Source organism: Natrix helvetica (genome assembly GCF_964273705.1).
Source record: "Natrix helvetica genome assembly, chromosome: 5".
NCBI lineage: Eukaryota > Metazoa > Chordata > Lepidosauria > Squamata > Natricidae > Natrix > Natrix helvetica.
The window spans coordinates 75777180-75997324 of NC_138551.1; the positions used below are offsets into that span (position 1 = coordinate 75777180).

The window sequence follows — 220145 nt, forward strand, 5'->3', positions numbered from 1 at the left end:
ATATGTTATTCTATATATAACGCGCCACCCTTCTTCGTTCGAAAACAAGATACGTCAATTTCTTGAGAAGTTGGCCTCAAAAGACTCGAATTGTCGCAAGAGCAGCGTACAGCTTCCTCCGCTTCTCTTTATGGATGAGCAGAAGAAAAATCAAGTACACTAAGTGCCGATACTGCAATGGACGCTGGGAGATGTAGTTCTCCAACTCCCCATCCAGGCAAATGTATTTGATCATCCCAACCCACGAAAAAGGGTTTTTCCTATTACACAGGCTCGTAGGGGGGGTTAAGATATTATTTTCCTCTTGGTTTAATGCGTTTATCACTTCACTGTACAAATTAAGCGCAGTGCGCGGCCGGAAAATGATTCCTTTTCTCCTTTTCTGAGGCTGAAAAATCCGCAAACCCGCGTGACTTCATCTTTCCATTCAACCGTGCACTTGGTACGGCCTTCTCCCGTAATGGCGGCAAAGCGCCTCCTCCTCCTCCTCTTCTTCCAACTCCTCAACGGACTTTTGTGAACTCTAATGGTAGATTCCTATTTAGCCCCTCTGTGTGCCCGCCCCCGCTCTTTCCTTCAAACGACGCCTCCTATTGGTTGCGGTCTGGCGTCCATGCCAATCAGGAAGCGGCTTCCATGGAGGAAGGGAATAAATACAAGATGGCTGCTCATATAAAACCAGGCGTCGGGCTTCTCCCTGGTGATGGAGGAATAGAGGCTTTAATCCGCGCGGCCCGTATTGTAGGTCGCTGCTGCTCGGAAGGGCGGCCGAAGAGGGGAGGGGGCCTCAGGCCACCGCTGGGTACAGCCGCCTCTGGTCGCCCCTTCGCTTGCGGGGCCGCGGCGTGCTTTCCTAAGGCCAGGCCGGGATCCTGCCACCACCTTCCTCCCCGAGCCACGGCGGATTCTCTTCCTGCTGGGCCGGGCTGTAGCTCCATCTCCTCCCGGCTATGGCGGTGTCCAGGTTGGTGTCAGGTAGTGGATTTAGGGGAGTGGGGAGTCGCCTAGGTGGCCTTGTGAGTCGGGACCCTCGGCGCCTGGTTTTCTTTCTTACGAGTTGGGCAGGCCTCATGGAGGTGGAGGCTCCTCATGTGGGTAGCCCGGCTTTCCTCACGCCTTGGAAAGCCGGGGGAAATGGATTTTTTTTTTAAAACGGGCTTTGGGTCCCTCCGCTTTTATTTCAACCCCGGAGGATCATCCCCGCGTGGCATCATCCCTTGAAGACCTCCTAACTTTGGAAAAGTGTCTTCTAGGGAAAAAGGACAGCGGACTGAAATGGGATGATCGAGCCCCTGGGGGAATTCATTGTATTTAAAAGCTGCTGGTGGTGTGTGTCACATCCTGGTTTGGTGAAAGTCGGTGGGAAACGACGGTGGTCCGGATTTTGGGGATGACAATCTATTTTCCCCCTCAAATATAGTCGAGGAGGGTAGTGTGAGAATGATCTTCTTCGGTGTCTCGCCCTGCCCGTGCTCATCGAGTTGTGTTGAACTGGATTCACTTGAGATCCGTCCTGCTGCAGAACGTGGTGGTTCATCTCTCTCTCTCAGCTGCTGAAGTTTCAGTTTCATTCGGTTTGCTTATGCCTCTTTTTGAGATTTCCAAGCCAACAGTGTTTTTACAAATGAAAATTATTATTATTTTGCTACTTGTGTTACTCCTGCTGCTCTTCCTATATTTTTACATAATACCATTTTGTTTGCTGGTTGTGACTGTCCATACCTAAGTTCAGAGGGAATCTGAACTGCTTTCTGCTTTGACACATCCCTTAATGTGAGTTGAGTTAGCTGGCAAATAAGGATACAGTGAAGGTGATCATGGAGGGAGGATAACTGTGTTCATTTATGAAAGACAAAAATTGGGAGTCTTCTAGCACGTACATCAGTTAAGCCACTCCTTGCATCTGATTAAAAGAGAGCTGTAGCTCAGACACGCTTGTGCCTTCTAATGAAGCATGTTAGTTGGAAAATAGCCTACCAGACTCCTTTTGATATAAAGCTAGTAAATATGCCTGGCTCCAAGCATCAGGTAACAATGTCAGCTATAGGGCAGCTTCAGTGTTGCAATTTAGGTTCTAATATAAAACCAATATTTTGTTCTGTCACATTTAAAGTGGTTGAGCATCATATCTCATGTAGAATCTTTGACCTTGGTCCTCATTTACTTACAGTCTGCTGTGAACATTGGTGTGCTCCTGCTTGATTACATATGTTTTAAAAAATATGCTCTAGTAAACCCCCTGTTTGAAAATTGGATCTTTTTTTTCTGATTAGTTATGTTGAACCATAAGGCTGTTTCATAGCTTTCCTTCATAGAGTTAATTAATGAAGTTTGTTTCTGGCCATTTAAATTCTTCTTATGCTATATTTTTGTATGATCATTAGCTGCCAGTTATGAGTTCCTGTTTTTACATTCATTATTATACGGTTATTGTAGCTTACCTAAGAGACATAACTTCAGGAAATTCATAGCTGAGTGGCATTAAAAGTTGTTAAATTCAATCTTCTAGTTTTTTCACTTATTCATAAAAACAGGGAAGATCATTTTGAAGCCTGTAGTGTCCTTAATTGCTAATATAGACAGGAAAATGGGCTGCAGTGTGTGGTTGCACTATCAATTGCCCTTGTCTGTTTCAATAACCAAAAGTGAAAATAGTGATGACTTGAGATAGGCTAAGGGGATAGCATGCAGGTTTGAGTTAACTAAAAAAACATTCTTAGCATTTTAATATGGATACAGAGACTATATTTCATTAAAAGTTTGTGTTGATTAAACCAGAGCAGGTTCTGTTGAGCATAATTTTCAAGATAGAATGACTGCAATTACACATTTTCGTCTTAAGCCTTTTCACTTATTTCATAATGAATAATAGGTTGGCTGAAGTTCTGTAATGTTCCAATCTTTTACTTGCTTACAAAGTAACAACTTGTGTTGAATACTTGTGTGTGATGTAATAAAACAGAATATTTCATTATAAATTTTAATGCGAGAATCCGTAGTGCAAAATTCTGAACACCTTTACAAACATTTCATGTGTTATTGTATTCACACTTATAAAAAGCAAGATTTAAAACTAATACAAACGAATGTAACAAAAACAAATTAAAGAGCTAAAATATAAGAAAAGCAGAGACATAGAAAAGAAAAAGTGACATTTGATTTTTCACAGTATTACGATTGTATTTCAAATTCTCTCAAGTCATATCATGATTCTCTTCTTCCTGTAAAACCATTAATCACCAATTCATTGTTTTTTGTTTTTATGCAAAAAGTTTGTAACAGGTTTCCAGTCACCAATAAGTGTTGACATTGCTTTTTCTCTAAACAAGTCAGTTTATTTCAACAAGGTTTGCCAATTTTATCAAGTATTTTTTCATAGTAGGTAGTGTTGAATCTTTCCGTTTTTGTGTATATGATAATCTTGTCAATGTAATGCTGAAATAATCTTCCATGATTTCTAACTATCAATCCTAAAAGGAAAAAATCTAGCAGCAACTGAAGATTAATCTTTAAAATCCTCTGTATTAGTATATGTATTTGAATTTTAGTTCAAATTAGTTGAATTTTTAAATTTAAGATCTTTATTGATTTTTTTTATTTTTTGACTATTTTTTTTTAAACTTTACTGATACAGACCTCATGTCTGTAAGCCACCTAATGACGAGATGGGTGGCATACAAGTCTCATAAATTCAAAAAAAAAATTAGCTTCTTTTTATATATCCATCAAGCATGATAAGAGTGCCTTTATTTTTCATATTTCCAATATTAATTTGAACTGCCTTTATAGAGAGCCAGCTTTGTACAGTGTATAGCACAAGCTAGAAACCAGGAGACTGTGAGTTCTAGTCCTGCCTTTAGGAATGAAAGCCAGCTTGGTGACTTCAGTCCAGTCACTCTCAGCCCATGACTTTAACCTTAACAAAAAGCCATTGGTCAATTCCTGTCACAACCAAATGACCAACGTTCATTTGATCCAAAAAAGCAAACACTGCAGTTGCAGGAAAAATGCGGGCGGGAGGGGGGAAAGCATTTATATATTCTATATGTTCTCTCTGAAATATACCTCATTTTATTAAAAAAATCTCTTTAAGATCATGATGATGATGTTATCCATTCAGTCATGCCCGACTCTTGGCAATTCTGTGGGCTAGATCTCTCCATGCCTTTAATTCTTTAAAATTTAAAATTTAAATTCTTCAAGATCATAATATAATGTAAAATTTATGCTGTAAACCCTATATTGATGCATCCGTATGTTATAGCCAAAATGCTTAGTCCATTTTGTCATACATTTTTTAAACTTTTCTTCCTCTGTTTTACATTTCAGCAAAAGTTTTGTAATTTTAGTAATTGCACATTCATCATCAGCACACCAATTGTACTTTGAATTCTGTCTTACTTCGTTGCCTACCAGAAGTCTTGTTACCCATTTTAAATCTTTCTGATGAGAAAACCATTGACAACTAATATCCTTCTGCTCTTAGTTCTTTTTTTGATTTAATTTTAAATTCCCCTTGATGTTTTTTCTATCATTTACAGTACATGAACCATCTTTGCCTGCTGTTCTCTCTTTTATGATATGCTTATAAATAAATAAATAAATATTTATTTCTTAGCCGCACCCTCTCCCGAAGGACTCGGGGCGGCGTACAATGAAACATATGAAATAAATATGTGGACAAAACAAACATATAACAGAGACATATACCGAGACATACACAAGGAGGAGGTCGGCTGATGAATAAAAAACAATTAGAATACAGTGATTAAAAAACCCCTAAATAATTAAATATAATTAAAGTACCCAATTAAAAACCCGTCAGGAGCGATATGGTTAGATCAAAGTTGAGCCAGGCCAGCTACTTGGAATAGGTGGGTCTTAAGCTTAATACGAAAGGAGCAGAGGTCAGAGGTATTCCTAATATCCGGAGGGAGGTCATTCCACAGGGCTGGGCCCGCCACAGAGAAGGTTCTACTCCTAGGCGCCGCCCCCCGACACTGTCTAGTGGACGGCACCTGGAGGAGGCCCTCTCTGTGCGAGCGGATTGGTCGCAGGGATGTATGTTACATCCCTGTAATGTATGCTTCTTGAGATGTATGCTTCTTGAGTTGAGATCCACAAAGATGTTTTGGGGCACTATCTGGGTTAAAATATTACATATTTTCATTATGGAATATCTAATAAAATGATTTTAAAGTCCCCTTTTATTTTAATTTAGTGTGCCGTAAATAACCATGTCATACAAACCTCAGGTCATAATGTTCTAACTCAGTGTTTCTCAAACTTGGCGACTTTAAGTCCTGTGGACTTCAACTCCCAGAATCCCCCAGCCAGCATAGCTGGCTGGGGGATTCTGGGAGTTGAAGTCCACAGGACTTAAAGTCGCCAAGTTTGAGAAACACTGTTCTAACTCAAAGTCTCTTGTTTCTCAGCAACATCAATTCTTTCATCCAGCTGCAAAATGCAGTTTCAAATCCGGTAAACCCAGTCTTCCTCTTTCCTTTGTATTTTGTAATATAATTAACTCTTGGGTTTTTTTCCCCTTGCTATATAAATTTAGATATATCTTTTTGAATGTTGTGTCAGTTGTCAAAACAGATATTGTCTGAAACAAAAACGTTGTTGGCAAAACATTCATTTTTATCAGAGATTCTCTAGAACAGTTTTAATTTCTCCCATCTTAAAATCTCCTTAATTTCATTGTATATTACAAGTCTGTTCATTCTATAATTATTTAATTATTTATCATAGTTACATTCAAATATTTTACTTTTTTCACTCTTAAAACCAATTTCTCCATCAGTTCTATTCAATCTTCTAATTTTATATTGCCTGTTAATATTTCATCTGATTATTATTCTTAAAAGCTGCTAAGTCCTTTAATTTTCCCATTAATGTTTCTATTTTCTCTATTGGATCATCCAAAACTAATATCAGGACATCTGCAAATGCCCTTAACATGCAAGTTTCTTTTTAAATCTTAACTCTCTTGATGCTTTCTTTAAAATTTAGATTCTCTTGATATGTCTCTATTGTATACATCAAGAACTAAAATAAACAAGAATGGAGACAGCTGGCATCCTTCCTTGACTCTTTTTAAATCTCCTTATAAGATTTTTAAAAATTTTTTAATTACATTTGTATAGCCATCCATGTCACCAGAAAATGACTGGGACGGTTTAACAATGAAATAAAACAATAATATAAAAATAGTCATTACAAAAATAATCATAAAATATGAACAATCATTAGTTACAATATTAAAATATACAGTATCACAAACATATATGATGGTAAGTATGCACATCAGCCACAGTGTGGGTGTCAGCTTAAAAAGTTGCTGGTTTTTTGGAACCCCTACGCTTCATCATGTAACCAAGTCTTGAGGGACTTTCTAAATATCAACAGGGATGGAGTTAAATCTAGTTTAGGTGAGTTAGAGATTGCCCATAAGGCAGGTGCCACAGCAGAGAAGATCCACCACCTAGTACCCATCAAACATAGTCCCTTGTGATGCTACCCGCAGCTTGCTTTTCTTGTCTGATTTAATGGGATGGGCAGATGTAATCAGGGAGAGGCAGTCCAGTGCCATGGAGGGCTTTAAAAGTCAAAACTGGCACCTTAAATTACACTTAGAAACAAACTGGCAGCCAGTGGAACAGGTGGAACATGTGCCATTCTAGAGGGACACTGCCTGTGCTGCTGTTGAAGTTTGAAGTTTCCGAATATTCTTCAATCCCATTAGTAATTCAATCGACCTGAGTAGGGCGACTGTGAGTAGAGCCCCTGATCTAGAAAAGTTGCATCTGGCACACAACACGAAACTCTGAAAGGCCCTCTAGTCATGAATGTCACTTGACTTGTGGTGTAGTGCCCCTGTATGCCATAAGAATTTACAGAGGACAAAATCTCTCTCTCCCCCTCCCTCTCTCCTCCCCCCCCCTCTCTCTCTCACACACACACCCCTGTAGAGTTTCAGCTGATGCCATACCCAAACCCTAGCTGGGCATATCTCCAAAAGGATCAACTTCCTCCTTTCTGATCCAACCAGGTCTGGTGATGCATGCCAAATTGGCCTTCTCAACAGTGATTACATTACTAATGAGGAAGGCCTTATTACAGATCATCCTGACATTTAGAAGCAATAGCCAGAACTTCTGACGGTCTGCTGTCTGGGCCCTAAGGCTGAAACCAAGAAGCTAGAAAGTGAAACAGTCATAAGACAATGGTCTCGTATTTCCCAGGAATGGTCCATTCCTTGTCTCCCTCTATATATCCCCTTGCCCATCACAACCATAACCTCCACATACACCCCATGGCAACCCTATTCTGAAGTCCTACCCTCTTCATTTATCTCTGGCAGGGGAATCTGGACATCCTTAGTTTCAATAGCTCCCAGTGCCATCAGGTTACCCAGCTATTGCTCACCCGACTTACCAAAGTTGATGCACACTAATACTTGTTCCTCATGTTTTTGTGACCCCCAACCATAAAATTATTTTATGTTTTCTGTATTTTTTCAAAAATATGTGTTTTCCAATGGTCTTAGGCGACCCCTGTGAAAGGGTCGTTCGACCCCCAAAGGGGTCCCGACCCACAGGTTGAGAACCACTGTGGTAGAGGATTCCTTTCTATTCACCAATTACCAGTCCCACTCTCTGGCTCTCACCCAAGAGGAGGAGTCAATTTTTTCTTAGTTCTCCATTAACAATTATTTGTACTTTTTGTGAAGTATAAATCCATCTTACCATTTAATAAAATTATCTCCAAGGTTCCTGTGCTCCAGAGCTCAAAACAAAAAATCCAATTCAAATTGACAGAGACCTTCTCTGCACCTAAGTACGTATATCACTGCAGCTTTATTTTTCATTATGTAGCTTTGAGTACTACAAAATATTCCAATTTTTTCTAATAACTCATAATTGTCTTGTCAAAACTGATACTGGTCTTTAAGAGTAAAGTTCTATAAAATTCAACCTTTCTGGCAAAATAACTTATAGCCTTTGTTGAATAAGGATATTGGTCAGTAATTTATTATTAAAGTCAAATCTTATTTCTCTTAAGTATTAATGCTATGCTAGCTTCTTCCCAAATATCAAGAATCTGTTGAATAATATTCATCATTTGTTCTAAAGTTTGGAAAACCTATCCTCAAAACATTTATAGTAAGAAGCTAGCAGCCATCTGGACCAGGTGCCTTTCCTGTTTCACACTAAATAGTTTCACACAGATCCCTTATTATAGGTCCATTCAAAATTTGATTCTCTATAATCATAATTTTTGTTTACGCAAGTATTCATCCTATTTTTCCAAGAATATTTCTTGACCTTTGTATGTAGTATAATACTGATGAAACACATTTTGTATATTTGCATTAAGTGTTATTACAGGCTTTCCTTGTTGTAACTTTCATGTCGCCTTCTTTTTTCAACATCTATACCACCCATTTCCCTATTTGCAAATTCAACCTTTCTTTGTTTTGCATAGTTCATCTTTATTTCCATCTTTCTCACTATTAACAAGCTATAGATAATTGCCTCTTTAAAAGCTTGTTTTGATGAGTAATAGTTGTTATCCTTGGGGATTATTAAATTATTCTTTTTGAATTTCACACAAAATCATTTGTATTTTATCTTGCCTTTCTTTTTTGAATTTACTGTTACATTGTATAAAATATCTTCTTGCAAAATCTTTACTGCATCCCAAGCCATTCTTTCTTCTGTACCTTTATTGAGATTGTTATCAAGAAAATCCTTTTCATTTCTTTTTACAATCCTCCACTACCGTGTCTTTTGGTAATAACATCTCATTTAGTCTCCACCTAAAAGATCCATTCTTCTTTTTAAAAGTTGAAGTCACTGGATTGTGATCTGAAAAAGTCTTTGGTAGCTTCTCCAGTTTTTAAACATTAATAGCCAAAATCTTAAAAATCCAAACCATATCCGTTCTTGAAAAAGATCTTTGTCTTTCAAAAAAACAAGTGCATTATTTTGAGCCACAATTTTTACATCTCTACTTATCAAAAAGCTCTAATTTATCCATTAAATAATAAACAAATCTTTGGTAGTTTATCCTGTGCTTTGATAATTTCCCAGAAGTTCTTTTTTTTTTTCGTAGAGAAACCATTCCACTCTTCCAGAAGGCAACCGTTTTCATATGAAAAATCCAATCATTTGTCCATAAATCCTTTATAAAATTCTGTTTTATTTTCATTTGGTGTATAAATTCCTAGTATCAAAGTCTTGGCACCCTGAGATTAATTTGTGCCCTCTCATATCAGCCATGATCATCAATTGTTGTTTTGAATTGATTTTATTTCATTCCTGCTGAAATAAATTCTTCACTCAGATTTTTGCAACTCGTGTTTTGTATCTTTTCCCCCCAATACATGTGTCTTGTAAGCAATCACATCCTGTTTCGTCTTTTTAAAATGTTTTTTTTCTTTTTTCAGAAGCAATTGTTCCATTTATATTGCACGATAAGCATTTATAATCCAAAGTTAGGCTAAGGCTTTAGAAAAATCAATACCTTTAGAATCCAAAATGGACTCCTTTTCTGTGGCTTTCCCAAAGGTGGTTTTTTCAGAAGGCAACTGGACTTTCTTGTTTTTTCTTTGACGATGTTTCGCTTCTCATCCAAGAAGCTTCTTCAGGTCTGTCAGGATAGTGGGGAATGTAAGGATTTATATTCCTTGCAGACAGCTGGTCATTTGCATCCTTTTAGGGGGTCATTGAAGCACCTGAGGTTTACTTGTGTCCTATGGGTCACCTGAGTAGTGCTCCTGGTTCCTGTAGTCTGCAATTTTTTCTCTGGAAATCCATTCCTACTCCCACACCATTCAAAGAGTGTTCATCCTAAATTGTATAGCTAAAGGTCTGTAGCGATTCTCAGTCTTCCAGGTCACGGTTGTCCCAAAGGTGCTTTTTCAGGAGGCAACTGGACTTACTTGTTTTTCTTTGAAAACGTTTCGCTTCTCATCCAAGATAGCCACTGTTCTGTCAGAGCTGAAGAAGCTTCTTTGTACAAAATGCCTTTGTAAATAGCAAAGTACAATAATTAGATTAACCTTCCCATAAAGGTCTAATGATTATAATTTGTGAGAATGCTGATTGTTTATTATTAAGGACAGTAGATAATTGATGGATTTTTAACAAAATAATGTAAGGATAAAATAAGCTAAAGTATGGGACTGTAACTAGAGAGAGCTAATTGGGACCTAAAGTGTTTCAGGTAGACAAAAGCAAAACAAAAAAATAGGAATCCATTTACTTTCACTGTTGTAATTGACATACTTTCACTTTCTTATAATGGCAACCACAAGAAAAACTGCCAAATTAGGAGAAAGACAGAAAGGTTCACTAGAACAACTAGTCCAACTAGAGCATTTCACCAGATTTGTTGCAGAAAATGTTTGAGGAATTTGGCAACCCTTGCTTACAGTTCGAATGTTTTTCTAAAAAGGACATGGATTTGCAGGAATAAACAAGATACGAAAGAAGTAGTTTAAAAAATTGAAGAATGTTGGAGAATTGGCTGGAGAATAAAACAAATACTGACAAAGTAATAGTTTTGAAAAGTAAGCCAGAGTTATAAATAGAGAGAAAGATTTGGACAACTTGGCATTACTGGAAATGAGAAAAAAGGAATTTTGTTTAAGACTACAGAAGAACAAGGAATGTATATTATACAAAGGTTTGTTAACTCTTAATTTTATACATTGGCATTGAGATGGAAATTGATAAGTTTAAGGATTAATGCATTTACTTAAGGAAATTCCAATCTCTCCATGTACTGGGTAGCTTCAAATAATAGGAAATAGGAAAATAAAAGGAATGTAAACAGGAGAGGTAAAATAATAAAACAGTAAAACGATGACAAAGGAACACAAGGAGAATAATACATCAATATGATAACCAGAAAAATGGATGGGTGGAGAGCAAAGAGCAAGGGGGAGGGAGGAGGAGTCAGACATTAATCCAGCAGTCACCTCCGGGGTATAATTCCCCTATTTCAGTGATGGCGAACCTTTTTTGGCTCGCGTGCCACAAGTGGGGGGAGCGCAGGGGGGTCGAGTGCGGGCGTGCCGTACCCATAATGCAACGTGCGACACCCCCCCCAGTCCGCATGCGCGCAAAACGCGCAACCCCCCCCATTTTTACATGTTTTTTTCCCCTCCCCATGCTCCAGGGGCTTTATAGGAGCCTGGGGAGGGCGAAAAGAGCCTCCCCGACCCCCCGGAGGCCCTCCAGAGGCTTCAGGGACTGCCCAGAGGCTTCCCTGAAGCCTTCGGAGTGCTTAAAACCACCCTCCGAGCAAACCGGAAGTGACTTCCGGGTTGCTCGGAGGGTCGTTTTAAGCGCTCCGAAGGCATCAGGGAAGCCTCGGACGGTCCCTGAAGCCTTCGGAACGCTTAAAACCACCCTCCGAGCAACCCAGAAGTCACTTCTGGAGGGTGGTTTTAAGTGTTCCGAAGGCTTCAGGGAGGGTCCCTGAAGCCTCCGGGGGGGGGGGGCTCTTTTCGCCCTCCCCAGGCTCCTATAAAGCCTCTGGAGCCTGGGGAAGGCGAAAAATAGCTTTTAAAAAGGTAAACTCAGCGCCTCGCGTGCCCTGACAAATGGCTCCGCACAGCACATGCACGGGCGAACACACATGCAGGGAGGGTCATGCGTGCATGCACAGGGTACAGGGGGAGCATGGGGAGTCGCACATGCATGCGCAGAGTACAGGGGGAACATGGGAGGGTCTTGGACGCATGTGCAGGAGGCAGGAACCCAGTGGATGTCATGTGCATACGCTTTCAGCATGCAATGACAAAAAGGTTAACCATCACTGTTATAGCAGGACAAGTGGCTTCATCAGGTAGCCTGGACCAATGCCATTCTTTAAAGGTAATAACCAACACCTTGAACTGCACTCGGAAGCACACTGATAGCCAATTAAGCAGAGGAGCAGAGGTGTAATGTGGGCCATTCTAAGAGCCCCAAAGACTGCTTTCAATTCAGCCTATAGCACAGGTGGCAACCTTGTGACATCACGCAACGTATCACAGTGTTTTTTCATGGAGCTGGAGTGGGCATGGCCTCCGCATGGCTGCCAGTTTGACACCCCTGGCCTGTAGGCATTGCAAGAGGGCAGAGACAGCATCACTTGGGTCACCAAATATAGAGATGCAGAGCTATATCATCAGCATATTGATGATACCTCAACCCATGGTGATGGACAATTAGAATACTCCGTTAGAGAAAGGGTTTTTTGGCTGATAATCTTAAACCCTTATAAACATTTCTCATCAAAATAAAGTTATACAATTCTCATAGGTAGTGATAGGTACACGTAATTGTTAATCTATGTATGTTATAAAATAGTTGCAATTACGGTCCATTTGAATAAAAATGAGTTTTATGGGACTTTTGGGTTGGATAACATATTAATCCTATGATCGGGTAGTATATGAAAGAGGAACTATAATAAGGAAAGGTTTAAAGAAGAAATAGTTGAGATAAGAAAATATAATGCTACAATTATAAAAAATATAATGCTACAAACAAAAATTTAAATTTATAAATAAGAATAGAATGGTTGTAAACTTATAGTTAAAGAGTGGAATAAGATAGGATCTTAAATTTTGTCTGATAGAATAGTTTTGTGTGAGAAAAATAAATGCAGTTTGGTGTCTATGTTTTGTACTGTTAAGAAAAGAAACCTGATTTCTATGGAATTAATCAGAAATAAATTGCTTCTTTTTTAGGTTCTACTTCCTATGCAAACTGCCTAAGTTATTAAAATAGCATCATAATTGTTCAGAACTTGAATAAAAAAGTTTAAAATGGGGTTGATTTTGCAATTTGAACAACATAACTCCTGAAGTAAGTTCAAATTCTAGAGATTTTAATGCTTTTCAAAGCTATTTTATTAATGCTATTGTTTTATTAAGTGGTTCACAAGCCTTTATAAAATCTTAACGTGTTTGTGATTGCCAGGATCAAAAATCTTTCAAAGGTTATTATAATCAGACACATCACACTTAACTATTTTACTTGTTCTGCCGTGTAGTCAAGTAACATACTTTCTATATACTGTTAGATTTTTAAATTTTAGCTTGATAGCATAATAAGTTTGGGCAACATAGTAGGTAGCTAATTGTTCATATATACATAATAATAGGGAAATTAGTTTTCATTTGGTTGCATTGGTAAATTTCTCTAACAAATGCTATTTTAATAAGGTTTTTTTGTTGCATAGTACTAATCTCTTTTGTAGCACAGCTTGTCTTCACTGATATTTAAGCGTGATCCCGGAAATTGTTTTAGCTCCCCTACAAAATTCTGGTGCCTGCCCACCCACACTTAGCACCACAGGAATACTTCAACTTCCTCCACCCCTAATCTTCCCCCATCTCTTCCCTTTTGACCACCCTGCACAGGAGCACATAATTCCTTGGAGGTAGCATTGGGATCGAAATAGAGGCCTGGGAGCCTCTGCAGTCTCAGCTGGCTACCCTTGGGGCCCAGAATGGGACAACTCACCACAGCCAACTCGCCATGGGACAGCTTGTTGCGGGACAATTCAACAATTCAATTTAATTATTCAAAATATTTTTAAAAAATTTCTTTGTCATTTTATTTGTCCCTCCTTTGGCATCCTTTCTTTAATGTTTCTATTCTGCTATTTCTTGAAATATTAGTGTAACTCTTGTCCTGCAGTGAGTTATTCCATGGCAATGGCAGATTGTCCCACAGTGAGTTGGCTGCAGCGAGTTGTCAGAGACCCAAACCAGCCTCTGTCTCAACCCCAGCACTGCTGCTAAGGAGTGCCATCTCAAGCTCAGCGCTGCAGCCAACTACACCAGCAATGACACTGCAAAGACATAATGCTTTGCTCGTTCAGTCAGCCTTTTTCGCCCTGCTCTCTGATGGCCTTGCTATCCTGTTCTAACTGATTCTCCTACTCGACTTTCACCAACTTCCTCCTGCTGCTGACGATAGGTGCCTGGCCTGGCCCTGTGTGAAGCAGCTGCTGACCATGCCAGGCCTTCTTCCCAAGACTTCTTGCCCAGTTCCCCAATAATCATATGCCATTCTCGGGCTGCAGAGGGCTTGTCACTCCTTGTTAGCAGTGGGAGGTAGATGCCAAAGGCCAGCTAGAAGTGGCAGAGTCGGTAAGTGTTGGATGAGCAGAATACATGACCGCAAATCCAACAAAGGTGGCAGACTTATAAGATGCCCAAAAGAGTAGAAATGGGGGAGGAATAGGTGAGTAGGTGGGGATTAAAGAGGAAGCCACCATTTACCTTTCCCTTTTACTCCCAGTTCAGGGCGGGAAGGGACCAAGTCAATGGTAGTCTAATGGCTGGTGGGATTCAGTTAATGACAGCAACTAGGAGTTTTGGGGTTGCTATCGCTAAGCAATTTTTTGTAACATCATACTTTATAACCACATCAATTAACGGTGGAAATTCTGGTTCTAATTACTGTTGTAATTCAATAATTACTTTTATGGAGCTTAAAATAACATTAAACATTTAAATGTTTGTTTCTGTAAGTCCAACCAAAAGCCTTCTGGCTAAAAATCTATATGGTGTTCCTCCGTGATGCTTTCTTTTCTTTTTTTTAAAGAATTGGGATTAGAGCATCCAAGCAGTGGACTATTTAGTTTTGTCTCCTGTTGCATTCCTTCATTTCTTTCAGGGAAGCAAAAATCCTTGGTAAAATTGCAAGTCATGCTAGTATTGAATGTATATAATTCTTCAAAATATTACTTTATAAATATTTTCATCTGCTCCTTTAAGCCTTTTCTGCTCTTGTAAATTTAGACCTTTTATTGTACAATGAAATTCAAATTATAATAATACTTAAATAGAAACATTTTTATAATATAAGCAAATAAGGATCACTACTAGGAAAATAAGCACCATTTGATAAATGTAACCAAAAAGCAAGTCTTTATTCCAATAATACACAGGCACAAACTGTTCCCCATAATAAGCAGTTGGCAGGTGATACGATAGATAGAGACTAGAGCTGTCCAAATCTTCCAAAACACTTGCTTCAGAATGTACAATTGTACATATGAAGAATTTCTGTTTAAACTGTTAAAGTAGCCACGTATTTTTTCTGGGCTAATAGTTTATGCATGCATTTTTAATACATTTAATTTTTAAAAACATTTGTTTATTAATTGTTTGTCTTTCATTGAGCAGTTCAAGGCAGCACACACAGTTTTCCCTCCTATATGACTGTGTCTTTATTACTTCTCTAAAATAAAAGTGATTGTGTGGTCTATTGTTTAATACAGCGTTTCATTGTTCATTGAGATTGTGGCTTGGATTGACATAATAGGCCTATTGTAAACATTTGAATAATGCATATTTCAGCATCTTATCTTTTAAAACCACGTGATTCTAAATTGTACATGCTTCTGTTTCTTCTGTAATAAATATTTAATTTTATTTGTACTCACTCTATAAGGTGATAATCCTCTTAAGCAGTATGTAGAATCTAGTTTCTGGGTTTAATTTTTCCTCTACATTTTTTCTTGTTTGACCACAATAAATTTTTTTATAAAGAACTCAGTATCTAATTTGCCTACTTTTCCATTAAAAAAGCTATTATGACATGATTTAAAGATAGTATGTCTGAAATTTGTCCTTAAGTATATATTTTCAATTTCTATTGGGATTATTATAAGTATACTACAATGGATGTATGAATATGAGATATAATATTGATGCAATGAAATTTCAAGTTACATGAATGTTGAGTTTCTTATAAAAATGCAATAACACTGAAGTAATAACTATATTAACCTTAGTATACAAAACCAAGGAGCAATATATTTTAATAATATGAATAGCAAAAGGCTCTCAAATGTCTGTTTAAAAAGAATATATATTGTCAACCCCTGTTTCAGTATATAATTGTGTTATGGTATGTTTTTTTTTCCTGTTTGGAACAAGCAAACTGTAATCTTACCTCACTTCTTATTTCCGTTCATGACTTGTTAATGTATGGGATGTATGTAAGATTCTTTTTAACTTCCTTGGTAGCAAAGAGGAACTGAGCATCTCCTACCAAAACCCATCCCAATCTTAAAATATGTCAGCCAAAAAAGGGAAATATTTACAGCTATTTAAAAGTAAATAGATTCCACAGGAAGGATTTAAAGAATTAGGAGGAGGAACAGTAATTACAGTAATTGCATTTCTTTTTGTAAGAAATGCAAAAGAATATTGAATGCAAAACTAAAATAAGCTTTTAGTCTGCAGAAATTACATTGCATAGGTAATTTATTCTTGACATTTGAAACTGACAAACAACATTAGTAGCCATTTAATTTTTAATTCTTATGGAATTTTTGTTCTATGTAAGCTTTTATTATAAACTAGAAAAAAATGAAGAAAGAGAAACAGTATTCAAGTTTTTTAACTTCTAAAGCTTAGAAAACTGGAAAGATTCAATTTATTGCACACTACTCTGCATCTATGCATTTAACTTTTATTTGAAAAGGTCAGGCCAAATTTGTCTTGAAAACTTTAGAAAGGAAATATGTGAAATAATAAAATATATCCCACAGACCTTCAGCATGTAATAGCATCTGACTAAACATGTCTGAGTTCAGAAGCTAAACAGGCTTGGGTTTGGTTAGTATTGTGTTGGGCAGAACTTGGAGAATTCCATGCCTGTAACTGACTGGAAAGTGATAGATAGATAGATGATGATAGATAGATTGATAGATAGATTGATTGATAGATAGATAGATGATAGATAGATAGATAGATAGATAGATAGATAGATAGATAGATAGATAGATAGATAGATGATAGATAGATAGATAGATAGATAGATAGATAGATGATAGATAGATAGATGATAGATAGATGATAGATAGATAGATAGATAGATAGATAGATGATAGATAGATGATAGATAGATAGATAGATAGATAGATAGATGATAGATAGATGATAGATAGATGATAGATAGATAGATGATAGATAGATAGATAGATGATAGATAGATAGATAGATGATAGATAGATAGATGATAGATAAACAAACCCGCCTCAAAGTAACAACAGGAAACTATAGGTAGTCCTTGAACAATGAGGGCAATTGGGATGAATTTCCATTGTTAAATGGCACACTGTAATATTGCCACCTTTAAGTGTGACATCATGTAATTCCCATTTGTGACCTCCTGTCAGCTTCTCCATGGACTTTGCTTGTTGGAAGCTGGTAGTGAATGACCACAAATGACTACAGGATGCTGCAATATTGGGATTGTAAGCCAGTGGCCGAGTGCCTGGGATCATAGTCACTTGACCAAGGAAGTGCTGCAATAGCCACAAGTTTTTACAACTTTTCTCGCCACCTTTGTTAAGTGAATCACTGCAGTGGTTAAAATAGTAACACAGTTGTTAAGTGAATCTGGTTCCCCATTGACTTTGCTAGTCAGAAAGTCACAAAAGAGACTCACATAACCCCGGGACACAGCAACCGTCATAAATGTGAGTCAGTTGCTAAGTGTAATGTAAATCACGTGACCATGGGGATGCTGCAATGGTCACAAGTGTAAAATGGTCATAAGTCACATTTTTCAGTGGTATTGTAACTTCAAGTGGTCAGTAAACGAACTATCCGTAGCAGCAAGTAGGAATGGAAGGATTAGCTAACCTCAAGTACTGTTACCCACTGGGAATTGCACTTGTCAATTGCATATGTTCCAATATCAACTTTAGATATTAGATCTCGTTATTGCAAATAAAACATTTTCTCTAAAGCTATTTCTGTGTAATAAGTTGGAAAGAGAGATGAAATAATAGAAAATGTGCTCTATTGTATACTGCCACTTGATGATTAAACATGGAACAAAAAAAATGCCCTTTGACTTGAAATAGCGTGAGTCTTTTCTCACAACCTTTCAAAACGACACTTTTATGAAACATAAGAAAAACAACAACTGGAGTTCTTTCAAACTCTGGTTGGCAATTGTAGTAGATTAATTAAACATAATTGTATTTTGTTTTAAGATCGATGAGACAGAATATATATTTTATAGAGTTTATCTTGCCCCCTCTGTCAGGCTTGATCGCCTCTTTATCTTATTGGACACTGGCACAACACCGGTAACAAGGAAAGCAGCTGCCCAGCAACTTGGGGAGGTCGTCAAACTTCATCCACATGAATTGAATAATCTCTTGGCTAAGGTAAATGCTTTGGATGTTATTATAAGCAATATAATGTTGATGCTAACAGAGCTGGTTTGATGTGATGGTCAGGTCATCAGGCTAGAAGCCATTAGCTCTAGTCCCATTTTAGACATAAGTCAGTTGGATGACCTTGGACCAGTCACTTTCTCTAAGCTCTTGGAAGGAGGCAATGGCAAACCACTTTTAAAAAGCCTTGCTGAGAAAACTACAGGGGTTGTCCTGGAAGCATTGAGAATTGGACATGATTGAACAGAGGAAAAACAGTGTTGGATTTATTCCTCCCTCTCAAAGGCCAAATTGTATATTAGCCATATTATAATTGATGATAATCATGAAATGTTTAGGTTTCTGTAGAGACTTTTGTACAAATAATTAGAAAATTAAATTTAGTAATCACTATTGACACTTTCAATCTAGCATTTTATATCACATTTCCCGGGGGGGGGGAGTACTCCAAAAATAAGCCCTAGCATGTTTTACCTGTGTTCCTAATTATGAGCCCTATCCCCAAAATAAGCCCTACTTAAGAGCTTGCACAGCTGGCCATCTGCCCATTCCATCTGGTTGCTTGCAATGTCGCAGCCATGAGGCAAGGCAGAGGGGTGGTGGAGCTGCCCCACGCACCTCGCACCTCCTTACCTCAGGGCCCCTGTAGCCAGTCCATCCATGCCCCGATACCTGCCTTGTGGCAGCACTGGCAGCCATGTGCAGCAGGAGCTCATGTGGCTATTGGCCCACTTCTTCTGCTTGCTCACAGCCACAATGGAGCAAGAGGCCAAGCAGTGTGTTGGTGCCGTGGCCATGGGGTGGGACGTGGGTGGACTGGCTGCGTGGGGTGCGAGGGGCAGTTCTACCCACCCTGCCTCATGGCAGCAGCCACACAGTTTGTTCAGCCCTTCCACGAACAAGCCGAAGAAATGAGCCTCCCGTACATTGGGGTGGGTTGGGGGGATAACACCCCCTAAAAATAAGACCTAGTGCTTATTTTGGGGCCCAAATATGGATAATGCCAACTTATGGGAGATATTTAAAAGTGGTTTGCTGTATATTTATTGACCCTTTTAAAACTGTTAGCTTTTTATTCTTCAGAAATTCCACAAATATTAGTCAGGAATTAAATGAAGTGCATTTAAGATAAGAAATATGACTAACACTTTCTAAAAAAATTTCTTAAAGGTTTTGGTACACTTAAGGAGTACAAACTGGGATTCCCGCATTGCAGCTGGACAAGCTGTGGAAGCCATAGTAAAAAATATACCGGAATGGAATCCAACTCCACAACCAAAGCAAGGTGCTTTAAAGAGAGCTATACAAAATTCTGCTTATATATGTATACAGTGTGCATATGGATTTCAACTTCAAGAATTTTCCTAGACCTTGCCTGTAACATTTTTTTAGCTATATAACATGCTTGCAAGTTAATGAAGAACACAATACAAGGGACCTCTTCTCTTCTATATAATAAGGGATCTACAGCTTTTTTGACTCTGGGGCAAATTGGGAATATGGAGAAAATACTATAGATGCTTTCTCACAGAATGACTGACATAATGCAGGTGGCTAATTTCAGCCTTCATTTATCAGAAAACAAATCACTAAGGTTGTTCCCTCAAGCCTCCTCTAAGCTCTCCTGATGCTCTGCACCATCTTGATATGCCTTTCTATTTTTTTCTGAGCAAGTGGGCATGCTTCCCCCCCCAAAAAAAAAGCATTATGATGCAACCTGACACTTTCATTTTCTAAGAACACCTTGGGTGCTTATATGAGTCCCTAAAGCTTTATTGGGAGCACAAGTGTAGTGCTTTGCTTTGCTGTCTTTCTATTTACTTTTAAAAATTTAATCAATGAAATCAATTGGGCAGGAAGTGTAGCAAGTACCAAAAATGTTCTTTCGGCATAACATATTGGGAAACTAGGAATTATATGATAGGAGCATTATCTCTTTCTTTGCCGTGCTTGCATATTTAGTTCTTTACAATGTTGGTAAAATAGAAAATGCCTGAATTATGTTTGGTCCATGTCCTTTACTCTGATCCCATTCTACGTTGTGTTAACTTTTATCTAGAACGTGGCTGTGAAAATCAAGTGGAAGACACCTCTACTTCTGATCGGTTGCGTTTTGACAAATTTGATATTTGTCGACTTTTAAAGCATGGCGCTTCTCTTCTTGGATCTGCTGGTGCTGAATTTGAAGTTCAGGATGATACATCTGGTATTTGTTTTCTTAATACTACAAGTTGTCCTGTATACTTAGCAATTAAATATATTTATTTATGTCCTTCTCCAGCTAACTGAGTCATCTCATCTTTAATAACTCAGATATCACATCTGCCAGAATCTTACTACCTTTATCAGCTAAGCAAGTTAAACTAATTCTCACCCTGCTCTCATAGAAAATAAATAATCCTTTTCTGCTCCTGATTTTGGTGACAGAATTACTCTTCACAGGATTTAGAGTCCATGGAATAGTCCTTTTTAAAGCTCAGTAATTCTTCATTGCTTCATAGGAAATTATTTCATTTGAAATATGTTCATGTCAGAAGTGGGTTGCTCCCGGTTTGGCCCGGATTGGGCGAACCAGTAGTAATGGCGGCGGGAAGCTCCGCCCACCCACCCGGATGCTTCTGCGCATGCACAGAAGCATCACACAGGAGCAACCCCCCCCCCCCCCGAACTGGTAGTAAAAAAAATAGCAACTCACCACTGGTTCATGTCCTTGAAATAATGTTGATTCTTCTATTTTGGTTGCATGATTTGATTTTATATATTATGGTAGGAGCAGAGTAGATTGAGAATTTCTCCTTTTAGCAGAATGAATTTTTTAATTGCACTTGAGATGGCTTGGCTGGTGAAGAGGGAAATAAGGCCTTGTTTTCCAATCCTTTGTTCTCTCTTCATCCCTAGTGGGTTCTAGAAAATTCCAGAACTCTCTTGAGTGGAGAAGGGCAGCACAGAAGGCAGCTGAGGGAGGGGAATTAATGAATTTTTCATTGGAGGTGTTCTTTTATTTATATTTTGAATGAATGAATATTCTTGTTATGATTATTGCCCAGAATATTTTTTTTTTATATTATTCATTTTATAAGGCCATACAACTCTGGGTATCAGACAATAAAAGAGTAAAATACAATAAAAAACATACGGAAGAAAAATCATTCAAAAACAATAAAATAACAGGACCAAGCTCAAGGTCTGGGGGAAGAACCAGGCTTTCAAGGCTCTTTCAAAGAGAGGAGGAGAATAGATATAGCCAAGAATGACAACAGAGAAGGAATGCTGCATGTTCTGTATAAAAACTTTTCTGTCATTGGAAGGAGACTTTCATTTCATAGAAGATAGACTCTAAACATAATCTTCTGCCTATATCTTTGAATTAATTAGTTGGGTATATTTTGCAAGTTAGGTGCACTAAGTGCACATGAATTGGCGAAGAAGCTTTTTCAGAACTTTCTGTTTTTCTGTAGTAGGTAAGCTATCAAAAGTTAATAATGGAATAAGACCTTGAAAATGTTGCCTGAAAAATATAACATAGCAGCAAAGTAAATTATTGTGCAGATGTTACATAATAGCACTTTTAAAGAGATAGAGTCTTTCTTTTCAAACAGTGTTCTAACAATAAAAGCTGAATATAGTTTGTTAAACCAAACATAACAATAATCAGGAACTCTTTGGTGGTACTTTGCACAACATTCCTTTGTTGTAAAGATCACTGGAGGAAGCTAAGCTATTAAGGGTTATTTGGGGCTTTTAGATTTAAGATGTGTTCAGTACTTTATTTTAGAAAAATATAGATTTGCTTTGTAAGAACATAGGCTGTTATCCTTTTTAAGGTGAAGTGGATCCTAAAGAAAGAATAGCCCGACAAAGGAAATTGCTTCAAAAGAAACTTGGCCTCGATATGGGAGCTGCGATTGGAATGAATACAGAAGATTTGTTCAATGATGAGGATTTGGACTACACACCGGCTTCATCGATTCTGGTACACAAACAACCTGTAGGTAAAACTTCAGGCTATTTGACTTCATGGACGTACACAGTGGATTTTTTGTTTTGTTTGTTTGCAAGATGCCAATAAATGCTGTTTTAGAAAGGCCAATCAAGATTATCATTAGAAATGATTTTGCAGATTGAGGGACATCTGTTCTCCTTTTGAAGAACAGGTTGGTGGGATCAAAGTACTGTTGTAAGCTTTAGTCCAAGGGTAATTTTGCATCTCAAGCCCCTATTCTTCTAAAAAGCCATACAACTTCTTTGGTGGCACAGCAAGTTTGGGAGAAATATAAGTAACTGGCAAATGGTGGAGTGGAGGGAAAGTTATTTTCATGAACAGAATGAAATTCTGCTGTTCTCAGATTTATCTAACTTTATGAACTTTTTCAGACTCTCCAAGCTGCGGAATTGATTGATTCGGAATTTCGAGCTGGAATGAGTAGCAGACAAAAAAATAAGGCTAAAAGAATGGCCAAGTTGTTTGCAAAACAAAGATCGAAAGACGCGGTAGAGACCAATGAAAAAAGGTACTGTAAATAGAATTTTAAAAATTCAAGAGTTGGACAAGTTCTTAGAAGCTGCCTAGTTGAACCTCCTTAAATCAAAAGGCACCAGGGGAAACATAGTTGAATCTTTTCCTGACAAATACAACCAGAGACGTATGATTCTGTGCCCAGAGTTACAACTGTTGCAGCAGTGCTAGACTCACATTATTGTGATCTGGTCACCTGACAACCCATTTGCACATATGACAGCTTGCTAAGCGCCCCGTGGTCATGTGACTTGCATTTGCAATCTTCCCTGCCATCTTTCCCAAAATTGGGAAAGCAGAAGTGAAGTTCACAAGCCACTGCTGCCTGCTAAGAGAATCTATTTGTCTTTTCAAAACAAATACTATGTCTTATTTTTGAATGTTTTTTAAAAATCACAAATAATTTTATTTGTATTTATAAAATAAATATATAAAAATAAAATGTAAATCTTGTTATTTTAAAAGATAGCTTCCTCTGGTCTTCTGAGGGATGGCTGAAAAAGGTTCATCCCGAAACCCAGCAGGATTTTTAATGTGGGGCATTTGCAGCCAACTGCCAGAGACGAGAACTCCCTCTCGTTTCTGGGGACTGGCTATAAAAGCCGCATGCTACTGGAAATGCTCTCTGTCAAAATCCTGCTTGGATCTTTTTCAGCCAGCTTTTCTTTTTCTTCTTCTTTTTTACTTCGTTCAGTCTAAATGACCCAGGAGATCATTTTAACAACCACAACTGGGAGTGCTGGGATTGCGATTGTTGAGTGAATCAGTCACATGACATCTTACTTAACAACCAGTTCACTCACCAACTGAAGATTCCAACCTCAGTTGTGATGATAAGTCAAGGACTATCTGTACTTCATTTTGTGTCTTTAAAAATATATATATTATGGAAAGCTGTCTTGTCCATTTACTTTCATTGTTCTCAATTCCACACGTTGCCCTGCATCTTATTGTTCTGTTTTAGTCAACATGGTAAAATTCTTGATCTGTTCACAATTGGCCTTTTTTCCCTGACACTGGACAGCCACTTGTTTGTAGTTCTATATTCTTTTTTGTTTCAAAGTTTTATTTTTTCTTACAAATTTTGACATATTTTATAAACAAAGTGTTGTCTGGGTCTTTTTTTTTTTTACAGCCTCTCATATACATAATCCATTTTACATCAGAGTTCTGTTTCCAATTTCAGCCATATTATTCTCTTTCCATATTTTTCATCTTATATTTTCCTCTTAATACATAAACAATATCACTAATTGCCCCTTCAAAGTTAAACCAAATTATCATTTCATATTTCATCTGTTCATCTATTTTACTATAAGCAACATATATCCTCTCATTCAATTTTAACATAAAGAGCACTTATTTTAATTAATTATCCACAATTAACAATGTTACTATAATTTCCTTATATCTTAATTAACGACATAACATTAACAATGTTACTATTCTCTTTAATCTACTAATATATCTCTTCTTTCTCTTCTTCCTCCTGTAACCATTTTCTCTTGGGCTCTCAAAGATTCCACTTCTTCTTAGTTTTCTTCTGTAGTGCTATATTCTAAGGGTCTCCTGCTTGAGCGGAGGGCTGGACTAGAAGACCTCCAAGGTCCCTTCAAACTCTTGTTATTCTGTAAATAGTATATACATCTAGTCACTGCATTTCAATAGTCATTCCAATAACGAGGCAACCTCCTATTCTGTGTATGTTTTTAGCATAATGAATCATCCATCAGAACCTGAATCATTATTACTATAGTTTCCAATAGTGTTGATTAATTTTCTGCAGTAAAAATATTAAGAGTTTAATGATAAATCATAAATTTAGTAAAGCAGCACGTAAGAATTATTAGTCTTGTTGCTACTCTTATTGCAATAGTTCTCCTTTTTCAGTTTTTAGAAATTTCTGATGTTGGAATATTCTCAGTAATTATATCCATATTCTGGCATTTGCTAATGATAATTTGATGTTTTTATAAAAGATATCTTCCCTAATATGAACCATTTTAATAGCATCATAGCAAATTTGTTATAAATACAGACAGTGTAATACAGGGTTGTTCAACCTTGGCAACTTTTAAGATTTCTGGGGTTTAATTCCCAGATTTCCCTAGCCAGGAGAATTCTGGGAGTTGAAGTTCACAAGTCTTAGAGTTGCCAAGATTGGACCCCCTGGTGTAATGTGACCATCATTATGGAAGTATTTGACAAATATTTCAATATCTTTTCTAGCAATGACAGCACTGATGGTGAACCAGAAGAAAAAAGAAGAAAAATTGGAAATGTTATCATCAGCCAACCTGCAACGGAATCCAAACTTTTAGTTGATAATGTTCCAGAAGAGGTACAGGAAGTCTTCATAATAGATTTAATTGACAGAAAATCCATCCTCATTACTTGAAATGAAATATTTTCTTTTTAAAACATATAACATTCTCCATTAAATCCCGCTCATTGTAGACATTACATTTCTCTCGCTTAAAAGCAATAGTAATCAAAGCAAAATAGAGAAATTTAAGATGCTGAAGTGTGGAATGCAAGCTTTCTCAGTTTGAATAGCTCATCTTAATACCATGCCAGTTCAGATGCTTTAAAGCTTGCCTAACAACTGGTTGCTTAGCAACCATTTGAAGTTATGCTGGATCCCCAAAAAGATACTTACAACTCAGTTCTGGAGTTCTGCTGGATGAACACACACACATACACACACGCACGCACACGGTTGCGTGATCACATTTTGGGTGCTTGACAACCACTTCACATTTATGACCATTTTCAGAATCCCGCAAACATATAAGTAAGATTTTCAGCTTTATTTCCCCCAGTCACAGGTATTAACTTCTGTGTGAAACAGTTGTAAAATCAGTCACATGGTGACCTGTTTAATGACTGCTGTGACTTAACCACCCTAATTTCAGGCTCAATTAGAACGTAAGTGAAGGGCTACCTTATTGGGCACAGGATGGAGAGAGGGGAGCAGACAGATCTTGCTTCAATTTTCCACTTGAGGTAGGAAGAGGTTGGGACTAGAGAATTACATTAATTACTTCCATTATTGAATAGAATTGCTTTTTTCCAAATTATGCTCAGAAGATTATACCAAATGTAAATGATAATACATCACTCTACCACCTCAATTTTTAAAGCATAGCTTCAATTACAATCATAAGTCATATTTTTTTTCCTTTAGAGCAATGAATGGCCTTTGGAAAGTTTTTGTGAAGAAGTGTGTAATGATCTCTTTGATCCATCCTGGGAGGTAAGTGTTTCTTTGTATCCTTGATAATAACTGGATTGTAAGGAAGAGAGGATTTTACAGTATGAGTGCATTCAGGCTACTAGACGAAGCCCATAAAAAGTTTTAAACTTCCTCCCAGAGGAAGACTTTCCTAAGAACAGGCACATGTATTCCTTCTTTTAGCACCACAGCTGGGAAACAACAGCCTATAACAGTGATGGCGAACCTTTTCAGCACTGAGTACCGAAAACGGAGCGCACTGAAAACGGAGCGCACATGTACACGTGTACACCAAGTGCCAAAAAGGGAGCACTTTGCATGCTCTCATTTGAAAAAGGAGCTGCCTGGGGGCATATGGTTCGCCTGGTGCGCCAATTGCGCCCCCTTCTGGACCGTGATGCCCTACGCACAGTCACTCATGCACTGGTGACGTCTCGCCTGGACTACTGTAACGCTCTCTACATGGGGCTTCCCTTGGGACGCGCCCGAAGACTGCAGCTAGTCCAGAACGCAGCCGCGCGGGTAGTCATGGGGAGTACTAGGTACTCCCACGTAACACCTCTCCTGCGCGAGCTGCACTGGCTACCTGTGGTCTTTCGGGTGCGTTTCAAGGTTCTGATCACCATCTTTAAAGCGCTCCATGGCATAGGGCCTAGTTACCTGCGGGATCGCATCCTCCCACATACTTCCCTGCGGCCAATCCGCTCTCACAGGGAGGGCCTTCTCCTGGTGCCGTCCACGAGGCAATGCCAACGGGCGACACCAAGGAGTAGGGCCTTCTCTGTGATGGGCCCAACCCTCTGGAATGACCTCCCCCCCGATATTAGAACCACTACTGACCTCCGCTCCTTCCGACAGAAACTGAAGACACACCTGTTCCGACTGGCTGGTTTGGCATAATTTTAACGTCTACCTCCTGGCATACACATTCTTACTGGTTTTTAGAGGGATGTTGTTTTAAATTTAACTTGATATTTTAAACTTTTGTATTGATTTATTTATTAGCTGTACAATTTGGCATATTTTACCCTCCTCTTATACATGTATTTATATAGTTATTTCTACGTTTTAATCTGTTGTATTTTAATATGGACTGTACACCGCCCCGAGTCCCTTTCGGGAGAGGGGGCGGTATATAAACGCTAATAATAAATAAATAAATAAAATAAATATGCGCGCCATAAAATTAACTTCTAGTTTCCAGCGTGCACATACATGCTGGACAGTAAGTCTTACGGTTACTGACATGCATGCACACATGATGATCAGCTGGCCGGCGTGCATGCTTACGCTGGAAAACAGAAGGCCAGCTCTTCCAGTTTCTGACACTGCTGCGTGCACAAAGGCCAGCTGACCATCATGTGCACCAGAACCCCAGAAGAGGAACGGGGACTGACGCACATGCCAGGCAACATGGCTTTGCGTGCCACAGGTTTGCACTCACAGCTATAACTTGTTTATGCTTATTACCTCATCAATCAATAATATAGAAATACTTGATCAAATCTAATTTAAAGTAGGTGGTGAAATAATTGGAGCAGTTGCTCACATACATATCCTAACAACATTGTTAACAAGTTATAGCAAGTGTTTCTACTAATGGAAGCACACCACCAGTTTATAAATGAGTGTTTCCTTCATAAACTGCCTTCCAGGCATAACATCAGTCCATAAATTGTGGTTATGTTATTACTTTGGGAGTATATGCATATTTTTCTTACATAAGTCATTGTTAGTTTGCTTAACAAGGTTGTTTATTGGTCAATGCAGTTCAGTGGTTCAGCTGTATTCATATTGTGGAAAGTTGAATAATTCATGGTTCCGTGGTTTCTAATTTGATGGCCTTAACCCAGTGGGTCTCAACCTTCCTAATGCCGCGACCCTTTAATACAGTTCCTCATATTGTGGTGACCCCCAACCATAAAATTATTTTATGTTTTCCATATTTTTTCAAAAATATGTGTTTTCCAATGGTCTTAGGTGACCCCAGGGAAAGGGTTCTTCAACCCCCAAAGGGGTCTTGCCCACAGGTTGAGAACTGCTGCCTTAACCACTACTTCAAACTACTTTCATGCAAATTGCAGAGATTTGAATATTAAGGCTTAAGAAAGATGTCTAAATCAAAAGATGGATTGGGTATTGGAAAAACAGTGCGGTCTTGGACCTGCCAAATAGTCTTTTTACATGCTGATTTCATTTAAGTTCCAGATTTGTTTTGAGAGTTCTAAAGTAGTATTTGTTTTGTTATGCCTTCATTTGATTTTAACTTTTGATAAATTCTCAGTTTTATCTCATCTGATCTTCTGTTGTTGTTTTGCTCCTTTGCATATTTGTTATAGGATGAATTATCCCTTAATAAACTTAGGCATATGTTTATAAACATAGGTATCCCTTCCTAATTACGATCACCTTAGAATGCCAAATGTGCATAATTATGTTAAACGTATTTTCCCTTTAGTATCTGCATTGCGTTGTTTAATGTGAGTACTTAAGGGGAGGACATTAAAAATTACTGCAAATCAAGTCACATGGAAGGTAAGATTTTGGGTAGGGATAATCAGTGTTCTCTCGATATCATAGCAAACTCTGGTTAGATGCTCCAAGAGCAGAAAGAAAGAGATAGGGTTGTATATATGTATATTTATATATGTTTGTATAAACATTGTGTGATAAAAAATTCTGTTCTTATAATATATTTGGGGGGGGGGTCGGTGTTTTTTAGATCCGTCATGGTGCAGGTGTTGGGCTGAGAGAGGTACTCAAAGCTCATGGGAAAAGTGGCGGTAAAATGGGAGACAGCACTGTAGAAGAGGTAAGCTCAAAACAGAATGTGTACACTCATAGTGCGAGGTCTTCAACTTTCCAAAAAAGTAAATAGGATATCATTGTTGCATGCTTAAGCTCTGTGCATCAAACCCAACATTCCATTGTGGTTGTTAAGATCTCTATTGTTAGTGGAAAACAATATATAAGTTTGTTCTGATCTTCAGAATGTTTCTGTATTAATGGAGTTTTTCATAAGATGATTGAACTTGATACAGATTCTGTATCTATTACTTGGTTTTATACATAAAGTACAATGTGTTGGAGAATCGATGCTATCACTGTATGTATTGGGAGGTGAGCAGATGGTAAAGTTTTATGCTTTCCTTTCACGTATTTTAGTAAATAGGTTTTAGGAAACAAGTTCAGATAAATGCTAGCATGGCAATGGGACAGCTGTACACAGAAGACCTTTTCCTCTTTGTTCTTTTTCTTTTAATTTGGGAAACATAATTCTTTAACTAGTATACTATCTCGTCTTCACCAGAGTTGCGCTAATTCTCTAGCACTGTTCATCGATGGAGTTTGGTTAGTATTTTTTCTGATATAGTATAAATGCCTTATCTTTTTAAATAAATAAAATTTCTCAGGAACAGAGTAATCTTTCATGGTGCATCTTATAATAAAGCAGCCTAATAGAAAACAACAGAATTATATTTTCCCTGTTTCATTATTGGTTACCTCTAACAATGCCTTTATGAGCCTTCATACCGAGGGGAAATATTTTAATTTCTCATCAATTTAAAATCTCTTTGATAAACAGATGATTCAACAACACCAAGATTGGCTGGAAGATCTGGCTATCAGACTTCTTTGTGTATTTGCTTTAGACAGATTTGGTGATTTTATTTCAGATGAAGTAAGTATGTACCTTCAACGCTTCTATGCATATCCTTTTTTTTTTTTTAAATTCCACCTATAAGAGTGTTGTTTTCCTCTAACCTCAGGTAGTGGCACCTGTGCGAGAAACTTGTGCTCAAACTTTGGGAGTAGTGCTGAAACACATGAATGAGAGTGGAGTTCATAAAACTGTTGCTATCCTGCTAAAATTACTTACACAGGAGCAGTGGGAAGTAAGGCATGGAGGCCTTCTAGGGATAAAGTATGCTTTAGCAGTTCGTCAGGTAACTATTAAAGTTTCTTCAACCTTTTGTTGTTTTGCTTGACTTTTGCAGTTATGTGAAAGGAACCCATTTTTTTAAAGATACATGTGAATTTCTTGACAGCAGATAAATGCTAATGCAAAACATTGGACATGGAAGCTTTAAACTCGCACCATCAAAACTGAAGTAACAAAACTTAAATTGTAGGTAGTCTTTGGTTTATAATTGGTTGCTTATGACCAAAGTTATAACCTACATGAAAAAGGGGGACTTGTAGCCCAGATCTGAAGTTCTGGTGATTTGAGAGGCGTTTGTGGTCATGTGACCACACTTCAGGTTCTCAGTAACAGGTGGCATTTATTTGCAATAGCCCATGGTCACATGACCTCATTTTACACCAGTTCTGCCAAAAAGCAGCATGAACTTTGGTTTTCAGCAAAATCCCACCATAGCAAACAGTGGATTCACTTAATAACTACCACAAAAGTCGTAAAATGTGACCATTACAATTTACAATCATAACTCAAGGACTACCTATAATGGTTCTGAGTAATAGTAAATATTTAAAGATGGGGGAAAAAGAAAGCGGGAAATTAAAGAGTGAAATCCTAGGAGGAATATATCAAAATAGGGTGAGGAGGTACTGAAAAACATCATTATTCTGTATGTAATAATTATTTTAGCGTGTGGATGTTGCCCATGGAAGGACATGTTCCATTGACTATTGAGATCAGAAACCATGCAAAGCTTTAACCATGCACAGCGTTAGGTGTGAGAATTAGAACAATTTACTTTCCATGTACATTTTCACTCTTAAAATCCTTTTCAAAATTCCTTCTTAAATTGTGAAAAAGATTATAATTGGCTTAAAATGTTCGTTTGGGATGTTTAAGAGGAAGAAAAAAGAAAATGTGGAGCTTCTACTGTGATCCTTTCACTTAGTTTTGAAAGCAAAACTTTTTGCTGTTAAATTTTAAAGATACAATGTGAGGAGCTTGGGGTCATATGTGGAGTATCCAAACGTTTCTTTATTTCACAGAGGGGAATAATTAATGGTGAAATTTATTTTACTTGAGAGCTTCAGTTTGTTTTAAAATTCTCTCTAATATTCCAGATGATCCCATAAATCATTTCTAATCATAAATTAATGGTTGCTTCATTAATAATAAATAAACAGGTCCAACTGCACAATTTGTCATGTATCTCTAGAGCAAGTGTTCTTGTTAAGAGCTCAAGCAACTATGGAACAGCAGGAAATGTACATTGGCTAATCAGACAGCTTTAGACAAGAAGAGGATTTATAATTTGAGAAGAAATACAAAATAATCTTCTAATTCTATCCCATAAAGTCCCAAACTGGTTTCATATTTGAGGAATAGTTTACACAAAAACAGAAAAAGTTCCCTATTTGTTTTCTTATTGCAATTTTCATCTCCCTCCCATTCTTCACTTCTGGGATATTTGCTTTAAATTCTTAGGCTGATGCAACAACTGGTTTGCTTTCTTCTTCTTTTTTTCAGCTGATGCTCTACTATTTTGCCTTGCTATCAGGCACAGAGCAAGTTTTCTTTTCTTCAAGTCTTCATTTTTCAATTTCCACTTTACTGCCACAACTGATCTACTGTAAACCTAGTTGACATGCATTTGCCAAGGAGTGGAAAGGAAGGAGGGTATTTTTTTAATGAATAAGCTACTGCCTATATATAGAGATCTTTCAAACTTTATTTTGAGGTGGTTCCAGTTTATTTTTAATGATTGGCCTATCAGTTTTAAGATGTTGGTTTCATTCTTGAATAGAAAGATATGAGCATGGAAGAGGATATGATTGGAAAATAATTCTCCCCACAGGCTCAAAATCTCTTTTACCCTTGGATTCTAAGTTTAACAGATCTTACTTTTATAGGATCTAATTGAAACATTACTACCTAAAGTCTTGCCTGCAATCACTGAAGGACTACAAGATTTGGATGATGATGTTAGAGCCGTTGCCGCAGCATCTCTGGTGCCAGTTGTAGAGAGTCTTGTCCATCTCCAGCCAGAGAAAGTAAGTAGAAATGCTAATATTTCTGTACTTATTGGCTTGGCTCTGGAGAAAGTCCCAGGTGTGCCATATTTGACCTCATGCATTTTTCATTGCTCTGCTCATATTTTAGGTACCTTTTATTCTTAATATACTGTGGGATGCCCTTCTAGATTTAGATGACCTGACAGCTTCCACAAACAGCATCATGACCCTTCTTTCATCCCTTTTAACTTACTCTCAGGTCCAAAGATGCAGGTAATCTGTGTAATTTTTCTAGTTGAATAGCCTTGTTTTATCTTGATCACAAATGTTATTTATTGTTCAGCTGTCAAAATGGATCTTGGTATATTTTTAATACATTTGCACAGATCTATATTGCCTTAGCTGTTTTGAATTGTGTGATAGAAACAATAGGATAATATATCACTATACATGATGTGTGTAATACATGATGTCATGCGTTCAGTCTCCTCTCCACTTCATCTTCCTATACGCGGCATAACCCATGGATCATCCAAAAGTATTTAAAATGTAATGTTTTTCTTTTAAATTACATGGATTCTTCGGGAATGTTTTGGGCATTGCTGACATCCCAGAAACCCTTAAAAACCTGGCTGTGATCCTGAGGGGGAAATCAGGAGGTTAAGGAGTCACATCACAGAAATGTTATCGTGTTGCCCTCAGCTGCGATTCAGCATATATCTTATTGTTTGAGGAGGATTGCACTGCCAATGGTTTATTTTTTTCAGTCACCTTTTTTATTTTGTCAGTTGCTCAGAGTCACTGTAAATTGATTCAGTAAAAAGATAATAAATAATAATAGACATGTATTGCACCATGATATAAACTTTTGAGTACTGAGGGCTTGTTCAACAGAATGATTCAAGACGGTAACCCTGCTGCTAGCTCTAAGATCAAGATAATTTCTGGAGGACTTTTTGTGGTGGAGAGATAGAATCCTTTCTTCCACTACAGGGAGAAAGCGGCACATGTATATAAAAAAGTGAAACTCCATAAAATGCTAGGAAGTATAGAATTTTTCCTCACAATCATTTCACACACACCCCCCACCATGAGATAAGTCACCTCCATTTTTCATTTCCTCCCTAAAAGTCATCTACTTTTGTGACTACTTAATACATGCCATTTTATCTGGGTTATTGTGGGGGAGTGGGGATTCACCCTTAAATGCGTCTCCCAACTTTTTCTATCTGAGTTAAACACAAGCTCTCTGCTTAGTAATTTCATTCTTCATAAACATTGGGCAACTTGAACACTTCTTTCTGCCCTATCAAGTTTTGTTCAATTAAATGTGCAATCCAATTATTTTTACATTTTTCTGAATGTTTTTCTTTAGAAACTTACCTTACCTTACCGTGGCTAAATGGAATGGGTGGAAAATTTATTCGTACTGTTTTGAACACAGTTCCTGTGATCTACAGTTGCTCTATTCTCTATATTTTTGAACAATATAATAAGTACTCCCGTTTTGGTTTTACATAAAAATGCATTCATTGTTAATTAGATATCCTGCCTTTCCTCCAGACATTCAAGGTAAAACAGCACTCTAGTCCAGTTTTCCCCCCAGAACAACCAACGTGTAGGATGAGAGCGACCCCAAATCAAAAAAAGCTTTCATGACTGAAGGTGAATTAGGACCTAGTTCTCCTGTGCGCTGCTTGGAGAATCTAAGCATGGGTTCAACTTCAGTTTGTCTTCCCGGTGACTGAGTTAATTTTAGAGTCCTTTTAGCCACGCCTCCTCTCTTGACCTTCAGTTTATCAACTCAGTCAAGCCCATCAGCGTGACTTTTGACTCTCTCCTTTCCTTTACATTTCTATACATTTTTAAAGTAGTTTTTTTTGGGGGGGGGAACCTTCTCAAAGCATAAAATAAGCTTTTAAAAATAATAAGGTAAATGTTTGAACTGCTTATTGCCAGTTGGGTAGATATTAGTAGGCTACATAAGCTGACTTGTATTACCATAATGATAATGTTTTCAACCTGAAAATATGAATATGCATTGCAAAATGTATTGACTAATTTATGGAGTCACATTTTTTTATCTTTATTGCTCCTCCACCATGTTTTAGTATTCAGCAGTCACTCACAGTTCTGGTACCACGTGTGTGGCCATTTCTTCATCACACAATATCTTCTGTCCGAAAAGCTGCATTAGAAACTCTGTTTACACTGTTGTCTACACAAGATCAGGTGAGTAATTGCTATCATTAGAGCATTGGCTCTCAACTTTTTGGGCACCAGGGACCGGTTGCATGGAAAAAGGTTTTTCCGCGGACTGGAGGTAGCGTGTTTTTGCATGCTGCCTGCATGTCACGGATGGGGCTTCGCTTGTTTGCACTGGCCGGTCGTTGGCATGCAACGGATCAGTGCTGGATCCAGGATTGGGACCCTTGCATTACAGTACAAGGGCAAAGAAAGTTTGTTTGCACTTGATTCATGATTATGTAGAAATCCTATTTTTCACTTTTGTTTTCTCTATAGCACATTCAAAGCATTTTTCATTATTACAACAATCCAGTATTTAAAAATACAACTAATATAGTGGAGATGAGTAATTTAAACTTGCAGTATTGAAGTATGGTAATTCTGACCTGTTTTGTTAAAGCAATTTGCTGATAATTAAAATAATTTTTATGTATTCCTTTTTGCTGTTAGACTTCTGCAAGCTGGCTAACTCCCATTTTGCAAGACATGCTAAGACACATCTTTCAGTTCTGTATTTTGGAAAGTAACCAAGAAATTTTAGAATTAATGCATAAGGTATGTGTCCCATTAGGCCTTACATTTGCCTTACCTTATTAATAAATCTGTGTATCTTTTCTGATTGTTGAGTTTTAGCCTTAATTGTTTGATTTTATGAGCACCATGCATGAAATGCAATTCTGTAGAACTGCAATGGAAGGGTCTGTATATAGTTTGTTCACTGAAGAACAAATAATATTCTACAATAATTTTACAACATGCATTGAATAACAAGTATGTTTTTCCCTCTTTATTATAAATCTTAGTACATTTTCCTATTTCCACATTGAGGCTTCTATTATTTGTTTTAAAATTATTAACATTTAAATGGCTTAGAATATTGAGAACAAAAAAGTGAAAGAAAAAATATCCCATTAATGCTAATTATAATTTAGGATGATGGTATTACAGATATGACTCTTAGCTTTTCTATCCAGAGTTGACTATTACATTGAAAAAGAACTGCTACAACTCACACCAAAATAATTGTTATATGCTAGAGCAGGGGTGTGAAACTCGATTTCACTGAGGGCTGCATCAGGGTTGTGTTTGATCTAGGGGGCCGGTGGGGCATGGCCATGTTGGGTGTGGTCAGCTCAATGTCACTCATCGAGGCTCTATTTTGAGCCATGACAGCCTCTTGCAGCCTTCTACCAACGAAAACAGAACTCGGGGAGGCCACGCGTGACCCTCCCAGGTTCTGTTTTAGTCCACGACAGCCTCCTGCAACCCCCTGCCAGCAAAAACAGAGCTCAGAGAGGACTTGTGTGGCCCTCCCAAGCTCCATTTTCACTGGCGGAGGCACCACAGGCCGGTCCTTCGCTGTTTTCACAGTGGGCCCATGGGCCAGATCTAAGCACCTCACAGGCCAGATCTCACCCGCAGGCCTTGAGTTTGACACCCCTCTGCTAGAGGTTCTGTTCATAAGCTGCTGACCTATTAAGAATAATAAGTATCTTTAAATTGATTATGTATGTTTTCTTTCTTTCTCTTTAATAGGTGTGGCTTGAATTGTTGAGCAAAGCTTCTTTACAGTACGTGGTAGCTGCTGCATGTCCATGGATGGGAGCTTGGCTCTGCCTGATGATGCAGCCTTCTCATTTGCCTATTGATTTAAATATGTTGCTGGAGGTGAAAGCCAAACTGAAGGTCAGACTTGAGGAAACAAAGTATTGCTTTAACTAGTATATGCCTGTTTTAATGGGATATTTGCAATGCTGGATAGGCTTTGTCTTTGTTGTAGAGATCCTCAATTTTGCACCAAAGAGTCCTGTATTTCACTAATAGAAAAAAAATTAACATTTTCCTTTCCAAGGCCTAAGGAAGTGTTTTTCAAACTTGGCAACTTTCAGACTTGTGGACAATTCTGGGAGCTGAAGTCCACATGTCTTTAAAGTTGCCAAGTTGAAAAAACACGGATCTGATGCTTGGACATGTAATACTAGTCCCTTAAAAATGGCTTGTATATATATTTTATAGGAACGTGCTTAATATATAAATATAGTGTTATTTTTATTTATTTCTAAATAAATCAAGTAGCTAACTTGTATCTTATTTGGGAGGGAGCAGTAGCATATTACTCACATGTGCTGTTTTGTTTGAGGTACTACCATACGGTAGCTATTGACTCCCAGACTAACTTTGCAGTGTCTGAAGAAGCATCTAGGACAGGGATGTCAAACCCGCAGCCCGCGGGCCAAATGCATCACGCACTGCCCATGCCCACTCCCGTTTTAGTGAAGGGGAAATTGCGATACATCACGTGATGACAATGTGTTGTCGTGAGTTTGACACCCCTGTTCCGGGAGCTACACTACCTGATTTTGTTTCCTCTACATTTCTTTAAATTGTACTGTTTGACATAATATTGAATGATTTATTTTTTATTTATTTGCTGCTGTTATTTGTATTCGTTGCAAGCACATATCTTTTTAAAATACTAAGGTTTTCAAATTGTGCTGGACAACTTTCAAATATTTTTATCTACTAAAAGAAAATACAGTGTCTTTCATTGTGTCCCAAGTGTTTTTTTTTCTTTAGGTCTAACAATGTGCAACCTGTTTTTCACATAGAATAAGACTAAGTCTCTTGTACTTTTGAAAATCGAACATTATTTTCGCTTCACAGCATAGCAGAGCGTAAAGAAACAAGCATCTTGTCCATAGATAATACATCTTATGAAAAGCTTCTTTTCAAAGGCCCTCCATGTTTTTTTTCCCCCTTCATCTTTTGGGCTACTATGTTCTGTCTGAGAGTCAGTCACATTCTAGAAAACCAAAAATGTTTTGTTCTTCCTTTGTGACATAGACAAGTTAATGTCTGAAGGCTGCCTGTTGCAAGTGACTTAAGAGTTTGGAGAAAGATGGAGGACAAACAACAAACCGAATTGTCTTTTGTTTATTTTACATCTAGCTTGTTAGACTGTAGCTAGTCTCCTCCTTTTTCAAAAAATAAATGGCTTGAGATGAGAAGTTTAGGAATTTATTTACTAGGAAGTATTGGAAGTGAGGAGAAAGAATGAGAAAAAACAAGAATTAATATTTGAAAAGAAATAATCCCTAAGTTTTGGGTATTTTGCCCATTCAGGTTTTTTTTAGAAAACCTTCCTATTTTCCATGTTGTATTTAATCCATGTTGAACCACATTTTCAGTTAAAAGTAAACATACATGTGTGCATATGTATATAATATACACAAAATTTACAATAAGCACAAACAAAAAATTAATGAAATAATTGAAATAAAAAGTTAAATCCTATGAGACTGCACACCGCCTGACTTCCCTGTGGAGACTCGCAACCACTTGTTTCTCTCCTTCCTTCCCATCAGCCTGCCCAGTTCCATCATGGCTGCCAATCTTGATAGTCCTTCCTCTCCCACCAGTCTTCACTGTCTTAGGTACTTCCTCTCAGAAATACAGATGTTTTTCCCCTAAACATTTCATATCCCCTGTTGCCCACCTTGGAGTTTTTTCATGCAAGTCCAATGAATTTTGAGTAACTGTGCTTCATTTATATGATTGGATTCAGCAAGATCCTTGATGAACACATTGATCTAATAGGAGAGAAGTAATATACTTTATTATATATATATCCTGCCTTTTATTTAGGATCTCAAGAAAGTATACATGGTGTTTCACCCTATTTTTTTTCACGATAGTCCTATGAAATAGGCTCAGCTAAGAGAAAATGACTGGTCCAAAGTCAGCCAGTGAGCTCATGTTGCTGACAGTAGATTGGAATCAGAATGTCCTGCTTCTAATCCAACAGATGAATCACAACACTCCATTGGTTCTTAGTAATATATTCTTCCTCCTGCGTTCTTGCCACAGTTATATAAATTGATCACAATACCCTGTAGGACGTGGGAATAAAATTTGACCCACTGTTTCTATTTTTTAATGCACACAATGGGAAGCATTTTGATCACTAGAACACTACTGACCTTCCCCTCCAGTAGAATCCAAGATCAAAGGAATGAACAACAATAATAAATAAATGTATGTTTGATTTACACCTGTAAGAATAAATGGCTGACCATTTGGAAGCCTCTTCTATCTAAACTCTTATCAGGAGAAAAGGCACATTCTGATCAGTCATATATCTGATCTCTGTCCTCTGATGATTATCCCAGAAAATGGCAGTTGTATATTTCTCCTTCCATCTGTGGCAGCTTTAACTTGCATTTCACATTTTTGGAATATACATTTCTTTGGTCTGCCAGGTTTATCAGTGGAATTGCATCAGCTGGATACAGGAGTGTGCCTAGCTCATTTAAACAGGTGGCATTCTTTTTTTTTTGTCAGAGAGCGCCATTTGTATAAAAAGTTAAACAGAAGGGAAGTTAATGCATAGCCTTGCTAAACCTTTTGGAATTGAGATCTGATTAGATAATTTACATAATATCTAAAGTGCCTTGGGATATTTTTGTACAACATCTTAATCCATAGCAACTGTCACGCTGCACCAAGACTGTTATCTGAACTGGAAGGCTAGTAGACAAGAGAATCAAGGATGCAGCTCTTTAATAAGCCAGTTTATTATTACAGATAACAAAGAAGCCCCAATAAAGCAGAAAAGCAGCAACTATAAGCTTTGTCAGTCTTAAAATTCAAATATTCTCTCCTGTGTATTCTAAGAGACTGAGAGAAGGTCACTTGCTAGTGGGAGGGGCAGATGACATTGGTTAATGGCTTGACCTTATCTGGTACTCCCACTAACCGAAGCCCATCAAAAATGTCCATTTTCTTTTGCAATCCAAATCTATGTGCAGAGCCCCTTGTGTGGTATTTGACTATTTTATAAGATACTTGCCATATGCCAAATAAATAATACATAAAACCGTTAACCTCCTGCCCTAAAACTGGCTTATTTCTCTGTCATAATGCACCATTTTTCCATTATCCCAGCCTATTCAGTAGATTCTTAGATTTATGTTTTGCATCTAGCTGACTTGTAGTAAGTAGCAAGCAGATGGGCTAATAATTAGCAGGTTCCATTTCTTTTCATTCCATTACTTCCGATTGGGTCTGTGGTAACATAGCCCTAACTTCATAGAGTTTGCACTATCTGATCTATGTGAGTAGACTCTGCTTGTAGAAGACTACTAGGCTGCATGTATTTTAAATAGTAGGGAAATCAAATAATCATTTGGCTTCCCGTTTTGCAGCTACCCAGTTAAGGGGCCAGTCTGATGGGTCATCTCTGTTGACCTCAAGAGCTAACTGCTACAATGACCTGCTTTGAGTCACTGCCTAAAAGTATTCTGGGAAATCTATGGGAGGAATAGGTCTTCATGTGTCTTCAGGGCAGAAAAGGAAAGGGAGGAGAAAGAGGATGGGAAACTTTACCCACACTGTTTACATTGGAACGCGGACTATCGGTCAAAAAAATCTATTTCTGTATATCTTTAGAAAGCATATGCCATTAATTACCGTGTAATTTCCCTCCTGATGGTTCTTGTTTATCCAATCAAAAGCTTTCTCTGCTTGCCCCTTGACTGAGTTGACTGAGGAATGTTTGCATTTATTTGCTATCCTGTGATACCATTGGGTGCATCCACCACTCTGAGATGGTGCTACCAAAAATTCAGGGTGACGACACAATTTGGTCCATTTTTTGGTTAGTTACAAAGTTGAGACTAGGAATGGTTTGAATTGAGATACCTCCTGGCCCCCTTATCACTTTCCTCTGAAATTAACTGCAATTATACTATATTTTCTATATTATATAATATATAGTTTTTTTCATTAGTATATTTCAATACTATATTTTCATTAGGTTACATAGATTTTACTCAAATGCATATCCAAGTTAAAAATCTTAGCATTTGTTAAATTTTAAGCTTCAAACAGGAAGGAAAATAGGTTCTTTCTTTAGGCATGGGATGAAACAGTTAAAAAAAAATCAAGTATCACAGCTTTTAATTTTTCTGAAAAGAGAGGAGTCTGAAGCATTTGCGATTATTAAGAAGGAAGTAATAAATGTCTCAAATGGGCAAATGAAGCTTTACCTCTCTTTATACTGTGGAAATGGAAAGAAAATCCATATTTGTCTTTTGTCTGATAATGTTCTTGTGCCTGCATTTCTTTCTCTGTTGTGCACATCAGGACAGCATATAAGTGCCTTTTATCCGGCAATTGCAGTTGAATAACAAGTGCTGTTTTATAATTTCAGAGCATTAGAACAGAGGTGGGAATTGGAGACAGCTAATGTTACAAGCCTATTGCTCTTATAGATCTGTATGCATACGCTTGGGTTTGAAATTATCCTCTCCAAAATTGGAGACAACAAAAATCTTTATATTATATTTAATTTAGGATCCTAATATATTCCTGCATAATTTCATCCGTGATTAAAATGCGCATTTCAAATATTACAGTTCCAAATATAAAAAGAGAAGCTGTGCATAAATATATAAAAATGTAGATCCTATCTTAATAGCAGATGTGTTGATTTCACAGGAAAAGTCAGGTGGGAAGCTGCGTCCAAGTCAACCCCAGACCAAAGAAGTGGTCCAAGAATATATAGCTGGTGCCGAAAGCGTCACTGAAGATCCTGCAACTAGAGATTTTGTTGTTATGAGAGCTCGGATGATGGCCGCAAAGTCAGTTTATTCTTGAAAACCTTTATGTTAAACAAGACAGAACTTCTAGTAAAGATACATGATTCGAATTAGATTGCCTTAAACACTGTAACCCAACTAACAGAAATATATCATTCCAGATTGCTTGGAGCCCTCTGCTGCTGCATTTGTGATCCCAGCGTGAATGCTGCTTCCCAAGAAATCAAGCCAGCAGAGTCACTTGCCCAACTCTTGCTTTTCCACCTGAATTCCAAGTCAGCTTTGCAGAGGTTTAGTGTTGCGTTAGTAATCTGTGAGTGGGCTGCCTTGCAGAAGGTAGGAGAACAGTACAACTGTTAAAACATATACCGTATTTTTCGGACTATAAAACGCACTGGAGTATAAGACGCAGTATGATTTTGAAGAGGTACATTTTTTAAAAAAAGTTTTTGCGCTCTGCAGGCCTCCCAAACCCTCTGCACGCCTCGTTTTTTGCAAAAGAAAAAAAGGGGGGGAGGGGGAAGCAGAGTTTTGGGAGGCTGGTAGAGTGCTCCTGTGGGATTGGGGGGGCAAAAACGAGCAAAAAAATGGCCCTTTTTTTGCAAAAAAAGGGCATGCAGAGCTTTGGGAGACTGGTAGAGTGCTGGGGGGGGGGGCGGTCCATTTTTTGCTCGTTTTTACCCTCCCCCCCAGGAGCACTTTGCAAGACTCTCAAAGCCTCTGTGCGCCCATTTTTGCAAAGGGGGCGGGGTTTCAATAGGCCAGAAATGCTGTATTCAGTGTACAAGATGCACCCAGTTTTTAACCCTTTTTTTTGAGGGGAAAAAGGTTTGTCTTATACTCCGAAAAATACGGTATTCTCCAACTTAAACCATTTCTGTCTCTGTTTAATAAAGCTTATGAAATTCAGATATAACACCTTTTCCTGTCAGCAGATAACAGTCCATATGCAAGATAATTTTAAGATTGACTGTAATTGACAGAACTCTAATTCCTGCTGTTTATGGAGATTCTCAGTCATCCTGGTCATGGTTGTCCCAAAGGTGTTTTTTCAAGAGGCAACTGGATTTTCTGGATTTTTCTTTTGAAGACGTTTCGCCTCTCATCCTAGAAGCTTCTTCAGCTCTGTAATTCATGATCTTAGTTTTAGAGGCTGAAACTACCCAAACAGTCTTCTAAGAATACGCATAGCAGCATTTAAATTTTTGTGTGTGAATAGACTTTTCTGCCATGCTACCATGTGCTTTCAAAACTTGCTTGAGATTTGAAAGCCAGCAGGTGGCTATTTGAAACATTGCTGCTTTTGGGGGTACATAACTGGTTGTCCATTTTTTGTAGATTGTAGATGTAGATTAATATTAAGTATTCAGTTCCATAAGATTTATCGCATTGCACTTTTATTTTAAATCGTGAAACCAAATAAACACCAGTTCAATCATTTAGAGATTTTTCAGTACTTGTAATGTTAATCCCCTGTTCACCTTTAAGATCGTTTTCATTGAAAATGTGAAATTTTGTTTTTTTGCAGGAAAATAAGATAGTGGCTGATGCTGTCCTGTCACGCTTACTTGGAGTTCTTTCTGAGCATCTTTATTATGATGAAATTGCGATTCCCTTCACCCGGATGCAGAATGAATGTAAACAACTTATCTCTTCATTCAACGATGCAAACATTGATATTTCCAGCAAAGTAAACTGCAGCGTATTTACAATAGATCAAGCTAATGAATTGGTGAGTAGATTAAAAAAAAAAAGATTTGCATTCACACTTGCATTGAAACCACCGTGGTGGCAAAGTGTTCCCCAGTCTCTGCAAGTCTATCAATCCTCCAAAATAGGTAGGATCTTTTTGCATACAGGTAGACCTCACCTGACAGCCACAGTGCAGGCCGCAATTTGGGTCACTAAGTGTTGCAGTTGTAAAGCAACATGTTGTGTGACCACATTATTTTGCAATCCTGACAATTAGCTGTCATTAAGTAAATTTTATTGGTCATTACTTAAGGGCTCACCCCAGTCCAAGTCATTCCAATCTTGGTCCCTCACAGACCTGAGTCCCAGTAAGGTAAGGGATTAACTCCAACTCCCCCACCTACCTGCCTGTCTCCCCCACCCCCATCTCTACCCTTTTGCCCCCCCCCCCCCCCTTTACCCTATCTTGCGGTGCAGCAAGCAGCTCCAGAACTGTATGGCTTCTTCTCCTTTTTAACCTGTGATGAAAAACATCTGTTTCTACCTTGGAAATGAGAAGGAAACGTTGAGATATAAAGTGATCTCCTACAGAGGATGTGATTATTAGCCATAATGAAAGTCCTGATTTTGATAGCAATGATACAGATGAGCAAAATAAGATGCGGTCTATTTTTACCACAGATGATCCAGTTGATAGTTACAGCCTCTCTTAAGAGTGAAAAGAGGACAGGCAAGCGAGCAGTTATTTTTTAAAAATAAACTACTGCAGCTATTGATGCTTCTGTTATAAAATCATTTTTCATGTGGAAATGTAAGAGTGTACCTAAGAAGTTCAGATTGTGACTATTCTGCTTTAAAATATGGTTATGGAGCATGCATTCCATTCCTGAGTGAGGAATAAAGGGGGAATGTTCTCAATTACAAATAGTGTAGGACACTAACATTCTGCTGTGTAAATTTTCCATTCATATTTTATGTTTATGTCTAATAGTGTAAGGAATGCCCAAAGTGTGGTTTCCATTCTGTTGGTGGATTGCAGAAATAATCTAGGTGGCACTCAGAAGTGTGTGTTCTTAGATCTTACTCTAAATATTAAATATAATACTAGCATACAATAAATAATATTCTCTGAATCCAAAGGTTTTTTTTCTTTTAGAGTTTCTTTGATATAAAATTTTATAGGATATAGAACAAAAACAACCCCTGTGAAACAATCCTACTTTAAAGAGTTGCAGTTAAGAGCTACGTTCATACATCACCAGTTCCAAAGCTCCTTTCTAAAGCACTGTGCAGCCCAGGGAAAAATCTTGACCAGTGTATTGAGCAGTTTATCCCCACTGAAATTGTCAAATCACATGGGTGTGTAGAGGATTCATTTGGTTCCCAGAAGGCTTTTTGGAAGTTTCATGAGTTTCTGGTCAGCAGCACAGTCAAGGTCTTAGTCAACACTCAGAATGAGGGGAAGATTGGATTGCCTTCTCCCAGTATGCCAATTCTCAAGCTGGTTTGCAAGAAGTTCCAGGAGATGAGGTGACATAAGAGGTTTCTGGAGGGGCATTGAAAAAAAGAAGAGTAAATCTCTCTGGAGACATGTAAAAGCCCATTATACATTGTGATGATAAGTGGCATTATCATTATCACTACTCTTCACAAGAGCCACATTTAAGTATTTGGTTAGCTCATTAGAGTCAGAATAACCATCTGAAGCTTGATGTCACTCACATGCGGTATAGTGTTGCATTTCAAAGAAGGTTACTCTAGTATCCTTATACTTACAAAAATGCACCTGTTTCCTCAAGTTGATTGTCTTTCTTATCAATTGTGAAGCAATTTTGTCTTCACACCTGAGATCCATATGATTTCTCTGCATGCTCAAATTATCTTTGGACAATATGCTCCATTTAACTATAAATGTGTAGCTTTCCTCTCCGCTCTTCTAGATGCATGAGATTGTAATCTATTAGTTTTAAGCATTCCGAAGGCTTCAGGGACCGTCCGGAGGCTTCCCTGACGCTTTCGGAGCGCTTAAAACCACCCTCCAAGCAAACCGGAAGTCACAAGTGGGGGGAGCGCAGGGGGGTCGTGCCACAAGTGGGGGGAGCGCAGGGGGGTCGTGTGCGGGCATGCCGCACCCGTAATGCAACGCACGACCCCCCTGCGCTCCCCCCACTTGTGGCACGCGAGCCAAAAAAAGGTTCGCCATCGCTGCACTAGGGAGTTTTTTAATTATCTTTATTACATCCATAAGAAAGAAATTATCACAACTACCGATGGATGCAACTCAATATCTTCTCATAAGGATTACAATAATAAAACATTATATGCAAGTCTTGGTGGAAAGAACAAACTTTATGATGATAAATGCGACAGGGAGTCTGGACATACTTAGCTGTAGGACATACCTTCAAACAGTAATAGCAACAGCTAGGAGTTTCATTGTCTTCCTAGATATGTCAGTCAACTAATCCTAAAATAGCTGTTTTATAATTCCTGGTTGGGAAGGGTCTGAAGATCTGCAGACAAGCAGCACAGTAAAATGTCAAATGTAAGATAAAGAATATTTTTATAGCATGAATCACAGATTCATCTTCAGTATTTGAGCAAATGCAAAGATTATCCTAGTAAGGAATATTATTCTAGTTTTCCATTATCATTATAAAGGGCTGAATTCTTGCTCATGAAAATGCCCTTCTGCGTGCAGTATGAAGGGCGTTATAAGAATATCCAGTTATTTACCATAGCTGACAAATATGGTTCAGTTTATAAGATACTCATCATACCTTTCCCAGCATGTGAACTGTTGAGGTTTCAAAAGCTTCGGGTTAGGTAAGATGTTACAGAAGGCTGTACAATGAACTGAGAAAAACATTTGTTGTTGTTAATGTAATAAAATTCTTTTAAATTCCAAAATGGGATGTGAGGGCTGAGATGAGAAACACCAAGGCTGAGCTAAACCTGTATTGATTTGCAGTTTTTCACTTTGTTGGGGGCCCCCTGTTTCACAGCTTCTCCTTTCTCCATGCCTGGTTTTAGTCTGCCCTGATGTGGATTAGAGAAAAACTCAAAGTCTCGTTTGGCTTCCAGTGATTTAAAAGCCTTCGATGTCACAAAATAGTAATGATTTTTTTTTACTTTTTTAAATTAAGGTTACTACTGTTTTTAATGAAGCTACATCATCTCCAAACCTAAACCCCACAGTTTTACAGCAATTAGAAAGCAAGCGGCAGCAAGTTCAAATGACAGTCACAGAAACAAACCTGGAATGGCAAACACTGCAGCTGAGAGTGCATACATTTACTGCTTGTGCTGTTGTCAATTTGGAGCAGCTTCCAGAAAAAATAAATCCGGTTATAAAGCCTTTGATGGAGGCGGTGAAGAAAGAAGAAAACACGCTAGTGCAAAATTATTCAGCTTTATGCATAGCAAAACTGCTTCAGCAATGTATTGCAAGATCTCCCTGCCCCAATTCGAAAATCATTAAAAATCTTTGCACCTCGCTGTGCGTGGATCCACACCTTACTCCTTTAGCATCATGTCCAGCACAGCCACAGAGCAGCCATGAAAACTCCAAAGGTATGTTGACCAACTGCTAACCTTCAGTTTGCTGCATAGAAACATCTTCACGGGATCTGCATACTTATAAAGAAGTATTCCAAGGAGTTGGTTATGGCCTTTAAAGCTCTCCATGGCAGGGGTCCAGGTTACTTGATAAAGCATCTAATCCCTCAAGGAAAGCCCGTCCTATTCGTGCTGGCAGAGGAGGCCTACTGCCAATCCCATCGGTAAAGGAATTCAGTCTGGTGGGATCCAGGAGAAGAGCTCTCCTCTGCCATAGCACTGGTCTCTGGAACATCCTGCCTCCTAGGGTGAGATCTGTCCCCACTCTCCTGAAGGCCTGCTCTGCCAGTTGGCCCTGGGACCCCATGGGGGAGTTATTGGACTAAGAACTGACCCCAACTACCCCCTGCATATCCTGCCCACTACCTGCCCGTCTTGCATTTTCATTATTTTTATTGCTTCAGTGATTTAGTATTGTTATATTTACATTTTTTATAATGTTGTAAACCTCCCAGAGTAGCCTCATGGAGGGGTGGGTGGCAAAAAAAATTAAAAACATACTTACTTACTTACTTACTTACTTACTTACTTACTTACTTACTTACTTATTTCCTTCCTTCCTTCCTTCCTTCCTTCCTTCCTTCCTTCCTTCCTTCCTTCCTTCCTTCCTTCCTTTCTTTTTTCCCTCCCAACTTCAGCTATTTGAAGATGTGTTGATTTCAACTCCAAAAATTGCCGGCTGGGGGAACTCTGGGAATTGAAGTCCACACATTTTCAAGTCGCCAAAGTTGGGAAACATTGCTATAGAAATTGAAACATCTTCAGATGATGTCATCTTACCGTAAATACACTATAGCATTTTATGCTTTCTAAAGCATTTTTAGTAATGTATGGTTTTAAAAAATCTCTGATGAATTCTCACCATTTTATTCCAGCTGCTATGGAGAAGAACCTCACTTTAAAATTGCTTATGGAGATTTTTCTGTATGGTTAGGCTCCATTCACCAATATAACACAATAGCAGAGCTGGAAGGGGCCTTGGAGGTCTTCTAGTCCAACCCCCTGCCTAGGCAGGAAACTCTATACGGTTTCAGACAAATGGCTATCCAGCATCTTCTTAAAGACTTCCAGTGTTGGGGCATTCACAACTTCTGGAGGCAAGCTGTTCCACGGATTAATTGTTATAACTGTCAGGAAATTTCTCCTCAGTTCTAAGTTGCTTCTCTCCTCCTCCTCCATCTTGCTAAGATGGGGTTTGTGACATAAATTGAGATTAGTTTGCTATCTGAGCCAAAACCTGAAAAATCACATTGTTACTTAGCACAGTCTGTGAATCTAGGATAAGATTAGAATATCACAGAGGTTCGGCAAGTTTGGTTAAGTAATTTGTCCTTTCAACATATTGGTACATCATTATTATACTATTTCATATAATGTATGTATTCAGCATTTAGAAGTGTTACTTTAAAATATGCTTCATGTTTCTCAAACATTCACTGAGTTCTTTTGGAATATTGTTGGCTTTGGTTTTGTGAACCACCATTCACTATAGGATTTGAATTTGAAACCGCTTACTTTTACTCATACTCCCAGAAAAATAACCATTATTTTCCAGATCCATCATCCTGTGAAATGAAAGCCTTTACATGTTGAGGCCTTTTCTAATCACTATGACTTCATTATTAACTCCTCTCTGATAGAAGCAGCAGAGATGGTGACAAAAACAGTGGGAGAAGTAAACAAGCCAAGGAAAGAAAAAAAAATACATCACTGTACTTATTTATACCTCCCACATTTTACCCAGAAATACGCCTTAGTTTATTTAATCTCCACCACATCCCATCGTAAAAGATTAGATTGAGCTATAATAATTCATTCAGTGACTTTAACAAGCAGAAATTTGTATTTGTGTCTCTCTACTTTTGTTGCAGCATTCTTAATTATTGTTCCATACTAATTTGCTAAGTTTCATAAGTGTTTCCTAATTCTATGTCTGTCTCAGAATAATTCAGATCTATCTTTCTCTTTCTCCCTCTCTCTCTTCATTCATTCATTCATTCATCTGTCCATTTCACAAAACAAGTGACTCTGTGCCACGTACATTTTCCTTGTTATCCTGCCAGTGTGTTGCTCTGAATTTCAAACCAAATATTCTAGTGATCATAATCCCTTAGAATTTCAAGTTTAGTTTTTTAAAAGAATTAATATTAGAGATTGATTTTTCTCTCTAATTTCCTTTTCCATAACAATTTGTGAGAAGAGAGCATGTTTGTGACCATCCCTGCCGCTTCTATCAGAGTGTTTTTAATTGCCACCTTTTTTATAGGATCTAATTCTGAAAGAGATGGGATGCATCATACAGTCACCAAGCACAGAGGTATAATCACACTATATAGGCACCAAAAAGCTGCATTTGCCATCACAAGCCGACGGGGTCCAACACCAAAGGCCACCAAAGCCCAAATTGGAGATTTGCCTGCAAGCACTAGTGGAAATGTAACAACAGAGCTTGATGAAGTGGGTACAAAGTTTAATTTTCAGTTTTGCAAACATTACACAGTGCTCCAATATTAATAGATAGGTAACTTGAATTGTCTTAGAAAAATGCACCAAGCTACTTGGGGCCGGAGGGTGGTGGTGGTATACCTCGAGGATCAGAGCAACAGTTGAATACAAGGGATGTCATTATATGCTGAATATATATTAGGGAGGCTGGTTTCAAAGATGATCAATGTTGATTTACAATTAGAGAATGCCAATAATTTTCATTGATTTTCACTACCTAGTAATGAAAGTGAAGGAAAAATGGATACCTTAAATACCCAAAACATCAAACTAAAGACAACAAATACAGCAATCAGCTTTAGAACTTACAATGAAGATACTCAAGTAGCCGATAGCTTTTTCATTTAGGATCAACTATTTTAAGAGTAAAGGAAGTAGTAGTCAAGAAATACGCCATAGACTAGACTTGTATAGAGATACGATTAGTTTTAGCAATGAAAGCCTTAGAAAAGATTTTCAGATGCTATGACGTATCCATATCTGCACAGATCAGAATTGTGGAGGCAGTGGCTTTATCTCTGTGACTTTCTATGAAGGTAAAAAACTGAACAGGCAAAATAAGAAAAGAGTATTAATGCTTTTGAACTTGAGTGTCAAAGGAGTCTGATGAAAATACTGAGGATAGCCAAGAAAAAAAAATAATCAAAACAAATCAACCCAGATTTCTCACAATGCACAAATGACGAGGCTCAAATTAGCAGATAATGTATCTTAGATACATTATGTAAAGACTTAGCACCCTTGAGATGTCATAGTTCTGGGAAAGATGGAAAGAAAGAGAAGAGGATAACAATCAGCAGGGACTTGATTAGAGCATTGATAGGTGCAGAGTTGAAAGACCAGATGGATCAGACGGGGGAGGTGGGGTGGGGCAGGTATCCTGGAGGAAGCCTATGCAGTTGCTAAAAGTCAACATCAGCTAAACTGCACCTAATCAAAATGGGGTTTATGTAGAAAAAAGAAACCTTAATGTTGCAGTCTTTTAAAAATAGATTGTCCTATTTTCTTTCCTTGGTCATAACATTCTTCCCTCCCACTCCCTCTTTTCTTTTTTCTTTTAATGGAAATGAGGGAAGCTTTTGTGCATGCTTAGACTGACCTCCTTCTGGCAGTCCTTTCACACTTTCATTGCTTCTGAGAAAATGAGACACGTTTATTTCTTAGACTTGTAGGATCAATTTTACAAGAGATCAAGAAAGGCAAGAATGGAAAGAAAGAACAAGGTTGCTAGCCAATATTGTTGTGTTTCTTTTTTAATCCTGCTAGCCCGTTCACAAAGAATCATCTGTATGTGTTATTCCCAGCTTGAGGACTTGAAATCTTGGAAATTAAATGTACCTTTAAAAAAAAAAAAGCATTGTGATTTGAAGCAATTATAGGGTTAGTTATTTTACTGATCCCTTTTCTCATCGTTGAGTTTTCATTATAAAAACATCCCTACATTTTGCTGAATTTTACATTGAGTTTGAAACATTTCAATTAATTTTATATTATTCATATGTGTGAATTAAAAACAAAATTTTAGCCGTCATCCTGATATTGATTATACCATATTAATCTACTAAGATACGTTGTGCATTAGAGGTCAGTTTTAAAGTTGAGAATTGATCACTGACTGTTATGCTCCCCCATGTTGGTTCTTTTTCTGGATCAATATTTGATATATTGTAATATACTTCCCACTTCCATTTCTCTTTATCTGTTTGATAGATGGAAACTCTGAGAAAGCACCCTATTTTTTTCCTGGAGTAGCTGCATTAGATACCAACATGCTATATTTTATTTGCCTTTATTTGCTTTTAAATTATCTTATTAAATTCTAGGCTCAGAAGCCCTACATTGTACAGCGGAGAGGAGCAGAATTTGCTTTATCCACTATAGCAAAGCATTTTGGAGATGAAATGGCAGTAGGCTTGCCACATCTTTGGGATACTATGGTCGGGTCCTTAAAGAACAGTATCGATATAAATAACTTTGGTAGGTATATTTCTTAAGGCTTGGCTAATTTAAAATTTCAATTAAGAATATATATCTAATACTGGTTTCTGTAATAGATCGAAAGTTACTCTTGGAAAAAGGAGATGGACCAGCTCAGGAATTGGTGAATTCTCTACAGGTTTTTGAAATAACTGCAGCTTCTATGGATATTCGGCTTCGCACTCTGGTACGAAACTTTGTTTAGAAATAGTTAGCATTTTCACTGAGGTTCAATAATATATGTTTTTGCTTTTTCTTAAATTTGGAATAATGGATAGAACTGCCAACCGCAATTAAAATGTTATGATTTTTATGTAAACTCACAGGATTCTTTTTTTTTCGCCATGTACATGTGTACATTCGAACTAAACTGTGATGTTTCTCTCTCATATATATGTGTGTTTGTGTGGATATATGCATATTGCATAATGATTATCTTTTGAGAGCTGAATGCAACAAAATTTCTTTTTAATGTATGTTGATTAGTATGTTTAAAGTGACAATAGCATTTTTATTCTATTTTTACATTTAAATTGACCCTCTTTTCTTTTTTGAAAGAGAATTCTAAGAGTTGTTCTAATACTTGTTCTAATACTTGTTCTAAGAGCTTAAAAGGCAACCATTCTTGAAGCTATTTTAAAAGCCGTTCTTCCTGGCATAATAATGTTTGGATCACATCTTTAAAAATAAGGCTCTAGATAACTGTGTTGTGCACTGATAACTGATTGTATTTGAACAATCAGAAACTGACACAGGCATATGATGGGTTGTGCACCATCATATGCCTGTGTCTGTTTCTGATTGTTCAAACACACCTTGACATTTCCCTGTCCTTGTTCCATTGCAGGTAGATAAATCATGTATTCAGCATCGTGAATATCTCACACTAACAATGAACTAAAATAGCTGTCTTTTGATAGATTATCTTCAGTAACCTTTGCTGTACCTGTGACTGATCCATGGTTTCTTTTTTCAGTTAATACAGCACTTGCCTTATCTTTGTATGTGCCTTCAACACCCCAGCACTGCAGTGAGGCACATGGCTGCCCGTTGTGTGGGTGTAATGAGCAAAATAGCTACCGTGGAAACCATTCATATTTTTCTAGAAAAGGTTCTTCCTTGGCTGGGAGCGATAGATGATAGTACCAAGCAAGAAGGTGCAATTGAAGCTCTTGGCTGTATCCTTGCTAAATTCTTTTGTCGTCTGTCTGTGTGGGGAATGTCCACTGAAGGCTAGCTTTGTCTAAATAAAACTTAATTCTGAAATTGGCTGCTTGAAAGCAATAACTTCCAAGGTAAATAAAAGAAAGGAATGTTCTCCTTTTATCTTGATTAAGTAGATAAACTGCAGAGCTCACCAGGGAGGTACCTCTCCTTGGTCAACTGGAACCAGAGGGGCAAAAGTTTGGGGGTGGGGAGAGAAATGATAGAATCGTTTCTGATGTAAAAGAGTCTCTTGCTAATAAGAAAGAAATCCTTAACAATGAATCTACAGCTATAATGGAGCAATTAGATGTTGGAATTATTCCCTATATAGTTCTGCTTGTGGTTCCTGTGCTGGGCAGAATGAGTGATCAGACAGACAGTGTCCGTTTCATGGCTACCCAATGCTTTGCAACTCTGATTAGATTAATGCCACTTGAGGTAAGTCAGACCCCTTTCCTCTCGTGTCTCAAAACGTGTCACCTTTGCTTGCTTGTTTGTCCCCTGAATCGGTGCTTGAGCTACAGGCAGTCCTTGACTTGCAGCCACTGCTGGAACCAGAATTTCCACTGCTAAGCAAGGCATCAAGTGAGTTGCACCCCAAGTTTACAACCTTACAGCCACGGTTAAGCAAATTGCTGCAGTTGTTAAGTGACTCACATGATTGTTAAGCGAGTCTGGCTTTTCCCGTTGACTTTGCTTGTCGAAAGCCAACCGAGAGGGTTGCAAAATGGTGATCACATGATTATAGGAATGCTACAGTTCTGCATTGTTTAAAGAATATGTTTTCTATATAAAGCTTTATTTCATTTAGAGTTATCATTTTGTCAGTTCTCCGTCATTGCTTGGCCTTTCAGAACACCCCTTTTTTCATTCTAAATTACAAGCTAGTCTGATAGTAAATTACTATGCTTAAATATTTGACTAATGTAAACTTGAGGACTACGTGCATTTTACAAACTCTGAAAACAGTGTGACTTTAATTTGCCTTTTTAGCAGAAAGCAGATCCTAATAAGATACACTAACTTGGCCAAACAAAGTATTCAATTTGGAACTTGTACTTCTATCTTTTCTTTCAGGCTGGTATTCCAGATCCCCCAAATATGTCTGAAGATTTAATTAAAATAAAAGCCAAAGAGCGCCATTTCTTGGAACAATTATTGGATGGGAAAAAACTAGAAAATTATAAAATTCCAGTACCAATTAAAGCAGAACTCAGAAAATATCAGCAAGTAAGTTTTGATTTGTTAAATAGTTTGAGGCCTTGGCTTCTTATCTGGGTTTTTAAAAATGTATCCTCTATTGTAAAACTTCTTCAGATACGTAAGATGAAGTGATCCATTTGAAGAAGGATGCTCTACATTGGCAAATAAGCTGTTCACATTTCATTGGTGTTTTTGAAATTTTTTACTACTCAATTCATTTTCCAGTTACCACATTTTAAATTGTCAAAATTATATAACTTGGAAATCGCTTCAGAGGTCTTTATTAAGAGTGAAAGGCATATGTAAATATAACAGTAAATAAAAGAAGTCCAGCTCTTTCAGCTCTCTCATTATTAGGAACTTTGTCATATCTTACAGGAAGGTGTGAACTGGTTGGCTTTTCTCAACAAATACAAACTTCACGGTATCCTGTGTGATGATATGGGCTTAGGAAAAACCCTGCAATCCATCTGCATTCTTGCAGGAGATCACTATCTCAGGTAGACAACATAATTACTGCTGCTCAGTATTTCTCCAAATGTTTTTTTCCCAGTAGAATAAATGAATGAATGAATATTCTTCTGTTGTTCTCCAAAGGGCCCAAGAATATGCAAGAACTAAGATGGCTGATAGCATTCCACTCCCATCCTTGGTTGTGTGCCCACCCACCCTGACAGGTCATTGGGTGGATGAAGTGGGCAAATTTTGTTCCAAGGAGTTTTTGAATCCTTTGCACTATACTGGTCCTCCAACTGAAAGGGCAAGGTAAGTGATGAATTTAAAAATGTTACTCTTGGGGGTTTGAACCGTCTCCTTTTTCTTGGAATTATTTGATATTTTTTTTTAACAAAAATTGTAGCTTGTAGGGTCGACGGGATGAGGTGGCTCAGTGGCTAAGACACTGAGCTTGTCAATCAGAAAGGTTGGCAGTTCAGCGGTTCGAATCCCTAGTGCTGCATAATGGAGTGAACACCCGTTACTTGTCCCAGATTCTGCCAAACTAGCAGTTATTTTTTGTAGCTTGTAGGGTTGCTAGGACGCGGTGGCTCAGTAGCTAAGACGCTGAGCTTGTTGATCAGAAAGTTTGGCGGTTCAGATCCCTAGTGCTGCATAACGGAGTGAACACCCGTTACATGTCCTAGTTTCTGCCAACCTAGCAGTTCGAAAGCATGTAAAAATGCAAGTAGAAAAAATAGGAACCACTTTGGTGGGAAGGTAACAGCATGCCGTGCACCTTCAGTGTTTAGTCATGCCAGACATGACCATGGAGACGTCTTCGGACAGCGCTGGCTCTTCAGCTTTGAAACGGAGATGAGCACCGCCCCCTAGAGTTGGGAACTGCTAGCATATGTGCGAAGGGAATCTTTACCTTTAGGGTTTTATGCTGTATATAAAAGCCTAATTCATTTATGTTTTGTCTCTTTCAGATTACAACACCATGTAAAAAGACACAACCTAATTGTAGCTTCTTATGATGTTGTGAGAAATGACATTGATTTTTTCAGGTGAGAGCTATTTTTAAAACATTTTAGGTGTTTCATATGCTTTAAAATAAGCCTGTCAAACAAACGGGCCAGGTACGGCCTGCACAGGCCACATCCATCCCAGCTCCGTGAAGGCAAAAAACATTGTGACACATTACAATATGGCCCGTGATGCAAGCGGGTTTGACACCCCTGCTTTAAAACAACTAAAACCAATTAACGGCATCTTCTTTCCTAGAAATATTAAATTCAATTACTGTATTCTTGATGAAGGACATGTCATCAAAAATGGGAAAACGAAGCTATCAAAAGCTATAAAGCAGTTGGCTGCCAACTACCGAATAATCCTTTCTGGGACACCAATCCAGGTAATCCATGTCTAAAGGGGCTCATGGTACTGGAGAAATAGATTTTTCAGTTTCTAAAAACCACTTGTTTAGTTCAGCCGAGAGTATGTATTGAGGGGCGAGATTACCTTAAAGACCTTGGAATCACATAGTGTACGCCAGGGGTGTCCAACCTTGACAACTTTTAAGACTTGTGGACTTCAACTCCCAGAACTCTGGGTGTTGAAGTCCACAAGTCTTAAAGTTGCCCAGGTTGGAGACCCCTGGTGTAAGCATCCCTCATGAGAGGATGCTGGATATCCACATGTTTGATTGCCAAATTTTAGGCATAGTGTTGATTACGAAGTATTGCTGTGCAAAACATGTCAGCATGAACGAGACACCCTTCCTCAAGAGCTGGTAGAGCTGTTTGGGATGCAGGGATGTTTGCGCTAAGAGTCATGGGCCACCTCAGTGGAACAACTGTCACTTATCCATGCAGGCAGCAAGGGAAATCTTTGAAATAGTTGTACCAATTTTTCCCCAGCGATTGTGGTGGCCTTTAAATTGTTGTGGAGGGATGCCTTACTTCTCTTCATTGCTATTCATGCAGAGCGCCCTTTTCGGATGCTTTGATTTTACAGTTTGAATTTATGTGGACTAGTTTTTTCACGCATGTCTCATGCCAGAACAAAGAATATTTGTGGAATCAGATGGGCAGTCATGATAAATTTCTCTATTTTGCTATAAATTCACTATAATTTCTACTGCAAATGGCCAACTTGCTATTGTTTACATTTTTTCCCTTATCGTTTTCTTTCAGAACAATGTCTTAGAATTGTGGTCACTATTTGATTTTCTTATGCCGGGATTTTTGGGTACTGAGCGTCAGTTTGCAGCTCGTTATGGCAAACCCATATTAGCAAGTAGAGATGCTCGGAGCTCTAGTCGAGAACAGGAGGCAGGTAAGAAACACCGCTTAGTAAAATCCCTTTCCTTTCGGAGGAACTCATGAGTCCTACTCTGGATTTAGTGGAAGAATGTTAAATGTTTCGCTAACATTTTCTTATGGGCCTTTGTAGGTGTCCTTGCAATGGAGGCATTACACAGGCAAGTCCTGCCCTTTTTATTACGAAGGATGAAAGAAGACGTATTGCAAGATCTTCCACCCAAAATCATTCAAGACTATTACTGTATTCTCAGCCCCCTCCAGGCAAGTTACTTAATTTGAATCACATTGACATTTAGAACAGAAGAGAAGAATCATTTGTGGGTTTTCTCAAATCCTTTGCTTGCTCTAAATGGATCTTTCACCACACTGTTGAAAGTGTGCTGGGAAACCATTTGCCCCTGAAGTAAAAATCTACTATATTTATTGATTTAAAAGGTAAAAAGTTTGCCCTGACCAGTTGTCTCCGGCTTTAGGGGGTTGGTGCTCATCTCCGTTTCCTTGCCGAGGAGCCACTGTTATCTGAAGACGCTTTCGTGGTCATGTGTCTGTCATGACTATATGCCAAGGCACACGGAATACAAACCCAGCGTCTTAACTGCTAGGCTACTGCGCCCCTGTTTATTGAAGCAGTTGCCTCCAAAGATAGATTGAATCCAGTGTATTTTTCTGACAAATGGAGGAGGCTGTGATTTTTGCCCCTTCTTTTTGCAGCCCCATATCTCATTTAAGAGTTTAATTGGGAGAATGGAGAAATGTATGAAATACAGATGGGTACCAGCAGCAAAAGTGATGCCTTTTGTAAATGCAGCTTCTCTGCTGTTGGAAAATTGAAATGGTGACTCCCTGCATTGGCTTTTTCCTTGGAAATACAGTAGTGTTTTGATTGAAACTTGATTTCACTCAATCCTACATGTAAGTAACCTGTAGGATACAATAGAATCATTTGCAGTTTTTAATTTAGCTTATTAGAGTCACTATACATGTTGATGTAGCATTTGGTTGCAAAACTAGGATTTGACATTTTCCTAGTGGGAGGATACAGCCAGTTTAGCTTTTTAAAAGACTCATCCGGTGACCGTTCATCTTTTTTTATGCAAACCAAAAATCCTTCTTGTAAAAAAAAAATGGTCTGATAGAGCAGGTCTCTTCAAAGTGGTATTTGTAGGGTAGTAATAATAATTTTACATTCGCTGCAAATAAATTAAAACAAAAGCAAAATGTAAAGAGATTACTAACCTATAGTATGCAAGTATTTCAAAGAGCAGAGATTGCTGCAAGTGTTAAAATATCAATTTGACCTTCCCTTTGTACAGCTTTAGGGGATGCACATAAGGCTGTTATCCCTTCCTTTCCCTCAAGAAACCCTCTGTGAAATGGGGGCTGGGCCGAGAGAGAGTGACTGGCGCAAAGGCCCAAGCACCCTTTTGGTAGCACTCCCTCTGCCTGAGGGAGAAGGAGGACTCGTGATCTCCTGCTTTTTAGTCCAACCGTCCTTTAATCACTGCACCAACCAGGCTCCCAATGACTGTAACTGTAAATAATGCATACATTTGTTTCTTTTGATAGGTTCAACTTTATGAAGATTTTGCAAAGTCTCGTGCCAAATGTGATGTCGATGAAACAGTTTCATCAGCTTCACTCACTGAAGAGACTGAAAAACCAAAGCTTAAAGCTACAGGACACGTATTTCAGGTTGGAAATGCATCTGCTTATTTTGCTACCTCATGAGATGCCAAACCCTGAACTTCAGCCTGAGTGAAATTTCAACCTCTCAGCACAAGACACATTTTCCCTACTTAGCGCCCCTTTGCAGAGAAACATAGCTGATCTAAATTGCATCCTGGCCCTAATAATGCAGATGGAGAGGCTTTGTAAGCTAGAAATTCCTCAAGTTGGATCATTAAACCCTGTAAATTAAATATAACCCTATTTTACCTTGCTAGCTAAACCAGGTGAGGTTAGCTGATGGGTCTTAAACGTTCAGTGAGACTAGGAGCTGCTTATCCAGGCCTGTGACAAGAGACTCCGGTAGATTGACCATGTTGGACCATTGAAAGGTCAAATGGTTATGAAGCATCATAGAATGTGAAGAGCAGGACAAGGCACAGAAGGCATCCTGGTGTCTACTGTGCCTTGTCCTATCTCCAGTTGTCTTGACTCTGCCTTGTTACTGGACTCAGGTGGGAATTGAGAAGAGAGAATGAGGCTGACTCTGCACAACTCCCTCTCACTTAAATCCAAATGACACGTTAGTCTCAGCACCATTATAAATTGTATTTATGCAGTGATCATGTGAAGTGTTCCCTTTGGGACCTCCTTGAGCCACCAATGCCATTAAGGGGGACTAACATTTAGATCAGAAACTGCAAGATATTACATCCTTTGGCTGGAGATGAGGTCTCCCCTTGAATGGCAATGAGTCTTCTAGGCTCTTGGGGATAGTCTGGTTCCATAAGAGAAGGAAGTAAAAGAGGAAGCTGAGTGTCCACCTTCTAAAATTCAGAAAAGGCAGTAACAGGTTTGAACTAAAGCTTGAAGTTTGATCATAAATTATTTAACGTCTCCGTTTCACTACCAATACCAATGGGTACTGATTTTGCTATTATTTCCACAGCGTGGGATTTTGGAGACATGCGGCTCTTGATTTCAAAAGATGATTATCAAGATAAAGAGAGCTATTTTCATGAGATTTTTTCCCCACTCTGAATGGCAAACTGAACCGACCTCATGAAAATAGCTTGAAACCCTCCGCATTGAATGAAAAAGGCTTGACAAACATATTAAAAGGAATGTAAAATTGAAGATTTAAAGATAAAATATATTTATAAATATGAGCTTTCATAGCACTGCAGAACCAAGCAAACAGGAATAAACCTGTTTGAAAAGAGCTTTTAGGAAAGATTTCCTACAAAATTGGTCAGCAACAAAATATCCAAAAATATTTTTGTTATCTATGAAAGCCATAAACACATCTGCATATAGTAGTTTGTATCCTTAGAAAAAGAATCATATGGGATTAAGAAGCATTTTTGATAAAGGAATAAAACAGCTCACTGGAATTTCAAAGATTCTGGGCCAGTTAAGAACAAGCTCAAATACAGGATGGAAAATAATGCCAGGAGCAATAATTTATTACCTCTGCTAAAACACCCCTTTCACTTAAAACTTCAACAGCCTTTTTCTTTCTCAGTGTGAACACTAGTAAATGATTAAAATCAATTGTGGCTGGCAATTGACAAACCAGCCATCTCCTCTCATTTTTTTGCAGAGGGTTTCACATTTAACAGCCGCCTACTGTGTTCTGCCATGTAGGAAGTCAATGTATCTTGAAAATCTTATGCTTATTTGATTTCTTGTTTTTGTGCCTTGTTTCTAAAAGGCATTGCAGTATTTAAGGAAATTGTGCAACCACCCAGCACTAGTTTTAACCGCTCATCACCCAGAACATAAAAGGATCACGGAGAAGCTTGCAGCAGAGAATTCTTCTCTTCGTGACATCCAGCATGCGCCTAAACTCTCTGCTTTAAAACAGGTGGACAAATCTTTGATTGTGCATTTGATTTATTAGACAATAACTCTTCCACATAGATTCAAAAAGATACTTCTGCTAGCTTCTAGAACACGGGCATCAAACTCGCGTTGTCACGTGACGTATCATGACCTTCCCCCCCCTTTGCTAAACCGCGCATGGCCAGCGCGTGACACATCCGGCCTGTGGACCAGGAATTTGACAGCCCTGTTCTAGAACCTTCACCTCATACCAATTAATTGATGGTTGAAAAGGAATATCTAAAAATGTTAAGAAGATGAAACCAATGGAGAAGGCAACATGCAGCATATAAAGTACATTTTTGTATGTGTAGCATTATGTGTAACTAACAGAAAACTTAGTTGCCATCTTAAGTTTAAAGGTTCTTTTTTTTAAAATGAGTCAAACTCCTTGGGCTACCAGTGGATTAAGAGTCATTCCAGTTTTGCCATAACTTTGTAGTACATTTTTAGTTATTTAAAAATAGCAGCTAGGTTTCAGTTATTGGTGTTTACCAAATTTGAAGTGGTAATTTATTATTTGGTATAATTCTCAGCTAGTATTTAGTATCAAAAAATGCCAGAATTTGAGCCTGCTATATAAGATTCAATGCAACTCTATTTCACTATTTTGTGTAGTAGAACATAAAGATATCACTTTTTATTTGTTCATTTAGTCCAGTATTATTATTATTGTTTAGTTTTAAGTTTCTTTTTATCCCGCCTTTATTATTTTTATAAATATCCTGAGGCAATGAACATACTTAATACTACTCCTTCCTCTTATTTTTTCCCCTACATCTAACAACTCTGTGAGGAGGGTTGGGCTGAGAGGGACTGACTTGCCCAAGGTCACACAGCTGGTTTTCATTTAAACTATGTCTCTGGAACCTCCGAAGCTGAGCTTTTTTTCAAATCTCCTGGTCCTTAAATAGCAAGAATGTGAAGGGGGGAAAATGCTGTCATTAAGTTACCATTCCACAATCACAATGTAACTGCAAATGCATTGTAATAGTTCAGATCTTGGACTGAGGCCAAGTGCCCAAATGTGTGACTTTGAGTCCGTTTCCCTGTAAGCCAGGGGTGTCAAACTCAAAGCCCTTAGGCCGGATCTCGCCTGCAGGGTGCTTAGATCTGGCCCAAAGGGCCACCCAGGAGGATCGGCCCGCAGTGCCTTTGCCAGCAAAAACAGAGCCCAGGAGGGCCGTGTATGGGCTGCAGAACGTCAAGCTGTCCATGCCCAGCCCAGCCCAGACACAGCCACTCGGCTCCCCAAGGTCAAACTGATGTGGCCCTCAATGAAATTGAGTTTGACACCGTTGCTGTAAGCCAAACCAACCTCAAAATGAGATAGAAATGCAATAATCAGTATGTGAAAGTTTCTTGGATACTCTTGTGGAGAAAGGGCCTCGAGAAGCTGGCTGACTGATGGTTTCTTTTTTGTTGGTTTGTTGTTGTTTTTTGGTCTTTAAGCTGTTACTCGACTGTGGCTTAGGAAATGGTGGCTCTTCAGAAAGCGGCACTGAAACGATAGTTGCCCAACACCGAATTCTCATCTTCTGTCAACTGAAGAGCATGCTGGACATAGTAGAACATGACCTTCTGAAGCCTCACTTGCCCTCTGTTACCTACCTGCGATTAGATGGCAGCATACCAGCTGGTCAGAGACACTCAATCGTCTCACGGTAAAGCCAACATTGTTTGTTTAGATCTATTCAAAGTCATGTTCCCCCAGCTCCCTTTTTGGCTGACATAGACTAGTTTTGCTGTTCACCTTACAGTGTTCACCTTATCTGGCCCCCGTATGTTATTTACCCTTGTCCGTCAGCATATGTTCCATATGCACCCTGGTATCTAATTGGGAAATCTTTCCTCCCCACTATCTAATGTAAAGGTATATATAAATGGGGCCATTCATATGGCATGTGGATAAGACAAGCCTGTACTCTGTACGACACTGAATCTCAGGGACATCCAGATCTGTGGCTTCTTTGACTCCATGTTTGAGGTGTAGAGGTATTTCTTTCCCAAGTGGGGAAAAAAATGCTGATTTAAGAAGAAAGAACAACACATTCTTCGTTAAGGAAAAAAAAACAAATCCCCACCTTGTCAGAAGGAAATCCTGCTGTGATCCTTCCCAGGGTGAGAAAACAGCCAGCAATGCTATCATTGAAGCCTGCTGCTTGGCTCTTTGTAGTAACTCCTCATCACAACCACGACTTTCACAGTGCAATAGCGGTCTCTGAAAAATAAAAGCTCTTCAAATGGAGGTAGACAAGTTAAGGCAGGAAAAAAATGTCATGTCCTCATGTTTTCCTGCTGAGAGAACTCGGCTGAAATTTCATGAAGCTGACATTTAATTAAAAGTGAAAGATTGCCTTTAGCTGCCCGTATGATGGCGGCACAAATCCTTGGATGGCAACTTCCAAACAGCTGAATGTATTTTATATCATTGCTCCTAATCTGCAATGGATTTGAGCGTCACTGGGTGAAATGTCTTTTTGGATAACTTTTCTATATTCTCAATTATCTTGGTTTTGTAAAATCATTTTTTCGGGGGGGAAAGGTAATGTTACTCAGCTTTGGTGGTGGGAGTGTTCTCTCGGTCTTCTAGGGTAAATATAGACAACCCCTGAGCTATTGACTTAATATGGTTCATGTTGGTTCCCCATATAACCCACAAACTTTTAATTCACCTATCATTTGTCAGGGGGAAAAAGTGTTGATCAGCTATCAGTCAGAGAGCAGAACTTGTATATGTTCCTTATTGAAACTTCAAAAATCTTCACTGGTGCCAGTTGATTTCTTTAATTACTACATTTGGGGGCAGGGTTCATTGCTGGGGAGGGAAATGCTAACCTTTCTTCTCACCTGACCAAAATTCTCCTATTCTTAATCTTCTGGATAGTTTTCTGGCTATCTTCCATATATGAAAGTGTCCAATTAATTCTTCACTTATTTCAATAAACCGCTGTTAATCTTTCATTTCACAAGGGGAACTGTTGTTAGAAACGATGCACTACAAAACAACCAAGTGATTCAATTTCACCTTTTGTATTTGTAGGATGGTATAATAACAGCAACCTGATAGAACATCAGTATTTTAGATTAGATTGGCTACAACTTAAGCATTGTAGCCAGCAACAGTAGGATGGAAGTAGAGAAGTGACATCTTCATTCCACCTGCAGTCATTGTTGGGTTTATTTTAATTGACAGGTTTAACAATGACCCATCCATAGATGTGCTGTTGCTTACTACTCATGTTGGTGGACTGGGCCTTAACTTGACTGGAGCTGATACTGTGGTATTTGTTGAACATGATTGGAATCCAATGAAAGACCTCCAGGCAATGGATCGAGCACATCGTATTGGGCAGGTAAAAAAGATTAACCCAGATCACTGAAGATAAGTTGAATTAATCAAAAATCGGCTGACATTTCTGAAACCAATGCCATATACATGGTGAATCATTTAGAACTTAGGGTTTTTTGTTTTTGTTTCTTTTAATTTGTTACTAAAATACTATTTAATTTGATTTATAACATTATAAAATACTATATCAAACCTGAAAGGTTTTAGAGTAAAGATAGGAACTATATTTTACAAATGAAATGATGATTCTGAAAAAAATATTTCATTTAAGCACGGTTTGTGTTCTTACTGCTTTTACACTCAAGGCTTGTACAAATGTCACATGTGCATCATTTATTTAATTGTTCTTTGTTCCTCTAATTGGATGTCTTGTTTTGCTGTGTAATTATTTTTTAAATAGCTGGCATATGTATACATTGCCATTAAATCCCCATAAATATTATCTACGTTGCAGAAACGTGTTGTTAATGTTTATCGCTTGATAACAAGGGGAACCTTGGAGGAAAAAATAATGGGTCTTCAGAAATTCAAAATGAACATTGCAAATACAGTGATCAGTCAAGAGAATGCCAGTCTTCAGAGCATGGGAACAGATCAGCTTCTTGACCTCTTCACTCTGGATAAGGTAAGATATAGATTTACGGGGCGACACGGGGCCCTGTATAACCTGTGCATGAGACTTGGGGAAGATCATCCATCAAGATGGGCTCCCATATCATCCATATGGAAATTCTACCCAGATACACATCTTGGGCCCAGGCCAGCAAAGTGATATGCCAAGATCTAGTCTTAATGTCTGGAGCCTGTGTGGCTCTGGATGGGGAGTCAGACCCAATCCTCAGAGGGGGGAGGGGGAGGAGAGGAGAAAGGATTATATAGATCCGGAGTTATTCCCTTTAGCCTTGGCTGCACTTTCCCATTTGAGATGGCTTTACAATCTGGGAGTTGTCTCTGCACAGCTGCTTGTTACGTGCCATTTGCCTCATCTTTTGTTTGTTTGGCGGCTGACCAAATGGCTGCACATGCTTTAGTGACCTTTGGCTGGACTGTCGCAGTGTACTCTACATAGGTCTACCCTTGGAGACTATTTGGAAGTTGCAGCTGATTCAGAGTGTAGCAACATGGATAGTGATGGGCAGCCTCAGTATGAGACATCTCTGTGTTCGAAACTGTAGGTGCTAGCAATTATCTCCCATGTGCTGGTCATCCTGCCCATCCCAAGATATTGGGTAGAGTTGATACACTTGCAGCCCCACCAATTAAACCATACGTTGGAAAGAAGGAAGTGTTCCTTATCTGTTGTACTGCTTTCCCCCTTGACGATCCCTGGTTCCCATCCTGTTGATGTTCCAAATGTTGTTAAAAACCTGCATGACCAGCGTGTGACACATCCGGCCATGGACCATGTTCTTCTAGGGGTAGAATAGTTAGGCTCGGTTTGTGTTTTTGTAAGATATATAGTGTGCTCTGTCTGGACATACAGTCTCTTCTGTTCTTGATATTTTTACTCTTAAAAAGTATAAGCTGCCCAGAGTCGCCCTGAAGTTAAGCAAATATAAACCTAATGAATCTAATAAAATAACGTTCATAATAGATCTAAAAATGAGCAACAAATAATGAGAGGAATTTTGCTTCTGACCACATTTACTTAATCATTTAAGTCACTCTCCATTGAAGTTTAAATAATTCCATTGAAATGCTCAAATTTTAAGTTATTAATGTGTTGCTTAAGTAACGATTTCCAATATTTTCATGTTATTGCCACACCAAGAACTTGTATTATTATTTCGGGGTATTTTTTAATGACTAATTTTTATTATTATTAATGTAATGTATTTTAATTATTACCTCCTCCATGCATGTATGTATATGTATGTATATGTGTGTATTTTTATGTTTATATGTATGTATGTATATTTTATTGTACGCCGCCCCGAGTCCCTTGCGGAGAGGGAGCGGCTAACAAATTAAATTTCTATTTCTATTTCTATATGCACAGATTTTAACATGTGTTTTTTTTTTCCTCCACGTTGTTTCTCCAAATCTTAAAGGATGGAAAAACTGAAAAATCAGATGGTGCCACTTCTGTTTCTGGGAAAACAACCATAAAGTCAGTCCTTGAAAATCTTGGAGAACTCTGGGATCAAGAACAGTATGATTCAGAATATAGCCTGGAAAAGTTTATGCACTCCCTCAAATAACCATTCTTATGGTTTTTTGTTTTTTTCAGCTGATATTCAGCATATTTCAAAACATTTATAGTGGACTTGCCGCATCACATGAAAAAAAAACAACGAAGACTGATGTTCTGCATAAAGCCAACATATTCTGTTGGGATAGTTAAGTCTTAAATACTTACATCGTTAAAATTCTAAATTGCAATTTAGCTTTGAATTTCCGAAATAATTATAAATTCTTATAGTTTTGCATATGTTGCTAAGTATTACACCTTCATTCAAAATAGGTTTGCCATTTCCCTTTTCCTGGACCTTTCAAAATTTCTGCAGTTTGTTTTGAGTATTTTGTTACTTTAAACGTAGCTTATTTTAATGGTACGCTGTAGGAATGTTCGGTTTAGCTATTCTGAATAATTTGTTCACTTCAGGTTGTACATTGACATAATAACAGCAAAGCATACTGGAAGACCCTGAGGATTTAAATGAGCTTTGCAAAAGCTACAGTTCCCACCTTTATATATTTAAGTATGTGGTGCTCCTCAGTCTTCTGACATTTTTGAGAGCAGTTGACTTTTTAATAAAATTACCGAAAATGGCTAAGAGGCCATTTCTACATCCTGTTTAGAGGGTGCTATTTTTATTAGTGTTTGTGGGTGTATATAATGGCAAGAGCATAGTCAGCTCAGAGATCTAAAATATGCAGTAGGTTTCGATGTTATATTTTTTTGTAAGAGAGCAAATATATAAATAGAGCTTTTCCAGCAATAGTTCTTATAAAATAAAGAATCCATGCTGGAAAAAGAACCCAAATGCACTAGTGCACGATCCTCTTAAATATAAAGGGCAATGTTTTATTTAGGGATATAGCTTAAAAAACACCCCTTAGAAATACCTGCATCCAAGAGAATAAAATGTTGAATGGAAATCATGTAATAAGATTTAAAGAGGCTGTAATAAAGGAGAGTAAAAATAACTGTTGTACATTTTTTTAAAAAAACGTATTCTTAAAGGGAGTCAGTAGTGACATGTCTGTGTATAGATGTCTGTACCAAATAGCATACACCGTTTTCTAAATATTTTAAGACAAACTTACATAAACGCTTTAATAAATAAGTATATGTATAGATGTCATACCTAAGGTTTGAGCATGTGTGCACTTCAGCTTCAGAGCTTGAAGAGCTGTGAGGCCTCTGAAATGTTTTAAGTAATTGTTTTTAAACATTTCAAGAGGAAAAGCATCCTATTGGCTTATGGAGCCATATTGTTTTTCAGCACTCAGATATGAATGACGAACCTGTGTCATATTTCAGCAGATATACAAACTGCCATACTGTAACATTAAACTAGCATTCCTTGGCAAAAAAAAAAGAAAGAAAATAAAAAGCCAAATTGGCATTAATTGATCTTTTATATGTTTTGTGACGTTTTTCTTCCTGCATCCTGGTTTATAAATGTTATAAGTCCATGGAAGGGAAAAACACATTGTCTCTCATTGATAAATAGCTTGTGTATGTTTCCATAGCAGGGAACACTTTTACAGCTTGAGCGATCCAACTTTTCTACTCCATGTTATATGGAACAGTGCAGTAGGATAAAAATGTGTCTAAATTTAGGTGCCAGTAGTAGTGGGTTTTAATGTTGTATTACGCTTTTAATATTTTAATGCTTAGAAAATGTTAAAATATTTAAATTTAGTAGCTGGAGCAGTGGGGTTGTGCAATGAGCAAGAACACACAGTTATAACTGATTGGTTGAAGAGTGCGCTCCTGCGTGAGGCAATCTGTGCTGTGATTGGTTGCTGTGGGTGTGGAGGGGGAGTTTCCCTTTTTCCCGGCTTTTTCTTTTGCGTGCTCTGTGATTTACCTCATGGTGTTCCTGCTGTGTTGATTTACCTGATGATACCCCTGTTTGCTTGACTATTATAATTGTTGTATTATAATACTTTGCTTAAAGAAAAATTATATTACAGGAAACGCAAGATAAGTTTTGCTTGACTTTGTATCCATGGTTCTGTTAGTCATAATTTTACCACTGCTTGTTTTTGGAGGAACTGATCTTTCATGGTGAGCTAGAAAGAGGCCTTCCATTTTGCATTGCCATCATTGGTGAGGGCTGGCAAGTTACAACACAAACCTCCAGCTGACTCTTTCTACACTGCCTACCATTGTTTGAAGTTGGCCACCCTCTGCAATATGTGGATAGTAATTTTCTAGTTCTTAACCAGAGTAGCTGAAAGCTGTAGCCTCTTGTACGTGAATAACCAGTTCTGTTACTTATAATTTGCACATCATTAATATTCAAAATGGAATATCTGTTTCCCTACAAAAAGAGGTATTGTTATGTTGCCTTATTCAATGGACAGAGATGTATAATTCTAAACCATACACAGCTAGCCATTTGCAGCTGTTCCCAATTAATAACTCTTTTTGGTAGCTTTCTCAGTTTTTGTTTTTTCAGTTGTGAAAACTTTTTCTTCCTCTCTGTGTGCCTCTACCTCTATCCCAAATTGTCATCTAAACTCCACCTTCAAGGCAGGAAACGAAGACAAATACAATGAAGCCAGGGCATACTTGAGAAGAGGCATTAAGGCGGCTAAACAGAAATACAAACAGAAGGTAGAGAAGTATCTGGAAGTTAATAACTCAAGACAGGTGTGGCAGGGGCTACAACACCTAACCAACTATAAGGGCAATACGAAAAAAATAGCCAATGCTAATGCCCTGCTAGTAGAGGAGCTAAATAGCTTCTTCGCCCGCTTTGAGGTCAAAAGATCAGTCTCTGTGGCTCAAGCCCAAAGGCCCTCTGACCTCCAGCCACTCACCCTGGATGAACATCATCAAGTGAGAGCTGAGCTGAAGGCTGTAAATCCTAACAAAGCTGCAGGTCCAGACAGGGTGTTGGAGAAAGTGGTAAAAACCTGTGCTGACCAATTAACAGGGGTCCTGTCAAGGATTTTTAACCTCTCCCTGCAACAGGCTAGAGCCCCATCATGCTTGAAAGCAGCCACAATTATCCCAGTTCCAAAGAAAGCATCCATAAATAGCTTGAATGACTATAGACCCATTGCACTGACGTCTATAGTGATGAAGTGCTTTGAGAGACCTCAGGTCCTATCTTGTACCAAATTTTGATCAACACCAGTTTGCTTATAGAAGCAACAGGTCAACAGGGGACACCCTCACCACTGCTCTACATATTGCACTGAACCACCTTGAGAAATCTGGGAATTATGTCAGAATGCTTTTTATAGACTATAGCTCGGCCTTTAACACCATCTTACCAGGAATTCTCATTGAAAAGTTGACTGATCTGAATTTCCCTCCCCTCACTTGTGAATGGATCAAAAACCTCCTGACAGATCGTCCACAAACAGTAAGGGTTGGGTCCTTTACATCTTCCACGCTGAAGCTCAGCACAGGCTCCCTTCAGGGCTGTGTGCTCAGCCCCTACCTGTACTTGCTGTATACATATGACTGTGTATCCTCTGAGCCATCCAACATCATATTAAAGTTTGCTGATGACACAACAGTGCTGGGACTCATAACTGGAGGGGACAAATCAGCATACAGGAAAGAAGTCCAGAAGGTATCTGCATGGTGCTCAAGAAACAACTTGCAACTAAATACTAGTAAGACAAAGGAGATGGTGCTAGATTTTTGGAAGCACAGAGAGGAACCTGCCCCACTGTATATCAAGGGGGATGTGTGGAGAGGGTTTCCTCTTTTAAATTCTTGGGAGTGCTTATTAGTCAAGATCTCATCTGGAAAAACATATCTGGTGATTGGAAAGGCCCAACAGAGACTTCATTTCCTTAGAGTCCTGCAAAAAAATCAGGTGGAACAACAGCTGATGACCTCTTTCTATCGGTCCACCATAGAAAATGTCCTCACATACTACATTACAGTATGGTATGCTAGTTTAACAGCTGTGGATAGGAAGGCACTACAGAGAGTGATCAATTCGGCACAAGAAACCATTGATTGCCCTCTGACACCACTGGATGACATCGCCAGATCTCGCTGCTTTAGCAGAGTAAGGAAGATACTCAGAGATGATTCACACCCTGGTCAGTGTCTCTGCACTTCTACCATCAGGCAGAAGGCATCAAAGTATAGCCAGCCGAACAAACAGGTTTAAAGATAGTTTCTATCCTTGGGCTGTCAGACTTTTAAATACAATCATAATCACTCCATGCACACGCTAGTTTTTTCTTTTTCTTTCTTTTTTCATTTCTGCTATAATTTTGCACCAGTGAGGTTAAAACCAATTTCGTTGTATTTATTTTGTACGGCAATAAAGATTATATTTACTTACTTAATAGATAATACAAATACTGATAATTCCCCTCACAGGACGCGATACTTTAACTTTGAAATGGCATAAGATTTTGAACGTGGTGGGTTTTATCTCCAGTGTCCATGCTGTTGCAGCTTTACATCAGGATAGGAAACCTAATGGTCTCTTGGCCCTTGGAATTACAGTTGAATTCCTTACCATTGGACTTCTGGCTTCCAGCGATAGTGGGAGAAAGTTGCGTGCTATTATTATGTACATCAGTCATTCAGAAAAATGAGGTTTGTTGATTGTTAAAGATGATATCATGAATATTTACTTATTAACTATGTGAAGATTGTGTAGAATCCAGCAATCCAGTCCACTATCACATTATCAGGAAACTGAAGCATTTCTCCTTTATGGGAAGATTGTACTGTTCCGATCCTTTTAGCAAGGTATATAAACTTAAGCATAATTTGGTGGAAATGGAGATTTAATTTCTGCCCTGCTGTAAAATTCAAAGTCATCCAATCAATATTTTCCTAATTTGTTTTATACAATGCTTTCCTGCTCAACGAGTTGTTCAGTGGCTAAAAGTTTTTAAAAACCCATGCAGAAATACACAAAAATTAATATTGGTAATTAAATTTTTGATGAAAGAAGTGTCTTTACAAATGTCAACATGCAGAAAGAATGGGAATACATTCTATAACTTTGGAGCAATATAGAACATGGCTCCCCTCTACATCACAAATAAACAACCTTCTGATGGAGGGGGACATTTTCAGAAGACAAGCATAAATTACTGGAATTTTAAAATGATCAAACAATCAATTATACTCAGAAATATGCAACCAATTTCAATATTTCAGGAGAGGCAAACTGTAATCCCCGGATCTTTAAAAACCTGGTTGCTATGTTTTGCACTGCAGACTGAGCCTAGACTAATCCTCATAATCTAGGCTCAAGGTGTCTATCACTTTGTTCAACTTTGACTAACTGTGGAAGAATTGTACCGTATTTTTCAGAGTATAAGATGCACCAGAGTATAAGACGCATCAAGGGTTTGAAGAGGCAAATTTAAAAAAAAAAAGTTTTGCCACTCTGCAACCCTCTCAAAAATGGCCCCTTATTCGTGAAAACGGGCGTGTTTTTTTTTCTTTTCAAAAAAAGGGCGTGAATAGCCCTTAGGAGGCTCGTAGAGCATTCCTGGGGATGGGGAGAGGGCAAAAACAAACAAAAAATGGCCCATTTTTTGTGAAAATGGGCCAGTTTTTTGTCAAAAAAGGGCATTAGGAAGCTTATAGAGTGCTCTTGCGGGCAGGGGGGGGACAAAATTGAGCAAAAAATGACCTGTTGTTTGCTCATTTCTGCCCTCCCCAGCCCCCAGGATCTCTCTGAAAGCCGCCTACAAGCTCTGCATGGCCATTTTGGTGAAGGGGGTGGGGTTTCAGAAGGCAAAAAATGCTGTATTCAGTGTATAAGACGCATCCAGATTTTCAGCCTCTGTTTTGAGGGGAGAAGGTGTGTCTTATACTCTGAAAAATACGGTAATTGGTACACAAGACAAGTACACATTTTCCTTTTCCATATTCAACTGAAGATCAAGGAGGACCCTTCATATTCTATCTGATTTTCCAGGAAATGTTCATCTCTGTCCAAAACATCCATTCAGTTTTCCATAAAGCATTTCCATTTTGTCTGAATTTAATTTCAACTTGCTCCCCTTGCCAAAGTTAATGTTCAATAGTGCTAGTTACTACATTAAAATTAGATTCTAAAGGGCTCTAGATGTTATCAATATATTGATGAAATTTGGTTCAAAAAATTCAGATCTCCCTCGCAGTTCCAAACAGATAGCATAAGGCAGTGATGGCGAACCTATGGCACGCGTAGCCATTTGTCGGCCTGCGAGGCGCTGCCCTGTCAGCTGGCCAGCACGCATGTGCACACTGGCCAGCTGAGTTCACCCTTTTTTAAAGCCATTTTTCGCCCTCCCCAGGCTCCAGAGCCTTTATAGGAGCCTGGGGAGGGCGAAAAGAGCCTCCCCTGCCCCTCCAGAGGCTTCATGAGCTTCCCTGAAGCCTCCGGAGCGCAAAAAACAGGCCCTACGGGCAAACCGGAAGTTCGGGAGTGGACTTCCGGTTTGCTCGGAGGGTCGTTTTGACTGCTCTGGAGGTTTCAGAGAAGCATCCTGAAGGTCCCTGAAGCCTCCGGAGGGGCGGGGGGGCTGTTTTCGCCCTCCTCAAGCTCCTATAAAGCCTCTGGAGCCTGGGGAGGGTGAAAAATGGCTTTAAAAAAGGGTGAACAGCTGGGCAAAAAAAGCATGCAAAAAATGGGGAGTACCTGTAGTGCGCTCATGCGCACTGGGGGGGGGTCGCACACTACCCCCCTGCACTCCCCCCACTTACAGCACGCGAGCCAGCCAAAAAATGTTCGCCGTCGCTGGCATAAGGTAACAAGAAGGACCATGGTGGAGCAGTATATATAAATTGACACGACATAGAACTGATGTCAATCAAACCTCTGGAGAAGACAACTTCCAAAGCCTAATCCTCATAGTCTAGGCTCCTGTTCGCAGGGAAATTCTGAGAGTTGGTCCACATACAGTATTTTACAGTTGCTAAGATTGAGGAACAATTAGAAAGATATCATGCTTTATAGGTATCCAAACTGCTGAGAGGTCTGGGAAAAATAGCAAAGTCACTTTTTCTTCCTCAAATTTCTTTTTTTTTTTTTTTGAGTTTTTTTTTATTGTACAAATTTTATTGATTTTAAAAGTTTTACAGGGAAAAAGGGGTTGAAAGGTTATAAAACATTTTGACAGCTACATCGTTCCTCAAATTTCTAACAGGAATTATTGATAACTACATTTACTGTGGATAGGTGACAACTGAGAATTAAGTTTATTGTCATTGCACCTCGTACAATGAAATTAAATGCCTTCTTCAGTGTACATCATACATAAGAAAACTATAAAAAAGTAAATAAAAACAGACATCCTTCACATTCTACACAATTGAATTGAAAACAACTGATACTGCATTAATATTGCACTATAAAGTAGAATTCAACGTCGTTACTGCTCTGGGATAGAAGCTGTTTTTCAGCCTATTTGTCCTTGTTTTTATTATCCTGTACCGTCTGCCAGATGGCAATAGTTTTAAAAAAAAGGGGGGGTATCTAGGATGAGATGAATCTTTTAGAATGTTTTGAACGTTCTTAAGGCAGCAGGAACTATAAAGCTCTTCCAAGGAAAGGAGAGCCAGTTTGGTGTAGCGGTTAAGTGCAATAGGCAGGAAACTAGGAGAGAGTAAGTTCTACTTCAGTGTTAGACACCATCCACTTTCTCTCAGCCTTAAGAGATGACAGCAAACTAATTCTAAAAATCCTTGCGAAGAAAACTGCAGTGACTTGTCTTGGCACTCTCCTCAAATTGGTCACAATTGAACAGAAGAAAAGGCAGCAATTAAAGCCTCTGGATTAAACCGATAGCATGAAGATGCATCCAAAGGTGCAAGGCTATTACCACTTTAATCATCTTTCCCAGAAAGTGAATACAGTAGTTGAGATTGGCTTGCAATCAAGAGCATCCAGAAGAATTTGAAATTGTGAAAATGTGGGCTGCAAGCTCTTCCCCTGCCCATATATACAGCTGCTTATAATTAAATGATTCTCTCTGAAGACAATTTCTTCAGTTGAAGTGCCATCATTGCTGCTTTGGGCAGAAGAGAAACATTTCCAATTACACAAGATTAGATCAGACACTGATTGCTTCCTATAATTATAAGACCAGGAGAGGACAGGTTTGTGTAAAAGCTTGATAGCTCTTGGATGCAAAGGTTGCCACCCTATTAATGCTTGGCCACATCCCTGAGATTTATAAGCCAGAAATAATCCAACATAAAAGCGGAATTTGTAATTTTGATGCCTATAACCTACCCTTAACGCCGATACCTAATTTGAGGCAGATCCAATTGACTGCAAGGAAAGAGGCAAAACTGTTTATTAAAACACTGTTCTATCTCTCACCCGCCTATCCATCCAACGTCTCAAGGAAAATGTTTCTCCAAGCAGAAAAATGATGGGGGTTTTTGATCGCTAGGAAAGCAGATACACCCAAAGGGTTTCAAACAGAAGGAAAATGGTGGCAACTTCAGGAAAGGATGACAAAAGTGGTATTGCTCCGTTTTGATGCCAAAGCAGACCTGCACGTTTAACTACGGCTTGGTGGAACCAGTGTGATGCGGAGAAACTCTGATCACAAATGTCAGATGCAGTGTGAATTCTCATCTTGCAAACCAGGTTCACTTAACAACAGTGTTACTAATTTAACAACTGCAGTGATTTACTTAACAAATGTGGCAAGAAAAGTCGTAAAATGGGATAAACTCACTTAACAAATTTCTCACTTAGCAAATTAAATTTTGGGCTCAATTGTGATCATAACTTGAGGACTATCTGTATTACAGATACATATCCCTAAGATGTAGATTGAATCTGCAATATGTGGGCTAGATTTAAACATTTACTCTGAGTACAGGTAATCCTCATCTTGTGATCATAATTGAGTCAGGAATTAAGATTGAAAGTTTTGCCGGTCATTAAGCAGATCACCATGGGACCACAACCAATTTTACAACCATTTTTGCAGCAGTTGTTGCCCTGATTATCAAGCAAATGCCACGGTGGTTAAGCAAACACATTATCCACAATTTATTTTTGCCAGAAATAGGAAGAATAAGCGAATTTCTTGCAAAACAAAAAACCATTTATAAATTGTGATTTTGTGACTTTGGGATGCTGCAAACCACCTTAAATGTGAGTCAGTGATCCAAAGCGATAAAACAGGAATGAAAGAAGAATTGCCAAGCACCCAAGATGCAATCACATGACTGTCGGAGGGATCTCATCTATTGGAACTTTAAATGCAGTTTGTAAGTAGCCCTGGGGAAGTTGGTCATTATTTTGGTCACTAAGCAACTTGCCATGTTGAGGATATAAGTACAATACAATACAATACAATAGTAGAGTTGGAAGGGACCTTGGAGGTCTTCTAGTCCAACCCCCTGCCTAGGCAGGAAACCCTATACCATTTCAGACAAATAGCTATCCAACATCTTCTTAAAGACTTCCAGTGTTGGGGCATTCACAACTTCTGGAGGCAAGCTGTTCCACTGTATACATCAAGGGTGTCAAACTTGATTTCATTGAGGACCACATCAGGGTTGTGGTTAACCTCAGGCGGTAATGGGCGTGGCCAGAGTGGGCATAGCCAGCTCGACATCAATTGGGTCGGGAGCGCCTGTGGTGGCCCAAGCGCTCTGCCAGCAAAAATGGGCTCCCAAGCTCAGTTTCCAGCTGCAACAGCCTCCTGCAACCCTCTGCTAGCGAAAACAGAGCTCAGGAGGGGCACATGCGACCCTCCCGAGCTCTGTTTTCGCTGGCAGAGACACTGGGGTGGTCCTTTGCTGTTTTCAGGGCATCCCACAGGCCAAATCTAAGTACCCCATGGGCTGGATCCGGCCTGCAGACCTTAAGTTTGACACCCCTAGTATAGATGGACAATTAACTGGGGACTTTGTAATGAAGTGGGTTGAAGTTATTTATTACTTCACTTGCTTTATTTTGTACCTGTGGCATTATCCAATACCAGCAATGGGAAATATTTCAAGGACGACGTTTTCAAGAGTGAAGGCCATGTATTCCTGCAAAAGTAACTGAATCCTTATTGGGATTCAATGCCTTGATCGACTTATCCTTTAACAAGAGCAGGTTCATGCCTCTTTTCCTTATCCAGCAAGCTCCTTAATCTGCGCACATGGTTAAATCTATGTTTGTTTATCCATTTATTTATTAAACATCTTTATTTAATTGCCCAGCTCACACAGGGTGACTCCAAGATGGCTTACGACATTAACATTCAACCATTAAAAACCCGTCGGGTTATATTAAACCCATGCAAATTAAGAGCCCCCTCCCGCTTTGTCCCATTGATGTTTTCATTGAATGAAACTGCCTGTTAGACAAGTCTAATATGCAGTTCAGCCAGCAGGAGTTCAGCAGGTTGAGTTTCACAAGCTCTGCAGGGAACCAAAAATAGACGCAGAAAATACCAACGACATCCAAGGGATGGCATTGTTCCTATCAGGTAAGAAAACAGTGTTATAAATGAAGCTTGCTAGATTGGAGCTAAGCAGGTCTGTGTTTCTCTGTAAGTACAACTCGGCTCTGTTTCTAACCTCAAGTAAACATCCATTTTTAGCAGTTGTGGTTATAGACTACAAAAAAGGGAGTCTTGGACCCACGTCGCCCATTCCTTTTGACAAAGGTTCAAGGTTCCTCCTGCCCCATCTACAGTACCAGCAACTGCTCAAGCAGGTTCTCCTTCCCCAAAACTCCCTATTGCTAATTTAAACAATCCTGAAACTAAGAGAAACACCTGAGCTGTCACCCCATCACTCAAAGACCAGTCCTTTAGGAAAGTAAACAGAGCATAAAAAGCGGCATTTTGTTGAAATGAACAAAATCAATCCTATCCAATAATTGAGAGTCTTTTATGTCAGACAGTGGACTGGAAATCGTGTTCCTTCATTTCCTATAAATGGGGCACTTGGAATTTTCATCTTTTTCAGGATGGCTTCCAAAACAGAAGGATTGTAGTTGAGGAATTAAAGCGCATGAATTGGATGCAATTTAAAAAACATATTTTTAGATCTTTGCTTTTTTTTTTCTTTTGCTTGAAAAAAGCTGGTCATATGAAGAAGCCCACTAGTGAGTAAGTTATGCATAAACTTTAAGTCAAAAATCCAGTGGAAGGACACTGAAGGACTGGTGGAAGGATTTGTTCCCCAGCTAGATGGCTCATTTTCTCTGGCGGCTCAGACATTTCAGTCTACATCAGTGGTGGGTTTCCATTTTTTTACTACCGGTTTGCTCGTATGCATGCTTGTGCGCAACATTTCTGTGCATGCGCAGAAGAGTCCAGGTGGGTGAGTGGAGCCTCCAGACGCCACCACCATTTCACCCAATCCGGGCTGAACCCGCGGAAATCCACCTCTGATAGTTGATATTCCTACAGGAAGGACTCACTCTGAAAGATGATTCGGTATTTGAAACGCTGATGGATTAAGGCTTTTCCTTCAAGTCAGCAACGCCAAGTGGAAACATTGCCAAACACCATTATGCTAAATTTGAGGCATGCAATTATATTTATGGAAGGTCACTCATCTATCACTTTTAGTTATTTACATATCAGAATAAACTCAGCACAATGTACAAGGATAAAACCAGAGTTTCAAATTGTATAAGTATAACACAAGGAACAAAATAAGCGCAACGTAGGTTCTATGTATTATGTTATTTGTTATTTTACTTATTTTCAATGATATGAAAAAACATCACCATCCAAATAGGGAATCTATTCGCAAGGGCCTTCTTTATCTCTTTTTCTCTTTTTCAGCACTTTTCTATTATCTATTTACTTTCTTTTTAAATAAGATTTGTATTTGATTCTGTAAAAAAACCAATTTACCTTCTGTAAAAAACTAATTTTTAAAAAATGTGCTATTCATGAAGTTGCATAGTCTTTGAAATCATTAAGTTATCATATTATATTCTTGGATCACTGGATTATAACTAAGGTATGTAGGAAGCACACCACAATAGTAATGGGGGATTTTAACTACCCTGACATCAACTGGGAAACAAACTCTGCACCATGTGGAAGATCCAACAGGTTCCTAAGAAACCTAGCAGACGACTTTGTTTCCCAAAAAGTAGAGAAGGGAACAAAGGGATCAGCCATATTGGACTTAATTCTCACCAACAGAGAGGAAATGATAGAAGGTGTTGAAGCCACAGGAACCCTGGGGGCAAGTGACCATGCAATATTGGAATTCAACATTATGCAAACACAAGCAGTAGAACAAAGTGAAACAAGAGTCTTGGACTTTAAGAGAGCTAATTTAAATAAATTTAGAGAGAGCTTGGGAAAAATTCCATGGATGAGAATCCTCAAGGGGAAAACAACTCAAGAAGCTTGGGAAATTTTGAAAAATGAGATTACAAAAGCCAGTCAAGCACAATACCAATGAAGGAGAAAAATAACAGTTCCCAAAAGAAACCAGTATGGCTGCATAAAAAACTCTCTGACAAATTAAAAAACAAAAAAGTTAAGTACAAAAAGTGGAAAGGGGAGGACATAACTAAGGCAGAATATCAGCAAATAGCCCGAGCATGTGAAGATGAAGTGAAGAAAGCTAAGGCTCACGATGAAGAAAGGCTTGCCACAAAAGTAAAAAATAACCAAAAAAACCTTCTTCCAACATGTTAAAAACAAGAAAAGAGTTAAGGAAACAATTGGTCCATTGCTGGGAGAAAGTGGCAAGAAGGTGACAAGCAACAGGGAGAAAGCAGAACTATTTAACTCATGTTTTGCATCTGTCTTTACACAAAGGGATAAAATAGTCCAACCTATCAAAAACAGCACCACAAAAATCAGATTGGGAACACAAGTTGAAATAGGGAAGAAAATGGTAAATGAGCACCTGTCTACCCTAGACAAGTTCAAATCACCAGACCGGATGGATTACACCCCAGGGTTCTGAAGGAACTGGCAGACGAGATCTCAGAACCACTGAACTATATCTTTCAGAGATCCCGGAACACCGGGGAACTACCAGAGGACTGGAAAAGAGCTGATGTGGTTCCCATCTTCAAAAAAAGGGGAAAAAAACAGATCCAGGAAACTACAGACCTATCAGCCTGACCTCAATACCAGGAAAGATTCTGGAAAAGATAATCAAGCAATGAATTAGCGAACACCTAGAAGCAAACAAAGTAATAGCCAAAAGCCAACATGGGTTTGTCAAAAACAGATCATGCCAGACTAATCATATTGCATTCTTTGACGAAGTCACAAAATTAGTGGACCAGAGGAATGCCGTCGATATAGTTTACTTGGACTTCAGTAAGGCATTTGATAAGGTAGACCATAACCTACTACTAGATAAAGTAGAAGAATGTGGGTTGGACAGCATCACCACCAGATGAATTCGTAACTGGCTGACCAACCACACTCAATGTGTAGTCCTCAATGGAACTGCATCTACAAGGAGGGAGGTATGCAGTGGAGTACCCCAAGACTCTGTTTTGGGCCCAGTACTCTTCAACATCTTCATCAATGATTTGGATGAGGGAATAAATGGGGAACTCATCAAATTTGCAGATGACACCAAGCTGGCAGGAATAGCCAACACTCCAGAAGACAGGCTAAAGATACAGAAGGATCTTGACAAACTTGAACATTGGGCACTATCTAATAAAATGAAATTCAATGGTGAAAAGAGTAAGGTTCTACATTTAGGCAAGAAAAACGGAATGCACAGGTACAGTATAGATGGTACCTTGCTCAACAGTAGCAACTGTGAAAGGGATCTTGGAATCCTAGTGGACAACCATTTAAATATGAGCCAGCAGTGTGCAGCAGCTGCCAAAAAAGCCAACACAGTTCTAGGCTGCATCAACAGAGGGATAGAATCAAGATCACGTGAAGTGTTAATACCACTTTATAATGCCTTGGTAAGGCCACACTTGGAATACTGCTTTCAGTTTTGGTCACCACGATGTAGAAAAGATGTGGAGACTCTAGAAAGAGTGCAGAGAAGAGCAACAAAGATAATTAGGGGACTGGAGACTAAAACATATGAAGAACGGTTGTAGGAACTGGGTATGTCTAGTTTAATAGAAAGAAGGACTAGGGGAGACATGGTCGCGTTGGTCGATGATCTCTGGAGGGCCAGAGATAGGGGTTGTTCCTCTATCCTGGTCCTATTAGATCTCTCGGCGGCTTTTGATACCATCGACCATGGTATCCTATTGCGCCGCCTGGGGGGGATGGGAGTTGGAGGCACCGTTCTGCGGTGGTTCGGCTCCTACCTCTCCGACCGGACGCAATGTGTGTTGGCAGGGGGGCAGAGGTCGACCCTAAGGCCACTCACTTGTGGGGTGACTCAGGGGTCGGTCCTCTCACCCCTTCTGTTCAACGCATATGTGAAGCCGCTGGGGGAGATCATCCGTGGTTTTGGGGTGGAGTATCATCTGTACGCTGATGATACGCAGCTGTACATTTCCACCCCAGACCACCCCAACGAGGCTGTCGAGGTGATGACCCGGTGTTTGGAAGCCGTCGGGGTCTGGATGGGGGACAACAGACTCAAGCTCAACCCCTCCAAAACTGAGTGGCTGTGGCTACCGGCACCCCGGTTCAGTCAGTTGATTCCATCACTGACCATAGGGGGCGAGCAATTGCCCCCTGTGGAACGGGCGCGCAATTTGGGCGTCCTCCTAGATGCCCGGCTGTCAATGGATGACCATGTGGCAGCCGTGGCAAGGGGGGCGTTCCACCAGGTTCGCCTGGTGCGCCAATTGCGCCCCCTACTGGACCGGGATGCCCTACGCACGGTCACTCATGCACTGGTGACGTCTCGGCTGGACTACTGCAATGCCCTCTACATGGGGCTTCCCTTGGGACGCGCTCGAAGACTGCAACTAGTCGAGAACGCAGCCGCGCGGGCTATTATGGGGAGTACCAGGTACTCCCACGTAACACCACTCCTGTGTGAGCTGCACTGGCTGCCTGTGGTCTTTCGGGTGCGTTTCAAGGTGTTAATTACCATCTTTAAAGCGCTCTATGGCTCAGGACCTAGGTACTTGCGGGATCGCATCCTACCACACACTTCCCTGCGACCGATTCGCTCTCACAGGGAAGGACTCCTCCGGGTGCCGTCCACTAAGCAATGCCAACGGGCGGCGCCTAGGAGTAGAGCCTTCTCTGTGATGGGCCCAACCCTCTGGAATGACCTCCCCCCCGATATCAGAACCACCACCGACTTCCGCTCCTTCCGACAAAAACTGAAGACTCACCTGTTCCGTTTAGCCGGCCTGGCCCATTCATAGTCTTATTCTACCTCCTGGCAGATATTTTAATTGGGTATTTTTAGGGTTATTTAAATATTGTTTTTAACTGCTTTGCTTTTTGTACAGTTTCTTATTGCCTCCTCTTTTATGTTTGTATTTTCTATCTTGATGTGTTTTATCTGACTGTACACCGCCCCGAGTCCCTTTGGGGAGAGGGGGCGGTATAAAAGTCTAAATAAAAGTAAAGTAAAGTAAAGATAACAGTCTTCCAATATCTCAGGGGCTGCCCTAAAGAAGAGGGAGTCAAACTATTCTCCAGGGCACCTGAGGGCAGAACAAGAAGCAATGGGTGGAAACTAATCAAGGAGAGAAGCAACTTAGAACTGAGGAGAAACTTCCTGACAGTTAGAACAATTAATCAGTGGAACAGCTTGCCTCCAGAAGTTGTGAATGCCCCAACACTGGAAGTCTTTAAGAAGATGTTGGATAGCCATTTATCTGAAACGGTATAGGGTTTCCTGCCTAGGCAGGGGGTTGGACTAGAAGACCTCCAAGGTCCCTTCCAACTCTGCTATTGTATAAGTCTCCAGGTTTCATTTAGGAATGAAGTGATTTGGTCTAATGAACATGGATCATTCCTTTTGTTAGGTATTCTCTAAAGCTGAGCCTCAGGCTGTTTTGGATCTAAAGTACATTGGCTTAATCAAGGACAGTCATATCTTAATTCCCTTCTGTTTTACTTACTGTTGGCCTCCATCGGATAAAAAATGATCAGATGCTTGGAATAGGTTTTATAACCTACAGAATTTCATATACCCAGTGGGATCTGATGCTTGATGGCTTCATTTCTTGAGGAAAGCCTTCCCATGTGCTTTCCTTTTTTTTCATTTACAGTGTACTCATAGGAAATGAACACACTTGTTTTACCATTAACTATAGAGTGGAACTTCACATGCAAAACCATGATGAAAAGACTTTTAAACTACATTTTCATCTCTCAGTACAAGATAACACTGAAGGGAAAAACACTACTCTTTTTAAACTATAGACTAGGACAGGATTCTACAACCCCCAGGGTGTGGCACACTAATGGGTCTTGAACCTTTCAGAACCGGGCCATGAAAGTGGTGGGCAAATATATGTATGCATCCCCACTCCCATGCGCATCAGACAGGCAATTCTGCGCATATGCACTCCATTTATGCAAGTGTTCTCACCGAGGCTTCCCAAGAGCATGAAGCAAACTCCTTGTCATGACAAAAAACCCTTTTATTAATTTACTGTGAATTTTGCTCATTCACATCCAACAAAGTCTTTCAAGGGAGGATTTACAGTCACAGACCTTATCTGGCTTGGAGAGCTGACAGGCTGATATCTGCAAAACTTGACAAGGAGTTTTGGAGAGTCACAAACCAATTAAGCAAATGAATTGTCTCCTCCCTTTTCTCTCCTCTTTTATTTCCTCTGGGAGGGGCCATTCATCGTCCACCTGTGGCCTTACTTCCAAGTCGACTCCTGTTCTTTAGCCGTTCCCTTCGTCTGGCAATTCTGCACATGTGCACACTGGGAACAGGCTCCAGCTGTTCGTCTGCCTCACTGATGACTGACTCTGAAGGCAGCTGATAACTGGCATACGGCTCTGCACCCCCCTCTGCCTCCGACACAGAGCCCTCACCAGAGCCTTCCCCAGACTCCAGGACTGGCCCATGTTCTTCCCCAACCTCCCCACTGTCCGAATCTGCTGCCAGCTTTGCTGGCCGCTGGTGGGCCACAACACTGAGGGGTTGGCAGATGTGGAACCATTCCTTCTCCCCCCCTCCTCCACCAGTCCACAAAGCTGGAAAGGTTGGGGAATGCTGGACTAGTACATATATATGGAATTCTGTAGTAATTGAGCTCAATAATCTCTATCTTTGAGTACTCCCCTCTATCTCTAGCCTATTCAGCTAGTTATCTCTAAAGCAGTGTTTCGCAAGCTTGGAAGCATGAAGATGCGTGGACTTCAACTCCTAGAATTCTGGCTTGGCAACTGGAGAATTCAGGGAATTGAATTCTTCCACATCTTCATGCTTCCAAGTTTGAGCAATATTGCTTTTCGTAACTGCAGTTCATTCTGTGTAGGTGTGTGTTAGTTGCAGGACATATATACAGCAGTGGTGGGATTCACTTACCTTTGCTACCGGTTTGCAAATGTGAGCACACTCACGCATGCGCAGAAGATTGTGCGTTACATTGGGGCGGGTGGATGGAGCCTCCAGCAGCTGTTACTACTGGTTCACCCGAACCAGTAAGAGCTGGCTGTACACCACCTCTGATATACAGTACATTCTCTTACCTACAACTGATGTTCTGTGTGTGTATATAAATATAAATAAAAATAACTGAATCTTAAATGCAAATTCCATGTTCCCTTTAGTTTGCCTACCAGATTGCTCCCCATTAAAATCAATCTATTTTAAAGCATCTTAGGGGATGGCATCCATTATAATGGAATAGTCTTCTGTATAAATGATTTATTGGTTAAGAATGCTATAGACATTTAAGATCTAATGTACCGTATTTTCCTACCAGTCCATGGAGCTGTAGTCAGCTACTTTAATTGAGTGAATAGCAACTGTGCCTTCTTAAATATATTATGTGAAACAGAACAGGCAGTCCTTATGACCACAATTTCCCTTCCTAAGCAAACTGATTGTTAAGTAAGTCACACATGGTTTTACAACTATGGTTAAGCAAATTACTGCTGTTGTTAAGCAAATCTGGCTTTCAGTGTCATTGTAACTTTGGTCACTATACAAAGAGTTGTAAGTTGAGGACTACCTGTATTTTCATAATAAACAGCTGAATTATTCCCCCCCCCCCCAAACAGTGTGCTGGGCAACAGACAATCTTTTTTCTTCTGCTGCCAAACATCTGATTATGCCACTAAAGATGGTTCTTTGATGGCTTATGCTCCCTGGATTCGAATGGGAGCACTAGGAATGACAATCCTTGGATGATAAGTGTACCTTCAGAGGTGGCACGACTGCCATTCCCCCAAGCCAAGCTTTGCAAAACCGACAGCCTGACATTAGCGGGGAGGGGGGAGGGAAGAGGATTGGAATGAGAGTAGATGGGGAAAAGGGGAAGGGAAACCAAAGCATACCCGCCAAGGAATGAGGAACATCTGCTAACCAAGGACACCCATCCAAGCGCAAAGCAGAAAGCTCGCTACTCAATAATATACCAGCACCTAATTGGTCATTTGTTGATACTATGGGAGATGGCTTTTGCGCGTGAAAATGCCAGAACCAGCTTTGCTATTCTTCTGTAACCATTTAAAGTACTCCAGTAAAGTATACCCTTGGCAAAAGAATGGCCCAAGAGTCTTTCTTCGCTGGATGAATGAATGGGATCTTGATGACCGTAATTGTCAGTAGGAGTGATCGAGTCTCTTATCATCTCTTCCCTTCAACTATTTGTTTTGTCATTTGTTATGCCCTGGTTTTAATTGCACTCTATAAAGCTTTTCTTATTTTTTGATCTACATTTGAACTGACTGGTTGAAGGCTGATCTATTCTATAAATCCCTTGCTGGATTTTTTTTTAGTTTTCCCGCTTTCTTACTGTTTACTTTGGAATTCTAAGCCATTTTCACTCTTTCACAGCAAGGAAGCCAGTGGTGAGAAAACTCACTCTCTGGTAGTGAAAGCTATTCCATTTGATTTACATCTATATTGGATTTTACTATAAGGGCTTTGTTTTTATTAGTTTTTCAAAAGCTGTGGTCTTATTTTTTTTTTAACGTTTGATGGGTTTATTCCTTCCCCCCCCCCCCCCCATCAGTTTATATTCTGTGAAATTTTATATCACGTTTTCTCTGTGGATGTTTTGTTATGTTGTTGTTTGCTATGTCTTTTTTTAAAAAAGACCTGTTTGTCATTACAATGTCTACAAAAAAGAGATAAACCTCTTCGGGAAGCCTTTGAAAAAATGCTGTCTCACCAACTTTATTTGAAAATTTTAATTAAAAATTTGATGGGTCAGCAATGGTTTTGAAGCAAATCCAGGATATTACTCAGGGTGGAGAATAACAGTTGGACCTGATTTGCAGTGTGATGGATTAAAATCTGGGTTGGGACTGCAAAAGCTGAAGGCAAAAATGTTTCATCCGAGAATTGCAGGCTGTGTTGAAAAGGCTGAAAGGGGCACAAGTGCAGGTAATCCTCGATTTACGGCTACAATTAAACCCAACATTTCTGTTGTTGAGTGAGACATTTGTTAACGTTTTGCCCCATTTTATGACCTTTCTTGCCATGGTTGTTAAGCAAATCTGCAGTTGATGAGTTAGTATCCTGGGGGTTAAGTGAATTGGGCTCCCCCATTGACTTTGCTTGTCAGGTGGCGGCAAAAGAGAATGACGTGACTCCAGGACACGGCGAATGTCATAAATATGAGCCAGTTGCCAAGCATCTGAATTTAGATCGCATGATCGTGGGGATGTTACAAAGGTTGCAATTCTGAAAAAATTGTCACAAGTCACATTTTTCAAAGCCGTTGTAACGTTGAACAGTCACTAAATGAACTGTCAGCAAAAGCGGGCTCCCGAGCTCAGTTTCCAGCTGCAACAGCCTCCTGCAACCCTCTGCTAGTGAAAACAGAGCTCAGGAGGGCCACATGCGACCCTCCCGAGCTCTGTTTTCGCTGGCAGAGACACTGGGGTGGTCCTTTGCTGCTTTCAGGGCATCCCACAGGCCAAATCTAAGTACCCCGTGGGCTGGATCCGGCCTGCAGGCCTTAAGTTTGACACCCCTAGTATAGATGGACAATTAACTGGGGACTTTGTAATGAAGTGGGTTGAAGTTATTTATTACTTCACTTGCTTCATTTTGTACCTGTGGCATTATCCAATACCAGCAATGGGAAATATTTCAAGGACGACATTTTCAAGAGTGAAGGCCATGTTTTCCTGCAAAAGTAACTGAATCCTTATTGGGATTCAATGCCTTGATCAACTTATCCTTTAACAAGAGCAGGTTCTTTTCCTTATCCAGCAAACTCCTTAATTGTAAGTCGAGGACTACCTGTACAAGAAATTCAGAATGAATGAAATTGATGACGGATGGACTGGACTTTCTGGGCAAGATGAATTGACTTTGGAGAATGGATTTACTGTACTTAACCAGACAACAATTGAGAAGAAATGATGTGTTTTTGCTTACAGAGGGTCTTGCTGAACAATGGGTGCTACAAAAATATTTACAACAAAGACTACGACTCTGGGAAATGAGCTATTGGGAAAGTTTCCAATTAAAATCTTAAGGAAGAAATTTACTATTAAGAACCAAACAAGGATATTTGATCCTGGAGGGATCGGAAATAATGTTTGTGGTGATTTGTAATAGATAAGAAGCTGTTGGAGATTTTCTATGAGCCAATTACAATAATAAGATTGTCAACAGAGGGCTTTGAAGTTTAACTTGGCTGGTGGTTTACCTGTTAACTATTCTTTTCTTTACATTTATAATAGATGCCTAACAGGTAAAACTGGTTGCAAATAGTTATAATTGTTGTAAACAATATATGGATATGTTTTTTTTTTTGTCTTTTTAATCCACATTTAAAAACTGTTTTTGTCTCGTTGTTGTTGGTTTTTTTTTGTAAAGTTTCTTTTCTTTTTGGGGGGTGGGAGTTTGCATCTTAATGTATTGAATTAAGAAATTACATAATAGTTGAATTTAAAGCCAAATTTTGCTTCCTGAACATCAAAATATATTATATACGTGCACTTTTATTTAATCCTCTCAACATGTAAAAACATCCATCACCATTGCTGCTTGCCTAGGAATCTTTAGTCAGCTTTCCCTATTAAGAGTAATCGTTTTAAGAAAGCCAAGTGGAAAGAGTTAAATGAAAAGTTCATTTTCTATATTGTTTCAGCTCATCTAGGTGCTAGGTAGATTGTTATCAATTAAAACAACTAGAAAAGACCATTTCTCATTTGGTCACTGTCTTCCTTCATTTGTTTCTACATTATTTTAAAATATAATCAATACAATTTGACCTACGCAAGTATCTAAGTTCAGAAGGGTTTAAGAGAGTTTAGATATAGTTTTTCAACTACAGGAATTGGTAGACAAAGATTTACAACCTTTTCTCACTGTTATCACCTCAATGGTTCCATTTATTAATTTTCTTTATAACTCTTGCTTTTAGGCAGAGGGGTGGCAATTTGCTACTGAAGCCCCGTGACTCTCTCAATAGATCTCAGTGATCAAAGTATAACACAAGGACCTAGGAAACAAATTCCGGGGGGGGGGGGAGAGAAATAAAGTAGCGTTATGAAATTTTGCTGAGGAAGAACAGAATGCTGTTTCTCAGCAATTGCAAAACTGCAGCCTGCCATCTTTCTCCTCTTCCAACAAGCGCACTTGGTTTTTGCCTCAATGTACACAATTCATCTGACCCCAGAAATGACAACAAAATGATTGTAATTTTGATAGTGAGAGACAATCTCTTAGGATCCTACTAAAGTAGATACTATGCCTCTTGCACTTGTGCAACTATACTTTGGCGTCAAATGCTCCGGACAAATTCTGGCGATATGTAAAAACGATAATGAAAACACTATTTAAATGTGTGCTCTGTTAAAGTATAACGTGTAGCCGAAGGTGTGTGTTCCTTTCGATTTCCAATTTCTAATTCGATTGTATCTTCCCTGTTGCTTTTGTTTTAATATTCAAAGGATGACAAGTTTCCGTACTTCATACAACTAGATTTAATAAGTTATTACAGAAAAAAAAAATTTAATTCCAAACTACAAAGTTGAAGCAGTTGTAAGCAATAGCAGCGTGGAGCTTCATGTTTAGTCACAGTACTGCAGTTCCATACAAAGCATTAGTCCAAGCCAAAAAAGTAAAAAATAAAAGGTAAAAGCCTTTTAGGGTTACTAGCAAAACCAGTCTAAAGAGAACATGTAATAAAAGATATGGTACACTGAAAATTAGTCAGTTGAAAAAAAAACAAGTACAGAGATCTCAGCTGTGAACACTCATCTCCATTATTTTAGACAGCAAATTACAAATACCTAATACTTTATACCCCAACAGAACAACATCCAGAAATAAACCAGCAAAAAAAAAAAAAGCAGAAATGATTTTCCTGTATTAGCACCCTGGATATCTAGTTGTTGCTAAACAATGTTAAATAAAATTAAAATGTGCAGAATAACATAACAGCTTTTGCTCTTCTCCTATTCAGGAGTAAATCATAGCATGAATATTAGAACAGACTCTATGGTTAAGACAGAAACACTACAACAGTAGAAATTAAGAGAACTTTTTAAGTGGAAAAAAGAAATGCTGACATTATACAAACTGGTGTAAAAAGCAACTACATAAAAGGCAGGTTTAACAAAAATAGTTTTAAAAAACCAATCTGTGACTAATCTTTCACTCATATCTTGCAAGTAGAGATGTCACAATACTGAAATATTAGGAGATTTTCTCCCAGTAAAGCACTGTATTTTTGTACTACTCTAACAAAGATAATGAAATCTGTAATAACTGCATATTTGTAATACGGATTTCTTTTAACCCTGCCTTCCTACAAGGCAAGTGTGTAGGCAGGAGTGTAAGCACACACTCACCTCATCCCATTCTTGCAGGGAAAAAATTCTCCTTCACTTCTACTGTATTATGCTTTTACAATTTGTGTATATTCCAACCATAGAACCTAGAGTCTAAATGTTACTATTTGAAATTGCCTGTACATTACTTACAAAGAACTCACAAAGGCTAACTCCAGATATTTCCATAAGAGATCGTGGGACAGCTTCCCTTCAGCTGAAGTAAAAACAGATAAAATCTGACCACGGATGTATCTGGAGAAGGCCACTGTATTGTCTGTTTATGTAACACTATTGTGAGTTGCAGGATCTAAAGCGACGTTTTTCAAACTTGGCAACTTGAAGATGTGGGGACTTCAACTTCCAGAATTCCCCAGCCGAGCTAGCTGGGGAATTCTGGGAGTTGAAGTCCACATACAGTATTTTCAAGTTGTCAAGTCTGAGAAACATTGATCTAAAGGAAGGGATAACAGTATCCAGCTTCCACACACAGGTTTTGCTAGTATTGCAGTAAATGGTAGGACAGGCAAAAGTGGAGATGAACTTAAAAAAATGATGCAGTGTTATTTTTTATAGCAGCAACAGGTGCTGTTCTTATGCTATAAGAGGCCTAACACAAGAAAGGGAGAAATATACAAGCAGCTTGAAAAAAGTGCTCAGATCAGGTAATAAGGGTTCCTATACATGCATTGGATAGCACTAACTATGAGAAACTTACACTGTATGGTACACTGTAACATTATGGAGATACTATACAATTTCCTCCATTTGTTCTGAATTACCATGTAAAGAGGCGCAGGGAAATGCAGCATGAAGGACAGGTTTAATAAATAAATAAAAGCATGGCAGATCACCAAGAAGCCATTTGGGAGAGATTTAAAAGGGAATAGTTAAAAACAAAAACAAAAAAGAGGATGGATGGTTGGGTACGGAGGAAGTGACTTAGCCAAGCCTTAATGCTGCGTAGTTCCATTTATATTTTTCACCCTTGCACCCATTGTGCAACAGTATTGGATGTGCCCATGGTAATGGTGAGGAAGCAAATTGGTAGGATGCTAAACAGCCAAGATTGTAGACCTGCTATTTCTACAGATTGGAGTGAATTACAACAGCAACAGTGTTTTATTAACATTGGTGTTGTACAAATCTAGACAGCGAACTGGTACTGTGACATCCCTATTGTCTTCCTAAATCATTCTGATAAAGGAAAAAGCTTCTAAAAAATATCACATCATTTTCCTGCTTCATTCTGTAATTTTATTGCCCAATTATTCATTACAGTTTTTCAATCATTTCACATATCCAACCATTTTCACACCATTGTAAACCACATCAGCAAGTTAATACATAAAGCTTTGCATTTCAAAAAACTAGACACTTTAGTAACAATATTACAAAGGTTTTTTAGCTTCAAAAATAACTGAAAATGAAAAAAATAAACTTTTAAAGAATTAGCATCATAAAATTAATTTATTCCAAGAAAAATACAAAATAATATTAATGACATTGACCAGATATGAAAGTCTCTCCCAGAAACAACTATATTAATGGTTGAGAAAGCATTCCTTAAAGAAAATCTGAAATAAAAATGAAAAATATGTCAATGTTTAAATTTCTCTTAGCAAAAAATCTTTCTAAAAATAACAATGAAAATCTGTCTCAGTACAAAGGCTACATTACTATTGAAAAAATACCAGCATGAAGAAAAGGTACATATTTGACAGTAGAAAAATGATCTTAGTGAATCACAATGTCTAAAGTTTGCAATGAAAATAAATTTGCAATAAAGATTTATGCCTTTTTTCTTTTCTTTTTCTTTTTTATACAAACAGTACAAACAGTATTGCACATAACAACAAATAGTCGAGGTTAAGTTGCTTTCAAAAAGAAAATCGACTAGTTCAAGTCTCGCATCGAGGGAAGGCCACGAGTGGGCCTGTTGTACCCAGGGGCTCCTTCATCCAGTTGCAGTTCAGAACACTTTGTTTTAAAAAATAACTTCTTTTCTGGAAGGACCCTCTTAGAATAATGGGGTAAGATATTAACAACCTGGGGTGGGGTGGGGGGCACATTCATTTACAAAACAAAAGGGGACCTTGTTATAATTTAATAAACTAAAAATTATCTTTAAAAAATACAAACAGAAGAACTCTCACAATTCTGGTCAGTCGTGCATAATCGCTTGATTATAAATATACAAATTAAGGGCAAAACAGGTTTTTCACCTTTCATTCACAACTTCCAGCACCAAAGCAGTTTGTTTTTAAATTTCCTCGCTGTATTCATGTTAATCTTTGTTTTACCTAACTTCCAGCATCTCTTTCCCCCCTTTCTCCTTTCTTTCCAGCTATGTTTGTATGTGGAAAAGGGATCTTTCTTCATAAACGTTTAATTGTTTCACATAATTAGGTAGACTTCGGTAGGATAGCTATGATCTTCCATACAGTTATAAAGCTCTAACTTCTTCATTTTCAAAAACGCAAATAAGCATGAAAAAAATAAAGTTACCCATCTGTTAAATCATTTCCTCACAGAATTAAATTAATATATATTTTTTTTCTGAATAAACTTACTTAGAAAATATTTTCTTTCCTATATTTCAAAATTGAGGTATTGCAAAAGATCATGTCAGTCAGAAAGCATGCCTTTTTTTCTTTAAAAAACAATAATCTGCCAACTATTGAAAACTGTCTAGTTACAAAAAGTAGTGCATAACAAATCTTGTATAGATGAAAAAAAAGAAGGGAAAAGAAGAAGAAAACCCCAAAGAAAACAAAATAGATTGCTGGGCTAGATAAAGCAATATCAGAAAAATGCCCAGGAGAAATTGCAAAAGGGATACCAAGAAGAATGAATATTTTTTAAACCAGTAAAAAACTATTTTTTTTTTCAACAGAGAAAGATTTTCTCCCCCTCCCACCCCCAAGCCAATAATTCCAACCGAATACGAAAAGAAAATGTAGAAAGTTACAACGTTAACAAGGCCATCACAACACTCAAAATGGGGACATTTCAACATCTACTATGCGGCACCATATCCAGTCAGACTGTCCCCAGACTTCCAAAACTAGGGATGGGGTAGGGGGAAGAGAACAAACCCACAGAAAACCCAGAAAAATAATGTACACATTCTCACATTTTCATAAATAGCACACTAATATGTGTTTATGTGTTTGCCTTGTAGCCCCATATCATATGCTAAAAAAATGTCCACTGTTCAGATTAGATTTCAAATATATTCAAGCTTCACAGGATACATCCAGGATTTAAGAAATTAAATATCATACCCAAGTTAATTTTTGTATTCAGACATTTCTTTAGCACTGCTATTCCCAATCAAAAATGTGCCCCGTTTTATCAGATGCAATCTAAGCTGGTAGTGTACATATGCTATCGTGAGCTCTTTGGTTTCCTGGACATGGGCTGCAGCTACATAAATAGTGCCAGCGTTTATGAGATAGGAACTAAGAGCTCAACACTTCCTTTTGTGAGTGTGCATATGTATTTGTGTCTATGGTTGAAGTTTCAAGAGAGTGTGAATGGTAGACATAGAGGCTTAAACAGTTAGTTTGATCACAGTACTAGACATAATCACTTTACTATATAAAATAAATTGCACAATATAGAACAGAGCACCGCAAAGTACTTCGTCTATCATTCACAAATCTGTTTAAGGATATTTCTACATCTATTCTTTTTAAAAATATATCTTGTTGTAATATAGGTGATACGGCTATGGGCTGATTTTAATTTCAGAAGCATCTATATAGACTTAGACATGCCTTCCTCCAGTCAGTAACCTGTGCGTATATGTGTGTGTGTGTGTGTGTTTTAAATTATTTTATTGAGTACTTTGTAGCCTACATAGAATCTTAATTGGTGCACTGTGGGCAGATTTTTGTATTAGACATCTATAAAAAAAATTATTGCATGCGTCAACCTGATTAAACATGCAGTCAAAACTATTGACCTTCCTTGGAAGCTTTCTGAATGCTCTACTGATCTTCTTTCAGCAGCTATCACTGTTTTAAATCACATAATTATCTTTTTCAATGATACCCTAGCTTGAATAGAGTAATGTGGTATTAGTAATACCATCTTAATAGCAGCAAAAGCTATTGCAGCATACATTTACATAACACTAAAAGGCCTAAACAAATAGGAAACCCTCAGCAAAACAGAAAAGGGATGGGGAGGTAGGGATGGAGAAAATGTGATCCGGCTTATGAGGTATCATCCTTATCAGTAAAAATCGAGAGCAACTAAATATTGTTTAGGGTTATTCCTACTCTGAATGATTGCTGAATATCCATTGTAAATTTTTGCTACATCTGCCACCTACTTGTGAATGTTACCTTTGGTAAATCATGTGCTAGGGGCAAATCAAAGTTTCTGAAAATAAGTGCATGCTCCAGTTTTAAAATAAAAGTACATAATTTAAAAAAAAATATTAATCACATATACATCAACCTAGTGGAGGCTGATGATCATAGCAGTCTACTTATTGTTAGCCGTGACAAGTCTCAGGTAAGAAATTAAGGTACCAAGCAGATGTTTGTGTGAATCAAAGTGCAAAATCAGTACAGTTACACTCTGCTAGGCTTGTATTATACTGGACATAGCGTTCAGTAATGTGACTGTAAATAATCATAATCATCATCATAATCATCATTATAATCATAACCATCATCATAATAAAAAGACCCATCTCTTCATTAAAGTCAAGGATGAATGCACAGATTTCCAGAACACAAAAGCCCTGAGGCAGCACTCCTTTCCCCTTCAATCCAGTTGGCTCCAGTACTGCTGGCCTTCGGCCCGGGCCTCAGCTCCAACGGAAGGGCACGTGGCGGGGCCGGTCGCCTCCTTCCTTCACGAGCGGCTTGTGGAACTCCCGTCCAGCCCGAGAATGAATGCTCGCCCAACAGTATTCACAGTAATACTGCAAGCAGGTAACATTGGCACAAAAGAACGGGGCAAATTTTCCGCCACAGCGAGTACCCTGGCATTCATCACACATCTGATCATCAAGCACGTATGGCTTTACTTCCACCTGTAAAAAGAGGCAGGTACAGAGTCGGTCGGTAAATAAAGAGCATTTGGGAATGAGCCTGGCACATCAGAGTTGAGCAGAACCCCATACAACTCTCGTGCAACCTCTCACAAAGTAGAGAAGAGCCAGAGCACCCAAGCTTTAACACAATGAGAAAGGGTTTTTCAGCTTTCAGACATCACATATATTGAACCAGAGTGGTGATTTTAATTGGTATATCTTGTCCTATCATGCTGTTGCAAATTTAAAAAGCTGTATCAGAAAAAAATAACTAACTTCACTCTTCTCATAAATTGTAAGCCTGTTACTGCACAGAGCCTGTAGACATAAGCTGGTGGAGATGGCAGTGGTGGGAATACAGTTCTGTCTGCTGATGGCTACACTTGAACACAGCCCATTGAGTGAAAGAGGGAGGCTTTTCATTTAGAAAATATAAAAATAAAACTAACCAATATACGTGGAAAAGAGGAGAGTTATCAGGGTCATATATTATTGCAATTATCTCTTGCAGATCAGGGAACAACAAGAATGAATGGGCAAGAGTTCCTTGTTATCAATCCTGCAGCAAATCTCTTGGTATCAACATTCTAGTTATTGATTCCAGCAATTTGATCACAGCTCAGGATCACAGCTACATTTCTGTATTTCACAGTATTTGTAGGAAAGCTTGGTTTTTGTTACATAAATTACCAAAGAAATTCTGCCTTTAATTTAATCATTGATAAAATATTACTGTCATTTCTTTTCCTATTACAAGGGATGTTTAGCATCTCTTTTTTGTCAAGTTTAACGTCACTAGAGATTTAGAACGGAAAGGCCTATACAGGTATTCCTCACTTACTGACCACAATTGGGATTGGCAACTCTTTTGCTAAGTGGTGCAGCTGTTGTGTGATGGCATGGACTGTGCTGATTTATGACATCAGTTTCAGCTATGGTCTTTAATCGAATCACCCTGGTTCCTTAAGCACAATGTTATGTGACCATAACATGTGACCTTTTCCAGCTTCTCCACTGATTTTGCTTATTGGAAGTTGGTTGTGAGGGACACAACATGACTGTGGGACCTTGTGACCATCATAAATGCAGGGCAGTTGCCAAATGTTGTGATAGCCACTAATCTGAGGATCAATTGTAAGACTAATTTTTACTGCCATCATAAATTCAAAGAGATGCTGAACAAATAATCGGAAAGGGTGAACTATCTGTAAAACTATCAGGCATATATGAGTATGTTCCACATTAAAATATAATTAGCCTTAATGTTCTAGTAGAAGTTCTATCTTTCTCATACTGCTTTATTTTTCTTGTAAACATATTAGACACTATGATCAAAACATGTACTCCTAACCTATTCTAACGCACTTTTGAAAAATGTACTAATTTATATTATAGCAACTGTAAAACAACTTTCAGCGACATAATCCTGGATTATAGATCAATGAATGGTCCAACTTCACCAGGCATCTGTGCAACTTGTCTGCAGAGTTAAGCCAACCAAAGATGCTTCACTTACCCGTTTATCGATGTCATTGTGCTGGAGCTGGACAAAGCGTGCACTAATAGCGGCAATATAGCTCTGCTGATTGGAGAAAGCCACTCTACCAGCACCTTTGGGGTACTTCAACTCTGGGTCTGTATCAATGCCAGCATAGCAGACTCCTCCATACAAACGATCCATAATCATAGCTAGTTCAACTATAAGAGAACATGAATATGGTAAAATGGCCATAAATTTAATCTTCAGAATCTCTGGCACTTCTATACTGTTACTATTTTTACTTATTTCTTAGGACACTAATCCCTCAATTGTCTTCCATTAACTACAAAACATAGAGATGAATGGGGAGGAGCAAAAGGAGTTAGAAAGACCTTCCTCAAACTGAACACGGAGTAAACCCTCAAGAAATCTAATACAGGACACATCTGACCTATCACACAAGAGACAAATTTATACAGAAAAAATTGATTAGCCATAAGAAAAGAATGCCATTATCAGCACACTATTATAACTTCAATAAAACAGTTACACTGCAATTTTAACCATTAGAAGTAATAATAGGTAATATTTCAGAATGTTTTTTTAGAGTGTATGTTTACTTGAGATAATTAATGTAAATATCAAATATACTTTGGATACCAATTATCCAAAGGAAGAGATTATTACCACCACTTCCAAAAACCTCTCCCTAAACTTGAAATTGAAGCCATGAGATACATGCCATATTAATAAAAATAGTATAGATACATCAAAATCAGTATTCCGTATTTTAAAAAATCTTGAGTTGATTTTAAGTAGTCAAATAGAACTAGAGTAAAGCAATCTTGATATCAGCTCTGGTTAAAAAGACCTATTTAAAGTAGAAGAAAGAATTAAAGGTACGTCTGAGAAGCAATATAAAAGGATCTAAACATTATTAAAATTATTTAGGACAAAATGTAAAAGAAACAGATAAAAATAAAGTAGCAAATAAGGCCACTAATTAAACATATTTCAAATATTGAGGCAAAAGCTAAAGTATTAGCCAATGCATAAGAACAGTTTCTCTTTTGGAGCATGTTGTTTTTATTACTGGATTATAGTTTTAAAAAGTCACATTTCAGTGATTCTATCAATAGTTGATAGTAGTAGATGGTTGTATACAGCACATAATCTAAAGAAATAGATATAACTAATTATTTGAAAGAAGTCTCAGTTCAGCCTGTTTTAGAATAACAGTAGAGGTAATTCTCAATTACCGACCACAGTTGTGACTGGCAATTTCATTGCTAAGTGATGTGGTCATAATGTAAAAGTCATGTGACCATGCCAGATTTACAATGTCAATTCATCAGTTCCAGCTGTAGTTATTAAGTGAATAACCACAGGCTGTTAAATACAACATTACTGGACAGTGTATTGACTTCCTTTTAGCTTTCCTAATGAAGGTGACAAATGACCATGGGACAATGGGACACTATGACCATTGAACATGCATGCCAGTTGTCTAGTGCCCAAATTACAATCACATGACCACAGAGAGGTTGCAATGGCTACACATTTGAGAACAGATAGTCTCCTTGTTTAGTGTGCTTGTAAACTTTGAATGGTCACTGAATGAGTGGTGGATAAGGGAGAAATATCTGTAGTCATCCCCAAAGACAGGAGATATCATACAGGCATTTCCTGATATACACCTATCCCATTAATGAACCAATATGATAAAATATGCATGTCAATATTGGTCAATAGATTATGATTGGTTACTATATTAATCTGGATTAAATTGGATTTACCAAGATTAAGTAGATTGGAAATCTAATTCTTAATCCAATATTCAAAATTCTTAATCCAATATTCTTAATATTCTACATGGAATAAAAAAAATGGCCTTTTTATTCTAGATGCTTACGAAGTCTGCAATATGTATAGTAGGTATAGTAATAGTCATGCCTTTTTAAAAAGGTTTTAAAGTGTAAAAATGCCAAATTCCAATGTGATTTTTATTCCCAAGAATGTCTCTGGGCCACCAAATGTCTCTTATAAACTATCTAACAATGCTAAGCAGATACAAGAAAGAGGACCCACATAGGAGAGAATACAAGCTAGTAAGTGAAATATGTACTTTGGAATTTGACCATAGGCATCTGAAAAAGTGAGGACTATTTGTTTCTTATGTCATTATACAAATGACAATTTACATTCTTATACAAGACATCACGGGACAATTGTATACTCTCATCACTTGTACAATGATGTCATAATACATATGTTATTTTGATGTCTTTGGGGCTTATTACAGATGCTGCTGAACCTGTTACATTCCATGGCAGGCATTTTGTAAATGGAAATCCCTTCCCTCAGAAGTCATTTTGTGAATGCATGTCAAAATTCTAAATGAACCCATCAGTACAAAAAATTTGGGGATCTGAGACATATACTAAAGAACTTGCACTTTGTAAATTTGAAGTGAATACTCAAATATGTACCAAGAATTATCGGGATTTTTATTTAAAATAATCTGATATTTTCAGATTATTAAATATTCAATACTTAAATATTAACTATATATTATGAGAATTGTGGTAATTATTTCTCTTTCATTTAAAAAAACCCAAAGGGTTATTTAAATGCTTCTCCATATCATTTTTTAATATTCAAATTTATTGCTTTACCCCAGAGGAAAGTCTTTGAGACTCACACAGTTCTCGCAACTTAACCAGTTTAAGAAAATTACTTTTAAGTTGAAAACTCATCATGACAAACAAAAAGGATTAGTACTTTTCTGGAAATAGCCACTCTTCACTTGACAGTGCTTTCAGGGTGTTTTTTTTTAAATTAAAAATACTCCCTCTTGAATTTAACATAGTTGCCTATTGTAACTAGAAGGACTTCTTTGGTGAAGAAAACCAAATGCCTGTTTATAAGGATAAAGAGGTAGGATTGCAATGTTCACTTATTCTCTCTCCTGAGCTTCAATCCCTGGTAATAGCTATTTGAAAAGATCTTCCAATCATCCTGAGGAAAATTTGAAATATAGGAGAGAGAGAACAGTATCAAGGAAAAATCACTTGTGAAATTACTCAGTTGGCTCCATTCAGTTGCAATTTAGAATAGAAAATATACAAAAAGAAGAGAAGTAGAACTCACTCGTTTGAAATACTCTAAATAAAACTAGGCAGATTATTTTATCAAGCTTCAAGCAGTTTTTCACAGTCAGCTGGCTTTTTATACTTTTACTCACCAGCTCGGAGGGGTCGTGGAACTCCTCCCACAAAAATAGTTTTTCTGGGGTCTAAAGGTTGAGAACCATCCATTACAAAGTCACTGTCGCTTAAATTCCAAGGTCGAATTTGTACCTGAAATATTCCAAAGATCAACTTCCTTTTAATCTGCCTTTTGAAAAGTAATCTAAGACCAACAACTTTTATGCAATGTTTTAACTATCTATACGTTATCAAAATCAACTTATGGGCTGAATGTTTTAGAAGTCCTCTTTACAAAAACATGTCTTCCATGAAAACCTGCAGTAAAACCATTAATAACATCTACACTGTGGCTTGACCTTGCTTCATGACTATATTAACTAAGGAACACCAAATACATATTAGCCTTTGCCAATATAGCAAGATTAGTCTCATACATAGGTTGCCTACCATAGAAAATGATAATTTCTATAGACCATCTTGGAATCTCTTCAATCTTACGTTTACAATAATGTCTGCCAATCATATCAACTTGTTTTGCAAGTAGGAAAAATTAGTCAAAGCTTAGTGTAAGAGACTCATTTTTGAATGGCATACTATTTTATTTATTTATGTACAATTTTGATGAAAAACACAGAACTTCAGATTTAGGTGCAGAACAAAGAATATGATAGTTCATAAACTATTCGACATATATCTTAACAAAATACTCAACAACTTAGTTTCTATAACAGAAAACTTTTTCTATCCTCTCAATCTTAATTCACTCAATTTTTCCTTTTAGATGAGAAAAAGTCCAGGCTATTTTGTATTTTACATAATTGTTCAGTTTCTATAAGAAATAACCTTTTGTTTAAAGTATCTATTTTTGCTATTAAAATCTAGGAACCAATAAAATCTTAAATGCAAAAATATTCACAGAAAATGATTCACATATATTACTGACCGCAATTGGACTGTCAACTCTGACATTAAATGATGTAGTTGTAAAATGAAAAATTACATAACCACGACCATCTTATGATGGTGGTTTGGGAGTTCCCTCTGGAGTCATTAAGAAAATTACCATGGGTCGTTAAATTGGACATCATGTAACCATGGCTTGCAACTTCCTCCTGGCTTCCCCAATGACTCTGCTTGTGAGGAGCTGGTTGTAAAGGTTGCAAATTGTTATCATGGGACTGTGAGATGCTGCAACTATCTAAATGTATACCAGTGCCATCTTAGAGCAGTGGTTCTCAACCTGTGGGTCGGGACCCCTTTGGGGGTCGAACGACCCTTTCACGGGGGTCGCCTAAGACCATTGGAAAACACATATTTTCGATGGTCTTAGGAACCGAGACACCAATTTTATGGTTGGGGGTCACCACAACATGAGGAACTGTATTAAAGGGTCATGGCATTGGAAAGGTTAAGAACCACTGTCTTAGAGGATCAGTTGTAAGTCTCTTTATTCAGTCCTGTTTTAACTTCAAATGGCTGCTGAATGAATGGCTGGTAAGCAAGGAATTCGTGTATATGCATGTAGGATCTTATTCTAGAATAAATGATACTAGACAATCTAACGGCAGGGTTGGTTTATGGAATTGGAGGGCCAGTTGAATCCCGACACAAAGTCCTAAATTGCATGTAGATTCCTGCAAAATGTGATGCTAAATCTATATATTCAAACTGGAATAGACACAGAATCTGAACTAAAAATTAAAAATACCCTGTTTTCCCGAAAATAAGCCCTTCCCAGAGAATAAGCTCAATTGGGCTTTTGAGTGCATGAGCTAAAATAAGCCCTCCCTGAAAATATTGCAACACAGCAGCAGCCATGAGGTGACCATGTTGCCTCCTGCACCTAAAAAATAATAAGACCTCCCCGAAAATAAGGCCAAGCACTTATTTCAGGGGTCAAAGGAAAATAAGACCAAGGCTTCTTTTCGGGGAAACACCGTAGAACATATTGGATTTAAAAAAAAATCAATTTAAAATAAAATCCTGCCTAGGAGAATGTGTTGATCCAATCAACCCATTTTCTAACACTGTACTACACTACAAATAAACTCCATCTGTCTGTTCAAAACCCCCATCAAACTGGATCTACTGTCTGGTTAATAAAGAATTGCCCATCTGAAAACCCTATTGGCCTGTCTCTTTGGGTCAAGATGATGTAGCAAGTAGCTATAGTTTCTGTGTTTTCATATCTTCACTGTGTCATTGTCCACTTGAGCCTGCCTCTCTGCTACACTCCTCCCAGACTCAGGAGCAATGCAGCTTGCTGTGTTCCACCTCCCTTGAACTGATTAGGTAGAAAAGTAAGTGAGGTAAGGTAAGGCAACATAAGGTAAGGTAGATGGAAGGAAGGAAGAGCAGATAAGCTTCTGCTCAGCTGTCGGGAGCGTATAGATTCTGGTTGCTGATGAACTTGTAAACAGGAAAGTGATAAAGCAGTTCTTCTTTTCATGCTTCTCAAATTAAACATGCACAACTCTGAACTAAATAAATGCCTGTTATGATTTCAATAGATAACATATGTCCTTCTATAAGAAGTACTATAAAACAGAAAGACACCGGGATTACAGAAACACATTCCTAATTTCATTTTATACAAAGGGGTAATTTTTTTTTGAACAATTGCCTCTACCCCACCTAATACTACATATTAAATTCCTTTCAATAAGGAGAAGCTTTTTAAAATAATTTTAAAAAGTAATTTATTTACTTTTGAGGGGGGGGGGGGAGAGAAAAAATATATAAAAACTCTTTATGATCCAACCCTTGAAAGACAGAGGATATTCAAACAATATCCTCTGCAATCAAAAATATAGTTTTTGCTACTTAATAACATTTTGAAAGTTAAAGGAAAGTTGGATGAAAAAAGAATGCATTTATTTACTTAGGCTAAGAGATCTGTCTCAATGGAAAGCATTTAGGTTGTTCATTTAAGCGGTTAGCTAGCTGAATGCAGATAAGCTCTTGAATATTTTGTACTGAACATTTTCAAAAGAACAAAAAAAATCTCATAAATCTTATATGTGAAATAAGTAGATATTACATATCTACAGCTAATACCATTTTATTTACTGTTTATTTATATGGAATATTATTATTGTTATTCCTATTACTCAACTGAATGTAATATAATACAGGCAAGAGCATGCTATATGATGCTCCTATGCTAGTTATTATGATTCCATGTCATTGTATATTATGAAATACATTGCTCTCTCTCTGTCATACCAGAGGTGGGTTGCTGAACTGGTAGTGGTGGCGGCAGGAAGCTCTGCCCACCTGGATGCTTTTGTGCAGGCGCAGAAGCGTTGCACGCATGTGCGTGCACAAGCGAACCAGTAGTAAATCGGTTAGCAACTCAACACTGTTTCACACATACATTGTACGTGTGTGTGTGTGTGTGTGTGTGTATGAGAAAGAGAAAGAGAAAGAAAGAGAGAAATTGTCTTAGTTATTTGCTTGTTTGTTATGTATGTATATTTATATTCTTATTTGTTTGCTCAAGAAAAACAATAAAATTTTAGTCATCATTCTATATAACAGATTAAACAATCCAAATGTATGTATCTCCCCAATTCTTTTGTGATGAAAGTAACATAATTTGAAGCTTAAGTCAGCAGAATGTTGCATTGCTTACTGACTCTAGTCATAATGAGTTTAAATAGATATGTTGAATAAGCAAAATCAGCACCGATGTAATTTTTTTTGTCTTCTTGCATTTTAATTACAACTGTTTTGTTGAGATGAAGAATTTTAAAACACAGCCAAAGACCAGGATGGAGTGTTTTAGGATTTCCAGTGTACATAAAATGAACACAATGGACAATATAATGGATGCAATGATTATATTTGAATACATAGAGGACCTTCAACATAACCTTGAAGGTTACCAGTACCAGATTAAGCAAACTCAGGATTATAGTCCTAAAACTGCCCTCAGCAAGCTGAACAGGCAATTCCTTTTCAGAACATTTTGTTTTAATTATTGAAAGAAATGGCTACATTAGAATTTTACTTACTGGTTTGTCCTTAATAGTGGGACTTGATACACATAAATAAAGTTTACCATCTTCTTCTAGACAGGCATCTATCAGAGCTTGAACAGAGCTTTCTTCCTGGAATAGCAGAAAAGCATAACCTAGGAGGAAAAGAATAAAGTTAGTAAATACAAATTATAAAAAACACAGCACAAACTAACCACAGAGGTAACATTAAGGCTGTAAAATACACAGTATTTTTAAAATATCTTCAAAAACACAATATCCCTGGACCCCAAACCATAACATTACAGGTAGTCCTTGTTTAGCAAACACAACTGGGACTGGCAACTTAGTGGTTAAGGAAGCGGTTGCTAAGTGAAAACACAATTGTGTTTAATGATCTTACTTCAGCTTATCGTCACTTTATAGACCTGCAAAGATGGAAAATGCAAGGAATGATCATAATTTTATTTTTTTTATCACCATTGTAACTGTGAACAGTTGCTAAATGAGGCAGTTTAACTCATTGCTAAACAGGGACTACGTGTAGTTATTTTTTCACGTTTTTACAATTCACGTATGACTACCCTGCCAATAAGCAATCATGAGGTATCAAATGTTTAATTGAAATCAACATATAGCATGTCTATAGCATTCCTATAATTAAGAAAAATTGTTCAACCAATAATTAAATAAGGTGAGTCTGGCAGGACATGCTCTTGGCAAATCTATGCTGACTTCATATATTTATTACATTATTTTCAGGTTCTTATACATGAATGTGTTTATTAATTGCCCTAGGATTTTCTAAAGGTATCTATATAAGATTGGATGATCTATAGATTGCTGGATCTTTTTTTCATATTTTCAGACAGGGACAAGATTTGTTCTCCGCTCATTTGCTACTTAATTATTTTTTCATAATTATGCAAGGATCATATATAAAAATTATAGCCAACTCCTTTGGTATTGTAGGATAGTTTTTCTAGCCTAGAGTTTTTAAACTATTCACTTCATAGTAGTAGGCTTTATTTTGGCTTTCACAATTATCTATGTATCAAATATTTTCTTATTAAAGACAACGGAACCAAATTAGGAATTGGATAGTTCTGTGGTTTAGCTTTAGTTTTAAAAAGTCATCTGTGTACAACCAATTATATAATTCATAGCATTCCAATGTTCTATTTATAATTGTAACTCAAAAGCTATGATTATGAGATTGGACATAATTTATTTTCCTTTAAGAATGTATTTATGTATATTTCATTTGTGATGTTTTTAGTAACATAATATTTACATAATAGAAATGATATTCTGTGAACTAAATAATTATTAGAATAATAGAAATTATATATAACATATTTAACAGAGTAAATAGCATAATTAATGCATGTTATAAATTCATAATAATTAACCAGCACTATAATCTGCTGGTTAAATATACAAAAAAGTCATTGTTTCCTTTGTAATCTTATAAGTAGGAAAGCCTGATTTGAGATCATGCACAATAACAATATCCCAAGGGTAATATCAATAAATTTGATGGATTAATAAATAGGAGATTGTTTGGGAACTAAAGGTTAAAATGTGAGCATATGGAGATGTCTGGAAAAATCAAAAGATGTTAATTGTTTCAATAGATTAGGAAAAACATCAGCATTCTTATGGCATCCAGCAACTCAATAGCAGAATAAATAATTCTATTCTAATTATAAACCTCCCATAAGAATGTGAAACATGCAAAGGAAGCAGAGATTTGATTACTACAGTAATGCAGGCAATATTATTATTTGGCAACTACTGTATATATTTCTACGAGGAACTGATGCAATTTAGGTGACGAAGCCAAAGAATAAAGGAAGAAACACCAGAATACACCAGAGCTTTAGTTTTTTCCAGTTACCATCTGGCTTCAAGTTAGTTGAAATTTTCCTCAAATACCACTGCTGGATGCCTTGTTTTAAACAAATGAACTACTTCATTGCACTGAAGGATAGAGACATTTTGTTTTCAAACACAGAATTACCATACCCAACAAAGAAAAAATGATGAATCATATACAGATACGGTAGTCCTCACTTAACAACCGCCCACTTTAATTTGTTATGACAAATCCAAAAAAGTTACTTATGACCCATCCTTGAAGTCAAAACTACTATCATCCCCCACCCCACCATAGTCACATAATATCATTTCAAGAGTTTGGCAACCGGTTTGAATTGATAGTAAATTGCAGCATCCTGCATATCACATGACTTGCCATGAGTTTTGCCAGTTTTCAGCATTTTTAGCAAAAAAAAAAGAGCCCATTTTGAAGAGTGAAATATGCTTAATGACTCCATGGTTCACTTAATGACAACATGATTTGCTTAGCGTCTAGTGACTCATTCTATGGTCATTATAAAAACAGTCATAAAATCAAGTCAGGACACATGGTGATCCACTTAATGACTGTAATGAATTACAATGGAAATTCCAGGCTCAATTGTGGAGACATGTTTCTAGTGTTTATTTTATGAACTTTAAATATGGACACCTAGCACTGAGAATTTTACTGAGGTATTACATAGTGGACTTCTTAGTTGAGCTAATCTCCCATCTAATGATGAGATCTTGCCATTCTGGGAATTCTAACAGAGTTTCTAATCATTATGCTGTAAGGTGTCTGCTAAAATTCTGACAGCTCAGAAGTCAGTTATAAATAATCTGGAACAGTTGTGACAAAGTGTTTATCACTTTCAGGCAGACATTCATGGGCAACTGGCAGGCACTTTGAAAGCTGTTTTTCATATTAGTGCCCTGGCAAAAAATAGAAAAGACTATATCCTTGCCTCCTGCTAAAATATATTTCACTCAAGAATGTTTTTAATAAACACAAGAGAGCACTGATTTAATCTTCCAAAATGCAGGATGCCTTGAGACCTCAGTAATTCTTTATTGGAGTTCTCCATTCCTAAACCGAAGAAGTTAGATTATATTAGATGGTATGAAGAAATTCAGTAATGCTATAACCAGAAAGAAAAATTGCACTAAAACAATTCTTCACCAAAGCACAGAAATTCCACTTCGCATATAGAAGTGAAATGTGATAAAATTTTAATATGTTGGAAAAATTTATGAAATGCTGCTGCTAGGAGTAAAGAATATTCCCTCGTTATTCTTGTATGTTCCTATGCTTCTAAAAGATAAAAATGAGGAACATTTCATAGTGTTTTAGGGAATAGGACCTAGTTACATGCAGGATCGCATCCTGCCCCACACATCCCTACGACCAATTCGCTCACACAGAGAGGGACTTCTCCGGGTGCCGTCCACCAAACAGTGTCGGGGGGCGACACCCAGGAGCAGAGCCTTCTCTGTGATGGGCCCAGCCCTGTGGAATGACCTCCTCCGTGACATCAGGATTATTTCCGATCTCCGCTCCTTCCGTGTACAGTTGAAGACCCACCTCTTTCAATTATCTGGCCTGGCTCAACCGTAATTTTTTCGTATTCCTCCTGACTGTCTTTTTAAATTTTAAATTTTTATTGTATATTGGGTTTTTATTATTGGGGAATGTTAATGGTTTTAATTGTCTAAATGTTGTAATTTATTACCTCCTCCGTGCATGTATGTATGTTTATGTGTTTGTACACACGTGTTATGTTTTATATGTTCTAGTGTACGCCGCCCCGAGTCCTGCCTGGAAAGGGAGCGGCTAATAAATTTATTATTATTATTATTATTATTAATACAGAAACTGCTGGCTTTCTCCTCTTCCTGGTGGGTGTGGCAGTGGAAGGATACTGCAAAAATCTCCATTCCCACCCCACTCTGGGGCCAGCCAGAGATGGTATTTACTGGTTCTCTGAACTACTCAAAATTTCCGCTACTGGTTCTCCAGAACCTGTCAGAACCTGTTGAATTTCACCCGTTTTATACTTATTGAAAGAGATAATTTCATTCTTCATTACAAGTATAAACTAGCATTTGCAAGAAAATTTTAATGTTTAGAAAGAGTGCTCTAAATATTAAAAAGTTACTGGGATAAATGCAATTGTTTTTAATAGTAATTATTATGTACTAGATTTTTGACAATTATTTTGACATTATTCTGATAAGGAACTGTTTGGATATTTTAAAAAAGTACAAAAACATTTCTATCCTTCACTCTGTGCTCTAATCACATTGTTTCTACAATAGGGAAGAACAGTCAGAATTGTACTTACGTGCAATTCTAGGATTGTGGGAAATGGTACAATTATGATTTTAAAAGTAAGGTATTGATTGTCCTATCATGAATGTAATACCAATGGGTTTGTGTGAAATTACCCACCCAGTCTGGATAGTTATTATACAAAAGATTCAAATAACCCCTATGTTGCAGGATATCTAGAAAAATGGTTATGAAACCACAGAAATCACAGTATTATTATGGCCAGAATTTTACTATAGACATGCAATGGCATATGCAACCTTAGAACAGAAATAGTAACAAAAGTTATAGATGACAAGGAAGATGAAGCCAATATTTCAAACATTGAACAATGTAGTTAGAAATGTATTTATACATGGAGAGGAACATTTTCCTGCTTCACGAAACTGAAATAATTACCTTTAGGTGGAAAATATGACTTGCTTTCAGCTTTGTGAGGCCAGTCCACCACAAGAGGTCCAAACCTACGAAAGCTAGCAGTGATTTCATCTACAACCAAAGAATAATTAAGATTCATCAGAAATAAAAATGAATGATAAAACTAAGTAATTTTAAAGAACAGAAAGTCATCCACTTCCAACCATTCATTTATTGACTGTTTGAAGTTACATCAGCATGAAAAAAGTGACTTAAAACGGTTCCTCGCACTTATAACCATCACCGCATCCTCAGGGTCAGTGGTCAAAATTTGGGCACTTGACAACTGGCATGTATTTATGATGGTTGGTAACATCCCAGGTCATGTGATCACCAATTATGACCTTCCCACCCAGCTTCTGACAAGCTAAATCAATGGGGGAGCCCAGATTTGCTTAATGATGTGATTCATTTCAAAACTGAAGTGATTAACTTAACAACTGTGGCAAAAAAGCTTGTAAAATCAGGCATGAATCATTTAACATCTGCCTTGCTTAGCAACATAGTTCTAGTCCCAACTATGTAAGTCAAGGACTATCTGTATCTCATGTGCCTGAAGCTGAAGTTTTGTAGTTTTGGAACCACAAGTGTGAAAAATGTTTCGAGCATGAAATCCCATGCGCAAAACAGGACAGAACAGAATATAATTCTTTATTGGCCAAGTGTGATTGGACAACCATGGAATTTGTCTCCGGTGCATACGTTCTTAGTGTGCAAACATACAACAACAAAGGGATAAGTCATAGATCATAAATCATAAATGAGCTGTTTTGAGCATTTTTGAGGTGTTTTGAACTTGAAAAAAGAGCTATTCCAACCATGAACATATCAAAGGCAAAAGCAGAAGTGCCTGCCAGCTATCCTGAATATCTGTTGGTAACACCTCCAAAATACTGGAAAAAGTCACTGTGTATTTGAAACAGCACTTGTACATCAAAACAAGATGTTTCACTAAATTTTGCACTTTATGTATTTCAAAATATTTCAAAACAAACCCTATTTAGAATCAAATTTCTTAAATTATTATTTTTTAGTCCGTGTTAACTTTTTTGTCTTGTTTTGTATCTGTCTAGTTTTTTTGTCTTTTTTAAAAAAATGCAGCAGAAAAAGAACCTGTCAATGAAGCTGAGGGCTACTGACTAATGCTAGTATACTGCTCATATGCAATGTAGATGTAGCTCTAGCTATGGAAAAATTGAACTGCTATCTAAACTGGTTCAATATGAATAAAAGTAACACCAGAAAAATAAAAAATATATTATACTCCCTGTTCTAAGGAGAAATTAATAATTAGGACTATAAATCAATTAAAACTATTTTGATCCAAATTCTATGTTATTTTTATACAGGTAGTCCTCGACTTGCAACCATTCACTTAGTGACTATTCAAAGTTACAATGGAATTGAAAAAAATGCCTTATCACCATTTCTCGCACTTATGACTGTTGCAGGATCCCAACAGTGATGTGATCAAAATTCGGATGTCTGACAATTGACATATATTTATGAGAGTTGCAGTGTCCTGGGGCCATGTAATCATTTTCTGCAACCTTCTCACAAGCAAAGTAAATGGAGAAGCTAGATTTACTTAACAACGGTGTTATTAATTTAACAACTGCAGTAATTCACTTAACAACTGCAATCATTTTATAACAAAAGTTGTAAAATAGGGCAAAACTCATTTAAGAACTGTCTCACTTAGGAACAGAAATTTTGGAGTCAATTGTGGTTATAAGTTGAGGTCTACCTATACTAGAAGAATTAGAGGTACTGTAGCATCATCACTAAATTATTCTATCAGGCAATGATATTTTTTTCTGCCTAAGGAATTCACTACTGTGTTGGTATAGTTAGAAGTAGTAAGTAATAGGATTTAGGGAATTTACTGGACTACAGTCTAAACTGCCAAAGTTTAATTGTCACTGGGATAGTGTTATCAACATTATCTTGTCTTCTTCTGTCTCCTCTATTTCTCTGTTTGTATAGGCAATAGACAAGGGGAAGAAAGTAGAAGTAGTCAAGATGAATAGATATGTCTTTGTGTGTGTGTACATATATACTGTGTATATGTATATGACTGAATGTATACACATGTACACAGGTTTATTTGTTTTTAAATGGGTTCCAATATTTTTTACACCTTTTTATACTTCCATTCGTTTGCATGTACAAAAGTTCTTCAATTGATAAAATCCATGCTCACAGAATATAAGAGCACACTGTGTTAATCTGGTTTTTAAAGAAATAGCCACTATATTGCTGAGCCTTACCTCTCAGTAATTTTTAAATGGCAAAAAACCCTTATACCCTTCCTCCCACCATTCTGTACCTTCATCAATGTCAGGAGGCAGACCTCCAACAAACACCTTCCTAGAATAGCGTTCGACTCTTTCACCATTCTGACAGCGGGTTGGGGAGTTGAGACCTGATGATAAAGACTGGTCACCATGACTGTCATCCAAAAAGCCATCTTCAAAAGGAAATAGTGAAGATCGACCTGTGAAATATGTTACAGTAGCTTAAAAATCAGACACTTACACATCTGATTCAAAGATGCATAGACACGCTCCATTAATAAATCTACATAGCTGAACATGAAAATCATGTTTTCCTTCAATATTTAAATTTTTTCACATCATATTCTACATACAAATATATTTTGAAGGAAATTAGGACAGTTTGAATTCTGGATCTTTAATCACTCAAACAGAAATTGTCATTAGCTTCTGGGGATAGGCTAGAAGCATACGTTCATAATATTCATGATAACTAATCAAGTAGATTCACATGCTATACCTCCAATCAATTTGTGTTTACTTGTGGTTTGGCATACTCTCCAGTCCTAAATATGAAAACCATAATTCTAATGCAAGCATTGTCTAGAAACTTTTCTAGGAATGGCTGACTTGAACACTTGCCCAGAGGATATTATTAAGAACCTATTCTCTCCTGATCAACATATACTTGCAAACTGCTGAAGTGAATTAAAAAGTTAATTTTAATCACCTTGGAAAGGAAGAGTTATCAGGAACTAGTAACATATTTTGCTTACTGAACCAACATGCCCACAAAATCATCTTATCATTCACAGGTTTCTCCCTCCCAACACGGTCATTTTCATTAGAACATAAGCCTAAAAGTAGATCTGCCACATTTAATGTTCTTTATCTAATACTCAGATTATAAAGATTATAAAAATTGAATATGAAATATTAATATTTTCCATCATTTATAATATCTATGACTCACACAGCATCCATAAATCTTGCTCACTGTTGTACAATATGTTTTAAGTGTAACTAATTTAAGTGAAAACCTGAAAAATTCTGTACATTTCCCTTTTTAATTAAGGTGCTTGTTTCAAAGTAAATTTGACCACATGATAAACTTTCTTTCCTGAAACCAACAGAGTAAAATACAAGCACAAGCAATAATGCCAAGTTCTTCTTCTAATTCGCTTTTTCTCTTTGTGTGTCTATGTATCCATGCATATATTTATGCAAATATTATGGTCTGCAATATATTATAGATGATAGCATCTAGAAATCTTGGCTTATATTGAAAAAGCTAAGCAAGATGACAATATTTGGAAATATTTGGAAACTAGAAACCTCAGGACTTAGACCTGGGGTGTCAAACTCAATTTCATTGAAGTTCGCGTCAGGACTGTAGTTGACCTCAGGGAGGGCAGGCATGGCCAACTGGGTGGGCATGGCCAGCTTGCCGTCACTCACTGGGCATGGTTGACTGGGTGGGTGTGGTCAGCTGGGTGGGCTAGTCAGTTTTGCCACTTCCCAAACTGCTGGCATGTTTCCTCTTCACATTGGGTAGACTGGGCTGAAGCCACACTGGCCCGATGTTTCCTCATCGTATTGGGTGGACTGGGCTGAAGCAATGCGGGTAGACTGGGCTGAAGCAACAGGGCCGGCTCTGTATATTTTCCAGGCCGTCCCCACAGGCTGGATCTGACCACATCGTAGGCTGGATCCAGCCTGTGGGCCTTGAGTTGACACCCCTGGCTTAGACTAAACAGTGAAAGCTACATCAAATCAATTCAACATTATTGTCAAGAAAAGAACCCTAATATCTGTCTATAGCTACTAGCTCAGCTCAAATGAGATTTACATTTTTGGCAAGGGATTTCTTATAAGGAAGTTTTTTTTCTTCCACTATTTGGCCCTGAAATCCATATTTGGCTCTGAAATGTAAAAAGCCTTTTCAAAGGATCCATGTCGCTCCTAAAAAAATGAGATAGGATGCAGAAGGTCACCCAGTTTGGCGAAATTCTCCATTGCATAACCAGCATCCACATTCCATCCCAGGTTCAAGAAAACTCCTGGGGAGGAATGTGGGGGCTAGTTATGCAGTGAAGAATTGCTCAAAACCAGGTGACTTTCTGCATCATCTCATTTGTTTAGGAGAAACACTGATTTTCTTGAAAAAGGTTTTTCAGTTAACTTTTTTGGTGACTGCTGGCTGAATGGGGCAGGAAACTCCTTCAACAAACCTCTTTGTGTTAAATTATATTAGATTCCAAATCTACACCACAGTATTCCAGGCCCTATTCCCATGTCACTTTTGCTTAGAAGAAATTGTCCTAAACACCTAGAAAGTTGTTGGATACAACATTGGTTAATTCAACTTCCACATTCAAGTTCTATGCATATTTGCAAGTCACTTTGCAAGTTCAAGTGTCTTTCAAGATAAAAGTCTTGTTCTGAAAAAGTAGTACTGCATTCTCTTATCATTTCACTAGTTAATAGTGGCTCAAGATACTAATATTTGTTTTTAGTAACTATTATAATATTAATATAAATAATATTATGAACAGAACATTTTATAAATGATAAGAAGAAACATTTCAAAACAAACCAATGTATGTAAGTCTGGGCCAGGTGGCTCTACTGGTTAGGGTGCTGGCCTAGAAACCGGGAGATTGTGATTTCTAGTGTTGCCTTAGTCATGAAAAACTAGCTGGGTCACTTTGGGTCAGTCACTCTCTCTTACCCTCCCCCCTCACTGAATAATCGTTATGGAGAAAATAGGAAGAGGAAAGTGCATTAGGTATGTTTATTGCTTTGAGTTATTTATAAAAAATAAATAAAAGGGTTAAGCATTTTTTTTTAAATAGCTCATATACTAAGTTGTTTATATATACTAACATGTTTACATGACCTAATCGTGGTACTAGGAAAAGGATCTTTCTCCTGATACCCGCTTACAGAAATAAAATTTGCTTCTTCCACAAAAGATCAAAGCTTGTTTTTGTTACCAAAAGGAGTCCAACTGGTAGAGAAGAAAACAAGACTTCTAAAATAGATTATTTAAAGAAAACATTAGGGTGATTATTCATTGTGTTTATGTTATGGGTATATCTGCAAGAACACAAATCTGCAACAAGTATGTTTTTCTGGAATAAGAGCAACCCAATACATTGCCCTAGTTAATCATTTGAGCAATGGCATAATCATTTTCAGCAGAACACAACTATTTCATGAGCCGTTGCTGCAGCCATTCAGCACAATTTTTTCAAAACATTGGACTTGAACTTCCTAACTGAGTTTCTCAATATTTTCAGAATTTAAATTCTGAAAGTTTGCTTAACATTTGTTTTTTAAGACATGCAGTGATATTATTATTCTACAGCTAATGTTCATTAGAATGTGATTGTATGTGTTCATGTCCATGTGTACTCTCTTATGTGTGTGTAGCCAGTTTGATATATAGTGGCTTGGTAGCATAGTGGTTAAAGTGTCACCCTTTGACATAGAAAGCAGAGTTTCAAATTCTGGCTTGTACTTACTATACCAGTAGGGATCTTTGGGCAAAGACCTTCTAACACTTCAATCTGCCTACCTCAGATATGAGAGTGACATGAACTGAAAGAGTCATTACAGCTCAGATGTTGCTCAGAGTAACAAGATTTGTGCCAAATATTGGGGAACGAGGACAATCTGAATATAAAAGGGCTACAAACAATAGAAGCTGAAACTGGTGAATGCTACAACAATATAGTAGGCCTAATGAGAGGGGATATATGAAATATATGAGATGGATGGAAGGCTATATTCAAACTAACTGAAAACAGCTAGTTACCCATCACTTAAACATAGTGAAGAGGAGACAGACCACCCTACTCATTACATCCCAGACTCAACAAGACCCAGAAGAACAATTAGATCGGCAGCCAATGCCTGAAGTGGAATGTCACTGCACCCCCACCCTTGTATGGTAACAAGTAGTCCTCAACTTACAACAGTTCAATTAGTGATTGTTCGACGTTACGGCACTGAAAAAAGTGACTTAAAACCAATTTTCACACTTACAATTGTTGCAGCATCCCCAAGGCCATGTGATCAAAATTCAGAAGCTTGGCAACTGGTTCGCATTTATGACAATTGCAGTGCCCTGTGGTCATGTGATCACCTTTTGCGATCTTCTGACAAACAAAGTCAATTGGGAATCCAGATTCACTTAACAACCTTATTGCTAACTTAATAACTGCAGTGATTCACTTTAGCACTGTGGCCAGAAATATAATAAGATGGGGCAAAACTCACATAACAAATGTCTCACTTAGCAACATCAATGTTGGGGTTAATTGTGGTTGTAAGTCGAGGACTACCTGTACAGAGCACAGTATTTGATATGAGGCATAAAATGATAAACTAACTATTGTCAACCCTTAAGACCAACAGCTCAGTGGAGAAGGGCCATCAAATAGAACTTGGCAATATAGCCTTTACAACAATCCCCACCATCATGTTATTCAAATCAAAGAACTGACATATGCTACAACACCTGTAATCCTGGAGATGCTTGGCTACACAAGCAAGAAAAACCACAGTACATACCCTCCCTGGAAAATGAGGTCGAAGGCTAAGATCAAGGTAACTTAGAGAGAAGTTATGGGTGTGGTGCATGTGGTGTGGTGTGGTGGGTGTGGTGTGGATGATTAAAGAATAAACGATTGTCTACTGAAAAAAATGCAAGGGCATGATTCCATCTACAACCCTAGACTCTAAACAAAGGCCCACAACACTGGCTACCAGGCTAAGGAGACATGCTAGAGAAACAGAGGCCAAGAAGATAAAGGCCCTGTTCTCCAAAGAACCTCCAAGGTGTCCTCCCAACTGCAGTGCAACAACACAGCAACAGCAGTGCTACCAACACAATACTGAATAGTACTGGAAGAATATAGCAGACAAAGAGGAGACACATTAACACACCAGTGAGGTGGCTGCAGGACCTGAGGGTAGACCACAGAAACCCCCCAGAATAGGAACTATCACAGTAGCAGCCTCTAAAAGTGGATCAAGAACATGAAGAGTTGGACAGCACCTGGCCCAAAGCTGATCCACACCTACAGACTAAAGAGACTGACAGCAATGAATGAATACCTAGCAGCACAGTTGAACCAGTTATTAAGAGATGGCTTCCACCCAGACTGGTCAACACAAGGAAGGACAGTATTGATCATGAAGAATCCTCATAAGAGAACAGCACCCTTCCAATGAACAGCTGGTAATATGGTTTCTTACAACATGGGAAGTCCTATCAGGCATCACAGCTGTCAAGCCACAGGACCATATGAGCCACTACTTGAGCACAGCTTAGTAAGGCATACTGAACAATACCTGCGACTCAAAACTCCAATTTCTCATAGACAGAACAGTTACCCAAGGCTCAAGATGGAGCATCAAGAGAAATCCTATCAGTAGTTGGAAAAGGCCGAACTAAAAGACAGCATTGAGGCACTGATCATAGCAGCACAAGACCAGCACTATGCACCAGTTCCATAGAAACAGAGATCTACCATACTAGACAGGACACAAAGTACAGACTGAGATGCTTCAGACACAGTCCAACACAAGGTGTCAGGGTGAAAAGTGCAGGCAGGATATACTGAATGGCACAATCAAGTAGCAAGCACTATAGTATGTACAGGAACCTAGGCACCGTGTGTGGATGAGACCCTCAAATCCAGATTGGACATTTCTTAGACAGTGATGGAGAATAACAGGACTAAGATCCTGTGGGAGTTCCAAATCCAGATGGACAGGAAGGTTCTGACAACCAACCAGGTATTGGAGCAATAGACAAGGACCAGAAGATAGTGATGGTGATAGATGATGGTAGTTATAACAGAGCCGAATGACAGCAACTACAGGAAGAAGTGTGAGAAACTGGAAAAATACCAGAGCCTGAAGGAGGAACTGGAGAAGATGTGGAAAGTAAAGACCAAAGTGGTCCCAGTGGTGGTAGGATCACTTGGGGGTTGCGACTCCTAAACCAGGACAGTAACTCTGAAAGATCCCAGGAATAACATCAGAGATATCTGTCTAGAACAGTGTTTTTCAACCTTTTTTGGGCAAAGGCACACTTGTTTCATGAAAAAAATCACGAGGCACACCACCATTAGAAAATGTTAAAAAAATTAACTCTGTGCCTATATTGACTATATATAAAGTCTATATATACAAAACGGGGGGGGGGGGGGGCGGCCAGGGACAGTTACCTGGGCGCGTGGGGGGGTGCGGTTTGCCTGGCGCTGGGCTCACCTGCTTATCGGCCGCCCAGCTCAGGCGGGGGCTCCGGGCCGCTCGACCACCACTGGCTCCCTCCACCGCCACGGAGCAGCGCCGCCCCCAGCCCCCGCGGGGCGCTCCAGCCCACAGCGAAGGCGTCCTCAGGCGCGGTCGCGGGCCTGCCTCGGCTTACCGGAGCTCCGTCCGCAGCAGCCCCCGCGGTGGTGGCAGCCCAGCCTCCGGATCCCGCCTCCCGTCGTCAGCCCCGCAAGCCTCTTGCCCGGGCGAGAAGGCGGAGGCACTTGGCCGCGGTCCCTCCCTGCCCCTCCCGCCGCCCTGACGCCCCCCTCTCCCCGCTGCTGCTGGATCGCTCTCCTGTGCCAAGACGGCCAGGCAGGCTGGGGGGGGGGAGGCCGTGGATGCTGGGATTCGTAGTTTCCCCGATGGCTTCCCTCTTCCCTCTTCCCTCTTCCCTCTTCCCTCTTCCCTTCAAGATTCAAGCTTTTCCCACGGCACACCAGGCAACATCTCACGGCACACTAGTGTGCCGCGGAACAGTGGTTGAAAAACACTGGTCTAGAAGACTGCAATACTAGGAACAGCTAAGATACTGTACAGAACCCTCAAGCTCCCAGGCCTCTAGTACAGGACCTGAAACTGAGAAAGATAAATAGTGGTTAAGGTATCAAGCTAGAAACTAAAAGACTGTGGTTTTAGTCCAATATTAGGTAGAAACCCGGCTGGATTACTTTGAGCCAGTCACTCTGTCTCAACCCTGGGAAGGAAGCAATTGCAAATCACTTCTGAAAAATCTTGCCAAGAAAATTGCAGGAATTGTCAAAGCAGTCACCAGAAATTAAAAAAACAACAAAACCCTGACTCGAAGTGACCAAACCCAAATTGCCTTCTTTCTTTTAGGATACAAAGCAGTAATTGTAGAAAAACATTCCTAAACAGTCATGGCCTAACTTTCACTTGGTTACAGAACAGACAGGTTCCAGGTATTTTAAATTATATATCTTTTTTTGCTCAGTACAATAAGTTAGAATTATGGTAGTTGCAACCCAATAATCTAGAAGGCTTGAGATCAAGAATCTAGAATGGATAGCCTTAACCATCTTGTAATGAATTTTTTAATGTTAGTATACCTTTAGTAGGCTTGCAATTCATTAGTTCTTTGCATAGAATATTTCTCTGTTTCTTGAATCAACTAATATTTAATTTCTTTTGGCAACATTGTAGACCATGTTTACTTTAACTTCACAATTCTTGTTAAGTCACATTAGCCAAATACTAAAATAATTTTGGTTCATATTTACCAATTAAAATAAAAAAAAATTAGGACAATTGCCCACATATCAATAGGAGAAAAAAAAGATTTAGATCTAAACAACTCTTATCTAAATTCACTTATAAGTGACAATGCATGCCTGGCTTATTTCTGCCCTGAGACTGGCAAAATATAGGCAAAAGAAAACCAGAACTCAGACAATCAGGTAGCCTTATCTGTTCTATAAGAAAAATATCTGTTAACTTTATTAGTAATTTTAATTCATCAAATAAAATGTTTATCTACTTTAGCCGAGGGATCAAACTACAAATATGTTTAGATTCTGCAGCAATCAGCTGCCAGAACAATCAATTCATCAATCTTCCTCTATTAGTAACTATGATTTCTGATTGAGGATATTATAATCGAAATGCAACTGTGCATCAAGAAACAATCTGCAAAGGCATTGATTCTAGACCCTTTTCCTTTTCTTAGTTTTATCGTCAGCAATGAGCAAAAACAAATAGAAGCCCATTCAAGATGGTAAAACAATTGCTCTGAAGAAATTTTCCAAAATCAACATCCTGACAGGGAAAGAGAATTCTTTTCAAGTTGAATGCTGCAACTGATGTTGGCAGCATCTGGAAAAAATGGGTGGAGCCAGTGTAGAAAAATATAATACCGAAAAATAGAATGGATAATAGATACTATTATCATCTTCACAATTATTTTAATCATCTGTATGTATTACACTTATTTCTGCTAGTATCAACATTATGTCAGTACTTCTCATTACCAGCAAGCGATCATCATTATCATCATCAGTATTAATACTCATTTAAAAATCATAGCAGTATAGATTTCTCTGTGCGTAACACTGTCTTATTGAAAGGAAGCACAACTAACTGGTTGCAAATTAGATTATTTGATTTTTGGAGGATACCCTTTAAACATTAAGGGCTTATTTACTGAGATAGATTTTTAAACACATAACTTCAAGCCATTTGAATTCAGCAGCAAATTGCAAATGGATCTTGACAAGTTCCAAGATGTTAATTCTGACTGGTTTATTTGATGAGTCAAATTCAGTTACAGTACTTGCTTAGAATAAAAAATTATCCCAACTAAACTGAACGATACGAAGTGACCCCCATTATGTTCTATTCAGAAAAAATAAGCCCATTGGTGCTGGTGCTCTCCAGATGCTTTGGACACAACTCCTAAAATCCATTATCCTGGCTATCCTGGAAAGTGGTGGTAGGAAATGAAACACAAAATAAGAGTTTTAAGAGTGCCAGCTTGCCTCTCTTTCCTCTATCACTTCGCAACACTGGCAATGTTTACCTTGGCCAGATGAGAATGGCATGGCTTATACTACTGTTCTAGAATCTATAGAAGGAGATTGGTAATAAGAGCAACAGAACGAAGATATGCCAGCCTCACAAAGTCGGGAAAACTTTGGCTTTAGCACCCAGCTCATGAAGATGAGAAAAAGAACAGCTTCAGATCTTGCCCTTGAACTCTGACAAAGGGGGCAGCATGTCATCAAGCAAGGAAAGCAAACAGCATGGCTATCTCATGCTACATTGGAACTAATATAAATAAACATTATACTGACAGATTGCCAACTGATGCAAAGAATTGCTAAGTGGGAGATGGGTGAGGAAAAAATTAAGGGAACACCCCCCCCCCCATTTCCTTTCACCTGATTAAAAAAAAGGTAAACTTTAATGGTGCTGCAGCCTGCAGTCATAAAAAACAATGGAGCAGAAAGGTAAAACTGGTAATAATGTGAGATATGGAATTACGAGTTTGATCAACAGTATTTATTATCCAATTTTAAAATTATAACCTTTGTCCTGTGTAGTTGCAGAATGCATACATTGGGCTGAACAGAACATGAAGAAACTATATTTTAAAGAATAGTTCTGACATTACACTTCTACTAGACATTTTTCCTTTGTAATTTAAAATTTTAATTCAGGTCTGCAAAAAGAAAAAATTAGCTGGATTTAAGTGTCTCAAAATATCTTTAGATCCAAATATTATAAGCCCCTAAAATGTACTAGATCTGAGTTTTAATTTAAAATAAAACAAGTTAAAGATTTTTAAAATATCCCTCATTCACATGTATTTGTGTTCAGATAATATATTTTAATACATTTTAATATACCGTATTTTTCGGAGTATAAGACACACCTTTTTCCCTCAAAAAAGAGGGTGATAATCTGGGTGCGACATACACTAAATACAGAATTTGGGCCTCCCAAAACCCTGCCCCCTTTGCAAAAATGGCTGTGTATAGCCTTTAGGAGGCTTCCAGAGTGCTCCTGGGGGCTGGGGAGGGCAAAAATGAGTGAAAAATGGGCCGTTTTTTGCTCATTTTTTCCCACGCAGCCCCCAGGAACATTCTATAAGCCTCTTAAAGACTATGCATGACCTTTTTTTGACAAAAAAAACGGGCCGTTTTGGGGAGGTCTGCAGAGTGCAAAAACTTTTTTTCCCAATTTGCGTCTTCAAAATCTTGGCGCGTCTTATACTCCAGTGCATCTTATACGCCGAAAAATACAGTACATTGGAATTGTAGTGACGAAAAAGATATTTTCCCCACTCCAGTCATTATAGGGATCAGGAGTTTTGCTAGCGGCATTTGCCTTTTGAGCAAAATCTATGATTTCATATTAATATGGGCTGTATTTTTATCTTCTACATAAAATAGATTTTTTAAAAATTGATAAATGAAAATAGGCAATGCTCCATCCTGTGAAACCACATTGATCTATTTCATATTTCTTAGTGAGGTCGAAGACTGCTAATAAAATAATCTGCTGTTTGACTTTAAGCTTGCCCAAGCATATGTCAGGATATTTCTTGTAAGCATTTATTGCAGATTCCTGGGATAGTCTATTTAAACACATTTTATTTTATTTTATTTTATTTAAACATGGGGAGAATAAAGCTTATCCATATTTTATCAGGTTTTAAAAATAAAGAACAACTGCATGCTTACTACTGGAATATATTAATATTGCATTTTTTTTCTTTAAGCAGATAAAAGCCTTTCTACACCTACCAGTTTTAGCTTTTAATAGCAGTGAAGTTCTCTTTCAATACTCTCATTTCATTATGTTCATGTAATTGCAAAGCTACTGAGCAGGATAAAGACCAGTATCATTGTTATGGGATGAGAAAAGCAATTCTTGTTCTTTGACAAAAATATACAGCTATTTATTCTGTAATTTGTTGTTCTCATGACCATATCTGATGAAGCATTCAAAAGAAAAATTTACCTCGTCTCCGCCCATAGCTCCTGGCTGCATGTAAATAAAAAAAATACAATAGGTATTGGCATAAGAATTATTATATTGATAATTTTCTGCAAATCTAAACTTTGAACAAAATAATTCCTCACCTAGATGAGAGTACTATTTAACAATCTCAAGCAATTATTTAATTGAAATCATTTTAAAAAATCATTTTGTTTAATAAATCAATTTATAAAGCATTCTTTAGATCAAGTCATATTAGTCTAAATATAAAACTGAAAATGCAGTAGTTGAAATATATAGCATTCACTATCAAAACTAATATTCTTACAATCTTGGTTATACCACTTCAGTGTGAAATTCCAATTTTATCAAACACTCAAAGCAATTTTGCGTACTGGCAAATAGAATATTATCTGAGAACATAAAAATTGAACCATTATATTAAAGAAAATACAGGTTACTCAAATATAATTGTAACTATTAAACAGAGGTGGGGTTGCTGCCAATTTGGCCCGGATCAGGTGAACCGACAATAGCAGTGGCGGGAGGCTCTGTCCATGTGCGCGTGGCAGTACACCCAAACTGGTAGTAAAAAAATTAGCAACCCACCTCTGCTATTAAAGCACATCTATACTTCAGTTCTTATCTCACTAAAACAGTAAATGCTAATATTTCCCTTTTCTGAAATGAAGAATTCAATAATTCTTTGCCTTTTTTGTATGTTCTGCTACTTCTTCCATTGAATGAGCTAGTAGAGGCTGGGTAAGAAATATGCATTCAGTTTCTGAATCAAAAAAAGATTTTAGGTACAGGACATTGTGAAATTCAACCAAATAAATCATTCTTTCTAGAAAGCTAACATAGTGGATATTTAAACCTTTTTAGCAATTGGTAATATTTTGATCTTCCTCTATTTGCCAGCAAAATCATTTCAGTTTTTTTCTATAAACTGCTCATTGTGGCATTACTATTTAGAGCTTTCTAATGGTTTCAAACTGCTAATTTCATATAGATTAGTACTGTAAAATGCATTTCAAATTCAAAACACACATATAAATATCACTGAATTCTAGAAACAAGTATATAATGCTAAATGAATCTCTGGTTCCATATATAGTTTATAAAATAAAAAAGAGTGCTAAAGGCTGAAAAATAACATAGGCAGCTTTTAAATTATATTAACTCTTGAGAAGGAAGAGTCATAAAGCAAATCTTCCACTTTCAAAGAAATAGAAAAAAATTTACATATGTATTTCTGTCATGGTTAATTTAAATACTGCAACAAATGGTCATTTTGAAGGAAAAACAGTGCCAGGAAAAATGGAGCCAAATTCACAGAAATTAATGTAGAAGGACTAGATACAAAGACATAAATAACACTTTTAAAAGCTGCTGTAGAACAGGCAACTAAATACCAACACCAAATACTGCAACACAAATAAGGAAAATGCTAATTAAAAACTAACCATTTATTTACCGTATCTCTATACTAGGGAAATACTTCACTCCTTTCCTTCTACTATGTATTAAAATGGGTGAAAATATTTGATATTTAAGTTGCATTATCGCAAAATACATAACTGATTTTAGTCTATACCTAATATAGGTAGTCCTCAACTTAAGACCACAATTGAATCCAAAATTTATTTTACTGAGTGAGAAATTTGTTAAGAGAGTTTTGCCCCGTTTTACAACTTTTCTTGCCATATTTGTTAAGTGAATCACGGCAGTTGTTAAATTACTATCAGGGTTCTTAAGTGAATCTGGTTTCTGCATTGACTTTGCTTGTTAGAAGGTTGCAAAAGGTGATCACATGACCTGGGACACTGCAACAGTCATAAATATGAATCAGTTGTAAGCATTTGAATGTCAATCACGTAACCATGGGATTGCTGCAACATTTATAAGGGTGAGAAATGGTCATAAGTTACTTTTTTCAGTGCTGTTGTAACGTCACTAAGTAAACTGTTGTAACTCGAGAACTATCTGTATTTCAGCTTTATTTAAGTAACGAATCAACCCAGAATTAATAAATGTAATTAGCATACAAAAGGACAAAACCTAATAAAGCAAATTTAATGTAGCATCTGTGAATTCTTTGTGTGGAGATGACATGAAAGACTCTGCATGGATTTTCAAGAACTGCATAAAAGAGATACATGCCCATGTAAAATTCAGCACGTGAGGAAAAATGTTAAACCGTACAAAATGACTTTTCACATGTTGAGGCTCCTCCCCAAGATGGTTGCTGAATGGTAAGATTTTTCTCTCTTGCTGAGGATCTGCCGATTTTGCTGCCTAAGCTGACTCTCTGGCAATGCTGCTCCCTGGATTTGAATGGGAGAAATCAGGAACCTAAGATGACTTTTGGATGGCCATGAACCAATTTGGGAAGGGGAGTCTTGAAGATTCCAGTTCCCTGTGGGAGCGATTGGAAAGTTACGGGCATCCATCTGCCTGTCGCATTTCAGGTTTGTTTACGCAATGGATTTACTTTGCTTTATATGTTTAAAAGTAGACTAGCCAGCTGAACGCTGATTTACTTCAACCCCCTGCTGGACTTTTAACTCTTCTCTTGTTTCTTTTTCCCTTTGATTTATGCTGTTCTAAATAAATTTTGCTTTCTGTATGGAAACATGGTGTACTTATTGGTGGTGAAGTGCTTTCATTTGATTTACATTAATTTTGGACTCTCACCAAAGGGCTTTTATATATTTTTAATTTGCAAAGTACTTGGAATTTATTTCTGTTTAATTTTTCTTTTAATTTTGGATTGAAATATCCAATATTCTGCTTCAGCTTCTTTGTTCTCTGGTTAAGCTTCACAAAGCAATAATGTTTGCAATTACAGACAAACAGTGGCTGAAATCTGAGAAAAGACCTTCTGGCAACATATAATTTTTAGTTGAAAGCTTTTATGACAGCTTTATGAGATGATAATGTTCATGGAAAATATTTGGAGAACTAACTGAGTTGAGTCCAAACATCTCTCTGAACTTCAAGTCTGCATTTGTTTACAAGAGCAGAAGCATGACATGAAGAACTGATAAATTCTTTTTCTAAGAAGGACTGGGAAAGTCTGGGGAATGGATTTATTACTCTTAATTGCAAACCTTTTTTATTTGGACTGTTGGGAAGATAGACTAATTGCGGAGACTGAATATATTATATTTAACTAGACAACAAGTGATAAGAAATGGTATCAAGAAACAAACGTAGATATTTAATCCAGTCTGAATTACTTTTAACTTTTGGAATGATTTTCAATAGATAAGATGCCATGGTAATCAGTCTTGTTTTAATGTCTATACCCATGATGGCAAACCTATGGCACAGGTGCCGGAAGTAGCATGCGAGTCATCGTCCATTGCTCTTCCAGGTTCCAGCACATTGGCCAGCTGGTCTTCACATGTGCAGGAGTGCTGGAAACCAGAAGAGCAGCTGCTCTTCCAGTTTCCGGCACTCCCTCGTGTGTGAAGACCAGCTGGCCGGCATGCTGGAAACATGAAGAGCAATGGACGATGGCTCATGTGCCCAAAGACACAGAGAGGGGAACCCGGCTGTCACTTCCTAGGGGAGCAGAGCTGTTGGACAGGACGGGCGGGCCGGGGCTTCCCTCTCTCCCCCCTCTCCGAGCAGGCTTCTTGCGCAGCCCCAGCCCTCCAGTTTGCAGCACTGATGTGCATCTGTGGTGCAGAGTGGCTGGCCATCTTGGGCGTGCCAGAAGAGCAGTAGCAGCAGCGGCAGCCACAGGGCGAAGGGCAGGAGTGATCAACTGGCCGCCATAGCCTGCCCCCTTCCAATAATGCTGGGCCCTCAGTGAAGTCTCCATGCATGAGGAGCTGCGCTCTCCTCCACCATCCTGGGGCAGCTCACCTCCCCAATGGTGGCTCCTCCTCCTTCTCTAGCATCTCAGCCGGAAGTGGCATCGTGAGAACTGCCTCCGCCCCCTCGGCCAGCTGGTCTTCGCACATGCATGTGTGCCAGAAATGGGAAGACCAGGTGGCCAGCATGCATGCGTGCGCCGGAAAGCAGAAGATCATCTTCCCAGTGTGCGCGTGTGGATGACTGTTCTTCCAGTTTCCGGCATGTAGGCGCATGCGTGTGTGCGCGTTCCCATTTCAGCATTTGGTGCCGAAAAGGTTCGCCAACACTGGCCTATACCTACCTGCTAATATTTAAAGGTGTTATGGCTACATTACAAAACTGCCATAAAATCAAAGGAAAGCTATTTTAAAGGGTTCATGATAAATGCTATACTCATACCCATGTGCTCTGAAGTACTTCGTAGAATTAAATGCAACGTGTTGTACACATAATAATGTTCTTAATAGTGTTTAACTTCTCAAAATATGTTCTCTGTATTTAAACATATATGTTTAATTATCACTGTTTCAAATCAGCTAAGTTGTTTTCTTTTCTGTAAGTAAATAATTTTTCATCCATATCTATTTGTATATCTAAAATACCTATAATTTTTCTTAAGCTATTACCCACATGATAAATGCAAACATTAGTTTGACCCAATGATCTCCTTTTTCTGAATATCAATGTTGTAAATTGACCACTCCTCAAATAAGAAAATTAATAAACCATAGGACAGGTCTTCTCTGTCTATCTAATTCAGAGCAGTAAAGCACTGTCCAATGCTAAAGAGATAGCTGTTAGTTTGTTTGTTTTTAATACTGGGAGAGATGATACCAAGAAATGGTATCTTGCTGGGTCCTAATTATTTCCCAGAGGTTTGGACCACATTATATTTTAAAAGGTTATCAGTTACTGGAGTTAGTTTATAGGAATATAATCTAGAATAAAGTGCAAAAGCAAATAGCATAATTATGAGATATATTATATTGATTGGATATTGCTTCCTAAGTGGCCAGCAGAATCATACAAAGAACACATAAATGCATTTAATGCACCGTCAGAAGAGAAAATATGGTTGCATCTTTCATTAATAATCAAATAAGAGCAACGTATACCCTGCACTAATCCAATTTAATTCAACAGTTGATTATGATCAACATTTCCACTGTTCTAACATGAATACATCCATATTCACTAGCTGTGTATTAATGTCAAGGCGCATAATAATGGGATTTCCAATAATTTATTAAGTTCACATTTGCAATGCAATACAGTTCCTATGCATTATTAATTATAACATGAATGTTTATGGAATAAAAAATAAAACTGCCAACAATCAGAAATTTGAAGAGATTCATAAACTCTCGGAGGCAGATCTGACAGGCAATCGTACCAACAACAACATAATCTATTTAGGTTGTTTGTGCATAACTCCGTCTGACTTTAATCATATTGCCACTCTTCTTCAGAACAAATTAGACTGTTTATGCAAATAGATAAGAAAATCGATGCTGAGTTAAAAAAATAAAATCACATTATCCTTGAATTTTTTAAAAACATATTTAACAAAATAATTGTAATTGCTCCCCACACTTAGTACACAATTTTATTACTAGTAATAAAGTAAGCAGATATTGCCTGCCAAAGAAAGAAAGTCAATCAAACATTCAACTCCGAATGTTTCAGAAAATGTTTAAATGTATGTACTAAAATGTATATATATTGAAAAATTTGCAATTAGCAATAATTGCACCCCAAATAAACCTCATTGGCTATAATACTGCACAAACAGACTGAACATCATCTGGAAAGAGGACAGGCGGGATCTGATGGCTGTCAAAGTTACTGTCCTGTATGAAACCCAGAGCATCTAGGAGAAGGTCAGTAAGATGGCACCCACAAAAGAGCTGCCTGAGAGAATGCCTGGGTAACAGCAGTCATGGGGCTGAAGAACAGTTATAGCCAAGACACTGAATGCAGGGGTGGGTTCCGGCAGGCACTACTGCCAGTTTGCTCATGGGTGCGCTGCACGCACATGCGCAGTACAATAAAAATTGTTCTGCACATGTGCAGAAGAAAAAACCAAGATGGAGATGCTTATGGTACTGTCCAGCAAACTGGTTTGGGGGCATGGCAGGCCTGGGCCGCTGCCGGTTCCAGCAACCCAGGCCGTCAAACCACTACTGGTTCGGCTGAACTGATAGGAACCCACCACTGACTGAATGGGACTTTACCATTGACAGATAGTTCAGGTGGTGCAGTGGGAAATCCTATAAGGGACTGAAGAGGGCTGGATAGCAGCACAAGAATAGGCAGTAAGTACCAGATCCATAGAAGGAGGGGTATATACCTCAATGGACAGGATCCAAGACTATCCAGAGAGACCTCAGGGACAGTCCAACCACCCTATCAATAAGTGGTAGGGTATTTCACTGAATGGCACAACCAGTTGGCATTGTGTACAGGAACATCTGCACTGTGTATGGATTAATTTAGAACAGGGATTCCACAGAAGGTCATGGAGAATAGTAGGGCTAAGATCCTGATTTCTAGATCCCAATTTCCAGATCCAGATGGACAGGGAGGTACTGGCCAATCAACCAGACATCGGAGTAAGAGACAGGAATCAGAAAGTAGCCGTGATGGATGGTGATAGAGGTAATAGTGCCAAGTGACAGCAACATAAGGAATTAGAGAGGATATGGAAAGTAAAAATCAGTAGTCCCAGTAATGGTCGGATCACTTGGGTCTGTAACTCCTAAGAGGCTCCAAAAACCTCAAGATCTTTACCATACATAGTTTAATCCAATATACTGTACAGATTTTTACAATCACAATACAAATACTCCTCGACTTACAACTACAATTGTGCCCAACATTACTGCTGCTAAGTGAAACATTTTTAAAATTAGTTTTGCCTCATTTTATGACCTTTCTTGCTGCAGCTGTTAAGCACTGTAGTTGCTAAATTAGTAACATAGTTGTTAAGTGAATCTGGCTTCCCCATTGACTTTGCTTGTCTGAAGGTCGCAAAAGATGATCACATAACCCCAGAACCCTGCAACAGTCCTAAATATCAGTCATTTGCCAAGTGTTTGAATTTTGATCATGTGATCATGGGGATGTCACAATAATCCTAAATGGTAAAAGCAGTCATAAATCACGTTTTTCAGTGCCATTGTAACTTTGAACAGTCACTAAACAAAGTGTTGTAAGTCAAGAACTACTGTATTTTTCGGAGTATAAGACACACTTTTTTCCTCAAAAAAGAGGCTGAAAATCTGGGTGCGTCTTATACATCGAAAAAAGCATTTTTTGCCTCCCGAAGCCCCGCCCCTTCACCAAAATGGCCGTGCCTAGCCTCAGGGAGGCTTTCAGAGAGCTCCTGGGGGCTGGAGAGGGCAGAAATGAGCAAAAAAAGGGCCGTTTTTTGCCCCCCCCCCAGCCCCCAGCAGCACTCTATAAGCCTCCATAAGGCTATGCATGCAATTTATTTTGACAAAAAACTGGCCCTTTTTCGCAAAAAAGGGCCGTTTTTTGCTCGTTTTTGGCCCTCCCCCCAGGTTCACTCTGCAAGCCCCCCCCAAGCTATTCATGCGTTTTTTAAAAAATGGGCCCGTTTTTGCGAAAAACGGGACGTTTTGGGGAGGTTTGAAAAGTGCAAAACCTTTTTTTTCCTTTTGGAAAGCTCTTTAACTGATTGATGAGAATTACATTGATCAAGTGCTGTGCCAGCAGAAACAAAGTTTTAGGTGCTGCAGGTTGTCAGGATTTCCTTCTCCAGCACATGGATAAATACACCTGGAAACATCTACCTACCTACTCTCTCTCTCTCTCCCTACCTACCTATCTACTGTATTTCTCTCTCTATCTCTTTATATTTCTCTTTTTCTATCCCTCCACCTACCTACCTACAGACACACACTCTCTCTCCCTACCTACCTGCTATATATATATATCCCTCTATCTACCTACCTACCTACTCACTCACTCTCCCTATCTATCTACTGTATTTCTCTCTTTCTCTATCTTTCTATTTTTCTCTCTCTGTCCCTCTCCCTACCTACCTACACACACTCTCTCTCTCCCTTCCTACCTACTGTATTTCTCTATCTCTCTATTTTTCTCTCTCTCTCTATCCCTTTATCTACCTACCTAACTACTCTCTCTCTCCCTCCCTACATACTGTATTTCTCTCTCTCCCCCTTTATCTACCTACCTACTTTTTTAAAAAAATTTGCCTCTTCAAAACTTTCGTCTTATACTCCAGTGCGTCTTATACTCTGAAAAATATGGTACCTGTATTGCAATCAACTTTCTTCAAAGAGGAATCCCTTCAGTTTGGAATAATATGATAGACTTTTGAATGATGTCCAGAGACTTTTATATTATCTATTTCTACTCCTTTTTTTGTAATCAAAATGGACACATAAATGCAAAAGCATATTGAATATACAAGTTGTACAAAATGCAGTAAAGTAAGATATAAACTTACTATTGAGTGTCATAATGTTATCTGTTCCCGGATGATGAAAATTTATGCCCATACGACCTAAAAAAAGTTAAACAAACATTTAATACTAGAGTTTATTTTTTTAAAAAACCTAGAGTTTCTTAATCAAACAGATATGAATAGTGTTAATCATCTCAAAATGTATCCCATCTCTTCTTCAATAAAAGATATATAATAATAACTACAATATGCTATGTTCATTAAAGGTAAAAGAAAACAAATCATCTGACAAAAAAAATGAACCTAAACATGTTAATATCTTTTCATTGGTTTCTTTATAATGGAAACAGTTCTGCTCATTTCTAATTCTTGGAATTTGATTTTTAGATTAACAGAAAATACACTTTTCAATTAATTAACTGTAACGAGAAACAGTACCTAATGTTAAATATTGTACCTTGGAGGAAAAATAAACACGTTATTCCCTCATCTCCATCCCATTGACTCAATAGGGAAATCTGGGAAAGAATGCTAGCAGCTTCTTGTTGTCAAAACAAACTATTAGCTCTTTAGTGTTTCTTTAACTGATTACTGATAGTGTTAGTAGAAATAACTTGCTTATGCTTCTTCAAGAAAAGCGAAAGCTTATTTTATATGTGTACTGTAGTTTGGATTCTCATTAACTCGTGAGTGTATGAAATCTTCTGCTTCTGGAAACTACGACAAGCCTCTTTAATTCATTCAAGACTGTGTTGTGGTAAAGACAACGGGAATATCAAACATCGAGTCTCTGATTTGACATATATCTTGAAAGCACCTTTATTAATTTGAGTCTGAGTCTAATCTCTCTCTATCTACAGTACAAGAATGTGAATAGTCAAGTACCTTGCAGATTGTTATAAGGATATAAACAAGGTAATCTATATGAAGCCCTAGAAATTTCCAAAATCTGTAAGCACCTTCTTTTAAACAAGGGTGGGAAGACTCTAATTCATAATAGGGCTTCAACAAGGTGCGCATACTCAATTCGTGAAGGCTCCTCTTCCCCCAAACCCAAACTCTTCCTCTAAATGTATGAAGTGCTGAAGAAGATTCCTCACTTTTTGCCACATGGCAAAAGGTATGTAAAAAATGAAATGTATGTTGTGAATTATACACACATACAGTACAATGAGAAATAATCAGTTTTTTAAATCAGTGGAACTGGTTTTTAGCATCTTATAATACAAAATATACCATAAATCATAGCCTTTACAATAAGATCTGTAGGTAAAGCTGAGTCAGAAGAATCTTGGTGTTTTAAAAAATAAAAAGGAAGAAAGAAACAATAAAAATCTCCATAAGAGCTGATACTTGTTATATTCTAAGTAGAACAGTTTTAGAACATCCTGCACTTCACAAGAATTAATGGAAGCAGTAATTTATTTCACAGTATTTAAAATTTAATGTTATCCTATTCTTTTCCCCAGAATGATTTAAGCAAAATAATATAAATGTAAGGTCAATAGCAATGGCTAATCTCTTCAGCAGGAATTATTATCCCCTATTGCAAATACCAATGAGAGCCTACAAGTTTACTATTTAGCTTCAATTAAGAGACCCAAAGCAAGAATATTATCTTCTGAACAGGAGGATCTAACTATGTTACAAAAAAATGTACTCAGTTTTGCCCCTGCCAAAAGCAGTTTCCAGGACTTAACCTAGCAGTTTTGGTATTTCTGTAAAAGATAGCAAGACAATCTTCTACTTGGTCAAGGGAGAAGCAGCAAGCAAATCCTTTCTAAACTTCAGATAAGAGTCCAGAAGATCCCATTTGGCACTTAAAATTCTGCCAAAATAACTGCCAAATAACCAAATTGCAGTAAATGGTTTGTATATGAGTTGGTATATAAAAGTGAAGCTTGTAATTATGGCACTAAACACTTTTTAAAATACTTTTTTTCTTGCTTTGCTAAAGTCAGGTACAAAAATAGAACCAAATCTGTGACATCTGAAATGCGTGTGTGCATGTTGTGTTCATTCAGTCACTCTACCAGGGACCGGCTGCCTGACATTTTGTCACCTGCTTTTTGGCTTTCTATTTTTAAGTTACACTTAACAACTATCTTCTCAGAAAATCAAAACTGCCAAGATGTATAATGTATATGTAAGTGTGCGCGTGTGTGTGCATATATGCATGGAACCATACACATATTGTATATGTTATTGCAATGTAAAGAGATTTAACCTAAAAGTGTCATGATTTTAAGCTTTTCACTCAAGTTAAAGCTGAAATACATTACAAAAACAATTTTGTTCAATAGTACTAGTAATGATAGAGAGTTTCAAAAGTATCTCACAGATGCAGAAAACTGAATGCATTCTATTCTATTTTAACTAATGAAGGATCCTTATTCAGTTTTCAGATCAATTGCATAACCTCTATATTCAAATATTTTTGGCTTAGATGTTCTCTATTTTGCTCTCTAATCTAGATAGAGTGAGTATGAGATAAAACACTCCTATAGGGGGCTGCTCTATTTTCCTATTTGTTTAAGTATAGCACACAGACGTTTCTGTACTCTCTTTGCCTCTCTTTGGTAGATGTGCAGGTGGTTCTGGAGGCTATTCTGAATCATCACAGAATGCCAAGCAAATGTTCAATTACAAATATGAAATGTCAATTTTTATGTGTAATATTTTAACATTCTCAGAACTGAAAATTAAGATGGTAAGATATGGCAAAGAAGTAAAGGAAAAAGAAAATGACAGAAATAACTGTATGGGGTAGTCCACTTAACCTAGTCAATGGTGGGAATATATTTCATTTTTGCTCTCAAGCCAAATGTAGTTAGCAGTTAAGTATGGATTTTGTTTTTGTCATCTAGTAAATATACACTCTTACACAGTTCCCACAGTGAGAAAACAAATTACAGCTTCACAGAAGCTTTTAGCAGTTGCAATATTTCATTCAATATTGACTAACAGTATTTTTCAATATTACAGGTAATCCTTGCTTAACAATGACAATGGGTAGTGCTGGGTATTTCCATCACTAAGTAATACAGTTGCAAGTGAGATGTCACATGATCATACTGCTTAGCGATGGAAATTAATTAAGCCAGTCTCCGCTTATCTCACTCTCTCAGCAGAAAAGAGCAGGTTTTGCCAGATCCAAGCCAGCCGGCAATCCGGCGCATCTGTGAGGCGGCTGCAATGCCCGCTGCCTCCTTCGCACGCAGCAGCAATGCAATTTCAAGTTTGAAGGAAATTTTAAATAATGTAGAAAGAAGCCAATTAGCCAAATTATCAAATCTAATATTCTAGGAAAATAGTCTCACACGAGCTAAGAAAAAAGTCAGCCTATTTGGACCATAGACTGAGAGGAACTGGGCAAAAAGAGCAGAGGCATGGCTGCAACAATTTATCTCAGTCTATGGACCAATCAGGATTGACGATAGCCCGATGGTAGCACCTCCCACTCTACATCATTGAGAATCCCAGCATTTCCTATTGCCAGCATTAAGCAAGAATCATTAAGTAAGTCCCCAGCAGGCCAGTAAGTGGCTGTTGCAGGCAGGGGAAATGGTGATCAAATAATGTTATCGTAAGGACAGGCTAGTTGTCAAGGGCCAGACTGCAACCACATGACCACATGGGTGCTGGGACTGTGGGAACTTTGTGGACTGATTACTACTTGTTCAGCACCATCGTAACAGTTGCTGAATGAGAGTGATTATTAAACGGCTACCTTTAGACAATATATTTAATACTGGTTGACAGTTTCAATGCAAGAGAATCAGAGCAAACAATAAATCACTCTTTGCTAAATTTCACAGCCAGCTTTATCTTTTGTAACAACATCCCTCATTGTCCCAAAGGTGCTTTTTCAAGAGGCAACTGGATGACTGAGAATCTCTATAGACAACATCCCTCATTCTATGCCATCAGTTTAAAGACGTATACAGTTATTACAGAGGGCTTTGTCCAGACTTTCACAAAACTGTATGTGAAAATTTTAAATAGGTCTATTAATGATGATTATACAGCTGCTGGGCTAATTCCAAGGTCTCTTTGTTAGCTTATGTTAGGATGATTCAGAATTTAATCCACTATGTATCCAGGCTTGCAAATGTCAGTTGACCTGAAAGTGACCACTTTCTTGTTACCTTGTCTCTGAAAATCTTTTATAGGCTGTTTTTAACTTCTTGCCAGATTGCAACAGTGGCTGATGACCTTTGCCCAATGGACATCACAGCAAGCCAATAATAATTAACTTTATTAGAGGGAAACCAGTCAAGTCGTTTTATTCAGTAATAGTGGATAGTAAGTTTCAAATTTCAGCTTGTATAAAATATAAGTAACAAGATCATTTGGTATGTAATTTAAAAACTATAATACCCCTTGAAACATTGACATTGATTAATAATCTAAAATATTAGAAATATATTTCTGCTCCTAAGAAGGCTAACCTAGCCTCTTTCTGATGTCCTTAATTGAAGATATTATTCTGCCAAGTTTTTAATAATTTCATTCTCCAACTTTATTCTGGTAATACTTTGCTATTCAACTATTTTAGTATACATATTTAAACTTTTTATTGTTCTCATTTCTACAATTCCCCTCTCTTAAACAGATGTTTGAGACAGTAGAAGAATATTCTAAATATATACATGCTTATATTAGAAAGTAGCTGACTAAACAGCTAAGTAATGTTTAATTTTAAGAACCTTTGCACACTGCTCAATTACTTCTCAAATTTTTAAAGACTCTGAAATAATTCCATTTTCCAATAAATGAAAAAGAATAAGTATGAATTTATCAAACATATTTAAAATGAAAAATCTTTCACTGGCTTTCAAACAATCAATTCAAGATGCATAGAATTAAAAAGGGTTAGAAGTGAATTGCATATTTAGATACATGACCTTAGCTGACCTGCAATTGGAATAGATATTTTGGACAGTCTTGCAAACTAAGTGTTTTTCCTTTAACTGTATACCACTAATGCAAGGACTAATAGCATTGTCAATTCTAGAGGAATGAACATTATTTGATTCGTTGTAATTTGTACACCACCCAGAAAGAAGTTACATATGTTAGGTTTTAGTTAGTAAATGTTTCTGGACCATTTATGGTTCTCCTTGGTTGGATTATACTTAAGAAATATACTGAATTAGGAATTGGAGCTAATTATCATTTTTTTCTAATTGTAAGATTGTTCTTATTCATGTGCCAGGTTGCATACTTACTGAGTTCTTAAAAATAAAAAGGAAAGCTGTAGAAAAAGGGCCAGCCCTTTCATGAGAAATTATGCCTTGATTCTGGTAGTTAATTGTAATAGTTGTTTATTTTGGAAGTTATATATGTCAAAAGCCTCTGGCACCCTGCCTATCTAACAAGATTTAAAATGCACATGCCACCAGTTTGTTATACACACTCCTTTCAAAACAAAACAAAACAGGTGCTTTAACTATGTTTATTTCTTTGACTGTAAATTTAAAATAGATCATCCAAGATATTTTTTGGAGAAAAAGGGCCAATCTATAAACTATGATTTGACATCTAACTGCACCATTAATCATACTGTATACTTACTTTTCATCTCAGTTAACTGAGATTCTAAAATCAAGGAGTAGCTTTAAACATTTAGCAATTTATTTAGTAGCAAAAAAAAAAAGCAATAACACATCAAAATGTTATAGCAGAAAAAATGCTGATTTTCTTTTAAGGTAAGTATGAACATATGAATATTCCTAACCTGTAAAATGATTCCTCCACATTATATCAGCGAAACTCATTGGTGGGCCACTGGGAGGGTAGTGTTTACCTTTAAGAGGTTCATGATCAGTCCTTATCATATCCATTAATGAGTTTTCCAAAGAGTGCAAGTTAAAAGTATCATAGGGCCGATTCCGGTCCTAGGAAAAAAACAAAACAAAACAAAACAAAAAAAAAGGACTGTTACAAAATTGTCACTAAACAATGCAGTCATTTAACACTTATTCCATTCATCACAAATTATTGTAAGATTAGCAAAAATATACAAGCTCAAGTTAATAATTCTTTTAACAAATGTTAAGAACAGTAGGACAAGTGAACAGGAGGACCATACTTATCCTTCACCAGAAATGCAATGTTTTCTAACAAATAAATTATTTTAATATATTAGCACAAATGTACTTTTTCACTATCTAACTGCATTCTAAATCAAAGGCATTGATATATCCTATTTTCTCACATACTTAGCATGATCTATTAAAGTGGATAAAAGTTAAACAACTGACATATAAATCATATGATATTGTCAACTGATCTAGAATGGGATGAAGGCGATTACTTCCAATTAAATGAGTTTGTGTCAAGATGCATGTATTTGAATTTCAAGTTTATTGCAACTATATTTCTCCCTCTTCAAAATCATCAAGTGCAATTCTAGAGGTTCCTTCAAGCATAAAAACATTTTAGAGGAAGAGAAACAGAGGGGTGCAAGAGTTAATTTTTGTGAATGGAATATTGCTTGCAATTTTCTGAATCCAAAATCACAGTTTACAGTAAAACCCGTTACTTTAAAAAAATATAATTTAATGCTTCTATGAAGATTATAAGAATAGAATACAGAAAGATACTTTACCAAGATGAATTTTATATTTCAAAGTATGTTCATAAACAGAAATCAAGATACAAAGTAGGCAAGGAAATAAAATAAGCTTAATTTAAAATATAACCTACAAATAACACCATTTGCACCTAAGGAAAGGCTCTGCCCCTTCTCCTTGCAACATAAGGCAATTATTTTAATCATACTGCTATTTCTATGAAGATTACAAGAAGTTTAATACTGTATAGAAAGGGATACTTAACCAAAATTAATTTTACATTTCAAAGTATGTTGCTAAACAGAAGCTAAGATAAAAGGTAATCAAGAGATGAAATCATCTTTAATTTCAAATGTATCCTGAAAATAATACTGTTTGCATCCAAGGAAAGCTCTACACTTTTAGTCTGCAAAATAAAGCAATTATTTTGATACAAAACCCTTGGGTAGAGTAAAATTGTGCAAACAACTTGGGAGCAGATAAATGCACAGAAGCACAACAGAAGAATAAGCAGTATGCAGCAGCTCTTGAAAATCTTTGCCAAAAATGTTTTATTTTTTTAGTGCAAGCACAAAGTGTACACATAATTAACATTCAAGGGACATTTATACTTTTTAAAAAATAAATAAAATAAAAAGTTAATAACTTTTGGACTCCAAATTACTTCCTTTTTGCTAAATTTTCATCTTCCAGAAGAAAAGACAACACTAGGCTCCATTTACCAAGTTCAACTTGAAAAATAAGTATAATTGGAGGAACCATCTGATTTACACAACAACCTACACACATACACATATAATTATCATTTAAGAGGAATTTATTTCCACAAATTATATTCAAACATGTAGCTGATCTGAACTTCTTTACTGTTGGAAAGGAATATACATGGAATTATTCCTTTTATCATATTTCCAATTCTTGTTCTGTATATTTGCCTATTCCCCACAAATCTGAACTGTCTGATCATGGGAATGTCATTTTTCCTGCATTTAAATTCCCAATTAAAGGAGTGCTGGTGCCACAAAACCCAAGTTTAACAACAACATCAAAGTACTTGTAGGCAACTTCTCAGTGCTTGCTACTGATACAAACAGAATAGTTTTTATAGTGATCATTAAAATGCCTAGCAAATGCCTGCGAGGATTAAAATGGGGCTTGTTCATATAAACAAACATTATATACAGCTTATGAAGCTAACTAGCTAACTAACTAGAAATGAAGAATGTACAATGGTTTGGATGTGATCTGAAAGCGGTATCCCTGAGTATAAACAAAACACTTATTTGCAGAATCCAATCTGGGTTGGTCACGAAGACCAGGGGTTTAGACTTCTGAGCTTTTGGCCTTGTGCTGGAGCCCATCCTCAAGGAATGTCTCTCTGGCAGAATGTGTTATAATAAATATGGTTGTTTTAATAAATCACTTATTTTTGAGTCATTAAAATAACCAAATTTATTCTCAGGTTTCCATGCATTTAGAAACATTATTTAGAGTTGGAGCAAAAGCATTGCCCAGCCATGTTAAAAACTGACTAGAAAAATTAAGATTATATTTGCTGATAAAGGTTTAGTTAAGATCTACCATACCAGGACAGCTATGGTTGAGGAACAGTTTTTGTGAATGGGAAGTCTCATGGAGTTCCACTGTTTCATGGCTAAAACCAAACGTTTTTAGTGCCTCAGCTATACCCAAAATAGGTTTACCTAGATCAGTGATGGCGAACCTATGGCACGCGGAGCCATTTGTCAGGGCACGCGAGGCCTGAGATGTGAGTTCACCCTTTTTTAAAGCTATTTTTCACCCTCCCCAGGCTCCAGAGGCTTTATAGGAGCCCGGGGAGGGAAAAACAGCCTCCCCCACCCCCCCCGGAAGCCCCCCAGAGGCGTCAGGGAAGCTTCCGGACAGTCCCCGAAGCCTTTGGAGCGCTCAAAACGATCATCCGAGCAAACCGGTGTGACTTCCGGTTTGCTCGGAGGGTTGTTTTGAGTGCTCCGAAGGCGTCAGGGAAGCCTCCGGACAGTCCCTGAAGCCTTCGGAGGGCTCAAAATGACCCTCCGAGCTCCGGAGGGTGTCCGGGGGGTGGGGGGTGGGGGAGGCTGTTTTCGCCCTCCCCAGGCTCCTATAAAGCCTCTGGAGCCTGGGGAGGGCGAAAAAAGCATGTAAAAATGGGAGGGGGAGGCCTGTAGTGCGTGCATGCGCACTGGGGGTTGCACATTGCATTATGGGTGCGGCACGCCTGCACACGACCCCCCTGCGCTCCCCCCACTTATGGCACGCGAGCCAAAAAAGGTTTGCCATCGCTGACCTAGATGCACAATGCATGTAATGCTAAAATGAAACATTGAAGCTACTTTCAGAGAGGTACAAAATTTTCAATAGAAATGCCCTAAAAGAGAAGTTTACATTGTCTGTTTAGAACTTTAAAAGAACTTTAAAAGTTTAAAACTGTAGCAGAAAAATACTTCCTGTGAGTTTCCCAGTCCAGACATTATATAATATATGGACTATTGCTTGAAATCCAAGCAACACAGTATGTTTTCTCCTGGAAGTGACCAAGTCACCCCTAAAATATTTTGTGATTGTTACAAACAAAATAACAAAGAAAAAAAAGCTAAAACCAATAGTTTCACCATGAAAGAATTTATCCTTTTAGTATATTTACAGAACTACATACATGAATATACAATAGATAAAATATGAATATATTTTAAACATTCTGTTTGGTAGTTTTCTATTCAACATAATGATAACCTCATTCATAAATCAATTTTCTACCAATTAACTTTTTAGTGCCTTCCATTAAAGTACAACAGCCCATAATGAAGTTCATTGTTAAAGAGAAATGAATAAAGTTCTATAGGACAAACATTTAATGTATGAATGGCAAATTCTGCAATCATCACTGCTTAAATTCTACACGTGAATTAATCCATAATATAATCCCCTTTAACCAACCACCTAATTTAAATTTGCCTGAGCTATTCCTCCCTTGGGAAAGAGGTCAAGATAGCACCAAAGACTGGAAGATCTTGGTGCACTTCTCCTATTCTTGTCATTTCCTCCCAGAAAACTGTGAAACTACCAATCCAACCCTAGGGATTTACTGGTAAGAAATGGGGCTCAATGGGGCTTGTCTTAGAAGAGGAGTATCAAACGCAGGGCCTGGAGGCCGGATCGGCTCATGGGGTACTTAAATCTGGCCCCCGAGGCCGCCCTGGAAACAGGGTTTCCAGGGCGCTTCTACCAGGGAAAACGGGCTCCTAAGCTCCGTTTTTGGCTGCCACGGCTTCCTGCAACCCTTTGCTAGTGAAAACAGAACTTGGGAGGGCTGCACGCAGAGGGTTGCAGGAGGCCGTGGCAGCTGAAAATGGAACTTGGGAGTCTGTTTTTGCTGGCAGATTGCTCAAGTGACCACAAGCGCCCCCAACAGGAGTAATATTGAGCTAGCCAGACCCACCCTGGCCTCCCAAAGTCAAACACAATTCTGATGCAGCTCTCAAATGAAATTGAGTTTGACACCCCTGTCTTAGAATACACCATACTAACTCTTTTGCATAATCAATTTTTTTCTGCAATGAGCAATCAAGACGCCTCAAGATGTTCTCAGACTATTATGTTTTTTCTCAAGACACGTTGTCCTTGGCTTATAACTGGTTGTTGTAACTTCAAAAAACTACTTACTAGATGGTTTTGAAGTTATGATCACTACAGCATTCCCATGGGCATGTGAACAAAATTGGGATGTGTGTCAATCCATTCACCCTTATGATGTACTTACAAGGTACTACAGGGGTGCCCATGTTTATCTTCTCCATCCTCTACCACTGGGTCCCCATAGGCCTTGGGCCTGTTTCCCACCCCACTAGGTCCCATGCCCTCCTCACTATTCTCCATCACTGATCAGTCACTTATTTTACTGTAAATATCCTTCTTGAAGGTCTGGAACTTGCAGGAGAACAAGCTGCGGCACCCTAGGCTGCATGGCTTCATCCCAGAATCAGGTACAATATTAGAGCAGCCAAAACTCATTGCAGGTGCTTCCAGGACAGAGAAATACCTATACACTCCAGGATTTGTGCTTAACAATTGGTGATAGATATATCAAAGGAAATTTCCTAATCACTTTGACATAGAATTTGACTTTATATCTTAACGCCATTCTTTAAAACCTTTTTTCTTATCTATGGCAATCTATTAGTAACTAAGGATTACACTTAAAAGTAATCCTCGATTATTGACTGCCTTTTTTAATCAATGTTCAAAGTTATAATGGTATAAAAAAAATAGCTTTGCGACCAATCCTCGCATTTATAGCAACTGCAGCATGATCACAATTTGTGTGTTTTGCAACTGACAAGCAGTCAATAGAAAGGAGGAAGTAAACCTGAAGCTGATTGAAGAGAAAGAGATTAAGCCAGTGTAATTTCAAGGTCTACTGACTAAAAAAAATGTACTCATTTATTAAATTTATCAGGCATCTCGACAGAATCTAGATATCAGAGGTAATTAAAGACTCCTTTGTTGGAATATAAACTCTCTGAATAGGGCCTTTAAGAAAACTAACCTTGAAACTTATAACCAATCCTCAAAGTTGTGGACATTGCAGCATCCTCCTAGTCAAAGGATCATGATCTGGCCACTCATATGCCTAGCTTGCAATTATGATGCTGCAATGAGCTATGGTCATATATATGATCACAATTTGCAAACTTCCCTGTTGGCTTTCCACAAGCAAAGTGAATAGGAAAGCTGTCAGGAACACTGCAAGTCACACTAATAAATTTTGACTTTTTGTTCGACAAAAATAAAAGCTCATTATTCTTACTCCTTTGACTTTGTGCCTAGACCTATACAACTGACTGAGCATTTGCCAATCACATATAAATTATTGTTATATTTAGTTCAGCACCAGGGTTTAGAAAAAAACCTACTCATATTCTCTTTCCTGAATCACTTAAAACATTTATAAATACTTTCTATTCTGCAGATTAAATCCAGACCAAATTATTTTGATGATAATCAAAACTATCCTATATAGATATAGATACACAGAGATAGAGAGATAGAGATAATTTGCAGGATTTCAATATTTAAATACTATGAACTAGTTTGTTGATAAAAATATTTACCGCAAATCATTCTAACAACATCAGTCAATTGTTACAGTCTGGCCAGCATATATTGCAATTTATTGAAGTATAATTACAGGAAAGATAGAAGATACTAGCATAATGCCTGGTTTAGCAACGGTTCAAAGCTATGAGGTGCAAAAAAGTAACTCTGCAACAAGCCCTTGCATATATGATTATTGCAGTGTTCCCTTATTCATATGATTGACGTATTCATATGAAATAAACATAGAGGACTTTTTAAAAATCAAAACAAAGTTTGAATTGATAACTCATATTTTTTCTACTAGGAATTTTTCCAGAACAAAGATTTTTTTTTTTTTTAAAAAAAATTAAGATACATGCTGAAGGCCACACAAGGAAATTTAGCCCAACATTGGGAAAGTGACAATTAGCTGACAATATCATACCCAGAAACCAAACTAGGGGAACACCTACTAATGGCAAAAGTAAAAGGATAGCTCCAGCGGTGGGATTCACTTACCTTTCCTACTGGTTTGCAAATGTGAGCACACCGCACGAGAACATATTTTTATATTGTCTTTTAATGTATTGTTCACTTTATTGTAACTTGGTCTTGGCATTTATAATAAAAAAGATGCACAACTATTTAAACCGTATTATGTTTTATAAGATAGCTAAAATAAATAGAAAAGGTGAGTTCTTTCTTTAAAAAAACATCTTACTGCTAAAATAATATCAGAGAAGAAAGATAAACAACAGAGATACTGCTATGATATGCATATTTTACATTTCACATTTTCTTTCATATTTATATACAATATATAATAAGGGATAAAAGAGTGATCCGAGTGTGAATTACAAGAAATTAGTCAGTGAAATCCTAATGATTCGGAAAACTGAGTGCTAAGTGATGCTGTTGTGTGACATCATGACAACATCACTTAGCAATGACAATCTCAGTAATCCTCATTGCCATTGTTAATTGAGTTCCATTGGTTGTTAGCGGAGACTCTACAATGATCTAAGCCATTCCTGAATTGTCTCTCTTAGTCCCAGTCTCAGTTTTTCCAAAGTAAGGGACAGCTTCCCCTTCAACTCTCCCAACCCCTATTCCCCCCATCTCTGTCCTTTGGGCCACCTATTACCCTGCCTAGCAGAGAAGCAAGCAGCCTCAGAATCATAGCAGCTCAGGGCCTTCCCAATGTGTCATGGCTCTGGGGCTGCAAGAAGCCCTTGAGCCACAACACAATATGAAAAATTGGGGCCACCCCAGGAAATTCTACCCTCATGGGAGAGCCCAGCATTGCAGTACAAAGCAGCCACTTTGGAAGCCCCCATAGCATGGTGTGAAGCCATAGCCCAGCAGCACAGCACAAAGCAGCCACTTCAGAAATCCCCAGATGCCCCCAGAAAGTTCCACTACAACAATATAAAGACACTGTTCTGGACACCTTTGTCACCCTGCACTCTGCCACCCCAGCTGACCTTTGCTGTCTTCTTGCTCCTGCTGCTCCAGCTGCTGATGCTTGCTCACCTGGCCCTTCATGGGGCAACTGCTGGCCACATAAAGCCAGATTTCCCAAGTCTTTTGAGGAAATTCCCATGCATGACCTGGAGAAAAAAAGCTGCATGCAGCCAGCAGCTACCTCACAAAGAGCCAGGCCAGACATGCTTGGTAAGCAGTGGGAGCAAGAAGACAGTCAAGGTCAGCTAGAGATAGGCATGTGGGGGGGGGGGGAGTTGAACCACCCCTGCAGTCATAAATGCAAGCCAGCTTTCAAGCAACTAATAATTAGGTTACATGATTATAGGAGTGCTGCATTAACCACAACTTTGGAGACTAGTTGTAAGTCTCTTTGTTCAATGCCGTTGTAACTTTGTCACTGAACAAATAATCATAAGTCAACCTGTATGTAAAGGTAAAGTTTTAGACATACTCATTTACTCAAACATAGGTTGAGCTATGGAGATAAGGAATCAATTAGATTTGGACAAAATTATTTTACAGTTAAGATTTAAATAGAGAATAGATTTCCCTCTTATTTATGCAGTACCTGATTTGATTAAAAAATATGTTTTATCAGATTCCTCTAATTCTTTTTAAATGTTTTCTTTTTTTTCATTTACAATCAGAACTCTGGAGACAGGATCAATTGCTTTAAAGCTAACATCTGCAAAACCAAACTGGTACAAGAAAAATTAAGCATCCTTATAGCTATTCTCCAATCTATGATCTAATTTAGATAAGAGAAGTAGAACCTTAGATTTATGTGCAAGGAAACAAAATGCACACTGGGACAAAAATGCTGATTATACTCGTACCTTAAAGTTGAACTGAACTTCAACTCACTCTTTCAATTAATTTAAGGTTTGGTACAAAATGTTTTGTGGGAAAAGACATGCTGTTTCTTCTTCAATAAACTTTGACATTAATCATGTCAAAGTTTAATATCTGTATCACAGCTTTTTTTAGATCACCAGAATAGACTTTTCAATCGGATCACATTCTTAAAAAAATATTCTCATAATCACAAGTTAAATGAGCGATTTGAGTGAAAAGCTGCGTACATCTCTTTAGAATTAATTTCTGAATTGAATTTCAGAATTTAGTTATATACTGGATTTAATGACATTGCTTTTTAATTTGTCTATTAATTCCAGACCTACTACTGTACTCGTAGCACAATTCATATTTTACTCATTGATAAAATCCCATTATATTAAGTGTACGTTGAATTTTAACTTTTTTTATACATCATGGTCCCTTTCTTAAATCTTTTTCAATGGCAATCCACATAAATACTTCATCATTTTAGATTTCCAGTAGTGAATTGCTGACATTTCTGCTTTGTTTGCCTTAATTTTACACTATTGTATATTGATAGCAATTAAAAAGTACATGTATATTAAAGTAAAATGCTTGTTTTCCAAATGTAAACAAATTGCCACTTTTTAAAAATGCCCTTTATACCTAACTGCTTCTGCTTCTCATAACCTATTGTGTGTGTTGTTCTATACAATACTGCTTTCAAAAAAAGGCAAGTATCCTGAAGTTTAACCTCTTGATTCTCTTAAGTATTATAGAGTGTACAGCTCACTTATTCTTCACAATACACTCATCAACACATGGCCTTCTTAAAATTTCTGTTGATATATATAGATTCAATTGATGGTGCTTTTCACTTTTCTAATGTCCTAACATTAATAATTTTGGTACAGAGAACTGTGCATATTTATCCTCATCTTGCACAGGGTGGATATGATATAACTCATTATTTAAGTCACTAGTAAAAAGGCTTCATTTAAATCAACTCAATCTAAATCATGATTTTTAAAGAGCAACTGCCATCTCTATCCTGCAGCAACTCCTCCTCTAACCCGTTGTTGACTCACTAACAGTCCCATTCACTTTAATGGGATAGCTAGTGATGTAGCAGTAACACAACAAGGTGAGGGATGTAGCGGGTAGCAGGTGAGTGGATGCCTGCTAACAGCCATGATGGATCTGAAATGACAGGTGCTCTTTAAATGTAAGGATTCATTCTTGCTGGTAGTTAGAATCTTTAATATTATTATTTGCAAACAAAATGAAGGTTTCCTACTTAGCTTGCAGAGCTTGGATTCATTGAATGAGTTTACAAAAAATGTAAATATTTCAGAATATTACAGCCTCATGCTACATAACTAAGCTCCATTCATGCTGAATAAACTAAATTTTTAATGTATCTTAAATAGAAAACTATAAAAAGCATTTTATTAAAATAAATTTGATAAAAATAAAAACAATCCAATTTAAATAAATAAATCCAATTTTTAATTATTTTTTAATTGATTTTTATCCACCCTGATCTTGCAACACTGGTTTGGCATTTTCCCCCCACTAAGAAGGCGCGTTCCTCTCTCACTGGAGTATCAATGTTTTTAAATAGATTTTTTTTAAAAATGTGAATAACTAAGCTTTTAAAGAAAAATATACAAAGCGCACTTGCATTGTAAATGTTACAATCAATGTGTGAAATTAGGCATTTTATAGAATGCCTAGGAAATCTATAAATTCCAAAAATGGGACATCAAAGTATGAGACAATATTTCACACATTTCCTAGGTATTTTATGCCATACTAAAAGGTAAACCAGCAAAGTATAAAACACTCCACTAAAATGCCATCCTAGCCATTTTTGTTGTAACAGATTAAATACTGGTCCTTTTCTTCTTGCTTTTTTCAGTAAGAAAGTCCTGTACTTTATTTTGCATTTCTTCTTTCATTTTTATGATTCTTTTTTAATACTCTGCCTAAATAAGTCTTGTCGTTCTGCACAATGTCTAGGTATTATATACAATGCCTAGGAAAAGGATGTAGAATATTAAAATAACCCAGACATTTCATACTTTGCCTAAAAATGTCACGTTCTATAGATTTCCTAGGCATTCTGTACAACGCCAGCTTTTCACATATTGCCTGTGACATACATACAACTTCTCTGTAATATCTGTTTATTGGATGTGACAAGTTGAAATGAAGTTTTAATCAATTTTCTCTACCTTTTTTTTTTTGAGGGAATTAAATCGTGGAATATTTTTCAAGCTGTTCAAATTATCATCACTTTCCTTCACTTTTATAATAAATATATTTCACAGAACAATTACGTGTTTGTTCATGAGACCCATTTACTTCAAAGATAATTCCTAACTAAATTCAACTTACTGTCTGATTCATATGCCAAAAGAGAGAAGGTTAAGTATCTGTAATTGAAACATGACAGAAGAATAGGCTAAGCATATGTTTGCTTTTATTTACAGATATGGTTAAATGATGGTTTTGAAGGACAGAAAAAGGACTGTGGGCATTATTGGATTTTAGAAAAAACAGTGGTGTCAAAATTAAAAATTGTTAAGAAAAATGGCAGCTTCTATACCAATCTGCATGGATAAAAACAAGGAGAAATGAAGAACAGGAGAACAGAGAACATTTTCCTAAGATCCCCATAAGAAATCTGTTTGAAGCTATCTAGAAAATACATGTATACCATTTTTTGCAGAAGTATGGACACATTTATTTCTGCAGATTTCAGACGGGTTCTGAAAAAGTTTGATGTAACATTACATTACTGGGTCAGTGATCTTCAAATCAGTCTAAGCCTGGTTCCAGCAGTGTAGCTCAGCTTGTAGTGTCTTTCCAAATAGGTTATGTATCAGCTTTCAATATCTCTTCCACCACATATCAGAAATTTGTTAGCATTTATCTCTAGCCAGACTGAAAGGTTTCCTTCTGCTGTTTTGCTGGGGTATTATAAAACTACTCCTCTGTTTTATGGTATGTATTTTTTGGAAACAGCTCCTTTTACAGGAAATTACAGATGACATTTACCCATTCTAACTTGAAGTACTTCCCTAGCATAATTTTTTGTCACTTCTCCTATCCAACCATTATATGAATATATTGTCCCATGTTTGACCAATTTTATGTCTCTAAATACCCCATCGGTCTTCTTTGTGACTGAACATTGTATCATTTCTTTTCTTTTAGCTATACAGATTGACTTATGACCACAATTTAGCACAAAATGTATGTTGCTAAGTGAGATATAAGCATATGTTTGCCTTTATTTACAGATATGGTTAAATGATGGTTTTGAAGGACAGAAAAAGGACTGTGGGCATTATTGGATTTTAGAAAAAACAGTGGTGTCAAAATTAAAAATTGTTAAGAAAAATGGCAGCTTCTATACCAATCTGCATGGATAAAAACAAGGAGAAATGAAGAACAGGAGAATTTGTTGTGAGTTTTACCCCATATTATGGCCATATTTGTTAACTGAATCACTGCAGTTGTTAAATTAATAACATGGTGGTTAAATGAATCTGGCTTCCCCATTGACTTTGATTCTCAGAAGGTTGCAAAAGGTAATGAACATGATCCCCAGACACTGCAAGCATCTTAAATATGAGTCAGTTGTCAAGCATCATAAATCATGTGACCATGGGGATGCTGCAACAGTCAGTGCTGTTGTAACTTCAAACAGTCACTAAATGAACTGTTGGAAGTTGAGGATTACCTGTACGTATGGATACAGGTAGTCCTTGACTTAAAAGTATTATTTTAGTAACCGTTCAAGGTTACAACAAGCACTGAAAAAAGTGACATGACCATCTTATGACCGTTGGAGCATCCCCATGGTCATGTGATCAAAATTCAGATGCTTGGCAACAGCTAACACTACTAGAGAAGATGCACATGCAACCACAAGACTCCTCCACACAGGTTCTGCGGACTCCCCAAAATACACAAGAACAGGATCCTCTTGCCCCCGATTGTGTCTGTACTTGGAACTCTGATGTACAAACCAGCAAAAAGCCTGTGGAGGAAACTCAGAAACCTCAACCCATTCAATAAACTCCCCAGAACAATTTCTCTAATGCATCAAACACACCAAAATCAATAAGGAAGAAGTCATGGTCTCCTTTGACGTCACTGCTCTCTTCATTTCAATTGACATCAACCTGGCTAAACAAACCATACACTATCTACTCACTAAACACTATACCCACAAAGATGATGCCACCACAGAACACTCCATTTGCACCATTATAAAACTCCTGGATTTATGCTTCCACATATACTTCATGTTCAACTGAAAAATCTATAAGCAAGTACAAGGTACCCCGATGGAATCACCCATATCAGGCCTAATAGCAGAAGCAGTCATACAATGACTCAAATCCATAGTTCTGCCCACCATCCAACCAAAATTCTGGACACGCTACATCGATGACAGCTTCATCATCATCAAGCACTCCCAAATTGAAAAAAAAGCACTGTCAGGCCTATAGTTATATTCTTTTTAGGATCTTTGGCCTGCCACACTTTCTTATAATTTTCTATGCTGTTTCATTAGTGTAGTAGTTGGGAGGGGGGAATAGAAAGGAGTAGGATTGTGGAATGTATGTTGACATTCTTTTATAGAAGCCAAGGTCATCTTTTGTCTCCGCACATCGACACCTGGCCGGAAGAAGATGGGTGTACATGCCAGCGTGGAAGATGATGATTGGAACATGTGATGGATTTGTGGGTGTGGGGAGAGATCATGAACTTTCAACTGGGTGAACTTACAGGATGTAATTCAGAGTTGGAATTTTCCATAGCCGTGCTAAATTGCCTGCAGAATAAATTGCACCTTTAAGGATGTTTTGCCTTGGACAATGATTTATTTCTGCATGGTATTTAGAACCCTAACATTATTCCAACTCTCTACTTTAAAATAATTCACTAGCACCCTCCCCCTCTCAAGGGGGAAGGGCTGGTGATGGAAGATCTGGTGATGGGGTCTCGGCATTCCCAATGCTGACCGGGACAGCGTAAATATCAGCAAACAATAAATGAGAAGCTTTTGGTGATAAGAAGCTGAGTGCGGAACTTCAAAGGCAATGGAATGCTGCTTCCAGTTTAATTGCATCAGGAGGAATGCAGGAGGAGACACGACAAGACGAAGGAAGGTCGCAGACGTACTTCTTCAGCAAAATGTGAGTGCATGCTCCCCCTCCTTCCCCCCAGCTTGGAAGCAAGGCTTGGGGGAAAAAAAACCCTAGAACAGAGGTTTGGGCTCCTTCCAGACGGCAATAAATGAAATGGCTTATCACCCTGCAACTAGCTGGGAGAAAGATTCCCTTTCAAAATGGGAATTTCAAAGGAGGCAGGAAGAAGGGATTTTTCCAGCATCTGTCACTTGCAAGCCACCACAAATGGGGCTCCAACCAGTAAATGAAGCAAATTGGGCAGTAAATTGGGCTTTCCTCCCAGGACTTGGATGGAAGAGATGCTACTTACCACCTCCTTTGCCATCAGCATGGGGAAATACTCCAAGCCAGCAGAGGGCACCTACTTGGCCCATAACTCATCCAAGCCAGAAAAGGGCACCTACTTGGCACATAACTCCTCCAAGCCAGCAGGAGGGTCCTTGGCACGTAAAACCCCCTAGCCAGCCATCATTGGTTGAGCTGCAACCTGTGAAGCAGGCAACCCCGGGATGGGTCTTAACCCCAGGTCATGGATGGGAGGGATGCCAGTGGGCACCTGCCCTCCCTCAGCAGATGGCACCATGGCAGAAAGCTGGGCAGTGGCCAACCGAGGGATTGACCTCCCCACCAGTTCCAGTCTCCCCTGCAAGGCCCAAAAAGGTTCTTACCAGACCTTCCTACAGAGAAGAAATCTCCATGGAAGAAGGGATTACCAAACAGAGGCCTGCATTGTGGATGGCGGGAAAATGTGCGCCTGCAAGGCCCCAAGTGGTTCTTACCCCACCTTCTTACAGAGTAGCAATCACCAACATGGAAGAAGGGATTACCAAAGCCAGGCCTGCAAGATGGGAAGCGGGACAAGGTGCATCTGCAATGCCCCCAAAGGTTCTTACTCCACCTTCCTACAGAGAAGCAATCTCCACCATGGAAGAAGGGTTTACCAAGGAGGCAGCTGCAAGTTGGAGAGCAAGGCAGTGTGATGAAACGGTTCCTAAGTTTAGAGATGTAACTAGGTTCCATTCCTCGTGGGGGCCAATTAAATGCCACCATTGTTGTCAACTTGGCCACAGAGCGTCAGAGTGCTTGGCTCCAGCCCCAATGCCACAAACGTGCGCACCAACCACCACGGCGTTAAAGAGAGGGTCCCAGATGCCACCACAGAAGAGTCATCTGGGCCAAGATCCTCTGGAAGAGGATCCCCAACTTAAGGTGAGGAAGTGTCCTACCAAGGGGGAGGCCTCGGAAGAGGAAAAGGGCAGACAATCTCCAGAGGAGGATCCCCAACTTAAGGTGACAAAGAGTCCAACTAAGGGGGAGGCCTCGGAGGGGGAAAAGTCTAAACGACCTCTGGAAGAGGATCCCCAACTTATGGTGACAAAGAGTCCAACCAAGGGGGAGGCCTCGGAGGAGGGAATTGCCGAAGAACAAATGTGTGTACCAGTCGCCATGGTGGTAAAGAGAGGGTCCCAGATGCCAGCACAGAAAAGTCATCTGGGCCAACAGCCTCTGGAAGAGGATCCCCAACTTAAAGTGACGAAGTGTCCTACCAAGGGGGAGGTCTTGGAAGAGGAAAAAGGCAAACAATCTCCGGAGGAGGATCCCCAACTTAAGGTGACAAAGAGTCCAACTAAGGGGGAGGCCTCGGAGGGGGAAATGCCCAACCGACCTCGGGAAGAGGATCCTCAACTTCAGGTGACGAAGAGTCCTACCAAGGGGGAGGCCTCGGAGGAGGAACAAGGCCAGCCGTGGATGATTGAATCCAAGAGCCCAGAACCTACAGCACCTGCAGCAGAGAGCCCTAAACGGCCATGGGAAGAGGTCGCAATGGACTTCATCCTGGAACTCCCAGACAGCAGTGGGCATAAAGTAATTTGGACTGTGATTGATTTGTTTTCTAAGCAGGCACACTTCATTGCTTGCTCAGGATTGCCATCCGCAAACGAATTAGCGAAAATGTTTGTGAAACACATTTATCGCCTGCACGGAGTACCCAAGAGGATCATTTCAGACCGCGGAGTCCAGTTCACAGCCAAGTTCTGGAGAGAGGTCCTGAGATCCATTGGGTCCACACAAGAACTGAGCTCAGAAGTTCATCCCAGCATGAACGGCGCAGCAGAGGAAGTCAATGCGGTGGTGGAACAATACATCCGGTGTTTTGTGGACTATCAGGAGGACAACTGGTCGGACTTGCTACCCTTCGCCGAAGTGGCGTACAACGATGCGGTCCACAGCAGCAGAGGATTAGCGGGTTTCCAGATTACCAGTGGCATGGAAGTTGTTGCTATGCCTGAGCTGCCTAGAGAACCTCCTTCCTTCATGTCTTTGAGTGAATGGATGGACATGCTAAAGAAAGGATGGGAGAATGTGAAGAAGGCTCTAGCAGTTGCGGCAGAAGCCTACCAGAAGCAAGATGATCAACATCGCTCGCTCCAAAACCCCTACCGTGTGGAGGACAATGTTTTTATATCTACCAAATACATAAGATTAGAAATGCTGAGCAAGGAATTGGGTCCAAAATTTCTAGGTCCATTCCCAATAGTGAAGATAGTTAACTCAGTTACAGTTCAACTCAGTCTACCCAGAAGTCTAGGGGAAATTGACCCAGAATTTCAGTGTAGCTTGTTGAAACCAGTAATTGGGTCTAACAGAAGAGCATCCACCCAAGCTCAATCTCCTCCTTTAGTGATGGAAGGGGAAACACAATCTGAGGTGGAAAAAATTGTAGATTTCAGGCTGAATAGGGGTTGCTTACAGTACTTAGTGCATTGGAAGGGTTACCCTTGGTCTGAAGCTAATTGGGTGAACAGTGGGAACCTAAAAGTGGAGAAGTTAGTAAAGCAATTCAATGGGAAGTTTCCCGAGAAGTCAAGGGGTTCCCCTGGGTGGAGAAGAGGTGGTTAATTTTGTTATGTTAACTTTTATGTTATTCTCTTTGCAGGAAACGTTTTTCTTTTGAGGAGAGGCCGCCTGTCAGGCCTGTAGTTATATTCTTTTTAGGATCTTTGGCCTGCCACACTTTCTTATAATTTTCTATGCTGTTTCATTAGTGTAGTAGTTGGGAGGGGGGAGTAGAAAGGAGTAGGATTGTGGAATGTATGTTGACATTCTTTTATAGAAGCCAAGGTCATCTTTTGTCTCCGCACATTGACACCTGGCCGGAAGAAGATGGGTGTACATGCCAGCGTGGAAGATGATGATTGGAACATGTGATGGATTTGTGGGTGTGGGGAGAGATCATGAACTTTCAACTGGGTGAACTTACAGGATGTAATTCAGAGTTGGAATTTTCCATAGCCGTGCTAAATTGCCTGCAGAATAAATTGCACCTTTAAGGATGTTTTGCCTTGGACAATGATTTATTTCTGCATGGTATTTAGAACCCTAACAAGCACTACCTACTCAATAACATATTTCCTGGGATCAAAATCACATGTGAAGAGGAAACAGACCACAGACTCGCATTCCTCGACATCAACATAAGGAGACTAGTAGACAAGGAAGAACTGGAAACCCACATCTACCGCAAATCCACACATATGGACCAGATCCTCAGCTTTGCAAGCAGCCATCCCACTGCACACAAAAGAAGCTGTGTCCAGAAGGACCCAGGCACATTGCAGCACCACAACACTAAGAAAAGCAGAAGAGAAACTGCTCTTGATACCTTTCTCTGTAACAGCTTTCCAAAAAACTTCATATTCTGACACACCACACAGCCAACCACCACGCAAAAACTAATTCTACCATACACAAAAGGTGTGTCCGAAATGATAGCCAGAATTCTCTTTAGGAATGGGAAAAGCCCACAAACCCACAGCCACAATTCACATCATTCCTGCAAAATGTATTTAAAATTAATTCTAACTTTGCAGGATTACTATGGAAAAACAGGAAAGAATTATACACCACCCTAAGCTTCTAAGTGAAAGGTAAGCTATACGTATTGATTTCAAAATTACAACATAATTTTTACATGGCAGCATCAACAAATATTCAGATTCATGATTTAGCATTGAACAGAAAAAGGATATACTAAGAACCAGTGGTGGGATTCAAAAAAATTTACTACTGGTTTTGTGGGTGTGGCTTGATGGGCGTGGCTTGGTGTGGTGGGCGTGGCTTGATGTGCATGGCAGGGGAGGGATACTGTAAAATCTCCATTCCCTCCCTACTCCAGGGGAAGGTTACTGCAAAATCCCCATTCCCTCCTGATCAGCTGGGACTCAGTAGGCAGAGAATAGATGGGGGCAGGACTAGTCAGAGGCAGTATTCATCAGTTCTCTGAACTACTGAAAACTCTCACTACTGGTTCTCCAGAACTGGTCAGAACCTGGTGAATACCACCTCTGCTAAGAATACTTTAGTTAAACCTAACCCCAAAGGACACTCCTGGAATTATGAGAGCATGCCAAGATATTCATTCACAAAATAACAGTCATTGCATGTTGGCAATCACAAAGTATTCAGACACTAGAATGTAAATTGATAAGGATGCTTTAACATCCCATCTAGTTCCAAGGATACCAACTACAATATTTTTTTCTTGCTTTTTTCCTAGCCGATGGAACACATTTAAAACACAAAACAATATATACTGTAGCTGTCATTTTTATTTTCTCTATTTTTTCTAGTCCAAGAAGCATTTTTTGAAATAAAGGTAGGCTTGTATTAGGCTTTACACATTTTACACTGTTCTTGTTTCTTTTAAATAAAGAATTTGTGAATAGAATACAAACATGGAGAGCACAACATGCATAATTACTCATAGATATCTCACTAAATATATTTCTGGGATTACAGATAGTCCCTGAATAATGACCATTAGTTTAATAACTATTCAAAGTGACTTATTACACAAGTCGTCCCACTTACAATCATCATAGTATCCCTATGTCACATGATCATAATTTCAACACTTGGCAAGTGACATGTATTTATGACAGTTGCAGTGTCCTGGGATCATGTGATCACTATTTAAGATCTTCCCAAGAGACTTACAAAAAGCAAAGTCATTGGGGGAAGCCAGATTCACTTAACCACCACAGTAACATATATATCTTAAAAAATACATCATTTAGTAACAGAAATTCCAATTTCAATTATAGTTGTAATTTGAGACCACCTACACAAGAATTTAGGTTTTCAATGCAACATGGTAAAATGACATACTCTGGGGATCTGTTTACAGCATTTTAATATTAAAGTTCAATCCTGTATAGAGGTTACATTAAATGACATTTTATCTTTTGATTTGGCTTATTGGGGTTTTAGAATCAATAGCTACTTAGAAAGGAAAGGAAAGGAAAGGAAAGGAAAGGAAAGAAAAGAAAAGACGCATATATATTTCTAATTTTTACTGAGGAAAAGCAATTAGCCATGAAACATTGGAATATGAAGCTGTTTGATTGCAATCTTGTACTGTGTTATTAGAATGCCTCTTATTACTAACAGAAAGGGTCATGACTATCTTACTAATGCAATTTAAAGTACTTCCATACAATGGTTGTGGTCTCTGGTGAACTTTTTCATGCTTTTGTATTTTGAATTAGAATATAGTAATGAACTCAACTTTTTTTAGCTCACTGTTCTATTCTCAGTAAATGATTTCTTGCAAATTAAATGGAATCGATCTTTTGTTGGAATCTAACATTTATGAAAAATAATTCAGCAAGCATTTTAATCCATTTTTTCAAAGTAATGACATAGTTTGACAATAATCACTGAAATATTACAATAAAGATTGTATGATTGTACAGTGATAAAATCATAGTTCTTAAGATTCTTATATATTCATTATTCATTTATTTACTTATTGTTCTTCAGAATAATTATTTATTTATTTTATTTCTCACATTTATTGGCTGCCTATCTCATAAAATGTGATTTCAGACTGTACAGGTCAATAAAAACAAATATATAAAAACAATCATTATAAAAATATTAAATGTCCTTATTATAAAAACTCTAAAAATACTAAAACAATTAAAATATGCAAAGCACTGGAGAGAATAAAAATAAACCACAATGGCGCCATCCAAAAATGCCTCTAACTCCCTAGAACTTCCAGGCATCATGTCACAACCAGGGAGTGTTGTGGGTCTTCCACAATTCTAAAAGGGATGGAGCCAAGCTGTCTTCATGGGGCACAGAGTTGCATAGGATGGGCACAATAGCAAAGAAGGCCTATGTCCTGGGCCCCACCCAATAGCAATAACACTTAGATTTATATATTGCTCCATAGTACTTTACAGTACTCTGTAAGCTGTTTACAGAGTCAGCATATTGCCCCCAACAATTTGGGTCGTCATTTTACCAACCTCGCAAGGATGGAAGGCTAAGTCAACCTTGAGCCAGTGAGGATCAAAATCCTTGTAGTGGGCAGAGTCAGCCTGCAATAATGCATTCTAATTATGCCACCATGGCTGCAGGTCCTTGGCAAATGATACCTATAACATGTCTTCTCTGTCAAATCTAATGGGATGAGCTGATATAGTTGGGGAAAAGTAGTCCTTCAGATGACCTGGTCCCATGCAACGAACGGCTTTAAAAGTTAAATCCATCAACTTGAATTGAAACTTGTAGCAAACTGGCAGCAATGCAGGTCATGGAGCAGAGGTAATATCTGTTCCTCTGGGAGCACATGTAACTGCCTGCACTGGTACATTCTGAATCAGTTAAAGCTTCCAAATACCAAGGAGAGCCCCAAATAGAGAACAATACATTCAGACCAGACCCATCCAGACCCTCACAGCTTCCAGGCACCAGGATAAGAGGTAGACGACATCACTTAATTGGTCAGAGACCGACAATGAGCTCACCCAGCAGCCTTATTGAACAGGAGAGGAGAGAGCATTAAATCCTGAGGCAACTCGCATAGTAGAGGCCAGGGATGGGATTGCTCCTCTCCAAACATCACTGACTGGAACTGACCCTGAAAAAAAAGGAGGCAAACCAACATAACTCCATGTCACCCACCCTCAATCATCTGACCTGATTCAGAGGATACATGGTTGATAGCATTGAAAGACACTGAAATATCAAACAGGGCAAAGATGGATGCAGAAATCTCATCCTGCCTATCCTGAAAATCATTCAAAAAGCAATGCGTGCCATTTCAATCCCATATGAGGTTAGACTCCTGACTGAATGGTATTCTAAATAATCCACATTATCCAAGCCCCCTGAAGCTATTATGTAACCACTTCTCAACCATCTTCCCCCAAAAGAGGAGTTAAATAATGGATAAAATTATACAGTATATTAGAGTCTCATGATAGCTTTTTGAGTTAGGAGGTCAACCAAGGAACTGCTAAAATACTATTTTGTACCAATGTGAAAAAGAAACATTATTATCATACTTTTATTTTTATTTCAGACAATTGAAAGAATCGCAAATAGCATTCCCCTACTTTCCTTCAAAAAAGCAAATGTATTATGCAGACACTGACATATATGAATCTTAATTGGCTGGTAATTAATGAAATGAAGTTTTTAAAAAATCTGTAAGGACTGCGACCATAAATAGATTTTGAAAATCTTATATTAGAATTTTCAGAGTTCTCTAAGGTCCAATATCCAAAATATATAAAATCCTGTTGGAAATATTTGGAGTGGGATCATCATTCCCATGAAAATCAGATATAAGAATTAATTATCTCAGATGCACAATGAGCTACACTTTGGAAGAACTCTACATTACTAAAAGAAAACTAAACGTTATTCATAGGTGGTATTATATACCCGCCCCAAATACAAGTTGCTAGAATTACTGGGAAAGGCTCATGTGCTACCACCTGTTGTAACACTCTAAGCCCAAACACCACATCAGCCAATGCATAAGGGTCTAACCTGTAGTGCCTGATAAAGGGAGATGGGGACGCCCACGTAGCGCCCTACAAATCTCCACAATAGGCACCTCCGTAGCCCAGGCCGCCGAGGTAGCCGCGCTCCTGGTGGAGTGTGCCGTGATGCCCTGCGGAACTGGTAGGTGCTGAACCTCATAGGCCAGTGTGATGACCAATTTGATCCACCTCCCTATGGCAGAGGAGGACACCCTCTTCCCCAAGGAAGACGGCTAAAAGAAAATCAAAAGTGACTCAGATTTCCTGAGGCTCTCCAAGCGCCTCAGGTAAATACGCAAGGCACACTTGACATCCAGCCTGTGCCAAAGGGATTCCCTATCACATGATGGGTCCGGGCAAAAATCTGGCAAGACCACCTCCTGTGATCTGTGAAAAAGAGAATTTACCTTGGGGAGAAAGGTCGGATCCAGTCGCAGAACGACCTGATTATTGTGGAATGTGCAAAGATCTGACCTGGAGGACAACGCCCCCAGTTCAGAGATGTGACAGACCGAGGTTACCGTCACGAGAAACACTACCTTAAGGGTCATGAACTTCAGGTCAACCATCCTCAGTGGTTCGAATGGTGCCCCTGTCATGGCTTGGAGAACTGTAGTGAGGCTCCAAGTTGGAAATCTGTGAACTACCGGGGGGTGGAGGTTGCCCGCGCCCCTCAGGAACCTCTTAACTAATGGAAGCTGGGAAAGCTGGGAAAGTGGAAGGAGCCCTTCTCCCTGAATGATCGTGGATAAGGCTACTACCTGCCTCCTAAGGGTGCCATGTGAGAGCTTCTTATCTAACCCCTCTTGGAGGAACTCCAAGATGCATGGTACCAAAGCCTCGCAGGGATCCACTCCTGAGGCCAGGCACCACTCTACAAAACCCGCCAGGTGGAATTATAGATTCTGGTGGTGGAACCCCTGTGTGAGGCCTCAATGGTGGAGATTACTCTCTGGGAAAGCTGGGCGTCCCTCAGGCGTTCTCCCTCAATCTCCACACAGCTAGTTGTAGACACTGTGGCTCGGGATGCACCAGGTTCCCCTGCCTGAGGTCTACATCCCTCCCTGGGATCCTCCATGGATGTGACACTGACAGGCACATGAGGTCCGCAAACCATGCCCGGCACGGCCTTAAAGCACCACTAAGATGAGCTCCGCCCTCTCTGAGATCACCTTCCGAACTACCCCAGGGAAAAGGGGAAGGGGAGGGAAAGCGTAGAGCAGGCCCTCCGGCCATGGAGTCTGAAGAGCGTCAACCCCTTCTGTCCCCGAGTCAGGAACCGAGAGAAAAAAGTTCCACCTGAGCGTTCTGCGGTGGGGCAAACAGGTCTACCTCCAGACGGCCGAACCTGGAGCAGATGGTCTGGAACAACTCGGGAAGAAGACTCCACTCTCCATGGACCGACTAAGCCAGTTGGCTTGATGATTATTCACTCCCATGATGTGCTCTGCCCTGAGCAATTGAAGATGTCTCTCCGCCCAGGCGCAAATTGATATTGTGCTGGAGGTCCATCCAGGTCCAACAGCCTTGTGCCATCCAGGACTCCAAGAGAGCTCCCCACCCGTACAAGCTGGTGTCCATTGTCAGGATGAGGTGCTCTGGCTCCCTGAACTCGCAGTCCTTGTGTAGTGCCGGGGAGAGCCACCACCTCAACGACAGCTGCACCTGCGGCATCACTGGAACCCTTGCCTTGGAGTTGCTGGAGTTGGACCTCTGATGCGGCAGGAGACGCCTTTGAAGTGGCCTCGTGTGCAGACAAGGCCAAGGCACTACATCTATGCAAGAAATGAATTTCCCCAGCAAGCTGGAGAGCACAACTAAAGGAACAAAACGCTGATGTCTAATGTGTCTAACTAAAGCTAACAAACTAACCTTGCGGTCGTGGGACAGGAACACCTTCCCCAACCTGGAATCTATGAGAATCCCCAGGTGAAGAATTCTGGTGTTGGGGACCAGGGAACTCTTATCCAAGTTCACTGAAAAACCTAACTGTTGGAGTGTAGACACTACTAACGAAATGTCCTCCATCGCGCGTTCAAATAACGCCGCCTGGACCGAGATAACATTGGATCCTGATGGAGCGCTCATGGAGGGAAGCCGCCACCGCAGCCAGGAGCTTAGTGAAGGTTCGAGGCACAGATGCCAGTCCAAACCGTAAGGCCCTATACTGATAATGCCTACCTAAATAAGAGAACCTGAGGTATTTACGATGGCCGGGGAATATGGGGATATGGAGATAAGTCTCCATCAGATCGATGGAGGCCATGAAGTCATTACGCCTGATCCCCGCCAAAATGGATTTAAGGGAAGCCATCTTAAATCTCCTATAGATCAGGTGAAAATTTAGAAGTTTTAGATCTAGTATCGTCCTCCACCCCTGAACTTTTCAGAATGACAAAGAGGTTAGAATAGAATCCTGACCTTACTTGGTCCGATGGAACCAGTTCCACTGCCCTGATATCTGCCCTGTTGGATTGCCTGTCTCATGAGATTGCATTTATCCCTACTCTTGGTGACTGAAAACATCCGAAAGTGGTTCGGAGGAATGGAGAGGAACTCCAGGCTCAGGCCAAATCTGATGGTGTTCAGAACCCAGACATCTGTGGTAAGCTCAGCCCAGGTGTCGGCAAACAGGATCAGTCTGCTGCCTATGGGTGGGGTCGTCATTGAGCTATCTGCCCCGGCGGTAGGGACGGCCACCTCCCCCCTAAAAGGGCCTCTTCCCCTGGGGTTGGAAACTAAGCCTATCCCTCGGGTAGTGTCTATCCGACTGCCTATCTGATCTTGAAAAATACCTGCTTTGTTGAACTTCCTGATCTGACTGATGATAGGGCTGCTTCCGAAAATAAGGTGCAGATTTCTGCTCCGACTTCTTTGCGGGCATGGGCATGACCCTCTTCTTATTCTTGTCCTCAACGAGGATTGAGTCCAATGGGGTACCGAAAAGGGATCCCCACGGAATAAGGCGACGATGCTAGGTGCCACTTTGCCTTGTTCTCCGCTTGCCACCCCCTCAGCCACAGGAGACATCGGGAGGTCACCGAGGCCGCCATCGCCCGTGAGGCATACTTCATGGCATGCAGAGTGACATCAGCAGAAAATTGAGTGACAGCAACCAGCTTGTTGAGATCCTGATGAGTATGCACCTCCTCTGGCAGAATCCGCTCCTGTATCTGTTGGAGCCAAGAGATAGCCGTGTGGCTGAAGAACAATACTGAGGCAGCTGCCTTGATGGCCCACGCGGAAGACTGGAATGTTTTGTGAAGAGTCAGCTCCGCCTTCTTGTCATCGGTCTTCAAGTAGTCAGCCACATCGCCAGTCACCACTGTAGATGTGGAAGCCAAGGCCACCACTGGAAGGTCAACTGTGGGCACCTGCAAAGCCTCAGAAAAACTAGGCTCTATGTTAAAGAATCTCCTATCACTGCTACTAGGGTTAGGAAATGCCCCTAGATTTTCCCACTGCTTCTTAACTACTTCCAAGAATAGCTTAGGGGCAGAGATTTCCTCCTTCACTGGACCACCTTCCTTGGCGCCTCCCTTGGTGCTATCCATCTCACCCAGCTGTGCTGTGGCCCTAGCCTTGCGCAGCAGAGATTTGAACAAATCCAGGGGAAACAAGCCTGAGAATGCTGGTGCTTCAGGCTTTGAAGGATCCTCATCATCGAACCTGATCCCCAGCCATGGAACCTTCGCTAACCAGAGAAGGCGAAATTGGTCAGTGCACTTCTGAGGGGGAGGGTCTAGGCCTGGCCTGAGCAATGTTCCCCCCCCCCCAGTGACCTTTGCCATAGTTGCAGGGCTTGAAGTCCCCTTCTGCAATCCAGTAGCAATTCCATGTGAAATTGTCTGTAGAGCCAAGAATGGCCTGATGGGGCTATCCCCCTAGCCCCCCCTGCATTGAAAAGGATCCCTCAGATAGGGGCAATGTTCTACCATGAAAAGGGAGGGGAAGGGCAAATATCCCCTGCATATTCCCTAACATATAATGGGGAATCCCCCCTGGGAAGAGTCCTAGACCTTGATCTAATAGGCGATCTGGACCTCAGGGGAGAGCTAGGTCTACCCCTCTGTTCAGCCCTGGACACCTGCTTTTCCAGGGCCCTGTGTCTCCCCGCTTCGTCCCTCTGTAAAGCCTTGGAAGGCTTCCCAGCAGCCATGGTCTTGCGCAGCCTTGCAGAGGCTGTGGGTCTTTCTCAGGCCCCATTGGAAGGCCCCTCCCCAGGGGACAATGGGAGGGAATGAGGCCTCTCTTCTCCATCCGCCATGGTACCAGGTCGGGTCTCCTTCCGGCTCAGCCCACCCGACCAGCAGCAAAAAACAGCTTCCCCCAGTCACTCACGGCCTCTGCGCGATGATCACAGCCGCCGGTAGACCTTTCCGGCCCCTTTTCAAGCTGCGCAGCTGCCGACAGTGCCATGCTGCACGATCCTCGATGTCCCACACCTCTCCGGGCCTCCTGGCCTCGCCCTGGGTCCGCAGGGCCTTGCCACAGCCGCCGCTGTAGAAGGGATTGCCCTCCAGGATGGCAGGTATGAGATTGAGGCTCCGTAGCAGCCTCTGCTTCAGCCCATGTGGAACACGAGGCCCAAAATGGCTGCTGGAATGGCGTCCCGCCTCTAATAACCCCAACAAACAATTTTCAAAACCCTTACCAGTGGCCGGGAGCAAGCCATACCAAGGGGAAGCTTCCAGGAAGCAGATGGAGGCAAAAGGGGGAAGGCAGGTAGGAAGAAATTACAGGATGGCACTGGATTGTGTTTTGGAATCTCAGGAACCAAAAGCAACTCGTCTTTCTTCGGCCAGACAGAATTGAAACTAGGAACCAGAAGCAAGGAGCACAGAGGCGGGCCTTCAGTTTTAACTCTGTCTCGAGGCCAATTGGACATCATAATACCCAATCCTGGCTAATCCTGCAAATTCCTCCAGAAAATAACCCAAGCAGGAGACCCCATATATAAAGGTTAACCTAGGTCAAACAAACAGGCATCTATATTACACTTAACGAAAGCGGAAGATGCTGCATGAGGATGATCATTTTAATGACAACAGCAAAGATAGCAAATAATACTGTGCAGCAGAAGGAAATGTTAAATCACTCCTGTATTTTCCAGAGATGGAAAAAATAAAATATGTGCTAGATTATGGGTGCCTCAGGTGGATGACACTCAACATGCTACTGAGAAAGAGCTGAGAATTTTTGTGACTACTAATTGTGTTTATGATGTGGCTAAGATAAAGCCTTTGAGAATTTCACTGCTGATGTTGCCATACAGGAAAAGAAAAACTGAAGGTGCAAAGAAAGAATTGCAGTAGGATTATGCAATTTTTAATAAATACGAAGACAGGAAAGCTCAACAAAGTGAAAAATGAAATGAAACTACTGCACATTGATATTTTAGGCATAAGCAAATTGAGATGGACTGGGAATGGACACTTTCAGTCAGAAGGTCACATTGTTTACTATTCAAAACATAAAAAAACAAAGAAGAAAATTTGATCTAGTGGTTACAGCACCAGGCTAAAATGCTGGAGACTGTGAGTTCAAGTTATACCTCAGTCATAAAAGCCAGCTACCTTGTCTCTCTTTCTCAGCCCAACCCACTTCACAGGGTTGTTGTGTGGAAAATAGGACGCAGAAGGTGTGTTGGATATATTCACTGCCTTGAGTTATTTGTAAAAATAATGAAGACAGGATACACATCAATAAAAAGGAACAATGTTGCTTTTACTTTTAGGGAGTGTATAGCAACAATGAAATCAATGATTGAATAATATCAGGCTTCATAGACAACTCTTTAATACGATAATCATTCAAATTTATACTGCATTTGAGGTAGAAGAGGAAGTTGATCAATTTTATAATCAAGCTAAATTTCAAATTGACAGAACATCCCAGCAACATGAACTTCTTGCAACTGGAGACTGGAATTCCAAAGTTGGAAGTTTTAATGAGGAAAATGTAGCTGGATTATGTGGTTTAGGAAATTGAAATAAAGCAAGAGACTATTTAATCAATTTCTGTTGATCCAATGATTTCTTCATTGCTAACACTGTCTTCAAACAACTAAAATGATGCCTGTATAGATGGGCATCAGAGGAAATACACAGAAATTAAATTGACTACATTATTGCTGCACTATTCTGCTTAACGTTGCAGTAGAACTATGAGGAAAAGAGTGGAAAAAATCAGAATAGGACCAAACGCACTGCATAGTGGTATCAAGAGGTTAAAGAAGTGATAAAGTTGAAAAAGAGTTATACAAATGTTATAAAGAAGTACTCTTCAACCTTCTATGAGTGTCACGAAGCAACTGTGCAAGACTACAAAACAGCAGTTAGAACCAGAAATAATGATTGAAGAAATAGCAAAAGTTGTAAAGAAAAGTTACCTAAGCACAAATCAACAGGAATAGATGGGCTACCAACAGAAATAATTCAAGCAGAAGGGGACAGCAGCATCAGATGGCTACATGAAATCTTTAATGCTGCACGGACACATCTAACAGCACCCATAGATTGGCAACACACAATAATAATTCCACTGTGGAAAAACAAAGGAAATGGACAAGAATGCACACAATATCAAGGCATCTCACTTTTGAGCCATGTAGGAAAAATGTATGCCAAGTAATAGAAATAAGATTAAATTCAGTTATAGAACCACAGCTAGCAGAAGAACAGATTAATTTTACAAGAAACAGACGCCATTTTATACTTAATTAATAGAAAAAGATGGAGTACAATAAGAAACTCCTTGTAGCTTTTGTAGGCAAAAAAAGCATTTGACAGAGTAGACGGAAAAATATTGTGACAAACAATGGTGTAATATGGAGTAAGTGAACATCCTATTGGATTATGTAAAAGCTTATACAATATTGGCAGAAGTGTAATTAGAACAAACCAAAGAACATCAGAACCCTTTGCTGTAACATCTGGAGTAAAACGGGGATGTGTACTATCACCACTATTATTCATCACCTCATTGACAGCATAAGGAAACAGCCATGCCCAGGAATGGAAATAATATTAAACAAACTACTCTTTGCAGACAATCAAGTATTGATAGCACATACAGCTAAGGAACTGCTGCAACAATATCTTCTATCCATGAACCAAGAATGCGCAATAAATGAGTATCAAAAGAGAATAAAGAAGTAAAGGCAATCAATAGAAAAAAGAACACTCTAAACATAGTAATAGAAGAGGAGCATAAAACAAGTTTCAGAGTTGAAACTTCTAGGAACGATACTCACTGAAGATGGGGAAATGGACCAAGAGATTAATATATAGTGGCAGTAAGGCTGAACAAGTATTGACAGCTAGTTCCGCTCCTACAACACAAGGTAGTACTGATCAGCACAAAGAACAATCTCATACAAAGCATGTTCATTGCTACCCTATGCTACCATTGCTAAACATGGAATTTGCAATAAAACATATGCAATGGTCACTAAGGAAATGACATATGGAAAGCTGCCAGAAAGGATAAAATCAAAAATGAGATCATAAGATAAATAATTGAAATAGAATCAATTTTAAAGTCCATACAAAGACAACTGGTTAAGTGGTTTGTTCATCCAGAGAGAATGTTTTAGGATTCTATATCATACAATGCATATGTTACTGTGAAAGTCCGAAATCTGGTGAATGTCGACATTCACCGGTGAATGTTGACATTCACATAGTCGCTTGGTGTATGTCCTTATCCTCTCGACACCCTTACCCTAATACCCTTACCCTAATACCTCGGCTCCTCGCTTCCTTTTAAGCGTCTTCTGTTCGCGGAGTTCTTTTTTTAAAAAACCTGCGATCCTGCGCGGTTAGAACGCCGCGGTTAGAACGCCGCGAATTGAAAAGCAAAAGTAAAGCGTTACGCTGACTCGTTATATATGTCACAGTGAAAGACCGAAATTGGTATGTGTCGACATTCACCGGTGAATGTCGACATTCACCAACATTCACCGGTGAATGTCGACATTCACCAATTTCGGTCTTTCACGGTGACACATATACTGTATAAAAAGAGAAGGCCAAAGAACACGAAGACCAGATCTCTTGATACCCAAAGAAGTAAAAGAGGAAGTAAAGAAGATTGCTAAAGGGAGGGGGGAGGTCAATTATTATATCAAGACATGGCCAAATCCTGGTTGTATAAAAAAATCACAAATCGCTCATGTGAAAATTGTAAATTAAGCTACAGGAAAAAAAAGCCAACCAGTTTCTACCATATGAACTTATTATATGCATATACCCACCATTTTGGAGTAAAAATTAACCCAATTGATACACAACCATAAGAACTGTGGAATGAAATCAGAGTTAAGGAAAATGAAAAGGGACTGCTAAAGATAAAACAGAAGAAAATAAACTGGGTGTCAAAACTATGGAAACTACCAAGAAGAGAAATCAAGAGAGGCAAAAATCTCAAGAAGAAACTTAGCAGTTTCAGAGAGCTATTAAAAAGACAAAAAACAATGTTACACCACCACCTGCAAAAGCACTGCATATGACAACAGATATGAAAAAACAAGGAAAGCCTTCCAAAAGATATCTGAGGATCCAGCCTCAAACTGAGGTGTTAAATGATACAAATAGACAGGAATTCATATAAATCAAATAAAGATGGAAGGAATAAGCTGAAATGCAGTATAGTAGAGATGTCAACATCCAAGATCCCTTAGAACAGGGCTGTCAAACTCCTGGCCCATGGGCCAAGTGCGTCATGTGCCGGCCATGCCTACACCTTCTTTAGTAAAGGAGAAAAAAGTCCAGATACGTCATATATACGCTGTGATGACATGAGTTTCAACCCCTGCCTTAGAATATATTCCCCATTTAAAAGAACCTGTGGTACTGGAAGATGAAGTTAAAAGAATATTCTGGTCACTACCAGGTTCAAAGGCCATAAGAAGTGATGGAATAATAATACAATACAATACAATACAATACAATACAATAGCAGAGTTGGAAGGGACCTTGGAGGTCTTCTAGTCCAACCCCCTGCCTAGGCAGGAAACCCTATACCATTTCAGAGAAATGGCTATCTAACATCTTCTTGAAGACTTCCAGTGTTGGGGCATTCACAACTTCTGGAGGCAAGCTATTCCACTGATTAATTGTTCTGTCAGGAAATTTCTCCTCAGTTCTAAGTTACCTCTCTCCTTGATCAACTTCCACCCATTGCTTCTTGTTCTGCCCTCAGGTGCTCTGGAGAATAGTTTGACTCCCTCTTCTTTGTGGCAGCCCCTGAGATATTGGAACACTGCTATCATGTCTTTCCTAGTCCTTATTTTCATTAAACTAGACATACTCAGTTCCTGCAACCGTTCCTCATGTTTTAGCCTCCAGTCCCCTAATCATCTTTATTGCTCTTCTCTGTACTCTTTCTAGAGTCTCCACATCTTTTTTACATCCTGGCGACCAAACCTGAATGCAGCATTCCAAATGTGGTCTTACCAAGGCATTATAAAGTGGTATTAACACTTCACGTGATCTTGATTCTATCCCTCTATTTATGCAGCCTGAAGGTAGAAAAATTACCTATTTTGAAAAGTTAATATATGGCTTCCACCATTTTTCAAAAATCTATAGAAGAGAATTGAATTTATGTGTTGTTGCAAAAGGCGTCTTAAGTTCCAGGATATCCTGCTAATAAGTCAAGCAGGATCTTCCATAAGCAACAATAGAACAATGCTATCTTGCAGAATAACTATTAAGCAAGCTGGGACTTAAATACAATTAAATAAGATGAGAAAAATGAGAAATAATAGTTTGATATTAAAGAAAAAACAAGCTATATAACAGATAATTTGGATAATGTCGATAAAAGGTTTCTTAGTGCTTACAGCTGATAAAAAAATTTATAAATATTTTGTACATTCTATCACTTAAGAGCACATTATATAAATAGATGTACAGAGTAGATTGTCTTTTTTCAAATATGCCACTTATTCCCTCATGTATATCTGTAACAAGAGTGACTTGCTTTCTAAGACTGAACTGATCTAAATGCATATTATGCGGTGGTGATTAAATATAGTACAGCAAGTAATTAATGTCCAGAATTAATGGAAGAAGTTTTTTTGTCTTTTAACATGCTCTTATTTCTTTCAACGGTACCTTTCAATAGGTATGTGACATGATACTGTCACATATTAACAATTTTGTGTCTTTTAAAAAGTTACAAATCTTACAGTAGGTAAAAATGTATTCTTTATATCTTACCAAACTACTAATTTCACAAAGTATAAAAATGTTTACAGTTCCAACATGATTATAAGACAACATATTGGTTTAAAATTATATATTCCCAGACAGCACCAAAAACCAGTAATAAATTGCTTAATTGTTCTTTCAAAATGTTGATCATATACTGAAAACAATCATTGTAACATTAGGTGTTCTTAACAGTACTCAAAGCTCTCAGGTCAAGGAGTCCTACTATTAAATCTTAATTTTCAATTGTAAGGGCTTACAACAATAAAACCAGAATACTTTGATAAAATATTCTCAGGTCCAAATTTCAGAACCATGATTTCTTGGATTGTCAGAGAAATAAAAATGACAACTAAACAACTACTAAATAAATATACAGCTTCTCTGCATTTATATTCAGTATACAAAACATTCATCATCATTAGATTCTGTGTGGAGCTTGCAGTATGTATTCAAAATGAAATGTTCTTCCAAAAAACGGCCAAATTGTCAGTGAAAAATATTGGAACGTTTAGAATAAACAAGAAATATTCAAATACTTCAAATAATTATAAAATTATTTTAAAAAATCAACAGAAATGTAGTGTTGAAGATAACATACATCCTAATCTTGAGTATATGGTTTGGCAAAAACACAATGGCTCTGTTTCTACAGTAATATCAAAAGAACAAATATCAGTTGCTATTAGAAGACAAGTCTAAAAGAAAATAATTCTTTGGCGGGGTAGAAAAAAAGGGCGAAAGGGAATAATCTTCCATAATAAACCTACAGTGTCCATTCCTTCTATTACAAATATATGTTCACTTGAAAATCTCTGAAAAGTATGTTTGCTTTTAGTTAAATGTAGTATTATAGTTCCTAAAAAAGGAGTGTGGGTTATTTTTGCATTTTTTTTATCATAGATTCCTTCAGTTTGGGGCTTATATTCCAAAGCACACTATAGCAGGGCTGTCAAACTCCCAGCCCATGGGTCGGATGCGTCGCATGCTGACCACACCCGGTTTAGCAAACGGGACAAAAGTCCTGATGTCACGTGACATTGCTGTGACGTGAGTTTGACACCCCTGAATTATAGCAATAGCAGACTTATATACCGCTTCATAGTGCTTTACTGTCTTCTCTAAGAGTTTACAGAATCACTGTATTGCCCCCAACAATCTGAGTCCTCATTTTACTGACCTTGGATGGAAAGCTGTTCAGGAAAGTGTTATACCTTACCTTATACCAACAATATAATTTAGAATACCAATACGTTTTATCTATCTTAGCATAAATGCTTTCAAATGCCAATATGATGTTGTATATTGTTAGATGCATATATTGAGTCTTCAGAGGAAGAAATGGTGAACTGGAGATGGCTCTACTAAAAACAGAATCTACAACTACAGTAGAACAAAGAGCCGGCAAGCACAACAGCTCTTCAAAATTATTCTTTAAACAGGGAGAAGATTCAGGGTCATGTTCTAGATGGTTGCTCCTTATGAAGAGACCAGAAGACAGTGGTATCTGGTGAGTTAAGTAGTCTTCTTAAACTGCAGTCAGAGCCATTTCTAATCATGATTGGGAATTGCTTGTTAATTACTCTTTAGATATTAGGAACCTTTGAATTGACAAAGGTTTTTTTTAGACTTTAGCAAAAGAAATTACTTTAAGGACTTTAAAAAAATCATTTTTGGAATAAGCAGCAAAAGAGTAATTATAATATTAATTTGGGAAAATTACAAATGGAGTAAGGGTCTGGAGGGATTTGAAAAAAGATTTTGAAATTAAGTATAAAACCCTTTGCATGGGAAAATACTTTTCTTTTGAATTCTTAAAGATAACTGGGACATTGAACATTGGACACTAGAGGGAACCAGAAAGAACTAAAGATTACAATTAAATTCACACTTAAATATGAATTACTGATAAAGAATGAAGCAGAATACTTTAACCAGAGAATATTTATAAACAATGGACCCAGAACTTAATTTTAAATCTGTCTCCCATTATTGAATGTTTAAACGATGGTATGAAAGAAGAACAGGTTTTACTGGACAATAAGGAAAAAGATATACAGGGTATACAAATGAAACCAGTTGATGTCCTAATTAAAAGGGATGTACAAATAACAAATCAAAAGAATTACCTGAATAACAATTCCATATTAGAATTACAAGAGACATTTATTAAAAGTTTTGAAGAGATTTGTAAAAAAGCACAAAGAAATTACTAAAACAAATCAAATTCCAGGACCGCATTTGAAGGGATTAAAGATTGAGATTGTTAAAACTAAAAGGAAGGAATATAAAGTTGGATTGTCTGATCAAGGTTAAAATAGATATGTTATTCTCTCTGTTAACTCTTAATAGACCTTTGCTAATAAGGACTGAATGAAGAGGTTTTAAGGATCTATAAGGGGAAAAAGACATTTGTTGAATTTTAAGAGGCATCTATAAGTTACTAAAATTGTGCATATTTATGATGAAGAGGAAAGTCATTTCTTTATATATCTTTTCTTTTTACTATACTTTTTCTATTTTTCTATTCTATATTTTTTCCTGCATTTCCTTTTTGGTTCTCTTAGTTTTTATTAGTTTTTATCTTTCTAACTGTAATATTTACTAAAATTTCTATAAAATATATTCATATAATTATTTTATCATTTCATATATTAAGAAGCATATACAGGTAGTCCTTGACTCACAAGAGTTAGTTTAGTGACCATTCAAAGTTACAATGGCACTGAAAAAAGTGGCATGACCTTTTTTCACACCTCTGACCATTGCAGCAACCTCATGGTCATGTGATCAAAATTTAGCTGCCGGGCAACCGACTCATATTTATGACAGTTGCAGTGTCCCAAGGTCATGTGATTTTCTCACAAGCAAAGTTAATGGGGAAGTCAAATTCACTTAACTGGGTTACTAATTTAACTGCAGTGATTTGCTTAACAATCAGCATATAAGGTTGTAAAATGGGGCAACTCACTTAACAAACATCTCACTTAGCAACATACATTTTGGGCTTAATTGTGGTCATAAGTTGAGGACTATCTTACAGTAATTATGAATTTTAGAATGCAACATTGGAATACAATTGTAAAAAATAGCATGAGTTTAAAACGTCTCTGTCTGGATTTATCTATCCTTTAGTTTTAAGATTGAAATACTAAGTAGCAGAAATATGCCCCTCTCTTAACACTGCAGAACCAATAAAAATTATTAACTATTTTGTTCAAACAGAGTGAAGTATCAAATGGAGGTCTAAAGGCAGCAGTTTTCTAAATGAAATGAAACAGCATTACTAAGTTAATATTCTGTACCACTGAATATATTGTATTTTTTATAATAGTTTATATTGCATGTATTGAAAAGTGTAGTGGAAAACCAAAATTAGTTAATTTCACTGCATAAAGAATCTAATAAATTGTATATTTACTTATAATGGCTTATAGGTAAAATACATTATAATACAGAAAAGCTTTTATCTTAATAAATTGATTTGGATATATGATAACTGAATAATTGGCCCACATGCTTTAAGATAACATTTAATACCAACTAAAGTTCCATTCTACATTAAAATTGCAAAGCTTCAATTTTACTCAGTCTCAGTTGTTGCAATTGATCTGTCTTGACCTCTTAGATAACAAAACCATTGCAAGACACTGCCGCTTTAAATATTTCAAGGCTTATATAGCTAGTAAATAGGCCCCATTGCAATATGGCTGTGAAGGTCATGTCCTATTGTATCTTTCCTCCGATATTGAGTATCAAAGAATCAAAATGTTTATTCCACACAAATATTTTAATGTGTCTTAATCTCTGTATTGCCATTATACATGATCTTGTTAATGGTAAATGCTATTCAGGTCAATGCACACCCAAGCCTCTTCCTGAATCTATTTAAATCCACGCCCTGGACATATGATGATGATTACATTTTAGCAATTTCAGCATGTTATTTGCATTCATATGCCTACTTTTGCAAACACAATCCTGTTGAACCTCATTTCTCAGCATTAGTGAGGCAGAGCAGTTTTAAGCAAAAGGGATTGGCCCTTTAATGTGGAAAGGATAATTAAACGGATTCCTCAAGTGTTGTTGGATTTGGTCATACTATTTAATTTACAATATGAAACCACCTAGACAAGATCTAAAACTTTGTATTTCGGCATTTTTAAAGAATACTATTTTAGTTAAAATGCATCAAAATGGGAAGCAAATAATATTAAGGAAAAGAGCTAGAACCAAAATGCAAATATTTTTAAAACTGAAAATCAAATAGAAACAAGGAGCCTAGAAACAATCTAATTTGTTTTTGAATCCCTAACATATGCGAATGCTGTCTACAAGTATATGGGTTTAATGATATGAAGAAAGACTGCTACCTAATGCTGGCATAAGCTGTAATGACAAAAAATTTTTTAATTTTACACAGGATTAAATTATAAAACAAATGCTAAAATATCTTGGCCCATTCCTCCCCTCCCCCCTTTTCTGCACAGCAAGAAAGGACTTTACCTGAAAAGGCAACAGATTATTGCCATTGTCTGTCCTGAAGGCATTGTCTTCCATCCAGGATTTTGGAGCTAGAGGAGCAGCCCGGGGAAATTTCGGTGGGGCAATAACATTGGTAGAAAAAGGCTTTTTAAGAGGTGAAATGGGATTGAGTGGGGATGGCACTCCAACTCCAACTCCCACACCAACTCCCACACCGACTGCCCTTCGAGGGTCTCTGCCAGCTTGCAGCCCACCCCAAGGATTGGAAGGTGTACTCCAAGCTGCATTTTGATGGTTATTCCAGCTGGAAGGAGAAGAGGTGGAGGTGGAAGAGGAAGAAGGTTTGCTGGTCATGATGGGCTGATGGCTATAAGCAGCATTTCTCTGGGCAAAAGATGCCTGATTAGGGCTGACCGGTGACCTCCTTTGCTGCTGCTGTGCTTGTTGTTGCTGCTGCTGCTGCTGTTGGTGGTGCTGAGTCTGAGCTAGGCCAATCTGGGGGGAGAAAGTGCCTCCAAAAACGGGATTGACATGATGAGGGAAATTTTGGAAAAGCATTGTCCCATTAACTGGGGTAATCCCTTGAAAAAAGCTATCATCCACTGCGTTTGTGGTCCCTGTAGACCAAGTGCTTCCGAAGGAGGGAGACAAGGACGTGCCGGCTGTAGGCTCCTGTTGAGGCTGGTGGAAACTTAAGCCCGGCAAGATGGGAGACTCCATTTGCATCTTTTCTTTGCTATTTTGGGCAGGAGCTGCTGAGCCGATGCTAGTCACTGGATTGTCCTCCGGTTTGGGTGTCTCTGACGTTATGGGTGTAGAAGGAGCTTCTGCTGCGTTTGGATCTTGCTGCTGCCGCTGCTGCTGAGGCTGGACTTTGCTTTTGTCCATCAGTAAATCATCCTGCATGGTTTGCGCAGCTGAAACGAGGAGAAAAGGGGGGAAAACCATAGAGTATTAACATTCATAAAGCTGCTTTAGCCTCGCTAAAATTCCACTGCTAGCATAATGCCACCGCAAATTGCAAGACACAGCAATACTAATACGTAATCCCCACCCCCACTCTCTTTAGGGGTAAACGGTTTGAATCGGCACGATTAGTCCCCATTGCCTCTAAAAACACATTTGAAGAGGTTTCACCCTTTTCGATGTCTTGCTTCCTTTCAGTGTAAAGGAAAAATGTGCTTATAGGGCACAGATATACAGCAATTTCGCCACGTCTCTTTCTCTTATACCGGAACTCAGAGCTCTCGCCCTGCAATGAGAAACTGATTCTGGTTCCTGTTTTTCCGTACACCCTCCTCCTCCCCTGTTATTTGCATACGTCAATAAATATGCTGCGTCCTTCAGCAAGGTTAAAAAGACAGCAGCCTTTACTCTTCTCCACCCCTTTCCTATGAATAGACTTTTAAAGGAGCCGAATACCCATTTTGATTAATCAACAAAAAGGTTCAGCCAACTAATTCGAAACAGTTCACCATTCGCGACCTAAAGTCTAGATTAGAGTAAGTGTAAACGCTCAATACGAGACATTTTGCTCTTTAAATTACGGGAGAAGGGAGAGAAGGAAAGTACCCGACATAATAAAATATTCAGTTTGGCTTGCTTTAAACAACCATTTTGGGTAAAACCGGCTTAATAACAAGTTCGTTTTCCATTTGCTTCTGTATTCCTTTCAAGCACGTTGAATACAACACGATGTAATCTATTGGTAAATTTTAAAGAATTCAACGTTGTGATTGCGAGTAAAGTTAATTGATTTCAGTTACACTCCATTATAACACGAATGCATTCGTACGATTAACCCGTCTTTAAAAATATTTTATTTTGGCTTAAAAATACTGAAATACTGGGACCCTCAAAATTGATAAAAAATATTCAACAGCTGTAACGATTATCCAAAGGAAAATTGCAGGATTAGAGTATGCATACATTATTTAAAATACTGTCCATTGTAAATAACTAGACTTTCAGAAATATACAAGTATCATTGCTTTCATTCATGTTAATATCCTTCCAAAATTTTTATTATTGGGCAGTTTAAAATTTAATAAATACACAAATAATTATAAAAACATTCATTAGCTTTTATAGCAAGAAAGCTACGAGAAAAAGTAAAATAGACTAAAGGCAGTCATCTCTCTAACATACTGAACTTTATAAACTGATTTAGTTAGTAATACAGCATTCAAAATCTAGTGCTGTGTCCTGGCTTGCTGGCTTCCTGCCTCCCCCCCCCCCCCCTTTACCCAGTGTTGAAATCACTCGGTTTTTTCTTGCTATTTAACTGCATAGAAGTAATCAAGGCGTCATAACAGCAGCTGCTCAGAGGACTTAAGAGAATTAGGAACATAGTAATTTTCTTTCTCACATCTCTCCTATTCCAGGGATTCATAAATTTATCATTCCTCTTCAAACAGAGAGTTAATCAAGTAAGAACAGCCAGCAGCATATATTGTCAGGGTATTAATCCACAGCAGGATAGTTCACAGAAATAATTTTCTTCACTACTGATCTACACACGAGCTAAAAATAACGTGTTGCAGAGGGTGCACATATAGAGTCTTCTAAGCTAAATTCAGAATCTCCCAAAAGGAGTAAACTAGCGCATCTTTGCACGCAGTTCTGACGCTGCTGTAGGCAAACCTTTAAAGCAGCACTGCAGCAAGCCATAATATCAAAGCCTTTGTGTAGTTTTCTATTAGCTGCACTCGGATCAAATTCATCAAAGCTGTAGACAAAATATACACAAAATATTCCATGCAAAGGGGGGGAAATGGGGATATTACTCTGCATCAGGTTTTTAAATGCTTATTTATGAAAACATTTCTATAAATAAGGATATAATTAAAAATATGTCTTCCAATGTAGATGATAAGCCATACTATAACGACTGATTTAAATACCACTGTGAACTTCATATTACACTTAGGTTTTCACTAAAATTCACACCTTTTCCTCTCAAGGTCAAAAATCCACTTTTAGTTAATGTAGGCAGCCTGAACCAGGAAAAAAAGGACGTTACTCTAAAAACAAAAAAGCAGGTAGCCAAATACCTAGTTGTAGGTTAATATCCAGAGTCCCCTGATTTCTCCACCCCTTTTTCTCCCACTGAATATATTTGTATCAATTCAAAGTATACTACGGAAAAAATAATATCCCCTTCGTACTTCATTTGCATGCAATAACACATACAGTCAAGGCAAGATGCCCAGAACGTTTACCTTTTGAGTGTTCTGTATTTAAAGATCAATGAAAGGTAGGGACAGTGTGTCTATTTCCTTCTTTCGGGTTTGGTATATGATAAATAGAAATTGCTCTGGCAAGAGCACTTTGACAACTGTAAGCTTAAACCGCATGCGTGCGAGTGGAATTGTGGGGGTTGAAGTCTTCTGCGAAAGAGCTCTTTTGGACAGAGGCAGGCTGGGAGAATACTGTAGTACACTATTCAAAGCAGCGACACACGCTTAATAAAAGGAACTACGGCTATATGGATTTTCAACAAAGAAAACTGGCCTAACAGGTACGTTTGGAAATAATAGTTACTTAATCATATATGAATAATTGATCTTAATTTAGACATGGATCAAAATGCTAACGTTTCCTTGTTTTTTTTAGAGATTTGTATGATATCTGAATTAAAATCAACCGGGTAATAGCTGCCCAAAGTAAGTTATTCTAACATTAGACCTTAACTAAGCACTGGATTTCATTCCATTAAAATGGCTTAATATGTTTATCAACATATTCAGATCTATTGTGTCCCTCCTTCTCCCTGCTTTACAAATATTTTTTTTTAAATCATACCTATTCCATTCTTGCATACATCCATGGATTTTTAAAAACTCCCATAGTATTGATCCCTTACAGTTTACAATGAAAGTTAGCCCTTCTCTTCAGGCAATGTGCACACGCACACACATTCATACACAAAATCTTATGTGACTTTAAATTAAAATCTATTATGGATAATATGACAATTTGATTTCTCTTTTCCATAACTGACCTTACATGTAGAAACTCTGTTAAAACAAATGTGAAATATGAGTAACATACTATATTTTTACAACATTCTTTATGATGGGAAATTTCTAGTTAGTAACTAAATAAAGAAATTATAATTTTAAGAAACATACAGGAACTGACAATTAATCAGTGGAACGACTTGCCTCCAGAAGTTGTGAATGCCCCAACACTGGAAGTCTTTAAGAAGATGTTGGATAGCTATTTGTCTGAAATGGTATAGGGTTTCCTGCCTAGGCAGGGGGTTGGACTAGAAGACCTCCAAGGTCCCTTCCAACTCTACTATTGTATTGTATTGTATTGACTGAAGATAGACTTTAACTTTCATCAAAATAGTAATATCTTTTTTATGAAACAATTGACTTACTTAACAATAATCATATATCTTCAAGTCAAATATAACAAGGATAAGAATGAGTGAATATATAAATCAATGTTTTCCAAAATATTGTATCTGGCATTTTCCTACTAAAAATTCTTAAACTCTGACTAACCAGTGTGCTAGAATTATAAATCACTTCAATTAGCAGGGTGGATTAACTTTTAAATGCTAAGTTAATGCACAGAAATACCTATTTTTCCAGTTACTGCCAGTTGCATTTTGTCTGTCAAAATTACATGGGGAAGACATAAAAGATCTAAGCATTCCATCATAAGGTAGCTTCAGATATTATATGTTAAGATACAAAGGAGCTTTTTTATTTTCATAATAATTTCTAGATTTTAAAATTATATTGGAATTTAAATATCTGAATCATGTTTTAATTATACCTGAGCAAATGAATTCTATCTATATTTATTCAGATGTGGTTCAAGGGGTCTTTCTCCCAATAAAATCATTATACTTTAGTCTCCCTTTTGTTCTTTTTGAGGGAAGCAGTTGGATCTTTGATCTAATGCCTCAGAGTGGTGTAGAAGTCTGGATATGTGGAAAAATAAATACAATAGAGCTTCATTTTACTGGACAGTTGGCATTTAAGGGCAAGGGCAAATTATATTCATTCCTAGTCTTAGGTGGGCAATCTGAGAGCATTCTGTAATCGATACACAGATGGTGTCAACTGAATGAAATGTATTTTTATTAACAATGGCATGTTAAAACCAATATCGTCAATTGCCTTTTCCAGACTAAATTACTAAAAGAAGACAAACGGAACAAAAATTCTATTTGTTGAAAGCCAGCCTATTCTCTGAAGACGGCACCCTGAAACATCACAGTTATTTGATCTGTACTAGTTTCCATTTTAGTTTCTAGTCCAATTTCAATGTATAATTAAAGATGGTAAGGATAATGTCTCCCACATATATTCATAGTACTCAATTATTTCATTCAGCATTATGTTTTGCCCCAAATTCTTTCTACTGACTCACTTTGGGAAGTCTTCAAAAGGAGTGAGGTTGTTTTATTTTCGATACCAACATTGTAAATTGTTTACTACTTAGTTGAAGTATTTTTTAAAAAATTTTATATATGAATCTAGGGTATGACTTTTTTTGAAGGGCTTTTGGTGATTATTTTCTCTTTTCTTTTATCTTTAATGTCAAAAATTCTTGCTTTTGCTAATTTCATCCATTTTCTTTATCTTTTTATTTGTTATAACCCCATGTATTGGGAATATAAGTCACCCTGGTTTCCTTTGAAGTGAGACATGTGTCCTACAATTGACAATAATAACCAAACAATTATGATAAACAAAAATTCTTAGAATTAGTCATATGTAAACCACATCAATACATACTGTGGATGGCCAAGCTAGATGGCAGCACTTAGCCAGCACTGGCTAATATCAGAAAGCTAAACAGAGTTGGATCTTATTATTACTTGGAATCCCAGGCCTGTAGACTAGATTAAGTCGTCAAGGCATTATGAAAAAGGTAATGGTAAATTACTTTGGTATTGTTGCCAAAGAAAGCTATGCGAACTTATTGATGAATTAAGATCAAAGGAGATATCAAATTCAAGCAGAAATGGTTCCTTTATATAAAACGTATTACCCAAGAAGGCAAGCTAAGATATAGAAATATGGCTTCTGAGGAAAAAGAGAAATTGTTTAAAATAATTAAAATAATCCACAATAAAAATGAACAACAATCACAAATGTCCAAACTATGGTATAAAAATATTTGGGGAAAGCAATTGGGAAAAATTGGGGAGGGTGGGGAATGGTTTTTTTTCTTATTTTTTATATAATCTATTTTCATTTTCATTCTATAATTGTATTTTCCTTTCAAACTTTCCCTGTAATGTTTATTTTATCAATATATTCTCTTCTTATTTTTGCATTTTTGTTGTTTTAGCAAACTAATAAAAAATAAAATCAGGGTGAAAATTCATTTATACTATAGATGAGGAATTACTAATAGATATAAAACATGGCTCAAATATCTAATGAATAACATGTTTTTTTTTTAATAGGAAAAAGTGGAAAGGCCCAACATAAAATATGAATGAGTAAAGCATTCTACATAGACTCCACTAAAACCTTAATTAGATTAAATTGCTAAAATAATTTTTGTATTACAAGGTCATTAATATATATTTGGAAACAAAATATTTGTTTTTTCATTATTCTCTGAACAAGGAAAGCAATGTGTTAGGTAGGAAAAACATACTAGTATATGCATTTGCAGATGAAATACCAAAATTTGTATTTTGTAAATTACTTCAAGATAGAGAAAAATTAATGTCATTGGAAGTATCTTTTATGAACTTTTGATTGTCAAAGCCTTAATAGACACATTCTTGAAATTAACAGGAGTCAAATGTGACTTGGAAGAGATTTTATGTTGTAAGAGGGCATGAAAATAAACAATTTCATGTAAGGGCAAAGTCTTCAAATGTAGAACAGAAAGGAATATTTTTATTTAAAGTTACAGTATTTTGAAACAGAAACAGCAAAATAAGGAGAATGTACCTTGGAGAACAAGCATTTACTGGTATGTGTTATTAGAGCAGAAGATACAGTGACATCTACTCATTCTTTCCCCAGGGTTTCTTCTATCTATTCATTTCTATATCCAGAGTACTAAGTACCGGTAGAATTCAAAATTTTCTCATTACATAAGATAGGCTGTGCACAAGAACTATCACTTCAAAGTCAATATTGTTTCTGTATTTCTATAAGTGGTGCCGTCAAAAAGGTCAGAAATAGTATAAAAGATAGGTAAGTTTTGTCTTTCAAGTTAAATAGTCATATTTTTCTTAAAGACAACATGTTACACCCAAAACTGAAAGGAAAAGTAAATGAACATGAGAGATTTGAGAAAAAAGACAGGATCAGTTTGCTGTTATATTTACAACAGTATAATACTGTCCCTCAATCCACAACTTGATGTAGTTCATGATTCCCTTAAGGAAAATGATGAGGCTGTGAGTAACAGAATTAGAAATACAACATAACTGAAGTATCATGTCGAGAAAAACTGGTACACACTGATTCTTATGTTGCAAAATTAATATGGAACATGATATCAAATGCTATGGGGTAGAATGCAAAAACAGGTAGTTTTTCATATAAAATTCAGCATGCAGATTTCTATATTAAACATAATAACATTCTGTATTTATATTGAATTCACATATTGATAAGGAAATAACTAGTTCCCTAAAAATAAGACATCCCATTATTAAAATAGCCTGTACAAATAATTATATCCTACTATGTGTTTTGTTAGTGTTTATCAGGTAAACAGGTTAGCAGCTGATATGTATTTAAAATTGGTAGGAGAAAAATGGCTAGTTCTTGATAAATAAATGAGCTTTATCTCTACATAAAAGAATTATTTCTCTCTCTTTGGGGGAGCCGAAATAATTAAATTAAGCCATTGGAGCCAAAATGACCAAATTAGGCCATTAAATTAATTTGAAATTTGTAGTTTAGAAATGAGAGGACCCATTTCAAAACAAACTAATTTTTGATTACAATTTTTAAGGATATGAAATTTGTTCAATCCCTACTTATTGTTAAACCAAAGCCATATGTAGTCTTCTAAACCAGATAGATCTATTTAATCTGTATTAAAACAACAACAAAGCTAAAGTAAAATTAGCACTTATTTGGTTACATTCCTAGAAGAAAACCCAACCCTAGCTGTTTACAACTTACCAAAAAACAACTTGCCAAACATATTTTAGCAAAGCCCATTGAGGGAACTTAGCCTATGTAGTTACATTGTGGTTTCATCTGTTATTTCAGACTCAAAAAAATGGGTTAATGGAGTAAACTCTGATTCAGTTAACCATGGATAAGTGTGTGAACTAAGCCATTGGTTAGTTTTCTTACAAAGAGCTTGAGGTATACTGTACCATGTTTCAATAGAAGAGAGTATTTGTAGGTCAGGGTTGAAATGAGGAGTCCTTCTCTGAGCTTGGTTGTTGTTGTTTTTTGCAGACATTTCGTTATCCAAACTAGGTAACATCAGTTTAGGGAATGAAACATATGCAAGAAAACAGCCAAGCTCAGAGAGCACCAAGGACGCCCTCCGCCCGTGTACTATGTTTTATTTACATCATCCTGATATAATTTGAAGAAGATCTGACATTCTAGATAACAGCTAGATAACAGCTGGAAGTTGAACACTTCTTGCCTAGGGTATATATCTTCTTTCTGCCCCATTTCATGTATCTCTGTAAACAACATGCAGGTTAAAGAAAATAGGTCAATTTCTATTAAGCTCTTCCTCCAGGAGTAGATCTGATATTTTAAGAGGTTACCCCACCGAAACACTAACCCACCCCAAAATTATGGCAGGGTTTTCTCCTTAATTCAACATTACTTTTAATAGCCTCACTGGGAAGAAAGGAGAAGGTATTACTATCCTATCCTCAAAAGAGAGCAATTTGCCCCATCCACATGAGGCTGGTTCTCGTTTTGTTTCCCACATTTTGTGTCTGGTTACTGACAGCTAAGGAGCCACCCATTTTATTGGTCGAGTTGGCATAATAATAATAAAAAAAAGAGACGTGGAAATAGGAGAACGACATAGAAGACAAACTTGTAAGAAAAGGAAAGGCGGGGTGGGGAGAAGGGGGAGGGAAGGTGTAATTTACATTATAACACCTAATTACGAATCAGTGCCTTTTCTTTCCCGCTCCCCCAAGACGGGAACGAGACAAGGCGGACCAAGGGGAAAGCCAACCCGCAGAGAAATGGACAGGGGCGAGGTGCTGACCTTTCCCGCAGCGAGCGTAGCCATCTCGCCGCGTCCGCAGCCGAAGGCAAAAATGCTACCCGCCTCGCGCTCACACACCCAGCTGCGGCTTAAGGACGGGGTGAGAGCAACCGTAACGCGCGCGCCGTTAGAAGAAGGAGGAGAAGCGGGCGGGCGGGGTGAGAGGAAGGGGATTTAAATCCCCTCACGGGTAGCAAGGAGCGGGAACTACATCTCCCATGGTGACTTGAGCGCTGACTGCAGTCTCGCTTACGGCGTGGGGGAGGAGCCGAGCGCAGTAGCGGTTCCTCTGTGAGGTAAGAGTCGGCGGGTGCGCAGTGGCTCGCTCCTCCCTCTGGTCTCTCGCTCCTCCCTCTCGTCTTTCGCTGCTCGGAGGCCGCGGCGTTGATTTCCGCCTCCCCACCCCCACCTCCCTCTCTCCGTTTTCTTCGTTTTTTCTCGCGCGCGCTCGCTGTCGACGCTTGCCAGGTGTGAGCGGCGCCTGCCCTCAGTGGCGTCTTTTGTCGCCGCGAGGGAAAGCGTGTCCGGCCATTCCGGGTTGTGGGTTTTTGATTTTTTTTGCCCCCCCCCCTTTCCTGGCAGGCTCCGGGCCTTGCTTTCTAGAGTGGTTGCTGGCGCCTGTTTTAGCCGAGCCCCCGGGTTTCCCGCACCCGGGGAGTATGTCGGAACAGACGGGCTTAGTAGTGTCGCAGACCCTGGACAGGTAGGAGAAGAGAGCAGGAGTAAAGGGGGGGGGGAGAGAGTAAGGGGCTACTCGGGTCACCTGCTGAGGTGCGTCAAGGGGGCAGAGATACACGGAGCCGACCGCGACGGGTGGGGGGAAAGCCTCTGGGAATGCTTCTCTTCCCTCCCAGCTGAGAGACGCGGCCACAATAAGAGAGGCCGGTGGGATAAAGGGCCGTGTAGAAATAGAGGACTGTTTATTTAGGAGGAAGCGAGGGAAGGGAGGGGAAAAAGGTTTGTGGGGGTTGTAATTTGTTGCGGCTGCGGCACCTTTCAAGAGCAGAAATAAATGACACCTCTGGTATATTCCTCCCTCTTCGCTGGGAACGTATGTTCCGGTTGAAATTGAGTTGATGTAGCAACTGAAAAATCGTAACATTGATTCGTTTATGGCATTGATTTGATTTTATGAATACATTTATATAATGTTCTGAATACATGTGTATAATAATCTGATTATTGTCTGCTCTCAGTTTAGCTTTTTTTAAAAAAAAATCCCAGATAGGTGAATAAGGAAGTTACTGGAATTGAACTGAATTTGGATGCTGTCCAGATTAAGGAGATTTCTGTGGAAACCCCCCTCCTTTCTTTTTGCCATATCCTTCAGCATTCATTCTCCAGAGGCTTAATATGATGATATCAACATACAGGATCTTGCTTGTTTTGTGATCACTGTAAAAAAAAACATTTGGACTGAAAATGTTGCAGATACAGCAATTACAGATTTAGATTGACTGTAGGCCTGGGCATCAGGTGTTAGTACAAAGAGATGCAAAACAAATTAATGTTGTCAATTTCTATAGAATTTACTTTCACCAAGTTTAATGAAGGACTCAAGTTTGTGGTCTCTAACTTTAGTACTACAGTGGCAGGAGAAGCTGCGTGCTGAGAAACTGGGAGAGTATTACCTGATAGAAAAAGACAGCTTAATCCTTAGCAGAACTGAAATACTAAGAATCTGATAAGGCTTTCCCCCAACTCATATACAAATGAATTCAAGGTAGAGTGAATTATATAACGAGATACATTTTCTATCTAGGATTGGTAGCATATACAAAACCTTTGTGCCAATGGGATTTGGTGGAATCCTACAAAATCAGTATTGTATGCATCAGATGATTGGGTCAGTTGTATGAACTTACATTAGATATCTGGCTCTTCTGTTAGTCTATTCAACCTATCATTATCATGGAGTAAATTTTATGGTGGCTTCCCTCTTCGATGTATAAAAATAATCTCTCTTGATCAGAAAGGATATCATTGGAATAAACCAAAGAACTATGATTTTCATGCTTTTGATGTTTCACTGCTTCAGAGGATTGATTAATTAAAAATCTATTTTCTTTCAGTAGGATCAACTCTCGTAAGAGAGAGAATCCTATGTTCCAAAGTGGTATATAAATTTTACAAAATCTATGACAATACTTTTGATCGATTGTTGTATAATTGAAAATCAGTGTGATTTAGTGCTCGATTAGAAGTGGGTAGACCCAGGTTCTAGCCCTCAGGAGCTAGCAAGATGACTATATGTCAGTCTCTTTGTGTCATACTGGGAAATTAAAAAGAATATTTACTTACCTATCCAGAGTGCACCAACATGACTAAGTCAAGAGTCCTTTGTTCTGCTGTGGATAGATTTGGAATAATAATACTATAACCAGTGATTTGTTAGTTGCCAAACAATCTTTTCATCCTGTGTTTGCGGACCATTGCTCTGTACCACTATAGTAGTTTTGATTGTTTTATATCTTGGTTTTATTTAAAATATACTTTTTAAATGATGTATAAATATCATTTTAATATAATCGAAACCATTATCTTATAGTAAAGGATTGTGTCTAACTTATATAATTAGATGATATCAGCAAACTTGAGCGGTTTTTAAAAAGGAAACTAGTCAAAGTCATAGATAAAACTATGAATGGCTATTAATTAGGTTAGCTATATATTATCAAGATCAAGGCAGAAATTAGGGAATATGAGCAGAAACATAAAAGTGCTCTTATACCATATGGACATTCTATAGGCACCTGCTTGGCTACTATGGGAGTAAGATAATTGAGTTTGGGGGTCAGTTTAGTTGTAAATGTAGTTTAAGGGTGGGGTATCAGTTTTATTAAGGAACACGGCTCAGTGGCTAAGATGCTGAGCTTGACAATCAGAAAGGTCAGCCATTCGGTGGTTCGAATCCCTAGCTCCGTGTAACGGAGTGAGCTCCCATTACTTGTCTGAGCTTCTACCAACTTAGCAGTTTGAAAGCATGTAAAAATGCAAGTAAAAATAGGAACCACCTTTGATGGGAAGGTAACAGTGTTCCGTGTGCCTTTGGCGTTTAGTCATGCCAGCCATATGACCATGGAGACGTCTTCGACAGCGCTGGCTCTTTGGCTTTGCAACAGAGATGATCATCACCCCCTAGAGTTGGGAACGACAAGCACATATGTGCGAGCGGAACATTTACCTTTACCTTTATCACTTTTATTAATAGTAAGGATTTTTTAAAAATACGTTTTAGCAAGGAAAAGGAAAAGAGATGCAATAATTATGCCGAAGTCTAAGGCTGTACTTCCATACTTTATTAAATCCTATATTAAACTCAGTGGCCTTTTTAACCTAATGAACATGTGTAACATACACTAGACTTGGAAATTTAAAAAAAAAAATCTTGAAAGCCATGCCAAAACCATTTCTTTATTACTATTACAAAATATATGTGAAAATGGACCTGTACTTTCTAGGAGTTCATTTTGGTCTTTGATTATAGAAATAAATAATAACCAAATTATGTTTGTTTTAGATTATTTTTTCATGTTAGTATGTTGGAAAAATAAACTGACCTCAAGTTTTGCAGAAAGTAGGTAAACAGAATTTTACAGTTATTTACGGTATAGGGGCTTTTATAGTCGAAATTGGATAAATCACAATTATTTCTTTATAATAAACTGGCACCAAAAATTGCTTCCTAAAGAGACCATGAATATACAGTAATATTGTGAGGCTTTAAATAATACTGTTTTGCGCTTCTAATATTATTCCCTATGTAAAGTCATAATAAAAAATGTATAATCTGAAGGGTTTTTTATTATTTATTGATAGAAGTATACAAAAATCCTTAAAGTTACATTTCCAGCCATGATGCTGCATTAAACCATAGCAGATATCCTAAAAAACACTTAATGGGACAGTGTTAGATTTTGAGGTGGGGGATGTATGTAAATATCTGTTATTTAATGTACTGGTTTACAGTAAGCAATATAATATAACAAAAGATCTACAACATACTGAAATATTTTTTTAATATTTTGATATTCAAGGTCTCACGGTTTTGAATTTGTCACATCCACTTTACTTTTCAAACAATCATATGAAGTAGATCTAGGGATATATGGTTGTTTGAGGGTCACCAGTTAATTTTGTGGCCAAATAAGAATATGAGACTTCCCACATCTAGTTTAATTTTGTGCGCCATGATTCTCAAGGTCTAATAGAATTTAACATTTCTAAATCTATAGAAGAACAAAATATTAAAACAAATCAATATTTAGTCAATTTTGTCATAAGAACACTGTCATCACCCTCCAATTCCCAAAACCTTTGTACGCATCCTTTTTTCATTTGTCATTCAGATGCTTCATGAGCATTTGTTCCATTTGTAGACAAATTAGATTAAAACATAGCTTCAATTGATATAGTATCTTTGGGATACAATACAATGTTAGGTTTTTATTATGGTGATTTATATATTTTTTCCATATGGCATTCAAGGTAGATACTTTCCATTAATGCTCAAGTCATTTGAAAAAACATAATAAGACATCACTAGACCCCTTTCTGAGCCAATAACCATTCTAATGTTAGGTAGGCAATGTTTACAGAGCAATTCTATGTTACTGCTTTGCATTGATATTGTAATAGCATTATAGTGTATGTGTATGTATGTGCGCATATACACTTAGCAGAGTAGTCATGAGAGTATTGGAAATAATATTTGAAGGCTATGTTGTTTCTCTTCTACAAGATCAGAATAGTACTGGCATTGGTATTCCCTTTGACACCGTATGAAATGAAAATTAGATTTTAAAGCAACAGGTTAGGAAGTATTGATACTTTTGAAAGCCAGTGTTTGAAAAAAATTGATAGTTATTGTGGAAAGCCAAGTAAAAAAATAAAAGAGCCCAGATTTCTCACTTAAATCATAAATGACCTGGCTTAAATGATCATACTTTGGATACATTGTATATAGGTCTCTGGAGAAATGTTCCAATGCTGTGGTGATGAGTGCATTGTGGGAAATCCTGAAGAGCCAGATGTATGTGGATGACAAGAGTTGAACATCAACTTGATGGCACATAGCCAGGCAAACTACATCTTTATCTCTCTTTTTTCCCAATCCAGCAAAATATGGACCGAAATTATACAAAGGGGTTTGGAACTCTTGTTTGTTTTTCAAAAACAGAACAGGAACAAAGTTAGAAATCACACACACACCCCAACACCAATAAAGATAAAGGTTGAAAATAGATTGGATTAGATTCAGCTGGGAGTGGACCAAAAAAAGATCACCATATGGGAAATAACACAGAACACACATACACATAGATGCCACATGTTTCTACTTAACAAAACAAAATTCAGATATCTCCTATGGCTACTTTGGTAAATTAATTGGAAAATATTCCAAAAAACATGCTTTGCATATTTTTGCCTTTGCATTTTTTCATCCCAAAGGAATTTTGGGACAATTATGTAAAAAGGCTTAGAACTCTTCTGTCTGTTGTCCAGAAGGATAACTGCCTGAAAACAGAACATCATGGGACCAAATTTGGTGTGACAGAAGAAGCCAAAAAAAGAAAGACCAGGCTTGATTTAACCAGAGGTAAAGATAAAACTTTACCCAGTGCATTCCAGTGGGAGAGGCCATTGGGTGACATTCGAAAGGGTTCTGACTGCTCTATTTGTTGCACTCTTCCTTTCCAGTTATGTCAATTTTAAAAGCTATGCACTGCATGTTTTCCCTAGGAAAAGTCATAATGTGTACCAGATACACATTTGCAGACACTTTTAAGCTTTATTTTATTCTATAGAATTTCCTCATATAGCAGTACTATATTAAACGTGCATTGTCATTCTCTGCCATTAACAGTAAAGAATCATTCTTCATCTGTTTCTATCAATGTAGAGGCTGAGCAGTACGTTGCAGTATTTGTACAGTGTTACGTAACAGAGGCAGAAACATCATACTGACTTTATTTAGAATTGAGAGGCTAGTGAGCTGTATCCCTAATCTGACAGATAATTAAGACTATTAAAAATGTCATCAAGTCATGATAATTCAAGCCATGTTATTGTAGGATAGTAGATATTTGTATTCTATTTTAAAAAATGAGGGATTGTATCTGCTTTTATGTAGTTTTTATGTGGTTAGATTCATATTAAGATACCATTTTCAACTGCATTATTTTTAAAGCTAGTTACCACATAACTATTGTACACCATACAAAAATAATTTTGAATCCTTTTTTTGTTCTTTAAATATAGCCATTATTTTGAAAAGAAATGTAAAGAGAAATTATTTCAAATGCTGTGGTTTCCATATGTAAATACTCAGAATTCAGTTTTTAGAATGATTGTTTTAGATACAGTAACACATTGCTGTCTGTTCTGAGAAAGAAAATAAATGTTCTAAGCTTTTTACATAACAGGTGAAACAAGACTCTACTGTCAATAGCATTTAGAATCTTTGTTCACATGTTTATTAAAAGAAGATCACCTTCCCCAAAGCAGGATTAATTTAAGAAGGCATTTTATCTCACCTTTATTTTTTCTGTGAAGTTACTGACAAGATAAATTAATAACTGTGATAGGTGTTGAGGCAGCGTGGCTGATTAGTGTTACTGACAGAGAATGACAAAGCAAATTTTAGTTTAGTGCTACAATATGAAGCTTTGTAGAATCTTTAAATAGAATTGAGATTAAGTGCTTAAATTGCTGTTTAAGATTGTTCACATAATGGCTTCTCAGTTCTAAAAACTGAAATTTACTATCTTGTAGATTAAAATATACTTGAAAGTATAATTCAATATGTTTAACAGGATCTTTTTAAATATCTTCATACTGTTCTGAACCAAACAGTGCCTTGTACCAGCTGTGCTTCAGTTTAAAGCTCTATTCTTACTCTTGAAAACCAAGGCATGTGTTTTAATGCTTTGAATATACCCTAAAAATAGTGAAATGCTTAATTTCAGATATACTGAAATACTGGCTCATTAAAATGTTGCAATTATTTTTAGATGCAATTTTTTTCTTCTTTACAGTCTAATTCTATTTTTAGTTAGAACAACTAGGATATAAATGACAGTCAAATACAAATGAGTCAGTATTCAAAAGTTTTGAAATTTCTTGCTTTATTTATATAACATTGAATGTTGCTGAGGCTTTTGTGTTATTATTTTATTATTTGCCTATTTTAAAAAGGGATAGGAAACTCTTCGCCTTCAAAAGAAAACTAGTTTGGTCTAGTGCCGTGATGGCGAACTTATGGCACAGCGCTGGAAACCCGAAGACCAGCTGGCTGGCGGTCCAGCATGCGCAAAGACCAGCTGGCTGGCATGCATGCATGCACTGGAAATTTGAAGACCAGCTGGCCGGCACGTTCATACACACCGACCAACTGGGCTTTGGGTTTCCGGCACTCCTGCACGCACACGTTCTGGTTTGGGCACTTGGTGCCAAAAAGGTTCGACATCACTGGTCTAGTGATTAAGGCACTAACCTGGGAACGAGTTCTAGTCCCTCCTTAGGCATGAAAGCCAGTTGGGAGACCTCGGATCAATAATTCTCCCAAAGTCCAATCTGTCTGACACAATTGCTGTGGTGGGAAAATAGACAGAGGAAAGAGTATTATTTTTGTTCACCTTGAGTTTTTTTAATAAAAATAATGAAATAATAATAAAGGCGGGATAAAAGTGAGAAATAAATTTAGGTCCAACAATATATTTTGGATTGTTACATCCTGCATAGAAATGCTATGAATTGTACAAATCTATTCTTCCTTCATCTAACATAAAAATGAAAGGTAAGAATTGTGTTGACACCTTGAAAATGGTTGTTAGATTTGTAAAAAGACTATGTGTATATTCTTGTTTTATCCTAACTTATCACACACAGGGCTAACAAAACTGTCAGCGTAAATCTCACACTAGCTGAAAAGTATGATTCTGACTCTCCAATTTATATAAATCTCTTTCTGTAAAATTTGAACACAAGTAATAGCCAACTTTGTAGCATAGAATGCTAGAAAATAAAAATATGATCAGTTTGCCTTTTATTAATATTGATTGGAAGAAAAACAATTTAGCCCACTTCTTGAAGTTTATAATCATTCAGTGAAATATATTTGACTGATATGTGAGTGGAAAAAATGGGAAAAGTTGTCTTTTGCATATATAAGTATTTTATGTAAAAAGTAATAGATACATAGAATTTTTAATTCTATTAAGTCTGATTTTTTCCCCAATGCTAATATAATAAACCATATCCAAGAACTTTAAAACATGAAAGGTTATTGTACCTTTCTTAAGAGATAGTAAGGACCATGAGCTGATTTTTAGACTGTGTTTTGTTTGACATGGCAAACTGTTTCTATTTTAGGTTGTTGTCTGATTCTGTACTAACTAAAAGTAATGTTTTATTCATTACAAGAAATGGAAAATTTGGCAAGAGCTAAGATTCTTATGTCAGTGTTTTTATTTAGCTTTCTCCTATATCAATGACAAGATAAATCATCTGACCGAAAGCAATCCTTTACCATTATAGTATTTATTCATATTGTGCTAAAGGTTTAAGACTATAAAAGTAATTATACAATTGTTTTGCAATTCATCCATTGTTTGTAGTGCTGTATGTATTATTTAAACATTTGATAAGTACATATGATCCACTGATGCTTTTATTTTTGATCTCATTCAAATGAACATTAACCCTCTTAGTCTGTTGAGTTGCTTCAAGAATATTCCAACGTGTTTTTCCTCCACTTTATATTAAGCAGCCATCAAGAACTAACTGTGAGTTATTAAGATAATGAATATGTCCTTTTTCCCTTGATTACAATAATTAGCAATTATACTTATATAACTATATGATGTTGATCAAAATTACCTATTGGTTTATGGTTAAGACTCCATTATTTTGTCATTGATCCAAGAAGGCAGTTGCTAATTAATTATCAAAAAACAGTAATCATGTTGCTTTCCAATAGTACCAGGAGTGAAAGGTATTGACATAGAGCAAGTGAATTTTTTAAATTATCTAACTTCTTTTTCAGGCTTCTAAAAGAAAAGTGCTTATGTTTATTGTTCCTTTCCTGTGACACAAAAGAAGTGCTGCTGCAGCACTTTTACAAGACTTCATTAAATGCATGGAAGCATTTATTCCTGTTGCCATCAAATGATTTGCTGCAGAATTAGTTACACAGTTATTGTATGATGTGCCCTTAAGTGCTTATGCCAACTTCAAAAAGCACAACACAATTTCTTAAGATGTGTTTTTTTTAAAAACCCTGGATATGTTCCTAATGCAAGCTTGAGACTAGACCCAAGCTACTCAGAATTGAAGCCAATGTTTGGCTAGTAATTTTATTTGTTCAGATAGGGTTTAGCTTGGCTCCTCTCCTTAATATCATTTGACAATTATAGGCCTAAGTAATGGACGAGTATTATATGTAACCTGCCTCTCACCCAAACATCTATTATTCTTAGAATTTGAGAAGGCTAAAGCTGTTATTAAACAGTGGATTTGAGTTTCAGAGCAATTTAAGTTAAAATTTAATAAAGTTAAACATATTAAGTTTATTAAATTGAAACTGATAAATTAATCAAAGAATCAGAGATGCTTTTCAGCTGCTTACTTATATTAATGTGACCCAAGTTTCACTGGGTATTCTTTAGTTCCCTCTTCAATGTTTTCTACTCAGCATTTCTAGAGGGCAGATAGCATAATACCTCAGATCCCCAGAAGTCATGTCCATGTGCACCAAGCGAGATTTGGCCCCATCTTGTCTCTTTCAGCCTGAGACATAGAATCAGGTTCTCCACACTATCCAATTTAGCCTGTGGCAATGTACAACTCAGTATTATCAATTGTATAGTATTATCCATGTATTAATGATATCTCATCCCAAATCTATATTTGACCAATTTCACACAGTTATGAAATAATATGGAAGGGAAGAAGAAAGCCCTGTCATGGCACTCTGCTTTGCTGAATCATGGACTCAACTATTGCTCACAGTTACTAGTGGAAAATGCCTACTCTGATAAGACTAGAGCCATTATAAAACCCTCTTTCTTTCAGGGGATCCAGGGAGACATTATATTTGATAGTACTGAATATTGCCAAAAGTTCTCAAAATATAGGAGCTGTAAAAAGATACATATTCTGACAAATTTCATCCCCTAGAGCAGGGGTGGCGAACACGCGGCTCGCGAGCCGCATGCGGCTCCCGGTCAAAATAAATGAGGCTCTTTGCCTCTTATCATTATTTAGTATACTGTGGCTCGGATCGCGCGCTCCCTTTCGGAAGCTGGGGAGGTCCTTTGCAGGCAGCTAGAACGGGCCGCCTGCAAAGGACTTCCCCAGACTTGCTTTGAGGAGCACGGGGCGACTGAGGCTAGTTGTGAAGCCCCAAAGCCCCCACCGCCACCGGAAGAACTGCTGCCACCTCCTCCTCATCCTCCTCTAACAGGCAGCACTGCCGGATTTGCCGCCCGGCGCTGCGGCTGAGATGAAGCCGCCAAAGCTCCAGCCGGCATCTCCGCGCGTGGCAGCGGCGCCTCCCCTCCGCTCGGAGCAGCTGAGCTCAGTCAGCGCTGGGTTACCCCTGCCCCCTCCTTCTCCTCCGCCGTGCTTTTGAGGAGCCATGAGGCTGCAGGAGCCAGTAGGAAGGCGGGGGGGGAGCAGGGGAAAAAAAGCCTCATGGCTCCTCAAAAGCACGGAGGAGGGGGAGGGGGCAGAGGTAACCCAGCGCTGAGCTCAGGAGCAAATCTGGTGATTCTGTTGGAGGAGGAGGAGGAGGAGGTAGCAGCAGTTATTCTGTTGGCAACTCGTCGGCATCTTCAGCAGCAGCCCTGCCCACAATGAAGAAAGCAAAGATGGAGCAGATCCACGCAGATGACGTCGCTGCAACATGACTGGAGGAGGAATTCTGGGAGTTGAAGTCCACAAGTGTTAAAGCTGTCAGGTTTGAAGACCCCTGGGGGTTTTTTCCCCTAAAGGGTTAGGGGTGCAAGGGTCTTGTAACTTGACAGCTTTAAGAGTTGCGTGCTTCAAATGCCAGAGTTTCTGAGCCAACATTTTGGTTGCTAAGCAGGAGCGTTGTTAAGTGATACTGATATTATATAACACTTTGAATTAAGCGGGTACCTTGAAGAAACATAACTTTGAGTTTCAAATAATACTGATTTCGTTGTTGTCTTAGGTGACATCTGTGAAAAAAATTCGGGTGCTCAGGCATGAAAATGTGCTGCTCAAACACTATACTTTTCTGCTCACATCGAAAAAAAATTAGAGGGAACATTGCTTCCGGGTCTGTTTTGGCAGGTCACTGCGTGGTGTGGCTCTCTGACTCTCACAGTTTAAAATTTTGGCTCTTTTTGTCGAACTTGTTCGCCACCCCTGCCCTAGAGCAACCAATGCCTTACATGTCCTACTTTCTTGCCAAATGACTGCATGAGGAGCAACTCATTCCACTTCCTGGCTACCTTTTCAAAGTACAATTAGTATTTGAATCACGACAAAAATTGGAATCAGAATCTTTTTTTTTTGAACAAAATTTTTTATTGGTTTTGCAAAATTTTTAGGAAGAAGGGTAATGGGTAAAATTACAAATTATGACAGCTACATTATGCAGGAAATGGCACTCCCCCCGGTTCTCATAACTTTCACTTGTTAATACATTAGGTAATTACTACTTAGCAATTTTTGACAGCATATTTTTACCTTATATCTTCCAATAATTTCAATCTATTTTATATCAAACAGAAAAAATTCCCTGTATCAGCAATTGCATTATTTTTCTAACTCACTTTTGTGATCTAAGTTTTCTCGATGTTGCCTCTTCTCCTCCCCCCACCAGCAAAGCTCCGGCACCTCCCGTGTCTTGTGTGTCTTGTGTAGTGTCATCAGCTTTATCTAGGAGAGCTTTGTTTTTTTCCATGAAGGCCTCGCCTCCATAGTTGTATTAATTCTAATTCTACTGCCCTCCCAGAATACCAGCATGCCTTCTGGCAGCAGCCACCGGAACCAAACCCCTTTCTCGAATAGTTTCTTCGCTAAGAGCGAATATTTTTTTCTTTTATCTCTAACTTTCTTTGGGATTTGTTTCAGGATGACTATCTCTCTATCCTTGTATTTTAACATTTGCCCCCTTTGTGCACTCAGAATCTCATCTCTTGTAGTCTTTCTAAGAAATTTAATGTGAACGTCTCTTGGAACATTGTGTGTTCTAGCATAAGCTGAATTAACTCTATAGACCAGGTCAATATCCCATCCCAACTGCTGTCTGTCTTTTTTGATATATTCAGTGAATAAGTTTGTCATAATCTCCCTCAAATCTTCATCATCAGCCTCAATTACATTTTGAAATCTAAGGAAAAAAGACATCCTTTCAAATTCTATTTTTATCTGATGGTTCTCAAGTTCTTGGTTTCCTCTCTGGACCCCCCTCACCTCCCCCCTCATCTCAGCCGTCCCCTCCTCCAAAAGTTCCAGTCTCTGTGAGTTTTGAGCCGTTCGGTTTTGGTTCTCTCTGAGCTGTTCAATCATTTCTTTCAGTTGGTTTTTCAAGTCCTCCTGCCCCTTTAAGAGCTTTTGAAGCAACTGGTGAGTTAGGTCCTCCTCGGGGGCTTTGGGTTGTAGTAGAGATGTTAATGTCTGTTGTCCACTGGGGCTGGACATTGAGGATGTTGGAGCAGAGCCAGCAAAGCCTGGTTTCCCAGGTGGGGGTCTTTTCGGTGCCATTTTAGTAAAGAGAAACTCAGAGGTGTCTGTGTCCATAGGATGAAATGGCAACTATGAAAAGGGGATAGCCAAGAGAGATCACGAGGCAGGCAGTCCAGACAATAATAGGCACCTTTTCTATAGTTCAAATCCAGACAATAAAATCCATTATTCCAAGTCCAGGGTACAGTATATCAAGAGATATTTCTGGGTGTCACGGAGACAAAGACAAAATGCCAGCAATTTCTATGGGTGGAGTCAAATTTCAAAGTGCATAAAGACAGCGGAAGTGTGACATCTTGCCTTGCCAGCACGGGATCAGAAGGCAACAAACCAAAAGTTTTCAAAATTTTCAAAAAGAACAGATCATCACTTCTCTTTCACAATTGCAGCAGGGTATTCATCTGCTTGTTTGCTATGAGTGTGATTTCATTCTAGAGCTCTCCCCCTCCTCCTCCGAGGGCAGAGAGCAGTCCAAAGCTGCTTTTCCAAGGGGGGGGAAATCCCCCTCCCTCCAATCGCACTTCCCAGGAACAGATTGAAAATCTTTAAAAAGCTGTCAATCCTTCATTAAACAATCAGAGAGGGAATCGGGGTGCGTTTCCATCTCACCACATTGCAGCTGCAGCCTTCAGATCGTTAAATTCGTCCAGCAGCCTCGAAGCAAAAGCGCACGGAAGCATGGAAGCTCCTCGCGCACCCCCTTCCGCCTCCTGGCACCTAGGGCAATGCCAGGAGCCCCCCCGCGGCTGCCGCCGATGCAGGGGACCCCCAGCTAGCCGCCCCCTCGGCAGGGCGCCCCTACAAGGCTCCCTGTGCCCCCCCACCAAGAGCGCACAGGGCGACCAAAACATGCCCGCCGCTCTCAGCAGCCGGAACTGGAAGTCAAAAATTGGAATCAGAATCTTGAGTGTTGAGCAAAGCAGTCTAAGTGAAATGCCCATCTGACTGCTTCATTCAGTGACTACAATCCTGATGCTGCCAGTTGCACTTGTTAAATAATCTCCAGAGTCATTACGCAGATTGAGAAAAGTTTCCTGCCAAGTTCAACTATCTTTACATGAAAGGGAATTATTCCAAAAAGCTGCAGGATCATATCTTTGGGATTAGACCTCCATTTCTGCAGCCTGCTAGAGGAGTTCCCCTCTCCTCAGTAGGCAACCCTTTTGCTCTCAAAAGGCTGCCTGGAGAAGGGGCGGAATCTCAGGTCCACGTAGACCTGAGATTTCCTCTCAGTTGAAATTTTCTCCCAGGAGCTAGTTCTTGCTTTCAAAGGGCTGCCAGGATAGAATCTCGGTTTCGTGGCAGATGCCAGCGGTTTGCAACCTTCCCTGATGGCATCCCCCATTGACTTTCTGGGTAAATGAGCAGAGAAGATTGCAAACAGCATTCACCTGATTGCAGGGTGCTTGGCAACTAATTGTAAATATGAACTTGTTGCCAAACCCTCAGATCATGGTCATATTACCATAGGGTTGGTAGTGCAATGTTTTATGAAGTGCTTTATGGGTTGCAAAACATCCATTCCATACCCCACTGTAATCCCAGAGCATTGTTAAAACAGTTGTAAATCAAGGACTACCTGTATGGCCATTAATTTAGAGTCCGGAAGGGAGTCAATGGCAGATGCTGAAAGAAGTATCTTGCACGCAATATTGTTGCATTAGCTTTGTTACTTATTTATTTGCTTGTTTGTTTGTTTAGCTGCCCACTCATTTTCAGTGACTTGAGATGGGTCACAAATAATAAAAAACATAATATAAAAAAGTAAAAACAATATCCCCTCACCCTTCCCTACAATAGCAAGCAACCACTTGACAGACTCTATCCCATTCTGGTTCATTGGTTGGCAAAACCAGGTCTTTAGGATCGTGCGAAAGTGTGCCAGAGTGGCAGTCTAATCTTTACAGTGATGATGTTCCAAAGGGAAGGTACCACCATGGAGAAGACCCTTCTAGTCCTACCAGATGTATCTTCATTCCCTTGCTCTCTGCTCTGTTGGATTGGGTGGATGTAATCTGGATGTTATAAACATCACGGTCCGTAACATCAGGGAAGAGGCACTCATCCTGTAGTAGATCGATTCTACCAAAAAAGAAGTATAGTTGATGAAGATTCTTGCTGGAACTCAGATTTCCAAATACTAGTCAGAGTGGTGATCTTTTTATTTGGTATTTTTATTGTGTTGTTCTTGGCTGAATAAAACATTAAAATGCTTCTAGGTTAAATTTTGGCTAGTGACTTTTTTTAAGAAAGTGTAGAGACGAATGATGATATTTTGCTCTTGTTTGTAATTGTAACTGAGATAAGACTTGTGTTTGAATTACAGGAGTTGCTGGGTTTGTTTTGCTACTGATGAGGATGACAGAACAGCAGAATGGGTGAGACCGTGCAGATGTAGAGGGTCTACAAAATGGGTTCACCAAACATGTCTACAGCGTTGGGTGGACGAAAAACAAAGAGGAAACAGTACAGCTCGAGTTGCCTGTCCACAGTGCAATGCAGAATACTTGATAGTATTTCCAAAGCTAGGTAAGACACATGCATTGACTGAAATAGGTTTTTCCTCCCAAGATTTTAAGTATGAGTCTCCCGTAGTTGAAAATTTGGATATGGTGTGGGAAGCTTTAGGGTTTTCCATTAACACTTAATATTTATTAAGTTTTATCCTACATGAGATCTTCAAGTGTGGTTTATGGCATCAGGGAAGAATTATTATTAGATAACAAGTCAGTGATGGTATGGTATAAACGTCTTAAGTATAATAGTTCAGTGATACAGAGATATCTGTTTCTAGTCCTTATAAACATTACATGATTTTTTCTTATAAATCATTTTGCTTAAAATTGCATCCTTAATATGCAACTATGCTTCAGGGGAAAAAATCACACAGAAATCTGCCAATTTTAATACATATAAAATTATTATTGTTGATCACACTGCTAGCCAGATGTTTAGGCTGGATTTGGTATTTTTATTCACCCCTCAAATATTTTCCCCAAGACCGGGGACAGGCAGATATCGCTTGATGGTATAAAAGATAATGTCACAGAATGTAAGCTGTTCCAAGTAGAACTCTTTTGCAATTAACTTTATTATCATCATTATCCCAAAACAATGCATTGCAGGAAATTATCTTCATTAAAGGTTTTGCAAGATAATTATCAGACTTGTCACATGGAAGATCAAAAGGATAAGATTCTCTATCCTTTTTAAATTTTGTTTCAATGCTCTTTTTACTACAGTAATTATTTTAACATCTGTAGGATATGTTCTTTAATATTTGTAGGTGATTGTAATTGTGATTTTGCTGGGCCTCTCTACACTAAAAGCATTTTCACTGCTTTCCCCAACATTTATTTTATCCTTGGAAACAGAATTAGAATGATAAGGATAAAAATAAAATTAAGGAGAAAAACTAGGGTGGAACAATATACCACATATTAACTTGTTTTTCAGATCATGATGCAAGACGTTAGGTTACTGTTGTGGCCCAGCAGGATCTGGTTGAGCTGCTGATGGACTCGGATAGCGAGGAATCATATGAGTCTGCCCTGGATGATGTGGAGCACCCTGTGCAGGGTTCAGACTCAGAGCAGGGACCAGAGAGGCTGGTTGGCCACCAGGAGGCACCTGAGGCAAGAAGCAGTGGGGAGGATCAAAGGCAGTTTGTCCCTGATGCTAGATTGAGAAGGGCTGAGAAACAGAAGGAGCAACTCCGTAGGCAGACTCACAGAAGATGATTAAGCACAGGTGGTTGTGGATTAGCCCCTCCCAAGAGAGATTATAGGTGAGGCGTTGGGAGGGGACATTTGCAGGAAACAACCATTCGAATTTGTAGTTAAGAAAATCTATGTATTCTAGCCATGTCTGCTCGTTTGGACTATCTGGGTTGCTTCATCTGGGTTGCTTTATTGAACGCATGGAGAGGGGGGTTAGAACAGGTTACTAGTTTAGTGTTTTCAATTTCTCCCATTTTCAGATTAAATTGTTTAAGAATACGTGCATTACAGATGAACAATTAGTTACTTGGAAAGGCACAGTAATGGATTAAAAGTCTGAATATATTATACTTCTGAAGAAAGAAACAATTTTATACAATTATAACATTTACTAATAAAACATAACTTTCATTTGCCAGTTGCTCCTTTGTCAATTTATGATGGTTGCTACAGAATCTCCTTTCTTCTTTACATTATAGGTCCAGTTGTTTATGTCTTGGACTTAGCAGATCGTCTTATCTCAAAAGCCTGTCCATTTGCTGCAGCTGGAATAATGGTGGGCTCTATCTACTGGACAGCTGTCACCTATGGAGCTGTAACAGTGATGCAGGTTCAGATAATGTTCTAAATGTTAAATTACTGTAATTGAGCTGGAAACTGCTAAAGATTTGCTGAAGACGCCCTTGAGGGTGGGTAAGAAAGAGAATTCTAAGGCAGGATTGGAAAACCCAATTTACCATACCTAGATCCAGATTATGTTTCCTTCATCCTTGTGTGGGTTTTGCTCCTTTTGAGCTGCCTTACATTTGTCATTATGATTCTACGGGTAGTTTTCATTTTACATTTGGTCAACTAATGACCGTTCAAAATAACGATGGGCCTGAAGTTTTTTGGTCCATAAAACACTTTTGGACATCATAAACCATTATGCCACACTGTCTGCCCATAGTTACATGATTGCATTTTGCACACTTTGCAATTGGGTCATTACAACCAATTGCAACATCCCACAGACAAATGAATGCATTTTGCAACATTTTTTGCCAGCAAAAAACATGCATTCAGAATAATGGTTTCACACTTAAAACCACATAGTTTGCTTATCAGCCATAATGTTTTGCTTAATGACTGCTACAAAAAAATGATGTAAAATGGGGTCCGGTCATGTGAATGCCTCAACTTAAATGCAGTGATTTATGACTGGAAATCCAGTCCCATAAGACAACTATTACCTGTATTACTTCAGCAACTGGTAAAGATATTTGTGACAAAGGAAGTGGCAATTGCTCACTGATCTTGACTAATCTTTTAAAAAAGTTCACTTCTGGATATGAGACCACCTATAGAAATAAAAGTCTGCCATAAATAACATTTGAGAGCCATTCCATTGTTTGGCCCTCTAAAAAAAATCCGCAAAATAAGACAGTGTCAAACCTCTATATACTGTTGTTATGAAATGACCGTTGACTTACCTGAATGGTCGTTCTCTAGGAGCTGCAGGAGTGTCCAAACATGGGTTGACTTCAGCTTTCTGCCCAAGGACTGAGTTCAAAGATTGTGTAGCCACACCTCCTGCTCACCTCAGAGGCTCAGTTTAAAAAACGAAGGTATGAGACCCAAAGAGATGCTGTATGGAGAAAGTCTATGCCATAGAGGTGATAAGTCACGCACCCTCAGGCGACCCCAGGGCAGCGTTGGACACTCCTGCAGCGCCTAGGGAATGACCATTCAGGTAAACCATCGGTCATTCTCCTAGGTGCTGCTTGGAATGTCCAAGCATGGAACATACCCAAGCTATGTAGTCCCAGGGTGGGAAGAAGGAATGTCCTGGTTAGCAGGACCTGCAAGGACCCGCTGTAAGACCCTCCTTCCAAATGAAGCCTCTGCAGAGGCAAAGGAGTCCAGTCTGTAATTCCGAATGAACGGTGACGGCGAGGACCAGGTAACCGCCCTGCAGATCTCTTCAATAGGCTCTTGAGTAGTCTAAGCGGCCATAGTCACGGCGCTCCTCGTCGAGTGTGCTGTGATACGAAGAGGAACAGGTCTGGATTGTTGCTCGTAAGCCAGCTTAATGCAAGCGCGTAGCCAACGTCCTATGGTGGAAGATGATACGTTCCTGCCCATGGAGGTGGGCTGGAATGATATGAAGAACGATTCTGACTTGCGAAAAGAGGCTGTCCTCTTTTTGTATACCCGCACAGCGCGGTGAACATACAATTTGTGCCAGATGCGCTCCCTGGGATGGCTGGAGTGCGAGCAGAAGTCGGGGAAGATGACCTCTTGAGTTCTGTGGAATAAGCTGTTAATTTTTGGTAGAAATGCTGGATCCAATCGCAGAATGACTCTGTCCGAATGTATAATACAAAGGTCCTCCTTAACGGATAGCGCGGATAGCTCCGAAATTCTGTGCACTGAAGTGATGGCTACAAGAAAGGTGGTTTTGAACGACAAATGTCGTAGGCTAATAGAATGAATTGGTTCTAATGGCGGCGATGTTAAGGCCTGTAAGACAATCAATAAGTCCCAAGTTGGGTAACGGTGTACAGTCGGAGGGTGTAGGTTGGTAGCCCCCTTTAGGAAACTGCGGACCCTTGGGTGTCTGCTGAGCAGTTGAGAATTGTCTCTGGACAAGTTGGTGGCCAGGGCTGCTGTCTGTCTCCGAAGGGTGTTGTGGGCGAGGCCCTTGTCTAACCCCTCCTGTAGGAAGTCTAGGATTTGTGGGATCGTTGCTGCTGTGGCATCGATGTGATGGGACTGACACCAAGAGGAGAAGATAGTCCAAGTAGCATCACAGATCCGCACGGTGGAAGGTTGCCTGGACGCCTGGATGGTTTGAATGACCTTGTCAGAAAAGCTGTCTTGCCTCAGGAGGTCCCCCTCAAGTGCTAAACGGCTAACTGAAGCCATTGAGGGTCCGGGTGAGGTATGGCCCCCTGGCTGAGGGAGACCTGCTCCTGAGGTATGCGCCACTGCTTGGTCACTGACAGGCTGACAAGGTCGGCGAACCAGGACCTCCTTGGCCAGTGCGAGGCGACTAGTAGTACTTCGGTGCCCTCCAGTAAGATCTTCCTGATCACCTGAGGTATCAGTGGGAGGGGCGGGAACGCGTATAACAGTCTGGGAGGCCAGCGGCATGGAAAAGCATCCGTCCCTTCCGCGCCGGAGCATTGGAATCTTGAAAAGAACCGGGGGTGGTGAGTATTCTTGGGACTGGCAAACAGGCCTATTGTCGGAAGACTGAATCTCTGGGTCAGCTGGTAGAACAGAGATGGATGAAGTTACCATTCTGAGTTGCTGATGGTTGTTCTGCTCAGCCAGTCTGCTGTCAGGTTTCCTCCCCCGAGATGTGATCCGCTCTCAAGGACTTGAGGTGACACTCCGCCCATCGTCCTATGGCCTCCCCCTCCGACATCAGGGCCATTGATCGAGTTCCGCCCTGGTGATTGATGTAGGCCTTGGGGGGGATGTTGTCTGCCAGTATGAGGACATGGGAACCCTCGATGAAGTGACGGAAGTGGCGCAGGGCTAGTCTGGCGGCTCTGAGCTCCAGCCAGTTTATGTTGTGGGCGAGCTCTGCCCTGCGTCACGTGTGTCTGTAGGTAGGCGCCCCGGCCATACAAGGTGGCATCTGTTGTTATGACCAGGCGCTCTGGTTCATTGAAGAGGGACCCCCTTGTCAGCGCTGAAGATTGCCACCACCCGAGTGATCGGAGCACCTTTGGGGGACGCTGACCACCCTCTTGGAGTTGCTGGCCTTGCACCGCTGAATGGGAAGAAGGAACCACTGAATATCCCGTGCATGCAGCTACTACAGCGATGCATGAGATCAGCTTCCCCAGTAGCTGGGATAGAGTCACTAGAGGTGCTGACCTGGATCGCCTGATCTGACGCACAAGGGATGTGATGCTGTCCCTCCGCTCCTGTGTGAGGAACACCCTGCAAGTTCTGGAGTCAATCACAGTGCCCAGGTGTTGAATCCCGGAACTAGGCTCCAAGTGACTTTTCTCCAGATTGATGGAGAAACCGTGTTGCTATAGTGCGTGGATGGTGAAGTTGAGATCTCGACACACCCGCTCCCTGGACGATGACATCAACAAGATGTCGTCCAGATAACAGACAATTCTTACTGGACGAGATCTGAGATGTGCGGCGACAGCAGCCAGAAGTTTGGTGAACGTCCTGGGGGCCGATGATAGGCCGAAGGGAAGAGCCTTGTATTGATAATGCTGGTTTGCAAACTAGAACCTCAGAAACTTGCGATGCGCTGGATGAATGGGAACGTGCAGGTGCGCCTCCTTCAGATCGATTGATGTCAGGAAGTCGTCCTGCCTGATACAACCCAAGATGGTCTGGAGTGATTGCATCTTGAAGCGCTTGTACACTATATGGATGTTGAGTTTCTTGAGGTCCAGTATGGCGCTCTCCCCTCCCAAGGCTTCAGGGACTAGAAAGAGGATCGAGTAAAATATCTGCCCTCCTGACCCCGGGGCACCTGCTCTATGGCCGCTATGTCCAGTAGATGCCAGATCTCTGCCTGCATCAATTGTAGCTTGTGGGTGGATTTCGGGAGGGGGCAGCGAATGAAGGTCCACGGAGGAAAGGAAAGGAAGTCTAAGATAAGGCCATGACGGATCGTATTCAGTACCCAAGTGTCCGTCGTTGTCTCCTCCCACTGGGCAGCGTAGAGCTGTAGCCGGCCCCCAATGATGGGCAACCGGTGACGGTCACTTGGTTCTGCGAAAGGAGCGGTTGGAGAACACTCCTCGAAAGGTCCTGTGGTTACCCTGTTGCCTGGTTTTGTCCCTGAAGGATGTCCTATCCTGAGAGCGGTCCTGTGTTTGGGGATAGAATCTGGTAAATCCCCCAGATGTGGAGGGGGAGTCAGTGTTCCGAAAGGGCTGCCTATGAAAAAAGGAACGACCCTTGCAGTCCGGTTTCTTGGTGACTGCTGGTAAGATTTTGTGTTTGTCCTTGGACTCAATTGAGACTGAGTCCAAGGCCTCACCAAAAAGCTTACCACCCTTGAAAGGGGCTGAGGCCAACTTCCACATCACCTTCATGTCCGCCTGCCAGTGGCCGAGTCACAGCAGACAGCATGTGGTCACATTAGATGCCATAGCCCTAGAGGAAAATTTGGTGGCATTAAGGGAAGCGTCGGCCGAGTATTCGACCACTGCAATAATTTTGTTGACATCTTCTAGTGTCTCTGGCAGGGAGGTTGGCTAGCAGTTTGCGGAGCCAAAATAGAGCTGCCCTGCTGAAGTAGGAAGAGGAGGAGGAGGCCTTCATGGTCCACGCTGTGACCATGTGAGTCTTATGACAGGCCTTCTCCGCCTTCTTGTCTTCCGCTTTGAGTCCCTCCAGTAGGTCGGCTGGAAGGACCGAGTTCGAGGTTAGCGTCACTATGGGGTCATCTACTCGAGGAAGCTTCAGGAGATCTTCCATGCTGCTCTCCATAGAGTAGAGCTTTTAATCCATCCCACTGGGATTAGCCATCGACCCAGACTGGACCCATTGTCGCTGGATAACATCCTGGAACAGCTGTAGTGCCGGAACCAGCTCCTGAAGGGGGGGTCTCCTTAAAGAGACCTGCGCCTGGATCCCCTGATCCAACCGTTTCCTTGCTACCCTGTTGAGTGGCAGTCTTGTCGGATTGGGCGGGGAGTCCCTTTTCAATGGACGAAGCACTAGCCTTGGTCAGAATGCCTTAAACATTGAAGGCTTGAATAAGCCAGACAAGGCAGGGGCGTCAGAGACCAGATTCTCATCCTCCGACAGATCAGGAGTGTCCTGTCCACCCTTCTCATCTTCAGAGACCTTGCTGAGAGCTGAGGAAGCAGGAGGGGAGGCTCCAGTGGATTGAGTGTGAGCTCCTGTGGCCTGCATTCTAGCTTTAGCCTTGTTCTGGAGGGGTAAGGTGAGACCCAGTTGTTGGATGCCATCTGCAATCCCCTGTGATATCGCCCGTGCAACCAACTCCTGCATCGCTTGGGATAACTCAGGAGTGGTCCCAGAAATAGGGCCAGAAGGGGGAGACTCCTCCCCCATTAGAGAGCAGGCCTCCTCCATGTCCACCTCTTCCAGGGAGGAATCAGGAAACCTGGGGGATGCCCTGGAAGGGTTGGGAGAAAAACCAAAGTCCTCTTTGTCCGCCAGAGATGGAGAGCCCTCCCATGGAATATCCACTATGGGCATATCTGCAGGAACCTGAGCTGGTGGTGGTTCCCTGACTTGAACAGTTTGCGCCTGGGCACTAACTGCCTTTTGAAATTGTCTCTCCAGGACCTTCTGTCTTCTCTCAGCCAACCTTTCTGCAGCCTTTGAGACCTTTCGGGCTTTGGGCTGTTTCCCCTTTGCAGGGCATCCTGCACTATCCCCTTTAGCAGCAGGGTTGGGCCTGCTGCGCTTGTTAGAGGTAGGTTCAGTTTGATCCCTGACTTCAGCCACACTCTTGCTGGCCATGGTACACTTCCAGCCCTATCACAGCTTGGTTGTAATTAGTCCCTGTATGTGATACAGCTTTGGATAATAGGCCCTTTAATTCAGTCCAAGTCCTGAGGAAATGGGGCTTGTCAGGGATCAATAACAGCGAGCAATTTTTTTGGCGTCAAAATTGGAAGTCCCAAGGCGCTGCAGATCTGCGCTGGAATAAGGCAGGGAATGGCCAGAGAAAAGCCAAACTCCCTGCAGCCGCTCTTAATAGTCTTCCTGGGGAGGGGGGGACCAGCCTCGAGCCCCAGAGTGAGATCCCAATATTAAGAAGCCCTCCCAGCGGCGATCCGCTGTGGAACCAGGCTGCGGCAATTCAAACGGCTTGAAAAATAAAGCACGCCACTTTTTTCCCTTCAAAATGGCCGCCGCAAGCTTTGGAGCGCACGAGGGAGCTGTCGGCAATCCAGAGGGCTCAGTAGAGCCTCCGGGGTTAAAAACACTCCTCTGACAGCTTTGGGGGATCCCTACCTACCTACCTGCCCCCAGAGCTCACCAGTGGCCGCTGACGAGTCTCCCGGTGGTGCCTCAACCACGGTGGTTGCGGAAGGCAGACGCCCTCCAAGCTGCCTGTTCCGCGCTTCAGAAGACTATAGGAAAGAAGTTTTCAATTGAAGGGAGAAAATAAGAAAACCTAACGCTTACTAATCTACACTCTAAACACAAAAATAAGAAAAGGGGCTACACTAAGCTGTTTGGAGAGTCCAACTTGCTGTCCAAGTAGTAGAGCTCCCCAACTGCGTCCTTTTAGGGTGACTGAGTTTCTTAAACTGAGCCTCTGAGGGGAGCAGGAGACATGGCTGCGCAATCTTTGAACTCAGTCCTTGGGCAGCAAGCTGAAGTTAACCCATGCTTGGACACTCCAAGCAGCGTCTAGGAGAACTATATGGATATGTTCATGTGTTATTAGGGGTCAAGCTTGACCCAGAGAGAATTTATATTACCATATATGAAGGCATTTGTAATTCAGATTTATCAAACATGAATGCATTTGTAATTACAATACATATTTCAAGCAAGGACAACCCAGCTTCTTCATATAGCTAATGTCATTAAAATATAACTAAAAAGATTCAGACTTAATGAGCATTTTTCCCATTTTAATGCCTTAAATAGTTATCTAGATTGATAAGATTCAGATACCAGGTTGGTTATATTCACAGAGCATACTTTGGTTGAGAAAGCTACTGCTGTTGGTTATATTGTTAATATCGTTGTGCTAAAAGGAAGTGAGAGGTTACTTTTGTTATGTTTGTTTGATGTATATTTTTGCCACTTTTAATTTGTTATTTCCCTTCTCTTTCCCTTTTATGTTAATTTGTATATTAATATTGGATGTTAAATCTAATAAAGATACAATTCCAAAAAAAAATTATGCTGCCAACACAGCTTATTAAGATCATGTTGCAATAGATTTTAAAACTAGATCTAAAGAAATACTTTACAAATAAAAAAATAGATAATTAGTCTTAAATGGTGCTAAATAAAATTTATCCACCTGTCAGTTTCCAATTTTCTTTCCCTTAGTCCTTTTACTGGCTGGGTAGAATGTCCCAGTATAATAGTATAGTATAATGCTATTTGTATTCCCTGGAAGTGATTTGGTATTTTCCAGCTCTTCTGTAATATTTTCTGAATAGATTTATTCAACTGAAACTATTCTTCTTGCATAATTGAAAAGATGGGCCAGATCGGGTTAATAACACACTTGATAAAAATTCTTTGAGTAATCCTTTATAAAACGATTATGTGTTAAAAAAATGAGGTGCTTGTAATAGTTAGGTAGTAATGTGTAGTTTTGTTTTGGTCAGGTTGTGGGTCATAAAGAGGGCCTTGATGTCATGGAGAGAGCAGATCCATTATTCCTGTTAATTGGACTTCCCACCATCCCAGTTATGCTTATATTGGGAAAGATGATCCGCTGGGAAGACTACGTGCTTAGATTGTGGCGAAAATACTCTAACAAACTGCAGATACTGAACAGCATATTTCCAGGTAATGCTACAAAATTTTAATATCTAGGCTGGGCTTGATTTCAGTGAGAGAGAATGAGAAAGAATGAAATGGTAGAGCAAATTTCTCTGTTGTTAAGGAATAACCTGTCTAGCACAGTTTTTGCTGCTTCTGATTGAATTCTATCTCAATTGACTATGTTGAAAAAAACCAAAATATAAATAATAAACTTTTGTATAGCATTATTAAAATTCATACTTTGTTTAATGGAATTTAGTGCAAAAATGTAGTGTAAAGAATTCTGAATATGAATAAAATTAAATTGAAAAGTTTGTTGCATAAAAATGTATAATGTATATATCCTAATATTTAGTTAGGAATGGTATTTTTCTTCAGGGATTGGATGTCCTGTTCCTCGTATTCCAGCTGAGGCTAACCCTTTAGCAGATCATGTCTCCGCTACTCGTATCCTATGTGGCGCTCTTGTCTTTCCCACAATCGCCACAATAGTGGGAAAATTGATGTTCAGCAGTGTTAATTCTAATCTTCAAAGAACAATTTTGGTAAGATGAAGTTTCCTTGTAGAAGTAAACCTGCAAGATTATAGAAACATTTCTAATCATTTGTCATCTCTTTACGTAATTGTTTTTATACCCCTTTTGCTAAATAACACTCTGTATAATAAATACCTAAATTCTCATTTTAAAACTGTAAAGAACTATATGTAAATATGGATGGTCAGAATGTTCAGTGAGCAAGAAGAGGCTGGCAGTTCCCTAATCCAGATGCAGGAGGTGGCTAGCAATATTTACATTCTTGGGCAGAAGTAGAAGACCTGGTTCACATCCTATTTGATTGTAACCTGTATAAGAGGATGAGAGACAGGTACCTTGGTCTCTATAGCAAATGAATGACCCATTGGTATCCTCATATCAAAACAACTTACCTTACGTGTGGCCAGAATCTGAAAATAACATTTAACACAGCACAGTACTTAAGCAAAATGGTTCGGTTGAGATCTGCATACGTGGGACTGATTGGGATAGATTGTAGGGATGACATCGAAATATAATTTTATCACATTTTATATCTTAAATTATTGTATTTTATTCTAATTTCATTTTAGACTGTATTTATTCTAATTTCATTTTAGACTGTATTTTATTCCAAATTCATTTTAAATTGTATTTTATTCCAAATTCATTTTCAATCATATTTTGTCCAATTCCATTTTAAATTGATTTTATAAAATGTAAGTAATAATTTGTTTGTGGAACTCTGCCCTTTGATATGGCCTAGGGACTAATCAATCAATCAATAAATAAATAGAGTACATTCTTGGACAATGGCAGATGAACACAAGTGGTTCTTAAGTGGTTTTGATAATGGCTTTTGTGTTGCAATTTTATTTTTGAAAGAATTTTACTTGGATGTTATTGGCAGCAGTTATGTACTTGTAAACTGTAGGGTAAATAAAGATGGGGTAGACATTTTGTAAATAAACAAGATGGGGGGTGTGTGTAAAAATAGGTATCCAGGTTTCCAAAGCCACCCTATTTAACTTGCTGAGATTATTGGATAGGAACCCTAGCTCCTGGTACTGGATAATGGTTACCCAACAATGGTGGTTCCAGGTATATGGACAATTACTGAGAATTCTGGAGTTGAGGTCCACTCACCTTCAATTTGTCAAACTGAACTAGATGCAGTTCCTTATCCCTAATTCATTGTTTTGACTAAACAATAGATAGGAAAGTCAGTTTACATAGAGTTGTTCCTGTGCTTCTGTGCTGCTTGTTATCAGTTAAATTACAGTATTCAAAAGTTATTCTTTTATATAATTGCTTTTTCATCAGTTAACTAAACCAAGGCTGAATACAGGCTAGCTAACTATGGATATCAAAGTTACATGAATTACTGCAATTAGAAATATGACATCCAAATATTATTATGTAACGTAATTAAAATTTTATTACTGCTACTGGAAGATAAAGGGGAGTTTTAAATGCAAATATATGTTATAAGAGAATTGGAAATAAAATATGTTACTGAAAAACATGGCATATGAGCAAATGGACATTTCACCCCATCTATTCAATGAAGCCTTGGTCCATCAGTTAGAGAATGTATGAGAAAGACATTTGGGCAACACATATAGAATTCTCATTAAAGTACAGACTGATAAATTAAGAACACAGTTTTCTTATTTAGTTTCCAGGATTCTGTAATCTAATCCCTTCCTGGCATTAAATCTTATTAATAAGACTGAATCTTGCTTCGTGGTGCTGTTAGCAGCTTGACACACATGGAATTTGATGATATGGAGAAATGCAGCACTTGCTACTGAGAAACGGGGAAGATAGCTGCTGAAGAATTTTGTCAAAACCCAAAAGGTGGGATTAAGAGAGTATAAAATGAATAGCATCACTTATGAGGCAGCAAAGGAAAGAAAAAGCTGTCTCTTTTGACGGGCAAGCAGTAACAGAGCTTTTGGAATATAAAATCAGAGATTAGTGGGGAAATAAGGCCCTGGACAGCTTAGAAGTGCAGGAAGATTGGACTGAATCCAAGATTAGGCAAAAAGCCAATGTTCAGATTTAAGGTTGAATATTGAAGTGTTCTGAAAACAAATCTGGGAGCAGAGTATTACAAAAAGATCAAAATGGAGGAGATGATATTTGATAGAGATGAAGATATTCAGTAAACTGATGAGGTGACAATGACTTTTTTTTTGCAACACTGTTCTGGATTAAGCATTTTTAGTTTTGCTAAAAGTTGGAAATGAAACTTCAAAGAATACAAATGTAAATACATTCCATTATGCTCTTGATCAGCAAAATAAGTGGTAACCTTTGGATGAGAGAGACATGAAATAAAGTTGAAAGAAGTGATTTTGAGGGGATACTGAACTTCCAAGCAGGGAGATCATGTAAGAAATTGACAAATGTGAAGTGAGAAAATGAGATGGGGGCAATCATACAAGTGAAGTTGCTACCCAGAATTATAGCATAATATTACCCAGGGATTGAGAAATTAGAATCCAAATCTGATTCCTCAAGGTCATTTGAACTTGCGGGGGGGGGGGGGGGGATTACACCTCCCTCCCATTGAATGAATTAAGAAAACCCTTCTAAAATAATGTGTAAAATCAGCATGAATTTTTTTTATAAGAGAAACATTTCAGAATAACATGATAGGGAATGGCGTGTCCCCAGTATTTATATAAAACTGCTTTAATTAACCTAACTTCAATGCATATTACAACTGTGTATAAAAAGCCACATTAAAAAAAAGATTGAATTTCTCTGGTAGGCCTTGAATAATTGTTCCCTTTTATTTTTAGGGTGGAATTGCTTTTGTTGCTATAAAAGGAGCTTTCAAAGTCTACTTCAAACAGCAGCAATATTTGCGACAAGCTCATCGGAAAATTTTAAACTACCCTGAGCAAGAAGGTGCATAAATTACTACAGTACCCCTGTCAGACTCCTACAATCTCATTTCCTATATTCTGCAACAATTCTATTAGTTAGCTACAGGAGCCGAGATTGGATGAGATGCTGCTGCATTTTGTATCTCTCCCCTTTCCACATAGACTAATAAAAGACTATATAATGTCAAGGTGAATTCTACTTACTTGTTAAGCTTAAGAATGTAATTTGTTTTCATTAATGTATTTTTCTTTGTGGCAGGAGACATCTGAATCCATTTCTTGTGGGGATATGTTGCCTTTTGGGGGTTTTCTGAAACAGCCAAACACTTAGGAAGTCAATAAATGATGTGCAGACTGTTTTGAAATATCTTTTGTATGCTCATTGCAGTAAATTCATCACTCTTTGCTAGTCAACAATTACCTGTCGAAATAGCCGACATTTCTAGAATATTAAAAACTGAACATGCCTGTTCTTAATAAGCACTTGGAATATTAATGTAAGATTTTTTTATTTAAAAGTTTCATCTGATGGTTTAGTCCTTGCATTGTAAGTTGTACTACATACAATTGAGTCGCATTTGCCTGGTGTGAAATGAAAACAGTGAATCACAATCTGCTTGTAACCAAGTTGCAATATTGGAGTTATTGTTTTGTACCAATGTACTATGGAATCCCAGTCAAATGATGGATATTATTAGTTCAAGATAAATATAAAAGTAAGATTCAAAACCAGGACTGATAACATGCAGGTATATGTAGAAGTATTCTGCCTATACTTCCAAAAGTATTCAGGAAATTATAAACATAATACAAATTGTATGTACTATTAGGGCTTTTTAAAATAGAAATTGTTTTCATATTTTACTCCTATGACATCTGGCACTTTACTGGTTTTGTTTTGAGAATGCATTTTCTAAGTGTTTTTGATTTTGATGGAATCTCCCAGCAAATACTTGGAGTAGTGGTACTAATTCTACATACGCACACAAGGAAGCCCTTTTCTAGTAAACAAAATTGGTTTCTTAGAACATAAAGAGTTGAGATTTAGGAATGGTACTTGAGCAATCTTTTTCTCAACAAAAGAAATAAGCATATCAATGTGAAGTCATATTTATCTATGTAATCAATTCCAATTCCTGGGATTACTGGTGGCATTTGTGTCGGCAGCATTAGAGAACTAGAGCTAGATTCAACAGGGTAATATTCACTGTAAATGGTAGAAACCTATTCTTTTTAAGAATTGGTAAATAATTCTTCATCAGAAATTAAACACACAAAATGGGCTTCATGTTCGTTTGCAATAATGTATGCTAACAAAGTACGATTTTTCTGAAGTGAATATTATTTTAACTATAGAAATGTACTATTTTAAAATGTATAAAATGTATATTATGACCAACTAGTATTCCAGTATTAAAGTATGTGAAGAAATATAAAGTGTAGAATACTAGTTGTATCTTCTAACTATTGAGAAGAAATACAAGGTTAATTCAGTTGGACTCTGGAATTATACACACAGAGAGTGAGAGAGCTGTATTTGCAAACTGCTAGATTTCTTCAAGAATTTTCAGTGCTATAAATACTTCGTAAAATTATCTTGAGGAAAAGTCTTGTGAGTGTTATTTCTGGTATAGGCACTAGCCCTTTGTTACCTGCTGGATTTTTTAAAACAGATAACACATAGTCTCATAATGTCACCTGGTGCAGTGTGTGGATTTGAAATTTATTCTGTGATTAAACTCCAGAAACTATTCTGTATCTTCTGATTCAAATGTACTGTGAATAATGTGGAATTATTTTTAATTCAGTAGCAAAACCATTATTAAGTTGTGCTGTTTAATGTTTCTGTTGTGATCACATATTGAATTAGATTGAATAAATTTTTTTACATTTAATTGGAGGGCATTAAATATTTTAACAACAAAAATAGAACCTTGACGGCCATAGTTACCTCTGCTAATAAATAATCTACAGCAGGTTCTCTCAGAACTATTTTGCTATTCACTTTATTTTTATGACACAATGTTCAGACACTTGAGATGCAAATATTCAGAATTATTTTGAATATCTTGCCTTTTATTGTTCAGTACAGATCAGGGGTGAAATTCAGCAGGTTCTGACAGGTTCTGGAGAACTGGTAGTGGAAATTTTGAGTAGTTCGGAGAATTGGCAAATACCACCACTGGCTGACCCCAGAATGGGGTGAGAATGGGGATTTTGCAGTATTCTTCCCCTGCCATGCCCACCAAGCCACACCCACAGAACCGATAGTAAAAAAAAATTACATTTCACCACTGGTACAGATCCTGGGAAGAGGTTACTATTTTACTTAATTTTGATATGAGTTTTCCATTGTTCTCTTCCCCATTTTTTAGCTTAATAATGCATGTCTAAAGAGAGCAAGCCTTCCATGTTCTGCTTCAGCATGCCATAAACCCAGCAATTGCTTGGAGCTGACCTATTTACTTGAATGGAGGAACCAGCTTTTTTCATACATGAAGGTGAGGAAAATACGGTTCGGTATAATCTTCCACCAAGTGGAATTGGCCAATAACAAATTGCTGAGTTGCTAAGAATTAGATCTTGCTTATTTGCTATAAGTATTATTGGGTAATTCAGTTACATGAAGAAAGCATTATGATTTTTTTTAAATTGAGGATAACATACTGACACACTTGATTTTTTGAAAAAAAATGCTTTTGCCAGTTTTATCTAAATACAAATAACTACAGTATTTGTATTTGTATTTAATTTTGAGGTTTTCACTGCTTACGTGTATCCAGCTTTTACACAGATAGGTGGGGCACAACATATCAGTGATGAAATGAAACAATTAGTTTAACTTACATTTGTTTAACTGAAGTTTCCCTGAAAATTCCATAATGAACAATGAAAACAATACAATGCAATTTTGGGAAAGATGGATTTATTGTAACAATGTAACTAAAAGGTTCTTCGCACCCCTGGATTCTGTCTGCACCTCCCCAAGGGAAGTACACCTTAGTTCTGAAACCCCTAATTTATCTAATGCAATTTTATGTGCACCTTTGCCTTACTTGCTTTGATGTTATCTCTTATAAGAGGGATATTGTAAGCTTTCCAGTGTACTCTAAATGGTAGGTTTGTGACTGGAATAATTAGAAAATGTTAATCACCAAGTAACAAATTAAATAAATTTATAGTGAAAGCAAAACATGAACACTGGAACATGCTTTGTATGCGTCATCTGACGTTGCCTGCTGTTGTAGTTAAGTCAACACTAGTTTTAATTAAGCTCCTCTGTAAATAATTGAGAGCAGTTATGCACATTCATCCTGACTGCATTATGAAGGGACTATGCACTGTCAAGGCAACATTATTGTAAAGTAATAATCATTTTGATAGAACAGCAGGAAGGCATTAGCAAAACAATTTTTACGAGCGGTCTACGCCTTGCTGCATCAAAATGTTTAGATTGCTGTTTTTAATGTGTCAGTTAATTAAAGGCTTCTTAGAGAGTAGAAGCACCTAAATAGATGCCTTCTGCTGGTGCTTTTGTTCAGTAAGCCTTTGGAAGGCATTGCCTTAATTTCTGTCATCATAGCACGGAGCAGGGAGAGGCCTAGTGATGCACAGGATATTAAATGTGTTCCTAGACACCTACCTTGACATCTTTGGATTCCCTCCTACACTAGTTTCAATATTGTTTTAGATTCTTAATTAAAACCAATAACTGGGCAACAGGCACATCAACAGGGCAAACTCAGTTGCTGACATCTTAATTTCTAGACAGCCACCGACATATCCCCCAATATAATTTTTTAAAATAATGGTGGAAGAGGCCACCTTGTTTTGAAGCGTCATGACTGAAAGAAAACAACAAACGAGAAGTTGGATACTGGTTTTCCTGAAGGTGGTGAAAGAATCTCACCTGCTTACCATCTGCTTAATGTGTATTTGGGGCTGGGCCTGCCTGTACATTCAGCATTTTTATGAGAACTCTAAATATGATATGGGTGTTTCCCCACAAACTACCAAATATTCCATTTTGGGACAAGCAATATCCAAACTGCAAATGGCAAAACAAATTATAGACAGGAAGGAAAGGGAGAAAAAATCGTGGTTAAATAAATCCAGATTCTTCTATCCTTTGTGATTTGACCTTCATTCTTCTGTATTATCAAATTATATCCAGCTACATCTTTTGTATTGATTATTTCTCCATTGTCTACATTTATTCAGCACCCATTAATCTTGATTCCTCTTATTGTTTGACATGCACACCTTTAGTTACATTCTACATTACATGTGTTGCAAATATTACATGAGAATCCTCAAGGGGAAAACAACTCAAGAAGCTTGGGAAATTTTGAAAAATGAGATTACAAAACCTCACTCTAGCACAATACCAATGAAGAAGAAAAATAACAGCTCCCAAAAGAAACCAGTATGGCTGCATAAAGAACTCTCCGACAAATTGGAAGACAAAAAAGTTAAGTATAAAAAGTGGAAAGGGCAGATTATCAGCAAATAGCCCGAGCCTGTAAAGATGAAGTAAGGAAAGCTAAGGCTCACAATGAAGAAAGGCTTGCCACAAAAGTAAAAAATAACAAAAAAATTTCTTCCAACATATTAAAAACAAGAAAAAGGTTAAGGAAACAATTGGTCCACTGCTGGAAGAAAGTGGCAAGAAGGTGACAACAGGGAGAAAGCAGAATTATTTAACTCATTTTTTGCATCTGTCTTTACACAAAGGGATAAAACAGTCCAACCTATCAAAAACAGCACCACAAAAATCAGATTAGGAACACAAGTTGAAATAGGGAAGAAAATGGTAAGTGAGCACCTGTCTACCCTAGACGAGTACAAATCACCAGGACCGGATGGATTACACCCCAGGGTTCTGAAGGAACTGGCAGATGAGATCTCAGAACCACTGAACTATATCTTTCAAAGATCCTGGAGAACTGCCAGAGGACTGGAAAAGGGCTGATGTGGTTCCCATCTTCAAAAAAGGGAAAAAAATAGATCCAGGAAACTATAGATCTATCAGCCTGACCTCAATACCAGGAAAGATTCTGGAAAGATAATCAAGCAATAAATTAGCAAACACTTAGAAGTAAACAAAGTAATAGCCAAAAGCCAACATGTGTTCGTCAAAAACAGATCATGCCAGACTAATCTTATTGCATTCTTTGACAAAGTGACAAAATTAGTGGACCAGAGGAATGCCGTCGATATAGTTTACTTGGACTTCAGTAAGGCATTTGATAAGGTAGACCATAACCTACTACTAGATAAAGTAGAAGAATGTAGGTTAGACAGCATCACCACCAGATGGATTCATAACTGGCTGACCAACCACACTCAACGTGTAGTCCTCAATGGAACTGCATCTACATGGAGGGAAGTATGCAGTGGAGTACCCCAAGGCTCTGTTTTAGGCCCAATACTCTTCAACATCTTCATCAATGATTTGGATGAGGGAATAAATGGGGAACTCATCAAATTTGCAGATGACATCAAGCTAGCAGGAATAGCCAACACTCCAGAAGACAAGCTTAAGATACAGAAGGATCTTGACAAACTTAAACATTGGGCACTATCTAATAAAATAAAATTCAATGGTGAACTGGGTATGTCTAGTTTAATGAAAAGAAGGACTAATGGTGACATGATAGCAGCGTTCCAATATCTCAGGGATTGCCACAAAGAAGAGGGAGTCAAACTATTCTCCAAGGCACCTGAGGGTAGAACAGTTACTGATCAACAAAATCACTTTCCATCAGTTCTAAAGGTTTTGTGTAGTAGCAGTTGATGCTAGAAAATTGTTATATCAATACCAGTTGCTTAAATTCCAGAAAAGAAATCCATATTGAACTTAGAAACAATAATTGCATGCACATGGCACAACTAGGGCATAAAGGCTCATCAAAATTTGGATACACCCACTTGTCAAATCAAGAATTGAATATCTCCATAGTCTGGTTTCATGTACAACACATGGACCTAAGATAGTTATCTGAGCACAGTTCTTAATATTTGATTATAACAGCTTGATATTTTTTTGTTGGGTGACAAAAATCAGTGTGGGTTAAATCCATGCGGATCTACCATTCAGGACAAAGTTTATTGAAACTGTGTGGTGTACAGTATACTTAAAGAAGATTAACAATGTGGCTAGGGGAAAGCTAAGATAATGTGCTGTTCATCCTATGACTGCAGCAATGGCTATTTCACAAGTTGAAGACATAATTTAATTCCACATTGAACATATAATTACTGAAAGATGTGTGGGAAGTCAGGGGTTTGCACAACATGAAAGAAATCTTTGTTTTGAACAAAACCACTGCGTTTCAGGAATTCATTTGGAGCCAACCATGCTTTGGCAGAACTGGACCTAAATGCTTGGTTCCAGGTTTGGGACAAAATAAAATCCAGGCAGGATGAATAAGCAAAGAACAAACATCACATCACCCCTTCCCTTCTCTCATTCTCTCAACAATCGCTGGCATGGTTTATCCATTATCTCACCTGCCCTTGAGGTTTCTGGTTCCTCTGTCCCTCCTTTCAATCACTACCACCAATGTCAAAGTGTAGCACATACCAACTGCTCTCCATTTCCTATCTCCTGCCTTGGATCCATAGACACTGAAACCCAAACCAGATCTTTTATACACAGAAAGGATTGTGCATGAATTCTACATTTCTGTTGGGAAATAATTAGCTTCCATTTTTATTAAATACATCAGATGTTGTTGCAGGGCAATTCCTGTCAGCCCCAGTCACCCTAACTAATGGGGTAGCTTGCTGGAAATTGATTTTCAACATCTTGATTTATACCTTGGGCAGTTACTCAATGAGACTTTTGCAGTAGTACCTCAATTAAATTTGCAGAAGGAAAAGCTACATCATTTAACAGATTAAACAAACAGCTAAGTATGTGGTGCTCAAGTAAAGTAAGACCAACATTTGCTTAGCTTCCTACCTTCTACTGTTTTCGTGTGTGTGTGTGTGTGTGTGTGTTTTGCCCAAAGCTGTTGCTTCCTTGCATCTAAAATGGTTTTCAAGAATAACTGGCCACTCTCTATATTCCTATGAACTAGATGTTCTCTGCATTGAGAATGCCTTCATAGCAATAGTTATTTAATGCAGTGAATATGATATAGGCCTGGGCCTTCTTACTGAGGGATCTGATGCAGTCATTTCACAATGCATTGCATTGAAGGCAACCCCCCTGCCCCTATTGGAGTGGTGCTCATGGGGCAGCTGGGTCTCCACAGGGTAAATGAGACATTACTATCAGTGGGGGGAAAGAGCAGCTTTTTCTGTGTGCATCACACTGAGATGCTCCACAAAGATTTCCTCTTTGCCAGTACGTTTATTGATACTTGCCTGCTCTTCTCCAGCAGAACAATTTCAGAACTACAGTGAAAGGATTTTAGTGGGTGCCTCCTACACACCTTTCAAAACTAAAGTCAGCAATGTGACACAATGATACTATTTCCTCCCACCAAAAGGAATGTATAAAGAATTACATATGAGCTTCCTTTAGACATTGTGGCTACCTACATTTAATCCCCTATTAAGTCTTGCATAAGATACCAAAACTCAAGACCAATCGATACAAAAATACATTTGCATCCTTGGGTATAAGGGGCGAACAACATTTGACACAATATTTGTGTCAAAATTGCACAATATTTCTTTGTGCCAATGCACAATTGTCATTTTTAATCTACCCCTACTATCACCTCTTCACATACTGTCTATGGAAATTCTCAGTCGTCCAGGTGATGGTTATCCCAAAGGCGCTTTTTCAAAAGGCAATTGGACTTTGTTTTTCCTTGAAGTCATTTTGCTTCTCATCCAAGAAGCTTCTTCAGTTTTTCGTTTTTTTTTAATGTTTTAATTAGTTGAGTTGTACAGTGATTTTAAGTGATTTTTTTTAATGGATTGGGAACTGCCCAGAGTTGGTTGAAAGAGGGGTGGCTATATACATGTTTTAAATAAATAAATAATAAACAAACAAACAAGCAAAGAAAGGCAGCATGCTAGCTGGGTAATTCTGGGAGTTGCCATTTACCCTTCTTAAAATGCTGAGGTTAACAAAAATACTCCAGCTACTCTTTTTCAATCTAACCCAGTGATAGTAAACCTTTTTGGGCTTGTTGTGTCAAAAATTCAGAAAATCCTTAACTTGTTTCTGCTAGTGTGACGCACCCCCCAACAAACAATTAATTCTCTATTTTTCTCCCCCCACCCCACCCCAAGAGATAAGGAGCTAGACCAACCTGAACAGCAGCCCTCAGTGGCAATGCTAAGGGTGGGTCTGAAGTAGAGACCCAGGCCTCAACTTCAGCCTTAGTGCCACCACCGCCACTCAAAAAGGTCACCCTGCCCCATTCCCTGAAGAGCACAAACCACGGGGACCGGCAAAATTGCCATCGTGGCCCAGCCTCTCCTGGATCTGCCACATATTGCTTACCTCAGGCGGTGCTCTCTTCCTGTTGACAGTTTACCTCAGGCTGCTCCGGGTTGCACGAGGCCTTACTTTTTGAAGGTGTTTTGAAGAATGCTTTTCTGTGGGTTCTGCAGCCTCCAAAATCTCAGAACGGGCATGCTTTTGACAATATGTGTTGTCGTGTGTCACCCAAAATGTCCTATCTTCTTTGACATGCATGTCACAGGTTCGCCATCACTGGTCTAACCCAATGTGTTTCAAACTCACTATGTTAACATGTGTGGACTTCAATTCCCAGCATTCTCTAGCCAGCATGCTGGGTGAGTTGAAAGTCAATACATCTTAACGTTGCCAAGTTTTTTAAAAAGGTCTAACCTACCTCACAGGTTTAATATTATAAGAAAAAGTAGGAGAGAGTACCACATATCCTGCCTTGGCTCTCTTGAGAAAGTTGATATATAAATCAATAGAGTATTTACTGCTGTATAACCACGCAGAATTGTCATGTGCAACTTACAAAACATTTCCAGATATGATGGTCTTTATTATTTTCAATAATAGCATTCTTAAAACTGTCCATGGGAAAATTTTATATACGCTGATCTGTTAAAATAATATCTCTTTGATATGCGGTGTGATATTGAGAGATAATCAATAGAATTTATCTTATTTAAATATTAGCTTTTCATTTTTTCCTCTAGTAAGCTGGTAATAGAGATACAATTATTACTCAGGGGTGAAATCCAGCAGGTTCTTGAGAACCAGTAGCGGAACTTTGGAGTAGTTTGGAGAACCAGTAGCAAAAATTTGGAGTAGTTTGGAGAACCGGCAAATGCCACCTCTGGTTGACCCCCGAGTAGGGTGGGAATGGAGATTTTGCAGTATCCTTCCCCTTCCATGCCCACCAAGCCACACCGTGCCCATCAAGCCATGCCCACAAAACGTTGATCCGCTGTTCGCTTTTAGGAGCACAGGCAGTCTTGGAGGGACCACCTGGCATAGGGCGGCTTGCTGGAACCCCCCGGATAGGCGGCAGCCATGGGGGGGTCTCCAGTTTCGCCTCAGGAGCCGGGGAGCGTAGGGGGTGCATATCAGCACCTTCAATGAATGGATTCCGGAAGGAAGGAGTTAACTACATGCAGCGGCTGAAGTGCTGGAGGTGAGAAATTCACTCCAATCTCCTTAATTGCTTTCAACTGATGAGCAGCGGCTTTTTTATAAGTTGTGGATTCAATCTGTTTGAAGTAGGAAGACTGGAGGGGGGTTGCTTTTTTTCTTCTACCCCTCTCAGGCAAAGCGGCATGAATGGAGATAGAGAGCAAAAAGTTGAATTAGCCACTTGAACTAACTATGTGAAAAGATTTATATCATAACTGCAAGAGCTAATTGCTGGATTGTTTCGAAAGCTTTATGGAAATTTTTAATGTTCTACTCCTGATTCCGAGGAGGAGCCAAGATGGCCTGCTTCCTTCTTCTTCTTCGCACTTATAAATGAAGTCTGCCTTTTGAAACTACCTTTGAAGAAAGTCTGGCTTTATATTATCCCCCCTGAAGGACTCTTGGAGCCTCTCCTATTACGTGGTCTTTCTGGATTTGGATTATTTGATTTCTTCTTTTTTTTGAGTGACTTCTTGGCTTGGAACTGTGACAGAGGGTTAATTTTCACTTTTGGATTTGCCTGTCTTCTCAGACTCACTCGGCTGCGCGCTTCACAGACGCAATTTCTTTTGCAAAAGATTTATATCTTTCTGAACTTAGACAATGGGGCCCAGAAAACCACGTACAGGCAAAGCAGCCTCGACGCCGACTTCTACTGCATCCAGTCCAATGATGACAAAAATTTCATCATTTTCACAAGAAAGGACTGGAGAGAGTTCAAAAAATTTATCTGTTACTCAAATGTTTTAAGCTCTTATGCAGGGACAAAATGAGTTGAAATAGGAGGTAGCAGATTTTAGAGAAGAGCTTAAAAGTGTGCAGCAACAAATAACAGAAAATAAACAGAGAATTGGTGTGCTGCTGGAGGTCGTGGCTGGGCTGGGGGAGGAGGTTAAGGCAGTCCAGAAGGGGAATATAGAATTGGAAAATTTTATGGCAAAGATAGAACTTGAATGTCCTTCTTTCTTAGATTCCAGAACCTACCGGAGACAGAAGATGAAGATCTTAAGGATATTATGAGTACAATTTTAGCAGAATATATTAAAAGAAATAAAGAACAGTTGTGGTGGGATATGGATCTTGTTTATAGGATTAATTCAGCATATGCCAGAACACAATGTTCCAAGGAAAGTACATGTTAAATTTCTTAGGAAGACCACGAGGGATGAGATTCTAGGGGCTCAGAGGGGGGACCACTGAAATATAAAGATAAAGAAATTGCCATTCTTAAGCAAATTCCGAAAAAAATAAGAGATAAGAGGAGGAAATATTCCTCCTTATCAAAGAAATTATATAATAAGGAAATTTGGCTTAGATGGTTATTGCCAGAAGGAATGCTGATCTTCTGGGAGGGAAACAGAATTAGAATTAACACAGTTGTGGAGGCAGAAGGCTTCATTAAAAAACATAGTGCCCTCCTAGAGGACGGAAATATAAGAAGTAGTGAAAAAGGCGACAACACACAAGACATGAAGGAGGGAGGGGCTGTGGCTCCGCCTGGGGACAGGGCGGAGGGAACAATAACGGACAGACTCAGGTCACAAAAATAAATATATCTGGAATATCATTCTAATTGTTGATATATTAGAAAGTGGCAAAAGAGATGATTGAAGACATGGTTGATACAATGTATAATAAGATGCTTTTTCTGCTTATCTTTTATCTGTTTTTTTTTCTGTAAAAAGTTGTGAGAATTGGAGAGATTCCTACCTCTAGCACGATGGAGCTGCCAAAACGTTTTTTTGTATATTCACCTACCCTTTTCCCATAAATTTAAAAAACCAATAAAATTCTTTTAAAACAAGATCTTCACAGCATTTTGGTGCATTATTTGCTGGAAAGATAAACTTATTTCAGAGACAGCATCTCGCTTGATGATCAAGTACCTTTTCAAGTGTAATCTACATTTTCTTTGCAGTAGGGCTAAGGAATTTTAGCCTTCCAGAGATTATCAGCCCAACTCCCAAAATTACTGACCATTGGGCTGTGCTGGATGAGACTAATGAAAAGTAGAGTCCAATATCATTTTTGGAGCTATGAAAGGTTCCACCTTCTCCTATACCAGGAACAGACAAACAAATGACCACCAGGTATTTTGGAATACAATTCTCCTACTCCCTGACTAGTGGTTATACCAGTTTGGGTGTGGGATATAATTTCATCCAATTCACAGCAGGAAGTATATACTGGTACCAATAAACATTACCTATAAACAATTCCTAGAGGGGGAAAATATTTTTATTAGTGAAATAAATCACATAATCCGCTTGCATAGTTTTGCCTAAAAATCAGTCTTGGGTGGGCAGCTTTCTCCTGATCCCCAGAATAAGGTTGGTATTTTCCCTACAACAATGTTACTTTTCAATAATAAAACTAAGCTGCTTATTCTACCAAGGCCTGTTTTATTTACTAGTACTTCTATAACCCCAATAATAATGGGTGGAGTGTCAAAAACAAACCATTAATAAATCACAAATTTGAACTCAGGTTAGAAACCAGCCAGAATTTAACTATGTAGTGTTCATTTAGTGCTTGTGGGGTGTGTCGCACCTGATGCTACCACACCAAACTAATCATATGTCATCATCAAGATTGGGCATTTAAAGTTTAATTAAGAGTAGCAAGCCTAATGATTATCAATTACAATTTAATAGAAGAAACCTGAGCTACATCCAAGCTGTGTAAGCATGATACTAATCGTACATGTGGCTTTTTAATCTGCAGAAGTCATACTGAGCAATTGTCCACCTCAGCAAGAGCCCAAGTTGTCAGCTGGACAATTATAAACTCCACACTTTATAGCCTCTGAAAATGAGGGAGAGAATGGTGAGAAGGTAGTTCAATACCTCTAATGCAGGGGTGTCAAACTTAAGTTGTCATGGTGGCATCATGTGATGTGACGCTAAACGGGTGTTGGCCAGCAGGTCACACATCTGGCCACCGGGCTGCGAGTTTGACAGCCCTGCTCTAATGCAAAGCACTTCTCTCCAATAGTGTGTAGCATGTTCCTCTTTCAGCATCTTGTTACTGCACAGGCAGGCAGGTACATATATGATACCCTTCTGATACTCAATGAAATCAAGATTATTATGGGAACTTTATAGCCCCTTTGGGTGAATTGAGACTAGAGCATTCAGAATTCTGGCTAGTATGGGAGAAGGTGATTTATTATGTTTTTGTTTTTTTTACAGAGGCTCACTTACCTGGAAAGAATGATTGTTAGTCATTTATTTAGGTCAAGATGTGAAAGGTTTACATTCCAGCAGTCTTGACAATCTTCATTTTATTGCCTTGCTTTGAAAAACCAGTCCCTTAGTCATACTGACAGCATTTCAATCAGACGGAAGATTTAAGAAGAAAAAAATGAGGAGTGGGCTGTGAAGTGTGTCAAGCTAAAGGGGGTTTGAAGGTGTTGGCGGTGTGTGTGTGTAATATTCTTCAAATAGAAGTTGGGTGAAATTTGAGTCTTCTTCTGGATTGTTGGCTCCTGCTCAAAACGCCATGGCTAAGGCGGCCTTCGCATAAAGCAGGGGTGTCCAAACTTGAGAACTTTAAGACTTGTGGACTTCAACTCCCAGAATTCCCCAGCCAGCCATGCTGGCTGGGGAATTCTGGGAATTGAAGTCCACAAGTCTTAAAGTTCTCAAGTTTGGACACCCCTGGCATAAAGTCATCCCTTCCAAATAAAATGAAAAAAACTCTGACACATCAAATTGCAGCTCATATTCCCCGTTTAACTGTAACATTTGGTTTATAGTTAGTCCTCGACTTACCATTTGTTTAGTGACTGTTCGAAGTTACAAAGGCACTGGAAAAAAAAAGAGTGTTTTTCACATAACTGTTACAGGATCTCCAAGGTGACGTGATCAACATTGGGGGGCAACTGGCATGTATTCATGATGGTTGCAGTGTCTGGGGGTCATGTGATCACCTTTTGCAATTTCCCAACAAGCAAAGTCAATAGGTGAGCCCGATACAACCATGTTATTAACTTAACAACTGCAGTGA

At 38.6% G+C, this 220145-nt stretch overlaps 3 protein-coding genes and 1 long non-coding RNA gene across 14 annotated transcripts; 3 read left to right on the top strand and 1 right to left on the bottom strand.

The window, feature by feature from the left end:
• The first annotated feature begins 658 nt into the window (after positions 1-658).
• Positions 659-66768, top strand: BTAF1 (B-TFIID TATA-box binding protein associated factor 1). Its single transcript, XM_081954008.1, has 38 exons — positions 659-964; positions 18084-18207; positions 19387-19501; positions 20276-20422; positions 22041-22204; positions 22591-22727; positions 24962-25073; positions 25920-25988; positions 28690-28779; positions 29554-29649; positions 29738-29914; positions 31797-31937; positions 32047-32171; positions 34010-34130; positions 34596-34700; positions 35682-35831; positions 40644-40786; positions 40906-41080; positions 42273-42476; positions 45583-46009; positions 48321-48511; positions 50383-50536; positions 50614-50723; positions 51513-51714; positions 52032-52180; positions 52820-52972; positions 53324-53445; positions 53543-53710; positions 54373-54450; positions 54668-54797; positions 55579-55720; positions 55838-55968; positions 57274-57399; positions 59087-59239; positions 60709-60920; positions 62453-62612; positions 63063-63233; positions 64660-66768. The coding sequence occupies exons 1-38, from the start codon at positions 951-953 to the stop codon at positions 64807-64809; spliced, it is 5538 nt and encodes a 1845-aa protein (XP_081810134.1). The 5' UTR covers positions 659-950; the 3' UTR covers positions 64810-66768.
• Positions 66769-86719: 19951 nt separating this feature from the next.
• Positions 86720-179010, bottom strand: CPEB3 (cytoplasmic polyadenylation element binding protein 3; the record flags this gene model as incomplete). 11 transcript variants are annotated; one of them, XM_081953933.1, is made up of 11 exons in its annotated part: positions 86720-92639; positions 94156-94337; positions 97364-97478; positions 101345-101463; positions 105900-105989; positions 108247-108414; positions 119006-119029; positions 127347-127403; positions 133045-133204; positions 169055-169950; positions 178989-179010. In XM_081953933.1, 10 exons carry the CDS (start codon positions 169937-169939, stop codon positions 92412-92414), a joined length of 2028 nt encoding a protein of 675 aa, XP_081810059.1. In that variant the 3' UTR covers positions 86720-92411. The 11 variants fall into 11 exon arrangements, with proteins under 11 accessions (XP_081810059.1, XP_081810056.1, XP_081810057.1 ...); XM_081953930.1 differs by lacking the exon at positions 178989-179010 and adding an exon at positions 178226-178456; XM_081953931.1 differs by lacking the exon at positions 178989-179010 and adding an exon at positions 172255-172349.
• Positions 172399-175169, top strand: LOC309392566. The gene is made up of 3 exons (XR_014175463.1): positions 172399-172553; positions 172649-172698; positions 174181-175169. It is a non-coding gene; the product is annotated as an uncharacterized lncRNA (long non-coding RNA).
• On the top strand, positions 178632-208431 carry MARCHF5 (membrane associated ring-CH-type finger 5). The gene is made up of 6 exons (XM_081953957.1): positions 178632-178928; positions 193272-193474; positions 195144-195274; positions 202965-203148; positions 203503-203669; positions 206450-208431. The coding sequence occupies exons 1-6, from the start codon at positions 178885-178887 to the stop codon at positions 206564-206566; spliced, it is 846 nt and encodes a 281-aa protein (XP_081810083.1). The 5' UTR covers positions 178632-178884; the 3' UTR covers positions 206567-208431.
• The last annotated feature ends 11714 nt before the right edge of the window (positions 208432-220145 follow it).

Bases quoted from the DNA above. Each gene is read 5' to 3' on its own strand.
- BTAF1 (XM_081954008.1), top strand. The intron at 29,650-29,737 runs GTAAGTATGTAC...CTCTAACCTCAG, and splicing joins GTGATTTTATTTCAGATGAA to GTAGTGGCACCTGTGCGAGA. The intron at 54,451-54,667 runs GTGAGAGCTATT...CTTCTTTCCTAG, and splicing joins AATGACATTGATTTTTTCAG to AAATATTAAATTCAATTACT.
- MARCHF5 (XM_081953957.1), top strand. From the start codon at position 178,885: ATGTCGGAACAGACGGGCTTAGTAGTGTCGCAGACCCTGGACAG. The intron at 195,275-202,964 runs GTTCAGATAATG...TGTTTTGGTCAG, and splicing joins GAGCTGTAACAGTGATGCAG to GTTGTGGGTCATAAAGAGGG. The intron at 203,670-206,449 runs GTAAGATGAAGT...TTTTATTTTTAG, and splicing joins ATCTTCAAAGAACAATTTTG to GGTGGAATTGCTTTTGTTGC.